This window comes from Carassius gibelio, chromosome B1, assembly GCF_023724105.1.
Source record: "Carassius gibelio isolate Cgi1373 ecotype wild population from Czech Republic chromosome B1, carGib1.2-hapl.c, whole genome shotgun sequence".
Lineage (NCBI taxonomy): Eukaryota > Metazoa > Chordata > Actinopteri > Cypriniformes > Cyprinidae > Carassius > Carassius gibelio.
The window spans coordinates 7873906-8136010 of NC_068396.1; the positions used below are offsets into that span (position 1 = coordinate 7873906).

At 35.9% G+C, this 262105-nt stretch overlaps 14 protein-coding genes across 28 annotated transcripts in view; 7 read left to right on the top strand and 7 right to left on the bottom strand.

Moving 5' to 3' along the window:
- Positions 1-2613, bottom strand: part of LOC127949177 (MICAL-like protein 2) — a 12848-nt gene extending 10235 nt beyond the window's left edge. Inside the window, exons 1-3 of one of the 2 annotated variants that reach the window (XM_052546168.1) lie at positions 2467-2613; positions 2196-2369; positions 1190-1238 (exon numbers count right to left, since the gene is read on the bottom strand). In XM_052546168.1, coding sequence (XP_052402128.1) covers positions 1190-1238; positions 2196-2338 — 192 coding nt within the window. In that variant the 5' untranslated portion in view covers positions 2339-2369; positions 2467-2613. Of the gene's footprint in view, positions 1-1189; positions 1239-2195 lie in introns of both variants that reach the window. The other variant, XM_052546167.1, reaches the window with a different exon arrangement.
- Positions 2614-8474: 5861 nt separating this feature from the next.
- Positions 8475-21694, bottom strand: LOC127949127 (lysosomal alpha-glucosidase-like). Of its 2 annotated transcripts, XM_052546072.1 has the most exons (21): positions 21349-21694; positions 20250-20313; positions 18726-19352; positions 18292-18437; positions 18014-18179; positions 17015-17111; positions 16179-16298; positions 15964-16082; positions 15678-15809; positions 15014-15124; positions 14294-14407; positions 14112-14196; positions 13912-14029; positions 13141-13274; positions 12893-13044; positions 11539-11687; positions 11232-11373; positions 11047-11145; positions 10610-10774; positions 10183-10329; positions 8475-9733 (listed from the first exon to the last, which is right to left on the bottom strand). In XM_052546072.1, exons 3-21 carry the CDS (start codon positions 19344-19346, stop codon positions 9671-9673), a joined length of 2880 nt encoding a protein of 959 aa, XP_052402032.1. In that variant the 5' UTR covers positions 19347-19352; positions 20250-20313; positions 21349-21694; the 3' UTR covers positions 8475-9670. The 2 variants fall into 2 exon arrangements, with proteins under 2 accessions (XP_052402032.1, XP_052402031.1); XM_052546071.1 differs by lacking the exon at positions 20250-20313 and having other exon boundaries at positions 21349-21693.
- Positions 21695-34594: 12900 nt separating this feature from the next.
- On the top strand, positions 34595-109235 carry LOC127948590 (protein ELFN1-like). The gene is made up of 3 exons (XM_052545085.1): positions 34595-34908; positions 88848-88919; positions 104267-109235. The coding sequence occupies exon 3, from the start codon at positions 104621-104623 to the stop codon at positions 107051-107053; it is 2433 nt and encodes an 810-aa protein (XP_052401045.1). The 5' UTR covers positions 34595-34908; positions 88848-88919; positions 104267-104620; the 3' UTR covers positions 107054-109235.
- On the top strand, positions 37401-44452 carry LOC127948589 (uncharacterized). Of its 2 annotated transcripts, XR_008152123.1 has the most exons (3): positions 37401-37574; positions 37849-44037; positions 44312-44452. XR_008152123.1 is itself a non-coding variant. In XM_052545084.1 (2 exons), exon 2 carries the CDS (start codon positions 38075-38077, stop codon positions 43826-43828), a length of 5754 nt encoding a protein of 1917 aa, XP_052401044.1. In that variant the 5' UTR covers positions 37401-37574; positions 37849-38074; the 3' UTR covers positions 43829-44452. The 2 variants fall into 2 exon arrangements, 1 of the variants encoding a protein (XP_052401044.1); XM_052545084.1 differs by having other exon boundaries at positions 37849-44452.
- On the bottom strand, positions 71199-82271 carry LOC127948591 (UDP-glucuronosyltransferase 2C1). 10 transcript variants are annotated; one of them, XM_052545090.1, is made up of 4 exons: positions 82018-82268; positions 76727-76757; positions 75149-76000; positions 71199-72270 (listed from the first exon to the last, which is right to left on the bottom strand). In XM_052545090.1, the coding sequence occupies exons 2-4, from the start codon at positions 76749-76751 to the stop codon at positions 71516-71518; spliced, it is 1632 nt and encodes a 543-aa protein (XP_052401050.1). In that variant the 5' UTR covers positions 76752-76757; positions 82018-82268; the 3' UTR covers positions 71199-71515. The 10 variants fall into 10 exon arrangements, with proteins under 10 accessions (XP_052401050.1, XP_052401052.1, XP_052401053.1 ...); XM_052545092.1 differs by having other exon boundaries at positions 71199-73027; positions 75906-75997; positions 82018-82265; XM_052545093.1 differs by having other exon boundaries at positions 71199-72954; positions 75833-75997; positions 82018-82265.
- On the bottom strand, positions 77338-81026 carry LOC127948593 (UDP-glucuronosyltransferase 2A3-like). The gene has a single exon (XM_052545097.1). It carries the CDS (start codon positions 79699-79701, stop codon positions 78229-78231), a length of 1473 nt encoding a protein of 490 aa, XP_052401057.1. The 5' UTR covers positions 79702-81026; the 3' UTR covers positions 77338-78228.
- Positions 109236-123112: 13877 nt separating the features above from the next.
- LOC127948837 (mitotic spindle assembly checkpoint protein MAD1) lies at positions 123113-180991 on the bottom strand. Its single transcript, XM_052545606.1, has 18 exons — positions 180862-180991; positions 179823-179997; positions 178796-178936; positions 178348-178527; positions 177781-177905; positions 177606-177687; positions 177309-177439; positions 177091-177205; positions 176739-176800; positions 170770-170856; positions 160948-161092; positions 155374-155514; positions 154231-154287; positions 153874-153965; positions 152697-152787; positions 148618-148822; positions 144713-144903; positions 123113-123695 (listed from the first exon to the last, which is right to left on the bottom strand). Exons 2-18 carry the CDS (start codon positions 179967-179969, stop codon positions 123534-123536), a joined length of 2154 nt encoding a protein of 717 aa, XP_052401566.1. The 5' UTR covers positions 179970-179997; positions 180862-180991; the 3' UTR covers positions 123113-123533.
- A 127-nt stretch (positions 180992-181118) lies between these two features.
- On the top strand, positions 181119-185233 carry LOC127948839 (phosphomannomutase 2). The gene is made up of 8 exons (XM_052545609.1): positions 181119-181400; positions 182610-182721; positions 182814-182890; positions 182986-183077; positions 183512-183611; positions 183788-183863; positions 183967-184082; positions 184225-185233. The coding sequence occupies exons 1-8, from the start codon at positions 181326-181328 to the stop codon at positions 184351-184353; spliced, it is 777 nt and encodes a 258-aa protein (XP_052401569.1). The 5' UTR covers positions 181119-181325; the 3' UTR covers positions 184354-185233.
- Positions 185234-185369: 136 nt separating this feature from the next.
- LOC127948838 (integrator complex subunit 15) lies at positions 185370-191971 on the bottom strand. Of its 2 annotated transcripts, none has more exons than XM_052545607.1 (8): positions 191839-191971; positions 191039-191241; positions 190668-190889; positions 188972-189137; positions 188446-188747; positions 188157-188358; positions 187820-187859; positions 185370-185919 (listed from the first exon to the last, which is right to left on the bottom strand). In XM_052545607.1, the coding sequence occupies exons 1-8, from the start codon at positions 191957-191959 to the stop codon at positions 185664-185666; spliced, it is 1512 nt and encodes a 503-aa protein (XP_052401567.1). In that variant the 5' UTR covers positions 191960-191971; the 3' UTR covers positions 185370-185663. The 2 variants fall into 2 exon arrangements, with proteins under 2 accessions (XP_052401567.1, XP_052401568.1); XM_052545608.1 differs by having other exon boundaries at positions 191039-191255; positions 191839-191957.
- Positions 191972-192933: 962 nt separating this feature from the next.
- On the top strand, positions 192934-209588 carry rgs11 (regulator of G protein signaling 11). The gene is made up of 17 exons (XM_052546286.1): positions 192934-193061; positions 193703-193799; positions 200427-200477; positions 201730-201836; positions 201954-202005; positions 202154-202212; positions 202321-202397; positions 203565-203646; positions 205235-205300; positions 205563-205586; positions 206318-206379; positions 206556-206669; positions 206773-206888; positions 207861-207948; positions 208252-208390; positions 208710-208792; positions 208863-209588. The coding sequence occupies exons 1-17, from the start codon at positions 192999-193001 to the stop codon at positions 208987-208989; spliced, it is 1407 nt and encodes a 468-aa protein (XP_052402246.1). The 5' UTR covers positions 192934-192998; the 3' UTR covers positions 208990-209588.
- pgap6 (post-glycosylphosphatidylinositol attachment to proteins 6) lies at positions 209487-222713 on the bottom strand. Its single transcript, XM_052546285.1, has 13 exons — positions 222412-222713; positions 221985-222162; positions 219440-219650; positions 219001-219125; positions 217813-218075; positions 217385-217713; positions 216810-216903; positions 216604-216721; positions 216329-216468; positions 216068-216246; positions 214742-214888; positions 213354-213470; positions 209487-211522 (listed from the first exon to the last, which is right to left on the bottom strand). Exons 1-13 carry the CDS (start codon positions 222581-222583, stop codon positions 211229-211231), a joined length of 2367 nt encoding a protein of 788 aa, XP_052402245.1. The 5' UTR covers positions 222584-222713; the 3' UTR covers positions 209487-211228.
- Positions 222714-224788: 2075 nt separating this feature from the next.
- LOC127949387 (protein PERCC1) lies at positions 224789-226671 on the top strand. The gene is made up of 2 exons (XM_052546514.1): positions 224789-225036; positions 225657-226671. Exons 1-2 carry the CDS (start codon positions 224960-224962, stop codon positions 226420-226422), a joined length of 843 nt encoding a protein of 280 aa, XP_052402474.1. The 5' UTR covers positions 224789-224959; the 3' UTR covers positions 226423-226671.
- Positions 226672-227744: 1073 nt separating this feature from the next.
- On the top strand, positions 227745-232220 carry pdia2 (protein disulfide isomerase family A, member 2). The gene is made up of 11 exons (XM_052547238.1): positions 227745-228045; positions 228845-229051; positions 229155-229288; positions 229453-229590; positions 230157-230273; positions 230454-230579; positions 230695-230892; positions 230987-231107; positions 231187-231368; positions 231644-231793; positions 232119-232220. Exons 1-11 carry the CDS (start codon positions 227805-227807, stop codon positions 232182-232184), a joined length of 1680 nt encoding a protein of 559 aa, XP_052403198.1. The 5' UTR covers positions 227745-227804; the 3' UTR covers positions 232185-232220.
- Positions 232221-232342: 122 nt separating this feature from the next.
- On the top strand, positions 232343-238471 carry si:dkeyp-75b4.8 (lipopolysaccharide-induced tumor necrosis factor-alpha factor homolog). 2 transcript variants are annotated; one of them, XM_052547239.1, is made up of 4 exons: positions 232343-236896; positions 236985-237083; positions 237732-237924; positions 238028-238471. In XM_052547239.1, the coding sequence occupies exons 1-4, from the start codon at positions 236737-236739 to the stop codon at positions 238134-238136; spliced, it is 561 nt and encodes a 186-aa protein (XP_052403199.1). In that variant the 5' UTR covers positions 232343-236736; the 3' UTR covers positions 238137-238471. The 2 variants fall into 2 exon arrangements, with proteins under 2 accessions (XP_052403199.1, XP_052403200.1); XM_052547240.1 differs by having other exon boundaries at positions 237732-237837.
- The last annotated feature ends 23634 nt before the right edge of the window (positions 238472-262105 follow it).

The following is a 262105-nucleotide window of genomic DNA, read 5'->3' on the forward strand; positions in this document are numbered from 1 at the left end:
TAAAAACTTCTCACACAACATGTAATGTGATTCAAAGACCATAAATCTAGATGTAAAAGCTGGAAACCACTACAGATCATTACTAAAATTCTCACGCCAAAGTTACTGTTAGCTAATAACGAAGAATGTTAAGACTTATTTTTTGTATCAGACATGTTTTCTCACATAACAGAGCATTGCAATGAGAGGGAACAAAACATTTCATTGCCTTTGCACCACTGCATAGTTTGACAAACGAAACGTTGAACACTCGGTCTTGTGCAAGCTTTCTCTTTTACCTGATACTGAATCTCCACCCTGTTAACCATGCGTTACCTTATCTTAACGGTTAACACTTTCATTTTCACTGTCTTTGTCACACTAGCTCCATTTACAAAAAAAAAAAAAAAAAAAAAAAAGAGAGAGAGAGTGACATCCTTACATACTCACAAAGCTGTTTATTAGCATTTCCTTTGCAGTACTTTTCATTATGTGCTTTTGTATTGTCTCTTTCACAACAATGACCTTTTTGGATCCCATTCCTTTTCCGTGGAAACAGGAACATAAGAGTCTGCAGATGATGATTTATTATGGCCTACAACAACTCCACATGTGATTCAGCTGTTGCGAAAACAGAAGAAACCACAGAAATAGGCCTTAAATATGCGGCTGTTTCAGATCTTGATCCTGGTCAACCACACATAGGACCAATAGCTCTACGAGAGGTCTAGGAAACTTGCTAACTGTTAACATGATAGGGTTGTGACCTTTATGGAATGAAGGCATTTCCCAGAACACTTCAAGCTGATTCAGTTGTTTTGCTCTACTGCTCTGACAAAAAAACATACATGCTAAGGCCTAGGGGAGCATTTAACTTGAAAAAAAAAAAAATAACTTTTCATCTTTAGAAAAAAAAAAAAAAAAAGTATAAATGCTTTAAACCACTCATAAACCAAAATAGTACTCTATAGAACCTATATATTTTTTTATCCTCCAAGAACGGTCATATGAGGAAAAGTTTATTGTTAACTATTGTTGTGACAGTTATGATAATCGAAAGATACCAAAGGCAGGTATTCAAAATGAATAAAAAAAATATTTTTAACAATGAAATGGATAAACGGAATGTAAAATGTTATGGTAACTGCAACAATAGAAAGAAGTGATGAACGTTAGAAGAGAGACCATTTTATAAAGTGAGCAATCTTACCTGTTTATTGTTTTCATAGACATTTTCCTTGCTCAAAGAGTTAAAGTCTCTGCAAGAGAGCAGACAATTTGAGACAAGAGTACATGAGTAAACAAATGGTATTTTCCCCATGCCAATATTAACAATATACATCTGACATTAATACAAACACAACCACAAGCATGCAGTCTGTCAAGTTTAAACAAGTCGAATGTTAAGATTAATGGTGCTATTAGTTTTTCAAAAACAAAATCAGTTGCATTAAACCTAAAATAAGTATTTATGATTTTGTATATAGTCCTAAAAGCTCCAATATCCTCATTGTAACTTCTAGTCCAAATTTTTAAAAGTTCATATATTCTTATGTTCATATTAAGTTTTAATATAACATAACTGCTAATGTTCTGGGGCCAGTTTCATAAAACAAGTTTACCAAATAAGCCAGGCTTATTTCAGTTAGACTGAATTTTGAACCAAATAAAAATGAACCAACTGAAATAAACCTGGCTTATTTGGTAAACTTGTTTCATGAAACAGGCCCCAGGTCCTGAATTCAAAAAGTTGTTTTGTTCTTATCTTAAAAGTATTTCAGTAGCCTACTAAACATGTCCAAGCTCAGATTCAGTTCTAAGGTATCAGTTTCTACTTCGTTCTAAAGTTTTTATTAAGGTCTAAAAGTTCTAATGTTCTTTTTCCCCTAAGTTATACATTCCCTAAGTTTAAATTAAAACATTTTGAGTGTTCTTATTTTTCCAAGTACTGAAACTTTTACTGATGCCGTCACGTTCTCGACGTTCTGAATTACTAAAATATGTTTATGTCCTCGTCTTAAGTTCAAAGGCGTCTTTTGTTTTGAACCACAGTTCTAAATGTTCTAAAGTCTTAAACGAACTATAAACTGTTAACAAACTCTACGTTTGAATGATAAGCGTTTCAATTTTCGTCCAAAGTTCATATGTTGTCGTTTTCGGAGGACAATGCAGCGCTAAACCGCGCTCTCGTTCGCTGTGGGGAGGCTGTTACTTACATCAAGTCCGGTCTGTGTTTGTGAATTAGAGCGCAGAAAGCCAGACCGTCCCGGAAAGATGTTGTCATGTTGGTAATCGACACGTCCCGATAGCCTTCACACTGGATTTTGCACCACTGTTGAAGCGCCTTCACAGCAGCCATGGTTCGAATGCGACTGAACTCGAGAGCAGCACTTTAAACCGAACACTGAATCTGAAATTGCTCTCTTCCAATGTGCCACACACACAAACGGAACGCTGAACTGTGGGACGCTTTTGATTTTCACTTACCCACTCAAGTGATCTCACCGTCAGCTGTCCCAATGGAGAAACCCCTGAAACTCCTGAAAACTTATGACGTACTCATGGGTGGAGTCATAGGTAAACGTTTAATAAATGACTTCCCTTAAATTGCACCACATGGCACCTATATAGTCTACCATATACTGATGATTCGTGTACAAAGATTAAACACATAAATAGCCTACCAAACAAAACAACAACAACAACAAAAAACTTATTTATGGCAGTATGATGGTAATCTTGGAAAATCATTTTCATTTCAGTGGTTACTAATGTTACACATGTAATTTCAGTAGTTTCAGTACAAAATATCAAAACTCATCTATCTATCTATCTATCTATCTATCTATCTATCTATCTATCTATCTATCTATCTATCTATCTATCTATCTATCTATCTAAAATATTATTGATAAATGGATAACCTTAATGGTCTCCATTGATTTCTACAGTATGGAAAAAATTACTGTGGAAGTCAAAGGGGACCAGCAACTGCTTGTTTACCCAAATTCTTTAAAATACTAAATTTGTCTTCAGCGGAAGAATGAAATTCATACAGGTTTGGTACAACTTCAGTAAATTACATTCAATTTTATTTATTTATTTTGGCAAACTATATGCTACCTTTTAAAGCAGGTTAGGCCATTTCTAAGAGGCAATAGCAAGGTAATTTGGAAAGGATAAGATCCCACCCTCCCTGCAAATCACTCTCCAAAGCCACACCTCCTCCAAAACACATGAATGCACACGGGCGAATGCACCAGTGACACTGACACAAAGATGGCATTGGTGGAGAGATGAATGCAGTGTTGTCAAATTGCCTCATGCACCAGTGAGAAAACATTACAGTACAAAGCTCATAATATTACAATAACAACGCCTTCCATTCTCGCTGTGTCTGCAACAGCATAATGGAACGCGCTGATGACGTATCCAGTGTGTGCAACAAGGTGCACAGAGGTTTGCAAATATAGAAATTGACAGGCAGGTAGGACAGCCTATCATAATCTGCGGACGGAGGAATATGATTGGATTAACATTTTATGGTCCTACACCTTCAACCGTTGATATACATACATTTAGACCAGAAAAAATAAATTCCTTACAAATACAATTTCTTTTTTGTCAGTTTAAGTGTCTGAAAACTTTGTGTTGTGCTTAAAACAATGCACAACGCAAGGCTAAAATCCAATGGTATGCATATTCCATATTTTCATATAATCCTGTTACAGCCCTGTTTTGCAGCCAGCGGTGAAATATCATTTGCATAATGGCAGGTCAGTGTTCCTGCAGGTGGTTTTCTTTAAATGTTCTTATGGGTGTGTCTGTGTTGCTCCAGGTGTAGTTGGACTTGTCTAATCTCGCTGAGTCACTGAAGGAAACACAAATTCAGGCATGTGCTTTAGATATGATTGACCTATTTAAATACATAAACATAGCCTATAAGTTTTAAGGAATAAACTAACTTGAAACCAGTTTTTCCCCCTACTGATTTGTTCATATTTAGTTATCAACATGTGGCTATGAGTAGTAGTCTTTGGTTGCAGTACATACATTATCAATAAACTTGACAAAATAATCAATAAACAATGCAGACTATAGAATATTTATGTGAAAATACAGTACAATGCGTCAAACATTTGGACAGGACTTGGTCATATAAACTGATTAACTATAGTTGTCATTCTTTATATGACACATAGATGTCAGTAATAGACCACATATTAGTTAGGTGACAAATAACGTTGACGTTTAAATGAAGGCAAAACCAAGGTTCTCTGATATAAGTTAGGACTTCACAAATTCACATTGCACCACGTGCCCCATATTCACGTGCACTGGACAATAACTGATAGCGCACGTTTGAGGGGAAATGTCGAACGGTGATTAAAAACACATGAACTGATAAAAGAGCTGCAGTTTAGGAATGTAGCTAGTGTGAAACGTCAGTTTATGAACAGCCAGTATGTGCAGTGTAAAGTGCAGCAAGATAAGTTTAGAATTAACCAGGGTTAACTAATTAAAGCCCTATTGGTATTGGAATGTTCCATATTCACATGGCATGTTATTAAAATCTACTTGGTGAACAGTAGGCTGCTACAGAACACAAAAAGTCCTAGTAAAACCATTGTACAGTGATGGATAAGTAAAGAAATCTATGGCCACATTCTGTACTAAAATGTATGAAAATGTGGTCTGGTGTAAAACAGTCCTGATTAATTGCTTGCTGCAACCCACATATACTTTTATCTTAATTGGGACTTAAAGGGGAAACAAGAAATCAATTTAGTTTGGAAATGCTGACATAGCCTGCCAAAAGATGTTTAAAACTCATCATGGTGCGTCTCAACCATTTCCCGGAAACCCTTGCACTGAATTTGTGTGTGAAAATGTTCCCGATTTCCCAAAACCCTCTTGAGTTACCTAAGCATGGTGACAGAAACTGACATAAAGAGAACAATCATTGGTGTTATGTCACATCTTTGGCAGCTAGAAGTAAAGCAAGGCAACGATGGAGTGAGAATGTGAAACATCTGGAACCCGTTACCTCTGAAAGCCCTCAAAATGCAGAGAGAGGGGGAGTGTGTGATACTGTGCTGTTTTCTTTTAGGCCAATTTTTCTGAAGTAAATTATGCAACATTCCAGAATCCGAGGACACTTTTCTCTATTGCACATGGTAGGCCTACTCAGTGTTTGTTTTTCATTAAGTTTGGTTATTTGCTTGGTTTGGTTCTATAGCTTACTTGATGAATAATTTATGTAGTCAGAACTGATTTGGTTGAAATTAGGTTTTTGGAGTCATTAAAACACAGACTTTAAGAACAAGCATAAAAGGCAGCCTTTTAAACCATTTAAAAAATGTTGTCCATTTCAGCTAAAAATGACTATCTAGCTATTATATTTTCACAGTAAAACAATTATTGCTTTCCTTATCCTATGATTTACTTTTTAAAGAATTAAAAATACTTTATTCTGCAAGCATGCAATATGTTGATGCAAAGTGACAGTAAATGTTATTTTTTGAAACAATTCATCAAAGAATTCTGAAAAGAAAAAAGTATCACAATTACCACGATGATAATAAGTACCACTTCCTGTTTTGCTTTGACCTTCAACCTTGATCAAAAGATAATTTGTTCAAAAACATTTACAAAATCCGACTGACTTCAAACTTGTGAACAGTAGTATATTTTCCCACTGTGCACTAATAAAACTGTAAATTGACAAAATCTTAATATTTTGTCAGATTTTGTATCTGAATGTCAATACTGTGGGACAGAAAGCCTCCAGCTGCAGGCTCTTTATCTGACAGTAATAGTGCAGTGAATCAGATGTTTTCTCACTGTTATAAGATGAATTGATTGGATAATGACAGGAGCTAGCTTTGACATGTTTCATATTTGTTAACTGTAGTAATTACAGTATTGTTCAAAATAATAGCAGTACAATGTGACTAACCAGAATAATCAAGGTTTTTCGTATATTTTTTTATTGCTACGTGGCAAACAAGTTACCAGTAGGTTCAGTAGATTCTCAGAAAACAAATGAGACCCAGCATTCATGATATGCACGCTCTTAAGGCTGTGCAATTGGGCAATTAGTTGAATTAGTTGAAAGGGGTGTGTTCAAAAAAATAGCAGTGTGGCATTCAATCACTGAGGTCATCAATTTTGTGAAGAAACAGGTGTGAATCAGGTGGCCCCTATTTAAGGATGAAGCCAACACTTGTTGAACATGCATTTGAAAGCTGAGGAAAATGGGTCGTTCAAGACATTGTTCAGAAGAACAGCGTACTTTGATTAAAAAGTTGATTAGAGAGGGGAAAACCTATAAAGAGGTGCAAAAAATGATAGGCTGTTCAGCTAAAATGATCTCCAATGCCTTAAAATGGAGAGCAAAACCAGAGAGACGTGGAAGAAAACGGAAGACAACCATCAAAATGGATAGAAGAATAACCAGAATGGCAAAGGCTCAGCCAATGATCACCTCCAGGATGATCAAAGACAGTCTGGAGTTACCTGTAAGTACTGTGACAGTTAGAAGACATCTGTGTGAAGCTAATCTATTTTCAAGAATCCCCCGCAAAGTCCCTCTGTTAAAAAAAAGGCATGTGCAGAAGAGGTTACAATTTGCCAAAGAACACATCAACTGGCCTAAAGAGAAATGGAGGAACATTTTGTGGACTGATGAGAGTAAAATTGTTCTTTTTGGGTCCAAGGGCCACAGGCAGTTTGTGAGACGACCCCCAAACTCTGAATTCAAGCCACAGTACACAGTGAAGACAGTGAAGCATGGAGGTGCAAGCATCATGATATGGGCATGTTTCTCCTACTATGGTGTTGGGCCTATTTATCACATACCAGGGATCATGGATCAGTTTGCATATGTTAAAATACTTGAAGAGGTCATGTTGCCCTATGCTGAAGAGGACATGCCCTTGAAATGGTTGTTTCAACAAGACAATGACCCAAAACACACTAGTAAACGGGCAAAGTCTTGGTTCCAAACCAACAAAATTAATGTTATGGAGTGGCCAGCCCAATCTCCAGACCTTAATCCAATTGAGAACTTGTGGGGTGATATCAAAAATGCTGTTTCTGAAGCAAAACCAAGAAATGTGAATGAATTGTGGAATGTTGTTAAAGAATCATGGAGTGGAATAACAGCTGAGAGGTGCCACAAGTTGGTTGACTCCATGCCACACAGATGTCAAGCAGTTTTAAAAAACTGTGGTCATACAACTAAATATTAGTTTAGTGATTCACAGGATTGCTAAATCCCAGAAAAAAAAAATGTTTGTACAAAATAGTTTTGAGTTTGTACAGTCAAAGGTAGACACTGCTATTTTTTTTAACACACCCCTTTCAACTAATTGCCCAATTGCACAGCCTTAAGAGCGTGCATATCATGAATGCTGGGTCTCATTTGTTTTCTGAGAATCTACTGAACCTACTGGTAACTTGTTTGCCACGTAGCAATAAAAAATATACTAAAAACCTTGATTATTCTGGTTAGTCACATTGTACTGCTATTATTTTGAACAAAACTGTATAACATGTCTAGGTTTGCTGTATTATGTGATCTTTTAAAGGTAATAATTATGATGGCTTAATAAACAAAATCTCTTGGCAGGGGCAGCTTATGTAATTCATAAATGTTTTAAAAAGCATTGCTTTTCTACAAGCAGGATGCTCTGAAAGTTAAATCATTTTTAATTGCTCAGTTAATAACCAATCAAGAAAATCAAAGCCCTGTCCCATACTTCATTCCATCTTTGTCCCTCTCTTTCCTTGATTCTTTTCGTCTTCATTTCTTTCTGCTTGCATCGGCCCGTACAGAAGCAAGGCTTTAATCTCGCTGTCATATCATACTGGATGTGGAAGCACAAGTCTGGCTTTGATCATCAAACAGGTCTCGTGTCAGTGTGAGATGAAAGCTGAAGGTTCAGACGAGCAGATACACTCTCAGAAGAAGCCGGTTTACAATGCTTCTTATAACGACAAGAAAAGGTTTATTACATTTTCTTCAAGACGGAAACACATCTTGCTCAAAATGACAGTGTCAGGCATGCTCAAGGTCGAAACAAAATCTTGTAGGTAATTGTTTTCAAGTTCTGATTTTTTTTTGTGCTCTTTAAAATGCCCAACACTCAACTCTGTCCAGAATGTCTGACTTTTTAAATGTATTTTATAACAGCATATAACTTTAGAATTGTAGAAAATGGGTTTAGTTTAAAACTTTTAAATATGGTTAGGTTCGAGGTATAATATTTTCCTCCGAGCAAATGCTGTGGTTTAAAAGTTCATATTTTACTGGACACTTAAGAGGACAAATGGAGTTACATAATAGAATGAAACACAAATGACATTTTCCTCAAAACATTTGCTAAGGTTTTCAGAGTTGTTCAGTTCAGTTGCTAGGGTATCTGAGTGGTTTCTATGTGATTGCTAGTGTGTGTATTAAGTAAAAACAAAACAAAAACAAACACAAGAACAAAGATAAACATTGAATTTTTATTGCACACTACCCTGTAAGTCTTGTGGAAGGCTGTACAGCAGTTTGTTCAGGGTCATTTAAAGGAAAGATGCCTTAAACAGGCTCGTACTCTCATAGATATATTGTCCAGCTTCAGTTTTAGGAGCACAGGTCTATACATTTACGGTTACATTTGATAAAAGTTGTAAAGCAGCCCAGTGTTTTGAACAGAGTTTTTTATACATTCACAGTAAAGCCACTGAATGTTGAATCACAGCTTTGATGTAATATAAGGCACAATGTTATGTTTTAAATGGTAATATATCAACAGCATGTGGTAGCAATTTACAAAATACTGCACAATTATGCCTCTTGAAGCCTTGATGAATACTGTACAGTGATTTACTTAAGAAATATTTTCATGGTTATGCATTTAAAAAAAGACTTGCTTTGGGAATTTAAACAAAGAAACAGTTTTTGTTCTTATGATTCAATCACATTTGGAATGGCTGAACATACTGGATCATTTTAATTACATGCCTGCTCATGCATGGAAAAAAAGTAAAGCTCAAACATGCATTTCTCCAGCATCAAAATGTCCTGAACTGTGCAAACACGCTTGTAAACAATATATACACATATGCAAATCGAAATCAACTTAATTTGTAAGAATATGAAAGGTCACGAGTTCAGCAGGATCACTTTTGAACTTGTAGTTGTTCTTGTTTTTTTCTGTATCACTATCAAGTTTGCTTTAACTCAAAATCATCTTGAACTTGCCTAGTGTTTGATGGCATGGCAAGGTGTAAACCTACTTTAAGATGAGAAGCTTTATTCACCACTAAACTGCTTGAAACATGCGTGACAGAAGAATATTTCTGCCCTAGAAACAATTTCAGCAATAACAGGCAGTAATATAACAGCAGAGGTAAAAATATCTATTCAACAGATCAAACAAATACATTTAATCAAAATTAAACACAGTTCTTCCCTTCGGTTTTGCTCCCTCTGAGTGCAACTGAACGGCACTGGGTCAATAATACAGACATTCAACAGCATACAATCAATAATCTGTCATATCATTTCTGGTTTAGATTTGATTTCATGTTGAAACCAGAATGTGAGATTTATACGGAGATAAATTCATTTGAGATAATACGGTCATGATTTCTGCAGCAACTTGCAATTTTGAAATATCACCGATGATTTTCATATTTACGTCCAACTGATCGTGAAGTTATGACTGAGGTTCAGACCCAAGTCTGTTACTGTCAGCACCTACACAGACATAAGACAAAAAATACATTTCTTTAAGTTTTATTTTGCAGAAATGTAAGTTTTTTTTTTTTTACTCGCATAACTTGTTTTTTACCTATTAAAAAAATATATGAAATCACTATTGACATCAACTACTAACAGTTTTAGACTTTTCTCAACCTATATATTTTGAGCTAGATATTTTATGCATTTTGATATTTTTAAAATGCATTACAGAAATGGCAACATCCCCCAAAAATATATATTTTTAAAAATATATTTAAAACATAGTAAACCACCAACCATAGGCAAATACTCACAATTATTTATTTCCAATACAGCCTAATGAAAGTAGTTTGACTATCATAGGACTGCTAATAAACTTTTTTTATCCTTACTGGGAACATTTAACATAAATATACGGTTTTATATAAGCAGCAGCTTCCTAAAACAATAGTAAATTCTATTACCTGGTTGTTACGGTAAGTGAACGCTGCCTCTTGAGAATTCACCGTTACTTTGTCTGGTTCTGTCTTCACTCCATAAAACGAAACTGTTTCCACTGTGATGTAAGTAGCCTCCTCATGATTATGCAGCACTTCTGATTTCATTGTGTTCTGAAGATCATTAATAAAGAAGATAGTTCCATTTATCATCCCTGATATTAGGCAGGATAACAACTAAAGCAAATTATGCAAAGCAGAAGACAGCAAGACCATTTACATTTAGAAACAAGCAAGTGATGTGTTGTTAAAAACTAATCCTGGATACAAATGGGAATAATTAATGAAACATTTTTTATAATGTACCCAGTCTATGAGAACTGAATTAATGCTTATTCAAAACTAAAAGCATGCTGGTTTACTTTAATAAAAGTGAATTGTCCTTTTTCTGTACCTGTTCTACTGTGAAATAGATATAAGCGTATTGATCTTTCTCATATGTGTCAAGGGTCTCTCCATCATCCCAAAACAGATCACCCTTGGCCAGGCCGTCCTCACTCAGACTCACAATCAGATTGAGGGGCTGACCGCTGCTCACCCACAGGGTGGTGTTAGGTCTCTGAAACACAACCAATTCAAATGAATATGGACACAGATAGATATGATCCATCTATCTTTTAATTAATCACTAAATTGAAACTTTTTGAAGAAAGTGTTAAAACATATAACTTTGGCTTCGAACACACACACACACACACACACACACTAAATTATAGAAATTACCTATAAAATCATTACTTTGAGAATTTATGCATTTATGTCTTTTTAAGCATAAAAATACATTTATTATAATAAATAAATTGCCCGTTACACAATGTGCTTCTCTGTCACCTGTGTAGGTATGACTGAACCCTCTCTGAGATGCAGGTTGATTTGGTCTTGTGGCGCCTGAAGATTGATCTCTTCTCCACTGCTTACCAACGAGTCTCCCTGCATGTGACACAAACATTCAGGATGAATACTGTATGAAACTCCAAAGTAAGAGAATTATGCATTTCTAGAGAGGTGGGACTTACAGTGTGGAAATCGTACCAGAGACCTTTAGGGAAATATCCCACAACATAATCTCGCCCTGCCTCCAAAACCGGTGTGACCAGCAAACTCTTTCCCCAGAGGAACTGTTTATCTATCCCGTATGTCTTCTCATCGTTCGGGAACCTAAAAGGCGCAGCACAAACAGTAATTAAGTTTAAGTGTATATCTCCCTGAATTTAGAGATAGTATGTGCATGGATATAGGATAATTCTAAAAAAAAAAAACATGTTAATATTGGATTCCTTTAAGAATTAATTAACATACAATCAGGTTTTGTGTGTATCTTACTGAAAGAGCAGTGGTGTGGCGACTGTGTGTCCACTGATGTGCGCGTGATGGAAGAGTGTGTAGAGATGTGGGAACAGGGAATAACGCAGGAGAATGGCTTCTTTCATTGCTGTACGAGCTGCTGGGCTGAATGCTGTTGGTTCCTGATCCTGTTGTGAAATGACAAATCTGTTAATCCAGAGAAGTGGAAGGCCAAAAAAATACTAATAATTGTACTGCCAAAACAAGTGACAGATGGGATACTAATCAAATAAACACAAACAGACTGCAGAAGAACAATAAGATAAAAACTCTTTAAAAATATTTGAGCATTATGAGCTACAGAATTTCACGGAGCAGCTTTAGGCCCAATCCCAATTCTACCCCTTAGCCCTTCCCCTTTCCCTCCGTTTTGTGCGTTCATGTGAAGGGGTAGGGGTGTCTCGATTCTCTTTTGGTTGGAGGGGTAGGGGTAAGGGGAAGGGCCAGATAGCCCTTCAAACGAAGATTTTTCGGGACCACACTTCAAACGAAGGGGTATGAATTATCTCGGCAACATGGCTGCTACAGCGAACAAAAAGACTCATAAATGTACTTTTTGTTGGCATAAATAAAGATTTTAACGAAAAGTAATCATTTGTTTTATGTTACATTCAATTGTGAGTTCATTTTAATGGTAATGTTACTCAAAGAAATGTTTGCAAAAAATCGCTAATATTTGCTAATGTCATATCATTACAGACTGCATGATAGTGGCACAGGATATGTCTGATCAGGGCGATAACTGCCGTAGACACTGATGGGTGCTAATCCCCCCAATAATTAGAAATTGCTAAACCATTGTCTCAAATATTGCCTATTCAAGAGGGAGAGAGAGAGAGAGAGAGAGAAATGGAAGTTGCGTGTATTCGTGTCTGTGCGTTTCTCTTTTTAGAGTGAGTGTAAAACAGCGATTGTATCCTCTCGTCGCTGGAAAATATGTAGCGATTCAGTATTTAAACTGTATTTATTAAAAGTCATGGGGCAGTGTTTACAAGTTTATTTTCTCCTGGATGTGTGAGCGCAATTTCCGATATGTGTGTGTGTGTCAGTAAGCAGCTCATTTATACAGAACGATAATTAAAGGCTCTAATGCACACCAGCACACCAGTATGTGTGTGTATTATAAGAGCTAGACGACGAATGATGTGACGGCATAGTAGTGGTGTCCCAATCCTTAGGAGAATATTTTCTAATATAAGGGGAAGGGGTAGGCGGAGGGGTAGGGAAAGGGGTATAAAATAGAATTGGGATTGGGCCTTAGTTGCAGACTTTGCTGTGGTGTAAAACTAAAGTAATCTGTCATTACTGTTTAGACAGATGGAAGAAAGTTCACCTGTTCATCTATGGAGTTGTGATTTCTTGAAAAGGGGTAGAAAGCTCCAAGCTGGGTCCACCGGACACACAGTTCTTCTGTAGTGCTGCCACCAAAGCCACAGATGTCAGCCCCAATAAGAGGGATGCCCAGGATGTTAAATGTCAGCATACCTGGGAAAGAGGAAGAAAATGGTTAGAGTAGCTGTAGTAAATAGAAAACTCTATGGGACTAACTCTGGCCTCGGCAGAGCAGTGTGTGTTTAATACCTGGTATGGATGTGGCCAGGTCTTTCCATTGACTCCTGTTGTCTCCGAGCCAGTGGCCTGAATACTTGCCCTGACTGGGAAACGTAGAGCGGGAAATGACGAAGGGACGCTTATTTGTGATCTTCCTCAAAGCACTGAAAGAGACAGACAGACATGATCCAATCAGAAAGTGTTCAAACACGTTTATCATTTAAAATCTAATAATCTAGCTTTGGTCAAATGTTTTGCTTGAAAAATTCTTCTTAAAAAAAAAACACTTGGCATAGAGATATATATCTACATTTATGTTTAAAAGTTTCAGGTCAGTAACATTTTTAATACTTTAGAAAGAAGTCTCTTATGCTCAGCAAAGCTGCATTTTGATCAAACACAGTACAAACAGTAATATGTCAAACTGTTATTACTATTTAAAAAAACAGTTTTCTATTTTATTATACTTTAAAACTTAATTTATTCCTGTGATGCAAAGCTGAGTTTTCAGCATCATTACTCCAGTCGTCAGAGTCACATGCTCCTTCAGAAATAATTATAATATGCTGATTTATTGTTCATAAACATTTCTTATTATTTATATTATAACAGTTATTTTTACTTATCTTTTTTTATAAAATGATTCATTTATTTGATGATTCTTTGATCAATTGAATGCATCCATACCAAATAAAAGTATTAATTTTAACGAATTAAAAAAGAAATACCGACAAGACCCAAACTTTTTAACAGTAGTATATTTATATAGATTTATGTATTTTTTTGTATGACTGTGCATACCTTTCAGTAGCCTTAGCTTCCATGAGTCCATACAGACTGTGTATGTTGTAGTGAGTGGAGATCTTCTGTCTTGCTGATGCACACACAGTCTTGGCCTTTAATGTACCGCCCAGAATCCCTACAGCAGACAACACCATGCCTTATTGTTGGAACAAAATGGCAGCATGCGTAATGTAGATCTGCATATAATAGACCAATACCTGGTGTGTAGGGAGGATTTTCCAGTTCATTGTCTGGGCAACCATTCAGTGATCCATCAAAGAAATTAGATGGCTCATTCATGTCCTTGAAGAAAAGATATAAAGAAGAGAACATGATCAGTGTTTGAGTAAATGCAAATAATGATCCACCTAATAGTCAATAATACAAATGCACAACATACAATCCACACGCCATCAAAAGACACGTTTTCATGGAAACGCTTCAGATTCTGGTACCACCATTCATGTGTGTCTGGATTGGAGAAATCTGGAAAAGCTGTGAGTCCTGGCCAGACCTAGGAAACAAAATAAATCCCATAAGGAATATTATTTAATATGAATTATTTCTAAACTAAATTTCAGTTTAAATTTTTGCCCAGACTTGGACTTCATACTGACATCTATCGGTTTCGATGAAGCATTACTGACGTTTATTATTGGTTACAAATGAAGTAGTTTACCTTTTATGATTTATCAGTACAATTTATAGATATTTCATTAATTACGGTAAAACTTTTAATTTCACAAGGTGACATTCAATTGCTCAAAGACATAAAACATTTATAATGTCACATTTTATTTCAAATAAATGTTAAACTATTAATTTAAGTAAAAAAAGATGAAGCACTTTTTTTGTTTTATCAATAATAAAATATCACCATTTATTTTCAATGATAATAAGAAATATTTCTTATTGAGCAGCAAGTCAGCATATTAGAATGATTTCTGAAGAATCATGTGTCATACAATTTAAAATATATTCAAATAAAAATAATTTTTACATTACACTTTTTACTTTATTTATCAAATAAATGCAGCCTTGGTAAGCATGGAGAGACTTCTTAAAAAAAAAAAAAATACGCCACATTTTAAACAACTTAATGAGTATGTATTCAGTGTACCTTCCCGATTAGGACGTCTCCATTCGAATCATTGATGAAGATGCCCCTCTTCATCCCCTCATCAAATGGCCAGTAGGAGCCGGGCAGCTGAGAGTTACTGATACCGGGATCCTGATGAGGAAGTGCAAAAGAGACACACGCACAAGCTGCAGTTTACATCAAGCGCACTTCAGCTAAATCCACACTGACACATCCAAACGCTTTAGTGAGGGATAGAACTGCGGTCATGTGAAACATTCAGCTGCCAAACAAGCCTCATGACTGTCAGTGTGATTCTACTGCTCCACAAAAGAGACGAGAGCCAAATGAGGAAGTGTGTCATATGGAGGTTTTTGCAGGAGCAGCATATTTAAACCCACAGAACACAGACGTTCCTCTCATTTAGATTTGGAGTTGTACTGCTTTCTGCAAAGACAGTCTCCAAAAATTATTTAAGCCACACTGAATCTGAATAAACGTCATTGCATATCAAACCAAGTGACATCTTTAAACAAAAGAAACATTTGTGCAATGGTATTTTACCAATTGGTTTGAAGGTGATTTTTATTGAATGTGTGAAGTCATTTCCCCTTCAAGAACATTTAGGTGTTCTAGCAGAGTAACCAGGTGTAGAGCATTGAATTCACAAACGGCTACGTTTTTGTCAATCCAAGTGTGTGTGTACCAGGATCATGACGTAGTGTTGATCATGTCTATGAAGGTCTTTCACAAGGTCAGGTAGGCCAGAAAAGTTCTCGGTGTCATAAGTGAAGTCTAAGGCATGATTCATGTAGTCAATGTCATTCCACTGAACATCCTGAAATATAGAAAAATGTTGTGATTTGCACAATTTGGAATTAGTGCAAACATGATTTCTCACATTTCTATTCCCTATGCTAAACGCATAATGCAATAGTGTAAATCTTTTGGAGCAGAACTGAAATTAACTAAAACTAAAAAAACTACAGTACCTGAGGTATCCCATAATTCCGCATTTCTTTTACAACATTCCAGGTTTTGTCACTTGACTTGTAGCCCCATCGGCAAAGATGATATCCCAGAGCCCAGAAGATGGGCATTGCAGGCTTCCCTAATGTGAAAAAGAGAAGTTTAAATGATTAGTTCTTGAACTTCTGATTCTTCATGTGAAAATGCTTATCAAATACTGCTTATGATGCTTGCTGACCTATAACATCCAAGTACTGTGCAGTCACAGAGCTGGGATCGGGGCCTAGGAAAATGTAAAAGTCGAGGATCCCACCAATCATACGCCAGGTGAGGGCAGGAGCAGGCTGCAGAGCCACATCTACATCAGAGATTATTTACACATGTTATTACAAAGATCTGACAGCATTTAACACCATTATTAGCATTTTAATACCTTTTTTTGGCCATGCACCACTATAGGTACCATGTAAATGATTTATAAATGTGAAAAAAAATGTAGGTAGAAACAATCTGCATTTATCTATTCTATCAGTTCTACAAGCCGTTTCACTCAGACATACGTCACAATAAATGAGAAAAGTTTTTGGCAATTTGCGCTACATGCTGACTTTAATCTGCACAACCGATGGCTGTATACGCAACAACAAAGATTCACAGGAAAATGCATGCATGTTATAATGGTTTACAAATGAACAAGTGGTAATGCAAAGTATTGTTTAAGAAGCTGATATGTTTGTCTTTTTTAACTTTTTTCTCATGCATGAACTTTACTTATCTTATTTTATGACTTATTATAGTCATAATTATCTCTGACGACACTGTGTTCAAAAATCAAAAACCAGGCTTATCATGAACATGACAATCAAACAAGAGTCAGTGCCAAAACAACATGGTGTTCTGCACTCTGAGGAGGAGCAATCTAGCTCATTGCTCTATAGTATTTGATCCATAGCTTATAAAGTGGTATGTGGTTTGCATTGTGTTTGGAATTTGAAATGTAGATGTTGATTACTGCTTAAACACTGAACTCAATGTCAGTTTCAAATTAAGCATGCATGTGTGTGATGAGCCCACCCATTGCATTGCTGTTGAGCATGAAAAACCCATGCGCCTTTCCATCAGATTCCATAGAAAGATAAAAGGGATGGACGCCATAGAGGTTGGTCAGCTCCTGAAAGAACCGCCAGTCAAGAAAAGCAGAGCAGTTAGTGCAAACTGGAACATTTATTAATCTGGATTGATGTTTTGTAGTGATGTTAAATGGGTCATGTTATAATGTACAATGTAATATGCTGCTCATGGATTCCTTTGCAGTAAATGGGTGCCGTCAGTCCAAACAGAGGCTAAAAACATCAATAGTTAAAATAGTTACACAATAGTTAAAAGGCAATCCATTTGACTCCACTCCAAATGTAATGTCTTTTAAATGGAAAAGCTGTATGTTTGTATTTGAACTAATTTATCATCAAGGCTTTTTTACTTCACATCTTTGCTTATGGCTAAAATACAAGTCCTCTATCTATAATATAGCTTTCTCTAGTGAAAAAGTTGTCACTTGTCACGTCTGAATCAGCAGAGAAATATGCACAGACCAAGCACCTTTTATAAGCAAAAACAGTTTTAAATAAATATGCGTGCAGGTTTTTGATGCGAGAGGACGACAGGGGGTGGACTTTATCCCTGGAGGAGGCCTTATGGCCTTAAGGACTCATATTTTAGCCAAATTACAATGGTCTTTTTGTTTTATTGTTTCTTATAAACATGCAGCTTTTATCTTCACAAGATGCTAATTTAGCGACTGTAGTCATGTGGATTAGTTCTGGATTATTGTGATGTTTTAATCTGCTGTTTGGATTCTCATTCTGACGGCACCCATTCACTGCAGAGGATCCATTGGTGAAGTGATGTAATGCTAAATTCCTCAAATCTGTTCTGATGAAGGAACAAACAACTTGGATGGTCTGGGTGGGGGGGGGGGATGGGGGGGGTAACATCTTCAGGAAATTTGCCTAGTTATTAGTTTTTGCAACAGACCTGACAGATTCTTATGTCAGAAGATGAATGTTAAGTTACCATTGGCGGGACATCCCGAGCCCACATAGTGAGTGTGTTCCACTGGACGTCATGCAGAAAGTTGGAGCGATGTTCTCCCAGTCCATATATGAAACGTGAAGGTAATGATGTAGACATCTGCAGGAACTGATCCGCATAGAAGAGAGGAGCTATAGATGTATTCAACCTGATGGGAGGTGAATGAGACACAATATTACAGACCTCCTTCCTGAAGAGTTTTCTCCTAATCACTTCTAATGGTAATAGGTCTATATTGGTTGAGAGTAAATAGTACTTACAGTACAGTTCCTGATTGTGTTCTCTTGACAATCAGCCCGAAAGGTTCTTTGATGAAATCTACGGTGTAAGAGGGATTTGATGCTTTTTTCTGAACCACAGGAACATCTATAGGCACCTCATACCTCTTTTGAGCCGGGTCTGTTATCTGTATTTGCCACAGGAATATTACGAAACAACAAAAAATATTGTAGGTTACAAACTCTGAAAATGTTTTCCATTTAGGATGTATCTATATTGATAATGAAAAACATCAATAAGCTGAATCAATAATCAAGTTTCAAGTTTGTATTTATGTGTGTAGCACATTTAAAAACAGCAAGCAGGGCTGACCAAAGTGACCTGATTTTTTAAAACAGAAAAAAAAAAGTCTGTTTCATAAAGAGAGCTCACAAACATAACCATGCAGTAACATGGAGACCAGAAGTGTTCTCACCTTCACACGCAGTCTGTTGTCTTCCTCATACAGCACCTCCAGCTGCAGCGCATCTATGTCTTTAGGATAATACGTCTTTTTGTTCCGGAGCAGTTTTCCCACCTTCCCCATCTCTGTGTCAGTAATGGACACCAACTCGTAGGATGGATAGTCAGGTGTGTAGAAACACCACGGCACTCCATTCCGTCGCGATGTCTTAGCCTGTGAGCGCTGTATGAAGCAGCAGTTTCGAGAGTGGCACATCTCCTCCGTGACCACCACACCTCTCTCTGGATAACAGTCAAACCTCCAAGCTTCTGGGATCTGTGAACAGGACTCCGGCTGCAGCCACGTCCCGTTTGAGCTTTTAGCCACAGCAGGTGGAGGGGGTCTATGGGGTTCTGTGGAGGGTGGCGTGTGTAACCAAAATATGGTTCCAAGCAGCCAGATGCCAAAGAGGACCACAATAAGTCCCCCGAGGGTCAGCAGGGCAACGGTGATGGAGCAGCGACGGCTGTGGGGCAGAAGAGGCAGCTCTGGGTTTACTTCCTTTAGATCCGTGTCTGTCGTCTCTTCAGGATCCAATAAAGCAGCCCCCGCGAAATGAACCTCCTCTGGAGTGAGCCTCTTGTACGACACCATTTCAAACTTCAGAGAATAAAGATAAAGATATAAAAACAAGAGAAGTTAATTAACACAATATCCTCTAAATGTGAGATTTAAATTTGTTGCATAACTCATCCCCCACTACTTATGCAATCAGACTAATTCATCCCTCGCAAAGAAGCACTCTATTGGTTGAATTATTCTGCCAATGCATTTTATTATACTGAATAAGACTTTCCTGTAAAAATTAACCAAAAACTTTCTTCTGTGGAGCTAGTAATTTTTTTTATGATGCTCTAAAGACATTTTCTATTAGGGATGTACAGACATTAATATTCTGGCCAATATTAATAAACTTATATTCACCTATATTAAAATCTGCGCTAGTCTAATCTAATTCAAAATAAAACAGTATGAAAAATTTAGATTTTAAACTTTTGGCATTTGCTACATACAAAATTACAGTATAAGTGTTTGCTAAAGATTAACAAATTAAATCCTATTAGATATACAGTATGATAACAGCTGATTACATATTAATTTAAGATCACAGTACAGTTTTTAAATAATTTATACTTTTTAATTTGCAAGAATGCATTAAATTGATCAAAAGTGACTGTTAAGATGTTTATAATTTTTCAAAAGATTTATTTTTCAATGTAATGCTGTTCTTATAAATAAATTATAAATCACCGGAATAAATGATATATTTTTAAAAGATATTCAAATAGAAAACTGTTTTTTTTTTTTTTTTTTATAATATTTCACAATATTACAGTTTTTATTGTATTTTACATGCAACTTTCACTTGGTGAGCATAAAAGATTCTTTCATAAACATGTCGAAAATCTTAGAGACTCCAAACGTTTGAATGATGGGTTACATATTGAGTTTTATATTCCAAATCTTCTGAAGCCATATGCTTTGTTGTGAACTGACCTAAACGTAAGCCTTTGGTTCTTTGAAAGTTGGTTTTAGGTATCTTGAGGTCGTCTTAATTAAACTGGAATAAAAGTCTATAGGATTAAAATTGTTTATAGAGATAAGAACATTCCAGTTATCAGCAAGTGTTTCAGCAGTTTCAGCCTCTGTAAGACACAGATATAATGACGCTATGTATTTGCCAATATCATGTGACAAATGTCACACAGATGAGAAAACTAAAATAAATACATAAAACTGCAGATATGGGGAAGTACTAGGAAGGGAAGTGGCTATAGGAGAAAGGATCATAGTGAAAAAGAAGTGAGACCAATTTTCATACTGTACCTCTTCTGCTGAAAGACTCATGATTTGTTTTTTATCTTTTTCCAAAATGAAAAAGCAAGCATATAAAACAAAGTTATGTTTTGAATTCCTAAAACATGTTTTAATCAAGAACACCTTAGGGAAAATGGCCATGGTATATTCAGATCTCCTTACATTTGCAAATGCACAGCTGTCCATAATAGCTTTCTACGTAGGGAGCTCACACATTTTTAAGTAAAGCCCAAATGTTCTGTAATTGCATGGAGCAGCTGAGCATTAGAATGGAGTCTGTACTCTTACACAATAGAGGTAGAGGTCAGAGTTCAAGAAAACACTTTAGCCCCCTCCACTGTTTTAAAACGAACTAAAACAGACACAAACCTTCATAAAGTACGTTAGACAGATCATGGGTAAATGTGACCTTAATTGAGTGATACAAGCTGCAGAGAAACTTTTGGCTGCAATAAAATTAACAACACAGTACAGTGCAGTGCAGTTTGTGGAATACTGCTTTCATGTGACGTGAAAATGGTATATCAACATATATTTTTTAAATATATAATATGTGCATATCTTTTGACCTTAAAGTGCATAAAAATAGCGTTTATCGACATTCTGAATGAATAATAAATAAAATAGGTTTAAATTTTGCAGCCACATCGCTTCAATAACAGAAAACAACATCGTATATGCGACATTGTAACATATTATACAAAGAAGACGTAGCTCACTTGAAACATCAAACAAACAGCACACAGAAGAAACAAACTGCACATTTAAATTCACTTACTTTTTACGCGGTTGGTAAATGCTGGATTTAAGCGGTTGCAGTGTTTCACACACTACATTTCATCAGTGAAGATCTGTGTGTTTTGGTGAATATCTGTGAGGTCTGATGTGTTGTGAAGTTGGCGTTGTTGTGTGTGTCCTACAGTAGCAATTGGAATCTGATTCGTTTTGCAATTCGGCTCCTTTAGACGGATCGTTACAGCGAACGAGCTCAAAAATGATTCATTTAAAAGTAACGACTTGACTTTAAAAAAAAACTCCCCATGTCCCCTTATTTTCAGTGTGTGTTACACGATTTTCATGTCAAATGGTGTTTCTGCCGTTTTCCAAACTGTTCACTTCCTACTCGGTTGTACTCTCACAGATCTCATCACTTGGCGAATCGGTTCAAATGAAACATCGAAAAGAGCCAGTTCAAAAAAAAGAGAAAAAGATTCGTTCATGAATTTATTCTACTGTGTAACACTCGCACCTATGTAACTACATTACTGCCATCTACTGGCCTGGAAGCTAGTGGGTATTTATTAAAAAATACATTTCAGCAGCAATTAAGACCTGACCAAAAACTGAGAGAGAATGACAGATTTCAGAAATTAGCTATAACTTATATAATCAAGAAAATTATTAGCTTCTTTAAAGTTGAAAACATATGCTTTTTTCCTCAGGCCATCGTGATATCAGTCCAGCAGATGGCAGCTCAGTCTAATATGTAGACTAAAAATGATTCCACATCAAATGTAACCAATAAGATATTTATTTACCATATAGTCTAACACTGGAGTAATATTATAATCTAATAATATAGCCTAATATATTGATGGTGAACAAATTCCAACATCTACTAATAGACTACAGACATTACTGAGGCATTGAAAATGAGAAGCCCAAGAAAAGTGGTGTCTTCTTTTGATTTGAATTGCACTGTCTTTGATCTATGTTTATTTAATTCAGTTTGATTCAACAAAGGAAAGACAGGTCTGTCTTTGTTCTGAGCTATACTATTATTAAATTCGTGAAAAAGTAAAAAAAAAAAAAAAAAAAGCATTTTTACTCTCAAAATCTTGAAGCAGATGATTCTTTAGAATCAAGCTGAAGACACATAGAAATAGATTGTAAAATGTCAATATTATGATAGCCTCTCTTATGATAGAGATTTGCTCTAAGCCACATGTTGGTATTAGACAGTTTGACACAATAATCTTCCTCTCCCAAGTTCTCCCACGCTAGAAATGATTCCACAAGAGAAATGAAAAAATCAAAGTCGGATTTGCTCCGCAAGACTCCTAATTGTCAGAATACCGTCTTGTTTGCCCACGCATTACCTCTAATGCTAGATGATAATCTCTGTGTTATGAGGCCCTATTACTGCTGGTATAATAAAGGTGAAACAAATTATTCACAGTTCTCAACCCTAATTTACATGAATTTTAAAAAGCATCAAATTTCATAATTTGCTTCTTTTCTCCTGCTTGAATAATTATAATCCCATAAATCCTAGAGCAGGCCTCTGACCATGGCAGTCATTAAATGCTTATACAGTAGCTTGAGGTCAAGATGACAAGTGCCACAACAGAGTACAACCGGCACTATGCGATGAGATACACCTATAGTGCTTATAGAAATCTGTTCCTATCATAAATACAGCATGATCGTCTTTAGCTAGAATAGTTTCCCCCAGGCATGCACAAGGTGATCTCAAGGGCCTAGTGTGATGTGACATACACCGAGGCCTCATTATATATATATATGCTGTGCTCCAAACCTCGTAGTGTGACACCAAGAACATTGGTGCCAGTAGCCCTTTGGGTGTCCCAAGTTTGAATCCTGTCTCGTGGAGCTTTCCCGATCCCGTTCCCTCTCTCGCATTGCTTCCTGTCATCCACTACACTGTCCTATCTAAATAAAAGACAAAAATGCAACATTTGTTGATCAGACAACCTTTCAAGATTGTTAGCTAAAGTTCTGAGAAGATTTCTTGTTAGCTGGGATATCTTGATCTATTCTGTTCTTGCATCCCTCCTTCAACGTATATTTTATCATCAGAAATGCAAGATTAAAAGCAAACCTCTACTCGACCAGCAGCATTTGAGCTTAATGGTCCATTCAAGTCATGTTGGAAAGATTGTGTTTATGAGTTGAATGGAAACAAATGTCACCACAAAGTCACAAAATCTGAGTTTCTGAGTTCAGTCAGTGAGAAATCATGTTGAACACAATGGATGCAACATCTGTATTAATGATACATTTGCTCAAATTTATGTTTTTTTTTTTTTCATTTACAACAAAACTACTTAGAAAGTACAAAACTGAATATTTACACCACCCTCATGAATTGAATAAAACATAATGAAAAAAAAAAACACCTGATGTGCATTATTTTTATTATTTTGTAACTTCCCAAGAGGACTTGAATGCACCATTAATTCACATTCTTAGCACAGAGGTAGATTTGAATTCTTAGGCCTATAGGACTGTTCAAATCTCTCTTATAAAGACATGATTTAAGAGCCTCCTTCATATTCTCTCATTGTTCTCTTTGCTCTTAATGTTGTACACACACGCACACGGTTGGTCTCAGATGGGACATCTGCTTCCCAGTGGGAATAATCAGTTTGACCTTGGCCGATAGTGGCTGCAAACGTGCTACAGTGCTGAGACATGAACATTCACAGCATTGGGCACTGAGCTGGAAAAATGCTATCCACCCTAAGACAAAAAAATGTGCTCATACAGCAGGACCCACTCTATAAGAGATAGAAAAACTGCATCTATCAATGTGTGTGTGTGGAGAGAAAGTAGCATGTGTTATTGCCAAAAGGCAAAGCATGCCATAATACTTTGAAATGTACAATGATGTTTAAAGTTAGGGGTTTGTTATTAAGTGTTCTTTTTCTAAATTATCTAGGTGTCACTGACAATCCAACACACCGATGAACTCTGGCACAGGTCAGATATGAAAGAGCGCGTGTGTGTTCTTGCGAAGTAACCTCAAGTCACATTTATTCATTCTCTACCCAGGAATGAAATTAAACATTATTCATTAAAGTCACTGTCAGTCTGCCAGAAAAATAACTTTCTGGAGCACTAAACACGTACTATGTGGCATTGGATGAAAACTGGAAGAGTGAAGGAAATTAATTAACTGCAGTTTGGGAACATTTCATCCATGCTTCCTTTCATTGGCTCATATCACTCCAAATGTCTTTCTCTCTCTCTTTATTAACAGTTTGAGATACATTTGTGCAACTTTAATTTATTACGGTCTCAAATAACCCTAAAGCCTCTGTCGTTAAGAGCCATGGGTGGCCAGCTTAACAGATATTAACGGAGTAAACCTTTCTGATTTTAAAGTTCACATGTCAGGGTGACATCAAGGACGGATTATGTTTCTGAAAGGCCTTAAGCACCAGATTCTTTGGCTCTTGTCAAAACTGTGAAATGTCCAAATGATAGGACATTACATTGCAAATATGAGAAATAAAATCACAACTGTGTGATAAAAAAACGCAATTACACGAATGAGCACACCATGCATGTGTTTAATATATAAAGTGTTGAGAGAGCACTGTCAGTGCTGAGGAAGGGCCAGGAACAGATAACGTTTCTCATTTCTTAGCTCATTTCACATTGTGACAATAGTCAAGGCACACAAATTTCAAACTCTATTTGTCTAACTATATCAAATGTAAATCTGTAGTTGCTTGTTTCAGTGTATCAGGCTTCCACTCCCAGATGGAGACCCTGACACTCAGAGTTCAATTATGTAATATTATATAAGTGTTAATTATTCAAAAATGTGATTTTTAATAGTTTAATAATTTACAATACCATTCAAGTTTTTTTTATGCTAACCAAGGCTGAATATATTTGATCAAAAATACAGTAAAAATAGTAATCTGTGAAATATTATTACACTTTAAAGCAACCGTCTTCTATTTTAAAAGATTTAAAAATGTAATGTATTCCTGTAATGGCAAAGCTGCTCATTCAGAAATCTTTCAGAAATCATTTTAATATGCTGATTCACTGCTCAAGAAACATTTTCTACTATTATCACGTTGAAAACAGCTTAATATTTTTTTTGTGGAAACCACAATACTTTTTCTGACCCCAAACATTTGAATGGTAATGTATTGTTTATTCTTATATAATCATAATTCATGCAGTTTTATAATAATTGGGAGAGACATGGACTATTGATCTATTTATGTGAACTACTATAAAAACAGCTGGAAATTGTGACATCTTTTAGCTTTTACTTTCCTCTATATTTTAATGTACTATAGCTAACTTTGCAGATTTGCAAACAATATAATATCAGCACATGTATATGTGGAGTCACTGTTGGGATATGAAGATGGCAACCCACCAGTGACCATGAAAGAAAGCGTATGAAAGAATTAAAAATAAAAATGTGAATGTGAATATGCATGAATGCGTATGGTTTATGGACTGGCCAGCCGGTGTCCTGCATAAATGTCCTTTGAAATGCAGTGAAAGCTTTGTAACATAGCCATATGGCCCAAGATCAGAGAAGAGACCAGACACAGGGAAATAACCAGCAGCAGCACACACAAACATCTTTGTTCATTCATATTTAGCTGAGACTGTGTGCATGTGTGGATATGAATAGATGACCACTTACCCAGTCTTATTCGAGAAGTAATATAAAAAGAGATATAAACGGCAAAAATTGTGACATTAAAAGTTGAAACCACGGGGAAATCCAGAAGAAAAAAAAATCTGAATTGCGAGATGTAAAATCAGAATCAGTCAATTGGCAATTGTGACTTTTTCGTTCCAGAATTTTTTTGTCTCACAACTAAATTTTTCCCACTAAGAATTCTGAGTTTATTTTACAATCCTGTGACGGAAATCGGCTTCCATAGATTAGTTTTTGTTTTGGGAGAATTTGATGAGAAATGTTTGAGTTCATATTGAAATCTCAGATCTTGGCATCTTGAAAAAGCACCGTTTGGAACATTGTCGAGATTTCTAGAGAATATTTTATTTATCAGAAGTAAAATTAGACAAACACTTACACACCTATGAAAAATCTCCATTTGCTCTCCATTTAATCTTATTGACTTCCATGAGAAACATCTGCAATATTACAAAGAATTCTTTAGTTATTTTTCCTTCCTATGGAATTGTACCCAAATCAATTGAAATTAAAACCAACACATTTATATTTTGCATTTACAATCTACAATGAACCTTCCAGTGTCTAACACACAGTGTGTGTGTATGTGTGTGTGTGCGCTCTTGTTATTGTGACACAGCTCTGTATAATGACATGGGTATGACACAGGTATTACAAGGAGAGGGTGACTTATGAGGACATAAACCATGTCCCCATTTTTCAAAACACTTATAAATCAAACAGAATGAGTTTTTTTTGAGAAAGTAAAAATGCACAAAGTTTCCTGTGAGGGTTAGGGTTAGGTGTGGGGTTGGTGAAGGGTGATAGAATATACAGTTTGTACAGTATAAAAACCATTACGCCTATGGGATGTCCCCACGTTTCACAAAAACAAACGTGTGTGTGTGTGTGTGTGTGTTATCAGAGAGATGGAGTTAGAATCTGTACTGCAGCTTAACTTAAATAGCATATTATTGTAGCCTCGAGCAAAAGAGAGCTTATTGTAAATCAATACATAATACATTTAGCATTTTAACATTACATGAAAAGATCTAGGCACATGGACAAAAAGCAATGTCTAACAACCATCTCATAGCCATTCTCTCTCTCTCTCTCTCACTCTCTCTCTCTTTTAGTTTCTTATGTTCTTTGTATTTAGTTTTACTCTATGACTGTAAAGCACCCCGGACAAAGCACATTATAATTATATAGTGCTATATAAATAAAATGACAGAAAATGCCATCTCAAATTCCATGTCTGTTCAGTGCTTTCTAAATCACTGTGTAGCTTCATAACTTTTAAGGCCAGAAACATTTTATATCCATCAAGGGCATGAAATGAGAGCTGGGGCTGTCAAGCTCCAAAAGAAAATAAATAAATTAATAATTAAAAAAGCACCATAAGGTATCATAAACAAAGCCCATATGACTCATGCTCCATATTCCAAGTGTTGTAAAGCTGTAAAACAGCTCTGTGTGATGAACAGACTGATATTTAAGTTCTTCTTTTGCTGAAAATAGCCCCCTCAGCTCTCAAATATCATCACTGATGTCAAACCTTGACTTCTGCATCACACTGAAGAGAATTTATCCGAAATGGAAGGAAAAATACAGATTTACGTATTTTTTTTTAAACTTTACTTTAAAAAAGATTTTTTTTTCCACAATGTTGAGTTTTTCCTTCGCAACTGTGAGATGTAAACTCAGATTTGTTAGGTGTAAAGTGAGAATATAAACTTGTAATTGCTAAAAATATCCAAATTCTGAGATAAAAAGTCAATTTTTAACAGTATATGGTTTTAACAATTATTGTGAAACAAACAAAAAACAGAATTGTGAAACTCAGAATGCAGAGGGAAAATAAAACCAATTGTGAGGTATATACTCAAAATTGTAAGATTTAAGATTTCTTATTCAGAATTCTGAGAAAATTTTGAGTTTTTGTCTCACAATAGACTTGTTTCTCACAATTGTGAGACATAAACTCAGTGAGAGAAAAAGTGAGAATTGTGAGATAAAAAGTTGCAATGTTATGTTAAATTTTTTTATAACATGGTTACAAAAACTTTGTATGCTATGTGTTTATATATATATATATATATATATATATATATATATATATATATACATATACATATATATATATATATATATATATATATATATATATATATATATATATATATATATACATATACATATATATATATATATATATATATATATATATATATATATATATATATATATATATATATATATATATATATATATATATATATATGAAGATACATATAATGAAGCTTGTTTTCACCAGGTGATAACAAAAAATAATATTAAAACATTGTTGTTGTTTTATTTGTCATGGTGAAAACAAGCTATGTATGAATATACATACATGGACTTTGAAGCTTGTTTTTTTTATTACTTTTATTCAGATTCAAATATATATAAAAATCTAAAGAAATGAAATGAATAAAAATTCTTACTGACCCCTAACTTTAATGTCTCCCCTTGTTGGTTACTCACTTTTTGTCTGTACATCAGTTTTCCCACCAGTCTGTCAATCCATTGCTCCCCATCCTTTATTCTTTCACTCCTTCCCTTTCTTCTTCCTCCCACCCTCACAGCACTTTCTTGATGTGAGTTGGTTGGTTTAACCCTTAATCTACAGTCACACATTCTCCTGGGAAAGGCACTTTGAAGATTCTCATGGCATCAAGCCTTTCATATCCAGCTCTCAGAAGTCCTGATGTCTTTGTAAAATGTCCTGTTTTTCCTCCTCAAATCTAGCTGTATACACACTTAAAACCTGTCATGGCCAAGAAGTTCTTCTGCTGATCAAGGAAGCGTACTGAGCAAGTACATCAAACTCTCTTCCCCCTCTCTTTCCCTCGGTTCCTGCTCCCTCAGAACGGTGCCAAGTGTGCAAACGAGTAAGCAGATCATTTAAACGAGTCTTCAGGTAAGACGTGAGCATGTCTCAGCGTGCCTGGGCTAAACGCCAAGCTCGAAAAAGACCAATGAGTGGTGCTCAAAGATGACACAGAGAGCATGTCCCTCTAGTTCCTCTTCTTTCTCCTCTCACTTCCTGCCTGTCCATCTGCTTGTCCTACAAACCATGTTTTTATGAACCACTTTATAGTCCCAATATCTGTTTTTGTAACCGTATATAATAATTACATCACCCTCTGAGACCGAACCTGGCGCCATAATGGGCTTCTGCCCACTGAGTGATGCTGTTTAGCATTTTCAGCGGTCGTCCTCATAGAAGGTTTTCTGCTTGGCTGCATTAGATGACAGGCGCTGGTGCAGGTGACTGGCCCAAAGATGCGTTTGAAGGTGATGGATTACTTAATCATTGGAGCTTTAAAGTTAGATCATTATGACTCATACATTCATGTCTGGGAATTTGAACAAATCCCTTAATGAACAATTCACCCAAATTTTTTGTAATCATTTAGTTGTTCCAAACCTGTATCCCAGAGATTCTATTATAGTTTCTATTCATATTTTACATTTATTATTATTATTATATATATTTTTTATTAATATTAAAATATTTCATTGTGATTTTATTTTTATTTTTAAATGATTAATTGCACCCAAAAAAGTTTTTGTTTACATAATATATTTTTTACTGTGTATATTTATTATGTATATATAAATACAAACACATGCATGTATATATTTATGAATTTTCTTTTATATATAACAATATGAATATATAAATGTATAAATACACAAATATTTTTAAAATATATAGCTACTGTATGCATGTGCATTTATATATATATTTCAGGATTAATTGTTTGACAGCACACATTTTTTAGATTTTCAATTTTCATGTAATTGTTATTTTGATGTGTTTTGAATATATATGTGTGTGTGTGTGTGTAGTTTTTGTTTTATGTAATATAGACTGTACATCAAAAAAAACTGCATATAATACATGAAAATGACAAATGTTGATATTTCATATTTTAAACGTTTTAAAATATTTCATATTTCAGTTAATTGTTTTAGTTTTTTTTAATTATTTCCACTTCTGCAGAACATAAAATATGATGTCTTGATATATGTATGCATTTTTCTTTTTTAAAAAATCCAATAGAATTGTGTTCAAGGAGGAACCTATGCCACATCTAGGGACCAAAATATTGTAGAGATTTAGAAGTTGGCTTTTTTAGCACCCGATCTTAATACCAAAGCAACTACCTCCCATGGTAACTCATTAAAAGCAAGATACCATATAAGACTTAAAAAAGGTTATTTTGTGGTTTCACGAAGAACCTTTAACATTCAAAGTTTTCCATAGCATAACAGTTCTTTATAGAGGAAAAATGGTTATTAAGACCATTAAAAAAAATGGTTGTTTACTATACATTTTAGTTGTTTTATTTAATTTTAATTAAATGTAATTTTAATAACCATGCTGTATATATATATATATATATATATATATATATATATATATATATATATATATATATATATATATACACACACACACACACACACACACACACACATATATATATATATATATATATATATTTTTTTTTTTTTTTTTCTTCTTCTTCTGCATAACAGAATAATAAAAAACAAACAAAACAAAATCCAATACTATACACATTCTTAAAAATAAAGTTCCGCATTGGCATTGATGGTTCCATGAAGACCCTTTAACATCCCAAGAACCTTCCATTGCACAAAAGCTTCTCTGCAGTGGAAAAAGGTTTCGTTAGGTTATTAATGCTGATTTAAAAATTCCTTTTAAGAACTGTTCACTGAAATTTTCATGGGGTAGACCAAAAATGGCACCCTTTTGTAACCTTTGGCAACTACCCGAAATGACAAGTTGATATAATTCTAGTGTAAATACATTTCACCGTCTAGTTTTTGACTATTATTTTCATCATCTATTGAGCTTTGGCATAGCTCTTTAATAACTTTAATGAAATAGTCTAAAACAAAATATCTGTGTGTTACCCTGATGTCAGTGCATCTCTTCTGGAGCTAGTCAGCAGAGATAAACAAGTTCTAAAAGTCCCAGGGATCTTGAACATGCCTATTGATTTCCTGGGAAATGCACTGATATTTTTAGAGCACCGTAAACTTCACCTCCTGTGATTGGACTGCGTGTTTGGGTGAGGGAATTGGGAAACATGCACACAGCTGCTCTAGGGTTATACATTTCTCCAGTTGTTCTACAGAAGTAGACATTTATGACTCAAATTGATAAACTATCAGATTCGCCGTTTTGAACCGAACACATTTTAAGGACTTTGTGTTCCTGACTGAACGAGTTCCAAGTGGGAGTCATCACTCATTGTGATGTATGAATATGTTAGTTTATAAATAGGTAAGCAATTGTGAGTTTAAGTCTATAATTCAACAGATGTTTGAACATGAGCCAAACACACATTTCGGGAAATTCTCTTACAGCCAAAAGCCGCATTTGAAACTCCTCTCACCTTTTATGACCTTTCAAAGTAATTATTTGATAGTGAGGTCTGGTCTGAATTTGATCTACAATCGCAAAAAAATGTGAAAACTAATGCCCTTGGGGACAATATAAAAATAGAGTTTAAAACATTTTATAGATTACAATGAGAAGGCTCTGTAAAACTCCAACTTTTATTGGTTTGTTAAAACATTTATTAGCCTTGGCTTGAGGTGAAGGGCTATTGTGTCGATAGTAATGCAGCAAGAAATTACATTTCTTAAAATGAAGTTCTCTGCTTCACATTCTGATGCTCGAAACCTCCATAAACTGCACCAGACGGACACTACTGTTTCTTTCGAGGTGTTGAAGAGGGTGTTACAGAGGGCACAACTCATCATTTACAGTTAAGAGATGTACAATGTCACTATCAAAGACACCACGCTGTAAGAAAAAAGGGTACAAAGGTGTTATTTACCCCTAAAAGTACATTTTAGTACCGTAAAATTATAGAGTATATGGTACATTTTAGTATTTTTTAAAAGATACTACTTCGGTGACAACTTTTGTACCTTTTTCTCTGAAACTAGGGCTTTTCACACTGTGCATAATTCTGGGTTTAGCTCGTTTTTTTTTTTTTTTTAACCCTGAGTAAAAGCAACTTGAGTTAGGAAGCGTGTAATTTTGAAAGGGGCTGAGCTGACCCTGAATTGCTGTCAGTACAGTCAAAAACAATGTGACAATGTTCTAGTGAGTTGTTTTGTAAGAGAAAAACCAAACAATACTCTGTAAAATATTCATGAACTTTGTACAGTCACAGAAACTGTTTCAGCATCTGACCAAAAGGTTATGACAAAACATAAGGTGGAACATATTGATGATTGCAGGGAAAGAATTGTAAAGATTACAAACAATGTTTTTTTTCTCTCTCTCTGAATAATGTATACCAGTGAATATGTAATTCAAAATAAGATTATTCAAAATAAGACTAGGATCAATTTTAATTTTCATGTTGACTTTAAAAATGTCATACTCTGACAGCATATGAGTTGAGGAAGATAAGTAATCAACACATATACACACACACATTAGTTTTTATGGTTTATGGGGACTCTCCATAGACATAATATTTTTTTATATTGTACAAACCATATTTTCAATTGCCCTACTACACTAACCCTAAAGCTAACCTACCCCTCACAGGAAACTTTTTGCTGTTTAAGTTCTTTCAGGATCACTATCGTCAAAGATGATTGACAGTTAGCATAAAGTTTGAACTGGTGGTATGATTTTGTTCCGGGCTGCATTTCCCAAAACATTGTAAGCTCTATTTGGTCTCAGTGGGTCTATGATGTACTTAAGCTTACGATGCTTGCGAAGCCCAGGACACGAACTCCCTGCTGATAAGCCATATGGAAAAACAGAACAGAACCAACATAAATGTCCTGCAGCTATTATTAACCTTTAATAATTTAATGTATACATTTTAGAAATTAGTCTGATTCAAATGAGAATCAGAAGGCAGAATCCTGACTGGATGATAGGAGGAGCTGGGGATGGAGGAGGAAAATTAGCTATTGAGCTAAATTTTTTATTTAAAAAAATACAAATAATTACTGGGACAAGGTCCTCATAAACCACCTTCACATTGTAATACCTATGTCATACCTATATACTGTATGTAATATTACTTTTAATTAATATATTAATAGTATGAAGCCTAATATGTACATGTAATATAATGTAATACAAATGTGAACACTTTACAATCATTTCCACATTCCTATACTCTTGCAATGCAGATTATCTTGAAACATGCAAATATGTAAAACCAAAATAACAAAATAAAAAAAAATATCAATACCACAAAGACTGGATTAGTTGCTAACAGTTTGCAAGTTATACAGTGACTTTGGGGGCAATTTCTAATGGTATTTCTTGGAGTTTAAGTCCTTTCATTGCAATTTTTTTCATTATTACTTTTTTTCATATCTGAATCTCTAATAAAGTGATACATAATGGCAATAGCCTATAAGTTTTGTCAACGTACCACTCGATACTGATCCTAAATGAACGTTCGAGCAGCATACTTTTGCCAGATACGAGTGTGAAAAACACAGGTGTTTCTGGATGTTTCATGGATGTTTCTGCAGGAAAGTATGATTGTTTCTATTATTTTTATTTTTTGGTAGAAAACCTATTTAAAAGTACATAATATAATATAATATAATATAATATAATATAATATAATATAATATAATATAATATAATATAATATACATTTTATTAATAATGACAAAAATCAGACTCAATCAATCAGAGTGCAACTGCTCAATAATACAACTCATCATATAGACCTTTTCTTAATTAAAGATTATAAAATAAATTACAAACACATTAATAATGAAAAGTTATATTTCTGATCATATGTTTGTTTTGTTTTTTGCTCTATTATATATCAAATTAAGATCATTGGTGCTCACATGCCTATGTAATGGTGCTTCACTTCTGCAAGATGATGACAGAACAACAATTACCCATAATACACTGCAAAATCCTCAGCCAATGAGATGCAAGTCTGTATTGGTTTTATTAATGTTACTTTTATGCAACAATGTTATGTTGGATGAACAAATAATTTTTTAAGTAAAGCTGAAAATACACGCTTTTTTGTTGAATGAACTAGATTAAATGTTCACATTGTTAATTTTTTTTTAAGTAATCACAACATTAACGTATTAATTAAAATTGGCAAAAAGTTTTTTGAGTGTAATATAATATAATATAATATAATATAATATAATATAATATAGTGTAATATAATATAATATAATATAATATAATATAATATAATATAATATAATATAATATAATATAATATAATATAATATGTGTAAAATTAAACTAATAGCTACGTGAAAAGACGCCCCAACAATTTGTCGGAGCCTCGTTCCTTCAGAAACCCCATCTTTCGCACCCTGAATAAATGATTTGAGTTAACGATTTCTAATCTGAAAACCGCCAAATAATGCCACAATAATCTCATTTCCCAACAGTGAGAAATAATAACAACCTGTCAATCACCCCACCTTTTTTTTTTTTTTTTAACCCCCACTTCCCCCCACACACAACTGGCTGTATAATGTGTGTGTGTCTGACAGCATCTGACTGGTTGCTGCTCAGTCCACCGCTTGGTGGTGAGAAGTATAGGTACTCCGGCTCAGAGCGGGATAAACACGGGACGGAAGGTGGAAAAAATACGAACTCTCCATCAAGCTTTAGACTCGAATTAATCACCGCGTGCTCCTCCGGAGCAGGAGATTTGTAGCTGCCGCAGTGGCTTGTTCCAGCAGCGGGCATTTGCTGCTTGATGCGTCCGCACTGCTGGATTTTGCAGTTCTGAAGTAAATGAGATCTACAGACCATCACTCTCTCATCACAACACCTTGACTGAAGGCTTGTCATCTTAAAAGGTAAGGCTTCAAGTTGCATTAAATAAGAGGCGAATAACATTCTCTCTAGTCTGTAGTCAACTCTATGTGTCAATAGCGCAATGGTGTTTCGTAGGCTATCGATATCCATTCATCGATTACACATCTGCTTGGAATCGGAGCACCGGTCATAGGCAGCTCGTGTGAGGGTCTGTGTTCCCCTGTTCTGTGGGAAACATTTTGGCTTTCTACCTGTACCAAGGCCATCTTATACCGAAGGGCATGAGGAATTAGTATTCGGAGTTGGGCTACTCCTTTGCGACTGCTTCCGATCCATGTGAAACCATACCACCGAGCCTATCGGTACAGCGCTGTCTCATGCGATACGAATGAGATTTAAGCAAGCGACAAATGTAGGACACAGACGGAAACGAGTGGAATGAAAAAAGTAAAAGCTGTTGTTCAGTAAAAGGGTCGTTCAGACTGGACATGTTCATACGTATAAAAACGCCAAGACAGAATGCAACGCACTGGAACGGATCACAGGTGTTTAGAAGTTAAACTGATTTTTTTTTTTACTTGACAACAACAAGGTCTTAAGACGCAGCGCTTATGGCGCGAGGCAATGAGACGCGACGTTACGGCCAAAGATGTTCGTCTGACGCACGTGTTCAAGTCAGGTTGCGAATTATGGGTTAGGGGTTCTTCTAAACGAGGCTTTAACTCTCCTCCCCAGGGCTGTCAATCAAAACAAACTGTTGAAGATTCTTCTAGTAGCTATATTCAATTGGTTTAACTGAATGCATTACATTAGGGATTTTATTAACGCTCTCAAACTTTTCCGACGCCAAAATTCTCGCAGTTTCACCTGCTCAAAAAAAAATAGACAAGCATTCACAGAATTTCGTTTCGTTGTTTGACTGAAGGCTATAAATTGGCGAAATATAATTGAAGCTATAATAATCACTTCAACTCAAGATTAACATATCACACGTAGCCTACAGTAGCCTATATATATATAGCCTAACGTTAAAACGTGAAAAATAGTTTTGAAGGCTACGTCTGTCACCTTGAAACACCGAAGCCCATGAATTAAAAATTCCATAAAAGTAGTTCATTTGTAGTCGCCAAAACTGCATTTATTCGCACACTGTATAATTAGCACACTGCATAAATCAACAATTAAAATCAATATGAAATCAATAATAGCCTACATCAGAGGTTTTCAGAACGCTGGACAGAGCTCAGTGTTGCAGCTCGGTTTATCAAGTACGCTTCATGATTTACTGAATGCGACTCAAAACTTGCAATGGTATTACGGTTTGTAAAAGCATTACATGATAAAAAAATATTATTTTGTAGCTGACCTGGAGAGTTTTTAAATGAAGGTAAGTGATCACAATCTGAAAACTGCCACTGCCGTGGATTCTTTGTCATTTGGGTGTGTGTGTGTAAATATATATATATATATATATATATATATATATATATATATATATATATATATGTATAAATCGAGACCTTGCAAAGGCACTCTGTTTAGTGTTTAATTTTCCAATGGAGTCATTGGAGGCTGAACAACTGAATCCTATTCAGTCTCATTGTAAGAAACAGCCATTTTTTTAAATGAGATATTCAGTACGGGTTTGTTAGGCACAGATGAATTAACAAATTTAATGTATAAATACCTAGGCTATCCAGATTACAGCATCCTCAGATGTTTGGTTGTTCATTTCATAAAGTCATGCAGTCCACTTTAAAAACATACAAAGATTTTGTTGTCTGTACAGAAAAGTCTAGAATTCTGTGGCAGATATCTGAGCTACTGTATTAACCAGTGTACATATATCATGGTTGGCTCATATAGCATGGTTGATTTGTCCAAAAGCAGACAGCTTTATTTAGTATCCAGCATGTTCCAAATTTTCATTCAATCCAATGAATTTTAATAAATCAATATAATGGATGGAATGGAATGGAATGCACAGATGTAATGCATAAATTTGGGAACCTCAGAGAGATCAAAGTTTCTGTTTCTAAGCAAAGACTCTCTCTCCCTCATGCACTTTATAGCACTTTTTTGCCCGTTCTCATCAGATTCGGTAGGCTGCCCTACTTGCATTCATGAGAGATGATTTTTGGGAGAAGGGCTTAAACTAGTAGCCTGAGTGTCTGACAATACAAATTCTCTTTGATGGTCAGAAGAACAGCAAAATGGAAGGCTTAGTCAGTTTAGCTCCCAGACAGTTTGAACTAGCATCATAATGATGACTAGTATCTCCTATCCTCTCTAAATGTGATTAGAGCATTTAAAAAAGGCAAGGTGGCATGCTATCGGAAATGTAGCGTTGCCATGGTTGCCTTGACTTTGATCGACGTTGTGGTGTGTGACACTGGACGCGTGCTCATTACTGGCTCCGCGCATCAAACGGCACCTTGCGTCTCGCTAGGCTCCGAGCTCATAAAAGTGTATTCCCCAGCTCACTGCTGAGCTTGTTAGAGTCACTTTCAAATTGTGATGACAGACGCGCTGTGCTGTTACTTATGTCTAGAAGTGTTTCTTTTCCGCCTCCTACTGGACATTTAAGGTACTGCACTTTGTTTGCCGTTTACTTTCGGTTTCTCTCAGTGAATGCAGTCGGGAAGAACGTTCATACAGTTCCTATGGGCTATTGATTCCATCGTTAAAACCTTGGAAATATATGTCTGTAAGTGCTAAGTTTTATACTAAATAGTGCTTTAAGTGTTGTGTAGATTAAAGTAAAGTGTAGATCAGTATTATTGTTGTATTTGTTATATACAGATATGATTTGCATCATTGGTTCGATACCTTGTTTTAGCATACTGCTAATTTCTCTTCTGTTTGTATAGAATCTCATTTGATTATAATTTCTTGGCATGTACAAAACCGAACTGTATTGTTAACTGGATGTGTATGTAAAGGTGTACATAATGTTCATACATATTTATTCTTGTTTGTAGTTTTACATAAAAGAAGTGAGAAGAACAATCACCAGTAAAGTCACTAAAGTTACGAAGACTGCTTTCTGGAGTTCTTTTCTGAAATTGTACGCTATCTGTTAAGCCTTTGCCCAAGCAACGCAATTGGTCAGAACAGAATAGTAAAAAGACATTGACACAGCGGGTTAAAACAGCGGAATTACACGACCATTGTTACATTGCATTGCACATCTCTTCAGCAGCAAGTATGGAGTCACACTGTGATGAGAAAGAAACCTCTCAGGCCTTTGAGATTAGATCACAAGCTTCTAGCTGGAAATCATCACAAAGATCAAGTCGGTCATCAGCCAGTGCGGCAGCGACTCGGGCGAGAGCTAAAGCAGAAGCAGCTCGAGCTAAAGCTTCGTATGCAGAAAGAGAAGCAGCTATGATGAGGAAAAAAGCAGAAGTAGAAGCAGATCTATACTTGCTACAATCTCATAAAGAAGCGACTGCAGCATCCGCTGAAGCGGCAATTTATGAAGCAGCAGCTGACATTGAGGAAGGAAATATAGCGGAATTGGACCATGAGACACACTCAGTTCGTACTCAGCGTACTAAGGAGTATGTTCAGAAGCATGCAGTGGAACAAAATCAGCAGCAGTATTCTGGTACTCCGATTCTACAGTCATCCTTAAAGAATGCTGAACCTCTTCTGTGTGAAGCAACAGTAACATCTCCACATGTATATCAATCTTATGGAATGGAGGGATTAAAAATAAAACAGGAGACAATGGATAACCAGAGAGATCATGGACATCTCTCTGCTTTTCAAACATCTCCAGCTCCCAGCATTAAAGCTCCCATGTTTAGCCTACCATATACATCTGATTTAGCAAACTACATGGTAAGAAAAGAGATGGTGAGTTCTGGTCTTGTGAAGTTCGATGATCATCCTGAGAACTACTGGGCTTGGAAATCATCTTTCCAAGATGTCACAAAAGACCTTGGACTAACAGCCAGAGAAGAGCTCGACCTTCTTACAAAATGGCTCGGCCCAGAGTCATCAATGCAAGCCAAACGGATCAGATCGGTTCATGCACATTTTCCTATAGCAGGTGTCCGTATGCTTTGGCAGCGATTGGAAGAGTGTTATGGTTGCCCAGAAGTAATTGAGAATGCGCTGTTGAGAAAACTGGAAGAGTTTCCAAAGATTTCTAACAGGGATGGACAAAGACTCAGAGAGTTAGGAGACATGCTTATGGAACTGGAATCTGCAAAGTCAGGCGGACATTTACCTGGATTAGCAATTCTTGACACTGCTAGGGGAGTAAATCCCATCATTGAGAAACTTCCCTTTAATCTACAGGAAAGATGGATCACTCATGGTGCTAAATATAAAGAGGATTATCGTGTCGCATTTCCCCCATTTGGCTTCTTTGTCAAATTCATTTGCGACCAAGCAAGAATAAGAAATGATCCCAGTTTTTTGCTATCTATGCAGTGCTATCTCAAACAGGAGAAATTTCCACGGGTAAGCAACAAAATACCTGTGTCAGTGAGGAAAACTGAAGTGCTAACCACAGTTCCTAATTCTAAAGCCAACCAACCTCCAGATCCTGGTAAACAATGTCCAATTCACAATAAGCCACATCCGTTGTCAAAGTGCCGTGGTTTTAGAGGAAAACCCCTGGATGAAAGAAAAATGTACCTCAAAGAGCAGTCTATCTGCTTCAGGTGTTGCAATTCCACTAAACACATAGCAAAGGAATGTGCAGCAGCTGTTAAATGTAGAGAGTGTAACAGTGATCGCCATGTCTCTGCAATGCACCCAGGATCAGCTCCATGGGCAGTGGAATCTCCAGTAACACAGCAAGAGCAGGGCGGGGAGCCTGAAGGTGATATATTATCTGAGGTTACTTCTAAGTGCACAGAAATCTGTGGCAAAGCTCTTAGACCTAGATCATGCTCAAAAATCTGTTTGGTGGATGTTTACCCATCTAACTCCCCTGGAAAGGCTAAGAGGATGTATGTTGTTCTGGATGACCAGAGTAACCGGTCTCTAGCAAAGTCTGACTTTTTCGAGCTGTTTGGGATCAATGGAGATTCTTTTCCCTATACTCTTCGTACATGTGCAGGCACAACAAAGACAATGGGAAGAAGAGCAGATAATTTCATTGTTAGTTCACTGGATGGGAAAACTCAAGTGTCACTTCCCACACTCTTAGAATGCAACATGTTGCCGGAAGATCGCGACGAAATTCCTACTCCTGCAGTTGCACAATACTTCTCTCATCTCAAGCCAATGGCTGACAAAATACCACCTTATGATGCAAACGCTCCCATTCTTCTTCTTTTTGGAAGGGACATTCTAAGTGTGCATAAGGTTCGAGAACAGTGTAATGGACCTGGTAACCTGCCATATGCTCAGCGTCTTGACTTAGGCTGGGTCATTGTGGGAGAGGTTTGTATGGGAGGAGTACACAAATCCGAGACTGCAAATGTTTTCAGAACAAACATATGGCAAAATGGACGGACATCTTTTTTCACACCCTGCTCAAAAGGAATTCAGATCAAAGAACAGTTTGGTACTCCAAATGATCAATACCAATTCTGCTGTCCTGTCTCAAGCTGTTTCACGGATCACCTGGGTGATAACGTCTTTCAGAGGACTCCTGAGGATGATAAGCTTTCACTGTCTGTTGAGGATAACATCTTCCTTGAGGTTATGAACAGAGAAATGTACATGGATGAGTCAAACCACTGGGTAGCTCCCTTACCATTCCGTTTACCTCGCAGCCCACTGCCGAACAACCGAGACCAGGCAATGAAACGTCTTAATGTCCTCCAGCGCACCTTACAAAGGAAACCCGAGATGGCCAAACACTTTGTGGAGTTTATGCGAAACTTGTTCATCAACCAACATGCAGAAATAGCTCCCCCACTGCAGCCTGATGAAGAATGCTGGTATTTACCAATATTTGGTGTGTACCACCCTCTGAAACCTGGGAAGATTAGGGTCGTCTTTGATTCTAGTGCACAGTATGAAGGCGTCTCGTTGAATAGCATTCTTCTTCGTGGACCAGATCTAAACAACAAGCTCCTGGGGGTCTTGATGCGATTTCGTAGGGAGCAGATTGCAGTTACAGCTGATGTAGAACAGATGTTTTACTGCTTCAAGGTCAGGGAAGATCACCAAAACTTTCTGAGGTTTCTGTGGTTCAAGGATAATGACCTATCCAAAGAAATCACAGAGTACCGAATGACAGTTCATGTTTTCGGTAACAGCCCGTCGCCAGCTGTGGCAATCTTTGGGATGAGACGAGCAGCTGAGTTTGGAGAAGACGAGCATGGAAGAGAAGCCAAGCACTTTGTCCATAAAAATTTTTATGTGGACGACGGCCTGATCTCTGTATCCAGTGCCGCTGAAGCCATCAGTCTACTGAAAAACACCAAAAACATGTTAGCTGAGTCAAACATCAAGCTTCACAAGATTTCATCAAACAGCCATCAAGTAATGGAAGCATTCCCTCCATCTGAAAGAGCAAATGACCTGAAGGATCTGGATTTGAGTGTCGATCCTCTTCCTCTCCAAAGAAGTTTAGGGTTGAGCTGGAACTTAGAGACTGACTGTTTCACTTTTCAGGTGTCTACAGTAGTTAAACCATTCACACGACGGGGCATACTTTCAACAGTTAACAGTCTCTATGATCCTTTGGGATTTGTTGCACCTGTCACCATGCAGGGTAAGGCCTTAGTAAGAGAGCTGTCATCAGAGCAGTTTGACTGGGACACGCCACTCCCATCTGATAAAGAAGCCCAGTGGAAAGCATGGACAGATTCATTAGCAGATCTCAAGGAAGTCCAGATTCACAGACCCTATGTTCCAGTCTCGATTTCCAACACTTCCAAGAGAGAGATAATCATTTTTGCTGATGCCTCTACATTAGCCATAGCAGCGGTTGCCTACCTGAGGGTTGTAACTACAGACGGTCAGTGTCACATTGGGTTTGTTATGGCCAAATCAAAGTTGGCACCATACCCTGCTCACACAGTGCCACGTCTAGAGTTGTGTGCGGCAGTTCTTGCTGTCGAGCTGGCAGGATTGATTAAAGAAGAGCTGGATGTGGATCTAACTGCAGTAAAGTTCTACACAGACAGTAGAATCGTTTTAGGATACATCTACAATACTTCCCGGCGATTCTATGTGTATGTTGCTAATCGAGTGGCCCAAATTAGACATTCCACAAAGCCAGAACAGTGGCATCACATTGATTCAGACCTCAATCCGGCAGATCTCGGCACCAGATTCATTCCAGCAGCTATCCTACCTCAAACTAATTGGTTCTATGGTCCAGGATTCCTCCATCACCCTATTCTCAGGGAAACTCCTGAAAATGAATCATTTGAGCTTGTAGAGCCAGAGAAGGATCAGGACATTCGCCCACATGTAGTAACCTTTGCCACGCAGACAACAGAACAGTCTCTGGGATCACACAGATTCGAACGCTTCTCTGAGTGGAGATCTCTTGTAAGAAGTATAGCCATGCTGGGCCATGTTGCAAAATCATTTTCTCAAGACAGAAATACCGGGGATTGCGAAGGATGGCATTGGTGCAATAAATGTCTCCAGTCTGAGCGCACACAAGCAAAGACTTCTATTATTAAATGTGTGCAGCAAGAGCACTATAAAGATGAATTCAAGAGTTTGGAGAAAGGTGAAGAAATCTCACAGCAAAGTGCTCTGAAGAGACTATCTCCCTTTGTAGACACTGAAGGACTTATTCGAGTGGGAGGTCGCTTACAATCAGCAGAACTGTCTGAACAGGAAAAACACCCACTAATAATTCCAGCAAGTCAACACGTAGCCACGTTGTTGGTCAGATACTACCATGATCGAGTGGCACATCAAGGACGACATCTAACTGCCGGTGCAGTACGTTCAGCAGGTCTCTGGATTGTAAAAGGAACTAAACTAATCAACCGTGTGATTCATCAATGCGTTCTCTGTAGGAAGTTAAGAGGTAGACTCGAAGAACAGAGAATGTCAGATTTACCTATGGACAGAGTGAAAGTGGATCCTCCATTCACTCATGTGGGTCTGGATGTTTTTGGGCCATGGAACATAATATCACGCCGCACTAGGGGTGGCAGTGCTGAAAGTAAAAGATGGGTTGTCATTTTCTCTTGCTTAAGTACAAGGGCTGTTCATTTGGAAGTCATTGAGTCCATGTCAACCTCAAGCTTCATTAATGCCCTCAGACGGTTTTTGGCAGTTCGCGGACCAGTCAAACACTTCAGATCCGACAGAGGAACAAATTTCATCGGAGCCTGTCGAGAACTGAAAATCAATGCAGATGATCCAGAACTAAAAGGTTACTTGCAGGAGCAAGGTTGCGTATGGACATTTAATGCTCCCCACTCTTCCCATATGGGGGGAGCTTGGGAAAGAATGATCCACATAGCACGGAATATTCTGGATGCATTGCTGCTAAAAACCGGCCTTTCCCGTCTTACCCATGAGGTTTTGACTACTCTCATGTCCGAAGTCATGGCAATAATGAATGCTAGACCTTTACTTCCTATTTCTTCTGATCCAGACACATTGGAAGTTCTGTCCCCTGCCATGCTCCTCAATCAAAAGGCTAGCACTGTACCAGCACCTCTTGGGGACTTTGACATTAAGGACCTCTACAAGAAAGAATGGCGACAAGTTCAGTGTCTGGCAGATGCTTTTTGGAAAGCTTGGAGGAGAGACTATCTTGCAACATTGCAAGTACGGAGGAAATGGACTGAGAAAAGACGGAACCTCGAGGAAGGTGATGTTGTCTTGCTTAAAGATTCCAAAGTGAAACGTAGTGAGTGGCCAATTGGACTCATTGTGAAAACCATACCCAGCAGTGATGATAATGTGAGGAAGGTGGAGGTAAAGATAGTTAGAGAAGGATCTGCTAAGGTATACCTAAGGCCTGTCTCTGAAGTAGTACTACTCCTGCCTGGGACGTCACAGAAGGATCCATAATGGTATAATAATTTATTATACCAGGCGGGGAGTGTGCTGTTACTTATGTCTAGAAGTGTTTCTTTTCCGCCTCCTACTGGACATTTAAGGTACTGCACTTTGTTTGCCGTTTACTTTCGGTTTCTCTCAGTGAATGCAGTCGGGAAGAACGTTCATACAGTTCCTATGGGCTATTGATTCCATCGTTAAAACCTTGGAAATATATGTCTGTAAGTGCTAAGTTTTATACTAAATAGTGCTTTAAGTGTTGTGTAGATTAAAGTAAAGTGTAGATCAGTATTATTGTTGTATTTGTTATATACAGATATGATTTGCATCATTGGTTCGATACCTTGTTTTAGCATACTGCTAATTTCTCTTCTGTTTGTATAGAATCTCATTTGATTATAATTTCTTGGCATGTACAAAACCGAACTGTATTGTTAACTGGATGTGTATGTAAAGGTGTACATAATGTTCATACATATTTATTCTTGTTTGTAGTTTTACATAAAAGAAGTGAGAAGAACAATCACCAGTAAAGTCACTAAAGTTACGAAGACTGCTTTCTGGAGTTCTTTTCTGAAATTGTACGCTATCTGTTAAGCCTTTGCCCAAGCAACGCAATTGGTCAGAACAGAATACGCGCTATGTAATCAAGGAGTTATTGCTCAGCGTCAACGTGGCCTTCACTTATCATACATACTGATAACAGAAATCAAACCCCTCTCGGCAATCTCCAGGTAACTGGGCATTGACCTCACCAATTACACTGAAAGGATACCAACAGTTGAAGATGTATTCATTGTACAGCTGTAACATTATGACCTCTTATGTCTCACTACGTATTGGGTCAATATCTCCTGACATTTCCTTGGATTTATGTGCAACAAATCAACACAGAACAGAGGTCTTCCACACTCACGCCACACATGCACAGGCCGAGGACACAAGAATGGGGAAGGCGATTAATACTGTGTCCACCTTTTGACCTACTTACATAGTTATGAATATTTTAGACATTTTTATGCATGCAAATTGGCTGTAAGTGAAAAAAGAATCTGTGTTATATTTTAACAGAGACTTGACTTGTTAAGCACACTTTGCTTGTCAAAGACAAATTATGTGACTTTTAAAAGTATATATATATTTTTAAACATAACAGCTTTGTTAAAGTCTTGGTCATACAGGAGCTTGAAAAAGATACATTATAAGAAATAAAGAAGAGCAACGCAAATTGACAACATAAGTTGATTGATTACCTACAATCATTAAAAAACTAGAGCTTAAAATCTCAAGAATTTTAGGATTTGAGGAATAATTTTAGCCAAACAGCCACTGTTGCATAGTAGGTTCAAAATGTTTCATGTAAAAGCCAAAACACACAAAAAAGTCTAGGCTCATTGTACAGTAGAAACATGCCTGTAGAGACATCCCTGCTAAATGACTTTACGTTGCTTCTTGCACATTTTGCAACACTTTCTGTATGGAAAATGTAGGCACATTCAGTCTGCAATTAAAATGCAATAATAACAGGAATTAAATGTTGTGTTTTCCTGCCCTTAGTGTTCTTTTCAGATTTTTTAATTTACTCACCCTCATGTTTTTCCAATGTTCCAAACATGTATGATTTTCTTCTGTGGAGCATAAAATATATTTTGAAGCAGTTTTAGTTACTTATAACTAGGGGTGTGCAATATGAAATGTTTTGATCGTGGATGATAAAAATGTCTCCACAATCCTCTTTTGAAGAAGTATCATAGTATCGTGCTATAGCGCACATTTTATCAGGTGCAGTTCTGTGCGCCTCTGTCATATGATGTAAAATGCCACATGCATTAACAGCAGTGTTATCTCAGTGGTAAAGTTACTCTCTCATTATTTGCATGTGCTTTTTAATGTTTCATGCATGTATACACCTGAAGCGCAGCTACAGTCTGTCATACAGCGCCTGATTATTATTGCACTAAGTTATCTTTTGCACTAATACTGTCAAAACACACAATGTTTACATGCAAACTCAAATTGGTTATGTCTAAAATGAAAGTAAACAGTTGAGAGAAAAATATGTGTACGTATAGGTGCATGTATATTAGATGCTTGCAGGTCTTAAAGGGACAATAGGCCTATTAAACATGCAGACATAAAAATAAGAAGCTTCTTTTTTTTTCTTACCTTGAAAGTCTTTCTCTTTATAATAGGGAAATTAGTTTGGCTGTAATGCTAAGACAACTTGCAAAATAGTAAACCAACATGACAAAGAATTGTGATAAAATCTTGAATCGTGATATAAAAAAATTGTGATATGGTATTTTTTCCATATCGCCCAACCCTAATTTTAACTTAACTTAAAAAAATATCGCAAAATATCTCCTTTTCTGTTTCACATTAGAGTGAATAAATTATGACTATTTTTCAAAAAAATCTAAATATTAAGGAAAGGGGACAATAAAAGTGCATTAAAATCATATCGATATTTATCAATTATGCATTTCTGAAGAAAAAGCAATTAATGTTTTGCAAATAATCCAAAAATATTCCCCAGTAGCAAAGAAAACAGTTCATATTTCTGTCAAATCTCAAGACAGACATGGAAAAAAAAAAAAAAATAGTCAAGGGTTCTCTAAATAAATAAATGAATATTGTGTGTGCTTTGCAAAACCAGTATTTAGTTGGGTCAGGGAACTGTTGAATGCAATATGCTTTTGCTCGAATGATGTAGTAACAGTGTCCACCAGCAGGGGCTACCTGCCTAAGTTCATCAGGCAAACCTTGATCTCCTGGGTCAGACGGTGTAGTTTTGAAATGTCACAGCATACATTCTGAGTCATCTTATCCCACTCCCTTCTCTCCATGGTCTTTTGACTGCTTATAATGTTGAATAAAGAGCACTCTGCAGGACTATGAGCCATTGATGTGTGCCACCAGGACCGTGTGGTTCATGTCAGCTGTGAAGTCAATGATGAAGTATGATCTCATTAAGGTTGTAACGCTATTGGATGCAGTCCATTCTCCTCCTTCACCTTGAGGTCCTAATCTACACACTAACAATTATGTGTCTCTCCCTCTCTCTACGTGAGGGTCTTTTCAAAGTCATAACGGATAACATACAGAGAAGATAGAGAGTCAGAAAGTCATCCATTAATCAGACAAAACTGTCATTCGGACCCCTAAGGTTTTGCAAAAGCTGGTGGGAATCCACATTCACTCAGCTCTGATGTCAAGAAGACCCTTTTTTCTGAGTTCTCCTTTAATGATGAAAGTGTGTGTACGTGTCAAGGCCAGGGCTTTCAGGTTCCTTTGCCTGTTTCCTCTCTTTGTTCTGACTTCCGCACGTCTAAAGCCTGTTTTTTTGTTCCGCACCAGTTCTTTAACCCAGGAGATCCGCCACTGAGTGTCTAATTGAGGATCTTTCGGCTCCAGTCTTTGCCAATTAAAGCTAGTGCAGTTAGCGCAGAGTGCAGAAATGCAGTGGGGCAAATCTGCGTAAGATGAATGGCTCTTACTCTTAATCCTGTCATTAGTGGAGATCTATTCTTCGCCTTTGGGTTTTTAATAACCTAGGGCATAGAACCTCTTCGCTCGGGCTGCCAGCATCTACCACACTTCCCCTCCAGCACATCCTCAATGCTGCCACTCCACTTGTTTTAACCTCCAGAAATTCTGTCATGAATTTAATTAAAGAAACTGTTATAGACTTAAAGTGTTGCCAATGGCCTGCCCACTTTAGTTTCGCATGATTAGAACTTCCAATTGCTGTGCTTCTCAGGGTTTGAGGCCTAGAATAGAATAGCTTGTTTATTTTAGCTACTTGTCCTGGCAATTGTCATTAAAGGGACAGTTCACCCCCCCCCAAAAAAATAATTCTGGCAGTGCGTTCTCACCTTCATGCTGTCCCAAACATACATGTTGTTTTTATATAGTGGAGTTCAATGTACTTTGAAAGCTAACATTCTTTAAAATATCTTCTTTTGTGTTCCACTTAAACCCTAAAATGTTGAATTATCCCTTTAACATTTTTTTTTTTTATCTAAGTCTAAGTCACTTGGCAAAGTGCATGCTAAATGTAATTAGTGGTGCTTGCTATTACTATTGCTCATACATACTATTGCTTACATTTCTGTGCAGAGCTCATCTACCAATTATGCTACGGACATTTAATAGTATCTCAAATTGTGTGGTAGTAAAAATGTGTGTGGTCAGAAAATATACTTACACGTAGATAATAAAGAGCAGGGATGGCCTCAGAATCATTTGGTAACTGCATAGCAACACCCTGGCAAAGACCAGAAAATAAAAGACGTAGTTGTAAATGCAAATGTGAAAATGGGCCGTAATTGGGCCAAACTGAATAACAACATCTGAATAAATAGAAAAATAAAATTAATAGAATAATACAAAAAAAAGTTGTACAAGAAAAGTTGTTTTTTGTACAGCTTACTGTAACTTAGATTAAAAGAGGGGAAAAAACGTTCCTTCAACCCAGCTGTGTGGACCAGCTTGGAAAATTGGATACACCTGAATGCTTTACGTCTCAAGAGAAGTCCAGTCTGCCCATCTTCCTTGACTTCTCTGACTTTGTACAGCTCCTCTAACTCAAGAATAAAAAAAAAGCAGCAGTTTTTAACTTCAAATAGCTCATTAGCATATGCTTGCGTTTTATTGCAAGTTTAACAAAGTATTAATCACAGGAGCTTCAATAAAGGTCTTTTATGAGGGTTTAGGTTATGACCAAAGATTAGCAGGTTGCATATTGAAAGTTTGCTGATATAAACAGGAAATTTCGCGTTGAGCGTTGCTCTTGGCACAAGCTGGGATGTTCTCAGACCAGCTGTTCCTGCCACCAGTCTAGCTGTAGTCATTATAAAAGAAAATTATGAAACCTGGAGACAGATCAGCAGGAAGTTGCAATATCTGCCACGACCCGCACATTAACACCATGGCCTGTTAAGCACAGATAAGACAGAAGCACTCAGCAAACTTCCTCCAGTAGCGCTCTGCCATCAGTGTTTTGTTTCCCTTGAACACTTCAATTTAATAGAGTAAAGATGGGGCTGTGAGTGCTGAGATTATATCACACGGAAAGCACACAAACTAGGATGGTGCCTAATAGCAATTTTCACAGTGGCATGTATGGGAGACCAGCATCAACGCTGTATTCTAATTGGAGGAAAGTTTACTGCCGCCAAACCTTTTCGGGAAGCATTATCTCATTCTCATGACAGAGATCTGTGAGCCTGGAGGCTCTTTTCAAGGCTGTTTTCAGGGGCGCTGTTTGTGATGTCTAGCATGATGAAAAGGAGAAATCATTAAAAATGTATACTGTAAAACATGTTTCGTATTCATGTTTGATACATTTTGAAAAATATATAAATAAAATAATCTAAATTCTCTCTCTTTCTCTCTCTCTCTGTTTATATATATATATATATATATATATATATATATATATATATGTGTGTGTGTGTGTGTGTGTGTGTGTGTGTGTGTGTGTGTGTGTGTGTATGTTCCTTAAAGGAGAATGCACCTGATCATTTCAAGTATTCAAAATCAACCAGATGCATTGACTTTTTTTTTTCTTTTTTGTCAATAGTACACTCTGATTTCTATTAGTCTTTGATGACCTTGTTAAAAGCCTTATACTGTACCAAAAGCTTACCAAAGACTTCCAGTAATTTGTAGCTTCCAGTAACGACTTAATGAAAATCTGTGTAACTTTTATGATTTCATTTACCTCATGAAAATGAACCTTCGGTGATCTCGTTCATTTGCTTTTTTTCTTTCCTCTTTTTGTATGTTTCACAGCATGAGGTCGGAGAGGTGTGCCTTAGCCTCCGGCTCTGGCTAATTAAAAAATACGTGTGGTAATGACTCATCATGCTCAGAGAGCGTAGTCTCCTGAGTCTCATTTCTCTCCGATGTCTTATTCAGGGCAATGACAGCAGGACTCATTCTGAATATTAATAACCAATAGGAAAATAAGTGATGTAATGCTTTAAGTGGAACATGTTTGGATTGTGCAATCTTCTAAGAGACGTATTATTACCTGTAAAGTAGATTTAGAAAACTTTCTCAATATACTGTAATTAAGCATCTTCATTGAATATAGCACTTAAAATCTCATTTAAATTACAAGACCATTCAGACCCTTCAGAGAAAAAAAAGTATAATTTTACTGAATTAAAAGTTCTGAGACTTAAAATAAAATTACTTCAAACACTTTTATAATTTAAATTGAATGCTAAAAATACGCTAAATTTCCCCACAGCAGAATCTTAAATGACAAATTGTCTTACAAATGGCAACTGTAGTTAATTCAAATAACTACATAATTTTTTCGAAAACAACTTCCCAAAATCTGTGGCAGTTGGCAGATTTGAAGTGATCTGGCTCAGAGGACCTGACAACTTTGTTAAATAAACATTAAAACTGCTTCTTGTTGGAGCTGTGACACAAGATGCAATGCTCATGATATACACAGGATATAAAGAGCAGCTCAGAAAGCTCTTGGTTTGAATCTAACCTGGGTCATGATGTCCTGATCCCATTCTTTCGCTCCCTCCCTCCATCTTCCTGTCAGTTCTCCACTGACCTGTATGATAAAAGCAGAAATGTCAATGTATTGTTTATCTGTTTGGAGCTAAAGAACAGTTGTGCAAGTGAAATCTGCAATAGGGTCAAAGACAAGATGTCCCACTTTGGTGTCCACATCAAATTAAATTCACAAAGAGATTTTATATGCATATGAAATGCAAGTAAAGTGTTTAAAGTTTCACTTACATTAAACCCCAAAGGCAGTGCTATAGTTACTTTAAAAGTGCTAAAGCTCAGTAACTTTACAACAAAGTTGAATCAAACTGTTAACCATTAGCAAGAGCTTTATGCAAAAATTATGCAAATATGCTATTATTCCATAGACAGTAAAGAGGAAAATGAAAGGGAGAAATTCCAACAAGAAGATTGTGCACAAGAACCAATCCACTTAAGAATAGTATTGCTTCATACAAAAATACTCAAATAATAAAGTTTTGTTTCAGCATGATTTTATCTAATGTTGAATCATTTTGCCAGTTTGGGCGTATTTTATTGAGACAAAATGTTTTGAAGATTTCAAGAACATAGGAGTTATACTTGTGCAATTGTGCAAGTGCACAAAGCCATTGTTTGGCAATGGTTGCGTCATGTTTTTCATCTGGAAGAAAGAAAAATGAATGGTGCAAAATACAAATAACTTCTGCAAAAGGACCTGTTTCAGTCTGCTATAAACAGAAGGTCAGTGTGAAAGTTCTTTTATTGTGATACATTAAGTTTGAATGAATGAATGTGTTACAATGGTTTACTCGAAGCTGTGATCTCAGTCCAGCTGATAATCTGTGCCATGTGAAGCTGGTACCTGCGCCAGAACAGTATAAAAATAGCATAAGCAAACTTTTCATGCAAAAAATGCCATGCAGAAAAGCCTTTTAAATGATAAAACATACATACTAAACAACACTAACATGTCAGATGTTAGCAGAACATCAGCACAAAGATCTGTGTGAACTTCAGAAATATCTTTTTGAACACTTGAGTTCAAACACTTTTTGGGAGCACTGTAGTCTTACATATATCTGTATCATATATATCTATATTTAGCTGTAGCTTTACATATTTGTATATGTATGTCTAAGTACACTTTGATACAAAAATATCAGAGTCAAATATCCCAGGCAACAAAATCTTAACATATTTTTTTTCATTTCATCAGCTATTTTTTTCTGCTCTGGAATAAATATAAAGAAGGTATAATTTAACTTTTCATCTTTCTAACAATTCTGAGAAAAAAGTTTAAATTGCAAGATATAAACGAAGAGCTGCAAGACAAAAAATCCCTATTGCGAGTTTATACTATATAAACTATAACTGTAACTATAACTTTACAATTACTTTTCTTCTCGTAATTGTTTAAAAAGTTTATATTTCACAATTCAGACTCTTTTCATACAATTATTGGGTAAAATGTCTAAATGACCTTTTTATCATTTCTTTATTCAGTGGTGGAAATAAGCTTCCGTGGTGTTAAAACTTTGAAACGCTTTAAAACTTTGCAAGTACTTTTCAACAACAAAAAAAAAAAAAAAAAAACGCAATTATTCCACTGTATGCAGTGTTATGATGTCATTGTCTGTTCTGATGATATTTATTGTTTTATTTTCTCCACTTACGTAAGATATTTGAGTAGAAAGTAGTGCTGTCAAATGATTAATCGCGATTAATCACATCCAAAAGAAAAGTATTTGTGTACTGTGTATATTTCTAATGAATGTATACCCTATGTGTGTGTATTTATATATACATAATAAATATTCACAGTACACATACATATATTATGTAAACCAACAGTTTTATTTTGAATGTGATTAATTGCGATTAATCGTTTGAAAGCAATAGTAGAAAGTAAGTGCTTCTTCATGAACACCCACTTTCTAAAGGATGTGGAGCCGTCACTAGACCACGTCTGAGCATAATGAAAAAAAAAAATCAATTACTTTTAAAAACCATTCATGGCAAGTTAGTCAAATTGAGGATAAATATAGAACATCAGATGGGGTGAACACGAGCATCTCTTAGACTGTTAGAGCAGGTAAATGTAATTAAGATAAATGCAGGCTTTGTAGCGGCAGATATTTCCCCTGTGGCCACTGAGAAAGGGAGCGAGTTCGTGACTGAGAGAGAGTTTGCTTTTCAAAGACGCAACTGGGAAAACTCTGAAAAGGATTGGCAAGGACACAAAGTTTTGATGCATTACTGTATACGTGTTTGCACAGTGAAACTCATAAAGCAATAATGAAACCATTACTGAAGGGATCAGTTACGTATAACAATGGAGACACCATTAGTGCTTTGTATCGACTTTGCTTTAATGTTTTCTGACAGCTGTATAACTGGTCATTACTGTAACTGACAGTATTTGCTTTCAATAGCCCCGGTTTGCTGTTTCAGACTGTATTAAGTAGGTGTTTGAGTGTGTGTGAATCTGTGTGCGCCTGTCTGCATTTCAACAAATATAATTACTGTGAATATAATCTTTCTCTCATGCTCCACAGCATTTGTTCTTGAACTGTCACTCCAGGAACAACAGACGTATGAAATATGTACACTAATGCTCAGAGGTTTGGGTTTTCTATCTTTTGTTTCTAAAAAGTTTTGAAAGCCCTGAAATTATTTGTTAAAGTAAAAATAGTAACATTGTGGAAAAATTATTCAAATTGAAAACAACTGTTGGCAACTGATGGCATGCATTAATATTTACGTGGAACCTGTGATTAATCTGTTTCCAGTATTCTTTGATGAACAGCCAGTTCAAAATAACAGCATTTCTTATAATATAAATATTTTGTTGCTTAACTTTTCATGTCACTTTTGGTCATTTAAACTCATCCCTGCCAAATAAAAGTATTTATTTCTTAAAAAAAAGAAAGAAAAAAAAGAAGAAAAATAAATCTGAATAATCTCAAGCTTTAAAACAATAATATATATTAGTGAGATTATTGTGCAAATGCTGCTTATAGGTCTAAATGGAAAAGATCAAATTTAGAGCTAAATAAAAGAGCGGCAAAAGAGATACTGAGTGTACGTAAATTCACTCAGTGGATTTAAATAAAACATTTAAAAGAATATCCATGTCTTCAAAGTCATAATTTCTCTTTCAAAGTTCATAAAAAGAATGCTGAGCTAAATCAAGAAATGTTACATTCAAGCAAATGCAGCACAGAACACTCTATTTTCTCCAAAAGATCCTAAAAATGTGGTAACATCCAAATCAACTGATTATCTAATCAAAAATATAGTTTGGTATAAATCAATCGAAGCTGTCCATTTGAACCAATCACCTGAGCTTTAACGGATGCGATTGTTGATGCTTTTTGGGCCAAATGGAGTATAGTTACAGCCTCTAGCAGAGGCTAACTAGGCCATGCTAACCAGCTAAACCTTATACAAATACAAGCCATATTTAAGGATCAGGTCAGGCAGAAATAGCTACAAAGACAATGGCAGATTTTCTCATTGTACAACGTATACTGTACCTTCTATAGAACTGAAGCAGGAAGTAAGGCGAAGAAACCACAAAGTCCGCTTGGCAAAAATCTACACTTTAGAACACAATTGCAATTAAAGTTCAGCACATATATTTAGATGCATATGAAAAGCCTGCCTTAACACAGTACATAATCCAAATAGGTTTTTTTTGTCCAATAAATTGGGCAAGCTGGTGCAGAAAATGTAGCTTTTCAGTTAGTGTGTTATGTAATGTTTTTAATGAACATAATTCACAGAAAAACATAATTGCGGTTTTGTCAGGCCTTTCCATTGCTCTGTCCCTTCCTGTTTTTTCCTAAATAGGAGTAAACGAGTCAAGAATACAAGATTTAAATCATTCATTCGGCATCTGTCTGTATCTGTCTCTGAATATCAAACCCCTCCATTCATAATTAAAGGCATAAAAACTTCAAGTAGTCGACCGCAGGGAAACAAGGCCTCCTGTTGCCATAGAAACAAACTGCATCTGAAAACTTCAGAGGGCGTGCTAGCGTTCGGGCGAGTGTGTGTGTCTGTGATGGTGAGAAAGAAAAGATAGGGCAAGAAAAGGAGAGAGAGAGAGAGAGAGAGAGATAAACCCCTGGGAGAGAGTGCTGATTAAGTTTTCCCTTCTAGTATATGTGTATATGCTGGCAAGTGCATGTGTGAGCAGAAGTGACACAGTTTTTGAAGTTCTGTGAAATGTGGTTGAAGGTTTTGCCTTTAGGAACACTTTTATGGTACTTTTGCAAAAATTCAGCTTTTTATAAGTTTAACAGACCAAGGACTAGTATACTGAACATACATAAAGATGCTTTACTCACTACTACCTATGTCACGTAGACTGCGCGAAACACATTTTTCTTCTCTTAACACTGCATTTTTAGAACGCCAGTATGCCAGGTTCTAAAATCTTCAAACAAAACTCATTAAAAATCCTTGGACAAGCTGGTGATGGTGTTTGGATGAACACCAAAATTACTTGTTGTCTCTTTTCATTTGTACAGAGATTTTAATAAAATTTTGTTTGAACAACTGAAATATGTTCAGTGTCTCAACCGTTCATTCTAGACCTCAACGCGGTGCAGTGGAGAGCCTTTTGGTTAAATCTTTGAGAAATCTCATGCCGGTCTACAAAGGCTTGCCAAGTCTGCAATCGAAAAGAGATTAGAATATGAACCCAAACATTTCTCATGAAATTCTCCCAAAACCAAATTATCTGAGTTATTCTATACACTCATTTTATACTGTAGCTTTTGTCACTGTATATGCCAACAATGATCTCAGTTTTATAAAAAAAAAAATTCACCTAAGAAATTTTAGGAGAATCAGTGGAGGTGAAAGAGCAACATGCTGAGCCATGTGTCATATAGTAAACCAGTTGTATTTTATTATCTTTATGTACTATTATATTATATTATATTTTCCTCATTCAGGAAGTCAATTCACTTGGATGTACAGTACATCACAATAGAGAAGAAAAGGCACTTGCAAATTCCATTTTATGCCAACTTGAACAACAACAAGACTAGCCTAACCTAGCCAGTAACTACTACAACTAAAGCATTTATCTCCAAATGAGATGTAAAACTGTGAAGAGGAACTGATATAACTTGGCACTTAAACTTTAAAGTGCATTGTCACAGAGAAAAGTTATGACTAAATCTCTGCAACTTTGCTGATGGGAATAGAGTAGCTGCATCAGTTTTCAAGCTGTTGCTGCTCAGCTCTCTTGCTTTAACGCTTAATTCCATTTATAGACAAAGAAAATCTCTCAAATGACGAAAGTCCATCATCTGACATTGCATGAGTCACTCAGACACTTTTATTGCACAGCTGTCCACTATATTTAATTGACATCCCCCACCAGCCAATAGGTGTAGATTGCTGTATAGATTGTGGGTGGTATTCTCCAATCAGATTATGTGTTTGAAGCAGATAGTGTCAGCAGCATCAGGCCATTACAGAAGTACATGGATGTGTGCAATACTAATGATGTCTTACTGTACAACCTCAAAGTCATTGCTTCAAGGAGAGACAGTGCAATCTCAGTGCAAGCCCAAACCTTTTTAATTTTTAATGGCATGGTTGGTTATATTTGCAGTCGTTCATCTAGTGTTGTCTATAGGTACTGAATACTGGCATTCAGTAGCTCTAATGTGCCCAGAATGGGAATGAGTACTGCAGTGCAGGCGTGCAATGATCAGATATTATGGGGTGCTTGGAACATTACTATTAGCAATTCAAACAAACCCGTAACCTTTTGTTCTGCGTGTTGAGGAGCGGTGTGCTGTTACACCGTGCTAAGCAATCAGAATTATGATTTTTATTTTTGTGTATTGTACAAGAACAAAAAAATAAAATAAAAACTCCCATAAATGTAGATTGAAGAAGGAACTCGAGCCAGGATCCATAGAGACTTGGGCTTGAACCAAGCATCCAACCAGACCTTGGCAAATACCTGCAACAACACAGCAATGCATAGTTCTGACTCGAGATTCTCGATCGCACATACTCTGTTTATACTATGAAGCGGTGTACTCGCCACACATTTTACACGATTATGTTTGTCAGTGGTACAAACATATAGTTGTGGCCTAGTGGCTAGAGAGTTTGACTCCTAACCGTAGGGTTGTGGGTTTGAGTCTTGGGCTGGCATTACCATGACTGAGGTGCCCTTGAGCAAGGCACTGAACCCCCAACTGCTGCACGGGGGCCGCAACATAAATGGCTGCCCACTGCTCCGGGTGTGTGTGTGTGTGTGTGTGTGTGTGTGTGCTCTTGTTTTTGTGACATATCAGGACACAACTCTGTATAATGACATGGGTATGACACAGGTATTACAAGGATAGGATGACTTATGAGGACATAACCCATGTCCCCATTTTTCAAAGTAAAAATGTACAAGGTTTCCTGTGAGGGTTAGGGTTAGGTGTAGGGCCATATAATATATAGTTTGTACAGTATAAAAACCATTACGTCTATGGGATGTTAACAAACGTGTGTGTGTGTGTGTGTGTGTGTGTGTGTGTTTGTTCACTGCTGTGTGTGTGCACTTTGGATGGGTTAAATGCAGAGCACGAATTCCGAGGTGTGGGTCACCATACTTTGCTGAATGTCATGTCACTTTCTACTGAGGATCTGCAAATTCTTCACCCTTTTCCTATCAGTCATCTCTCCTTACACCGTGTCTATGCCACGCTGTATCAGCTAAAGACTTCTAAACTGGACGTGACAAAGTGAATGTTGAAAACCATTAGAATTTTCTGTCAGCACATCATAAATAGCATGCAGATAGTAGTTTTCTGTCAGGGATGTGTGGTGTCGCACCACTCCACATCCAGTGTAGTCATCATCACTGATCATAATGAGTTCTATTGACTTCACTATTATAGATCAGTGGTATCTTTAGTATTTTGTTACGCCATGCTGTTCGCATCTGGTGTACACACGGTGTTAAGAATCATTAGTTGCTTTCCTTTAAGGATTCACACTTCAGGCACACCTCCTAACTACAACCCCGATATCAACGTCCATCGCAATGTTTCACTGTAGACATCATCCGATGCCAAATTTGTAGACATCGCCCAACCCTAATCACAACCGTGACATATGCAGTTTACGGATTATTATGATGTTTTTAATCAGTTGTTTGGACTCTTATTCTGACGGCACCCATTCACTGCAGAGAGAGCAAGTGATGTAATAAAATAATACATTTCACCAAATCTGTTCTGATTAAGAAAAACTCATATTTAATATTCCTGTAAGCACAAATGTTAAGCACATGAAGAAGAGTGAAATGTGTTTGTTTTTGAGTGTGCATCCTGTTGTGCATCAATATTTTGCTTGCAGGGCGTTTTTATGAATACCTCCCCCTTATGAAATGCGATTTACATATTTCCACTGGAGAGAATGTTAATGAGGGCCTGGGCTGTCAAAACGTTTTGTTAGCGTTTGCATTTATTTCCGACACTGGATGGATGTGTGTCCAAACATAGTTTTATTCTTTTTAGTGCATGACACATCTTTTTTATGAGGCCATTAATATTGTAATAGAAAATAATTTCTTAATGCAAGAGTAAAGGCTCCTTGCGGAGACTGTTGTACATGGAACTCTTGGTCAGAGCGGCTCTCCTTAACCCACATTATCTGAAAAACTGGCGAGTGTCTCACATTTCATTTTTTTGCCTTCTATTTTTTGTCTTCCTTCCCAGGTAAAGCAAACATATGACTGTTTCTGCGCAGAATATTCTTCTCCTTAACAAATAATCTACTAAAGCTTTCCTCAAAAAACAAAACAAAAAGAAGATACAGATACAGATACAGAAGCCAAAAACATCACACACTCTGCTTACTGCACTAGACAGGAACACTGTCATTCTTAAGGGTGATGTGTAATTTTTTAGATGTTAAAATAGCTTATATCCCAATTTATCCATGTACAGCATGAAAAAAAAAAATCTGATGAAAGGTTGTTGAACCTTTAGACAATATTTAAAAAATGTTTGCATGTGTGCTTTCTGTTTTGTATCATTTGATACATCAGCCTTCTATGGCTCATAAATTATGATATATGAGAATATGAGATATGAGAATATGAAGCTCACATTTGAGGAGGACAAATTTTATTTTATTTACAGGACCTAACTAAAATATGCAATTTAGTGCAGTTGTTGTTATTTTTATGTCAAAACAGTAAGATAAAATTCTACTTACATTAAATGCAAAACATATAATGCAATATTTGAGAGATATTTGATATTTGATATTTGAGAGATAAATGTTCCTCAAAAAGCCTATTGTATCATATTTGATACATTTTAACATGATTTTTCTGTAATAAATAAATAAATAAATAAATAAAAGGATATTTCTTCAGGGTACTACATTTTATCTTGAAATATTATACACAATATAAAAGTTCTTCTTACGTTTACTTTATAAAAATCATAAAAACTTCAACCCAAAGGTCGAAATTTGAATCATATTAACTGGACTTTTACTTAATGTATAAACTTTAACATCAGAGGGCACAGGGCATCTTATTTACAACAGGTTTTTCAGTTACATTTTGATCATATTGATAAACTAGGCTTTGAATGTTCATGTTTCAAATATGATACAGTAGAGCAAGCTTTATGCGGTAAATATGTAAAGACAACTATAAGTAGGCCGAAGTGTAGTGTAAACGTTGATTTGGTGGCATTTTCGAAAACGCAGGTAGACATAATCACAGCCATCACAATATGCTTTAGAGTGACAAGGAAGCACGTGAGGCTGTTATGTTTTACAAAAACAGTTCATGTTCAATAACTTACATATTAAGTACTGTGTGTTTGCTCCTCTGACAAAAACAGTTCCAAAACCCAGAGCGAAACCGTCAACAAACAGCTGTTATACGTTTCTTAATGATTCAGTGTTTTGAACAAATGATTTTGAGTGAACGATTCAATGACTCAAACATAAAGTCAGTTTGGTTCCTCAATTAATCAGCAATTTGATTTACACTGACTCGTTTCTCCCTCGAATGAATCAGCATTATAGAACGAATCGGCTGATTAGTAATTAGTTATTACAAATTCATAAACAGTCACTTTGCTGCCACCTACTGGTTTAACGATGTTACCAGCAGAAATAGTCGTAGAAAACTATTTCTAATGCACAGACTGAATTCAGCCTATATCGATTTGCACTGAAATAACTCACTTTGTAACAATCAGAATTTGTGCTCAATTTGTTCATTAAAGTAATTTTCCCTCCTGAAGCCTTGAAATAGTTTTACAAAAACTCTGTCAATCTAAGTTTTGCCGCATTTTAAGCTTATGGATGAAAATGTTTTGCACTTTTCTCTGTAAGTGGCACTCGCTCCACAGCTCTTTGAAGTAGTGAAGTTTGTGATCACGAAGGGAGATTTTTCTTTGAGGCCATGACTTTTTTCCCTCACTGTCTTAATCTGATTCTTAAGGAAGATAATTGCTTTGATCTCATTTCATGGGGAGAGGGTCCTTTTCAAATAAAAAATACATTAAAAAAACTGAAAAACAACATGAAAAAGTAGGGAAGAGTTTTAATTTATTACGGTGATTGATACTTACATATATATATTTTGGACACTTTTATTTGAACATTTTGATTTCGATTGAAAATACATAGACTACTAAAATATTTCATTTTTTTTTGGTGTGATTTCATGTTTTTTATTTGTCTGCAGAGAAAGTCTTATGAAGCCGTTATATATAGTTAAGATGTGAAAGATCAAAGGAAAAATGTATTTGTCTCACTATCTGTCTTCAAAAATCACTTACTTATTCTGTTTATACTCTTCTTTTTCTCTTATGACCATGAAAGCTCATTGGAGCTCTAACAGCTATTGCATTTGAAATGCAAGCCCGATTGGAAGCTTTAGGACGTGCGTATGGACAGCTATAAAAAGGTCATAAATCTGATGAATGTGAACCATTCGAATAGTTGTTTTTAGGATAACGTCAAGGCACATTTCATTCTGTTTGAAATGAAGTGTTGATCCTGTGGTCTTTAGCCATTAAACCAGAACAATCAAAGCATTGGAGATAACCACAGCTCAAAAGCCTTTATTTAATGGGAGATCTCGCACTCCTCTCGCTGTTTCTCTGTTTCTCTAATCCTCTTTTCTCTCATCCGCTTCTTTTGTATGGTTCTCACTGACACACTCGAAATCCTTTGTTTCATCTTGAGAGAGTGATACAGTAACACAGGGTCTGGTGCACATGGACAAGTTTGTGTATCTGTGCTGTCTCTCATTCACATAAACACACATGTGTACATCTGAATTTAGTAGAGAATATATCAGCTTACTCAAGCATTCAGATTCACACCCTACGCAGCATGTACATGTGCTCGTGAAAGTCCTGTGAGCGTGATAATTCATGCTTGAGGCCTCATTAGCGCTATATTTGCATATTCTTATGGAATTTTATCTTAAATCAAAGCATTATGGTCATGTGAAATGCATATTTCATATCATACGAGGCATATGAATTTTATCTGTATAAGCACACTTTTGTTTTTCGCCCGCTCTGGGCGGGAATCCTCCAGAGACAGAGAACTCTTCATGATGAACCTCATTTCTGCAAGGTGTCCTCATTCAGAAAGGCACAGAAGAGAGAGGATAGGTCCAGGAGAATGGAAGAGATACAGAGGGTGAAAAAATACCTGAAAAAAGGCAGTCATTTCTCTCACAATACAGGTTTGGGGTGCAAATCTTCTTTTTCCTGGGATGGGCAAAAAGGAAGAGAGACACACAGAGAAAGAGAAAAGAGCTGAAACATTTTCCACGTAATGATGGTGTAGCTTCAGACGTTTTGAAAGGTGTCAGACCTGCACTTCAGACCCTATTTTCTGTGGCACGTATCTGTGTCTGCGTGTGTGTGTGTGTGTGAGTTTACTAGAATCTTACTCTTTCCAAATAAAATGTGTTTTTGTGATTTCAGTTCATTGCAGGCAACACATGCACATTTTTTAGAACATCACAGCTGGTCTGTGAGCAGGATCGGACTGCAATATCTTCAAAGGTTTAATGAAATTTAGAGTCAGTAAAATACATATAACTGTTTTGGTGTTCAGGCATACAAACTAATAAAAGTTCATTTCTGTGCTACTAGCTTCACCAGACCGAATCACAAAAATGCGGCTATATACCAACATTTTGTCACACATACTAGTAAAAAGCTGAGCTACTGTCTCACTACTGGAAAAACTAGTTATTGCCATTGCCAACCCTGGTAACATATTTAATTATATTCTCTAATTGTACTTCAAAACCTGAGGCTGCTATCGCACCGGGACCTTTTATTGCTGAACAAAAACACTCACACAGAAATATTCATACTGAGCATTTACACAGTATACTGTTACAGCAATAATGGTATCATCAGGGAAATAAAGTGAAAAAATTAAGAAAAATCGCAGGAATTAGTACTGAATTAATCTCTTGCATCATTTAATGCATCAGAAGCCTATGTTGGATCAGTTCAGTTTTAAATGGTTTTGCTTGCACAGTGTTAACAGAATATAGTGAAGGCATGTGGACCATCTTTAATTAAAATTAAAATACTATATCGACCATAAAACAAGAAAATATAATTTATTTGCGTGGTTGCTTCAAATAATTTAAGACTTGAACACTTTTTCCAACATATAGACCAGATTTTGGAGTCAATGTGGAGTCAAACAGTATTGACATCAAGTTGATTGACCTCTTGGCAGTCATCAGCCGGCACAAGAACCTTTAACAGTCAGAGGTGCTAGACAAAAATGCATATCTGAGGTACCTGCGGTGACAAAGCGTGGTAAGCACTGCTTTGATGAGCTGTGGGAGTGAGCTGTTACAACTGGCAAAATATTCAAGAATTTCTCATCTCAGTTTGAGCACAGATCGAACGGTTTCCCCAGTGTGACACAGCTTACTTTGAACATCAGTTTTTAGTCTTTTATTTACCATTTTTGCGTTTTATTGAACCAGCATGCTATGAGAGACTGCTGACATTACACTCTTTTAAATCGTTTTCTTTTAGGACACACATTTCGACGTCAGAATAAAATAGTATAAACCGACTAATGGTTTGATCTATAACAGATGGTGAGAGAGAATAATGGTAGGCTAAGAGGATGTGTCGTAAAAACAGGAAAAGTGAAACAGCTGGAATGAAAACGAGGAAGGGTACAATCTTCTTGGCACAATAAATAAATACAATTAATGGATGTGTTCATTTTGTTCTTTACGCATGGTAACATTTAAAGTAACCTTCAGAAGTTTTTTTTTTTAATGTTAAATGTAGATTAGATAAATGTAGACTAGATAAGAATGTAGACAAGAAATGGCTGCCCACTGCTCCCGGTGTGTGTTCACGGTGTGTGTGTGTGTTCACTGCTGTGTGTGTGCATACTTTGGATGGGTTAAATGCAGAGCATAAATTCCGAGTATGGGTCACCACACTTGGCTGTATGTCACGTCACTTTATCAAATGTTGAAATGTAAAAAAAATTTGAAATTAAATGAACTAAGATTCTTGTTAACTAATGTAGTTATCTATTATCAACAATTGGACCATTATTGTAAAGTGTTACCAGTTACACACCACAGTGTTTTAAAGAGATTATTCACTTAAAAAAAAATGGAGATATTTTGAAGAATGTCAGATTCACGGAAACCCAACTGACTTTCACTGTATTGACAAAACAAAGAAGTCTAAGTTTAAGTCTCACTGTCGCACAGGTTTGGTACAAAGAGAGCACGATGGGCATTTTGATGAATTCTATTCATGAATGGACTGACTTACGGATTTGACTTAAAAATGACATTCCTGATGCTTTTGGGAACATCACATTCGGAATGTGTTTTCTACACTTATAGAATCTTCACCTCCCACGCACACTTTTAATTAGGTCATAATGGAATGAGATATGTAATTAAGGAGCACCATCCTGTGACCTTTAGTCACTTCTATACCTGCCAATAAGAGCAGTGCCTTCAGCGCAGAGACAACAGATGGAGACCAGGTGTGTGTGTGTGTGTATTTAAGTGAGAGAGTGTGAGAAAGGTGGGCAAGTGTTAAATGGACAGGTGTTCAGACGGACAGAGGGCATGTCAGACGCTGTGCCCAAACCCCAGGATTTGTAGAGGATGCGTGATATTCACTTCTCTTTTAGTCAAAAATAGTCATTCTATGAGTTGCATCTTTTAAAAATTTTGTTTAAATAATCAAGTTTTTAAATAGTTCTTGTTATCAGTTATGTACATTTGAGCTTTATGTTACATCTTCTGTTGCTTAATGAAAGTTTTTTGCATTATTTAAGTATCACGTGTGTTACCATGATGGTGTTTTGTGTTTCCATAAATGTGCACCTTCTATATGTTAATACATACTTCTGCTTGTGGTGAAGCTACTTGTGATGAGCTTTGATACTTCATGTGGCTTTCTCTTATTCAGTACCATCTTTATTATTATGGTGGTTGTCAGTATTTTCAAGGTACAAAGCAGTGCCTTCAGCGCAGAGACAACAGATGGAGACCAGGTGTGTGTGTGTGTGTATTTAAGTGAGAGAGTGTGAGAAAGGTGGGCAAGTGTTAAATGGACAGGTGTTCAGACGGACAGAGGGCATGTCAGACGCTGTGCCCAAACCCCAGGATTTGTAGAGGATGCGTGATATTCACTTCTCTTTTAGTCAAAAATAGTCATTCTATGAGTTGCATCATTTAAAAATGATTCACAATGCACAACACACAAGCCAAACAGTAGAATTAATCGCTATTATACTACCAAATGTTTAAAGTCATTTGCTGAGGCGCATCAGTATTACATGGTTCATTCTTTATGGTGATTCATCATGAACAAATTACTCCTGTGAACCAGTTCCTTGGGTGAATCATAAAACATGTCATATAAAACATTTAAAAGACGTTGTTGTTTTTTTTCCAACAGACTTTTTAATGACTTTTCAGAGGCAACATTAATGCAATCCAGTAATTAGCCTTGTATTGACAAGCTATATTTAACAAAACTAAACACAAAAACAATGCATTCATTCATTTACTTATGCTAATACAGAAAAAACTAATAGTTTATCATAACTAAAGGCTGTCAATCAGAATCTTGAATAAATACCTCCTATGAACAAGTTATTTTTAGTGAATCAAAAACATACAGTACAATACCAGGGTAGAACAGATTCAGAATAAATAACTCCTGTGATTCAGTTCTTTTTAGTGAATCAAACACCTGCAGCTACAACTGAATGCTTATGTTGTGTTGTGAGAGTGAGATCAGTTAATGACTGGTTGTTAATTTGATGATGTGTAGCTATAGATGTAAAAAGAAATGTTTGAAGAAGCAAATTATCAAAATAACTGTTTGCTTAGTATTGTTGATTAATATCTATTTAAGTCCAGTTTTTGGATTTATGCTCTCTAAAGAGCATGTGAAAAGTCATTAAAAAGTATCTATTTACATAAACACACTGTAAAAAATAAGTGTAATTTTAACTGTAAAATTTTGTAAAAACGCTACGGAAAAAAACTGATAATAGGTTAACAGTAAGTTCCCGTACTATATACAGGGAAAAACTGTAAAAGATCTAACAAAGCATTTAATGTAAATTTACAGTAAAATTCTGTTAATTATACAGCTTTTAGAAGTAAAAAAAGAACAAATCAATGTATAATTTACAGTCTAAAACTGTAAACTGATATTCCCAGAATTCCCTGCGTGACACTCCACGTTTGAAAGTATTTTGTTTAAATAATCAAGTTTTTAAATAGTTCTTGTTATCAGTTATGTACATTTGAGCTTTATGTTACATCTTCTGTTGCTTAATGAAAGTTTTTTGCATTATTTAAGTATCACGTGTGTTACCATGATGGTGTTTTGTGTTTCCATAAATGTGCACCTTCTATATGTTAATACATACTTCTGCTTGTGGTGAAGCTACTTGTGATGAGCTTTGATACTTCATGTGGCTTTCTCTTATTCAGTACCATCTTTATTATTATGGTGGTTGTCAGTATTTTCAAGGTACAAAACAGATTTAATTTTGTGTGTTGTTGAATTTACTGGTTTATATTCACATTTTCTTGTTTGTAAATTACAGCTTTATATTGTAAAATTAACAGTTTTTGACGTAAATGTGTTTACAGTTTTCTGTATTTTTACAAAATTATTCTGGCAACCACAGCTGCCAAAAAGTTTTTGTAAAAACAACAAGAAATTTTTTACAGTGCATAATTATTTGGCAATGTGCACATACACACATTAAATTAGACGGTAGCCAGAATGCAGTAAAAATGTCTTTAGCAAAATGTGAAAATCTTCTGTAATCTACTGTACTTTGCTCAAGCGTTCATGACCTTCTTCTGATAAATGAACACAGCTAAAGGTGTTTACAAGACCTTTAAACATTGTCAGGTCATCAAGTGTAATCAGAGTCAGATTATGCATACAAACACACTCACAATTTTCCACTATCACATGTGTATTCACCCAAATATTTATAATAATTGTCCAAATGCTTTCAAATATGCATGACTGCATAATGTTTTTATGCACTATTCAAATCCATAATTAGAATTACAATCTGCCTTCATCTGTTCTTGTCTTAGAATGTACATTTTAAATATTTGAACGTTTATAATATCACTGACACGCATAAAATCAGAGATTATGATTGCTAGGAGAGTATTGAGAGTATGAGTGTGTGTGGAGAGAGAATGTTTCTGCTCAATATACACTGTAAACGGTCTACATTTTTTACAATTTGGATCTGAAGTGATAAATGCAATATCATAAATGTTTAAAAATGACATAAAATGTATCAAACAGCAGTATGCAACATTGTCACACAACCACATTATGTTACGTTGTATGTTTAAAGGACTAGTTCACCCCCCAAAAATGTATCTACTGATATTATACAGTAAGTCTCCCTCAGGCATACATCCACACTATAGTTGAGTTTGTCTTTTCAATCAGAGCAGATTACGAAAGATTTAGCATTACATCACTCACTCACAAGTGGATGCTGTGCAGTAAATGGGTGCCATCAGAATGAGAGTTCAAACAGCTGTTTTTTGATGGCACCCATTCTGATGGCACCCATTCACTGCAGGGTATCTATTGGTAAGTGAGTGATGTAATGCAAAATTTCTCCAAATCTGACCCAGTGAAGAAACAAACTCATCTACATCTTGGATAACCTGAGGGTAAGGGAATTTTGAGAAAATGTTTCATTTTTGGGTGAAGTATTCCTTTAATTCACTGAGTGCCATCCAGTTATCACCTTGAAAATGAAGCGACTGCTTTGCATTTTTAATCCACTTTTGTGTTATGACTCAGGATGGAAATGTTAAAATAGCAGCTAATATCATTTCTGGTTCATTCGCTAGAATCGCTGCATTTCCATTTCATTCCCACACTGCATTGTGGGATTCAGTACTCTGTACATACTGTATATTCAGGCATATCTAGCTAGTCATCTGGGTATTTCATGATAGTATACACTGCATAGCACACATATTGCACACTGTAGAAATAGCATACCACCACACGTCTCGCACTATTACAAACATATCCTGAGGAAAGAGACGTGATAGTAGTGTTAAAACGAGTATAAGAGTAAGAAACACTCCTTAAATATGTGCAATGGTTAGTAAGAGGCCAGATAAGACAGAGATAGAATGAGAGCTGATGGGAATAAAGGAAGACACCTTGACCTTGGTGGTCTTCTCTTCAGCTGGATCAGCAAGTCTGTATGGTTTGTGAATCTAAATTGGATGCAGGAAGCTACCTGTCTGCCTGTGCGTGCGTGCGTACGTGCGTGCGTGGATGGCTCCCTAAATGAACTGTTTAGAAGTTGGTTAATGGCCAGATGGCATAAAGCAAATGAGTTGGAGTAAGAATTGAGTTTGCATATTTATGAAGTTTTTGTGAATAATTAATGGAACTGAAGTTTCTGGTGAGGTCAGTGAGATGTGTAATGCATACAATATGTGTGTGTTTGTAACATGCAGAAAGCCATCAACGTTCTTCAACACTCTTGAGTTCATGAGCAAACGAAAGGTTCAACGTTCAAGCGATTTCACGCTCTCTTGCTCTCTTGCTCTCCTACAGTGCACACATTTATTTAGCTAATAAACGTCACACCATAAGCATGATTCAGACGGGATACGACTTCTAAATGACGTTTGAGTTGCAAAAAAAATGGTTATTGTTTTTTTGTTTTTTTTTTTCATTTAAATTTAAGTTAAAGTTTGAATCTGTTTTTTTGTTGTCTGTTTTTGAATCTTTTTTGTTTGTTTTATAAGTCTGTATAGTTTTTACTCATTTTTATTTCAGTTTTGGTTATACAGTATAGAAATAAATGAAAACGATAAAAGTTGATGAAAACTAGATGAAATAAAAGTGTTTTTTTAATGACTTTAATTTTAGTTAATTATATTAACCCTAGATTTGACATCCTGATTCAAATCTCTGTAATTGTTAAAGTGGGAGCGTCTTTTTGGTTAAATATAAACAAAAAGCAATTTTTAGTTAAATAGAAACTATTAATTAATGATTTGAAACTCAATATATCTATTTAGACCGCAGTCGAAGTACCAAACGACCCTGGCCCAGAATTATTTCAAAGAGAGAAAAACATTATTTTTTCAATAAGCATCAAACCTTTGTAAAAACTGTCGCTAATGTGTCTATCCATTGTAATGTCCATTCATGTTTTGTTTGCCACAATAATGTGCTATCTTTTAATTATTTTATATAAATATTGATATATGTGATTAAATGTAACTAATCCATTGAATTAAGCTATATATCTTATAATGAATTAACTTTTTAATCACAATAAGGCCATAATGTTGAACCATTTTTCTCGAGAAACACCATTTTCTGTCTATTTTTAAAGCTTGACATAACATCCCATTTCATATGTTTACTGTGGTCAATGGTCCCTCACTGAATCGGTTTCAATTTGTCTGAAAAGCATGACGAACGACTGAAGGACATTTCCAGCATCTGAGGGGGATGGGGAACAGCTGTAATTGCTTGCGTCAATGTACTTAAACATTTACCAAAATCCCTGCTACATTATGCTGTGTATCCATATTCTGACAGACTCTGTTGTTGAGAGTAATACTCTAGTCTACTCTAGCATGCACACATATGCAGAAACAGCTCTAGGACTGAACAGAAACAAATGCACGCCGTCCTTTGGGGGGCAGCATTTCACCCTGTGCAGCAGTTTTGCTTCTGAAAATAGATGCACATATGAGCAATGGGGAAAGTTGAATGTGTCCGGATTTTTTAGCCCAGTTTTCACACATCTCACATCCTCATTTTTTAGAATGACTAATGGGGTGAAAGTGCTGCCCCTCAAGGAAGGAGAGTGAGAGTGAGAGAGAAAAGGAAGTTTGTCCTATTTAAGTGGACAGAGCACCCTTTGAAGGACATTGAGATACCCGCACACACACACACACACACACACACACAGAAGGAGCTGCTACCCTCAGGCTGTCATGGTAACCTGGATAAATGATGAAAAGCTTTCTGTTATCTTGCTTTATTGTGCTCTAGATTGCTTTAGTATTTTGGTCATATTACCATCAAATTAGAATGTTAAATATTGCATATAAGATGATGTTCTTTAAAATAACTTCAGATCATAAAAAAAATCTGATCATCAAATGAGCTTATTTGACATCATGCAACACTAAAATATATATGTAAACTACAATAAATATCATGGTAACACAGTTCATGTCTAAACAATTTTGCCCCCAAAAAGGAAAATTATTATAGGAAATATAATAATAATAATAACAATATATATATTGTATGTATATATATATATATATATAATGTCCGAAAGCTTTGATAGCTAATATATATTTATTAAAAGTCTTTTAAGTCGTTGAAACTATAATTGTTTTTTTGTGTGTGTGTGTGTGTGTGTGTGTGTGTGTGTTTTTTAAGCTTTTTTGAAGAGATTTGAGATTATTAAGATAAAAAAAATAATATTCTTTGAAGTAAACTTAGTGTATATGAGTCTATATTGAATTAGGCAAAACCACTATCACTAGGTTTGTCATAGGATCCCTTTATGTTACAGGGAGCATAATAAAAATGTGTGAACATCACCATCATGACATCTAAACATGTATACTGCACCTGCTGAGACTGCTGATGTTCAGACATTGTCGTTTCATTTCTGATGTTTGCCAGAAATATCCTGCATGTTTTCTAGGTGAAAGATAATGGGGATGATGCCAAAGAGTCCTTAAAATAAATAGAAAACAACAACACACAGAAAATATGCTTCACATACAACTACTGTATTAGACTGGTGTCCTATAAAACCCTAGTTAAACTATAAGCATGTCAAAAAAAAAAAAAGAAGAAATGCTTTTTATATCTGCTTGGATAAAAGCTTTCAATTACACTTATATTTTTAGCATCTTGGCAGCATATTAAAGTACCAAAGCAGCAGAAAGTTCCGCTGTTTGTTTTGAGCGTGAAGTCAGGAAAATTTCAAACACGCGTACAGATTATGTGTGTTCCAGATTTTCTATGTAAATGTGTGAGTGTGTAGTATATTTCGCAGCAGAAATGCATGTAGTTGCAGCCCAGTGGTTAGTGTGATGAGTAAGGGAGTCTGTAAAACTACTAATAAACCTGCCTATACAGTAAACTGCATGAATACTGTACTCTTTGGTGTTCCAATACTTTGAGGAGGAGAGAACCAGTGATGTAGTGACTGTTTAAATTTTATTTGAATTCCCTACAACATTTATTTATATAAATAAACAGTTTTTGTCAAAGTTGTCAATGCATTTGATGTATTTTAAAGCAGCATTTATTTGACTAACATTCTGCAATCATCAAGGGTAGAAGGGATACAGTTACGGCCGGAAGTATGTTAAATAAATAGCAATGAATGAAATTTGTTGCTATTACATTGTGTTGTATTAATGTCTACACCCCAACCCTAAACCTACCCTTACAATAATGCAAATACAGTACTTGTTGTTCAGTGTGACAAAAATGACACAATATCGATGTGCGCATGCCCAGTAAACCCTGGTGGCCTTAGCTGTATCCCTTCTCCACCCAACCATTAAAAGTCCTTTTAATTCTTTCTTAAAACATTTGGCATTTTGAACAAATTGCTTGAATGTTGATTCAACAGTTAACTCATAAAAGTGGTCACTGTTACCCACCTACTGGCATATCAATAACCTGCTCGTCCTCAATCCCTTAGCCTCATTTTCAGGGGATTATATTTTGGGTTTATTTAGGTTATATTATCTTCTATTTTTCAATGTTTTGTTCCTAGTTTTCAAAGATGAGGACAAGTCACACATTCCATTCTGGCATCTGCCTTATTCTGTCTACCTATATAAGTTATAGGCAAATTATAATCTCAAAAATGTATCTATAGCATTTTCTTTTAGGCAGTGGTTTTCAGCTCCTGGGGACCCACATATATGTATTTTTATCCTTAATATGCCCTTACTTACAGTATATACTTGATTTAAATCTTCAGCATGAGAGCTGCATGAACTAAACTATCCTTTAAGGCAGACATACAAAATGTGCAATGTTGTGGGTCCCGAGGACTGGAAATAAGAGCCACTGCTTTAGGTGATGAAAGATTACATCCTGATCTAGGCTGCTAACTTTGCGAAGTCAAAGATGTGAATCATAAGCAGGAGACATCTACTTCCATTGTGCTCTTGAGCAATACATAATCCCAGTAAACAGGCTGCCCCAGTGGAACTGTGTCATTCAGAATAAAACGTGTCTGCTGAATGTCAAGTAATACGTTTATTGTTTTCCATTGATGAAAAATTCCTTTTGGTAAGAAAACGTGTGACATTTGTAAAAAGAAATGCACATTATACTGCTAACTGGGAAGGTTATAAAACAATACTATTTCCCCAAGTATTCTTCTTTTTAGGTACAACAAAGTATATTTGGAGATCAGCTGAGATAGATAGAAAGATGTTTACATAACACAGGATAAGATAAAATATTTATTTTAAACGTAATTTTACTGTATTTCCATACAAAGTAGGAAAGTTATGCAAGAAATGCAAATCACACAAGTGCATATTCATCCTCATTATTTTAGTTTGTTTTTTGTTTTTCTCATGCATATTCTGCAGCAGAAATATCTGATTACTGCATATATAGTCAAGATTATGAGTGACACAGCAGAAAGCAGGAACAGTATGACATCAACAGAGTGATAAGAGTACCAGGGCATTTTGTAAGACTCTGTGCGCAAGTGAGCAGCACCTTTGTGCCTCATAACAAACTCAATCCAGAAGATGGCGTTGTCCAGAGGTTTCACTGGAACGTCCTTGTGAAGCCTTGAGAGCCTCTGCATGTTCTCCCGATAAGAGGGATCATAAAGCACCTCTTTCACAGTTTTAAGAAAGGAGTCCTTATCCACTGTGGCAAAGTCTACAGTCTTAGCTACACCTCGTACTCTCATTTTTGCAAGATTATCAGGCTGGTCAAAAATCAGCCCAAATCCAATGATTGGGACCCCGTGGTAAATGGCTTCTTGAATCCCATTGGTTCCTCCATGTGCCACAAAGGCTCTGGTCTTAGGATGCCCCAGAAGATCATTCTGAGGCATCCAGTCCATCATTAAGGTGTTGTTTCCTAGAGCAGATGGTCTCTTTCCTTTGTACCTCCAGATGATCTTCTGTGGAAGTTCTGCAAAAGCTTCAGCAATCGCCTCAGCCACATCATCGGGAAGCTGACCAATGAGAGTGCCCAGAGACATGATGATGACACCATGATCACCAGAGCTCTGCACAAAGTCCTCCAGATCCCGGGGAAGAGGTTTTGATGGCTTGCATTGAAAACCTCCCATGTAGACAATGTTTGGCATGGTGGGACGGGGGAATTCAAAAATAAAATCAACTCTGTGGAGCCACAGATCAGCACTCTGAGTTAAAGAAAAGTAGGATGTTCCTTGGCCGATGAACTGTTCGCAAAGTGCATTACTAATTGGAGTAAACAAGATAGCAACCAGTGTTTCAGTTATGGCGTACATCACTACATTCTTCACTCTTTCAAAGAAACTCATGCGGTCTGATAATTCCAGCATTGGAAAAGGTACATATGAAAGAGGAGAAGGAGCTATAAAAAAATGAGCCTCACTGAACAATGTCCAACGGACATTGTAGACAATGGGCAGTTTGAGATAGTGACCCAGTAAGATCCCTCCAAACATGGCCGGATCAGTCAGAATCAAATCATACTTGGCGTCTTTTAATGACTGCATTAGTTGCTGGTCTTCTATCATGTTGACTATCATCTCACTTTCTATTTCAATCATCTTAATAGAACTTTGCCACATCTCTATCTCCAGCTTCAGACGAGCCCAGGTGGAACCTTCCCTCATAATTCCTAAAAGTCTCGATACAAACATCTCAAGGAATTCTTCACCAAATCCTCCTTCAGACCTCAGAGTGATTGATGTGTAGTGAGGTGAGAATTCTTTAATGTACCAGCTGTCTGCCATCCGAATGACTGTAACATCGTGACCTTTGGCATGAAGTGCCTCCACCAAGATGTTCATGTTGACCCAGTGACTGCCATCCACTGGAAACACAAGAACCTTCCCACTTTGAACAACTGGGACAGTTGTCAGTAGAAGAGTTAGCACAAATGGCCCAAGCACTTGAAAAACCTGTCCGTTCATAGTTCCTGTTGCAAAGCAAGAGAACAAGCACATTTTAAAAAGATATCCATATGTAAATCATCTTGCAGCACCACCCCTTTAAGCAGTAAAGTGCAGCAAAAGTTTAGCAGTATAACAAAAACAAAAATGAGTGAACTCAGTAATTCAGTAAGAGTAAGGAAGGGGATGTTGCATTCAGTAGATTTATTAAAATACAATGAGAACAATTGAAGAAAAGTCAAATCAGTCATTTGTTCTATAAAAAAAAAAAAAAAAAAAAAATTCACATTGCAACAAAAATTAACAGCCACAAAACCCCAACCATTTAGATATAGCAGAATTTCAACATCACTTAGCACAGTTCAAGAAGGTCAAAATAATAAAATCACACAGTTCACCAATTACAGAGACATTTTTGCAGCAGCCGTGTCTGTTTTTAAGACAGCTAAACCCACAATAGATCGAGCCTTGCCAGATAATACTTTCCTTCACTTTGATAGACTGGGTTGTAATATTCCCAGCACGCTCTTTTTTTTATCCCTTAGTTAACTACAGTAACACTTGGTATTTTTAATGTGATACGGATAAAATAAGAACTCCTATGACAAGAGCTCTTTTAGTTCTATCAAGTGCTGGATTATGAGTACTTGGCCTTTCTTTTTATTCTGCTCTCACAAAGTGAAAGAGACAACAGGCACTGTGCTCTTCTGGCCACCCAGTTTAATGAACAATATACTATGAATTAAACCACTGCACTATAATAGGAATCTATACATTACCGTTCAAACATTTGGGGTTAGTAAGATTTTTAAAAAAAAAAAATTATTATATTCATCAGAGAATCACTGTTTTCCACACTGATAATAATGAGAAATGTTTCCTAGCAACAATCAGCATATTAGAATGATTTCTGAAGGATCATGTGACACTGAAGCCTGGAGAAATGAGTGCTGAAAATCACTATTTTGAATACTTTTTACAGCTATATGAGGATTATTGTACATTCAGATGGTTTTTGTTGCAAAAATAATTGATGAGAAGATGATCGAGTGCTGAGAAGAACACTAAGATATTATATGTATGAAAATATGTATACATGACACTGTAGCTATATGATACAATAAATGTTTGTACAATATTTGTTCATATACAGTATATAGAGTAAATAGAGTCTAATATGGTTTGAATAAATCAACATTTATCAATCACTGTATGAAAAGAATTTTAAATAAATATAGTTGAACACAAACAATAAAGCTGTGGAGACAGTACAACACAAATATTGTCGATTTAACAACTGAACTCATTTGCTTTTGTTTTTTGTTTTTCTCATGCATATTCTGCAGCAGAAATATCTGATTACTGCATATATAGTCAAGATTATGAGTGACACAGCAGAAAGCAGGAACAGTATGACATCAACAGAGTGATAAGAGTACCAGGGCATTTTGTAAGACTCTGTGCGCAAGTGAGCAGCACCTTTGTGCCTCATAACAAACTCAATCCAGAAGATGGCATTGTCCAGAGGTTTCACTGGAACGTCCTTGTGAAGCCTTGAGAGCCTCTGCATGTTCTCCCGATAAGAGGGATCATAAAGCACCTCTTTCACAGTTTTAAGGAAGGAGTCCTTATCCACTGTGGCAAAGTCTACAGTCTTGGCTACACCTCGTACTCTCATTTTTGCAAGATTATCAGGCTGGTCAAAAATCAGCCCAAATCCAATGATTGGGACCCCGTGGTAAATGGCTTCTTGAATGCCATTGGTTCCTCCATGTGCCACAAAGGCTCTGGTCTTAGGATGCCCCAGAAGATCATTCTGAGGCATCCAGTCCATCATTAAGGTGTTGTTTCCTAGAGCAGATGGTCTCTTTCCTTTGTACCTCCAGATGATCTTCTGTGGAAGTTCTGCAAAAGCTTCAGCAATCGCCTCAGCCACATCATCGGGAAGCTGACCAATGAGAGTGCCCAGAGACATGATGATGACACCATGATCACCAGAGCTCTGCACAAAGTCCTCCAGATCCCGGGGAAGAGGTTTTGATGGCTTGCACTGAAAACCTCCCATGTAGACAATGTTTGGCATAGTGGGACGCGGGAATTCAAAAATAAAATCCACTCTATGTAGCCACAGATCAGCACTCTGAACTAGCGTAAGGAAGGACACTCCAGGGCCAATAAAACGTTCGCAAAGTGCATTATATGTTGGAGCAATCATAAAGGCAACTTGTGTTTCAGTTATGATGTACATTACAACATTCTTCACTCTCTCCAAGAAACTCATGCGATCTGATAACTCCAGCATTGGCAAAGGAACATAAGAAAGTGGAGAAGGAGCTATTACATAATGAGCCTCATTGCACACTGTCCAACGGACATTGTAGACAATGGGTAGTTTGAAATGGTGAGCCAATAAAATGCCTCCAAAATCAACTGGATCTGTAAGAACCAAATCATATTTGGTGTCTTTTAATGACTGCATTAGCTGTTGGTCTTCAAACATGTTGACTATCATCTCACTTTTTATTTTAAACATCTTTCCAACATTTTCCCACATCTCTATCTCCAGCTTCAGACGAGCCCAGGTGGTACCTTCTCTCAGGATTTTCATAAGTCTGAATGCAAACATCTCAAAAAATTCTTCTTCGAATCCTCCAGGAGAATTCAGAGTGATTGATGTGTAGTGTGGTGAGAATTCTTTAATGTACCAGCTGTCTGGCATCCGAATGACTGTAACATCGTGACCTTTGGCGTGAAGTGCCTCCACCAAGATGTTCATATTGACCCAGTGACTGCCATCCACTGGAAACACAAGAACCTTCCCACTTTGAACAACTGGGACAGTCATCAGCAGCAGAACTGTTAATCTGATTTGGCCACACGACTGAAAAATCTGTCTGTTCATGGCACCTGCTGTAAACCAACACAGTAAGAATAACCTACTGATAGAACCATTTGAGTATGTAAAGTTGTGATATTATTGAAGTATATATCATTTTAACATTGCATCTGTCGGTGACGTCTTTGAAAAGATTGTAAACTGAAATGCTAGTGAGTGTTGGGGCAGGGCAGCAGCCCTAAGAGGAGCCAAAGCAAATAAGCAACATTACACATCTTTTGCCCAGAATTGCAGTCTGGATGCATTAATACTAATTGCTGAAAGTCAGAGCCAGTCTGCAGATATTGGCCTGTCAGAGTTGACAGATTTTGCTGAAAATCACATAGCATATGATGGGCCCCGACTCTGAATTTTTAGTTTCAAACTGTGAGTCCATTCAGTAGTATATCAAACGCGTTTGCTATTTTGATCCAATTTTACAACATGCCATTTTAATTTCTCATGCAATGTCTTAGCAATGAGCAACATGTTCCTGCATGAGGTTGTTGTGAACAAACGTTTTGAAGGTATGGCAGTGTGTGTTTCTTGGTCATTTATAATATGTCACCCATTTTCATAACCATTTACAAAGTTGGCAATTGTATGATTACTAATGATCTGCTGTTCAAATTTTAATGTATTTTGTTTTTGCCTTAACGTGATTTTCTTTTAGAATCATTAGGAAACAGTCAAGTTGATTACAATTAGTTTTTTTAACAAGACACATTACTTAATTGTAGTGACCAAGAGCATATACTCACCTGGTTTGTGTTTCCTAGATGCCATGCAAATCTGCGAAAAAGGAAAAACACACATGTGAAGGCAAGGTAGATATCAAATAAAAATATAGATTTTTCTAATTTGTGAGGCAACAAACACATCTAGTAGTAATATCAAGTGATATCGTTCCTTTTGATCTCTGTGCTATTCATATAAAAAAACGAAATCTCTCTCTCTCTATATATATATATAGCATGCAAAATCACTACCAGGTCAGGCTTGAATGTAGTGTAAATCACAAAATTACAAGCATTTACTCTCCGTTGGTCTTGTTGTGCGTGCTGATATGCTTATTTAACCGTTTTTAATGGGGCAAAGGGCATTTACCTGCAAAGCCCTAGTTAATGAGCTACCAGTTAGAATTTGATTGTGTAATTTTACCTGGATGCTGACAAGATAAGTGCACTGCAGCTACTTATATGGCTGGTACTTCATATCAAAACTATGATATATAAGAATTAGACTACATATAACTAAGCATTTTACAGGAAAGACCAGAATGTCTTTGGCACAAACACATTCCAGGTTGGAAATAAAATGAAAAACAACAGCGCTTACTTTGACAAAATATGTAATTTTATTTTCAGTACATAAAAAAATCATGTGAAATGCCTGATAGATCTTTAAATCAAACTAATTCTCTAAATGTAATTGATTGCCAGATACTGTACATGTTTTATATGCTACATAAAAACATTTGAAATAAAAACGATTATCAAAATAAACAATATGGTGAAATATTTAATTAAATCATTTATACATTCTTACAAAATAGCTACTGATGACTAAATGTGTAATTTAAGGTAATACTGTCATACAAACAACAAACCTTAATCTATTAAAGCTTAACGAGGTTTGAGTACAACATAACGCAGTAAGTTGCAAGCTGTATGTGTGTAAGTCTTTAAAAAGAACCAGTTACAGGAAGTGGTTTGTTTGGGATTTGGTTAGAATACCCCGGTTGCAATGCATTGATTTACAAAAAAGTATCCTGACATAATTCATTGGGGAATCAGTTGAACTATGCTTGTGCCATTGTATTTATTTTGCTGAACTGTATATATATTTTTTTTTAAAGACCTTTGCTGACCAAATAAATGAAAGGCTAAGGCATTAAAACATATGCAGTTATTATTAGTTACAGTATTTCGGTTTCAATTCAGATTGGTCCAACACACGTTTGGGTCATGTATGGAATGGTGAAATAATGGCATAAAAGAAAAAAGGAAAACCTCAAAGAGAACAAAATCTAATCAGTTAATATAAATAAAAACCATGAAAGAGCTGACAAAATTTATTAATAAAATACAGAATACCATTTTAAAACAATGACACAAATTTAAATGTGCACAAACCAATAAATCAACATCTATTTACCATAGTCCATATGAAATGAACATCATAATGATTCAAAGCTTTGGTCATTAATATACAGGAAATGCCTGACATAGATTAGCTCATTATCTAAATAATAATACAAAACTCATTCAAGTTTTGTTTTTGTTTTTCTCATGCATATTCTGCAGCAGAAATATCTGATTACTGCATATATAGTCAAGATTATGAGTGACACAGCAGAAAGCAGGAACAGTATGACATCAACAGAGTGATAAGAGTACCAGGGCATTTTGTAAGACTCTGTGCGCAAGTGAGCAGCACCTTTGTGCCTCATAACAAACTCAATCCAGAAGATGGCGTTGTCCAGAGGTTTCACTGGAACGTCCTTGTGAAGCCTTGAGAGCCTCTGCATGTTCTCCCGATAAGAGGGATCATAAAGCACCTCTTTGACGGTTTTAAGGAAGGAGTCCTTATCCACTGTGGCAAAGTCTACAGTCTTGGCTACACCTCGTACTCTCATTTTTGCAAGATTATCAGGCTGGTCAAAAATCAGCCCAAATCCAATGATTGGGACCCCGTGGTAAATGGCTTCTTGAATCCCATTGGTTCCTCCATGTGCCACAAAGGCTCTGGTCTTAGGATGCCCCAGAAGATCATTCTGAGGCATCCAGTCCATCATTAAGGTGTTGTTTCCTAGAGCAGATGGTCTCTTTCCTTTGTACCTCCAGATGATCTTCTGTGGAAGTTCTGCAAAAGCTTCAGCAATCGCCTCAGCCACATCATCGGGAAGCTGACCAATGAGAGTGCCCAGAGACATGATGATGACACCATGATCACCAGAGCTCTGCACAAAGTCCTCCAGATCCCGGGGAAGAGGTTTTGATGGCTTGCATTGAAAACCTCCCATGTAGACAATGTTCGGCATAGTGGGACGGGGGAATTCAAAAATAAAATCAACTCTGTGGAGCCACAGATCAGCACTCTGAACTAGCGTAAGGAAGGACACTCCAGGGCCAATGAACTGTTCACAAAGTGCATTATAATTTGGAGCAAACAGTAAAGCACCCATAGCTTCAGCTACAATGTACATGACTACATTTAACACTCTTTGAAAAAAGCTCATGCGGTCTGATAACTCCACCATCGGAAAAGGAATATAAGAAAGTGGAGAAGGAGCTATCACAAAATGCGCTTCACTATACATCGTCCAACGGATATTGTAGACAATGGGCAGCTTCAGGAAGTTGCCCAAAAGAACACCTCCAAACAAGAATGGATCTGTAAGAAGCAAATCATACTTGGCATCCCTAAAAGACTGTATTAGCTGCTGGTCTTCCATCATGCTCTTTATCATCTCACATTCTACTTTGGTCATCTCATAAGTACCTAGCCACGTCTCTATCTCCAGCTTCAGATGAGCCCAGGTGGAACCTTCTCTCAGGATTTTCATAAGTCTGAATGCAAATGTCTCAAAGAATTCTTCGTCGAATCCTCCAGGAGAATTCAGAGTGATTGATGTGTAGTGAGGTGAGAATTCTTTAATGTACCAGCTGTCTGCCATCCGAATGACTGTAACATCGTGACCTTTGGCGTGAAGTGCCTCCACCAAGATGTTCATATTGACCCAGTGACTGCCATCCACTGGAAACACATCTTCATTATTAAGCACACATTTGTAAGATTTACCTCATATATTTTATGTATATATTTTACCTTATACTATTGTTTTGTCAGGGCATTCAATTTAAAGACCGTCCAAGAACTTTTCAATGTTGCTTTTGAAATGCACTTTATGGACAAAGTGATCTGAAAATGAAATGCTAATTTGGGTCAGGAAAGCTGCACTAATTGGAAGATCCAGGAGTGTTCATGTCATCTAAATAATCAATGAATAAAAGACTATGTTGATTTAAAGATGAAAATATGTGCACAAAATTAAAATATACTGCATATTTTTTGAGAAAGAGCTTAAATTCAGACTTTTTATATCTGACAGTCAAAAATGTCTGATCAACATTAAGGTCTATTGCTCCTACAGTATCTATATGCTGTTCATATTCATACCAAGAAACATGTTCTTACCCATGAAAATGTAGACTGCAAAATGACTACCAGGTCAGCCTTTGTTGAGTGTAAGTACAGCTTACTCTCCTTCAGACTCAATGTGCATGACAAGACACAAATACTATAGTATGTAATGTAAGTGAAGGGTCAGTCAGCGCTTAATAGGGAAAAGAGCATTTCCAAGTTGAGCTGTAGTTAATGAACTACTATTTAACGTTACAACTGTGGTAAAGAATCAGAACTGCCTAATAATGACATGCTTTTGGCAGATGCTTTTATCCAAAGTGACTTTGGACATTACTTTCAAGGCATAATTTGATCAGTTCATTCATTCGCAGGGAATAGACCCCATGGCTTAGATGTTGCTAGCACCATGCTCTACTGTAGCTCTACTCTACTGCTCTACTGTACTGCATACTAAACAGATATAAACATTAAATAAAAAATAATTAATAATAAAGCAGAATACAAATTTTTTATACTTTCACACAGTGATGTGAAAGTATTACCAAGCGGTAGTCAACTTTATTTCATATTTCATGAGTTTATTAAATTAGCTGCAATAAATTCATTAATGGATTCATTTTTGATGTTGAATGTAATGTAAAGGATTGGTACATTTAAGCCTGGAATATCGTCCATAAAAAACAAGTAGCCTAGTAGAACCACATAGATTTCAGTTATACAACCATTATTCACTGGGAATCAATTAGATTATCATAAGTGCTTTTACATGGGAAAATATATAATGAATTCATTAACTTTTTTGTGTTTTTTTTTTTTTTTCTGGAAACCAGCCCAGTTTCATTATATAAACTCTGTAATGCACTGAATAGCTTGAAAACATGCTAAATCATGGTCAAGTGGTAACGTACTGTAAGTCACAGTTTACCCTTGCCCATAACATCACTATGCATGTGTGTTGTGTGTAAGTGAAAGTTCATGATCTCAGTGGAGCAAAGGGTATTTACCTCCAGAGCTGGAGATATATTTCAACTTTACTCATGCCTAGGTGGTTGGGGGGGGGGGATATATATATATATTCTAAAGTCAAACATATATATATAAATACATAATTATGTTATGAAACAGAGCTTAGACATTTTAGTGACACTAAGGAAAATCTGAGAGACTGAAAATTTTACAAAATATAGTAGGCTAAATGTATTTATTTATTTTATGACCCGGACCTTAATTTTGGACGCAGTTTTGGTTTCTTTATTCTAATTAATAATAATTGCTGTTTGGTCTTGGTGTTCTATTAACAGTGCAACTTTATGTAACTTTGTGTGGTCATCAGTTACTTTTACACATCCCTCCCGTTTCCTCGCTGATGAACCGGATACGTGACGGACATGACGTTCGTTCAATAAAGCTGTAGTTCAGTGGAGAGAGCGCGTACGTTCAGTAGATCAAATCTTACCATGCTCTGTGGTCCAATTCACACACTATCCCCTGATTAGTTTTTCTAGATTAGTAATAATTAGCGTGGATAGTATGCGAATTGGGACGAATGCATTAATTCATGATATGAGACAGGAAAGCATTCATGACGAGACCACGGCGAACGAACGATACGAGCCTGTGCTTAAAGAGACACGAGAATAATTCGTTCAGTTCAAAGATTCATTCAAAAACATCTATGCGTTCGCCGTTCGCGAACTTAACACCAAAGCACCCCAATTTAAAGTAGCGAAGTTAAAACCCTTGCACGATCCCATGCAAAGCAAACACATTGTTTCAGATTTCTAACACTGACCAGTTGCATTAGGCTATAACACAATTTCCCTATGTAAAGACGTTATAGGTAAAACACTTTCTTATTCTTATTTCTAACACTTGTTTATTCAATTATACATGCGGAACTCACCAATGCGCGAATGCAAGGATTTCACAAGAAAACTTCCACAACGTCCAAACAAACTCCGTCCTGGCAGCTTTTTACTTACTATATCAAGTAAAACATTCGTTCAGCTACACTATTTAAACCGTTTCCCTCTGATATCAAATTACAATCGCCTTATGCTTTTTGTTCTTCAGCCATGCAGTAACCTGATATTTTCTCTTTTTACTGAAGTCTGAATGATATGACTGATTTACAGGATATGGTTCTGGTTACATAAAGGGTTATGGGAGGGCCAGATGAAAGGACTAGTGCAGTGAGTCCAGTGACTATTTGTTTGTAGATATTAAATTCATGCAAGTTTCCAATGCATGCACTTACATGCATCATGCAAGTGTTATGAATTAAACTTTACATGAATAATATCTCTGATCTGAAGAACAAACATAGTAAGTTTGAACAGCTGCATTAGTCAGCTCAGTGTTGACTGATGCAGGTTCATAAAGTGAATGAGATTTCATGGGAAAGTTTGACTCATCTATTAATCATAAAAAGACAAAAATCCTGTAATCCACTGGATGCCGGGGCATTCCAGTTTACACCCAGCATCTCTGAACATTTTGTCATGTGTTGTAATGTTTGAGCTTGTACTTCAACATCATTTAGCAAATATCGTTTGCACCGAGTATGATCTTTGACATGACTACCATACTTTTTCGCTGAAGCAGTTTATTTGTTTTTGCCATGCTTGTCATTATTTTTAGACTTTGCCCCTTGACAGTTGAAATGATGTTGTGGTTTAGGTGACAGATGTTCTGGAAATTTGGACACTTACTATTCTGCCCATTTGGAGCTCATTCAATTTGCTGGTTGCTGCTTTGAAAACTCAGACCTCTGTTATCTGATGCAAAATACTTGGTTATTTAAATGTGAATTATTTTGTCATTCATTTTCATTTTTGTTTGATCGGATCCCTCATGGTCTCGGTCAGCCTTATACTTATACAAATTCAGGCTGCATTATTTATAATGACAAAAAAAATGGATATTTTTTAAACAATTTAGTTAACCTCTCTTTATTTTCACTCCCAGCTTCATACTGCTTAATGGAACTGCTATATGCCACACAAAGCAATTCAAATCAGTGCATTTAATTCAGAATACAATAAAGAAAGTCTTTCCTGATGAATTCCTTGTGGAAGTTGTGAGTGCATGTGAAATCTCCAACATATTATTAATTCTCATTACTAATTGACTCCTAGCTATTATTTTCCTGCATTGAAGAGCCATTGAAACACCTTATGCCACAAAATGCGTTATTTGCTGCACAAATTATATAGTTATGATTACTTGAACCCTGAAGCATTGTAATAATTAATTAATTATTAATAATAATAATAACAACAACAAATACATCAGTATTTATATCTTGTATTAGAGTAAAACGACATCTGAACATTCTGAAAGAAAAAAGATACATTTACTTGAGTAGAAAAAACGCAAAAGATATTATGGCTTCATCTCATGCAATATATCTTGAACGTAGGCAAATTACCTTCCTGGCAATTGCTTTTCTAGCTTCAAGCATAAATATGACCAAGTTTATTGAAATTTATGTTTTAAGAAAGCTGTTTGATAGTGGAGTAGGATAAATAAACTTAATTCAAGATATATTTTTCGAAAACAAGTTTTAATATCTTATGCAGTTTTGTTTCTCATTTACATATACCCTGTTTTAAGGATATTTTAATAGGGAAACAAGCCAAAAATACTGATTAGAAAACTTGATTTTTGCAGTGAGTATATTATCTGTGTAATTCTCGTTGGGAGAACCCTCTGCATGCTGTCATTAATTTAGCATTTCATGTTAATCTCTTTTCTGTACTTCTTTCTCCTCCTGATATCTTGATATAATGAGGTATCACTCATTTCCTGTGATGTGATACTATCACCTACTAAGCTTGAAATTCACCTGGCATCCCTAGCTATCAATTAAAACGCCACGATCTGCAGTTACCTCTGCTGATTAAGATTCTGCTGGTGTGTGGAAGGTTCCAAGTGGCATAAAATTGGTTGGGGGCGGGTGGTTGATGCTTCATTTGAGTATTCAACAGATCTGATGCTTCTCCATGTGCTGTTTACCAGAACACCGTGTCATCTTTTTTGTGCCATGAAGTCAAAATGAGTGGGCTGATTTCAATGTTCATGTGAATGCATTTTCATATATATTTTCATATATATATATGCAAATAAAAAATACACATACTGTACAATATCTAAGAATCTGATTTATTTTACGGTTTAAAGCACATGACAACTTGCTCCTCTTTCCTAGTATTTTCTTGCAGTATTTCCTCCCCTGCTTCCCCAGAGGATAGTGATCACTGTACTGAATGCCTGCTTCATCCTACTGTGCCTGGAATACAAATGAATATATATAAGTGTTTGGTTATTCACCCATTGATTTCTGAAATAGGTGATGCAACCAGGAGGTCCTTGAAAGAAACTGCAGAACACTCCGTGAAGTACCGCTCACACAAAACAAACATGCACGCCTGAAAACAAACTATACACACACTGTCGACACAATTATAGCAACTGTTCTACCAAACGTTCGCTTTCCCTGTGTTCTGCTAGGTTACCGAAACAGGATTTGGTCATTTCTGGCTTACTGATGCAATTGTATGCTTTTCTGGGTCACTGCAATGTAATAGCCAAGAGATGAATGCATGGGAGTTTGTGTGTGAGAGAATAAAAAAAGCAAAAATACAGTAAGGAGCTTACACAGCTTACACAGACTGTATACCTCTCACACATGACCCACAAACGTGGAAAAACACACATGCACATTTTTACATTGATTCAGACATGCTGCTCTGCTTATAAATGCATCCAGTCCTGTCCTTGCCAGTATCTCATATCCTCATACTTCCTGCCATTCCCTATTCTTTCCTCTTGCTATATCCAGAAAGAACAACAAGGTTCATTAAAGGGTTAGTATTTATTTACTCAAGGTTCAAAGCCATGTGACTTGCTTCATACACGGAATGTTCAACACAAAAGCCCAGACTTATTGGATTGTGTCAGCGAAATTAAATTAAGTTGCTTGTTGCATGTTTTGCAGCACTTCCAAAATGAAATGTCCAGTGAATGACACTAAAAGTGCATTCAGTTTTATCTGCAACAAATGAAAGTGCATCTCGTGATGTTTTATCATGTTGGTTGTTGTATTTATCACAGCAGTTTGGAAATGAAACATCTGGTGAGTGGAGCAAATCTGAAAATAACATTCCACCTACACTTTACCTAACTGATAATGTCACATGTCAGATAAAATTGCATTTGCTAGCTTCTACAAGTCTCTGAGCACTTGTAGTGTTATATTTTACATGAGACTCATACGCGAGTGCTTTGGATTGCTAGTGCATTGCTGTACCAGGCGAGCTACCAAGCAAGTTTACTATAGCTGAAAAAAGCTCCTACATCAGTGTTTTGAGGTCATAACATAGTATAATTCATGGAATCACACACAAATAAGACTTTATTATTTGATAACTTCCCCATAATCATAAAAGTGTGTTTTTGGAGTTTTGCAAAAATGAGCCAACCTTCTAAACGTCGACCACAGGCTGTCAAGCTCCAAACAGAAGAAAAAAAACCCACAATTAAATCACCATAAAAGTAGCCCTTAAGACTTGTGCACTATTTTCCACATCCCCTGAAGCCATATGATACATTTGTGTGATTCCTGGAAGGGATTTAAGTGACGATTCTTTAAAATGCAATAATGTAAAACTTATTAAGAATGAAAAACGTGAGCATTAAGGTAAAAAAAAATCTTTTTCTTTTTTTGAGCAAACAGAGACTCTCTAAACCATTTGCCAAAATGCACAACCTGCTGTGAACTCATTAACCTGGCAATTAATTTGAAGAAAGTTTATCTACATTATTTAAGGTCACAGCAAAGATGGCAGTAATGTACCACAGTATGTCAAGTTAATTGTACTGAAAGACACCGCTCCGTAAGCACCCTGTTCATTTAATTAACACCAGTTAAAAGGACAAAAGAACAGTCAATGAATGGGGAAACACAGAGAGAGAGTGAGAGAGAGTAATGGGAAAGTGAGACGACTCACAATAATATGACACTACATCTTTGACTGATTTGAATCTGGCACCCAATAATCTCTCATTTCATTTGGATGAATAGATATCAGTATCAATCCTCTGTAACCAGTACACTGGAGTTCTATGATTTCTATGGCTGCCTCATTGTCAAAACCATTCCAGTGCACTAAAACGTTTGCTACCTTGATTTTCCCAGAATGCACCACCAAAAACAAAACAAAAACAAGATTAGTTTTTTCCTTCCACCTAAACTATAATTCCACTATCCATTACATTGCTTTCTCTATTGAAAGTCATCTTGTCTGAATCAGGAGAGAAATATGCACAGATAAAGAACAAGCATGTTTTGAAGCAAAAACTGTCGGAAACATCTCTTATCAAACTTGGGTGGATTTTGATGAGAGAAGACAACAAGGGATGGACTTTTTCAGTGGAAGTGTTATTATGGATTTTGTACTTATTTTGGCTTCCTTTAAACCATGTTTTACTAATTATATACATGCTGACAGTTAAACCAGCTTTGATTAGGTTGCAAGATTCTAAAGACTTAGAAGAAAAAAAAAAACAACACCTACTGTATCAATCACACAGAACATTTTTTGTAAATGCATATATACATTTACAAACACCCTAAACCCCTTAGCTACCACATCCAGAGAGAACGAATGAAAGGAATACAAATGGTCTAGTTTTCCATGAACATATCTGTCGTGATACTGTCACAGATGATAGGGCTATTGAAATATGTCTAATGGTTGCCATCACAGATCTGTGATCTCTCATAGTGATGCCTGTTTTGTGTGCGTGTGACTGTTAAAGTGTCAGGTTGTGGAGACAGAGTGAGAGATTGCCACAGGGCATATTCCTTAGAGGCCTCACAATCCTGGGTCAGTGTGACTTTAATAGAGCAGATTTCAGGAACAGTAGGTAGTGTATGTAGGCCACACAGATGGGTGGATCAGAGCATGAGTTTTTCCTTGTCAAAAAGTGAATAAATTCATAAATTAATGTCAACTACTTCTTTCTTAGGAGATGCTACAGTAGGTTACAGCTATAGTCAGTTGTTGCCTTATTATTCAAGATTTAACAGCAATTAGAAGAACAGGAATATTTAATTGTAACAGTGCTGCTATACAAGATCTAAATTGGAAAAGATGCTTCAGGATGGAATGCTGCCAGAACTTTGATGAATGAGGTGAAAAGTTTCTTGGCACGTTGTCTTTTTGATTTCATTGTAAAGGCAGTGTAATATTTAAACCCAGAGCCCATGGAAAGCATTCTGATGCATGTACTGTAACCCTTCTTGAAATTGTTAAATCTCATCATCTCATGAAATGCGAACATAATGAACACACAGTGTCTGTACCATGGCTTGCAATAGATGTTCTTTTGTACAGGCAGCGGAGGAAATGATTTGGTTTGTATGGCTGCTCATTTCATTATAGATCCATAGTGATGGTAATAGACATTGCGGGTGTACTGTGGGATCTCTGGCCTCTGCTTCAAATGAATCCATATGAAAGATAATTAGAATAAATAAAATGCAGGCATTATGATGGTATCCAATACTTACATACATACTTCATTCAATTCTATTACATTTTTTATGATTTCCGAAGAAAATAATACATAATTCAGTCAAACCTAAAAGAAACGGTTGAGATTTCTGCAATAGTTATAATAAAGTTAATGAGTTTTAAAAACAAAACAAAACATATTTATCAATAAATTTATCAATAAATCCTATTTGTATCCATCTCATACATTTTCACTGTAAAAAAAAAAAAACTGTTATTTTATGGAATTGTACTGTTTTATTTTACAGTTTTTTCACGTAATTTTGAAATACAGTTTAAAATTGTAAAATTACAGAAATAGACTTAAAATTTACATAACGGAATAATGCTTGTTCAAACCAGCTGTATTTCAACCATCTTCAGACTTTTTGAAAATAAATTGTTTTTCACAATTTACATGTCAATTCTAAGCATTTTGAAAATATCATTATATAAATAATTTCTTATGTAATTATTAACTATATCATATACATGCAGTTAGTTAAAAAATAATACATCCCATGCCTTTTTCCTTACTGACAAATGTGCATCACATTAAGTTTGTTTTTGCTAAAACAGCAATGTAAATATATATATATATATATATATATATATATATATATAGAGAGAGAGAGAGAGAGAGAGAGAGAGAGAGAGAGAGAGAGAGAGAGAGAGAGAGAGAGAGAGAGAGAGAGAGAGAGAGAGAGAGAGAGAGAGATTTTTCAATCTGAGCACAAGAAAATACTATTTCATTCTTTCTACTTAAAATGTTAAGTTTAATTCAATGTGTTACTTGTTTCTTTTGCAATTATTTATGAAATTTAATAGGAATTTCTTGATAGAATAAATAGTTTCTTCACCAAATTGATGTAATCCAAATGGACGGAAATTTATATACTGTACAAATCAAAAACAAATCTTAAATGTAGTGGGGCAAAAAGTCAAAATATTCATCTTAGCAGATATTCTGGTCCATAGTTTAAAAAGTTTATAAAAAGTTTATATTATTTTATTCTGCTCTGTTTGTGGCTAAATGAGCAGGGTTATCATTCATGTTCATTTATACATAAAGTTCTGAACATTAAAAATAGTGATGCTTTATGAACGAGACTGCCTGAATCATTTTAATGTATCAAATGAATGACTCAAGTCTTATATGTATCTGTGTTTGCAGATCTTCTCAAAGGACATCTGACTGGATACTTGAGCAACTGGGAGCACCAATCAGATCTCTGCAGCTGTGTGGGTAGGGCATTTACATCCACACAGATACAAAATTTAGACCTCCAGTTATGGCCTAATGATAGTAAGCAAGTTTTATAAATGATGACCAAAGGAAAAATACAATAAATAGGGAGCAGAGGAGATACTTATTATTCCGTTTCCATCTCATTTGCTGTAGATGCTCCAAATGAGGAATGCTGGAGGAAAATGAAATATATTTTCATATTTTATAGGCTGTTCTTGTTTCTTTGCTAACAAATATACATAAAACACTGGATTATGCCGAAATATGCTTCTGTACACAGAAAAGGAAAGGAAAAGGAAACACACAGTCAGTAGTGTTGAGCAACTGTGGGCCAAGTCATTTCTCCTTAGTTTTGCTGTGATGATAGAGCTGACATCAACAGTTTTTTTTTTACTTTTGAATGGTACATCTGCTATGAGATATTTTATGCAATATATTATGCAATATTTTATACACCACTTTCTAATAGTACGACAATATCCACAATACATTTTCACGTTTAATTACGTCATTATCTCTCTTAAAATCCCTCATAAAGTGTATGTTTACACCTAAACCCTAAATCAGAATGCAAGCTATACTTCTCTCATACTAAACTATTGAAAGTTAAGGGCAAAAATCATGACATGTTATAAAAAAACAAAAAAACAAAAAACAAAAAAAAAACACCTTCCTTGACATTGATCAAAGAGCGATATGGCCAATCACAATGGGCCTGGCAGGCTTTTGTAATTGTTGCGTCACTCTGTCTCAGATGACCTTGCTGCTTGCTCTTTTCTGGTCCCAGCTGAACAAAGTTAGATTGAGATTCATGGGCTTTCTCCTGCTCTCCCGTTCTCTGACTAATGCATATCTTCATCCATTCCTCTTTCCTCCTCCCCTCCAACCAGCCTGTTTCTCCTTCACCAATAAAAGTTTATTTTATTTTCCTCTTTTTGTAACAGAACAGCAGATTCATTTTGAGGTTGGGAAAGAAAAATGGACAGAGAAAGAAATAGAGCAAGAAAGCTGATTTCATTTCATTGTTCGCTTTCCCTCGTGTATAACAGAGAAACATGCTTATGCAAGGAACAAGCAGTCGGTCCAAACATCTGAGACCTATAGTGCAAATCAAACATCATTTGCAGAGTTTTAATTTAATAGTAATTGCAACAGATTTTTATGTGGTTTCAGGATGTTTTGGTGTCTATTAGAAAGTCTAATCTTAGGGTATAGGTTATGGGCATTAGGTTTATCAAATTAAATTTGAAACATCAACTATAAACAAGAAAATATGGTACAGGTAAACCAGATGCCTGAGGCTTTAACTTGTATGATGATGTGGGAAAGATTGAATAATGCAGGTAAATCAGCTTAATATTTGGGAAACTGGAGGTGTAATATGCAAGTGTGCAAGTACAGTGTATATCATTACATTTACCTTTATCTTTATTAAATTTTTATTATTAAATGGTAATGCCATGGTACAATATGATTACCATATACATAAACCTTGGTATTTACTTATTGCTCCAAAGTAGTTCAGAGAATACCATAGTATTGTTTGTGTGAGGAAAAAGACAACAAATCAAGTTCTTGAGCAATTATTTCTTTTCTGTCTGCAATTTTTGCAACTCATTGTATAGACAAAAATAATAACTATTTTTCAAAAAATCCAGCCTCATAAAAGGAAACTGTGCACATTTGTAAATTGATTAAAAGTAAAGCATTTATAATGTATAAAAAGATTTATATTTTAAATAAATGACATTCTTTTGAACCTTAAATTAATAATAAATAAAAAATCATGATTTTCACAAAATATTAAACAGTACAACTGTTTTTAAAACATTGATAATCATAAGAAATGTTTCTTAAACAGCAAATCAGCATATTAGCAGCATATTATTTCTGAAGCATCAAGTGACACTGAATACTATTGTAATTATGATGAAAATGCAGCTTTGCCATCATAAAAATAAATTTAAACAGTGATAACATTATAAAATTTTAAACTTTCCGAGACTGATTTCACTCAGACAGACTGAAAGCAGAATATGCAAGGTCTGATAACATATTCAAGTGAACTTCAGAAATAACCAATCAAATATTATAGTGACTGGGACAATGCTGATTGTTTTATGATTCATAAGTAAAAAAAAAAGAACAAAAAGAAACAAACACAAAACCACCAACAGCAAAGGAAATATCTATTCTGCCTTCAAAAAGCGACTGATGAAGGCATCTAGACAGGATGTTATGCAATCACTGAATTCAGACGAGTCTTATACCTTCCTACCACCGTATATACAGTACAGCTGGTGAAAACAGCATGTTTCACATTAGATTGGGATGGAGAAACCAAAAGGAAAATATCATTTAGGGTAACAAAACAGATATGTATCTGGTTTTTAGAGACCCTTACCATTTCTATTAGATTGGTGTGTGTTAATGTTGTGCTGAAAGTGAGAGGACAAACAGATGCAATAAAACACACCTGTGCGTCTGTCAGTCTTAAGGTTAAGCCATGGTTCTGTGTTCCCTCACCTCCGTATGCAGCTAATAGGATTTAGAGGTTTGGGATTCATTCGCTTACAAAGCTTTGACTCCCTCAAGACAACATAATCCCTCCTTAGCACAGCTAATAGAAACCAAGCAAGCATTTACTCACCTCCGTCGAGAGGTGTACAGTTTGTCTGTCAATTGTTTTCATTCTAAAGTAAACACAATCAGAATGCCTTGTTGATCACCATGGGACACAATAGGTTGGTTACGATGGCCGTGTGTTATTCAAGGGAATGACGGCTGCCCATATCAGTCCAGCTCAATAATGAGGGGGATCAGCGGCTGATAGATGTATAAGCTTAAGGCTTAAGGTTTGCTTTGGATCTATCCCAACTTAATTTATGCAGATCCGAGGGGAAAAACACACCAGATACATCTAATGAATTTATTTAGGCATAGGGCTTCATTTGTCTAAGAACCAGATCCAAAACCTCTGGATTCAGATCTGGAATCTATGCTATTGAATCATTTTCATTGCAGTGCAATTATGCTTGAAAGACATTAACTGTATGCTACTATATGATGCTACTATTAGAGTTTAAAGAAAAATCAGGGATAAATATAATAATGTTTGTCTATCATACAAATTTGATGTTTTACATTAATATTTACATTGTGCATCATGTGTTTTATATATAGATAGTGTTGACATGAGAGTTTGAAACCACAATTTTGCCATTTTGGTTTCAAAATGTGAATAGACACGGGCACAATGAATAAGCCAAAAAAAAAATTAATAATGGAGAGCTAAATCATGAGCAATCGTCAACATATTGTCAAGATATTAAGAATAATTGGTCTAAGCTCATGCATGAAATGATACTCATTGCTTTACATTTCATTAGCTGACAGAATTGAATGCATTTTGTTTTTGCAGAAATGCATATAATTTAAAATTAACTGCATACCATAATTTAAATGTGTATATATTTCAAATCTTTTACTTGCCAAGTCTGCATTCATTTGGTCAAAAATGCAGTAAAAAATGTTATTGAATTATAATTACAATATAAATTGTTTAATAATTTAAAGTAACATGGTCACTCCAGTCTGATCCTTCAGAAATCATTCTAATATGCTAATTTAGTGCTAAAGAAATAAATCGTATTATTATCAATGTTAAAAATTGTTGTTCTGTTTAATGTTTGTGGAAAACATTAGACATTTTTTCGGATCCTTTGAAGAGCAGAAAGTTCAAAAGGACAGCATTTATTTGAAGTAGAAAATGTCTTTTCATTTGATTGAATTAATGGCTACATTAATTGCTCCTTTTCTGAATAAAAGTATTCATTTCTTTCTTTAAAATATATAAATAAATAACTACTGACCACCAACCTTTTGAATGATAGTTTATATATCCAGCTGAATGAAATACATTTACTAAGTGTCTAGATGTAACAGTTATGAACTCTTTTGTTGCATTTTTACTTTGTTTAGTCATCTGGGGTCTCATTTATAAAACTCTCAGTAGATTTCACCCTAAAAGTGTACACAGTAACAAAAACCAGATTTTGCGTATGCACATGAAACCATGCGTACGCCAGAACCTGCGCAAAAATCCCTTTATAAATCCCAGTCTGGGAAGATTGTGTGTATGTGCATTTCCACCCCGACTCCTGCCCGAAATCACCATATATGGAGCTTACAACGCCTAGTTTTACTATGCATAACCTCATCTGCATATCATTTCTATGCATATTCCCATCCACGTGACAACACATTTGACACAGTTAAAGGTTCAAGACATTAAGGAAATATGAGATATGGACTATAAAAGCTATTTGTGCCATACACAGTTTTTATTGCTAAAAATAATCCAGTATCCTTATTTTTTTAGCATAAATATATAAAAATAAAAATCCCTAAAAACAAAACTGTTTAATATAGTTCTCAGATAAATATTTTAGAATATAGTTTGTCTCATTCCTTTCCACTGGCCAAAAACTATTTCAATTGTTTTAAACGATGAAAATAAAATTTAATTTATGCAGTTTTGCTGATAAGGAGAACAACTTTTAGTGATTTTTAGTCTATATTTATAACAGTGTAAATAGAATTGTCTGACTCTGAAAAGTACTTTAAAAAGAAAACATGCAAATTACCATTTTCTTCAAGTTGTATGCTTCAAATACAGTGGCATTTTTCATAATGTTGTAGAGATGACTTCACACGACACAGTAAGCTATTATCATTAAACCTATTCAAACCGGACAATGGACCATTGGACCACTGAATCCAGCAGTGTCCCCCATAATATCGAAGTGCACATCATTGATTATTGTTCTCACTAAGATGAATTATTGTGCACCTATAGGACTCCTTGCTGTCATTAAAACAAAGCATACACCAGGAAAATTATGTAGCCTATTGTTAATAAAATCCTGCGAGGGATCTTCTTCCTGGATACTATTCAACTACTTTGTGTGCCTTCTTCAACATGACCATGACACTAGACTGGGCTTATTCAACCAAAACTGGCAATGTTTTTATTTTCTTGCATTTTCCAGCATTCTTCTCCACTCTCAAAGTTTAACCTTAGCACTTGACTTTTAGCCACTTAGAGTATGCACTTTCTTTGAGTGAATTGCAACACCAAAGACACTGATGACTTGCTTTTGAACTTGGCTGTGAGAGAGAGAGAGAGCTGAGGTGTGAAAACTGGAACCAGGGTCAAAAAAAAGAGACCCTCTGTGTAGGAGGAGAAACAAGTATTAAACCGAGCTTATTCCCTGCTTTCCTAACAGGTGGCGGACGGTGTCTTCAGATCACGCTGTGCTGAATGAAAGCCTTGAGCACTGCACAGCAGACTGCATCGCTCCTGATCTATTCAGCACATGTTTTTACTGTTGAATTTGCTGTAATTATGTCCTCACACTGTCTCCAGTGAGGTTGTGGGAATAGTTTGGATATAGCAGCATAAGGATTGGCAATATCACATTGAGATGAACACGAAGATTAACCCATGAGGTCTGTGCCCTGAGCACTATAACAATAAAAGTATACAAAGAAATAATAGCATTGTTATGGACTGTATTGCGGTTTCTCAAGCAGGTCATAATAATAAGAGAAGATTAAAAAACCAAAAAACAGAGAAAAAAAAAAGATCTCTGTGTGGAGCACTGGCTGTTGTCAGACTCTTTGTACAAAAAAATCTCACTGGATTATTACAATTAATGGCAAAATGAATGCTTGGAAATTAAACTAATATTCCCTACTGACACATGACAGCAAAAGAGAGAAATAACTGGCTTAAAACCTTTTTTGTTATGTTGTTGTTGTTGAAAATACTAATTGTATAAGACTTTTCTTATGGTGCTGCAAGTGAATATCCCTTTAAAAATTCCCTTTTTTGCTCCACTAAAAATAATAAAAGGGATTGGATGGACATATGGGTGATTAAATAATGATTTTTAATTTTTGAATGAACTATACCTTTAAATGTCACCATTAGCTGCCTCTGCATCTATCTTTATTAAAACATATCCTCTTAAAACTTCTAAGCTTAAAAAAGTCTAACACAGCAGAGAGCCAAATGAAGGGCATTAAAGAGACAGAGCGTGCATGTGATCCTTTCATCTTGTCAGTTAGCCTCTCATCTTTTATACTGTGCACATTCTCATCTGGCTGATGATGCTGAACAGCTAAATGGAGAATGTCACGATGACCAGGTGTCAAGATCACTGCAGACCCCAGAGAAAGAGGAAGAAGGGAGGGGTGGCCGCCATCTGTGTCTTGAGCTGGTTGTTTTATTCCTCCTCTACGCTTATGTGAGAAATCCTTTAGTTTGCAGATTTTATTCATGTGTATTAAGAGAGACGCTGTCAGCTCTTATTCTTTAGATGTGTGTCTTGAGTAAAAACAGGAAAGAGGAGGAAGTGAATATTTGAAAGGAAGCTGGTCTTGAACCTTTCCTTTTAGACCATGTTCAGTCCTTGCTCCAAACAGCAGTATTTCTCAGTTTCACAGTGTATGGATTCATTAGCCAGCTGAGGATAAAAGACTGCTCTTTTTTATTATTATTAGGGCTCTTAAATGACATACATGTTCCTCCATCTTACTAAAAAGTGTAAATGCTGTGAAGATTTCATGCTGAGTTTAAATGGACTGTCTGAATAAAATGTGAGTCTCGCTTGTGCAAAATTGCTGCCAAGCCAAGCAATTATTATCATGCAATTAGATTGTTATGGGTGCTTTCATGGCTGTTGTGTAAATTAAATTAGATTTAATTTAAGTCAGGTTTTAGAATATTAAGACTTAATTATTTTGGTCTGTTCAGCGCTATCTCATGACCAAGTCATATGTATTTTACGAGGTGGCTAATTCGTACGACCTCACTTGTACGATTTTGTACGATTTGTCTCGACCCCAGTGACAGGCTGGTTTAGGGGTGGGGTTAGGTGTAGGTCATTCTGACAAATTCCTAGGAATTGTGCAACTCATAAAATAAGTACGATTTAACACAAACCATATGGATTTGTATGAAAAAGGTCATACAAATTCATACGAATTAGCCACCTCTTAAAAATGTACGTATTGCCGTGAGATCAGGCTGGTCTGTTTGAATTAGGAATTTACCAATGATTTTATATATTCAAAAGAGTTATTTTGACTAATATTACCTTAAGTTATAATTTAAAATGATAGTTTTTGTTAATATTTTTTGTGCACATTTATATTCTATTATATTTATATAAATGTATATATTCACACACACACACACACACACATATATATATATAAATAAATAAATATATCATTCATTTTTCATATTATATATATATATATATATATATATATATATATATATATATATATATATATATATATATATATCATGGGCCCTATTTTAAGGATCTGAAACGCAAGTGTCAAAGCGCGAAGCGCAAGTAACTTTGTGGGCGGGTCTCGGCGCTGTTGCTATTTTCCCGGCGGGATAAATGGCTCTTGCGCCCGGCGCAAATCTAAAATGGGTTGGTCTGAAGTAGCTTCATTATTCATAGGTGTGGTTTGGGCGTAACGTGAAATAAACCAATCAGAGCGTCATCCAACATTCCCTTTAAAAGCAGGTGCGCAAGTTCCATTATGGATTGCTATTATTATGGCGTATTTACCAGGCGCACGCCAGGAGCGGTTCACAGCCGAGGAGACTGATGTTCTTGTAAGAGCAGTGAAAGACAGAGAAGGTGTGTTGTATGGGGATGGGAGAATAATTAGCCTGAATAATTTGTAAGCTAGATTTATGCCTATTTTTTTCACATCTTCGTGGCACACCACAATGATTTCCGTCATCTCATGTGTTAATATTTTTTTTTGTGTAACAATTTATGATTTGCAAAAATAACTGTTGCATCTGTGTAGATTACACGAGCAAAGTGTATGCGCGTTGTGCACGCTATACATTATGGTCAAGCATGCGCCCTTAAAATAGCATAATGAACAACGCGCCACTGACTTTAGACTAGGTTTTTTCTGGTCAGTGGCGCAATTGTTTAATGGAACAGCAAAATAGCACCAGGGATTGTTTGCGCCGGAACACGCCTCCTTTTTTGCGCTGAACCGCCCAGGGAGCGTTTAAAAGTCTGGGGCAGTTAGATAAAAAAAAAAAGATATTAGTACACCTGTTCAGCAACAATAAAAAATGACGTCAAAGACGTGTCACTCAACAGTGATAACACAAAATGTTTCTTGATCTTAAGCAGCAAATCAGCATATTAGAATGATTTCTGAAGGATCATGTGACACTGAAGACCAGAGCAATGATGTTGAAAATACAGCATTCAGCATGCATCTACAGTCCTTGTGTGTTTGTTTATTAAATACTTTAGGTATTTTGATGTTTTTAGCTACCAGTAAGTCTCGTCAACTGTTTGAGATTAGGTTTTGTGTTTAAAAAAAAGTATTTGGCCGAATTACACAGATTTTCTGCCCGAAACAGCAGAGTAAATATGAAGAAAATCCGTCTGGCTTTGACAATGCAGACAGCAAGAATACAGATAGTATTAACAGACAGCAAACACAGTCAGCTTGTAACAACTGTTGAGATTTACACAAAAGCTGAATTACAGCAAGCATTCATATCCTTCAGTAAATATATTCACACTGCCAAAATACTGAGTGGTAACCCACGCTACTCAGTTTAACTCTTTACCTATGCAACAGTTACCTTGTAAATATATATTCTTCAATCACTAATACATTATGATGATTGTATTCTGGGACCGCATCCTTAAAGTCCATATATGTGGTGTAAAGTCTCAATGACAAAACAAACACACACATACACACACTTTCTTACTCATTATAGGTAATATATTCTGCTTTAATTAGAGAGCTGCCATCACTGTGAGGTCCAGCTGAGAAAGAGTCAGTGGGGAATCTCAACAGCATCAGCATGCAATAACAACATGCAAGAAAACTTTACTTCAGGTATTACGCAGTAACCTAAACACACTCCACTCAACATTATAAAACGCATTGTTCCGGCTCTCAACTCTGATTAAATGCACTGAGAGAAATAGAGGAAGCATTTGTGTGAAAGTATTACTTGCCATGCTTATTATAGTGAAGTACAAAGTGCAACAAAGTTTTCTTTCAATTTCCCCCAAACTTATTTTTAAATAAAAACTGAAATAAAAACAAATTAAAGCCCTATAGAAATAATGATTAAAAAATACAAAAACTAATAAAAATGACAAAAGTGTACATAAAAAAATGTGCACATACAAAAATGTAAATATAATCTCAAAGTATGAAAATAAAAACTAGTTCAAAATATCAATACATATTATAATAGTATATAAATAATAACTGTAACACTGCTAAAAATCTGTTTCAGACTTCACCAAATATTCATCAGACACCCCTGCCTAGCAACTTTAGTTACAGCTTTGTTTCACGGTGTGTTTGAAATGTAATAATGCATATTAGGTTTTGCTTGTTTTCATGATCTGTGCTCTGCAAAGCAATAGAGCAGATTTCTAGAGTGTGAAGGAACGTCATTAAGCATCGAAATTTCCCAAGGCCAATTTCATATGCTTAAACACCCTCGCTCTCACACAGATAGACAAACACATTTACAATGAAGTGACGCTTTAATCCAGTGCGCTTCACATCACTAATCTTCAGGGCAGTACATGCTACATATTAATGAATTAGACAGCATTCACACAATATTTGACTTCTCATGAAGTGAAAGAATCTGCCCTACGTAGTAAATCATCTGTTAATTAATGCAAATTTGTAAATAAAAGACATATTGCACATTGCACAAACTGAAAACAAGAGAACTGCAAAAGACAGCATGCATTTATCACCAAAAAATAACAGCTTAGTGAGTAACTGATGACAGAATCTTCTGTTTCAAGTGAGCTCTCTTTAATGTTATGTGACTAGGCTTAGGCTGTCTGTGCAGAGGGAATCCTTGGTGGTCTCATCAGGGAAGATCTTTGGTCTTGCACAATTTGCACTTTGTATGTCATGGCATTGATGGAATGTTGTTCCAGGATAAACTCTATATCACTGGCTGCCAAGTTCAAAAATAGCTCCACTCTGTGGAAAGACGTGCAAATTTATGCAGCCTTCTCAAAGTTGGCAGTGAATAGATCTGACACTTTTACTCTGAGCCAATGTGCAGTCTAATCTTCTAGTATGAGTGCATAACCACACTCCGAAAAACACACACACACACCTAAATAATGATGGAATTTCTCTCATGTAATTACATATTTAAAATTTATTTCCAACAAAGACATCTTCAGCATGCATCTTAAAGTCAACACTTTAAACTCAATGAATTAAACTCAATGGAACAAAGCATCAAGCTTCCGCCAGTGTTGTCTTGCGTGCATGTCAAGTTTTATAACAATTTCAGCAAATGAGTATCAGACAGCTAGCCACATGGTGTATCATCACATGGGAGGTGATGCAAAAGAAATCAAAAGAGAGACTGAGCTTGTGCTTTGGTAGTGACTGTAGTGAAATATTAACTGAAGCCCATCTTTTTGAAAAATTATTCTAAAAATGTAATTTTCTTTTTTTATCTTCCTTTTTTATTTTTGGATGCTGTTAGATTATATCATGCTCTCTGCCAGATGTTTTTCTGAAATCCCTCCTCTCTTCTGTGTTCTCTCTCTCTACTCTCTGTAGCCTTACCTCTCTCTATCACAATGTCTACACACATGTATATTTCCTCAGGAGGTGAAATGTTCAGAGGATGGGGGCTATAGGCCTGAAGGTTATTGAGTTTAGACTGACCGAACTGTAGTTCAGTTGAGAAAAGGTATCCTTGGCCAAATGTGTTCCTAATATCTCCAGAACTTTCTGGCAAAACTTCCATTTTATATAATGTATATTTCTTGGCTTGTGTACCACACATATGTAATCAGTGTCTCATTGGATGAATCACTGCACCACCCCTTACGATGTGACTTATGTGCTGAAGTAACAATAACATGGAAGAAGTTTTGTAAACAGAAAACTGGCTTAATTTTCATAATTCTTTCCATGGGCTTGTCAAGGACTGAGAATAGTCGGACGTCATTGAAAGATAGAGCTGAAAGTTATTATTTGAATAAATGGGAGTTGGATTTTTACTGTATTTCCTCAGACAGGTGAGAAATAATCTTTAATGAATTATTCTTACTGTCTGTTAAGCTATTGATCATATTTTCACGCCGTGAATTTGGACTCTGACATATTTGAGATGAAAATAAGTGCAGCTTACTGCTTAAAAAGGCGACCCTAAGACAAGCATAGCATTTATTTTTTATGAAATGTATTAAGGTAGTTTTTTTTAGGATTAAAAATGTCATTTTTTACCGTAGAAAATTTATAGTGACTTCGTCTCATACATAACCAACAGTAAATGAAATGTGATCGGCTATAATGTTCACATATTTCAAATATACCCCATTTTCTTTTAATTTGGGCTAGGTGGAGGTTTTCAGTCTTGTTTATTTCCATATTTGTATAGGTGTGCAGAAAAGTATTATCCAAAAGTTTAGGACTGGTAAGACATTTTGGAAAGTTTTTTAATGTTCTAGCATGTATTTGGTAGTAATGAAATATTACTGCAATATAAATAACTACTTAGTACCTTCGATTTTTTATTTATTTTATTTATTCTTGTGATCAAAGCTGAGTTTTCAGCATCATTTCTCCAGTCTTCAGTGTCATGTGATCCTTCAGAAATCATTCTAATATGCGGATTTGATACTCAAATAATGCTTTTAATTATCAATGTTGAAAACAGCTGTGCTGCTTAATATTTCTGTAGAAACTGCGACGCTGGATTTCTTTTGTAACATTAAAAATGATTTTACTGACAGTTTTGATTAATGCAATCCATCCTCACTGAATAAAAAAAAATTACCCCAAACTTTTGAACAGTAGTGTACAACACGTGCCAGGAAATTAACAGAAAAGTAACTTGAATATTATGGTTTAAATTTAACACGTAACATCGATTCCAAAATGATTTTTTCTGTCCTAAGCCACAAATTCTTACCTTTCATATATGCTTTTTAACTATTGTGTATAATTCCCACCTTCTCGCTACCAAGCAACCTTGTAAAATTCGCCTTCTGTGACGCTTTTCATGTGGAGGGCAAAGATCGCTTGTATTGAGGTGTGAATGCACCTAAAATCTGCCACATCAGTCCATAAACCTCTTCTTCCTTCCCACAGTTCACACTACATACAAGACACTCAGTCACATCTACAGTATTCGCACCACTGCTTCAGGTTTGTCTCCTGTCTGTGTGGCATCGACTAGGTATATATATATATATATATATAAACCTGAATAAACAGTGCATATTCTCGATAAGTAAATAAAGATTGAACTTATGATTTATGCATTTATCATCTATTCTATATCTGATGCTGCAATTTATTAGTGAGTAAATGAATGTCATATTACATTAATCACTTCATATCACTTTAATTCGTCTTGACATGTCTACAGTCGGTTTACTTTCAGAAGACTAATGTCTCCAATATCACAAACTGCACCCAGAAATCTGAGATTTTGGGATTTCCACTTAGAAAACGAGAAGCTAGGGAGAGAGAAAGAAAATGTATGGGGATAACAGCTTCTCTTATGTTTGCCCAGAGCGGGTGGCTTAATCTAATGTCACAGAGTCACACAGTTGTTTATTGATCATAAAATGGGAGCGTGTTATTTTAAGCCACAAGCAACTACATTCAAGTCCACACACACAAACACACACACACACACAATCAATCCCTTCCTCTCTGACACTTGAACAGACACAGAGTACTGAATGTTAGTCTGAATGCTTGAAAGCCTCTTGCTGTACAACAGTGTATCGAAGTCAGTTCATGGAAGCGAACACAATAAGCCATTTCCTTTGAAGTTTATGAATGGTTTGACATGCAGGTTAAGTGTTTTGGGGCGAATGACTAAGCCAAAGGCTTGTTCTCATGAAGACTGCACTGTTAAAACTGTCTATTGTGTTACTAACATGGTTTGTCAGTTATAAATCTGTCTGAAAAATTCTGAAAAAGTTCTTCATATAGAAGGCATGCATAATAAAATATCTCTCTGACTAGAGTGTAATAGTCTCCATGATTTCTTAATTATTCATCCTGAACTGCATTACACATTTGCCGAATGTCAAGTTTATCAAGAACAGATACATTTGTAGTACAAATGTCTCCCTGTGAATCGAAGTGTGTGTGTGTTTTGTCCTAGACACACAGCTGCAGTGCCCCCCAAAATATTTGGGCACCACAATACACTTACAAATTAATGAATGAACTAAACCAAGTGGCATGTCTTTTTTATTTATTTATTTTTAATAGCATACAAATTTGTCAAGCCATAAATAAACTAATGAATGAATAAGTACAGTACATATTTAATGGTAGTTCTGGAAAAAGTAAAACAGTGATGTAACTGCTTCAGCTTTGATGTAGTCAATATGTTCATACAATAAGTGTGTTCACGCATGCATATATTATTAATATACCTACCAATGTAGAACACAGCATGTGAGAATTTTAACCATTTACAGATGACAGCATATAAACAATAAATAAACAAATAAATGATAAATGAATATTTAAAATTCTGGTAATGATTTGAAAGGTACTTAGGGGAACAGCGATATGTTTGCAGTTGAGGCAGGGTACTGTGGTGTGTAACTCATAGCACACTGTGAACTAAGGGCACATACAGTTTGAATGCTATGAAAGATTCACGTTACAGAACTCTCTTTTCATTCTGTCTCTGCTCCTGTCCGCCTCTTCTGTCTACAATGCTCTTGTGAAACAAGCCCTTTGTAAACCATCAAAAGTCAATCAGACAGCATTACCAATTTCCCATCCACAAGAAATGGGCCTGCAAACACACATAAACACACACTGGCCATAGAGAATATCAGGACTTTGAAGCCAGTCAATTTGAAGCCCGGTCAGATACATATACAATGTAATTATAGTAGGATTAAAAGGAAGAAATCCATCTTAAGTTCGCCATCATCAGACTGGTCCATTTGAGCAGCATAGAGTACACCGGCAATACAATGTACAATCTGTAGAGCAGCACTAGCCAAAGCACAACTTATCCATCACATAATCACGGCAGTTTTACAAGATTGTTCTGTCCACCCCTTTCTTGAAAAGGAATAGTATTCTAGTGGTAACTTAGCTCTTTCCATAGCTACTGTATTTGCAGGAGTCCTCCCTCCTATTTGAAACCAAAGCCAAAAATGTACAGGTCAAGTCTGTTAAAAATGCAATCAATTACAATGTTTCTTTAATCAATGTAAATGTAAATGTAAATGTAATCAAGTGATTGTTTTAAATACTTACTGTTTATATATTGTTTCATATTAAATAATTGAGTTGTTCAATTTAAAACAGCCAAGACATATCAAAGTAGTGAAAAGCCAATTTATCATCATGAACTAGATAATAGCACCAGTATTATCTAATTGATGATGATATATTGTTTTTTTCACCCTACTTTAATTACACTGTAGGTTATGCTGGGACAGCATATTTTTATTCCCTTGCACACAAATTGCAAACAAGCTCTGTTTGGATATGTAAGAAATCATTCAGTACATTCTGAGCAATTATTGAAATGTTTGAGTACAAACAAAACCCAATTTCCTTTTAAGAGACGCACATGCAATATATTCTCCATATCTAAAACAGCAATTCAGTTACTGTATGTTATTCTTTTTTTTAAGCAGTTGTTTGATTTAGGTCATGCTGTAATTAAAAAAGCAGTCTATTTTAAGGGTTTCCCTTCGTTATCCAAGAGGAGAGGATCTCATAAGTTAATAAGGTGGATAGACATGAAAGTAAACTCTTCTGTATAGAGTGTGTGTTTGCATTGTCAGGATGAGCTAAGCTGTTAGACGTTAATTGGTCTTGGAGAGCATGCGAGTGTGTCTGCATGATTGATCTGTGCTAAGTTTAGCTCTTGGTAGGTGAGCAACCGTAATTATTATATACACATGAAAAACATGACATCAGCTAAACAAAAATGTACTTTTTAAAAATACCTCCAAAATGCCACTAGACAATATTCTGCACTGGGTACCACCATTAATAGTTGGAAATTAAGGTACAGTGGAAGTAGTGGGTGTTCATTTGGATTTAATTGTAAAGCGCCATGGCATTAAGTTTGGGTAAGTGGGTTATTTCATGTGCTGTGCAAAATATTCACATTTATATAATTCTGTTACTCTCTCTGAGGGAACATTGTTACAACTTGACCTAGTTTTTCCAAATATCAATAATCATGTTCTTTCTTCTTATTTCTGCAGGGTGCAATATGAAAATCTGGTCATGAGCGGGTATCTGATGAGAAATGATGTCCTCGGAAAACACAAGCACTTCCTGCCCTGTGGGAGGCTATGCGTGGGAATGCTCAGATACGCTATCTGAAAAGCTATTGCACACAAACAAGACTCTGGTCGTAAATAAAGCTTCCTTTCCAGTGTGACAAGACACCAAGCGTACACTGAACAGAGAAAAACAAAATTCAGTTTTCTCAAGCTGATGATCCTAAAAGAACTGTTACATCCCATTAAAATCAAAGCCTTGTTGAATATACAGTGGAATACTGCTAAAAAGATCATAACCTGTGTAAACAACAACAACAGAAATCTGTTGAAGCTATGGCTGAAGCACAGATGTCTATTTCACCTGGGTCCAAGGGAAATGGAGGAGGTATGATGAACAGTGCCTTACTTTGCTGGGCTATGGCCCTTGTGTTCCTCTCACTGACAAGGGTGCCTGTTGTTCAGGGTGACTGCTGGTTGATTGAAGGGGAAAAGGGATTTGTATGGTTGGCAATCTGCAGCCAGAACCAGCCACCATATGAAAATATCCCATTGCATATTAACAGCACAATTGTTGACCTGCGACTCAATGAGAACAAGATTCGAAGCATCCACTTTTCTTCCTTAAGTCGCTTCGGCAATCTCACATACCTGAACCTGACAAAGAATGACATCTCTTATATTGAAGATGGGGCTTTCTCAGCCCAGTTTAATCTTCAAGTGTTGCAGATTGGCTTTAACAAGTTGAGGAACTTGACTGAGGGAATGCTTAGAGGATTGGGACGCTTACAGTACCTATACCTTCAGGCTAACCAGATCGAAACCGTCTCAGCCAATGCCTTCTGGGAGTGTCCTGCGATAGAAAACATCGACCTTTCCATGAACAGGATTCAGCTTCTGGATGGTGCTACATTTCGTGGTCTGTCAAAGCTTACAACATGTGAGCTCTATGCAAACCCGTTCAGTTGCTCATGTGAGCTGTTGGGATTCCTGCGCTGGCTTGTTGCATTCCCAAACCGGACAAGTGAGCGGATGGCATGTGACATGCCCCCTGGCTTTTCAGGCTACAGTCTCTTGAGTCAGAACCCCAGGATGCCAAGATTTCGGAATGCCTTCCATGCACTCTCCTCTGTCTGCACCGATGACAACGTGACACCGAATCTTCAAGGGTCTTCAGACGAGTGCACTCCAACAATGTTAAGTCCTTGCGGACTGGATGACTGTTCCTCAGGAACATTACCAGAGGAGACCATAAGCATCAGCCCTACCTTTGTGGATCCAGATTCACATCCTCTAATGAAACTAAAAGACGTTACCCACACAAGTGCGACAATCTCGATTCAGATTCCAAATCCGTTTAGAAAAATGTACATCCTTGTCTTGTATAATAACAGCTTCTTCACTGATATCCAAAACCTGAAAAGCCAGAGAGAAGACATTGAGTTACAGAACCTTAAATCTCACACTAACTACACTTACTGTGTGGCATCCATTCGTAATTCATTGAGGTTTAACCACACCTGCCTGACCATCTCAACAGGACCAAGGACATTGCAAGAACATGTGGTAAATGGTTCAGCCACTCATTACATTATGACCATCCTCGGTTGTCTCTTTGGGATGCTAATCGTTCTGGGTGTAGTGTTCCACTGCTTAAGAAAGCGCAAAAAGCAAGACGAGCCAAAGAGCAAGAAGCTGGAAAAGATGAAAAGAAACTTGATTGAGATGAAATATGGAACTGAACTGGAACAAGGGACTATATCACAGCTTTCCCAGAAACAAATTCTGTCCGCTGGTGAGACTGTACAAAGGATGCCATACTTGCCAACTGCCAGTGACTCAGATCAGTATAAGATGCAAGAGATCTCTGGGACACCAAAGACCACAAAAGGGAATTACATGGAAGTGAGATCAGAGCAACCAGAGCGCAGTGTTAGGGAATGCAGTGTTCCTCCATCAGAAACCAGCCAGGGATCTGTTGCAGAGATATCCACTATTGCAAAAGAAGTGGACAAAGTAAACCAGATCATCAACAACTGCATCGATGCACTCAAATCCGATTCAACATCATTCCAGGCTGCAAAATCTGGTGCCGTGTCCACAGCGGAGCCGCAGTTGGTCCTTCTATCAGAACACCCACCGGGCAAGTCTGGGTTTCTGTCTCCAGTATACAAAGGAGGCTACCATCATCCTCTACAGAGACACCACAGTATTGATGCCCCGCAAAAGCGTGCAAGCACATCCTCGAGTGGTTCGTTGCGCAGTCCACGCTCTTTCCGTTCCGAAGGAGCTTACAGATCAGAGTCCAAATATATTGAAAAGGCATCTCCACTCCATGAATCAGGAATCATAACAGTCACTCCAGCTGCTGCGATCCTGAGGGCGGAGGCAGAGCGGATTCGACAATACAGCGAACACAGGCACTCCTACCCTGGTCCCCACCATATAGAGGAGTCGATAGAGGTGTCAGGGAGTCGGAAGTCATCCATTCTGGAGCCGCTGACACGCTCCAGACCACGGGAGCTGTCCTATTCACAGCTCTCACCGCAGTACCACAACCTGAGTGGCTACTCCAGTCCTGAGTACAGCTGTAGGCCTTCTCTTAACCTGTGGGAGCGTTTTAAACTCCACCGCAAACGCAATAGGGATGAGGAAGAGTACATTGCAGCAGGTCATGCATTAAGGAGGAAAGTACAGTTTGCCAAAGATGAGGACCTACACGACATTCTGGACTACTGGAAAGGAGTCTCTGCTCAGCAGAAATCATGATTGCCATTTTTATAGCTCATTCGATTAAAGAAGACGACACTAGTCTCTGGACCAAACCAGCCAGTATCAATGATTAAGTGACAAGTCAGCACTCACTTTTAGAGAAATAGCTTAGAAGTATTGCTAGCTCTTTTCAATCATTCTGTTTGAGAATGAAAACAAAATACGACATACTGTAGATCTTGCAGTGAGTGTACGTGCCAAGTGGTAAGAATAGAAAACTTTTAACAGTATTAACCTCAACTCAACATTTGATTTTTATATATTGGAAATAATAAACTACTATTATATTATCATCATCCTCATCAACATGACCATCATTGATTAGTAGTATTACTGTTAAGATTGATTCTTCTTCTTCTTATAATTAATCTTTGGTTATCGCATGGCCGTGTCCTGTGACAGTATTGACTGTTGTGTACTTGGAAAAACATACAACTCGAAATGTCTGCCGAACACTGTTCTCCCTAACCTTACATTTTTATACAGACTGTGCCACTTTGAAAACGTTCTTTTTTTTCTTCTTAGCAACTGTTCGACGGACGACTGCTGAGTTTGCTACAGAAGCACACCTCTACTGGATTTTAAAACAACAACTTTTCAGAAGAAAAGCTTCTCTTAATGTGTTCTCCATTCTTTTTTGTAAGGTTTACATTTTCAAACATACAATGAATGTTTCGAGTCCTTAAGAGTTACACCTGCAATGTGATCACATACAGACACAGCTGTGCAGGTAGAACTGTTTTTGGCTTTCTATTGTATTTCATTAACAGATCTTCGAGCAGTGCTACTGAGAAAACTGAGCCCACAAACTCAACACAAGTCCTGCATACTGGAGAATGAATGTACTGCGTGTGAACACTATTTTTCTCAAGGAGCAGTTTTACAATATTTGGGGCTAATTTCAGCTTAAACCCAGTTTAATTCTTGTTTGCAAGACCTTCAGAAATATCTCTGTCTCAGTCAAAGATATTACTACTACATGCCTACTTTAAACCACTGTGAACCCCAAGACCTTGCTAAATCAGTCCTGGGGTTTGTTTTTTACTGAGATTCAACAGAGCTATGTCATCTATGGCTTTTAAGCCAGGTCTAAAGTGCTGATCTAGGCCGTCCAAATTTTTCTCACCGCCATTAATGCTCATAGACAATTTAAATTCCACTATTTAGAAGAATGGAATTGGCCTCTAAATTTTGAGGAAACAAGTTTTAAGACCTGTACTGTGAAAACACACATTACAATTACCCTGCTTCATTGAGTGAAATAACATGACATTTAAATTATATCTAAATCAAAGTGCATGTCAACTGTCTGACGGCAAAGTTGTCAACCAAAAATTATGCCCTAGAGTGCACATAGTGTTGTTTTTAAACCGTCATATCCACCGTCTCTAAACACGGGTAGATTGTTTGTAATTTTGTCTGGTTGTGTGCAATTTAGGGAGGAAATTTCATTTCACCAACTGATTTTATGAATGAAAATGGCGTTATCAAACTGATTGTTGAACTGATTTATTGCTTACTGTAGGATATTGTTAGCAGAATAGGAGATCTATTCTATTTCTCTGTGGCAGCCTGGTCCTGAACATTCAGTGTCATTTTATACCTAACGAAGATAGCTTGTTTTGTTACATAATTAATTTTAAAACATTTAGGTGATTCTAGGTCATTTCTGAGCTAAATGAACACCTACCAGAAAGGACTAATGCATGACAATAGGGACAAAATCATTATTTAATCCAAATGTCTGTATAATTAATGAAATGGGGGTCTTCTTTAAAGCACCAGAAGATTTCTCACATCTTTTCCTTAATTTATGAGTAAATAAATCTTAAATATTTGATGATTATACTCTTTTAAAAATAACATGTCCCTAGTGCAAATGTCCCATACTTTTTTAAGGTTCAACTTACATGCACTGTATCTCATTAACGGGTCTGTTGAGTTGATTGTCATCTCTTATATACTGCAAACTGTAGCACTCCAGATTTTCCATGGACACTGAAAGTAAGCTGAAAGAGAATGACTTGGTAAATGTAGAGCATCCCGAAAACAGCCACGTGTATGGGCTGCTTGTAAGAGGGAAAGAATGGATCTTAAGGGCTTTCATGTCTGGTGGAAATGTCAAAGAGCACAATAAAAATGGTTTTATTTCTTAAAGAATAAATACTTTTTTCTCAAAGACATTGTGCCTCAAACCGTGTTCAGCTGTGGAGCTTAAGGTAAGTCCCTGATGTGTTTTTGTGAGAACAGCACAAACACGTTGAGGTGGGCTGAAATATAATTGCATGTCCTATAAGAAACCTACTGGACCTTAGAGAATTAAAGCATGCTAGAAGAAATGAGCGATGTCAATAAAATATGAAACAAGCAGTATAAACAATGGGGCTCAGAAGTGTGTACTGAAAATCTGGGATTCAAAATCCTGGAAATCGAAAACTGTAGAAACATTAAGACATCTCAAATTATGCTTGAGTACCTGATCAACAGTTTTTAAACTTGGTGCATTTTTTTCAAATTGCTTTTCACTCAATTTTTGGTGATAATATAAAACAAGTGAAATAAACAGATACAAATAGAAGCATTTGGTTTCAGACTTCTGGGACACACTGCACATTGTTCTGATGTGCAGAAATCTTAAAAACAATACTGCAGAACCAAAACTACTCTTCAGACTTTATATACTGTAAACTTACCACTCATAATGTCAATAGTGTTGCACTCCTGATGTTTAATGACAATTTAAAAAGTTGCTATTACACACTGTAAGGAAAAATTTGCAAATCTAGCCAGCGGGGTAAGTTCTCAGATGATGGGTTCAAACAAGATTTTGTTAAAGTTATGAAGAGATGTTAATACTTTATATTGATCATTTGTAGTTATTTGGTATTTATTTAAGCTCATAAAACGATAACACAAACACATCATTTATACATAGTTCATCATAGAACACATTTTCTGAAACATTTTAGTTGTACATTAGTCTAACGGTTTTTAAAATGTCACTACTTCAGAGAATGTTGTCAAAATGATGAAATGGAATAAAAACAAGTTTTTTAAAAAGAAAACATCTGAACATTCAGAGAACATTTAGAAATGTATGCAAGAATTCTATAACATGGGATTCATGTTATTTGTGTGATTACATGTGATAAACTGATATTTCACAGCCCAGTGAGACTCTGAATATGGAATTACCTAGACAAGATCAAATCTCAAAAAACATCAACTTTTTTAATGTGGTTGTTAAAACCCTTTTCTATAGATTTTCTTTGAAAGAAGACATAAATGTAAAAGTGCCTCAAAGTAACACTGGATTTAAAAGGATGTAAAACACATCTCTCCAAAAAGCATGAATTCTGTTAACGAGGCACCTGTATGCACTCAATCTAAAATTGTCAGCAGCTCCTGATGGAGATGACGGGAAGGTATGTGGCTTCACTACTCTATCAAGCACTCTGCTGGCTGACCGACTGCCCCTGTCACTCAGAAGAGGTCATGACAACCCTGCACTGGCCTCCTCCATCACAGCTTTGATGGAGTGATGAAGCATTTTCAACAAACCTATGACACTGCCATGTGTGAAAAGCATAGCACCTGTATTCCATGAGTGTTCTTTTACTTTAAAGCATGCATTATTAAAAAAACAACACCTTGTTTTGTGTCTCATTCCATTGCCTGTGTTGTAAGTCAATATATTGTGAACACCAATTCAAAGACTAGCAATAGTCACTAATTTATTAAACACAGGGATGCTGGTTTTAATAACAAGACGGTCGGTAGTGATGTCAGACTCCTTCGGCAGTGACTACTGAACTAGGGAGCAGATTGAGACACACACTATTAATTCATGTTGTTGCTTTTTCACCCAACAGAAAATTGGGTTTACAAAAGATAGCAACATAAAGTGCACTATGCAAATTATGATGTCTTATTTAAACAACATAAATCTTTTTGTACTTAGCTGTATCCTGATTAACAGGGTCCCTATGTTATACTTCTTACATGGTCTGCATGTGTTCAGTTCAGTCATTGCTCTGCAACATCATCAGCCACAGAGGTATTAAGTATGATGAAATACTTGTTTAAAAATATAAATGAATATAATAAATATAAATAAATGGTGCTGTTAAAGATTTTAGATTGGTAGATTTTAGAAAGTATGCTCACCAGGGCTGCATTTATTTGATAAAAATACTGCACAAACAATAATACTATTAAATATTATATTTTAAAATAACTTTTTTTCTGTATTTTAAAATGCCTCTTATTACGCTGAATTGTCAGCAGCTATTACTTCAGTCTAGATGATTCTATGCATATTTGATACTCAAAAAATATTTACCATAATCAGTTTTAAAAACAGCTGTGCTGCTTAATATTATTTGAAGACGGATCTCTTTTTGCAGGATTTTTTGATAAACAGAGTTTAAACATACAGTTTACAGTCCAGTAACAGGACTTTAGAACATATTAAAAGTCTTTGTCACATTTTATAATTTTAAAATATATGTATTCATTTCATTTTTATTTTTTTTATCTTACTGACCCTGTAGTTCTGAAAAATAGATGTGTATTATTCACCAACGGGTATATTGTCTGATCTACTATCTGTAAGGTGATAAAATGATGTGTTGGTTCCATATATAGTACCCTTCAAACTGAGTCTACACACTTCCTATATACAGTATATCACCTTGAAATCTTATTTGACCAAATACCCTGTGAGGTTCATTTAAGTTCAGCTGATCTGAACACATTCATTTCTTTTCAATGGTTCTTATTCACTTTTCTAAACAAAGGATACAGAACAGTGACCTTGGACTCACTATCACTTACACAGTCACATTTCAGTTTAAAACCAGCATCAGTTTTAACTTTGCTCTTCTTTATTCAACAGATGTGAGAGTATGTCTAATGTTTTAATTATCATATCTGGTGAGAGTAATATATATAATTTTTTGGTGTAAACTTGCTAGGTGTAAATTTGATCCTCTATTATCTCAATATAAAACACTGTTCATCAGGCTGTTGAGAGCAAATGTGCATCCCTATATATTCGTACACAAAGCCTCCAGTCAGGACTGATAAAGATGTCTTTTTAAGTATATGCAGTGAGAGACAGTGACCTTTTGCCACTCGTTACTGGCTTCAGTAGGAGTTCACATCATGGGGTTCAGTGAGATTCAATCCGGTAATCACCACCTAATTACACTCTTTGAATGCCTGTGCTCACCATTAGCCTGTTCTTTAACTAAAACCACGAGAGCCCCAAGGAAAGGTTTTGTTTGCTTAATCTGTGTGGGAAACATCAGACTCTCTACTAGAGAGTATTGTTGTAGTTTAGCGATGAATTGTACTATGCCATTTTATTATTTCAGTTTTAAGATTTCAACAACCAGTTTGGTTGCAGCACATATTTTTTGCCATTCCAGTACACATGTCCTATCTTAAAATCTTAAAATATTTATACCATTTTGTGCAGTGTTCCATATATATCCAACATAACCAATGAATGCACATTATTCAAATATTCTAGAACACATCAACAGATAAAACGTATACCTTGAATGATGTTGCTTCTGCTAAATGTATGAATTTGAGGTTTAGGAGGTAAAATGTAATCATAATAGTCAAATAAGTAATAGAAATAAAAAATATGTTAACTACTCTGGGATCTTCTTAATTTTTGTATTTGTAGGAATGAGTAAAGTGGGGCGAACCACAGGGCCAATTACAGGATGTTATAAAATATTAATTCCTTAATTCAGTCTTACATTTAATAATATATTGGCTGATTCTACAGCATTTCTCCATTTGGAAACTTCATTACCACAGCTGTAAGTGTCACTGAGCTAATGAGGGTTTATCTAAAGGGTATCTGAGATGACTTCATGATGAAGTCTAGCAGACGGACTCTTGTCAGCGAGGCGACGTGTCTGCCTGAATTACACTGATGTAAATACGGTCAATCTTTCTTTCTCAGATGCACACACACTCACACACATGTGGCAGCTAGAGTGACATTCTGACTAATTAGCTAGGTTTTAATTTGCTAAAGGTTGATCAGTGTCATGATCTCATGCCAAACTATGGAATGCATGTGTGCAAGCAAAAAGCAAGTGAAGGAAGAAAGCAGGAAAACTGGAATAAAAGAATCCAGAATCAGTTTCAAGGGTAAGAAGGACTGACTCTTTGAGAGTTTGTTAAAACTGGTCAGTTTTGGATATCAGCTTGTTAATCTGGGTTGCGTTTCCCATAAGCAAGTATCGTATGGTCGCAAGTTCCATTGTTACCAATGGAGTTCAATAGAACTTACCATCATAGTTAGCTAATGATGTTTTTTGGAAATGCAAAAACATCCCGATCGGAAGTACTCATAGAGCATTCTAGAACTGATAGAATGCCATAAACCAGCACAAACCAGATTTTGCCTGGTGACCTCAAACAAGTCAAAAATTAAATAAAAATGAATGCCATTTCTATGGAAGCTTGTTTCCGCCACAGAATAAAAACTAAAAATGGCAATTGCACTTTTTAATCTCACAATTCTGACTTTTTCTTGTAATTATGAGAGGGGAAAAAGTCAGACTTGTAAGATGTTAACTCACAACTGTGAGATAAAAATTCACAACTGCGAAATTTTTTTTTTTTTTTTATATATTTTAAAATAGAATTTAGGTATATTTTTTATACCATAGTCAGAATTCCTAGATGTAAACCTAGAATTCAGAGATAAGTCAAAATTGTGAAAAAAAAACATTTAATTTCTAAATGTAAACATACACCCACACACACACACCCACACACACACATACTGTATATATACACATACATATATACACTGTATTACAATTCAAACCTTTTTGTAAAGTTACAATGTCAGGAAATATAGAAATTAGTCAAATTCTATAAACACAGTATGTTGCAGAATGCAAATGCAAATTCATGTTGACTTTAAGAAGCTTTTTACCTTACATTGTGCATGTTGCTGACATTTGCATTCAAGGATCTTCAGTTCTTTCATTTCCTGGAAATCAAACCCATGACCTCAGCATTGCCAGCTGCATACTGTACTGTCTGAGCAACAGAAAAGACACATTTCTATTGAGAAAAGTTGTATTATCATACTGCTCCATTTAATTATAAATGGCACTATACTAAGTGGTATAATAATGTACAAAAATACAAAATAAATGTATATTAATAAAAAAAATTACAATCTGAAAAGATTTTTTAAACATACTGCTACAGTGAATACTAAGGCTGGGAAATACTAGCCAACTTAAAGCAAGTGTGACATTACAGCAAATGGGCCATGCACCCCATATAATTGATGTGTGACCGATTCTGTACATAAATAGATGGTCTGATTACCTCATTATTATCTCTCTTTGGTGAGCTAGGCAGGAATGTAGGAACGGTCATGCCTCAAATGCTCCTCAAGGTCAGTATAACGCGGATGAAATATTTCAGGTCACATCAGAAGGCACACAGAGGGGAATAATCCACTGTAGCAATTTCTATTCAGTCAGAAACCTCAAACGGGTGCATTACTCAACAATTCAATCCTCACCAATGCTATCCACACCAATAGGATCACGGATGTTTACATAAAGTGAACGGTGGAAGGTTTAAATAAACACTTCATAACATCACACAATGGCTTGTAAACAGCACCGATCGTGCTTGTGCCATAGTGTATTGGCTTGCAACTGAAAAGAAACATCCAAGCAAAACCAAGCTTGTAGAGCTCAGAGACAGGATAGCATCAAGCCACAGATCTGGGGAAGAGTTCAGAAAAAAATCTGCTGCATTGAAGGGTTCACTGAAGCATGAAGCTATAATGGAAGAAGTGTGCAACAACCAGGGCTGCGCTTCCCAAAAGCATTGTAAGCTCAAGTTGATCACAGAACCGTTGTTACCAATGGAACTATGATCAACTAAGGCTTACGATGCTTTTGGGAAATGCAGCCATGGACAGGTCATAGCGCTGGGCCTTGGTTATATAGTGGTGATCAAGATGCTTATGGTCAATCGAGTTTTCAGCAGCAGGTTACTGGGGAAGAAAAGCTCAATGCAGCAAAACACAAAAACAGCCATAATGAAAACCTAGTCCAGAGCATTCAGAACCTCAGACTGGGCAGAAGGTTCACCTTCCAAGATTAATTCCTTGTATGTGTAAACACACTTGGCAATAAAGCTCTTTCTGATTCTGAAACAGTTCTGGAAAACCCTGAAAATGTCTATCAGCCCTCATCCAAGCTGACAGAGCTAACTGCAAAACGCAGATATGCAAAGCTTATTGCATCATACCCAACAAGACTTGAGGCTTTAAATTGCTTCAAGCAATTACGCAGTTAAAGGGGTCATGATACTGTATTTATCTGATGTCCACTTGTAATATTATCAAGATTTTACATAATAGACTATTTTCTGTCCTGTTTTGACCCATGCAGATGGACGCTGCAGTGATTTAGGTTAAAACGCATAAATACTCAGTACATATTAAACTATTTGTAATAACAGACCAGCAATAGTGACCACATAATAAAAATTATTGTAAGCATTGTCTTACATTTTTCTGAAAATCCTGCATCGAATTGTGCCTTGTTTGTAAACAAATCCACAGTAAAATGAAGTTAACAAAAGGACCAAGTTCTTATTAACACGTTCTGTAACTTAAAAATAAAGTTGATGCTTTATGTCTGCTACCTTACTACTCGTGTGATTCGGTGAGCGGGTCTAAACAGAAAGCGATGTAGAATCAGTCATAAGGTGCGTCCCTGATCGCTCTTATATGCATTATGACATTTCTTAGTATGAATTGCGAGTAGTGCGTTCACACTGAAAATTCTGTTAAGAAAAAAGTGCACTTTAAATACCTGGATGATGCACTTAACCGAAAAAATGAAGTGTGGAAATGTTAGGCACTTCATGCATTCAGCTGTTGCTGCTTTCATTAGCGAAAGGAGAGCCTTATGGAACAAATGAGGGGACATTAATACTTTTGCAAGCCACTCTACCGATACCAGACAATGGAATCTAGTATTTCAGGTGAGTACAGGCTACATTTTATGTATGAATTTACTGGGTTGAGTAAGATGAGCCTTTAATAATACACTAAAGTGTATTTGTTCTAGAATAGAGAGCTTCTCTAGCACATACAGTACAACACAAGCAAGTCTTAAAGTGTCCCAGCTGTTGCCATGGTAGCTTATATGCAGATTACGTAATTATCCAAAAATGGAATATTCATAAAACTTTTATTTTAAAACCCCCAAGTTCAATTACAAGACATTTTGAAAACTGTGATGCATCAAAGTGGCTGCTGGTCTCTCAATGCATTTCAAAATCGGTAAGTGACCCACAATCACTATGGCAACAGCAGCCCTGATCCATCCCCAAAAGAGGACATACAGTACAGTGCTGCATGCTAAAGGACAGTCACCAATCATTCTTAATGCCCTCTTTTACTAACACACACACACCTCACAAAACACTGATTTCCCTAAACACACTCCCTATAAACAGTATCACTCTGAAACAAACTAGAATAAAATATAAGTTTTTTGAAATGCTGCCATGCATTTTAGTGTTCTCTGTGTGATATTGCAAAATAATTTGTTTTTTTCTTTCTTTGCAAATAGCTTTTTGTGTTCACCTTAAGAGTTGGAGCTGTTAGAACGACATTTTTATTGTATTTTGATGTATATTTTACACATTACATAAGCATTTAAATGCATATTTTATTATAAGAGCCCTGCGTATGCCCAGTGTGATTGACTCTAGGCTGAAGGCATTATTATTGAACGTCAGAAATGAAAGCGCATGTCCCTGATTTGGAATTTATGCAAATGCAGAAATGGCTGATCTCTGGATATATATTATTCATCCTAAATGTACTGTAACTGAAAAAAGTTATAGTCTTGACTCTCAGTGTCTGCAGCCGAAGCGTCATCCATTTACAATGTTTATATCAGCTCTTAATACAGACCCTTCAACACCATCTGAGCTCACTTCTCGGCCAATCAATCTGACGAACTTATTAAGAGCCAACACGCAGTGTGAGACTGACACTGTGACGATCGAGTTCATTTATAGCGGAGATGGTGAGCTGAAGATGGCAATATTAGTTTAAATAAAATGTTAAAGCTTAGGACCTGCATATTGATGCAACTGAAGCTCAGACTAAAGCTATTGTGATGTTTGCAAAATTAGCATAGACACGGTTTAGTCATGAGTATGTGTAAACAAGTTTATTGAGCATTAGCTGTTATATAAAAGTAAGCATTGCAGGGTTTCTGCAGGTTTTATGAAGGTACATTTAAGACTTTTTCAAGACTTTTTAGGATAAGTACAAAATGTGAGGAATAAATTAAAGGGAATAAATATATTCTCTTAACATAAATCTCTATAGGAAACAGTCAATGATTTGCATTTGCAAGACTTTAAAGTTAGAAAATACTTAAAACCGATCTCTATTCATTTTTTATTAACTTTATATGTAAATATAAACAGACAAAAATAGCTTAAGGCTTGAATAGCTCTGTTCCCAAACATTAGCATATGGAAATAGCTTTTAATGTACCTTAAAATCACACTACAAAAAAAAAAAAATATATATATATTAAATGCAAATTTATATATGACGTCTTATTTTTAGTGAAACTGAACAAAGTGAAGCATTTATGATCAAAACTAGAACACATCTGCCAGTGAAATCAGATAAATACAACTGACTGTCAGATATTTTTTTCTTTTAAAGGGGGGGTGAAATGCTCGTTTTCACTCAATATCCTGTTAATCTTGAGTACCTATAGAGTAGTACTGCATCCTTCATAACTCCAAAAAGTCTTTAGTTTTATTATATTCATAAGAGAAAGATAGTCTGTACCGATTTTCCCCGGAAAAACACGAGCGACTGGAGGCGTGACGTGTGGGCGGAGCTAAAGAATCACGAGCGCCAGTAGGCTTTTGCGAGCGCGTCTGGAAGCTGTGACACCGTGAGGATAAAACCAACCAAAACAAACCATGGCTTACAGTCAGATTCAGCGTATATATTTCTGATCCAGAATCAGATCCAGAGGCTGAAATTTAACAAGAGCTGCATCAGCAACGACGTCTCTATGTGGTATGTACTGAAACTGTATATATTTGCTTAGCGGTTTTGGAAAATGACTAAGTTCCACTTTGTCGTCTTTTTTTTTTTTTTTTTAAGCTGTACATGTGGAAAGTGCAGTTTGATGCCAACATCACATGTTGTTTACTTGATGTGCTTACGCGCTGATAGCTAAGTTAACAACACAGAGATATTTGAAGCAGTTTTACTCACCGCCTGTGGTTCCAACACACGATCGTGACCCTTTTACTTTGGGCCTGCATTATCCTTAAGAAATAAACGATGTGCAAACCCGGCGTCAAACGGCCTCAAAGCATCTTCGAAATACAGGGAACAAACACAATCACTTGCACAACTCCGTTGATGCTCTGTAAAAATAAACTCCATCCACTGGTCCCTTAATGCAGTTTCTCTTTTGGTAATCTGTGCAGGGTTGTCTTGCCCTGGCAACCAAAAACACACGTCTTTTGTGACATTTCGCGACGCTCTCTCTCTGATCAGTGAACGTCTGTTGTGCTCTCAGTGCTCTGCTATACGGGAGCGCGCGCTCTTCCGGCAGACGTGCCCTTAAGGAAATTCCGCTCCATCTAACGTCACACAGAGCCATACTCGAAAAAAACTTTCCAAAACTTGTGACAAAGCGGAAGGAGTATTTTTGGAACAGAAATACTCCTTCAAACGTACAACTTAATTTTTGAAACTTTGTCCATGTTTAGCATGGGAATCCAACTCTTTAACAGTGTAAAAAACTCAGTATGCATGAAATAGCATTTCACCCCCCCTTTAAACAAACTCACCTCATCTTTCTCAATGTTACATTTTTATTTCAAATAAATCTTGATTTTTGTATGTTTAGATAATTCTATTGGAAAACAAAAAATAGTGCATGCAACAATTAATTCAACATTAAATTTGATGCTGTCAACTCTGATCTTTTTACAACCTTAATTTGTGGAAAGACGAATTATAATAATAACTTTTAAAACCTTTTCAAGACCCACAGAAACACTGTTTCGTGAACACATGCCTAACAACATTCTCTAGCCATCGCTATATTCAAAATATAGCACACTTCTCATACTTAATTGCTAAAATTAAGCCTTTCATTCCTTTGTAAGAATACCCTCACTAATCGCTGTAAGAGTCTTTCAGTTCATTATTTTAATCTGCATTAACTGCCCACAACTGATTCCTTTAAGCTTCCTAAACTATTCCCGGCATAAAATCCTCAGACAAGACAGTCTGTCTATTAATAAATGACAGTAGACCTGAGGGGAAAAGAGAAATGAACAGTGAACGCTGAACAAAAGATTTCAAGAATGAACAGGAATAATAGAGATTTGCAGTGTAATGGCTCATTTTCACTCACAGTAGTATTCATTCCCTCTCTGGATCCATTCATTTGTGTGGACAAACTCAATCATAATAGATTGTTATCATAAAAATGCCATACTTGCTTTTGAGTTATAGAGTGATAAAAAAAGGGGGTCTTGAAGGTCAGCACACTTTCACTTATGTAATGCATTTGAAATACTGAATATCCACTGGCATTACAAGAGAAATGTACAGATCCATCTATTCGTTCATCCATCTAAAATAATGTTTGAGAGTATATATAATTTTTTTTTCTTTTGAATGGCTCTTAAATTTATATATATATATATATATATATATATATATATATATATATATACTGTTTTTGAAAGAAGGCACTTCACCAAAATACTGTAAAACAGTAATAATAAAAATACAACAAAACCATAATATTGTGAAATATTCTTACAATTTAAAAGAATGGCTTTCTATTTGAATATATTCTAAATTGTAATTTAATCCTGTGATACAAAGCTGATTTTTCAGCTTCATTAATCATTTTCAGTGTCACGTGGTCCATATTTAACATCAATGTTGAAAACAGTTGTTTAATATGTATATATATTTTTAAACAGCCAATGGAAAGATGGTTTTGTTGTTGCACTACAAAATATCCAACAAGCAAGGGCTGACTCAAATACCAAAATAACAATTTCTATCCTTGACATTTCGAAGATCATGAGAAATACATCGATGTAAACTTTCAGCTGTTTTGAAAGATACACGATCACATTACGGATGTGGTACAGATTCCTTTAGAAACCTCTAACGTCATTTCATTGGATATAATCTCTGAATCGGACAGAGAGTGATTCTGTACAGTCAGACAATAAAGCCCCACAGAAGAGAGAGTGAAGGAAATGGTAAACAGATCAAAAAGAACGACAGAAAGGCAGAAAAATGAAGGATGAAGAAAATTCCTTCTGGGGCTCTGTAATCTTTTTAGGGTGCCTCGAACACCGCTTCAAACCTCTTCTGGAACATGGTGAACCGCCACGATTGGCTAGCCGAGCTTATGAAAGCTAATGTGATTGTGGACTAGTGATATCTAACATTACTTTGTGTGTATGTTGGGAGAGCTAGAGATTGAAAAAAGAGGTTGAGTGTGGAGGATTTATGGCTGCTAATATAATCACAAGTACTGTTATCTAGTTGTAGGCCATTTTCTGTAAGCCTAAGAGGAATCAAACACAGCAAAAGCCTCTACCCACTATTATCTAGAAAGATAAGTGAGATCCAAAAGCAAACAGGCAGACTTTCTAGTCACTGCATTAATCTTTATTTTAACAAAATCCTATTCTCACTCTTCGAGCTGCACTAGTTAAAAATACCCGAACGCAGCAAGCCTGTTCAAATCAACCACTTATCACACACACAGTTTGAGTGACAGGGGATGTGTCTATCCAGGGAACCTGTCTCTGTCTGCTTCAATGCTCGTCTCTGGGGCGATGCAAGAGGGAGCGACCCAGTGTGACACTCACTCTAGTTTCAAATGCCATGGCAAACGAAGAACAGATAAGGCACACAATAGAGAGATATCGCCAGTCTCATCGGTGCAAGCAGCAAACCTCTATGAAGAAACACACGGACGCTTGACAGATGGGACAATTTTCCCAGCATGGGAGAGCACATGTTGGGGAACGGTTGGTGACCACCTTTTTGGTCTCAAAAGACAATTAGCATGAAATACAGTAAATGTTGACATACTGTACATGGCAGTGCAATAGTAAGGAGACTGGAAGACTTTATGCCGCTTATGTTTAATTTTCATGTTTTTGTATAAAAAAAAAAAAAATTGTGGTACCCATTGATATCTACAGTACATACAAAAAGAATTGTTGAAAATACAGTGACCCTAAAAATAATATTGATACTTAATCAAACTTTAGCATTAGATGACAAAATACAACACAGAGCAAAAAATTGTCCAAAAATTGTATGTAGAAAAGGAATGATACTTTAATATACATGTTATATAAAGAGCTAAACTTTAATAAGAAATTAATCATTTATATAGCCTGACATTAAAATGTGCACAATTAAATACAAATTGTAACCTATTTCTGGAGCGAACATTTTTCTCAATACTAAAACACTAAGAAAAAAAGAAATGGTAACACTTTACTTAAAGCCTTTATGTAAAATGCATTATAAAAGTAGTTTTAATGCATTAATTATGCCTTAATGCACCTTATAATGCATTGTACCATCTCATGGATGATTGTAACAAAAGTTAATGCATTACAACACTTATCAATTTATTGTTACACTATGCATTTTAATTATTTACGACAGGATATAATGTATTACAATGTACTTTATAATGAATTATTCATAAAGGCTGTAAGAAAAGTGTTTTCAAAGAAACCTATAAAATGTTAAATCTTAAAGAAAGACAATGGCATCAATACTACAAATGAATAATCTCACAGGGTTCTCCACCGAATAGAAACGTTTGGATTTTTAATCAAAGACAATGCAAGCTTATCTCTCCTCAGAGTCCATATGTTTTCGTTTTGTGCAGTGTCGTTGTTTGGTCTAAAGCTTCTCAGATATTAATTTTGTATCTATTTACAGCTCCTCATTAGCATATATAGCCTTTTCCACCCCAAAGCTATGAATTATATAACGACCGATCATAAAAAACAAAAACGTTCATAAATAACCAATGAGGGGCCACCTTATTTGACTCCAGATGATAAATGATAAAAAAATAAAATTTTGTGATGAGAGAGGAAATGGGTATCAAAGAAGTAAAGGGGATTCGGGGACTTAAAGGCCAAAGATGCATGACTCAATGAACTGTTAAACAAATGATACCAAATAAAGAAGCAAAAAGTAAGAGAAAGTGTGAAAACAACAGAGGCTAAAATTGACGGAGCAGTGCCAGCTTGAGAATGTGTGCATAGTAGCTGTTTTTCTGAATTGATTTTGCCAGCCAAAGACTGAGTTTGCATATAACAGGAACAGCTAACAGCAGGGACATTGCATAAGCAATGTATTCTCTGGCATGAGAAGAAAGCAGAGATGCTGGCCAAGGCCTCGGCGCACTACCTGAAACCACGGATGCAGGATGAGGGTAACATTCTTTGCTAATAGCTTTGGCACAGTGGCACTTTCCATCGCTACTGCGACAGATTTGAGACGAAATTCATCTGAAAGCAGTCCGACTCATATCAGATTAAAATTAATGTGTGCAGGATATGAAACTGTGGCATTTTATGTGGCATTCAAATAAAGACAGTAGAAAAAGGGAGAAAAAAGTAATAATTGCTGCCAGCTAAAACGGCCAGGGAATTTAAATACTCACACATCCACTAGGATTTGGTGCCAAATTGTACAAAGCAAACGTTTAAAAGACATAAAACTTGCATCAACTATTGTGGTTTCAGTGGGCATATTAGTTTATCCTCAATTCAATGAGGAATTGATAACAATAATCACTAGGTTATTTGAGTCGTTTGAAGTAAAACACAACAACAAGAAGCTTCTAACTGAATCATTATTCACTTCAACACAGACAATGTTTTGAAATCCATCAGAACTCAATACGAACAATAGACTGGAAAGTTTAATACGTCTTTATTTTTTTCTTCAATACATGCACATAAACTGCCATGAAAGAAGTTTTTTTTAAAAAAAGACTGCACATCTTTATGTTTCTTTTCCATACCTCTTAACCTTTTCTTAAACACAGTGTGGGCTCACAGCATTAAAGGTAAAGAAAAAATACACAGTAATCACTATCCTACTCAAATGCTGCCATATAGATTGTCATGCTTTGATGACCTATAACTATAAAATGCTTAATCTGTAAAAAATGCTAATTAAAAATGATCAGCTTGTCACAGCCAGGAGTTCTGTAGGTGTCAGTGTCTTTAGGTGTGTGTGTGTGTGTGTGTGTGTGTGTGTGTGTGTGTGTGTGTGTGAGAGAGAGAGAGAGTTCCCTGAATACTGTGTGGTGGTTGAGCAATGACAGGTAAATCAGGTGACAGTTTGGCGGCTCAACAGCTCGATGGTGACCGCGCTGAGGAACACTGGGATGCTCTTCTGATGGAAGAGATGCAGATCTACCAGTCCAGTTAGAGTGCGGGAAAAATCTGTCTCCAACAGCTGCATGCTGCCGCTGCCCACTGAACCAGTAGACTGGAGAGAGAGAGAGAGAGAGAGAGCTCTGTTTAAACATTTGTAACATGACACAGACAACAAAAAAAATCAAAGTAGCATTCACCACACAAAACAACTTCAACTGCAAAGAGAGAGTAACAAACAAAGTTGAACTAACAAAAAGTTAACAAGTTTAAGTCAAACAAAACATCACAAACAGTCAAACAAACTACTACAGGCGTCATAACTAGCTAACAGCCAATGACTCATAATTAAAATGCACTTAACTAACTAGTCATTTGGGTTTATATAAAGCTGTGATAATACTCTACGCGTAAGTAGAAGACACAAACCAAAAAACTGCTGCTACATAACTAGTTATGGCCACTAACTACTAACAAAGTAACAAGTCAAACACTGTTTATGTCAAAATGTCAGTAATGAAAAATCAGAGTAAGTGATAGACAAAAACCAGTTAACTAGCTGACACTCCATAGTTAAAACAGGAACTAAGTGACAGAACTAACTAAAACTAATTAACATTCACCAAGTCAGCTTTCAGGTAATGATAAGCTCTGACTAAGAAAAAGACAACTACTACAAGACTACTTAAGACTATAAAAAAAAAAAGTCTCTAACTAATTTGCTAACTGGAACTAAGTAACAAAAGTAACAAAAACTTAATTTGATTCACCAAATCAAACATTGTTTGGGTTTATGTCAAGCTTTAAGTAATGATATGCACTTACTAAGAAATAGAAAAAAAAACAACTAATAGCTACTACTAGTTAAATAAACTCAGTCACTAACAGGAACTAAGTAACAAAAGTCACTAAAAACCTACTAATCAATATTCCCCAATTCAAACATGGTTTGTTTTTTGCCAAACTGCAAATGAAAATCTTTATGTAAGCAGTAGACAAACTAAAATGTTAATTCCCTGTGTATACTAGTTAACTAGTCTCGTGTAGCCAGACCCACAGACTGACAGCTGAAGGTCTGGAATCCATGGCAGATTTCACTGGCTAAGGCCCGCCCCATGAGGCCATTTGACCGACATGTCAAACAACCAATCACAGCTTGTTCTGTTCAGGATTACTATTCTGAGTGTGGAAATGTCGCCACAGTTACAGACCAGTGTGTACACGCACGTCTCCTGGAAATCCTGTAGAATTCAACCAATCCGATGACGACAAACTCTTTTGTGCCGTATGTTTCAGACGTTCAGTCAACGGTCCATGGGTGTGACGTTTGAGGCTGAGACTACTAGTTAACTGACTAGCTAACCAACTAATAGTCTCTTCTAAACGGCTTGCATTGAGTAACAAAGTTTATATCAGACATGGAGTCATATCATCCTTTATAATATGAAGCCAGAAGCACAATAAAATGCTCTGTTTCTCTGTATACATACATCCCTCAAAAACTTCAAAGAAAAAAAAGCAGTGAGTCTGTGATTAATTGCTTGCCCAGAGTAGAACCAAAAGGGAGCCAACACAAAATGAGGGCATCAATGCACAATGGTGCTTTCCATGTCAAATCTTTTTAAGTCTGACCTCCATGAGGAGAAGTTAGCATCAAATATATTTTACATTTAGAGGGCTCGAGAAAAGAGGCCTCTCAGTAAAGATTTATTCTTTTTTGCAGTTTTCTGTGATTTATGAAGCACTGTAATAGCATTCCTGCCTCATAACACCAAAGCACCCCCTCGACACCAGACCTTCTAATACCTGTCCCAGCAAACCGGGCGCATATGAAAATGCCTCTCCATTGTCTCCAACTTGGTTTTGTTTTCTATTTTCCCAGATCACATTTTAATAAAAGGTCAGTCTGTATTTTTACTGGTTTTGAGAGGGAGTTATTCAGATTGTGACCTTATCAATGTGTTTTTGTATTGCCACCGCCACAAAAGGGTGTTATGAACAATATTCAACCTTTCAGCTAACAACAACATGTTAAATCCTTCTCTGAAGTCCACATGAGAGAAAATACTTTTATAAAATGAGGGGAAAAATGATTGACTTGGGGTACAGTTGGGCAAACAGACAATGGTAGAATGGTTTTCAAATTAGTATCGTTTCTATTGCTGCTTCTTCATCTTTCCATTCTCCACGGACACCCAGTTAGTTCGGCGTTCCCAACACTGTCATGCTAGAATCCATAACTTCATGTATTGGCATCTCCTGCTGAGCTCTCTTTCTAGAGAATCAACTCCATCAATCTCAATTCCTCACTTCTAAGAGTTTGTAAAATGGAGCGTTTGAACGGAAGGGGTGTGAAGTGAATAATTACACCATTTTGCATTTGACCCAAACAGCTGTTTTCTCTCTAAGGATGTGAAAAAGGATGCATATTAACGGTTAATGCCATATTGTAGAGAAAGAAGGGGAGAAAAAGACAAACAGTAAGGGAAAAAGAAAAATATGCTTGCCTAGACTTTGTTCAAGTTGCATTTCTGTACTTGGAGTGACACCTGTAATGACTCAGTCTTCAGAAGCTTCCAGGGACCTACACTGTAACAGCCTATATATCTCCTGACAAATCCAGAGAGAATCACGCACACCACCAACACAAATATCAAATAAATACACAGACAAGAAAGTAAAAACGGCTGGTCTCAGGAGGAGATTTTACAATATACATTCTGTCTGAAGCCATCAATCCACACGCACACACACACACATACACACACACACACTGAAGTAGTTTTTGAACCACTCATACTACAGCAGAACAAAAAAATATTACCTTACATTGCGGTTCAAAAGTTTGGCATCAGTAATGGATACGGTCAAAAGACATTTGCAAATGTTACAAAAGAGTAATATTTCAAATGGTGCACTTCTGAACTTTCTACTCAGACAACCCTGAGGGTTTTCCACAAAAATATTAAAGCAGCACTGTTTTCAACATTGGCCATATTGGTGTCATGTTTAAGAATTTAAAATATCATACTGATCAGATGTTTACATGACAATGTGAAGTTACACAGCTATTCAGTTGTTGATACTGCATTGTAATAAAAAAAAAAAAAAACTTTTTAAAGGATTAAAATTTTTTAATTTAAAAATTGCCTCCTAATTTGCTGCTTATTAAGATTAGTAAGGTAGCTGTTAAATTTAGGAATTGGGTAGGATTAGGAATGAAGACTATGGTCATACAGAATGTGCTTTATAAGTAATAATAAACTGCCAATATGTTAATAATAGGCATGCTAATAAGCAACTAGTCAATTGTAAGAACTGGTACGAATACTAAAGTCCTACCAAAAAATAGTACAGGTAAGTTGGAAGAAATTAACCCCACCCACACACACACTCACAGTCCAGAAACAACAGCATTGAAGTAATACAAAGTTTGCAACAAGCCAAGAAAGCATGTACTACACACAGACAAATTTCTGATCCAGTTGAATCTTTGAGTCGTCTGTTGTTGCGAGAGCACCCCGCCGAGCTTAAAGAGAGGAAATGGGAAGCTGTCATTGCATCGAGTGTGAGGCGGAGGTGTGTGAAGAGCAGTAATTGGCTGTTAAATTAGCTTTATCTACTGATTAGGCAGATGTATAATTAGCCAACTGCTCCTTGCTAACGGCAGATCGTGCTTTACCACATCCATGACATGAGATACAACACATGCACTGCAGACAGAGAGCTACTTTAGGTACTGAATTGACACTAAATTTGGCATATTTATACTAAGAAACAAACATTTTAGAAGTACAAAGTAGGCACAAAAAAGTATTACGACATTATATGACATGTCACAATGTATGTCACTGTATTAAATAATAATAGTAAAAAAAAAATAAAAAAAAAGTAAACCTATCAAAGTTAAGCAAGGTGACCCATTTGTAACATTTTGATGTAGTAGTTGTAACAATACAATTGCTACTTTTATGATAGTTTTGATATATTACAGGTAATACGATCTGAATATTTACATAAGTACTTATGAATTGGACTTCACATCATTTTGTCCCCCTAAAATATATTCACAAGAAAAAGGCTGCTGTTTTGATGATAGTAAAGCAGTATGTTAGAAAAACAACAGATGTGTTTAGAGGGGAAAGGCTCCATCTAAGATGTCACTGAAAACAGATGCAATATATCTAGTCACTTTCTAAGAAATGCTGAAAATAAGAAAAGCTAATTTTCACAGATTTGGCTTTGATAGTGAAGTTCTTGATATCCACGAAGATATGCAGACTATTGATTAAAGCAAATTAAATTACAAAACTTTAATATTCTTTTTTGGAAAATGCAAGTCCAAATTCAAACTGAACTTGACTGAAAAAAATATACCTTTAAAATGTATGGAAAATGTAGTTTTAACAATAAACGCAAACACAATTGGTTCCAAATCAGCTCCATTAATTTAAATAAATATATTTTGGCAATTTTATTTATTTATTGAATAATATAGTATACAGTAATAGTACTATTTAATAGTATTTAGACATCTCATATTTAGGTTACAGGAAATTAGAACCACAAATCATATAAACTTAGCATCTAAATAAAATGCAGCCATAGAATATGCTAACAGTATATAAAAATTAGAATGTAACTATTTTCCTAGCACTTATGCCATGAATGTGAAATGTGGATAGAAAAAAAAACAGATAAAAGGTTTATTTGCATTCTTGTTAGTGCCATATCTACAGCGAGTGCTTTATGATCTCCGAACTGAATGAGCGTCAGCCAAGGGACTGCGGGAAGGACCGCCTCTCCAACTGGAGGAGAGGAGATGTAATTGAATAATCAGAAATATGCAAATGAAAAACAAAAAGGCTGCAATTTAAATGCAGATTTTGACATTTTACCTTGGATGAAAAAATAAAAAAAGGACAGCAGGATGAGTGGCAGAGTAAATATCAAGACCATTATCAAGGGTTTACTCAGACTATCCAGATTGTAGGACATTAGTAAGTGCATTAAGTTCTTGTTAACTTCTGCCTGTCTGCCCATACATAAACATTTGATATTTACAAGGCCCTGCACCAAAGTAGAAAAACAAAGCACTGTGATTCTCTTTTAAAAAAAAACGTATCATCCCTATACACATATTGGTCTATTTATGTTTTCTGCTATATGCTTAATAGAGCATATAGAAATGAGAGTTACAGTACAGCAAACACAAGACTTCATACACCATCTGTGAGAAACCACACAAGAACAACATAAAACGCAGAGAAGAACATCTGTGGAAAAGAATTCAAGACAACGAGAGAAGAAAAGATAATGGTTTCCTCACCAGTTAATCTAAACTTTTTTAAACTTTTTTTAAAATTTATCATTTTAATTTACCATGAACAAAGTAGCTGGTAAAAATGTCTAAACATTGTTTGTGGGGGAAGTCGTGGCTTAATGGTTAGAGAGTTTGACTCCTAACCCTAAGGTTGTGGGTTCGAGTCTTGGGCTGACAACACCACGACTGAGGTGCCCTTGAGCAAGGCACCGAACCCCCAACTGCTCCGGTGGTGTGTGTGTGTGTGTGTGGGTAGATGTGTGCACTTTGGATGGGTTAAATGCAGAGCACAAATTCTGAGTATGGAATTCGCCATTATATTCTTAATTTTCTTTTTCATCTTCTATGAAACTGTGAGAACTTCTCGTGTGATTTAAAGATGTTTTTTATTTGCATCTCTCAGTCACGACAGTTGAAACATTCTCTTGCCCGAGTGTTTCTGTATCCTCAGTCTAAGCAAATTAAAATGCATCAGTACAAAGAGCTTGCTGTCCTCTTTTCCCATGATACTCCACCACACACAAACAACTTCTGCTGTCATGACTAACATGACGGCTGACATATGCTTTAAGAATGGAGAGAGAACTAGAAGGAATAAAAGCGAGCGTCGTTCTGGGAAAGAATGTCAAATGGAATAGAAGTCAAACTCTGTCAGGAAACTCTCCACACGACAGATGTGATGGACAGAGATGATGTCTACAAGTTTAGGCATTCGATCTTCAATAGACTCCACAGTCTCTAGGGATCAAATCAAACCCCATCCACTCAGAAGAGAGAGCTCACGCATGAGCACGCATGCACAACCTGTATGTTTAGCTGAATCTATAAACATGTTCCGAATGGATGAGATATTATAGACATATGTCAAATCGTTTGTTTTTTTTTTTGCATCAAAAAAAGAATATGAAAATGAGAAGGTTAGCAGGTCAAATGTACTTTAAAATCCCATGGAATTATCTGACATATGCAAATAGGACAGAAAATTGCACAGTTTTTATTCAGTTTTTCCACATTTTGACCAATTAATTTCCTTAAAGACTTTTGTACCTTGTATAGATATTCTTGAAGAGCAGATAGATGAAATACTTTATAGCTGAGCATAAAAAAGGATAAATACATTAAAAAAAAAAAGCTTACTGATCCCAAACTTTTAAAAGGTAGTGTACACACACACACACACACACACACACACACTTATTAAATAAAAAATACTTTGTACTTTTGTATTTTAAATAAATTGTACAACTCACTATATAAAGTTTCAATAAATAAATATTAACTATAGAAATTTCCATAAATAATTAAAATATTACATATATTGAAACCCTGGATTTTTTTGTCAATCATATTTTTGACCTTCAATGAGTTTAGTAAAATAACAGATTGTCTGATTCTACGGAGACTCTAGAAAACATACATATACATATATATATATATATATACATATACATATACATACATATATATATATATACATATACATATACATATACATATATATATATATATATATATATATATATATATATTCTAATTTTAGTTATATGGTGGCATACAGATGACCTCAAAAGCAAATATAAAGATTTCAAAAGTTCCATAAATTTAACAATGATTTAATGGGGTGTTTAAGTCTACGTATTTCACATGTATGACATCAAAAGCTAAGGAAAGCAATAAATATAATAATCACTGGTGTGTTAGAAATAGTTCAAGGCACCACAGTGGATCCATGAAATTATTTCAGAGTTCATGCTGTGAATGCAAATGTTATTGGCCAATACAGGACAGAAAGTAGTTCAGTCTGAGAAAGAGAAACTCGTCCAAAACACAGCAGTAGCGAACCTGATTAAACAGTCCACAACAGTGTCTCGACTGTGCCCTTCACTTCTTCAAATCAACTGCACAGACACGGCCCAAAATGAACTTTGCCACAGCTACTAAAGGTGGGTGAGTTGATCAAATTTACCAGCCATTATTACTTCCTACTTGTCATAAAAATGTAGTTTGCATTAATAAAAAAAAATATATATTATAATAATAAAAAAACTGTCTGCATGCTGTGTTATCTTTCTCTCCCTTTTTTTCACACTTAAAACAAATTAGTTTTTTTTTTTTTATGTTATATATGACATATGTTACCACATGGAGATGAAGATTGTAAAGATTCCTCTGACAGAGGCAGGGTTGCAAATTTGATTGCCGGGAACGCTTCAACAATGGCATAAACAACAACAACAAAGAGATGAACAAAGTTATATACCATTTGCAATAAAAGTTGCATTAACTGATTTTCGCAGGACACTTGCAAGTTCATCTACATCCATTAAAGCGATTTTATCTTTTGCAGCTCATCTCCAAAATCTATACAATACTTAAGACCCTATAAAATAGATGTTCCAACTCAAAAATGCAGCTGCTCATAAGCAAATGATCCAGAGAATGATTTAAAAATGTATTGACCCTGCTAGTGAACTGTACTTTATGCCTTTGATTTTTTTTCTTTTTTTATGAATGCATATTGTCATAAATTAGATCATGTACTGTTACCAGTTCTCTGAAGTTCCCTCACTACATGTGCTCACTTGCAAACATATTCTTGATTTCACTCTCATTAATAGCTCATCAGTGAGTTTAATCAGTGAGTCCATCAAAAGGTGTAATCATCCCCTGATTGGACGAGAGGAAACGGCAGAACACTGATGAAAACATGCACGGAGACACCTGCCGTTCCGACGTCAACAATCAATGTGGCGCTACTGTTACCATGGAGATTATCAAAGCAGGAATCTTCGTCATCATAACTTTTGAGGTTAAAGCGAGACATTGCACCAGCAAAGGTTAACACAGGGACACATTTAACTGTCAGTGTGTGTCGGCTCAGAGGATGACATTTGTGAAGCCATTATAAAAGCTATGTGGATGCTTAACATAATGAATACAGGTCAGAGCTTGAGACACAGCAATCTGCTATGAACTTTAAGTGAATTCTAATCTTATTTAAAAATAAAACTTTATAATTAAGCATCAAAAGGTACATTTCAAATATAACATTTATGCAAATAACTTTCTCTATGCAAATGACTATTTCTCATAATTACTTGCATTTAGGGATTTGTTCAAATCACAGCAACTTGCCAAATAAGTAAATATTTACACACAAAATATTGATATAAGAAAGCTGCTGCAAAGAAAAACAGTTCAAACTGTTTTGAGTCTAGACAAAGTTCAGACGAGATGGAAATTTAGGGCATAGAGTCATATCACTAATTACACAGCTTTTGACCACAAAAATTAAGACAAGGGAATAAAATGCTGTCTAACTGATTTAATATTTTGAATCCATTACAGTGTACAAAACGATCATTCTAGCGAGAAGACAAACACTTCACCAATAATACTGCAGGGCTGCTACAGAATTAATATGGAAGTCCTCTGGTGTCATTTTACAGTAAATACATTTGATTACTGAGGTGCCAGATGATAGCAGCTGCATTTAGATGAAAGTAGAAAGAATGTGGTGGTGTGATATGAGAGATGTAACAGAAGCACCGGCCTGAAACACCCGGAAGAGTAGTACAGTATGTTACTCAGAATCGCTAATGAATACGATTAATATTGATATCAGGGAATAACTCACTTATTTTGCGACTGACCAATCAGAATCAAGCATTCTAGATAGCTATGTAATAAAACTGGCAACCACCTACAAACAGAGCAGAAAACCTTAGCAATGCCCTGGTAACCAGAACTTTAGCACAGACAAGCACTACTTAATTTTTCATCAAATAATGCACAAATCACGTTATATTTTAGTGGTTACGGAGAGACATACATCATTTTGCCCCACCCCGCCTCCTTCCCCCCACGCCTTGCACATTTAATTCCCTGATGAGACTCAAATAGGCAGACAGGGCTTTGAGGAGTTTAAAAAGTGGACTTGATGCTCTGTTCCAATAACACCCACGCAAAAGCATATTTCCACCATGAATAGGAGTGAGAGCTCTCACGACCAATGCGCTCTTATGCTAAACACTGCAACGAACAAAGAACGTATTGTCAAAGCTGCACAATGACTATGGTGCACACTGTGTGCTGGGAATAGACCGTCCACTAAAATTATAAGCACGCTAGACAGCATTGAGCCTTTTCAGCCCCATTCAGTTTATGTTTTCATCCCACTGAGGAGAGACATACAGCGTGGCTTAAATATCACAGATAAAAGGAAATTGAGACTTTTTTCATATCCATGCTTTGAAAGTAAATATTTTATTGGGGACAAGATGTTAGAGGATGAAATTAATGAAATATTATGTGAAAACAGAAGCTGTATGGTACTAACCAAATGTACCCACCATCAAAGCACAGAGACCCTAATTACAGCAAAGATGAGAGAATACAGAGTATATAGTCTTCCTTTGATGGAACGGTCCATGTTATTGCTATTCTCATGAAAAATGCAAAAGTAATATAGAACTGGATTTTCACAGTTTCAGAGAAAAAGCTTGCTGCAGTGATGATAAGGTGTTCTACATGGTTGCTGATGTGATGCAATGCAGTTGACAAGGCATTCATAATGGTTACTTTAACATTGTTAACAGTTGCTTTAAGTTCCAAGTTATTATTTTATATTATATTTAAGGGATAATGCATGGCTAGCTGTGCATTAAACAATTTTAACGCACAAAGTGGAGACCAAGAACCTGCATGGTTGCCTTGGCAAAGTGGATTAAAATAGTTTAATGCACAGCTAGCCATGCATTATCCAGGTTATATCATGGTTATTTGACAGCATTGAAATTTCACTATTTTGATAATACCGTGATAAAAGAATAAGCAATTAATCGCAACATGAAAATTTATACCAGCTTATCCCTACATATACCACAGTATAAATTGAAAATATAATACACAATATTGTACATCAAAGCTAACATTAAAATATATATTGAACAGTAACCCCCCCCCCCCCCCCCCCCAACAGAGCTTGGTCTGTGCATATATTCCTCTTGATTCAGACGAGACAACTTTTTCACTGTAGAAAGCCTTATTACTGATAGAGCACTCATATTTTACCCAGACGAAATGCTTTGAAGTTTCAAGTATCTTGACGGATAAAACATTTACTGTTGGACTAACAGACTATTCAAATATTTAAGAAACAGAAGAGTTTATGAAAAACTAACAAATGCCAACTGAACAATTCAGAAACTAAAATAAAATTAATGTTTAAAATGGAAAAAAACCAACCTGAAATCTACAAGATTTCAAACAGAGAATTTACCCATTGAAGTTTAATTCATTGTAATAGTGATGCTGTATCATTAATGAAAGTTGAAAGTTGAGTTCAAGAACAGCACACACACACACACACAAACACACACAAACAAACACTGTAAAAACTGTGACAACATAAGTGATGTTAGACTATGATCTGCCCTGTGACAGATGGTTTTGGTTCAGCTACACTCAAATTCAAAGTGTGAAAATCAATCAGAAAAACACTTTTCAGGTCCAGTTATGTTTTTCTTTTGGGGCTTGCAGGTTGGATCAGTCTCATGTCTTCAGACTTTAGAACATAAAATTGGCCACCAAAAAACAAGAAACAAACAAACAATTATGATGTCTACTTAAAAAAAAAAAAAAAAAAAGTTGGCTAACCAATCCCTAAACTAGTTTATACTTTGTGACATCATTCTTTACTGGTTCACGATTCCTACTTTATTCCTCTTTTAATTGTGACCATTGATTGAGTATTTTCTCTGCCTGCTTCCCTGTTGAGATGAGCTCAGCAGGGAAACAGGCTGATTGGTTTTGCGTCTGAGAAACTTCTGATTACTACTGGAGCTGGAAACATAGCTGAGGGCAGCAATCACAGTGACCAACCTGGCCTGACAATAACTGAAACCAAGTTAAGAGACGATAAGAGAGAATGGCAACATAACTGCAAAACACTGCTGGGCAATGAAGCGGATGCTTCCATAGGTGGTGGGTATTTTCAGATAAACACCGGAGAGCTCAAATTAAACTGCCAGATACTGTGATTGAGGGTTATGGTTAAATCTATGTGAGTGTGTGTGTGTGTGTGTGTCTGCAAATCGAAACTTTGCAGTTATTTTCACGTCAAATCCCTGTCAAAAAGTGGCTTCGAGCTTGTCAGATTTTACCAGCAAAACAAAATTGAGTATGCATAATTATGGACATGTATTTGTTCGGTTTCTGAACCGTTTATTCACGCTTAAATTATAATTACATGAATGTGGTTAACGACTGCTACTCTCATGTTGACATGGCATGTAAACTGTTGAAACATGGCATTTAGAAGCTCTTTGAAGGAAAATCGATTTAAGGGATTTATGGGCAAATAAAACTTAAATAGTAGGCCTTTGGGACAGTTTTTTCACTTGTCAAATATTAATGAGTTCATTCTAAGATCATGAATGATTTAACCTCTGAACAAGAGCGATATTTGCATTTTTTACAGTAGCAGAAAAAGCTATCCCACTACAAAAATTGATCTAAAGCCTCAATCTTTTATTCAAAATGTTTTTGAACAAGATCATGTCGTCAAAGATTACTCTTACTCACTTTATTTAATCTCTAAGTAAATACAGTAAAAAAAACAAAAAACAAATAAGCGTTTTAAATGCTACAAGTGAATTTAAGCATTAAAATATCTTGTACCATGGTCTGCCTGAATTCAAAATTCTAATTGGTTGGCAGGTATGCATTTAACGCTATTTAATGTCAGTTTAATCAATGTTCTTTATTAATGTGCTGCTTTAGTTGATGCACACAAACCCAATCACCGATAACTCACACACAAACAGAGAGAGAGCAGACAAAGGTAACGCGCACACACAACTGTCATCTCTCTCGATCAATTGATAATTTCATTTCTAAGTCTGATTTGAAACAGGAAGCAAAAACAACCTTAAGTTTTACTCTTCCGGTCAAATACTGCACTGCAAAACATCATTAACAGCTTTGACTTGTAAATGCTGGCAAATGACCAAGGTATAAGTTGGATGATGCAAGGCTATCTGTGCATCAAATGATTTTAATGCACGATGTGGAGGCCAAGGACCATGGTTGCCTCCATGAAGTATCCCTTACATAATGTACAGTAAAAAAAAATAAAAATACAAAAAAATAATAAATATAAAATGGCTTGATATTTGGTTTAGATTACACCTATTAAATTAGTATTATTATTATTATTTTAATGACTTTAAGTGTGTGTTAGATGACAAAATCTTAATATAAAAATAGGAAAAATGAGAATGCACAATTAAATATTATTAAAAATTATTGATAAATACCAATAAACCCAAAAGCATTCTTATGCAAGTCTTTAAAAACATTAATAATGATATAACAATTTATACTGGACCAGTACGTCCTTTGGCCTCAGGTTTAGAAACCGTAAATTTCTAAAAAAGTTTCTTGCCTACCCAGAACTCCCTTCTAAAAACAAAAAAATGTAATTTCATAAGCATTAAGTCTATGATGAGTCCACACTAACATGGCGTCAAGATGGTACTCCATATGCCCTCAATCAATACAAACTGGTTTATCTGCAGGAGTCGCCCACAACTAGAATTAACAGCTGGACTGAAGTGTGCTTCAGATTCAGTTAATGCAAAGACTAATAATGCAGTAAACCAAAAGGGCTTTGAAGAAAATATATACCCGCAACACTTGGTTGACTCCCTTCACAGCCACACTGAGAGGATAACAAGGTTTCATTATTTAAAGAAAATGGACAATAAGAGGACAAAATCTGTTCTAAACCATTATCCCAAAGTATTAGCTAAACTTCAGAGAGTAACTCAAACTGCACCATTTGTCCAAGAGACCTGAACAGGATCTCATTTAGTGTGGCTCGATGAGAGGTGTGCCTTTACTTTTCTAAGTTACTGAACTAGCAAACAATAAAATAGGTGACTAAAACGTCCTACAGATAGTGAAGAACATAACCTTATAACAATGCAGTACACAGTTTTACACAGCTTATCATAACCACTCTGAACTGTAATAATAATGAACACTAATATCTGTAAAAATAAAAACTGATAAGATAAACTCATGCAAAATGCACTTATTAGGATTAAAAACTTTTTTCATTTTTGTGTCCCCTGTGAGTATTTTCTAACATCATGATTTACAGTAACTGAAGAAAGTAATGAAGAAAAGCTCAGAACAGTATTAACATCAACTCTAATTAAAAACTTTACTCACATCTGCTGAAACTATTAACCACGGTTAAATCTGAAACTAATGAACAGAGAGACAGCAGTTGTCTTCGAAGTTTAACTTCAAAGGCTCACTGATCTGAATTCAACTGACAAAAATAATAATAATAATTTAACGCTTTGAACATAGTTATTTATTTCTATGTTTTATAAAACATTTCATGCATATTTCTTTGTCTGTTAATAGCACTCAATCCCAACATGCTTTGCATAAAATTACAAACAATGCACCACAACTGACAGATTGCAACACATTAGAAAACACCATAAAATCTTATTGGAGTGTTTGTGTGTGAACGGTAACATCTGAATGTCTGCGATTGTGTGTGTGTCTGTGTGTAACTCAAGGTTAACAGATATTGACAGTGAATTATCTTCAGCAGAAGGGTCGCAGGTGGCTTCAACAGGCCTAATTTCACAGGCAAAGACCAAACACACACACACACAAAGACTAGAATGCCTTATTCATATGACAGCAAGCTGCTAAAAATCTGAATTGAATGCTTTATTAAAAGCACTGCTATACTACAGAAATATAGCAATTTCAAAGTCAAGTACAAGAATTTATCTCCAGTTAAAGCAATTGATTAAATGCATACTTAAATGTAAAAGTATGTCAGACTCAGAAATAGCTAAGACAAGCCCTAATTCCTCTAACTGCTCTTAAATTCCTTCGTTCAAGCCAACAGTTCTGGGAACTGGTTCTCTCAAGGTAATATAATTACACACTTGCTCTTGTAGTTATTAATTTCCTGAAGAGGTGATTAGCAATTAGTTTCATTTAGGCAATTGAAAAGTCAGTGTGCTCTTTAAGTATATGTAGCCTTCAATGACGGTTCTCAACTTTATGAGGGAGAAAGTGGCATGAACAAAATATTTATCTACTTGTGAAAACCTACATTAATGTAAGAATTTGGGACACTTTCCAAATGTCATTTAACCATACTGAAGAGTGGGCTGTGCGGGTTTTTGCTAGTGTCATTCAGTTGCCAATACAAATTATTCCAGGATTCTTTCTATTAACTGAATATACAGAAAAAAAAAAAAAAAAAAATTGAGAATCATTGGGGAATCCATGTTATATGTTTCAAATAAAAAATGCACATAAAAAAAAACTATCACAGTCCCATGCCAAAGTGTTATTTTAAAACACAATATACACATTATTAAATTTGATAGGAAAGTGTTAAATATTCAGTGCATTTACATTTGATACAAGCTTTTTTCATGCCTCCAGTTGCATAAAACAATTGAAGTGAAATACTGAAGCCAGAAATCATCGGGAATGCAAGCACGTTGGCATTACATGTGCTTCCTTAATCAGTATTTCAACAGTGGTGAAAATTATTACAGATAAATGTTTCATTAGAACGATAAAAAAAAATAAAAAATTAACTAACAGTAATCTACTGAAGCGCTGAAAATCCAGTTAATCCCACATTCTCTGTCCCCGTTTTGCATGTAATAACATCTGGAACTGCTGCTATATGATCATGCAAAAACGGATTGCATTTCAGTCTCAGTTCTCCAGGTTGTTAGAAGTAATCTTTTTTCTCTTAGAGAGCTGCAAAGTGCAGACTAGTTTACATATTCTTAACGTTTGGAGTAATGTCACACATTTTTCCTGTATGGAATGTACCTCTGCACTTCTACTTCTTAGCCGGACAGCCTGATAGATAGACACTTTATTCATCCCCAAGGGGACATTCAGGACACCCAGGCAAACTGTGACAAAGAGTAGGACACCAGAGTCCCTTATTCATTGCCATCATTTAAATCATGAGTGCAAAAGCTGAGTCATCATAGAGTTTGATGAAAAGTGCTTATGTGAATATCAAATCAATTATTGATGTCATGACACACCCGCTAGCTTTTTTTTTAAACTACTTTTAAACAGAACAGCTGTGGACTCTGTATTTAAGCATAAAATATAGGCTGCACCTTGCAGACACAAACTACATTTGGCAATTTAACAACCTTATTTATTTTAACAAAATTCATCAGACCTGCACAGAAAATCCCATGAATGTTCTTAAAATTTAAATTAAATGTAAAAATTAAACTTTTTTTTTTCAGAAAATACTGATTGTGATTAATTAGCACTTGTTATAAATTTTTCTTCTGATTAATACATTTTATATTTAACAACCTCAGAAATAACCAAAACATAGTAATTTAAACTTTTTAATAGTAAATAAAAAATAACTACGCACCGATTAAAAGTTCAAAAGATATTTAATTCTCATTAAAACGTTATTGATTGCTTGAGACATTAACGCTAATTCTGTAAGTTTGCATCTCCTCATTATCAGGTGAAAGAATTCCAAAAGTTCAATCAGTTCTGGGGAAAACAATACTCACAAAGAGCATTAGACACACACATACAAATATAAATATAATAGACTGATTGCAAAGTGCTTCAGTGTCAAAACAGAAAGCTTGTAATAAATGTGTGGTTGTACCTGTGTCACTATTAAATTGAACTTCAAAACACCGAAAAAGGTGGCATGTCCAGTGCCTGACTTTTGATTTCAAAAAGTTTCTATATAACCAGACAACAAATAAACATGCTGCATCAGAATCTGAGTTGTAGAAGACATTTCAGAAAATTACTTTGCAAATTAATGTGTTTGCATAAAAATTCTGAATCTCTTTTGATGCAACAGTCAGCATTCTGTTTTATACCCAGAATAAAATTGACAGTAATTGGACAAGTTTAGTCACATCTGCCATTTTTTGGTGGCGATAGCTTTGTTAAATACAATGATTGCCATCTAGTTTTGTTGAACCAGCTGTTAATCCACCCCACAATAGTTTTTATAAAGTGAAAACACAATAGTTTTTGACTGGAAACCGGCTTTGGCACCAAATTGTTGAGAAAGCACTGGAGAAGATTAATTAACATTGAATGCACTGAAGTGTTGCAGCCTTGATTTAATGTTAGAAGCTGACAGTTAAGGGATTGACTATTTGCTATGTTAAAAACAGCAAATATCTAAATCTCTCATTTAACACTGAACAAATGTTTTTGCTTTTTATCATTTAGGAAGCCATGTAAATGTGTTGTCAAGTTTTAGAAGAGCTAAAAGCTACACAAATGCAAAACGAGGAAGATATTCAATGACTGACAGATTCCCAAAATAATGTTCAGGACAATGAGACACATTTCGAAAAATAAAAAGGGGAATAAAAAATCTGTGCCTCTCATTATCTTTCCTCCTTCTCAGACAGAAACAGGGAAGAATTTCAAAGCTGTTTTTTAGTTCTTTGGGGATCAAATCATTACATAACTAAAGCATTGCTCTAGTGTACTTGTCTAATATTTGGGGGAAGCGGAGAGACCAGCATTTCACTCATTTATCTTCAAGTGCCTATTCTTTAAAAAAAAAAAAACAGTGGCGATTATATTGAAAAAAAAAAAGAGAATAATGAACCATCTTTCCTAAACACAGAGCAGATAATGCTGATCAAAATTCAGACATTTTTTTGAAGACTGTGACACATTCTCAAGGCTCTTTATAGAGTTTCAGTAATATTGTGCCCAATTAATTGGCCATTACAGTTTGCCAAACAAATAACTACAGCTTCTTAGATTAATATTTTCATCCTTGACTGGTCGCAACTGAAAAGCTATTAGTGCTCTCTAGTACGCAAACAGAACTAGTTTGCTCCTAAATGGAACTTCATAAAACAAAAGTTCAGTGCCTTAACTTTTTAACTGTGTATAATTTGTGCATCAATATTAAAGTACCAGAGATGGGCAGCATTTCAATTAAATGTATTTGAAATACATATTTAATTACTAAATATGTATTTTGTAATTTGTACACTATTTATACATGCATTTATTTAACATGCTTTTTATTTACATATCCTTGCATTTTCACATAACACACCAGCACACACAAATATCACATAATTTTTATTTTGTATACAATGTTCTTTCAAAAAATTATATATTATTTCCTATTTACTTATTCTATTTTTATTTTCTGTTTCTTGTCACTGTCATTGATGGAGTACTTTAACAATGTCTTTCCTACTGTTCTGGGCTGGGAATGTGTAAGCTGCATTGGTGCCTATGGAGGGATTTCATCAGAAAGATGAAGAAAGGTCTTACAGGCGTGAAATGATTTAGGTAAAATCCGAGGGAAACTGTCATTACAGCATAATTTTACTGAACCTCATCTGTCAACATGATGTTGATGAATCTCACTGTTGCTCACTGGCATTACTACAGTGATAAGTTACTGACCACAGCTCACTTAACAGCCACTTGTGTCATTAATAACAAGGGTTTCTGCATTCTACATGGAGCCCTTTAACAGCTAATTATATGCATATGAATTAAAGTCATGGCCTAGTAATTAGAGTTTGACTCCTAACCCAAAGGATGTAGGTTCGAGTCTCGGGCCAGCAATACCACGACTGAGGTGCCCTTGAGCAAAGCACTGAACCCCCAACTGCTCCCCGGGTGCCGCAGCATAAATGGCTGCCCACTGCTCCGGGTGTGTGTTCACGGTGTGTGTGTGTTCACTGCTGTGTGTGTGCACTTTAGATGGTTCACCATACTTGGCTGTATGTCACGTCACATCGTTAAATACATCTGATGTGCTTGCATTTGTAATCAGCCTACAAATGGCTTGCTTAATAGTCTCTTCACATTAAACTGGGATATAATTAGTATTTTACATCAATTTAATAAAAAAAAAAAAAAACTGCCACACTTCAACTTTAATAAAGGTGCTTAAATTACTCATTGGGGTTCATGTGGTGACCCGTCTTTTGCATAAAGAAAAAAAAAGATATTTAATTAAAGATACAGATACATCCATCACTTTTGCTGTCTTTTCACTCACTATTTCTTTTCACTTTTCAGTCAATTTAACACTCAAGCACATTCACACAGAGAGAAGTATTAGAGTGCTTCAGATGAATCAACTTGTGCTGTACTGTAGACACTTCTTTCAGACATTCTTGACTGACTTTTAAATCCACTATTTTAAATTCTTTCAGTTCTTGACAGGGCTGAGCACCTGTCTAAACACTATCATCTTAGAAATAATGAATAAATAAACAATCAGATGAAATCATCTGATAATCATATACAACATATTAAAAAAGAAATAACGCTAAACCAGCAAGACAATCAGAAGTGGCTACATACATAGAATGTAGAAAAGGGCTAAATGATTAAATTATTTCCTTAGCACATAAATAATGTGTATTAAATGACCCCAGCACTCCCAGACGCACACACAAACGTGAGTAAATGCTTGCACTCACACGCAGAATGCAGACGCACTGAAGCTTTACTGCAGCTCTAATTAAACAGCCTGAGGAAAGTACCGATCAAATAACAAAAACTTAAATCCAATTACTGCAGTCCGTGTGCATGTGTGTCTATAAGGGATTACTGAACATTTCTCCAACCCACAAAGGAAGGGCATTAATTAAGAAAGATAAATTACATTTGCAGGTACACCATTGTAAGAGCATTCGGTTTACACTAAATATGTAACTTTCGTCCGACATATTGCATTAATAACACTTGGTTTATCATATACAGGCCTGTCCAAAATAAGAACAAAGGTCTTCTCATTTGCATTAAAAGAATAATGATCATCATCTTAAATCAAGTGAAAAGCGAAAAACAAAACTATTGTGCAATGAACAGTAAAAAAAAAAGAAAAGAAAAAATAACTAAACAACCTGAAATAGTAACTTTTCCACGTGAAATTTGAAGATGTCCTATACAGATTTGATACAGCAGTAAAAGTAATATACTACACACGCTTAATTAATTAACAATACTTTATATTTATATAAAGATTGCCATGTGGATTTTCAAGAAGTCAGAGAGTGTAAGATTTTTTCTTATTATTTATTAAAGAGGCTGTTTGATTTAGTTTACCCATAAATGTTAATGAACGCAATAACTATCAAACATATACTAACATTTAGTTAAAGTTGCCGTTATTCATGTTTGAAACCATACGACTCCAGTTATAGTTAAAAATAGCTCTTCATTAATTCATGATTTAATAATCATTATTATTTGGTGAATAAAGTATTCATTTAATTTGCCTGTGGCTCAGTGGTAGAGCATTGTGTTAGCAGCGCAAAAGGTCGTGGGTTAAATTCACAGGGAACACACATACTGATATATATATATATATATATATATAAAAAATAGCATGAATACACTTAGTTGCTTTAGATAAAAGTGTCTGCTAAATGCATAAATGTAAAATGTAAATGTATTTAGGCATCAGTAAATGGTTATTCATGTACCATTATTGTAAAGCATTACCATTATTCCTTTAAGTAAGTAAAAAAATGGAATGTTGCCTAGAATTTTGAAGCAAACATTGCCTCAAGATTTAAGAAATCACTGAAGCAAACAGTCAGTAATATATATATATATATATATATATATATATATATATATATATATATATATATATATATATATATATATATATATATATATATATATATATATATATATATAAAAGGCCATTTAGAGATGCGACAATAAACAAAAGTGCACTATAGAGAAAAACAAAACTCACGAGGGTGTATTTCAAAGCATTATGAAAACATTATTTGATTTACACTTGTATACTGTGCAAGTTCAAGTGTTACCTGAACGGGACTCATCATCAATAAAAATTCAAAACACTCCAAACTTATGTAATCAACTGAAAGTATTCAGTAAAATCACATCTCAAGGGCTGACACTCAACATATTAGTGTACGTTTTACCAGAAGAAGAGTACTCACAGCAATTTACTTGATTAAGAGTTATTCTAGGTCACTGTTGTTCTCTACATCCTGCTGCTTAAGTAAAAACATCAATTTCCTATACTGTTGGTATGCCTTCATCTGCACCCACCTCAGCGAATGCAGTCACTGACTGAAGAGGATATGACCTCCTGTGGAGACTCAGATGCACCTGAGGCTGGAGGAGCTGCTGAGCTGGTTCAGATGAGGTTAAACACAACAGCAGTTCTTCAGATGCCTGACCTCGGCCTTGGGTTTTAAAGTCCTTCTTTCGATTTTCATGCTTTTAGATTTGTGAGTCGAACAACAAATCACCAACTGTGGGTATGAAGCTTCAGGCTCTAACACATCTTTCTTTTCTGAAAACCCCTATAGTTTTGCCAAGGCATCCCTTCAAAGTCATTCAAAAGCTCATTGATTTTAATGTGATTGTTTTATAATTGAACAAAAACTGAGCATAAAGCCTTTGATTGCTGGTATGCTTTATCTGTAACATCTGCTCAGCTTAGACAGAACCCCTAAAATAATCAAGTGACCATAAAATCAACATTCAAATTAACTGAAAAACTGAAGAAAAACAAAACAAAACAGATTCAATAGAATTTAAGTTTACTTTCCTAGTTTCCTTCAGTGCGTTCTACTTTTCTTCCAGATTGTAAGTACATATACAATGCACTTCATGACAATGTGTCCAATTGTAAACACATTTATGTAATGAAATACAGACTGCATGGGTCATTCAGTGACAAATAGGTTTGTATATGAATTTACCTTGAACAGTAATGAATCCTCCATATGCTCGGCGTACACAGAAGTGAGCCGGTACTGGTTCTCCACGGTGATGTCGATCTGGTACCCGGTGAGAACGTAACACGCAGTACGGAACTCTTGAATCTTCTTTTGGAACACTTCCTTCAAGCGCTGGTTCTTCAGTTCTGCACTTTCCATCTGCTTGCGCAAGTCTGAAGAACACGTAAATTGTGTTTAGTCAAAACCATAATGACATTCAAATAATACATACATATATATACACACAATATGGTCTGAACAAGAGCAGAAATTTAACAAGTAATTGAAAACATGCAATTTCAAAAATAAATGGAAAATACTGACGTCAGACAATATGCACTAATGCCTGAGTTTAAGAATATCTTAGTTGAAAGAACAGCCCAACAGTCCAACTTCAACTAAAAAAAGTGAATTCTATCATAATTTATTCTATGCCTTTTAATATCAACTTTGGGCTAGAAACGGACCAAAATTGTAATCGCTATTAAATGATAATCTTTCTCTCCAATGAGCTGAATTCAAAGTTGATTAGTTTCCTTCAGGAATATATGATTGAGACTGTTTTTTGTTAAATGGCACAATTAAATCTTTGAAAAGATTGAACTCAAGAAGATTTGTTCATTAATCAGATATTGTTACTCTTCTCAACAACCAAAACGCTGGTCTCCATCAACTGCATGAAAAACTTGTGACATGAAATTGAGTAAACAGTGACCACTTTCATTTTTGTGTAATTCAACCAGAAAACAATGTTGGTTTAGAAAAAACATGAAATGGACCAAAAGCAAAAAAAAAAAAAACACCTCTTAAAATCTCTCTAAAATTCATATATGAAAAGGTAAATCTCATGGAAAAGCTATTGGAAAACTTTGCTTTTAGAACACTTTTTAGTTTCATACATTCAGAGATTTTTGCCATTTACTGCAATACTATATACTGTATTTTTTCGGACTATAAGTCATACCTGAGTATAATTGCATCAGTCCAAAAATACGTCATGATGAAGACGGTAATGTTTTCTATTGGTTCAAGTCTCTTAGTTCATTTCTCTCGGTTCATGTCAAATTAATTTTGATAAATAAGTCGCACCTGACTATAAGTCGCAGGACCAGCCAAACTATGAAAAATGTGTGACTTATAGTCCGGAAAATACGGTATACCCTTCAAAATTAATTTCCAATCTACCAGAATAATAACGGATTCTAACGAATCAAATTAGTCAAGTAAAAAAAAAAAAAAGCCAAGCCACCAATCCCATCAGGGTCTTATTTCAGTATTCATTTGAATATTTAAAAGAGAAAAATGCTAAATCAACTATTTAAAATAGCCGAAATGCAAGCTGTGTCTTATAGCTTCAATATAAGGCTTCTGTATGTACAACAGAGGACTCAACAGCAGTTTGAATTCTCTTATGGGGCTTCATGAAAAATTGATTACGAACAATAAAAGTTCTGCAGGAAAAGAGACAAGTGTTCTGCTACAGTCTCCTGTAATTGCACACTAGAACAGTGTAGTTAAACCACAGAAGTTTCAGTCATCATGTAACAGAATGCACTGATGTGCTGCGTACTAGAAGAGTCGGCCTTTTGTTCGGTTGTCCTTTTCCTTTAACCATTCATCAGGATCACTTTTAATTATATATCATGTTAATGTCTCTTCTTTTTTGTCTCTGCTGGAAGCTTTCTGAAATCACTTTGTTCGTCTTCCATACAGAGAGTAGGATAGAAATTACACACTGAACTCTCATCACAATCACCTTTAAAATGAGCTGCAATTAAAAAGTGCTGTATGTGGCCCTCATTTACATCAATACACTTACAATTACCATGTCATGAACTTTACTGAAGCTGCATGAAAGTTGCATGGACTGTGTCGAGATATGATGCCCTGTCAGGAGGGGAGTAGTTTTTCCTCAGGAGGTTAGGTTCAGTTGTGCTTTCCAGACTTACTACTATTTATTTATTTGGTATTTTGGTATTTATTTATTTATTTTATCTTATCCAAGGGAATAATTAAGAAATCAACTTTCATATGGATTGGGATTTTTATAACCGGATGTTTGGCAAGCACACAAAGTTACCAAACAGTCTTTATTCTGGTCTGATTTTTTTGTGTATTGTAAAGACACTCATACATCTTTAAGTGTGGCTTAAGTGTCCAAATTCTTTCTGGGGCCACTGTTTATTCTCCGCTTGCAATATTAGATATGGCATAACCAATCCTGTTACCTAAAGCTAGTACACAAAAGGGAAATATGGATACACAATCTTCTTAGTGTTAGTAATGTGCACACATTTAAACATGCATATAAACACTCTTATGCCCTGAGCATGTATTAAACAGGCCCTACAGTAAGTTGAATTTCAGTAATGGTAAATATTACACACTTTGTAAGTAATTTATGAACTGTTAAATGTCATGCAAAAAATTTCGTTTAGTTCATTTCCAGATTCCATTACTTGAATAGTTTTCTAATCTCTGTAAATACCTGATCAATAAATATAAATTAAAAGATGATTTCATCTATAAAAGAGTTTGAGATTGTTATCATACAAACCCAAAAGGCTGTTTATGTACTAGAGAGAACTTGTTCTTATCATTTGTAAGGACAACAAAGCCACAAAAATCACATTTATTCAACTGATTTTGAACTAGATTTGTGCAAACACGTGAGCTTGTAATCAAACACTTAAGATGGGAGAAAAACTAGGTCATAAAATGAGGGATGAACAGCGAATAGCAAAAAAGATAAAGAAAACAGCAGCAGCGGCCAATTTAAAAAGCAGACCTCAGGGTGTTTGTTTACTTATGGGTCTGAGTCCTAATTAGACTCTTGCCTCCTTCAGAACTCATTTACGGTAAACTGATGGCCAAAGAAAAACATAATGAGAGAGTGAGAGAGACTGTGAGAGTGAGAGAGAGAGAGAGAGAGAGAGAGAGAGAGAGAGAGAGAGAGAGAGAGAGAGAGAGAGAGAGAGAGAGAGAGAGAGAGTGAGTGAGAATGAAGTAAATGAATAAATAGTCCCAAAGAAATATGGATCGTCAGTGCACTCCAATTAAACATTTAGCCCTGGCTATATACTGCATATAAATGCCTAAATCACCATGAACAGAGAAAGGATGTGGAATTAGGAAAAACCTTTTTCCCACAATCCTTCTGCACAATATCCATTCAATATCCAACTGCACAGGTGGAAACCATTTGCTATCAATCCAGTCAAATGGCCAAGCTACATCAACTTCTTCAAAATACATTTACAAATACAAGTTTCACATTTGTATTTAAAAGAATAGTACACCCCAAAATGTTGTCATCAATTACTCACCCTCATGTTGTTCCAAACCTGTATAAGTTTCTTTCTTATGTTGAACACAAAAAAAATTATATTTTGAGGCTGCTGCTGATAATCAAACAGTTGTTGATTCCCATTGACTTCCAAGGTATTTCTTTCCCTACAATGGAAGTTAACGGGGAATAAAAACGGTTTGGTTTTTAAAAATTCTTCAAAATGTCTTCTTTTTGAAAAACATCAAGATGAGTAATTTATTTATATTTGTGGATGAACTATGCCTTTAAGGTGCTACATTTACCCTGGTATTTATGAGTTTCCTTACTAAAATTAGCTTTTTGATCTGCTACTTAAACATAATCGAGACAATAAAATGCTTGCTTTCACCCAGCTGAAAATATGAAATAATTTTTCATTCTTTTGGTCATCTCTGAGAATTCACCAGAAACCTGATATAAAAAGTGAGGACTGTTTATAACTTCTGTTGATGAACTGGACATTAAAAGTCAACAATGCCATTAAAACAGATAAAGGGACGGTTTCTCTCCCCGACCATTAAAACATCTTCATAAAGACTTGTGTAAGAAAGGTATTTACTCAGTATTTCCTGTGAAGGTGGGATGATTAGAGTAGTGTCGTCTGTAGTCATGCCACCACCCGCCTCAATTTTGCGGAGTCGGTCCCTCAAGCGTTGACACTCCACCCTCAGCTGTTCCACCTCTTCAGTGCGCTGCTGCTTTGCGATGCTAGTGGGGTTCATTTGGAGGTGGATCACCTTGGTCTTAACAGGATCATAGCCTCCCTAATACATGGAAAAGTTAAGAGATTCCAAAATAAGTATACATTTCATTAAAATAAGGAACAAGTTTGTGAATATAAAAACATTTTTAAAGTCTGTGATGTGATTCTTCAAAAGTAAAAATGAGTGAAGACGATATGCCTAAACGCAAATATATTAATTTCTTTTAATTATTTTGGCATGTGAACCATTGTTATTGTTGACTGATGTAGACTTTGATCAATGAAATCAACACTGAAAAATAAATAAATAAAAAAGGAAAAATGGAACTGAAAAGACAAAAGTCTTTCTAAAATCCGATAAAAAAAAAAATCAGTGCTTTTGAATTGTACTTTGCTTACACAAATAAAATAAAAAAATCTCAAAATTGTCAATGAAAATGTCAACTCCAAAAGGATGAAAAAACACTCGTTAGAACTGAAGAATAAAAAGATGCTGAGAGAAAATTAAGTCCAACTTTTATTAAAACAAGGATGCATTAGTTAGGATTTTTGAAAACGCTTGTCATTTTTTTATTTAATTCTTCCAAAGAAGAAAAGAGTGCAGACAAAACACATCAGCATGAAACTAATTACCACTCCTTTCAATAATTTTGTCATGTTAAACTATTGTAGTTGTTGATGAATTACTTAAATCAACATTAAAATGAAAGTGAATAAGACAAAATGAAAGAAGCCTGGAAGCATAGCTGTTTTCTACAATTCTTAAAACACATATGATCTCAAAATTATGAAAAAAAAAGTGGAAATATATAAGTTCAAGTGAGAGACATTAATACGGTGGGTTCAATAGCTCATTTGTTAAAAATGAGCTTCATGTAAGCTAACCAGTTAACCTGAGAGGTTAAAATCAAGTCCAATTTCGCCTGAAGGCACTTACAGTACACCGTAAAAATACATTTATCCGAATTACCCTCCAAACAAAAGGACCAAAGAAGTGATAGTTCATCCCTGTCTGAAACGAAAGGCTTTATCTTCTGGAACGATTCTTCATTTGGGTGTAAAACTTCAGGGGTTTAAAAGCCATTACTGAGCCTTCTGGTGAATTAAGGGCTCCATCAAAGAATAATGCCTCGATCTGAACATCTCATTACTGAGCAAATTACATCACCCTGAGCTGAAGACAGAGAGGCAGAGAAGAGGAATAGAGACTGAGGGGTAAGGAGCAGATGTCATAACTGCAGAACAGAAGGTGATGAAAGAACAGATACAACTAAAATTACTAAAAATGAAAGATTAAGCTTTGGTTAAAGTGTTGCACAATGGTTGGGGAAGAAGGATAACTCAGACATGCCACACTGATCTATACTCTTATACACTCTTAGTCAAATATTGTTTTGAAAGCATTTTAAAGAAACCTAATAAAAACTAAACTCAGTAAAAATATATATTTTTATATTTATCTAATACATTTTAAAATTGCTCTTGCAATCAAAGACAGCAAAATGACATTACTGGTATTGACGACTGAAATGCTGGCATGTTGACAACACCAATAGTACAGCTATGAAGTCCACATGTACATCTATGTAACCTTCAAGATGAATACACCTTGAATCATAAATGAATCCTCTTCAACAATAAGAAAGAGACACGAAAACCATTAAGATTAGTCCTTGGGCCAAAAACAACCCTCTTCAAACTGACAAGTGTTGAGTGGTTGGCCATTATTAACTATCTGAAGTCCCTTATATTTACTGTGACACTTGAAGCGTCATAGATAATAGATAGAAGAAGAGGGCTATAAATATTAGAGACAAAGTCTAAGCACATTAAGACAACCGAGTGATTGAGAGAGCAGGACGAAATGAGTGACACAGCTCTTGAATTCTAGACTTCAGTTTGTTTTGGGCTGGCACCAGTGTTGAGGTCTAATGGAGCATGTCTGACTGCATTTCAGCCCACTGATCGCATCATTGAGTCAGCAAGTGAAAACGAAGGATAAATGGATGGGAGGCCCCTGATAAATATAGCAACGCCACAAAAAAATGACAGAAAAGTGACAAGGCCTTACATTTTCACATTACGTCACTGACTATAATGGTTAAATGTTGTCTATAACAGGCCAAACCAATACCTTTAAAGTGCGGCAGTAGTGCAGGAATTTGCCGACTATGTTGTATAGGACTACAAGTTTAGATATTTTGTTCACATATTACATATCTGAAGTCATTTTGGCACTGATTTCATGTTTATTCAGTTGTATGAACAACACAAATGATAAATCTTGTCTTATGATAGGTTTTCATCAAGTTTCTAATAAATATTAAATCAGATGTGATGAATTTAAGTTACTGGATTATAGCAAAAAAATGCATTAAATTTTAATTCAAAAAATAGTTTGTGTTTTATTGCAACACAGGACAGAAAGTTATTTTATATTGCAGATTTTTTACAGAGTTTATCCCCACCCTAGAATATAAATATAGTATACCAATACACAACAACATACCTAAACAACATAAAAATTTTAACACTAGGACTTATAGTCTGAGTTTCCTCTAAGTGACTCTACATTATTTATTGACTAACAGAAATAAATAAAAACACCACCGTGCTATTATTAAACTATTATCTTTAAAAGCATATTAAAAGCTGGCAATCCCCAGCATGCCCAGAGTAATTTTTTACAGTACATATGCCACCACTGGCTAAATCCATATTATATGTAAAGAGCCATCAGAGCTCCTTGTTGAACTAAAAGGAGCGGGATTTACTTCAAGTCTAAAGTTAGCAGGACAATTTTTTTTTTTTCCCTTCCACCTAAAAGTGGAAACAACAAGTTTATGGAAGGAAAGGGAATAACAAGTCTTGGTGGCAACTGACTAAAGGAAAATTATAGAAAGTGATTTGAAGAGGACTTGTAAGTGTGGAGAGGTTTGCAGGCAACACACAATATGGTCTCAAGTGCCGATTAAGAAGAAACACATATTCCTGAGTTACTTTGGAAACCAGATGCAACACAAGTGTGGCTGTGCATTCATAAAAACAAACACACATCTCGTCTCAAACTGAACCTATTGCACATTCATTTTCAGTACTGTGTCCTAAATTACCTTATACCATGGATAATTTGCCAATTAGAACAGCAATGAACCAATGTTGGTTTAAGGAACAGAGGGAGTTTAAAGAAAACAAAACCGTTTTGTTTCATTTAAACTCCATATTGTTTTTATTACAAGAATTACAAAAAGAATACCAAAATTACCTCACCTACATGTAAAAATGGATCAGCTTTGATGATAATATAAACCAAAGACATTTATTTATTACTCAAGTCCCTGGAATACTTGAATCTGATTGGTCAATCACTGTATTCAAATGTTTAATATTTGTGAATGATGACCACTAAGCTGGAGAAATTGATCTCATGCTGACGTTCAAGTCTTGTAACACTCCACATAGCAAACGTTAAAATAAAAAAAGTTACAAATTTACAACAGCTGACTTGCTAGTATGCACTTTTTGCTAGCTAAAGGCATGCCTAATTATTAAGTAAATCATAGCGTGTCTTTCAGCCTGTATCATGCAGGTCTGATTATTAACCATCAGGCTATTATCAACCACCACTGAAGCCATTAGCCAAGCTTAAAGGTGAAATGTGCAGATAAAATTGATAACTATAATGTATGGCGGAAGAGCACTTCACAGCACTTCGACCTCAGTGCAGCAAAAACGGTGATGCTTTCCTTCAACAGGCTCTCTGAACTTCCTATCATTAGAGATGGTCACAGAGCACTCATCCAGTTAATTCATAATATAATTGGTTGTGGATTCATTTTACTATTAGTCTTCATTTTGTTTTAATTAATATTGTTGCACTCCTACTGTAAACATGTTTTAGTTAATAGAAATCTTGCACAAAATGAAAGTATCACCTGGAGGTTATTCCTCTCTAGTCTCATTTCCAGAATGTTGTTTTGCTCTTCAAGCTGCTGACGTTCTGCCTCCAATTCCTCGATCTTCTGCCTAAAAGAACAAATACATACAACTATACATATAGAATGTCATTTCTAGTCCAAGCATAATGAAAAAACCACTGTCAAAAATCTTAATCTCAAAAATATTCAACATGGTCATAACAACAATAATGTTCCACCATGAAGAGGTAAATAAAGGTAAACAGGCTCCAGGTTCTGGAGTTTGATCGCAGAGTAAAACATTCTAGAAATAAATGACTTAATACATTAATAGTCATTAATTAAGATCTTGTTAATTTAGAATTTTCTGGTGATAAATTAAATGATTAAAATTTAAGAGCAATCCATTGTTGTAATCAAATAAATGTGTGCCAAATCATGAGCAAAAGGACATATCAAATACTATGAAATTCAGAAATTAAAGTTAATATTCCATATCAATTAAAAAAAAAAAATAGAAGGATTTTCAGTAGTGGTCTGGATATTTAGTAAGACCTTTTTGAACTCTTACTCTCGAGTATTCTGTATAATTTCCCTGAAAGCAATTTGGTAAGCATTCAGGTTGGTTTAGTTTTGGTTTTGAAGATTACCATGTGGGGTCTTAGACTTGTATTCAGTACAACAAATATTCAATTAAGGTGTAAACAGCTTAGTGAAATGGTTCCAGGAGTGATTAAATTAAATTCTATAGAGAATAATTACAGGATCAAAAAGAAAGAGGAAAAAGGAGAAAGTAGGCAGTGAATGAACCTCACTTTTCAAGCAAGGCCACAAAAGCTAATGTAGTATAATCACATTTCCATAGTAATTAGGCAATGCAACAGGCCATGAAAAAAAACATAGATTTTAGTTTCTCTCAGTCTAAATCCCCGTTCACAACACCAGCGACTTAAAGTGACAAAGTAGCGCAAACACTTCGATAAGAGCTGGCTATTTTCAGCGACTGTTGGTTGTTTATTGGTCATCTATGGAAGCCTGAAGCACAAAAATAACACCATGAATAAATCACCAATGTGACTTCATTACTTTTATTTTATTTATTAATTTTACTCAGAAACAGGCTTCCATAATGATCAGATCAGACATGTATGACGCAGGAGAGAAGGACATTTCATTTCTCACATATCTCTGTTACCTGAGAGAGCTGACTTCGTCTGCTGTTGCTAAGGTGTTTTTCTCTGCATTAGGCACCTGCTGCTCTTTCAGTGCATCAAGTTCAGCAGCCACCTGAGCATGTGATTAAAAAATGTAAAATAAAAGTCCAAATGATTGGCACTGTATGCCAAAAACAGTAAGCAAACGAAACATGCAGCATAGCGGCAATGTTATTTCTATATTTCGGTCTAATATCTTGACTTCTGCCTTATGTGGTTTACCATTTCTTGCATGCATTATAGCACAAATTTTAATCAATTCCTTATGATCAGAACGGTAGCTGACATAATCGTATAAATGCCAAAAGGAAGCTCCCATGGTGATGAATGTGACTTACCATCTGAGCCTGTAATTTGAAGGTGCCTGCCTCCTCTTGGGCTTTAGACAGTTGAGTCTATCAGAGTGAAACAGATTATTCCCATAAAAACAAGAGCCTAGATACTAAACCATAAAAGTTCTTCATTACAAAGTCATGAGTACGATCAATGTCAAGGAAGTTATCTGGATGCAACTTCCAGACAGGCCATGAGCAGAGGTCTAGAATTTTTATGACATAGTATAACTTGAAATTAATTGAACCACACATTTTATAACATGAAATCAACCATATACAGTAGCTAATATCAACACCTAATAAATGTTTTTTTTTTTTTTTTGTCTTATAGTTATACCTGCTTGTTATAAGACTAAAAAGATACATTTCTGCTGATGTGTCCAAGGGAAAAAAACTGATAAATTAGCAAATAGAGCTGAGCGATATAGCTAAAATATATTTAACATAATTTTGTCCATCGTGGCAAAGCATCTTACATTTACAAGGTTTACTGTAATAAGCAAACAAAGGCATGTTTTCCTCATTGCTTTGCACTAATTGGACAGAGGATTTATATCTATCCCTCCCAATATCAATGCATTCCAAATTCAGTGCATTAACATATGCGATTAATTCAATTATTTAAAAGACAAACCCAGACAGGAAATAATAATAATAAAAAAATTAAAAAACAAATTCACAAGCCCCTATTATGCTATTCCAATATTGCCTTTCATGTAGTGTGTAATATAGCTGTATTGGAATGTAAATGATCTGCAAAGTTGTAAAGCTGAAAGTGCATGATTAATTAAGTTATTGTCTCCCAAAATAAAGAATCAACTCTGTACAGCTTAAGCGAGTCGTTAGTAATTCAAATACCACTTCTATGACGGCTACACATAATACATTTGCATAATGTGCACCTATATTTACCTAAATGAGATGAGTAAAGAGTGCTGTTGCATAAATTTATACCATGAGAACCATCCACACAAATTACTGAACTGATTAAATCACACCTTTAGTCCTATTAATCTTTAAAATAAATAAATTGGCTATTAAACAAAACCACTCAATTCAAACATATCACTGAATCAGTGTTCTGTTTTTTGAAAGGTACATTTGAAAGAATGATTTGGCATGTATTATGGGTAATGTAGTTCTCACCTCCATCTCTGTATTGTGTGTCTGGACTTTCTGCAGCATATCCTCTGCCTCCTTGACCCGGATCATGAGCTGAGGGGAGTATTCACTTGTGGCCAGCTCGCTGTCGTACGACTCTAATATGGCCCTCATTCCATCGCGCTCCTGACCCACATACAAAAGCACAAGTTTCAATTGCAGAACTCAATTCAGGCCAAGCTGGGTCAGTACAATATAAAGATATCATGCATATAAAACTAGCTGAAACACTTGCAGAACCATAAAATGGAGGACACTGATTTTCATTATCGGGTGAGCAAGTATAAAAAAAAAAAAAACACAAAAATTCCAAATGAAAGAATCTGCTTACTGTCTTAATGTAAATTTGATTACAACAGATTGATTGTGTTTCACTGGTTACTGAACTTCATTCACATGCTTTACTGGTCAACCTAATCGATGAATACATTTAACTGGCACGCTTCAGTTGTACTGTCACTGTAATGTTTTAAATACAGGAGGACAGACAAAATAAATATTAGAGGAGAATTAATAGGGTGAACGAGCTCCCTTCTGAGTCGGAGTCATCTGTGTAAATATCTCATTTTAGAGTCGATTTAACCAAAATTAAATCTAGTCTAGTCTCTAAAGCCGAAACCAGCAGGATCAATAAAACATTGTGATTCATTATCCCGAGTGTGAACTGAGAATACAAAAACAACCAGCAGATTAAAAACAAGCTATGACAGGCACATTCTCATATATGCACCCAAACAACACAGGTTGCTAAGGTTAATGCTGAATAACCTTCACTAAAAGACCTTTAACAACATTTGAAAGAAAAAGCTAATGATGCATTTGTGGAGCTTTAGTTAAACTAATCGGATGTAAAAATCTATGTGACTGATGTCAAAGCATCCATGGAGACATAGCAGTAAATTTGTGAATGTCAAACTTTTTTTTGTGCACAGTTAAATTTTCATGGTAAATATAAAAAAAAACATGGATTTTCAATCGTGAATCACTGATTTCGGGTTTAATCAATTTAAAACGCTAAGAATCCAATGAATCCAATGCTTTATAAATACATTAAATTATTCCAAGCAAAATTAATGGAGATCTTGAACAGTGTTGTTTGTGCATCACATCTCTCCTTGTACCGTTCCACTCTTTACTGCCTATCACAGGATTGCACTCGTGCTCCGTACGTAGCTCTCACGGATACATTTTTTAACCAGCCAATGTGTGATCTCTCCTTTGAACTCATGGCCAGTACTGCTAGAGTAAAGCAGCTTTACTCAGTAGTTTTACTCTTCTGTAGTTTTTCAGGAGGCTCTCAGTCATTCCATTGATATCATACCTGTGCGCATTTGGATGGAACAAAAACAATGCAAGTGTCTAAAAGCATACCCACAGTTTCACTGAATGATAAATTACTTTTAATTTAATGTCGTAAAACTGAATGTACGAAGGAAATGGTTAAAACAACCACAGTATTAACAACTTTGAAATAAGAGCGCAAGGTTTATCGGTCAATCATATGCATAAAAGATGCGTTCGTCATTAAAGCAAACAGACATCGGGCGCGTTTCTTTCAGACTTCAGCATTCACTGAATTTTATTTTATGAAAACAAGATAAAGAAGCTCACGTCAAGCAAAGGTGTGACATGTTACCCTACACTGACAGTATGCCACACAATAGTTAACACAAAATAATACTTTTATACTTGGCTTACATACTGTACCCTAGTGAAAAATACATTTATTAAAATGTATTTGAAATGTATGGATATTTATTTAAAGTAAACTATAAAAAAATACCTTGCAATTTAACTTTTAGGCCCAGTTTAACCGATGGGGCTTAGACTAAGCCTGGACTAGGCCTTAGTTAAATTAAGATATTTAAGCAGCTTTTATAAAAATGCCTTAGAAAAAAAGTTTCAGGTGTGCTCTTGAGACAGAAAAGTGGCAATGACATATTAAGATATTTATGAACAAGATATTTTTAGTGTGGGACTATAGCCTTAAGCCTTGTCTGTGAAACCATAGGTATACTAAACTGTTATACTTTAAGTCTGCTAAATTGGTACAACTAATTTTGTACTTAAATGCACTTTAATTGTGTGGAAGAAGTACTGAAGTCCAACTAAAGACATAATGAAGTATATTTGATTATGTTAAAGTTAAACTATTGCAAGTATACTTCAGGAGCACTTTAAATATCTTGCATTTAAAAACCTTTATTATTCATAGATCGCACAATCCTCGTTAACAGTGACATTAAACCACCTTTTAGGCTTAATTTTAAGAAATGTGCATTGCGCACAAGTAGTACTCCAAATAAAGTTAAAGTAGAATTTTAGAAGTCTTGAGCAAGATGTCAGTTAATATATTAATAGATTTGAACTATAATTTAATATTTTTAAATGGTAAATTTACATAATTCATGCCATAGCATCATTAAACTAACATCTAACAACTCTATAAAGTCTACTGTGTAATTTGTCCCGAGACTAAACATATAAAGATTTTAAGGGAAGCATTTAAATAATCCTGTGAATGCAATTAAAGAATGCAGAACTGAATCGTTAATCGAATCGCATTGAATTTAATTGTGAATCGTCTCAAATAGAATTGTTTTAAATGTGCAAAAATCGTTCTTGAAAGGAATCAAATCCTTATGAATCAAATCGATTCGCTGTTTACCCAAAAATTCACAGCCCTAAATGAAATACATAATAGACATACTTATTACAAGTTGTAAGCAACAAAAGGAGGAAGGGAGGAAGATTTTATTCTTATCTCTGCTCTACTTTTCAAAGGCCAAAGAGGTATCCGTTTTATTACCTGAAGTCATGAAAACAGTTCAGGTTTAATATGAGTTATACCACCTAAGGGGTTCAACACACTAGCACATATCAGTATATTCACACACATGCGTACGCCAACACAAACGCACACATTTTCCAAAGCTATTTTTCTGCTTCCATTGTAATGAAATTCACCTTTGCTGTCATCTTAAACAAACTTAATTCGTCCCACAGATAGCAAACTCTCATTTAGGACTCTATTATTTTGGCACCGGCCTCTGAGTTTCTGTGGCAGAGAGGGAATCTATGTGGGTGAGTGAGTAAGGAAACGAATCTGTGCCGCACTGCAGCGTTTTTTTTTTTTTTTCACCTCTATGGATCTTCATTTAATGGAGAACTTGGGTCAATGCTACAATAAAAGCTTTTTATCGTGGCTTTTAATCATAGCTAGAAAACTGTTAATCTAGTATGCTCCAAAGACCGCTGATGCATTTTTCTGGTCTTGCAGCAATGTGAATTGCTGAAGTTGTCAATAATGGCTAGTGACAAACAGCCCCTAGATTCTAGCTTGTCAATTCTATTAATTCTATGAAACTCTGCGCGTGTAAACAGGTTTATCATCATATACAGAACAAGTAAAAAGCTTAGACGCTACTGAACTGACTATTGCTGCATGATAATTGTTAATGAGAAAATGTGCTCAAAAACTTTAAATTATGATTTTTAATCAGTTATTCTCATGAGAGAAACATGTTTTAATTTCCTCAGAATTACTGCACATTCATGTAAACACAAATCAAGAGAACGTCAACTCATATGCAGGGTTTACCTCATCTAGTTTCTGGACTTCTTATTTTCTCTCATATATTAACCGTCTCTTCTGGTAGAACCTTAACTCCAAATATGAATTCCAATAATTCCAAATTATCCACTTATTTTTTCCCCATTAAAATATTTATTAAAAAGACTTTGAATATTTGTCATTTTTGGATTTATTAGTTTGTCATTAGTTTGTAGTTTGTTAACTGCAACAAATATCACAAGTGATCTAGTGAAGGAACATTGACTGCACTACACTTTTTTTTGAGCAAAACATTACAGTGAGATTGCTAAACTACAACACACATTTTTCTGTTTTCATATCATCAGTACTTTTTTTAAACAGTGTGTGTATGTGTGTGCACATGGTTACCACGTTGAGTAAAGATGAAGTAAAACACTGGGAAGAAAACATATCAATTTAAGAAAAAAAGTCAGGGGAGTTTCAGGATAAATAACCAGTAGACTGAATAAAGACTATTACTCTTCATTAACTAAGAGAAGCACAAAGTGTGATAATGATTAAAATACAATTAATTGCATTGGGATAAAATTGACTAAAAAATCATTTCTAAACTTTGTTTTGTATGAAATTACATTTGTAGAAAAATTGTACAATGTTATTACTGCTTATATAAAAATTTGAATTAAATGGACAAGCATTTAACTGAGCATGCCACTAACGTAATTAACTACTGGATAATAGAGAAACATACGAGCGTGCTAGCTTATCTTTACTCTTAATTACTTGTTCTGGCAGCTCTAATTGTCCATGTGTGGTTAGAGCAGCTTCCAGGCTTTAGGCTGAAGGTGAGGATGTTCTAAATGTCTCCAGTGTGGACATCATTACACTCAAACATTGACCTCATTAAATCAAATACCACCTATTTAGCAGCTTATTGAAGCCTTTGTTAATCACCAGTTTGCCAAGCTGTTGACAAACAAAGAACAAGATTATTATTCGCATACACAATAAGACGCTGCTCCAGTAATTTATCTAAATCTCATCCTAGCTTTTGGAGAGAGCATCATGCGTGGAAGGAGGACACGTTCTAGATAGGAGTTACAGCCGTCCATACTGCTGAGACCGAGATTAAGAGAAGGATAATGGGTCATATCAGACTTTTGATTAATGTCCCTTGCTTAAAGGTTACTTTCAAACAAAAAAATTAAATAATTCAATTCATAATTCAAATGTCATCATTTTCTCACCCTTTTGTAATTCCAGAAGCTCATCTTCGAAATTAAAATGAATTTATGTCCCTCCACTAAAAGTCCACAAACTCTAATGCTTTAAAGATTCCTAAAGATATCACAAATCCATCTAAATTGAGTGGTTAATTGATGCATGAGAACAATTCTCATTGGTTAACTGCTCTATTTATATTGATGTCTTTTTATGATTTCCTTATGTATGATGTCCTCATGAACATTTTGAAGTGTTTTAAACCTTTGTCTGCATGCAGCGGATGGACAGATGAAAAAAAAGAGCAAGATATTTTTAATGTGGGACTATAGCCTTAAGCCTTGTCTGTGAAACCATAGGTATACTAAACTGTTATACTTTAAGTCTGCTAAATTAGAAGGTGAGTAAATGATAACAATTTTCAGTTTTTGGGAGAATTATCCCTTTAAGAAAGTATATTTAAACAGTTCAAGTTTCTGCACATCCAAAATAAATCATTCTATCATGTTACTTTGGCACATAATTTTACCATATCAGGACTGAAAATGATTGTTCTACTTAATTAAATGTTTTAAAGATACAATACTTTCTAAGTTGTTGATATCATGAGTACACTTGCGTTATAATATTTCTGGTTTCACCTATCTATTGTTCTAGCGAGAAAAAGCCACTTTGCCCTGGAGAGAAAGTGTTCTGTTCCTAAATGTATAATTTACAAAGTATGAATCCTTTTGTTTTGAAGAGAGTAACTGAATGCGTTTATTTTATACGTTTCTTTTTACCTTGGTGAGCAGTAGGACTCTCTTCTGCAGGCGACGGACAAGTGAATCCTGGTTCTCTCGTTTCTTCTGTTCTTCTTGAGCTTTGGCTCGCAGTTGAGCGATCTCGGGCATGAGCTCAGTGCGGGTCTTCTCCACAGAGCGAATGCTGAAAGAGACAGATAGAAAACGGCAGAATAACATTAGGATAGAACAGCTCTTGAGAGAACACAAAGAACTGCATCCTCTATATCCTGGAAGGTCATTTCCTTATAACATAAAAGCTGCCTTCTGAGTGCTCACAGCTGAATATATGCTCTTTGTTGCTGGGCAGTTCTGGGAAATAGCACATTGTTATGTGTAAGACAGTGAGGCATTAACAATTCCTCTGAAACAGCCCTGAAAACACCCCCTGGTGAAGTTAAATGAATGAGCATGTCTGATTGTGATTAATCCATATTCATTACAATAGTTAGCTTAACTAGACACTTACAAACTAAACCGTGACAAGCGCCAGTCTCCCTTTTTTACAGAACACAATATATATATATATATATATATATATATATACGCTCAACCAATAGTACTGACAGATTATATATATATAAGAGGTGTAGCAAATCAGCTCAAAGGGGAAATATGAATAATCAATCATAACTAGTTATGATTAATTATAAATATTTAGATTTACTTGACCTCTCATTGTCAAGTGTCAAGAAAATAACTTTCTTACAGTACAACACTCCGATAATGTAGCAAAAAAATCTGCATGATTAGGGAACTTCGGTTATGAGCAAACAATGATCAACCTCAAGTGTGATACAAGTAAGACTTTATTAGCTACATAAACATTTAAACTAGTCAAGAGGAGGAAAAAAAGAAAAAAAAAGAAAAAAAAAAGAAACATCAGTTTCTTACTTCAAACACACATTTGTAAAAGGTGCACATGATACTTAAATGTATCAATTAATAAGACTAAGTTTGATACTTGCACGTCTTGCCTTTTTGAAAAAGAGTCCTGACGCACTTTGAAGGCTCAAGTTGATCTTTGCTGAAGTTGGTTGATGTAAAATAACTAGTTTGAGTCCGAGGATTTTGATGAATGAAAAGTCAAGGCTGAAGGCCTGACGCAAGCTTAGGGTGGTTTTTAAGGCTCTTAGCTCAGCATCTTCTCCTGGACTTACTGAATCTAAAGGAATCGCCTGATCTGGTGCTCAGTGATCTATATAGGGTGACGATGTCACACCCTCAGGATTTGAGTGAGCCAATGAGGAATGGTACCTTTTGGAGGGAAGTTTTACAACTCTGTCTTTAGTATGTTGTCTTGTATATGAAATTAGATTGGGGGGTTCAAGAGAAGAATCTTTAAGATTCTTATAAAACTAATGTGTTGCATAAGCATCAACATATTCATTCATTACCGTGATATATCGCATTACCAAATATACCCCCCCCCCCCATAACAATTCAAAGCAAAACAAATGTGCAATTTTTATTAACTTTTTTTTATTATGTAACATTTCTATTCAGTAAAGAACCATTGGATTGAAACCAAATCCTCGCTAGACATGTGCCTATATTTGGTAATGCGATATTATCATGGTAATGATTATGCACGATACTGTTATAGTGGGCACTTCTAAATACTGAGAATAATTATAGATTACAAATTATTCAGAATTTGGAATGCAATTTAAGAACACCTTTCCCATCAACTGGTCAAAATGCACAACAGCGCTCTATGCTGCTTGTAAGAGCGTGTGTGCTCTGATGTAAACAAGCATGCATGAGAAGCATATGGGGGAACAGGTGAGAGACGCTGAATGAAAGCACTATTGTAAATTTCAATACCATGATAATACTGTATACCGTGATAAATGTATTAGCGTTTAATTAAAACATGAAAATTTTATATGGCAATGCCCTAATCCTCACAATTTACTTTCAGTATAATACTCTGACACTTAACCAGACAATATAACAAGGAGACAGACATTAAGAAAAATAAATGTCAATTTTTCAGGTTCACTATTTTTCTATTATGTCTGTACGCAAAGCAATTCCATATTTCTCTTCTACAGCTCTGCTTTTTAGCGAATTGAGGACATCTAGCAAGATTGATCTCATTATCCAGCATTTCTAACACTTACCGAACTGCCGCCAGGTACCAAAATTTGGGCAATTTTACACTTTTCGCATTTTGGATATGTGATATGCTGTTGTGCAGTTCTTGTGTGGTGTCACGGTTAAGACACAATAACGGACATCAAAACAGTTAGCAAAATGGCAGTGCATATTTATATGAGAAGAAGCTGTTTGTTTGTGTGCGCATGTGTCTTCTAGAGATAAAGGAAGGATGTTTGATACAGATAGACTTTGACTGGGAGAGCACTTTTCCACTTGACCTTGCAGAGTGAGAGAAATTACCCACAGCAAGAGTTCAATTCCATCAAATGTGCTGGAAAAGTGTGTGCGAGTCTTTGAATCTGCTGGATTAAAGGGAGAGAAAGTGCTAAGACTGTATGGGTGGATGTAATTGTACTTTCTGGAGGTAGTTGACAAGGGAAATTTGTTTGTAGGAGGAGGGAGGGTGAGTTTGTGTGGGCCGGCGTTTGCAAGAGCGAGTCAGCATGTGTATGCGTTTGTGTCCTCATTGCTAAATTGATTAACTCCTCTCATCTCTTCCAGATGCTAACTATCCAGCTCAATTTGAGCTGTAATGAAAACCATCATGGCCTACTGTGGAGGGTCAATAAGACAATAATGCACAATCTAATCACAAAACCATACTCGTCTCCTAACAATATGACCTTAGTGCATACTAAGGCTTATTATGCAAATTGCCTCTATTCGTTAGTGAATAGGGTAATTGATTTAGTTGGCCCAGTTTCTCAACACAGAAGGAACAGCTTAATGGAGTGATTCAACCAAGTGGACCCCATGAATGCACACCAATACACGTACAAACACATGTATGTAAAGTACCTATAAGCACTTGCGATATAACACAAAGAGGGTGATTTTATGGTCCATTGCATTATTCCATTACGGTTATCATTCACAGCCACCGCATTTCTATTTAAATGTTTGAAAATTATTACCAAAACAGCTGAGGGTACATCCTCCATATTGATTATCATCTGGTGCCTGTTTAGGAAAAGATTCACCTGCCAACACGCATCCAACATTTAAACCGGACAACCTCGTTTTTTTCACATGATGTTTATGGGCAACAAAATAGGAAATGCATATCACATCACAATAACGGACCTTCATGCAGTCATGTGGCTCATTCATTAATGGTGCAGCAGTCTCTGAAAACAGTTATATAGGAAACTAGCAGCATGGGGTTTTTTATACCATGATATAGATTGAGCAGGGAGGTCAATGTAATTCAGTATGATTGCAAATAAGATAATTTAAGGCTATTGAAAGCAGAAACATGCATTTGGAACTGTCATGCAGTAAGGCATACTGCGATTTGACCCAAAGGCTGTATAGATACCAAGACACTCATATTGATATGAACTGAGGAAACTGCAGCACACTATATTGCTGTTGAGAGAAAGGCTGTGCAATACATTTTTAGGAGTGAATGCAAAAATATAATGATAGACCTATATGATTAATATGAAAGCATATAATCAAAACATGGAAAAATACATAGATAAATTTTTTTTTAGCTTTATTGCCCTGCCCTAATCCAGATGGCTCTTTATATAGGGCTGTGCGATTTATCGAAATCGAATCGCAATCTAAATTTGAGACATGTGTTTTGCTAATCCCAAAGCCTGCAATCTGGACTAGAGGTACGGGTTCGGGTCTATATTTTAAATCATCAGCAGGGTCCGGGTCGGGTCCGAATCTATTACCTCGGGTCCCGGGTCTGTTTAACATTGTGTGTAATACCCGTGCGATCGCCGATCGGAGTCATCAGACTCGAAGAACACCCGGCCGTGATCAAAGACTGCTTGTGTTTTTTATAACTTGCAACTTGTAAAATTAGGAAAAGAAAAGAGTGAGCCAAAAAAAAGTGATCTCTCTCACTCGCTCGCAGACTCAGAGTTACAAGTGCACGCACGGTATTAATGCTTGCAGACTTGACACACTCATATTTAATATATTTCAAATCAGCAACACAATCTGAGGTGAACTGTCACATGAATGTTTTCTATTACGCTCATATTGCGCTAAAGCATTTTAGGTTGATACAGCTAGCACTTATGTGCAGTCTCGAGCACATTTCATGTTTCTATGGCAACCAGTGAGGGACACTTCAACTGCCAAACCGCGTTTTACATTTTCTCCCATTTTTATAATATTATAAATGAACCGTTTAATCTTAAAGTTTTAGTGGTTCAGATTCAGACTCGATAGAGAGCAGAGAGCACAGACCAAGATCAGATGATAGTAAATAAATAACGTCAGCGGCCATGGCATTGCACGAGCGATCGTTATTATAGTTCAAAAGGGCAAACAGTCTAAGTTATTATGCGAATTAACTCGAGTCAGAATGTAACGTTACATGTGCACAGTAGCATTTGTCATCCGTCACAGTGACATCAAGTGGACTTTTGAAGCTGAAATAATGAGTGGTTTCAGCTCGGACTTGGAATAACGAGAGGAATAACATGAATAAGTTTCTTGTCGGAGGATTGTAATGCATCACAGGCAGTCAGGTACAAGGAAGAGAGACTACGGCTCTTTAAATTAGGTAAGACAAGCTGTATTCTTCGCAACAGGTTTATTGACATGTAATAGCAATTTAAGGTGGAATATGTGAACGTCAGGTCCAGTCGGGTCTGTGTCTTCCCGGCAGGTTCGGGTCCAGATTCAAATTATATACGGGTCCGGGTTGGGTCCGAGTAGACATTTCTCGGATCTACATAGGTCCGGGTCCAGCTTTTGAAATATTAGACGGGTCCGGGTTGGTTCGGTGTAGTACATTACGGGTCTCTGTCGGGTTCGGGCACGAATTTTTGGACCCGTGAAAACCTCTAATCTGGACATGATATTACTGTTCCAGAGCATATGAATAACAGCCAGCCTTGAGCCTTGAGTGGCAGCCTTACTAACCAATAGAGTGAGCCAACTTCCGTTCTCCCCAATCAGTACTGCTCTAGTCAACTGCATAACAAACGCCCACCATTTAAAAAAACAAACAAACAACGAAAGCAGGAGAAAGAGTAGTTAATTAACACACGCAGCTGGTCTCATAATGCTCATTTATACTTGCGCGAGGTTCCGCACTGCACATCTTCAGGAGCACATCTGGCAATGTGGATGAGGCTTGATGCACGTGCGCAACCTGTGTCAACTCTCACCTGTCTCCACGTTTAAAACAAGTGTAAAATCAGTCTAACTGCTTTACTAATTTCACTTGGATGAAATGAAACATTCAGCACATTTTCCACTTGTTCTTAAAATCCCAAATGCTTAGAGTGAATAAATCAGCCTATGTAACCCATGCAATACTTTAGTAATTGACTGAAGTAATACAGTTTTTTATTTTCACAAAATAAACTCTTTCCTGTGAAATTCAGTAATTAAGTAAATTCTGTAAAAGGAGTAATACCATTATAATATTCACTGTTGAAAAAAATACAATATAACCCTTCCCAAAACACAATAGAAAATAATGGGTTAATGAGATTTAAGTTTTTCTGCTTGGCCGATGTGTTCGAAGCAGGACTTTTATGTTGATGGTGCTGAGAGCTTCAGCGCTTGAGCACACAGTGCTCACATTCTCACTCGTTTACTGTCGTTGTTAACAGTTCCGTCTAATCCGATAGAATGGTTAAACAAAGGAATTAATTATAACAATAAACAACAAAAAGTATTATAAACAATAGCTTTTATCTTATTAGTAATAGAAATGCAAACATTATAATACTTTCTCGTTTGCAATCAGCATTCAGCAAATACACATTTACCTCATTTAAACAAATCTTTGAATGACTAATAAACATAATTTCACAAACCTTGCAAACTTAGTTGAATCAAGCTGTGAGATCTTGTGAAGTGTGCATTTTTATCCTGCATGACTCATGATTTCAAATTACGCTGCACTTAATGCATTTGCCCACTGTCATATTGATGTCATTTTCACTGTGTGCTGAATGTAAAATGAGTGTTACCCTGGCTTTATTTGAAAAATATGATTCCCAATGCACACAGACTTCCCAGAATATTGAGTGCCCTGTTGGTTACAGTGTTTACTTTTTATATATATATATATATATATATATTTATTTGTATTCAATATTTATCTATAGAAAATACTTTGTCATCTAAAGTAGAAGTTTGTTTATTTACACAATTATTTTTAATCCATTGTCAAATTATTTCAAATTTGTTAAATTGATATCTCTATATATGGCTTCATATCAGCTATATTGTTTTTCTCCATGCATGACTAGGGGTAAACCACATTTTCTACTGATTGAGAGAGGAAATAAGCTACTGCAGTAGACTGACTTAGTATTTTACTGTCATGATGAGTGTATACTGTAGAAGAACTCCACTCTAAATAGTGACAAAACACGACTCCTTAATACATGTTAACCAGGATTCACTCTCGTTTATAATCATGACATCATCTGATAAAATCAACATGCATGTAGAGTAGATGCATGTTGAGCGGGCTATGCAGTGATTTTGGCTATATTACTTTCTTGTGTCATGCAGCACACTGTCTGCTTCTGAGTAGCATAAATAAATAAATAATAATAAAGTGCATAATATTATCAGACAAACTATGCTCATATTTATAACTCCAAACAGTCAGTAAGCAACAGATGCTTGGAAACAATGTTTTGTACTCATTTATTGACCAGTCGGCTGTGGTTCGGCAAGCTGAAAGAGATGCTTCTCTGCCACTCACTGCACAGAACAGACACCGAGAGAGATGACACGGTGCTAGAAAAGACAGAACTCACACTCATGGGGCAGCACTGGGAACATCTTCCAACGGAATCAAAGCTAAAAAAAAAAAGTCGCTAGGTTTGCCAGTATATATTATATATATATATATATATATATATATTATATATATATATATATATATATATATATATATATATATATATATATATATATATATATATATATATATATTCTATGGAAAAAAGCCACTAAAAGCACCTGAAAGTTGCTAAATCTAGCGCTGAAGTTGTGCCCGTGTGTACTGACATGTGGAGGTCAGTGGATATTGTAGATTAATTCTGTGTCATCACGTTCTACTAGTTCAAAATCTTCCATTTCGGAACTTTCACACTTAATAACACATACAGTTGCGTTCTCGCCACAGTGCAGCAGTGAAGAGAGACACCTCCCAATTGCGTTCTGAACATTTTTTAAACGACACCGGTATTGCAGCATTATATGCAAAATACAATACCATAATATCAGATTTCATACCTAATATGAAAAAACTTGTAGTGCTGTCAAATGTTTAATTGTGATTAAATTACATACTAAATGTTTTTGTTTACATGTGTGTGTACTGTGTACATTTATTATGTATAAATACATACATGCATGTATAAATTTAAGAAAAATTTTGTTTTTGTATGTGTGTGTGTGTGTGTGTGTGTGTATATATATATATATATATATATATACACACACACACACACACACATATATATATACAAAGTACACAAATATTTTATGTAAACAAAAACTTAATAAATAAGCTATTTAATTTGTCACAATTCCACATATCTCAAATTTTGACAGTTACTTGTCTTCTGTTAGTGTTATGGCATATTAATAAAGTTAACTACAAATTCACATCATCTGCTACATGCTTTTTCAAATGCATCAGCAAAAAAAAAAAAAAAAAGAAAAAAAAAAGTGTGATATATTGACACTTAGGGTGTTTTCAAACTTGCTCCTTTTCAGGTGTCTGAGTGCAGTTCACGTGATTTTTGGCCCATATGTACGGTTTGCTAAAAACAAGCACTGTGAACAATCCACCCCAGGCTCACTTGATTTTTCCATTTGCTAATTCCAATGTAGTTTGGTCTTCAGATGTCTCCGTACAGATCAGCTGCACATAATGGCTGCGTCTTCTGGCAGATCTCCACAAATTTTGCTCACAACATCTTGTTTATTTAAATTTCAACTGCTTCCAAACTGTGTAAGAGATGCAGCAATTCACCTGCCCACTTTAAACTTTTTGATATGACAGGCGTGCACATCTAAAAGGGGGTTAAACTATACTCGCTTTAAAGTCTATTATGTTTACTTTATTATGTCATTTTTTACATTTGATTATTCCATTTCTTACTTGAATGCTGCTTTTAAGGATACCTACTGTACATGAAAAGTTCAATGCTGTTCATTATATTTTCTTGTATTTGTCCTAACTTGATGTCATCAGAGCTATACAATAACCATGATCACATAAAGAAAACAATTCAAAATAAATATTATAAAGGTGTACAAAACATCTATTCTTGTACAAAATAAATCTTAGTGAAAGTTAGTGAGGCACATTGTAAGTAAAATAAAAACAAATTTTGGAGGCCATAAGGTCAGCCATCGAATACTAAACTTGACTAGATCCAAAAAGCAACAGTCTGAACACAAAGAGGTCTGAGACACCATTACTGCTTTAGTGGACCTTTAGTGTCCTAAACCTAGAAACATTTTTTTTTTCGTGCAAATCATTTGTGATCCAGCCTCACCTACAGAAGAAGCGAGTATAACTGCATAAATCAATAAAAAGGAGTGTTTTTTTTTTCTTTTAAAGAACCAGACAGCCCCAACTCCTTCCATAAAGAACTTGAAGAAATGACAGCAGACTCATTACTTTGCAAAGCTGTTTTAGATGACATCATAGTTCATAATTAGCCCAATCTCAACACTCAGCTCATTAGTGAGATCTGATATTGTCAGAGTTTCGTTTGACTTGACTGCTCAAGTGACGAGCCGTGCAGCGCCGACACGCACCAACTACCATCGACCAATTACCATCTGACAATTAGAGAGAGGGAGAGACCAGAGATAGACTGAAAGAGCATCAAAGAGAACGGCTAATGCTGGCCGGCGAAACTCAAGAAAAGACCCCATTACTGCCTTCGAAAGAACTGCACAGGATGAAGACACCCACATTAGAGGCCTTGTCAAATAATGACATTTTTAAGCACAAAAACAGACATGAACCCACATAGGGAAAGAGAGACTGTCCCAATCGATCACTTGAGGGACAGATCACACGGTCTGGAGTAGAGCTTTCACTCAAGAGTGAAGGTTCAATAGAGACTGTCAATCTAACAAATCATGCAGTGACAGCGGGGCACAACTAAATCAAATATTTAATCTGAAACTGCTTTAGTTTTTACCAACAATCAGCTCTGTGACATTAAAGAAATAACTTTGGAACAGTAGTGTAAAATTCTCAAATTTGGTTACAGTTTATTTTGATAATCCACTTTAGACATTCTACTAACTATAAGCAACTTTACATGTAATCTAATTCTAATTTATTTGCAACTACATGACTTACTCTCAGAGTAGACTGTTGGTTTAAATTTGGGGTTAGTAGAATAAGTTGACATATACTTGCAAAGTATCTTATAGTCATTATGTTGTAGACCCATCAAAATAAGTGTTTGAAGATATTAAGCCGACAGTCTATTAACAATCTAATAACTACTAGTTGACATGTAGTTGCAAAGTTACTTACTGTCAGAAGAATGTCTAAAGTGGACTATTATAATAAAATGTTACCTCAAATTTACCTCCACACAACTTTGTTAAATCAGTGAGTGATGAGTCAAAATCAATGACCCAATGTCAGTGATCTAGATCTTAATGCATGTGAATTTGTGTATTTACCTGCTATTGAGTGTGTAGTTCTGCTGTTTCAGGTTCAGTTCTCGCTGCTGAATCTGTATGACCTCCCTGGACAAATCCTCAGGTTTCCTACAACAAAATCAATTTGAAAGTAGGAAGAGACAGACAGGTATTACACACACACACACATTATATATATATATATATATATATATATATATATATATATATATATATATATATATATATATATATATGTGTGTGTGTGTGTGTGTGTATATATATATATATATATATCTCAGATGTAAGACAAGTTAAAATGAACGAGGGTTTTAAAGTTGAGGGAGATGAAACTGAAGTAGCGACATACTTTCCCTTGTGTATTGTGATGTACTGTCAAGTATAACAAATTATCGCGCTAAAAAATTAGGGCAGGGGCTCGGTTCTATCCATCGTTTAATGTTTCAATTTTATGTTACAAGTTATGCTTTCAAAAACAGAGGCAGATCTGAATGTGAGCTTGTGGAAGCAGAGTTTAAGTGGACTGCATAATAAATGTTTCATTTAAGTAAATAAAAAATAAATAAATAAAAAAAAGTATGGATGAATCATTCACATGGATTTACAAAAAAGATAGCAACTTTAAAACGGTCTACTTTCCATGCAATGCTTATTATGATCCACAATAGTTTACCTAAAGCATCTTATAGATCTGAGAAAGAAAAAAAATATTTTTCTTGTCGTAATTGTACACTAGTGTACCTTATTCATGAAAAGCATTCTATAAGCCCACAAACTCTGAATACTTAAAACTTCCCAAACTTAAACTCATTCTATAAAATACTCATTAGCGCCTGCTAATGAAACACAAATTCACTTTTTCTAATTAAAAGTACAACTGTTTCCTGACGTTTTGCCCCTGACTAGGTTTTCAAAATGTGTTTCTCTTTTAAAACAGCTCTTTTAAAACAAAAAAAATGTTTCTAGGTTTAGGACACTAAAGGTCCACTAAAGCAGTAATGGTGTCTCAGACCTCTTCTCATAAAAGCAGGTTTTGACATAATTCTGCAATCTCATTTTATAAATTCTATGTTTTGCTTCTTGGAAGCACACAGCACAAGAAATAAGTAGCAATATATATTTAAACTGCTTAAGATATTCACATTTACACTTAAAAATAAAGGTGCTTCAAGATGCCATAGAAGAACCTTTTTGTCCAAATGGTTCCATAAAGAACCTTTAACATCTGAAGAACCTTTCTGTTTCACTAAAGGTTCTTTGGGGTGAAAGACGGTTCTTCAGCTTTTTCAAAGGGTAAGAAAGAAATGGTTCTTTGTGGAACCAAAAATGGTTCTTCTATGGCTTCGCTTGCAGAACCCTTTGAAGCGTGTTTATTTTGTGTATTTGTAAATCATACATAGCTAAACACTGGATCATGTTTCAAATGATCATAGGGCATGTTAAATTACATCTGCCATCTTTGATTTGCATAATTAACAGAGCTGTCAACATCAAACAAAAGGCACAGGAACTTAATCACACCCACAGACCGAAAGGCTTTGCTCAATTTTGACAAATTTTCTTAATTTCTGTGATGAAAGTGCCATCTTACAGCTGACACCTTTGTTCTATATTTGAGATGAAAGCGAATTCTAAAGACAATGGATTCAACATTCAAACAGTAGGAATATCGCCGCAGAGGGAACATAAAGGAAAGACAGAGTACGATACATTTTTTGAGTATGTATTTCTCTTTCCCTCTTCATTTTTCAGAAAGTTATCTTTCTTTTCCTTCACGCCGAGATGAAATGAGTCCACGGTACAAAAAAGGAAAGTCCCGACCGCTGCACTTTTCTTTGCTGAGACAAAACATTGAGAAGATATGACACCAGTTTCTTTTATTTGGAGAATCCCCACGAGAGTTACATTGCTCGCCCAGATAAAACATGAGAGAGCAGAATGAAACTACCGCCTGACATATTTATACTGCTGGTGAATGTGGTGGTTCATAGGCCTGGAGAGCAGAGAGAGCAGAATGAGTCATGTTCAATGATCAATCAGAATCCAAAATCTGATTTCTGCTCCACCAAAGCGAGAGGGGCACTTTGGCTCATTTGCCATGCCATTATCCCTTCAGAGCAACTGAAATACGTTGGGAAGAGTTTGATTACATAAAGTGTTTTACCTATGCGAATGTAAGCATAACCAGTTGAATCCTGCATTCAAACGCATCACCCAAGGCCATATCATACTTCAAAGACAGGAAATGCATACAAACAGGAACAAAGACCTTCGCTGAGAAAAACGGACGTCACAGAGAACAGGGAGGAGAGAAATGATCTGAGGAGGAAGAACCTATATGGGAATTAAGATTCTGCCCAGATACATGAAGGATATTGACTCTGTGAGCAATTGCGTGCCGTTTGAAGTTAATAATCATTATTGGGCAATTACAGAATAGTCAAAGAGGGAGGTTTATGCTCTACTACATTCAAAAACACACATACATCTAAAATAATCGTTACAAGATAATTCACAACAAATTTGCAATGGTTTTGTTGGAAATAATGCACCGTCCTGGATATCGTAATGGTTTTTATATGCCTATAAGTGCCCTAAAGACTGAGGGTGAGTTTTTCTATTTTCTGGTGAAACATCCCTTTGAAAGGTTTCAGCAAAACTATATGTAGGTAAATATTATGGTTTATAATGATAGGAGTGAATATAAATGAAAGCAATTAAGTCAAGTCCCATTTGTTAATTTGAAAGAAAAACATTTCAGGCATATTTTATTTTTTTCTTGTATTAAACCGTCTAATCTAATTGGATTCAATTTCTGTTTGGAATAATACTTCCTCTGATATCCATAGTTAGAAAGAGCGAAGAAGTTTTGCTTAAAGTTCTTCCACTACAAATAATATGACGCAAACTTAAACACATTCCTGCTGTTGAAAAGTACAGCACTTACATGAAACTACAGGAGTCTGTTTTTCCGAGTTTACATGTGATAAACGAGAAACAGAGCCATCACCTCACCAGTATATTTAAAAGAACAGCTCACCCAAATGAAAAATTCCTTTTAGGACACTAAGACAAATCAATGTATGACGAACTTATAGTTGTCCTTGCATATCAAAGGGTTAGCACACCCAAAATTTTATTGTGTCATTAATTACTAACCTTCATGTCGTTTCAAACCAGTAAGACCTTTGTTCATCTTCAGAACACAAATTAAGATATTTTTGATGGAATCTGAGAACAGTATGATGTCCTTGCTATGTTTCTCATGGTAATATCATTATTGTTTGTAAAAATAAGAATTTATTAAAATAGAGATAGATATTTTTTACCCAGCCCTAGTAATTAACATATTGAGCATTGTTTACGTTCAGCATGCTTTCGCTAAACGTAAGCAGGTTTGTTTATGTTCAGTAGACAGTGCGCGCAAACTGAACGTAAACAACACTTACGTTGACTGAATTCTGGGGTACTCTCCAAAATGGGAAAAGACTGTTATTCGGGAACAAGGACTGCTGAATAAATTGTTATTATTGTTTTCTTTGTGCACAAAAAGTAATCTCATAGCTTCATAAAATTATGGTATTACCCCTGATGTCACATGGACCAATTTCCTGATGTTCTTGCTACATTTCTGTGCGTTGATCGTGGTAATATTGCTGTCTATGGAGGGTCAGAGTGCCCTCAGATTCCATCAAAAATATCTTAATTTGTGTTCTGAAGATGAACGAAAGTCTTTGCAGTATGGGTTTGTAATGAAGGGTTTGGAACGACATGAGGGTAAGTAAATAATGACAGAATTTGCATTTTTGTTAGAACTATCTCTTTAAGTGGAGATAGAAAGAAGGGTTTAAAACAGGGATGCACCGATACTGGTATCGGCCAGATACTGAGCTCCTGTACTCTTACTCATTAAAATGCCCCAATACCAAACCTCGATGCCAAAAACACCGCATGTGATAAGTTCCATTCTCAGACGAAGAAACAACGAAAACAGAACAACAGACAGCAGAATGGAGTTATTAGATATAAGGATGTCTACGAAGTACATGTAAGCAATGAATATGTTAAACATTCAGTATTAACACCTGTATAGCTGACAAAGCACGAAGAGTGAACTGAGCACACGCTGGAGGAGTGAATATACCTTTCATCACTGGAAAGTATGTAGTTCGGTCAGATATGTCAAAAACAAGTAAAACAATGCACAAAAGAGCGAGCGAGAGAGAGAGCACACTTCTGTTGTATGATCTTGACTTATTTAGCACACGCATCAATTGGATTAAAACTAAATCGTAAAAATACAACCATTTATAGAGGCATTCACTATAAACAGTTTATTTTCAACCTTAGGCTTACACGACTTTCTGGCGAAAGTGAATCTAGCAGCCTGTGTGAAAAGCGCTAGGCTGTAACTACTTGTCCTTCTCATTCTGCACCAGTACAAATACATGCACCCATTGCATATGTTTTGCTTGCATAAGTATTTCTGTATTATATGAGTGGCTTTGGAATATAAATCGAAGCACAATTTAAATAAAAAAAATATATATGTATATATATAATATATATATATATATATTCTGTGCATTATTACAGCAAAGTGTGTGATTACAGCACTAAGTCGCTGCAATGGAGTGATTCTAATGCTATTAAATTAATGACAATAGAGCAAAAAAAATGAACAAAGAAAGTAACAAAAACTTGTAAAATACATTTTAATGGGCATAATTAAGTGTGAAAATAACCGAAGGATATAAAGTCAAACCAAAAATTATTCAGAGACCAGATATAATTTGAGATATATATTTTTTTTACTAGTGAGTCCAGAACACTACAGTTCATTTATGTAAATAAGGATAGTTAAACTGTGACAAATTATACCCAAAAATTATTCATACAGTAGACTACCAGTAAAACTCATACAAATTTGGGACCAAAAATTATTCAGTCCAAGTCCAAGCTCAGGTTTGAACCTGGATGACAGCATGCTCCGGAGACTACAGGCTGTCATTACAGCTAAGGGTTGCCTGACTAAGTATTGGTAGTTATGTAAATACTGTCATTCAGCTGTCTGAATAATTTTTGGTTGATTGTAATCCATTACATACCATTCTATCAAAGTTATCTAACATTAAAAGTGGTATCGGTGCATCCCTAGTTTGAAATAAATAAATAATTCACCTTAACACAACGCTTTAAATATATTACATTTACACTATATATTATATATATCTATAACCATATTTACATTACAGTTCAAAAGTCTGTATTAAAAATACAGTAAAAGAAAACCGTAATTGTGAAATATAACTACCAATTAAAATAAAATAAAAATATTTTAACATTTTAATTATTGTCAGTTTTCTATCAGCAGATGTTTAGATACTCATAATATCATTAAATATCTGTAAGAGATAAGATCCGTCTCTCGCTCTGGTGTCTGACGTTTAGGACAGTGATTGACTAATAAGAGACTGCGTGTTTGTCATTTTGAGGGGTACTTCAAGAGCACTGTGTGTGTTCCACCAAATCCACATAAGCCATTAAACAGACACTGTTTATATGTTTCCACATGAGTGACAAAGCACATTTACATCTCACATGATCAATAGAACGCATGCATATGCAAACAGCAAGCGCTTCACCATCTATAACAAGCTGACCTTGAAATCACTGCAGAACCAGAGACCATGTAGAATTTACAAGCAATAACACTGACTGACCTAACACAAGTTAATAGACCTACACAGGGGCAGATGCAGAGGAGAGAAACAACATGTTTCTTGAGATCAGAGCGCCCTCTAGTGGCATTTTTATTCACCATATGAACCAAAACTTTAGAGTTTCTTGGAATATATATTAACAATTCCCTCAAAATTCATACATCGATTGTCAGTTATCAGTCAGGCTTTTAAGACAATATTTCCAGCCAAACAATTACTTTAGCTATGCGTTTATTAAATAATAATTATACATAAGAAAATACCCACCTAATATTAAGTCCTGTAGACTGGCCAATGTTTTCCCAAGCCTGCAGCTCATGCTCCAGTTTCTAGAAGATACACAATGTTGGATTAAAACCATACCATAAAATGCAAGTTACAAAACACTACCATTACACCCATTTTTGGGGGTAAAATATCAAGCATAATATTATTTATAATCAGAGCGTTAATTTTGCATAACAAGACCAGACATATTTTGCAAATATTGCACATTAAAAACGCACCATATAAAAACCACAAATTATTGTTAATTCAAGGATTCACACAATATTTTCAGAGAATAATTATACTAAATGTTCAATCTCAAATTAGTCTCTGCAAATGTGTAACTGTTTACCTCTTTCTCCAGCTCTACTTTCAGTTTCTCCTCCATCACTCTCTCCATTCTCTCTAACTTCCTCCTCAAACCCTCAGTCTCTTCTCTCAGCAGACTGTTGTTCTCTTTTGTCTCTCTGAGAAGGAAATTGAGAGATAATTGACAGTACTAGTTATTCTAAATAAAGATTTATGTATGTATCCATCACGCAAAAAGTATGCTGATGACAATGTTGAAACCTTAAGAAAGTATTTTCCTCCCGCAGACGTTTATTTTCCCGCTCCAGTTCAGGCAGTCTGGCCACTTCTGATTTCATGTTCTTCACAATCACAGAGTCTTGCTCCTGAAGAGCCAAACGCCTCTCCAACTCCTGCAGACATAAGAGGTAGCAGGGCACAAATAAAATAATTTCTTGATGTAAAATACAAGTTTCACATTCTTTTTTCACAGACCTGGTACTTAATACCACTGTTTCTGACATCCCTCAGTGCTCCACAAATCATAGAAATAGAAGAATAAGAATTAAACACAAATACCTTCATCTTTCGTTCACTCTCTGTGCTGGTGGAATGAGATGACTGCAGATTTTGGTACCTCTGACTGACATCCTGGAACTTTCTATTAGCAACAGATGAAAAACAACACCATGCATATGCATTTATAGAGGTTATGAGGAAAATAGTGTACATTTGTGTATGTGGGAATTCATACTTGCGCTGCACGTCCAGTTGTTCCTGCAGGGACTGGATCTCCAGGTTCTGGGTGGAGAATTTGGACTCCTGAATCTGGATCTGTTGATTGAGCCTTCGTGTCTCATCTTTCAACTCACTGATCATCTGCAACATGAAAAGAATTTACTTGAATTAAACGATTGCAATCCTAACTGTATTAACAGAAAAAAAAAGTAAAAAAAAAGGATTTAAACTAAATCATATTTGTAAACAATGACTGACATACAATTGTTTTATTTTTTGTTAATGTACAACACTTTAAAAGTTGTTTTACAAAATCTTACAAAGAAGATGTCTTAAAAAAAAATTTAATTCAGCAAAGACGTATTGGTTTAATCATAAGTGGCAGTAAAGACACTTATAACGTTACATAATATTTCTGCTTTTCAAATAAATGCTGTACGTTTTAACTTTTTATTTAAAAAATTCCCAAACAAACCATTTTACCTATTCAAACTATTATCATTTTAATAGTTCATCAAACCGTTTCATGGGAGCATCTTTTTATCTTTCCACAAACACTAATACAAAAGAAACATAAACACACCTGGTCTGCCTCAGCGAGTTTGCCGTCTTTTTCATTGGCTTTCTTGTGGAGTTCCTCAAAGTTACGCTTTAAAGCTTTGTTGTTTTCCATTTGTTCATTAAGATCTTGATTTGCTTTCTCTTCTCTTTCTTCCAGATGCCTGATCTGCAAAAGTAGCTCCCTGTTACGGTCAATTTCCCTCTGCAAATGTAATCAGACACATACACACACAAACACAGGTTAAATGAGGTTTTTCACAGCAAAGACAAAAGCAAAGACTAGACAATCTTGCCTTGAATACACCAAATCACATCCTAATGGATTTTGTCTAAGGTGTTTCTAACACCCTGTTTTAGGTTGCAATTTTTTTAGATATTGCCGAATATGTTTAGAAAATGGGAGTAAGGGGAGAGTAAAAGAAAATCCAACAGAACCCATGTTTTGCAGCACTATGCCACCTATCACTCACCTGTAAGTCTCTGGAGCTGCTGTTTGCCTCTTTCTCTAGCTCTATACGGGCCCGTTTGTGACTAAGTTCCATCTGTTGTTTCTCTTGAGTGAGCTGCAGCAGGCTAGTGTGAGAACGGACACGCTCTGCAGCCTCCTCCAACTACCACACAACAACAAAATTCAATCATTTGCTCTACACGTACTATATTAAAGGAATAGTTCACCCCCAAAAAATTCTCATCCTCAGGACATTCAAGATGTAAATGAGTTAGTTCTTTTATTAGAACAGATTTGTAGAAATTTAACATTAAAGCATTTGCTCACCAGTGGATGCTCTGCAGTGAATGGGTGCCGTCAGAATTAGAGTCCAAACAGCTGATTAAAAACACCACAATACTCCACAAGTAATCCACAACACTCCAGTCTATCAATTAATGTCTTGCGAAGCGAAAAAAAAGCATGTTTGTAAGAAACAAATCCATCATTAAAAGTATTTTAACATTAAACCATTGCTTCTGGACAAAATATAACTCTACAATCCATAATAAAGCTTTATCTGATTTAAAAGTTAGAACTGTTTTGGACTGTTTTTTGCTTGCAAAGCATGCTTGCTCTGTGCATATTTCTCTCCAGATTCAGACAAGACGACTTTTGCACTGGAGAAATGCATTATTATAGACAGAACATATATGGATAGAAGACTAGTATTTTAGTAAGAAGCAGTGGTTTACGGTTTCAAAATTTTAATGACTTAATTTTTTAAATCGCAAAATGTTCATTGATGAACTGGAGTTGTGAGGATTACTTGTGGATAACGGTGACATTTTCGGTAGTAGTTGGGATTCTCATTCTGACGGCACCCATTGAATGCTTTGGTGACCAAGTGTGGAAAATGCTCAATTTCTCCAAATCTGAGTGAGTAAATGTTTCACCAGTGAACTTTTCCTTTAAGAGACAAACTGCATATTTATAAGACCATGGAAGTGAAATGTAGAGATACTTCCATAAAAAATAGGCCTAAAATATGAAAAGAGTCTGTGACTTGCCTCCACTCTTTTGGTATAGAGATTTTGAAGGCCACTTCTTCCAAAGGCTGGCTCAGTGTCGAGTAAAGAGCGATCTGGACACGATATGAAACTCTTGAAAGATTTTAGCGTTGAGAAGATTGTGGTGTCATCCTCCATATCATCCATATTGACAATGTCTTGACAACAGTCTCCTCTGCAGAGTTAGGAAAAATGTAAATAAATAAATGTGTAAAAAGCTATTAATAAACCTCCTCAATTTACCTCAAGAAACCTACTGCACAAACCAAATAATTAAACAGTACATGTAAAATATAGTCAATTCAGTTTAAAGTAGTAAGCATGTATCTGTACCCCATTTGGATGGTATTAAAATTTTAGCAGTTTATTATAGAAATGTTAAAAAATAAGTACATCTTACATCATATGATGAAGAATAAGATGTGTTTCAATAATTCTCAAAGTCTTACATAATGTCTCCTCATTTTAAAAATACACGAAAATATAGCCTTCTCTAGCATGTTCCCACTGTTGAACAGCACTTTAAAAGTTAAATAAGGGGTCTGATGTAGTAAAAAAAAAATGACACTTCACACACACACACTTACTGAGTGTGGAAATATTTTCCATCATGGTATAAAATGACAATACCAGAGTAACGTAATTTGCTACATACCATATACTAAAGGTATGCCCTATTTATACATCATGACATTTTAACTGTACACAACACAAAACCTCAAAATATGGTATCGTCATAGTTCATGGTCCAAAACGTAGTATTTAAGTTACTAATACAGACTCGAGATCTCATTAAAACAGATTAAATGACGAATTAAATGAAATATTTTACAATTCTTGTTTATGAAGGTAAGCATTAATACAGACGGTAACCTCATATGAAGTAAATCCACACACGCTTCAACAGTTCAGTGTATTTAATTAGCAAGAGTTCAGCTAACTTGACCTTATTAATGCTCGTCAATAAAACGATTGTACAGTCTAAAACGCAGACCAAATTCACTAACATACGTGTATTTATGATAAATCAGTAACTCACGCTTCTCGGGATCCTCTCTCTTGGCGCTCGTGCTTCTAGTTTGAACTTGCGGTCGTTTTGTTGCCGTTGGTTGAGGGGCCGCTACTTCGTATATGTGAGGAAATGAGCGCTGGTTCGCTCAACAACACAACAGCGCCACCTTTGTGGATGGGCGGAATGGATTAACTTTTTCTGCTTTCTTCGAAATTTACACTAGCGAAAAATACTATGTACATCTATGCTGGATAATCCAACTCATTCTTGTTGTTTATTGAACTGGTGCGTAAAATTAATAACACACAAGCACTAGTGTTGTTGATGAGCTCGCGGAGGTCGTTTACTCTGACGTGTAACTCACGCGCTCCGACAACACGGAAGATGTGACGTTGCACTGCTGAATGGATGAAACGAAAGTCTTATGCTGGAGGACTGTCACAAACTTCACACGGATCGTACAGTGATTTATTCAGTTTGCTAATTTTACAATGGCCAGTTCTAGCGCGGATCCGACAACACTGTGTTTGTTTGATGTGGACGGGACTTTAACAGCTGCTCGCCAGGTGAGAGAATTGTTAATATACAGTAGTTATGAATGTGGGCGCGAATGACTACTGATGCATAATCATTTGTTGTGAGTTGACAAGTGCTTTTAAAAACAAAACTTAAGTATGGCGTAAATGTATGAAACTGAATGATGATCTGTATAAGCATCTTGTGATCTGATTGCAGTAATCTGACTGTGTTTTTAGGAAGTCAAATATGTATTGTAAATACAGTTTTGGGGTGATAATATAAAGTAATCTAATCTTCTTTCTTATCACATCCTAAATGACAGTCGTGGTTGTTTATTAAAGATAACTTTCATTCTCCATACTATTTTAGACTGCTTGTGAGGTGAAGATTGATTTATGTGTAAAATTAAACACATCCTGGTGAATAACATTTTATACAGTGCAAGAAAATTTTAATCAGTAGTTTGCAACCTTTTTGACTCCAGGGCCCCCCTTGTCCACAGCAAAATTCAGAGGCCCAATGACTTTTCTGTTGTTGTTTTCTTCTTGATATCCTGCAATTATATATTTATATATTATATATTTATATATTATTTATATTATATTATTTTATCACATAATTTCTACCTGACATTGTTGGTATAACTAAAACATGTATATTCATTATAAAATGAATAAGATTTATGACATTTTTAGAAAGTAAAAAAAAAAAAAAAAACACTTTAAAAAGTAGAATACCTCTTATATGCAGTTTTTTCCAAGATGGTGAAAATATGAATAATTTTAATAAGTCAATTAAAATCAGAAATTAATAGCTTATATTAATGCTTGTTAAAGTAATTTTTAGGCAGAAGAATTAGTATTTCTGTTTCAGAAGTTGATGTATGGAAGATTGTGATTAGTAACTTGTGACACTTTTCACTTCCAGTGAATATGTTCTCAGTGGTACATTAACTTTTTGAAAGTCAATTTCTCTACAGACAAACTTGCTACAGAACAGCTATTTCATGTTTCAATACATAAGGATGAAAAACTGTAACACACACACTTTAGCTACAAAACACACTACAGCAGGGGATGTAGTTACCTGAAATTTAAGCTTTAAAATAATTACGAAGAACAAAGCAATTCATTAAACTTCACATAACGGAAAAGGTAAAAAGAAAAACAAATCTATATATAAAGAAGGACTGGCATTTTATTATTTTGTGTTTGGAGTAAAGTAGTTCCCCTGTGTTTGTATGTTTTTGTCTTTAGAAAGCGACTCCTGACATGCATCAGTTCTTGAATGAACTCAGACAGCGAGTGAGAGTCGGGGTGGTCGGAGGATCAGACCTGGACAAAATTAAAGAACAGTTGGGTGATGATGGTGTGTGTATAACAATAAATAATATTATGCACAAAACATTCAGTGTATTTATAGTGGTCATGAGTACCTAAAATCTTTCATATCCTTTACAGTTATTAATAGAGTGGATTACGTGTTTGCTGAGAACGGTTTGGTAGCATACAGGTTTGGGCAGCTGCATTCTGTGCAGGTAATTTGAATTCTCAGTTTACTTTTAAATGAGATCACAAACTTGTCTAGCAAATTATATTTGTTGCTTTTCTATTTAAATTTTTTTTTCATCAGAATATTCAGGCACACTTGGGAGAGGAGGTTTTACAGGATTTTATCAATTTCTGCCTCAACTACCTTTCAAAGATAAAACTGCCCAAGAAAAGGTGAGTATATATATGTGACGTTGCTTGCGGAAAACATCTTTTTATTGCTTTACTTTAAAGTTGGTAAATATTGATTGTGAATATTAGAGATTATTTAACATTTCTTTTAGAAAATATTTTTATTGATACTAAAAAGAAATGTTTCTTGAGCAGCAAATCAACATATTAGAATGATTTCTGAAGATCATGTGACACTGAAGACTGGAGTATTGATGCTGAAAACTCAGCTTTGACATCACAAGAATAAATTACATTTTAATATATATTTAAATAGAATAATACTTTTTTAATTGTAATAACATTTTACAGCATTTCAGTTTTTGCTATATTTTTGATCAAATAAAATCTTACTGACCCCAAACTTTATGTATATATAAACACCATCTTTTTTCTTGCTAACCATAATACTTACATCTTCACTCTTTACATCTCAGAGGAACATTTATTGAATTCCGTAACGGAATGCTGAATGTCTCTCCAATTGGTCGAAGCTGCAGCCAAGAAGAGAGAATTGAATTCTTTGAACTTGATAAGGTAATTTTATTACTAACACAAACTAAAAATCATGTACATCTATGCTTGAAAATCCATGCAATTATTTATATATTATATAATATTTTTATAATAAACTTTTTAACAAAAAAATCACTCATTGTCTTTTGAAAGAATGTCATTAAAAGGTTGCGTGACTTTTAAATGTTCTTATGCAGAAGGAGAAAATCAGAGAAAAGTTTGTCTCCATTTTAAAGGAAGAGTTTGCTGGGAAAGGACTAGCTTTCTCCATTGGTTTGTAACAATTTAAGTACTGTAGATATAGTTGTATAGCCAATAATATGTTTGTGTAGTGTATATATAAATTCTATACATCATAATATGTATATTTCTGCAGGTGGGCAGATCAGCTTTGATGTGTTTCCAGAGGGTTGGGATAAGCGATACTGTCTGGGAATTGTAGAGAAAGACTCATATCAGCGCATCCATTTCTTTGGAGACAAGACTATGCCTGTGAGCCCAAATTTTGACTACTACAATCGTGACTAGTAGTAGCATTTGTGTAATCGTGCGTATGCAACTGTATAAATGTCTCAGACATGCTTGAATTAAACAGTTTTGTCATATTTCTTTTCTTCTTTTTTTTTACAAACAGGGCGGAAACGATTATGAAATCTTTGCTGACCCCAGAACAATTGGTCATGAGGTCAAGTCTCCTGAGGACACACAGAGGATCTGCAAGGAGCTCTTCTTGAGCTCTGCCATCCAGAATGAAGTACAGTAGAAAGATACAATGTCCATGAACTGTGAAATTATGCATGGAAATCTCACTTGACATATCCAAGCCATTATTGTCTTTGTGTACTTCAGTGATTGTAGGTCATGACAGTTAATAGATGAACCTGTTCATACAGTGTTCATTTTATATGTAATCTGGTATTATTTACAGGTTTAAGGAACTGACTGGTGCTAGCGTCACTATATCTGAACTTCTGTGCCTTTAATCATGTCAATACTGGAAATATACACTATACATTTTTATTTTGTTATTAAACACTTTGGATTAAATGTAAAGACAGATATCATTCAGTTATAACAGGTTTGGTTTTCATCAAATGTTACTGTACATGTTGTTTTATTATGGGTTGTTGTTGTTTTTAAATCTGGAGCAAACGTGATTAATAAGAACAGGTGTAGGCTGGACTTAATTCAAACTAATGGTGAAGGTACTACAATTTAGGTCTAATTTTCATAAGTAGAATTTAAAAAGACATCAAGACAAAGAGCTTTATTAACTTCAGGTTTAACTAGTTTTGTTCAAATTAAACTAACTTAATATTTCGTTTCCTGACAACAAAACCAATATTTTTTTTCCTTGGCAGAGTTAATCTACATGCTGAAGTCAAATAAGTGAATGCAAGTGCTGTATGATAAATAGGAAATATATTCTGATTGGATATTGCTGCTCTGTGCCAGTTTATGTATATTAAACAAGTTCAAAACCATAAGAGAGGACTGTAGATATTTTGAGCTAAAAAAAGGGGGGGGGGGGGGTTCTTAGTTTTTATTAGGAACACATTTGAAAAAATAAAATTCTCAGTGTTTGTAATAACCTACTCACATGCACATTTTAGATTGATGAATAAAAATATTTACTGAACTGATATTTTATCTTTTTTGTTGTTACTAATTGCTTTTTGAAACCAAAAATGAACACTTTCACTTGGAAAATGTTAAATATTTTAAGAATTTTAAATATAAAATGTGCTACTTAAGCAGGCCATTAAATAACCACAAATGTTGATTTTTCCAAAAATATATTTCATGGTTTGTACAGTATTGTTGAAAAGGTATGAATGCATTTTTACCTGAAACAACACTTAATCTGTACAAGCGCTTTTTCAAGTCTATATCAAACTTAAAATTATACAATGGATATCCCAGTTTATGATACACAAGACCATATAACCTGACCAAGCCAAACATGACTACAAGTTCAAACCGAAAGTTTTGAAGATCATCTAATATAAAATATAACAAGTTTGTTCTCATCCCAAGAGGAAGCAGAGTAGTCCAAAAGTCCTGCATAGCTGGTTAACGAATGGGCCGGTATGGAAAGGCCATGGCAGCAGGATGGAAGGCGTGTGGAGAGAGAGAAGGGTGTGCGGTGTGGGCCGTTAGCGGGCGATGTGGGGACAGCGCTGGGTGCGGTGACAGTACAGGGTGCGGGCTGTGGGGAGAGAGAGCAGAGGGCCGACCCGGGTGGATGTGTGGATACATGTTGGGCTGGAAGGGTCCACTGTGAGGTGGAGGCTGCACTACTGGACCGGACATCACAAGCTGTAACAGACTGCAACACAAAACAGACTGTTACTACACAAAGCTCACAAATGACCAAAAACAGTAGATAGTGATTGACTAGTCTTGCATAGCCAGACCCTTATATTGAAGGTGTGGGGTTCATGGCAGCTTTCACTGGCCAAGGCCGGCCCATAAGTCCATTTGACTGACTTCTCAAACAGTTTCATTCATCATGACGTTTTGAGGTGTGGAAATGTCGCCACAATAACAGACCGGTATGCAAAACTCTCTTGACATATTTTAAAGTTTCTATGCCTTAAACTTTAAATATTTCGTATACTTTTGAAAATCCAGCATTTATTTGATCTTAAGTGCCTAATAAGGGGGTTTGGTGCCATGGTATCTTTGTTTCCAGAAAGAACGTTAAAGAACGCGACACACGTCTAGCGGAAATCCTGTATAATTCAACCAATCCGATGATGACTTCGACAGTCCTGAAGTGTTTCCACTTTTGTGTCCCATATGCATCAGACATTTAGGCAATGGTCTGTGGGCGTGACGTCTGAGGCTGAGACTAGTGATTTACTGATGTGGGTTTCTGAAGGGTTGGTGGGATGTCGATACGTACAGATATATAATCTACAGCATCATACGTCATAAATTATATATATTAAGAATGGTAAGATTCACCGTTTCACATCGGTTGTCATAATACAGTATAACAGGTTGAGTAACTTTTTTCGAGAACGAGTCAATCGTTCGTTCATTATCTGGCTCGGTGTAAATTTTCAGTTCTCTCTTCACAGCAGTTCAGTCAGTGTGCTGTTTGAGTAAATGAATTACTCTGGGATATTGGTTTGTTTGAACTCAGAGGGAGTGTCAGCCACATTAAAAAAGTGAACAGCTTAAGTCATTCGCAGATTAATGCGCATTGGAGATGTGAACCGTTTAAAATGATTCAGTTCGATTTGGTGAACTGGTTAAAAGAAAAATCTGGTTACATCGAATGATTCGTTCGCGAACCGGATATCACACACTGCTTTGTTTTGCACTGTCTCACAACAGACACGGAAGAGAAGACAATGCTGAATAAAGTCACAGTTTTTGCTATTTTGACCAAAATGTATTTTCGATGCTTCAAAAAATTCTAACTGACCCTCTGATGTCACATGGACTACTTTGATGTTTTTCTTACCTTTCTGGACATGGACAGTATATCATACACACAGCCTCAATGGAGGGACTGAGAGCTCTCGGACTAAATCTAAAATATCTTAAACTGTGTTCCGAAGATAAACGGAGGTCTCACGGGTTTGGAACAACATCAGGGTGAGTTATTAATTACATAATTTTGATTATTGGGTGAACTATACCTTTAATGCACTAACAACGTATGCTGTTCTGTGTCAGTGTGCGGATACCATGTTTACGTTCAGATCATAGCGTAAAAAACGTAAACTCAGTATCCGCATACGGTGCTGCGGTCACAGAATAGCATATGTTGTTAGTGCATTAAGGTTAACTAATGAGTTGTTTACTAATACTAATGTGTATCGATACTCTCCAAAATGGCATCATCGGAAGAGACAAACTGTTGAATAAAGTCGTTTTTTTTTATCTTTGCGCACAATGTATTCTTGTAGCTTTGTAAAATTAAGGTTGAACCACTGCAACATTTTAATGATGTCCTTAGTTTCTGTGCTTTGATCGTGTTAGGATCCTTGCGGTCTATGGGAGGGTCATAGAGCTCTTGAGATTCATCAAAAATATCTTAATTTGTGTTCAGAAGACAAACGAAGGTCTTGCGGGTTTGGAACGACATGAGGGTGAGTTAATAAGTGACGATTTCATTTTTGGGTGAACTATTCCTTTAAAATGATCACAGATCATTCAATATTATTTTAATATTAAAATCTGCATGATCAGGTTTCATGTGATCTTTGACTTACTTGTTGTGGGGAAGTCTGGAGCACAAAGCCCGTAGGTCCTCTGAGAGATAAAAGACATGACAGGAAATGACATCACTGAAATGCTGCACTTTTCAGTTCAAAACCCAAACAGGACTAGGGCTAGAAGGGATACAGCAAAAACTAGTGGACATATGCACATCAATACACTGTACAACAATAATTACTGTGTTTGCATTATTGTAAAGGATAGTTGTAGAAATTAACAAAACACAGTCAAATAGATAGAAAATGTAATTTATTGTTAGCTTCCAGTTTTTGCTGTATCCCTCCTAGCCACAACCCCCAGACAGGACATCATGAAGTAAGCATCACTTACCTCTAGCACACAGAAGAGCTCCTGTTGCCATGGCGACCTGAAGAGCTTGCGCCAGCCTATCCAGTGCCAGCTGGATATGATTGGCAGCAGGGAAGGGCGTGAGCTTCTCGCACAGACGGCTGACTTCCTCTACCAGCGTGGCAACAGACTCCACAGGAAGCACAGCTAGCCGACCTATCAAATTCTGTTCTGTCAGGTGGACCTGCAGGAGTTCAAATAGAAACATATTACATATTCTAATACTGAATGGAATCCTTAAATCCTCACAAAGTCGGAAGAAACACAACACCTGCAGCATGAGAAAGACTTGCAGAACACTCAGGTGCAGTTTAGAGTACAGCTCTTCAGATGCTGTCCCTTTTTCACTTTCCCCATGGCCATTGGTCAAAGCTGGCTTGCGGCATCTCTGATAGGCTAACGGGGCTTTCACACACCACCGGAGCAGACCCAAAAGAGGCGTGATCTCAAGGCAGCCTAATGGCAGGCTGGAATTGAGGGGTGTGTTGATGAAGGTGAGGAGCAGTAGTCTGGGATCTTCTGTGATCCAACCAACCAGCATCTCCAAGAGTGCAGGGGGCGGAGTCAACTCATCTGCAAGCAGCAATATTAATTATTTTTTGTTTATATTAAGATATTTATATAAAAGTGTAAACTTTTATATTAAGAAATGTATATTAAAACATCACACTTTTAATATTATAATAAAAAAACTGTATGCATTCAATATTTTAGAATATGCACTATATAATAATTAATCAAGTAGACAGATCTAAAAAAAAAAAAAAAAAAAAAAAAGACAAAAAAAAAACTAGTACCTGAGGAGAAGTCATAGAGAGCCGTTACTGCAGTGATGAGCTGACAGCAGAAGCGAGGACTGGCTGAACAGATGTTCTGCAGGGTAGAGATGGCACATGGCACCAGTGTGCAGTAATCATCCATCAGCACCTGAGCCAAACGCACGCACCATGCAGAGTGTGTGCGCTACACACACACACACACACACACACACACACACACACACACACACACACACAAAAGTTTCAAAAGTGGTCATATTTCAGCCATTTTAGCTTATTAAAGGGGGGGTGAAATGCTATTTCATGCATACTGAGTTTTTTACACTGTTAAAGAGTTGGATTCCCATGCTAAACATGGACAATGTACGGGAGCGCGCGCTGCCGGAAGAGCGCGCGCTCCCGTAGAGCAGAGCACTGAGAGCAGAGGCATTCGGTGATCAGAGCGAGAGCGTCGCGAAATGTTACAAAAGAAGTGTGTTTTTGGTTGCCAGGCCAAGACAACCCTGCACAGATTACCAAAAAAAAAAAAACAGCATTAAGGGACCAGTGGATGGAGTTTATTTTTACAGAGCATCAACGGAGTTGTGCAAGTGTTTTTGTTTGTTCCCTGCATTTTGAAGATGCTTGTTTTACAAACAAGGCTCAGTTTGACGCCGGATTTGCATATCGTTTATTTCTTAAGGATAATGCAATCCCAATGAAAAAGGGCCACGATCGTGTGTTGGAACCACAGGCGGTGAGTAAAACTGCTTCAAATATCTCTGCCTCCTTGTTAGTACGTCCGCCTCCCATGCTGAGACTCGGGTTCAAGCCCCGCTCGGAGCGAGTCGTTGCTGCTGCTGCTTTCGTTCAGTTTCAGCCTCTAGATCTGATTCTGGATCATAAATATACGCTGAATCTGACTGTTAGCCATGGTTTGTTTTGGTTGGTTTTTTCCTCACGGTGTCACAGCTTCCAAACGCTCTCAACGCAAAAGCCTACTGGCGCTGGTGATTCTTTAGCTCCGCCCACACGTCACGCCTCCAGTCGGTCATGTTTTCCGGGAAAAATCGTTACAGACTATCTTTCTCTTATGAATATAACAAAACTAAAGACTTTTTGGAGGTATGAAGGATGCAGTACTACTCTATAGGTACTCAAGATTAACAGGATATTGAGTGAAAACGAGCATTTCACCCCCCCTTTAAAGCTAATATAGCATAAAAAGCACATATTAATGACAGTATAACAAATATTACCATGATTTAAGAACAGAATATGCAATTTAAAGTATTGAGAAATGTTTGCATTACTGTAATGAAAGTTTACGGGGTTATTAACATGTTCTTGAACATTGCTGTTATTGTTAATTAAAACTACTGCTATAAAAAACTATTAAGCTGAAAAAGTATTATTTGAAAACTTTCTGAAAAAAGTTTAAATGTTTCCTGTAATTTAAGTACTAAAACCAAAATGATAAAACTAAACTGAAACATTTAAAAAGCACAAAAATACTAAAACTAAACAGAATACTGAAAATATAAAAACAAGAGCTAATTATTATTCAAATCTAAATTATTAAAATAATACAATTGAAAAAATAAATACTAATAATACTAGTAATAGTACTAAACAATACTAACACTGATCGTTTTAGTGAAGCTCACAATAAGAAAATGTTAATTAACAGTCAATTATGACATAAAATGAAAGTAAACGCATTAATATCACACACCTGTAGCCAGACGGCTGCACACTCTAGTATTGGCACCCGACACACAGCTATAGCCATTGAAACTAGCTTCCCAAGCATGGCCATGCGGCTCTCATCAGCCTTGTTGCCTTGAAGACTGAAGAGTGCGGAGAAAATGATCTGTCTGATTGCATCTTTGCTCTGTTCCTGGAAGTAACTGCACATGATCTCCAGCAGTTGCAGTTCCTGAACGCAGCTCATCCTCTAAGACAACACATAGGTCAAATCAGCATATTAGAACGACTTCTGAAGCATCATGTGACACTGAAGACAGCTTCAAACAATGGAATGGCATTCATCACCACACAGATTTTTATTTTAGTCAAACTAGACTTGACACTCCTGTTCCTCACCTTAGGCTGGATGTTCCTGTCTTTCGGGACATGAAAGATGAACTCCTCCACCAGCTCCACCATACTCTTCTCTAGTCCAGGCGTGGGGCCGGTGGAGCTCTGCAGAGCGCTGCCCAGTGAGATGTCCAGATGATACAGAACCTCTTTAGCCGCGCTCAGCGGATCACGCCGCAGCAGTGCATGCCGGATATCACTCATCTCTTCTGTGGAGGGGAAACTACAACATCAAACACAAGCAAATGAGACATATGAAATACATTAATCAGTCATTAACATAATAAGAACCTAATATATCATTATATGTAGTATTTCTGGACATGCATCATTGTAATACCATGTTATTTTGGACATGCATTAGGTTTTTTGAACGTGCATTACTATAATACAATGCTGGACATGTACCATGTTTTTGAGATATTACTACAGTAAAGCAAAGTATATTTGTCTTTCCTAGCGTGTATCCCTTAGTTTCACATTACCATCTTATGGTATCATTATACTGACAACGCAATATTTTTTTGTAATGCGTGTCATATCCAAAATAATGAAAAAGAGAAGCTCTGAATATAATGTATCGGTAGAAAGACTAACTAGTTGGATTACTAGCCACTTAAAGAATTGTGTGGGCTAATCGAACGCTTTCAATTAGTAGCGTTAAACACAAATAAGCATCAGAAAGCGACACAGGACATTGTCTGAAGCGATCCCGTTTACACAGCGCGATTGCTGCATCGCCGATGTCTTTAAATGTTTCCACGGTTCATACAATGTATACACTTTTATACTTACAACACCCTTACCTGAGTTGATAATTAGACTCGTTACATTAGCTTCTATCAATCTGCAAACGTTTATCGCCCATAACTGACAATGTGAACGTTGTTCGTCACAAAAATAACTACGGAATCCCGTAAAGGACATAATAAACTCGCTTGTGTGTAGAAGAGCGCGGCTGATCAGCGCCTCCTGCGAACTGGAGATTCTGTTGTGTACACTGCATTCAGACTGTATTTGGACTAATAAGCGTTTTCAGGACAATCGATTCTTGCTTTGATTAAAAAAAAATCTAATTCAATAACATTCAAACACTTTAATTGTGATTTTTAAGTCCAAACAACCTCCTTTCTAAAGCCATGATAAATTTGAAAATGAACAAAAAATCGAACAGCTCAAATAATATTGAGTTACCTCATGATACAGTTAATTTAGCATTAAAATTATAGTTTTTACTAATAATTAGAATTTATTTTTATATTTATATTTTCTGTGTTCAGTTTCATGTTAGCTAAACTTTTGTAATTTTGTTGTGTGTGTGTGTGTGTGTGTGTGTTTAACAGCCTCTGTAATATTTATGTAGCCTACTATGTAATATTTTAAGTGGATTTAAATAAATTGTTAAAAATATGTTTTAATTAATTATTATTATTATTTTATTATTATTATTATTATTATTATTATTATTATAAGGCTAGTTTTTATGGTTATTTTAGTAGGCTATATCAAGTTAAAATAAATGAAAAAGATAACTATATATTGTATTTGTATTTCAATAGTTGAAATAAAAATACAAAAGATAACATTTATTTTATTATTATTTTAACGACTAGCCTAATAACCTTATAAGCACTTTCTAATATGTTTAATAAGCACCTTTACATTGAATTTAAATATAGTAGTCAACATTTGAAGAAGACAAGAACGCATTTTGGTTTTAGGTTTTAGGACAACTTCGATGAATGGTTTTGAGCCATTTCAAATGTTGACAGTTGTATATTATGTCAAGGTATACAATTATCAATTTGAATCAATCAACACTGGGAGGCGCTATTTGATGCCTAATTATGAGTATTCTGTAGTCGGATGTAGCGCCACCCCATAGCCTCTCTGACGGGACAGCAGACTGAGAGCATCATCCAGCTCTCTTCAACTTCACATCCAGGACACACGAGCAGCTGTCAACATGACCATCAACACACTCAGTCAGGATGGAGTGCAGCGCCAGCAAATGCCCTGTCTGACCAAGGTAAGTCACCAAAGTCGATTTGCATTTAGCTCTCACAATCATAAATCTGCTGCAGAACATACTGTCGTCTTTGCAAACCAGCCAGAGTTTAATCATCCTGCAGTTGTTGCCTATAAAGACACTGTATAGGAACTTTTCCTCGCAACGTGTTAAATACGAAACTAACATTTCTTTACTGTAAATGTTCTGGATTTGCATAGTTGTGCTTTCATTTTCTTAGGCTACTTATATAACTGATTTATATAACTGGAGTTGGTAAAAAAAAAAAAATAATCCAACAAAACAATCCACTCTTCCTGTTATGCTTATTGTATTGATGCTTTTGCTGTTTTGTAATTTTAAATCACCCTAATTAATACAATGAGAATGTTTGAATTGGTAATTTATAACTTAAATAATATAAGTTCTCTTTATTGTTAATAGCCTGAATAGTTGGCAAATAACAGACTTATTATTATTATTCAAGATGAAGGTTTTTATGTATTTGTTTATAGAGGAACTTGTAACTTTTTTTATTATTTATATTTACGCTATTCACGATTTTAATCACATTTTAGCTTCTGTGCAGTTCGCAAAATAGTTGTGTGGTATGATACATGAATATGTAAAAGTACTAATATTTCACATATGCCCACATACAGATGGAGCGAATGATCATATCCATGCAGGACCCTGATATGGGCATCAAGTTGCGCAATCAGCGTCTCCTTATTACGGTCATACCACATGCAATGACTGGTGAGTCTCTCTCTCTCTCTCTCTCTCTCTCTCTCTCTGTCTCACTTTCCGGTGTGACTGTTGCGCGAGGGTGTGGGTGCAGGTGCAGGTGCAGGTGCGTGGAGGAGAGCGGTTTGCGTGAGTAAATGTGTGGGTGTTTTTGAGCGCTTGTGTGGGGTATTGAGAGTGTGGTGAGTGAAGTGGTTTTTTTGTGTCTAAAAATCTTTGCTTTTTCCGCCTTTTTTTCTTTGTTTGTTTGTTTTGTTTGTGGTTATTTTTTTGGTGTGGTTTGGGCCGCGTGCTACCGGTCTTTACCGGGAGAAGCATGACGAGCCCAACTACACAGGTTTTGTCTACACTCACGCGACGCAATGCGGTCAAAGTGGCGTTGGCGGCGAGTGTAGAGGACATTTGTTTAGCGATAGGCGAAGTTGTAGGACATGATTGTATTCTATCCGCATCGAGAATGAATAACGCTACGGTGATTTTTCTTAGTAATGTTGAAAAGGTGAATGAAGTAGTTGAGCGTGGGATTGTAATTAGTGGCGAGTTTGTTCCTGTTCTTCCCCTTTCACTACCTTCTAAGAGGGTCACCTTATCTAATGTTCCCCCCTTTCTCAGTGACGAAATAATAACAGAAGCTTTATCACGATATGGAAAATTGGTATCCCCAATTAAAAAAATCCCGATTAGCACGGATTCTCCCCTTTTGAAACATATTGTGTCGTTCAGGAGATTTGCGTACATGATAATTCAGGATGATGAGGAATTGGATCTTAAACTTAGTTTTAAGGCTGATGAATTTGATTACATCATTTTTGTAACAACTGCTAAAACCAGGTGCTTTTCTTGTGGAAAAACGGGTCACCTAATTCGTAACTGCTCAGAAAAGAAAGTCACTGAGAAAGGAGACATGGTCTCCAATCCAAGCACGAGTAGAGAAGCTGGTATAGTTTCACTGAGCTCAGAAGTGCAAGGTGACCACAATAAGGAGACTGTGGTGATTTCCAAGAAGTTAGCTGGAATAAAAACTGTTGATGTGACTGGTATAGATTCAGAAAAGAAAGACAAAATTGATATGATATCTGATGTAAAACAATCAAAACTTCCTGAAAAAGAAAGAGAAGGTGGTACTACTGGGACTGATGTTAATCAGGCTAAGAGTGGAATTGATTGTGTGGAAGTGGAGATGGAGACAGGAACAGAATGTTTCAAAACACCTCAAAAAAGAAAAATGAGTGATAAGTCTCAAAATAAGAAAGTTGTGAAGAAAGCTGACTTATTTGGTAGCGATGATAATGAAACAGAAAGTGAAGGTGAATCATCAGATTCTAGTGTGGCGTTGTCTATGAGTGATTTCTCTGTTCGTAGCTATGATGCTGAAGAGATCAAATTATTCCTTAAGTCAACGAAGAACAAGAGAGGGGTGTGTGTACAAGAGTATTTCCCTAATGTAACACAGTTTGTGGAGAAAACGAGGAATTTAATGGCTGAAGGTTGCTTCACAAATAAAGAAGTTTATCGTTTAAAAAAATTGGTGAGGAATGTAGAGAAACTCAAGAATGATGTTGAATAAGTTAAGCTCATGTTCCACATTAATGAGTGTGGTTTTTTGGGGGCTTTTTTTTCTCCTCTCTGTCATGAGTGAAGTTCGTCTAGCAACCCTGAATGTAAATGGTGCTAGAGACATTAAAAAAAGAGGAATGATAAATGAATTAATGAAACAGAAGAATCTTGATATTTTATTGTTACAAGAAACACATAGTGACGGGGGGAATGCAGCAGATTGGGAAAAAGAATTTGAAGGGCTGACTGTTTTAAGCCATAACACTTCGATAAGTGCAGGAGTTGCAGTAATTTTTTCTAAGAGTTTTAATCCAATTTCTTACGTTATTGATGAAGTTGTGAAAGGAAGACTAATAAAAATCAGAGCTGTCTATGAAAGTTATATTTTAATTATAATCTGTATTTATGCTCCAACAGTCCCTATGGAAAGATTGTTGTTCCTAGACTTATTGGGTACTACTTTACAAAATTGCTCGGAAGAGGAATATTTGTTTTTGGGGGGAGATTTTAATTGCACAGAAAATATGATGGATAGGAACCACGTAGAACCCCATTTGTTGTCTCAGAAACGTCTTATTCATTTCATTAAGAAGTTTGATCTTTGTGATATTTGGAGACAATTAAACGGAAATATAAGACAATATACATGGGTTCATGTGAGGGAAAACATGGTTTCCCTTGCCAGATTAGATAGGTTGTATGGTTTTACTCATCAGTTTAATATTTTCAAGAATTGCTCTATAACCCCAATAGGTTTTTCTGATCATAGTATGGTACAATGTAATTTTATTTTAGATTCATTCAAACCTAGCAGCGCCTATTGGCATTTCAATATTTCTTTATTGAATGATAGTTTTTTTAGAGATTCTTTTAAATATTTTTGGCAGAATTATAGAAAATCAAAGACTAATTTTAGATCAATACAACAGTGGTGGGACATTGGTAAAGTTAAAATTAGACAGTTTTGTCAACAATACACTCGCAACGTCACTATAGAGTTTAAAAGATCTCTGGAAACTTTGGAGAATGAATTAAGTGAGTGTCAAAAAATAGCTGAATCAACTGGGACAAGTAATCATTGGGAACTATTTTTTAAAAAGAAAGCTCAGTTAGCGGATCTGCTGGAATACAGAACACAGGGCGCATTGGTCAGATCAAGATTCCAAAATATAAATCATATGGATGCACCGTCAAAATTTTTTTTCTGTTTAGAGAAAAAAAATGGGCAGAAGAGATTGGTTAAAGCCTTGCGATCGGAAGAGGGTCAATTTTTGTTGAACCCTAGTGATATACGAAAGAGAGCAGTTGATTTTTACAAAGATTTGTATAGAAGTGAGTGTGTAATAGAAGGTGATGAGGACAGTAATTTTTTTAATTCCCTACCAAAGATGTCAGAAGAAGGTAATGTGGCTCTTTCAGGTGGGCTTAGTCTGGGAGAGTTATATAAGGCCCTTCATGACATGGAGTCGGGAAAAGCTCCTGGGATTGACGGCCTTCCAATTGACTTTTACAAGTCCTTCTGGGCAGAGATGGGAGCGGATTTGTTACAGGTGCTGAGTGATAGTCTGGCAAAAGGTATGTTGCCGTTGAGCTGCAGGAGAGCAGTGATAACGCTAATACCAAAGAAAGGAGACTTGACAGACATAAAGAACTGGCGCCCTGTATCACTTCTTTGTTGTGATTATAAACTGCTCTCTAAGGCTTTGGCAAACAGATTGGCCGAAGTAATAAGGCAAGTAATACATCCAGACCAGTCTTACTGTATTCCGCGCAGATCCATTGTTGATAACATCTCTTTAGTTCGAGATGCTTTCGAGGTGTCAAAATTGCTGGATTTGGATTTTGGAATGATTACACTGGACCAAGAGAAAGCTTTTGATAGGGTTGAGCACCCCTATTTGTGGAAAACTTTAGCAGCGTTTGGTTTAAAAAAAGATTTTATTATGATGGTCCAGGTACTCTATAGTGAAATTGAAAGTGTATTGAAGATTAATGGCGGTTTATGTGCTCCATTTCAGGTTAAAAGAGGTGTAAGACAAGGGTGCTCTCTATCTGGAATGTTGTATGCCTTGGCCATCGAACCTTTATTACAAAAAATAAGGGAAAAAATCGATGGATTACATTTGCCTAACTGTAGAAAAAATATATGTTTATCTGCTTATGCTGACGATGTAATGGTGTTTGTAAGTGGACAAAAAGATGTGCAAAGTTTATTTAATCTGATTAATGATTTCACTGTTGTATCTTCGGCAAAAGTGAATTGGAAGAAATGTGAAACACTTTTGGTTGGTAAATGGAAAAATGGTAAACCAAAAATACCAGAAGGTTTGGTCTGGGGTGAAGGTGGTTTAAAATATTTGGGAGTTTTTTTAGGTGATGACACGACTCAACAAAAGAATTGGGAAGGAGTTGTTGAAAAAATCAAAGGACGTTTGGAAAAATGGAAGTGGCTGCTCCCTAAAATGTCATATAGAGGACGCATTCTTGTGATCAACAACCTGGTCGCGTCTTCACTGTGGCATAAGTTGGCGTGTGTTGATCCTCCTCCTCAACTTCTAATGAAAATACAAGCGATTATTGTAGACTTTTTCTGGGATAAATTACACTGGAATCGGCAGAGTGTTCTTTACCTACCGAAAGAAGAAGGAGGACAAGGGCTGATTCATTTACAGAGCAGAACTGCTGCTTTTCGTTTGCAGTTTCTGCAGAGACTTATAGACGGTGCATCAGATGTCAGCTGGAGGGTAATGGCCCACATAGTCTTGCAAAGCTTTGGAGGTCTCGGACTAAACAAACATCTGTTTCTACTAAACCCTTTAAAAATGGACTTGTCTGTTTTTCCACCTTTTTATAGGAGTCTTTTTAAAGTTTGGAGTCTCTTTTATATTCAGAAATCTGAAAACCCGTACTCACTTCACTGGCTTCTGGAGGAACCTTTAATTCTTGGGGCTCGGCTCGATGTGAATGACAATAATTGTGGTTTTAAGCTTAAAGAATCAAAAGTGATTATTTTAAGACATTTGCTGGACATAGCTGGAGAGAAATTGGACAATGCTGTTAAAGTAGCTGATTTTTTAGGCATTAAATCTGTTCGATTAGTTGCAATGTTTTTAGCTAAGTTAAAGTCTATCCTCACAACAGAAGAGGTTTTAATGTTGAAAGATTATTTTTCTGGAGTGTCCATTCCTGATGAAAGTGATTTTTTCCCTTGTTTGATGATCTCACCAAAGTTGGATGGTTTTAATGGTTTTCCTTTTAAAACTTGGGACTCCCAGTGGTTGGACGTAATATCTACTAGAGGAAAAATACTGTATGGAGCCTGTGTAATGGGTTTTAATAAGAATCATTTGGCAAGAAAAACAGATACACCATGGAGATCTTTTTTTTGCTTAAAGGAAAATGAAAAACCAGAATGGAGAGTACTATATAAACCGCCATTATCAAAAAAGGTTGGGGATTTGCAATGGAGAATTCTTCATGGAATTTTAGCGGTTAATTCTTTTGTTTCGATTTTAAATGTGGAAGTTAATGATGATTGTCCCTTCTGTTTACAAAGAGAAACAATTTTTCATGCATTCGTACAATGTGCTAGATTAATACCTTTATTTGTTTTTTTAGAAAAATGTTTTTGTGGTTTTAATGAATTGTTTACGGAAACTGTGTTTATTTTGGGGTTTAAATATAGTAAAAAAAATAAGTACATTTGTCAGTTACTGAATTTTATAATTGGGTATGCAAAAATGGCAATATATATTACTAGAAGGGATAAAATTGAACAGAAACATGGGCAAAACATCATTGACACTTTTTTAACATTGGTAAAATCAAGAGTGCTGATTGATTACAAGTTTTATAAAAATATGAATGATCTGTTTACTTTTGAGAAGATTTGGTGTTGCAAGGGAGTTTTGTGTACCATTTTTGAAGATGATTTAATTTTTTTTCCGTAATTTGTTTTTTTCCTGTTGGCAGTTTGTTATTGTTTGTGTGTATTAAGATGATTGTGAATTAAAGTTATTTTTCAAATTCAAATTCAATTCTCTCTCTCTCTCTCTCTCTCTCTCTCTCTCTCTCTCTCTCTCTCTCTGACTGCAGCAAACTTCAAGCTTCACTCACTCTGTTGATAATCCCAAATGGACATGACTGTTCCTCGTATTTTCCAGCCTCTGACATGTTATGGCACGATTAGAGAGACAGCTGAGGCACAACTAGGATAGTTTCCCACTATTACTGTGGAAAGCATCTGCATTTAACAGCAAAGTATCCATGCGTATCTCATAAATTCTCGAGTGTGTATGAGGACAGTGAATCAATAGAAGCTTGCGCAGTGAAATTAGACTCCTGTGTGTGTGCTTTCAGTCTCTGCGCTCATTTTTCTTGCTATTAATTAGTCTAACAGTGCATGTTTTGCCCCTGCACTTGTCTCTCAGAGGACACCGGGCTACGTGTGAATGAACAAATGACTTTCTTCAGCAAATTTAAGATTTAGAAATTTAAGTCAAAGTCACTTAAAGTAATAATACCACGGATTCTGTGCAGTGAATGGGTGCCGTCAGAATGACAGTCTCTACAGCTGATAAAAACACCACAATAATCAATAACTAATCCACTCAACTCCAGTCCATCAATTAATGTCTTGTGCAGCAAAAACCTGTGCGTTTGTTAAGACATTTGTAACTTCAGATCATTGCGTCCAGGTAGAATAAGCTGTCTCTTTTGAATCAGGAGAGAAATAAGCACAGATCACGCACTGCTTACAAGCAAAAACAGTTTAAACACCAGTATGTTGGTAGATTTTGATGTGAGAGGACAACAGGAGATAGACTTTTTCACTGTAGGAAGCATAATTATAGATTATGGACTCATATTTTGGCCAGAAGTAATGCTTTAAAGTTAGCATGCAGCTTTTCACTTTGCAAGACATTAACTGATGGACTACATGTGGATTAATTGTGAATTATTGTGATGTTTTTTTAGCTGTTTCAACTCTAATTCTACGGCACCCATTCACTGCAGAGGATACATTCTTTTGTCTGACACACCGCGTTTATGTTGACAGTCATATTCTTTGATTTCATACAGGTGTAGACATTGTTGAATGGCTGATAAAGAAGTTTTCTATCTCCGATGAAGGTAGGAGATTAATATAACCTATAAGTATATATTGATACTTTGTCTTTTGATACATAACATTGGAATTGTACTTGATTGCAACAATGATGATAATTGTCGTTTAGAGTAAAATTTATTATTTATTAAACTAAAGTGTCAGCAACTTTTGCATGGACAAGCACAATTCATATTTTCTTCAGAGAATGTGATATAACAGGCCATTATTTTAAAGTGTGCATAAAAGTAATACATTTAAAATGAATAAAACAGTGCTCATAAACTCATGATTTCAGACTAACTGTGTGCATGTCAGAGCCTGTGTGTGTAATAGTTTCCATGCTATCTGCTGTGGTGTATTTGTTGGAGATTTGCAGTTACCTGTGTGTGGTTTATAGAGAGTGTTCTCCAGAGATGACATTATTCTCCATGCGTTATCCTGGGGGACTTCAAAACATACACACACACACACACAACCACAGGGAGCTGAATTGCATATGAAAGTTGCTTAAAATTAAAGTCAGATTTTATGTAATGTAAGCTGAGTGGTGTGCAAGGTTTTTAATAATAAATGCAAAAATGTCACACTCTCAGAGAACAGGCTGCATGGTTCAGAAAAGCTCTAATAAACAAGTAATGCTGCACACAGCTGTGTGTGGAATAAACAAGACTCCAGAGAGTTTGGCAGATCTGTGCACTGCAGTGAGGGAACACCTTGTGTAGGAAACCACTAGATGAAATGTATGTATTACCAAATCATTTACTACTATTTTAGTTAAAGGGAAATAAAAAAATGTGAAAATTCGGACATTATTTTCTCACTCTCATGTCCTTCCGAACCTGTATGGGTTTCTTTCTTTTGCTGAACACAACAGAAAATATTTTTGAAGAATACTGGTAACCAAACTGTTGACGGTACCCATTGCCTGCCATGGTATGGAAAAACATACTATGGAAGTCAATGGCTACCTTTAACTCTTTGGTTACCAACGTTCTCCGAAATATCCCGTTTTGTGCTCAACATAACATAAATAAAACAATGATTATTTGATGTATGTTGTATGAACTATGAAAATACTATTTCAGTCTTTCTAAATCAAAATGTCATACTTGCCAATTGTTTTGTAATTATTTCTAAATAAATTCATTAGCACAATGAACAATTCTAAACCAATGTAAATCCTTGGTTTTATTTCTATAATTATTTATATTTTTAATTTAAAAAATTATTCTTTTTTTTGTACTTGTGTGGGTGTATTTTTTCATCTTTATTTAGAGGCATTGCACGTTGGACAACTCTTTATAAAGTATGGATACATTTATCCTTTAAAAGAGCCAAGAAACCTTATTCTGAAAGCTGACGATTCATCATATCGCTTTCAGGTATTTATATATGCACACACTTACACAATATTTACATAAAATCCCATGCCATGTCAGCAGTTTATACATTTCCATTTTCAAATTCAGCACAACTGAATGAACCTCTGTCTTTATCAGACGCCGTATTACTGGATGTCGACCCGCTGGCCTGCTTCAGAACTGGACTATGGTGAGATCTTCCCATTGTTCAAAACATAAAATGATTTACCAAAATGTTGTGCCAAACCAAAATACATTTGCTTCAGTACAAAAGGCGATATTTTGCAGCAGATTCAGAGGGTAAATCTATTATACGTGGACTTATTTATGTGTTTAAGCAATCTTCTTGGCCAAGAAGAATATCCGAAAACAAGGAGAACTAATTGAGTATGAAAAGGTATGTAGGTCAAATGCCAGCCACACCATAGAGAAACAAGACTGTACAATGTAATCACGAAGCAATGAAGCCATCTGTTGTTCATTTCTCAATCTCTGTCTTTGTTAGGAGTGCTATAATGCCTTACATAAACGTATCAACCACACCTGGGACTTTGTTGTGATGCAGGCAAGAGAGCAGCTCAGGTAACTATCCTTTTCCATTACTAAACATGCACACACACACACACACACACACGCTTAACACTCTCATCGGCCTATTACATTTAGCCCTCGATTGTCTACATTATAAAAGTAGCATATAAAAATAATTTAAATTATATTAAAAAAATAAAAAATCACATTTTTGAATAATTATAAACCATATAAAACATTTGTTAATTGTTTAAAAACAAGTAAATGCTGAAAATACCACCTATAGGTACAACCATGAAAATAAATATATTTTTTCTAAATATTTAAATATTTAGTTAAAAGTGTTTATACATTTCCATTGAAGTTAGAATACTAGAACTGATTTAAACAACACAAAATAAATAAACCAGGTTTCAACATTAGCAATATATATATATATATATATATATATATATATATATATATATATATATATATATATATATATATATATATATAAAATCTATATATATATAAAATCTATATATATATATAATATATATATATATATAAAAGGTTTTACTTTCATTAAATTGTATTATAGTTGACTGAAAGTAAACCACTAAATGCTAAAATAAATGTTAACTGAAATAAAATATAAAAAACTGAAATGTATTTCATTTCAGTTAGTTGCCACTGCATAAATTCTCATTTTCACTTTATTTTATGTACTGACAATTAAAAAAAAAAAAAAAAACAAATATATATATATATATATATATATATATATATATATATATATATATATATATATATATATATATATATATATATATATATATATATATATATATATATATATATATATAAAATAAGCTAATAAAATGACAACCCCCCCCCCCCCCAAAAAAAAATTACTTTGCCTTTCATTTAAATTAAGAATAAAATGGAAAATATAATTTACACAATAAACAACAACAAAAATGGCATGAAAATCACAAAATTCTCTGTAGTGGATACACTACACTCCTTTGCAATTTAAACAATTCTTCCTTGCATACAAATAATTTATATAGCTCTAAATGTTTTAAACTCAAGTTTTATGCACTATTAAATATTAAACATATTTTTGAATGTTGAAAAAAAAAATCAATATAAAATATTTTTCTGATGGTTGCTGTCTAGAGTTTCTTTATGTCTGTGCATTGGCCTTATCTTGTTCATTTCCTTATATTTAAGGGCATCAAAACAGCGTCGAAAAGCAGATCGTATCGTGCTGGAGTGTCAGGAACAAGCTTACTGGCTAGTGAACAGACCTCCTGTAAGTCCCGAACACTGTAAACTCACAACGCTAACAAAACATGCCATGGCAATGCTTACACCATAGTATTCTTTGAAGTACATTGGAGTAACATGGTAGTGCCTATCAAGGTTGCCGTCTTTGTCTGTTCATGAATTAAATAATCAGAAAAGTAACATACTGCGTATCACCTTTCAGAAATGTGATATAGAAATTGAAAGCATGTTAAATGCATTAGTCAGTGTATGATGCTTAAGCAGCCACAGCATCTGTGCCCTTCTGGCACGTGCCTTCATATCTCTATCCAGCTTCTGCTTATGAAATATTCAGCCAGTCAGTTAAAAGCATTGCAAAGCAGAGGAAAAAGGGGGAAGGGGGAAGGGGACAGAGCGAGAGGAGATCAGGAGAAAGGGAGGGCAGATTCTGGCAGAAGAAAAGGAGAATGAGTGGAACACATTTGTGGCTTTGAAACACACTCACACATGAGTGCAAAGGGTATATATGGATTGCTTTAACATGAGCTTAAGTGTCTTGATGGATGAAATAGTAGCATACTGAACCAGAAGGATTGTGTGTATGTGTGTGTGTGTGTGTGTGTGTGTGTGTGTACGTGCTGGTATATCTCTAATGGTTCCATCTTTTGGCAGAGCGCTTAAGAGGATATTCTATTACTAAGTGAATATGTGTGTTTTAGTGTATGTATGGCTGTGTGTGTGTATGTGACACTGGCCACTAGTATACAGCGTGTGTGTGTGTGTGTGTTTCTTATGTTACTCCTGCACCCCTGCAAAAGGTCATTTTAATGAGGAATACAGCTGATGATTTAATCTGGGGTGGATTTAGAGACCATTTCATTCATATATTGTGACTGTGTGTGTGTGTGTGTGTGTGTGTGGTGTACTAATTCTGTGAAAATGCTGTAAATCCACCTGCCAGACATTACTGTTATTTGGGTTAGTCTGAAAGCCTGTAAAAACAAGGCTCACGATATTTTTCAAATACTGTATATTTATAATGGATTCTCTGGACAGTGACGTATATATCTTGTATGATGAACATGTTTTGAATTTTATGAATTTACAGTAAAAATATAATTTAATCATTTCTGATGTGGAGAAAATAAAAATGTTAAGGTGGTGTATTTGTTCTTAGATTGTAAAAAATAAAATAAAAATCAGATTTGTTTTTCACAACACTGAGAATTTTTTTTTAGAACTTTGAAACAATTTACATTTTAAATTGTTTAAATTGTTTAAAAAAAAAAAAAAGTAAAAACAGGACATGATGTCACTGAAAGGAGGACTTCTTTAAAGCCCAGCAAGCGGCAGGGCTAGTTTAGGTTTGTATGAAAACATAACCTTAAGAAAAAAAGAAAAAAAAAAACTTGAAACTTTATTTAAAAAAAATTCTGATGTGAAAACTATATTTGATAATAAAGATTAAGATATGTTTATGCTTACATAATCCATGTTTAATGCTATACATTTCAGAAGATACCAACATGAATACAGAGATCATATTTCTAAGGGCTTGGCACATGCTTTGATCGTAAACATCGTTATTTTGTCATTGATTCATATACAGTATCTCTTTGTGAACACATTTTCAGCCCGGTACGCAGGACAGTATAGATCATGGACCGGAAAGAAGAACCATGAACACACGAGTGCAGCTGGTCAGTAAACTGACCACCACAACACAACAATATATAAACAAACATTCACAGCAGAATCTCTCATGTTCAAGCATCATCTATAGCTTTTTTCTCTTTATTTCTGTTTTTTTTTAAATCATGCATCCTTGTTCAAGTAAGTAATCTCTAAAACACTGCCTCATTTCTTGCTGTCATTTCATTCCATTGCAAGATCAGAAAGTGATTAATTTTAAGAAAGCTAATATATTTTGATGATATTTTGTCATTGTGCATTTCAGAAAAGAATGCAGAATTCTACAAAAAAGAGGTGAGTAATTTGAATGGCAGGTGGTCAACTGATTTAAAACCATACAGTGTATGCCAAAAGTATTATAACAAAAGTATAAATAGATTGATGCTTTTATGTCAGATATTTTCTATCTTTTTCTGTAGTGTGTCATTAGGCAATATCAGTTTACATTTATTATGGCATTAATTGTAATAATCCAGTAAGATTTTTGTTTGCACAAGGACTCTGACTACAGAGAAATGTGTGTGTGTGTGCGCATAAATATATATATATATATATATATATATATATGATTATATATAAAAAAAAATATATATATATATATATATATATATATATATATATATATATATATATATATATATATATATATATATATATATATATATATATATATATATACTGTATGTATGCATATGACTGCTGAAAATTCAAATGAATAAAATATATTCAAATAGAAATCTTTTTTTCTATTGTGACCACATTTCACTGTTTTTAGTGGCTTTTCGATTAAATAAATGTAGCCCGGAGTCTAAAAGAGACATTAAAAAACCATAATTATACTACAACTATGATTTTTACAAAAAAAAAAAAAAATAAATAGAGAAAGCATTCAAACTAAATTATTCTAATATCTGTAATAATAATATTTATTTGTAAAAAAAAAAAATGTTTCTACATAAATCTTTACTTATGCAGCACAATCTGTTCTTCTATTCTTTTTGTGTTTTTATGGTAAACGACCTTAGATTGAGCATAACAGGATAAGCCTGGCGAGGAATCGTGTAAAGTCCTCCATTTGCCTTGAGAGGTACTGTGTGTGTGTGTGTGTGTGTGTGTGTATGTGTGTGAACTCTGCTGAAGTCTAAGACTCCAGGCTAGAGCTAATGGACTGTCCTAAAAGTATCTTTTAAAAAGAACTCTTACCATAACCCTTTGTGTTGGCCTTACATGTGTGTGTGTGTGTGTGTGTGTGTGTGTGTGCAGTTACGTTAAGTACTGTGAGCAGTACCAGCCCCATGACCCCATAATGCAAGGATGTCTTCCCAGCAACCCCTGGATCACAGATGATATCATGTTTTGGAACATGACCTCTGAAACGTGAGTCACATGATCAAACATGAATAACCATTTAACACTGAAGTACACTAAGTTCTGTCTGAAGGTCAGTATTTGTCTGTATATCTCTGTTTTCCTGAAATAGAGTGGCTTTGCCGACTAAACTGCGTGTGGAGCGCTGGAGCTTTTGCTTCATGGAGCTGCTCAACGACCCGATGGGAAGAAAAGAGTTTCTCACGTATTTGGAGAAAGAATTCAGCGGTACACACACACAAATTAACAAAAGTATTCATGACACTTACAAACAGGACTGTGACATACCATAGTATAGTTATAGCGTCAGGTAGTAGTAGTACATAGACATATTGTGTACTGAAGTACTGGATAAATATAGACACATAATTGGTTTGACCAATACTTAATAAGTTCAATATGTGTTTTACTAGAAAATGGCGCCATCTGGTTGGGCTATATAGAATAACAACTGCGTTTACAGATAACGTTTGCAATTATAATATTTGACTTAATAATTTATTTCTGTGATGCTAAGCTGAATTTTTAACATCATTCCTCCAGTCTCTAGGTATACTATATCTTTTGTAACATTTTAAACATCTTAAAATTCAAAACAAAACTAGCATAAGCTAGTGCTAGTGAGCAAAATACCGGAAGTGCAGAATCTTAGATTACAAAAGACTTATTTAAAATTTTAGTTACATTACTTTATGCAGCTTTGGCCAGGTGTTAATTATAATAAATATACAGGTTTCTTGAAATCTTTGTAGCAATCTGTTCATCTTTGGCTGGTGATGAATATTTTAGTTATTAGAATTGTTTCAAAATCAGTTCTGCATATCAGAAACTTAAACCAAAAATGATTTGGTACTGTTGTATTAAATCAATACCAGCTGGTCTTTAGTATAAATTGTATTCACATCAAACAATACCATGGAATTTTCCAAATCACTGTGGTTTGTTTGTCTGAATCCCTCTTTATATAAACATCTTTTATTTTAACCCAGTTCTGAAGAGCGTCCCAAATTTGTCGTTCCCTTCTGTAATTCTGGAGCTTTAATAGATTCCGTTTTTATCCTGCTGCATACTCTGTATATATGAATAATGTAACAATTTTTCATGTTTCTCTCTCCCCGTTCTCTTTCTCATCATCTTCTTTTGTCCCCATTCCTGGGTGCTTCTCTCTTGTTCCTCTCTTGGTTTCTCTCGTGTTATCAGCGGAGAACCTGTGTTTCTGGCAGGCCTGTGAAGACGTTCGTCACGGAGAGACTGCAAAAATTCCAGAGAAAGTGGATGAGGTTTACAAGTATGACCTTAAGATTTTATCCATGCAACAGTCTTAAAGACATTTATAAGGTTACAAAATATTTATATTCTAAATATGCTGTTCTTTTGAACTTTCTATTCATCAACAAAATATACTATGGTTTTCCAAAAAATTTAGTTTCACCATCACAAAAATAAATCTATGTATATATACACTAAAACAGTAAGTATGTACTGTACTGTATATACTTAATCAGTGTGCCATATATGAATGAAAGTTTCTCGTCACCTCATGTGGTTTTTTTGCTGAACTTTGTAACTGATCTCCATTATAATCTATCAGGCAGTTCCTGGCTCCTGGTGCAAGTCGCTGGGTGAATATTGACAGCAAGACCATGGAAAAGACCTTGGAAGGACTCAAGCGCCCTCATCGTTTTGTCTTGGATGATGCTCAAATGCACATTTACTTTCTCATGAAAAAGGTATAATGTTCAGCTCTGTGATCTAATGCAGAATGTGGGGGTTGATCTTATTTTTGAAAGATTTGGAAAGACGTTTATTTGATCAAAAATACAGTAAATACAATAATATTGTGACAATTGTGGAATAAAACATAATGACCCCAAACTTTTAAACTAAAGAAGTGAAGACTCCCATGTGACTGAATGAATGTAAATGTAAATGAATATGGGTCATATGATGTTAATACTGTAAACAAGGCCTTTGTGATATGAAAAGATGCTAAAGAGATTTGAATATTCTTTCTAAAGTTCAATAAATGTCTTTTGTGTTTCTTTGTAGGATTCATACCCTCGTTATCTCAAATCTGAACTCTACAAGAACTTATTAGCCAGAGCAATAGTACCACAGGAAACCAAAAAAAGGTAAGAGCCTCTTTTGCTCAGTCTGCAGAGGAAGAGATGTCTTATAATGTTTGTCTGTGTGTATGTCCAGTGTTTTCCCGTTCATGCGTCGTCAGCGTCACTCCAGCCCCTCGCCTGCCCTCGCCACCCAAACCGCAGAGGATGATGGGAAGGCAAAGAACTCCAACTCTAATTCCGGAACAGCATCCCGGCTTTAAACATGCACACAATATTTACTGCTTTTTTTTTATTTTGTGCTGTTATGTTACCTAACACAGCTGTAAGTGGCACCTGCATTGCTTCTTGTTGTGCTCATAACTAACATAACATTTGTCATAACTAAAGGTCATTATATAATAAGATTGCTAGATTCCGGTTCACATTTCTCTATATGATATTTAGAAATACAGCTTATCATGCATTTCACAAATACTATTTATGGTGTAGCAATAATGCCGTAAGACAACAGATATATTACCAACTTTCAGCTGTTCAACAAATGTGTTTTCTTCAGCGTTTTAAGTGTAACTTGCTCTTTTCACACATTTGTTATGTTTTTAATGTATTTATTTGATATAACGTTTTTCCTTTCTGCTATAAATGTACTATTGTTACAGTTTATTGACATATTTTAACATCACATGCTTCAGTGAATACTTGAATGGACAGAGTACATCCGTCTAAGAACATCCAAGAAACCAGTTTTAAATAATCATTAAATTATTTATTTCTCCATTTATTGGCATATAGATCATTTTCAGAAACAGAGGAGACAGAAATCAAGAGCACAAATAAAAACAAGAATAAAGAAACATAATCTCTGTGACTGCACTGCTTCATTCTCAACCCCAAACACAAGTGCATATATGTGCAACTTACAAGGCCTACCAATGGACACAAAGAAGAACAAGGATCATCATAAGCAATATTAAATCAAAACTAAATCCCATAAGAAAGAAGAAAAGATTTTGGGATTCGCAGATCTACAAATAAACTATTATATTAATTTTCAATATCAATCCCGATACTAAATGAATATAAAACATTGTAAAACATCTGTATAATATTCCAACCCTAACCTCCTCTGGAAAACAAGAGATGAATCACTTTAAATGGAAACCCGAGATGCTGATTTACATACACTTGATCTTTAAAGGACAGCTGCTATGTAAAATCTTAACTTAAAAGAACGTCCACAGATGCCTCTTCAAGTTTATACTGGCCTGAGGGTTCAGAAGTGCAGAATTATGCATATCTATGTAAAGCCTTGAACAATACAGAAGCTCATCTTAAATACATCATGTCATCATACGTCAGATACTTATTACACACACACACACACCTTTAACCTAGTAAGGAGACACAGCCATTCATACTGGCATACAACCATAATTTCACATACTGGTAACATCAAACAAACACAATTTAAAGCGAGTTTAAAAAGTTCTTCCCCTAGGAAACGGAAGAACAAAATCTCAAGAAAATTTCCAAGGCTTTCAGGGAGGAAGAAGGGAGGTCATTTCTTATACATTCCTGACAGTGGTATAAATAATAGTGTAAAACAATTCTGGCTATTAATCGAGGAACTATTGCACCTGTTCTCCAGTGTATGCAAACAATAGCTCAGAGACACAGACAACAGTACTCTCTGGTAATCACAATGCCCAACACGATCCTCAACGTCATAAGTAGGTCCAGAGAGAATCTGCAATTTCTTTATTTTCTGTGCTGGTTTTGAAAAAAAAAATCATTTCTGCAGAAAAAAATCCCAGTTCTGCGGGTGCAGATTCAATGAAGTGCTATAAAAATCAACAGACAAAAGTGCTGAATAGACCTTGAAATCAGTAGTGTTTTCCTCAAAAGAGTTAAAAAAAAATACAATAAAGACAAAGAACATCACAAATGCTGATAAATTGAACTCTCAAAAGTGCTTCATGGGGTAAACTGGGTCAAATGACATTCAGCAAGTTGGCTTTTGTTTGTTTTCGTTTTTAAATAATTGACATTGCTGTTGTTCTCTGTGAAATCGTTCATTTAAAAAAGTTAAAAAGTGTAAAATTATCCTGTTTAAAGGAATAGTTCATTCAAAAATGCAAATTATTGCATTATTTACTCACCCTCACTTCATTCAAACCTGTAAGCAGTTTTTTTTTCTCTTCCATGAAACACAAAAGGAGAAGTTTTCATTCATCAAAAAGCACCATAAATGTAGTCTACATGACTGAAGCCTTCTGAAGTCACAATAGCTTTGTGAGGTGGAAAAAAAAGTTTGTTGTGTCACTATTAATTGTCAAGAATCTCCTGTTGTGTTCCATTGATTTGGTTTATGGGCTTATGACAGTAAAAATGACATTTTTGGGTAAACTATTCCTTTAAGTAGTGTTTCTTTAAGCTAACCACTAATGTTTGTAAAACTGTTCAAATGCACAGTTTGTGCAAATATCAATAGCAGTGTATTTAGGTGACAGTGTAAAGCTCTACTTTCTCATTTTTGCATCTCCTGTAGCTACAGATTTTGTTGGTCCAGCCCCAGGGGGGGATGTGTTTTTCACGGGGTGGTAAGAGGAAGACCACGCTCGTGGCCACCATGACATGCCATATGGAATGAGTGTAGTAGTAGTTGCTGTCGGTCTGAGCGAAGACGTACACGCACACACCAATCAATGCAGATACGATGCCTGGAAGCAGGAACAACACCCAGCGGCGCCACAACGGAGGATAGCATTGATGCCTTTTCACTCCTCGGTAAACCTGTCAGGTAACACAAGTCAACAGGACAGGAAATAACACCTTCTTTTATGTGCAACAAAAGAAAGGTTTGAAAATACATGAGGGTGAATATATGATGACAGAAAGTTATATTTTTGGGGTGAACTATCCCTTTAAAGGGGGGGTGAAATGCTATTTCATGCATACTGAGTTTTTTACACTGTTAAAGAGTTGGATTCCCATGCTTAACATGGACAAAGTTTCAAAAATTAATTTGTACGTTTGAAGGAGTATTTCTGTTCCAGAAATACTCCTTCCGGTTTGTCACAAGTTTCGGAAAGTTTTTTTTCGAGTATGGCTCTGTGTGACGTTAGATGGAGCGGAATTTCCTTATAAGGGTCCTGAGGGCACTTCTGCTGGAAGAGCGCGCGCTCCCGTGTAGCAGAGCACTGAGAGCACAACAGACTTCACTGATCAGAGCGAGAGCGTCGCGAAATTTCAGAGAAGTGTGTTTTTGGTTGCCAGGGCAAGACAACCCTGCACAGATTACCAAAAAAAAAAAACGGCATTAAGGGACCAGTGGATGGAGTTTATTTTTACAGAGCATCAGCGGAGTTGTGCAAGTGTTTTTGTTTGTTCCCTGCATTTCGAAGATGCTTGTTTTACAAACAAGGCCCAGTTTGACGCTGGATTTGCACATCGTTTATTTCTTAAGGATAATGCAGTCCCAACGAAAAAGGGTCACGATCGTGTGTTGGAACCGCATGCGGTGAGTAAAACACAATATCTCTGTGTTGTTAACTTAGCTATCAGCGTGTAAGCACATCAAGTAAACAACATGCGATGTTGTCATCAAACTGCACTTTCCACATGTACAGCTTAAAAAAAAAAAAAGATGACATAAAGTGGAACTTAGTCATTTTCCAAAACCGCTAAGCAAATATATACAGTTTCAGTACATACCACATAGAGACGTCGTTTGCTGATGCTGCTCTTGTTAAATTTCAGCTTCTGGATCTGTGTCACAGCTTCCAAACGCTCTCAACGCAAAAGCCTACTGGCGCTCGTCATTATTTAGCTCCGCCCACACGTCACGCCTCCAGCCTGTCGTATTTTTCCGGGAAAAATCGGTACAAACTATCTTTCTCTTATGAATATAATAAAACTAAAGACTTTTTGGAGTTATTAAGGATGCAGTACTACTCTATAGGTACTCAAGATTAACAGGATATTGAGTGAAAACGAGCATTTCACCCCCCCTTTAAGGTTTTTATTATTGTTATTCTCTAAATAATAAACTAAATCTGCCAGCAGGTGGCGGCAGTAAATGTCTTTATGTATCATTTATTCATTCATTGGATAAGTTCATGGTTCAAAAGGCTGATTCATTCAGGGATGTAAAAGTAAATGACTCTCTTTTTGAATGGGCCTTTGAATCATTGATTTACATGATTCGTTCAAAATGCAGATTCATTCAGAAACTAAACTGCTGTTTTGCACAGAGACGGCGTTTACAGTGTTCAAATATTTTAATCGCATTATTTTTCATAACTAATTAATTAAGTTAACGCATTAAACTGACAACCCTAATATATATATATATATATATATATATATATATATATATATATATATATATATATATATATATATATATATTTTTTTTTTTATTTATTTATCAACGTAATGCATATATGTTGAATAAACAAATTAATTTCATTACAAAAATCTCTTAACCTCTTAATGAAAAGTAGTGTATTTACACATTTAAAACCTATCCCTGTCATTTTTCTATCACAATATCAAAAAACAAGAAATACAATGAATACATGAAGAATTCAATGTTTTGGAGTAATGGAAAAGTCTAACTCACCCAGGAAGTGACCATAATGACCAAAGCAAACAGGACAGGACCTAAAAGGTTCCAAAGTCCCCTGCGGTCCAACTGCATCGCCATAGAAATGACAAGAGTGCCCGCCATAAACAATAGCTGCAATGTAAGAACAAAATAAGCTATTAAAATTGACATCCAACACAAACTTTAAGTAGATAATTAATAATTATTAATTATTGATTAAAGTGTTTAGCATATACATGTAAAGGGGTCGTATTGTAAATCATCATTTAATTATATAAATAAAATAAAAATTCATTGTAATAAGTAAACTGTTTCAGAACTAAAAACTTTCTTCCCAGTCTAAAAATCTGACATCAGAAGCATGAGAACATTTACAACAGAGGACCCACATTCTATTCATTATATGAAACATTATATGTAATAGTTTGGGGGTGTTTACTGAAGTCTAATATTTCATTCTGAATAGAAAATGACAATTGACAAGGCAAACTTACAATTTCCTTGACTAAAAGGGGGGAAACCATTATATAATATTTAATATATAATGTTATGTTATGTTTATTGATCAGTTAAATTAAATTAAAATTACAATTAAATGTATGCATTTAGCAGACGCTTTTATCCAAAGCAACTTACAGTGCATTCAGGCTAACAGTTTTTACCTAACGTGTTCCCTGGGAATCGAACCCACAAACTTGCACTGCTAACGCAATGCTCTACCACCTGAGCCACAGGAACACTTAGTTAACAAATCATTCTTCTAATTTATAGACATAATAACATGACTATAAATAAAAATGTTTTACTGGCTTTTGGTTTGTATTGTTTCAAAGTAACAATAGCTGGTATGAACTATCACAACATTTCCTTTAAAGAACAGGTAGGTCTAGTTAAACATGTCGTGCTATTTAAGGCCCATTCCACAATAGTTCCATTGCAGTTTAAAAGGTGATAAAGACATTTGATACTTTCATGAATGTACATGACAGCACAATGGTACAATTTAATGGCACAATACAGCAGTTTCAGTTCCACCCTGCAGCTGTCTGCTGGTATGTTGTAATTAAAATTTTGATCCTACTTAATATTAAGTGTCCCTAATATCTGTGTGCTTACATAGTAACTAGATGTGTACGTAGTATGTAACCACAGTGAAAGTACACATTGGTACATAGTATCTACAAATGTGTAACAAGACATTGGTAACATTCACACTTGAATAAAAATAGTCATAATACCAATAGCAATCAATCTTTAGTTATTAAAGATGCTGTATGACCCCTTCCACCAATTACAAGGCGCCAACACATCTACCATTACTCTGTGGGAGGTGTGCACATTATTAACAACAATAATGGCCATTTATGATTAAAATAAAAAAATATACATAATATAGCACTTACATATTTTACTGGATCCTGGAGCCGTGCCATGCACACAATGGTCACCCACACTGACACAACAGAACCCAAGAAATCACAGAACTGCAGAGTGTCATAGTCCATGATGCACATCACAGTCACTCCGGGCTGGTCACATGCATGATAAAACTGCAACAGACATCATCATTATGAAAACAAAATATGCAACATGTATTATAAACAGACAGACAGATAGATAGACAGACACTGACAGATAGATAGATAGATAGATAGATAGATAGATAGATAGATAGATAGATAGATAGATAGATAGATAGACGGACAGACAGACAGACAGAATGACAGACAGACAGACAGACAGACAGACAGAATGACAGACAGACAGACAGACACACAGAGAGACAGACAGACAGACAGACAGATAGATAGATATAGACAGACAGACAAATAGACAGAAAGAGACAGACAGACAGACAGACAGATAGATATAGACAGACAGACAAATAGACAGAAAGAGACAGACAGACTGACAGACAGAAAGACAGTAAGACAGACAGACAGACAGACAGACAGACAAAGAGACAGACAGACAGACAGACAGACAGAATGACAGACAGACAGACAGACAGACAGACAGATAGATAGATAGATATAGACAGACAGACAAATAGACAGAAAGAGACAGACAGACAGACAGACAGATATAGACAGACAGACAAATAGACAGAAAGAGACAGACAGACTGACAGACAGAAAGACAGTAAGACAGACAGATAGACAGACAGACAGACAGACAGACAGACAGACAGACAGACAGACAGACAGACAGACAGATAGATAGATAGATAGATAGATAGATAGATAGATAGATAGATAGATAGATAGATAGATAGATAGATAGATAAATAGACAGATGGAAAGACAGACAGACAGATAAATATAGACAGACAGACAAATAGACAGAAAGAGACAGACAGACAGACAGACGGAAAGACAGTAAGACACACAGACAGATAAATATAGACAGACAGACAAATAGACAGAAAGAGACAGACAGACAGACGGAACGACAGTAAGACAGACAGACAGATAAATATAGACAGACAGACAAATAGACAGAAAGAGACAGATAGACAGACAGACAGACAGATAGATAGACAGATGGAAAGACAGACAGACAGACAGACAGACAGACAAACAGATTAGATAGATAGATAAATAGATAGATAGATAGATAGATAGATAGATAGATAGATAGATAGATAGATAGATAGATAGATAGATAGATAGATAGATAGATAGATAGATAGATAGATAGATAGATAAAATTATAACATAAGAACATACCGTGGAGAAAAACATGGTAAAGAAGTAGATGGTGGCCTCAACGTGGTATCCTCTGTAAAGTGCTACAACGATGGGTGGGATGAAGAAAAAGTTACTGAGGGTGAGGAGCAGAGCCGCAGCCATCTGCCGGGAGTATGACTGCGCAGTCGCTCCATCCGTACAGCCCCATCCCTGCCAACCTGTCAACAGAAAACAGTAACAAACTCAGTCGCTTTCATTTTGATGATTTATGGCCAGTTGTTTGCATGTGTGTTTGTTTACCTGCTTTGCATACACATGCGCCATAGAGGTAGCTGTACGTGCGTAGCAGTCTGCACTCTCCATACGGTCCACAGTCATCAATGCACGCACTCACACTTACAGACGCACTCACTATCGCGGATGCGTTCCTGCAGTCGACACTGGAAGGACAACACAGGACCATAAATAATGCTCAGAAGGTGCTTTAGGAATATCTGAAGTAATACAATATAGAGATATAGGACAGGTTGATCTTACTGTGTGTGCTAGTTTAGCACTGAATTTTCACAACCGACCTGTCATTGCACACGGTCTGGAGGCTGAGGTACCACACTGCTGTGTCTGGAAACGGAATCCTCAACAGAGCCTGTGATTCATTGCTGCTCACGCTCAGAGAATAGCCCTGCATAAGCCCTACAAGCACACACATATGCAAAGAGCTTCAACTGTGACATGCAGGAGAATAGTAAACAGGCATTGCACAAATTTGAATGTGACTGACCTGTAGCACAAGTCTGGCTGAGGTTGACATGAAGTACAGGAGCAGAAGGTGTGAGACATGCTTTGACACGAGCAAATCCGCCAACCAAAGAACTCTATGCCACAAGCACAAGAATACATTTTTGTAATTTTCTGTATTTTTAATTATATAAAGTTACTAGGATAACTGAGTAACAATTCATTATTGATATCACAATGGTTGTAGTAAATATGCTGTGCTCAAATAATAGAAGTGGCTGTGAGATGTATATATACACACACACACACATACATTCGATACACTGATTAAAAAAACAATAATAAATGTTTCTTGAGCAACAAATCAGCATATTTGAATGATTTCTAAAATTGAAGACTGGAGTAATGGCTGCTGAAAAATAAGCTTTTGCCATCACAGAAATAGATAAGATTTTAAAATAAATAAAGAAAGAAAAGTTATTTTAAATTGTAATAATGTTACATAATTTTAATGTTTTTATTTCAATTCTATGAAATAAACACTGCCTTGGTGAGCACAAAAGACTTCTTTTAAAATGATTCAAAAATCTCACAGACAATATTATATTATATTCTTACAGTGTTCAAGTGGAGCTGTACAACAAACGTGCCGCCACTGTCACCAGGAGAGTGCTCAAGTGTGAGCACAGTGGGAAGGTCTGAGGTCACGGTTAGGTTGCTGCTGGAAACGATGAAGCGTAGTGATAGCACATCCTGTTCATCTCGGAGCACTGAAGGGCTTCTCATGCACACTGGCTCAGAGCTGTTAGCGCGGAGGCTCGGCTGGTCTCTCATGGAAACGGATGTGTTACTGAGGCCACCTGAGCTGTTGCTTTGGGGAGCAATGATGGTACGAATAAAGGCTGAGGTGTTGAAATCTGAAGAGACGCTCAGAGGTTTACATCCCACTGTATGGATGAAGTGAAAGAGGAGAGAAAGACATAAAAGAACTAAGCAATAACTGACAAAAAAAAATGTATTACAGTGAAAGATTCATCAAAACAAACCTGTGACATTGGCAGAAATGCTAAAAGGTATGGTCGTGTTTGGTTGACTAGTCTCAACAGTAACCAGCAACCAGCTGTTCCACGGGGGAATGAGGACGGATGCGGAGCAGCTCTCTAACCCTGAACAGTTCTGTTTCACCTCTGAGCCCTGCCTCAAAGTACTGGAGCCTACAGTGATTGACAGCCCGCAATCATTTCCCAGCTTTACAGAACAGTTCAAGATGAAAACATCCAACCTGGAGGTGAACTCTGGAACAAAGACCCTAAACAGAAAAGGCACAAAATATTTCAAAACAGAAACTTACTTTACATACATACATACATATATAGACTACCCAGATTTTGAAAAGTAAGATTTTTTAAATATTTTGTAAAGAAGACTCTTCTGCTCAACAAGCCTGCATTTATGTATTTGATCCAAAGTATTGAAATATTTTTGCTATTTAAAATAACTGTTTTCTATTTTAATATATTAAAAAAAATTAATTTATTCCTGTCAGTTTCAAAGCTGAATCTTTAGCATCATTGCTCCAGTTACATATATAATATTCTAATTTGCTGCTCAAAAAACATTTATTAATATTATTATTATTATTGAAAACAACTGAGAAGAGAAGTTACTTGATGAACAGAAAGTTCAAAAGTACAGCATTTATCTGAAATAGAAATCATTTGTAATATTATAAATGTCTTTATCATCCTTGCTAAAGTATTAATTAATTTTATTAATCCCCCCCCCCAAAAAAGAAAAAAATTATACTGAATCCCAGTTATTCAATGGTATAGTGAATAATAGTTCCAAAAGCTTTTTATTTCAGATAAATGCTGACCTTTAGCTCTTTCTGTTCATCAAAGAATCCTGAATTTATTTTTACATAACTGTTTTAAATAATAATAATAAAAATAATAATAATAAATAAATAAATAAAATACATTTTAAAATATATTCAATTTCTATTCATATTAAATAGAAAGCAATTATTTTAAATAGTAAAATTATTTCCTAATATTACTGCTTTTGCTATATTATTAATCAAATAAATGCAGGCTTGGTGAGCAGAAGAGAATTCTTTAAAAAACATAAAAAAATCTTTTGACTGGTAGTGTTTATATGTGTGTGTGTGTGTGTGTATAAATAGACATAACAACATATTCTACTTGATACAAACACATGAACATAGATCATACTTAAACAAAGCTGGGGTTGTAGTTAGTGTTTGATAGAGTGGAATGTTGTGCTGCAGGATTGGCAGGTCAGCAGCTCTCCTTAAAAACATCTGTGCCTGAAATAGGTATGAGCAAGACGGCAGTCCCTAAAACAGACGGCAACAAACAATCACACATTTACTTCTACTGTTAATAATAATAATAATAATAAATAAATAAAATAAAACATCAACTTTTGCATCCCAGGAATAAGTTTTAAAATATATTAAAATAGAAAATCTGTTATTTTAAATTGTAATAATATATCACAATATTACTGTTTTTGGCATTTTTAACTAAATACAAGCTAATGTATTGATTTAGAAAGGTTTCACATTTATATAGGTAATCCTATATATATATATATAGATACATACACACACACACACACACACACGCACACACACGCACGCACACATACCTGCTGCTCTATCTTCCCTTCATCCTTGGGCATGTGAGCAGCAAGGAACCAGTCTCCAGGTTTGGGATGGGTCACATTGAACAGGGTCACATTGCCGCTCTGTCCACTGGGAATGGTCAACGTCAAATTGTGAGCAAGAGACACAGATGTGGAGTTTGGAAAGGCTGTTTCTATGGGGTTGATTACCGGGGGCGCTCCTGCCCTAAAGTGCCTGTTGATGTGCATTAGATGGACAGAAGTCAATGTTAAGAGACATAATTAGGATTAATTATCTATTACAGTGTACAGTGCTTCCTTCAGGAAGAGTATCTGGGGCAACCTAGGTTTAAAGACCCCATGAAATGGTTTGATAAACAGTTTTCCTTAATTGGTTGGTGCATTTTAGCTGCTAAAAATGTGTGTTGTTATCTTCTAGAAGTATATTAGTATATCTGTGTGTTCTCTTTAATAGTTAGCATATTTCCAATGTTAAAGCAGGTATTCTGGTATTGATGCAGTATACAATAATCTTGAGCTTCTCAGTTTAAGAGTTCTCATGAGAATTTGTATTCTGTATACGCAGTCTCCAAGAAGTGATCTCTAAGAAAGACCTCCAAGGATATAATTCTTAGATTTATCAACACATGCGACACGCCATCATTTTAATTACAATATTTCAACCTGTAAAACTGAAAACAAACAGATGTTTTCTTCCATATTTTGCCATAAATCACTTGGTTCTATGTATCTGTGGACGTTGAACACAAAAGTGGACACAGATGTAAGCAAGTCCTGCAAGACCAGGGGCCCGTTTCACTAAGGAGGTTCAACCAACTCTGAGTTTAAACTTGAACTCTGAGTTGACTTGCTTGAACTTCTGAGTTAAGTGCTTGCACCACAACTATAAAAAGCCATTATCAATGGAGCTCCGATATTACGATTCACCATGACAACAGCTCCCGCCAAAAAGCCGTCTGCATACTTCAGACTAAATAAAAATATAAATCTTCTCAGTGTTATAATATCACAGGTGAAAACTGGCAGAACGTTAGATTAATGAACTAATATCTAATCATATTATGGTATCTCATGGGCAAAATATATATATATATATATATATATATATATATATATATACATATATATAAAATAATAATATTAATAATAGTATTTTAAGTGCATTTTTCTTATTTTACAAATGATCTGCCAATAGAATAAGAAAAATACGTCAGTGGCTATTTACACTAAGTGGAATTAACATATTTTCTTAGTGATAGATCCTATTTACAGTAGGCTAAGTGCAAGTAGCTGTAGATGCTATTTACAGAAAAAATGTACAGTGAAAATCGTGATATATTCTATTTACCATGTAAAAGTAGCATTTCTTTGCAACAGGCTAAGTGTATAGTGTAAATAGTAATTGGATGCTAGTTATACTTTATACTGGCAGATACATACTGTACTAGGCCCATTTGCCCCTCAAAATTGTTATACAGTAACAGGATGCATTATAAATAAATAATTATAGTGTTCCTGTAGCTCAATTGGAAGAGCGTTGCACTATCAAGCGCAAGGTTGGGGGTTTGATTCCCCAAGAACACATGATAGGTAAAAATTGATAGCCTGTAAGTTGCATTAAAAAAATAATTTAAAAAGCGTCTGCTAAATGCATAAATTGTAATTTAAACAAGACTAAGTATCTTATATCATTTTCTTATATAGAGAATCAATCTTTATTTTATTCTATTTTTTTATATATTTGTACTTGGGGGGGGGGGGGGGGGGGGTACTTAGTAAGAAGAGCATTTTTCCAGCGTGCATCAATGAAGTGTTTAAAAAGGGATAGGAGACCGAAAGAAACTCTGGGTTTAGGTTTAGGTTAGGTTCAGAGAGTAAGTTACCATGGTTACTTAGCTCTCTTTCAGAAACGGCTTGACTTACCCTGCTTTCTCAGGTTTGACAAACCTCCCATTCTGAAACAGAAAACCTAGAGTTTCCCTCATTTCAGGGTTAACATACTCAGAGTTTTCACTTAACCTTTCACTTCACTTAATCCTTTGTGAAACAGGCCCCAGTTGTAATATTTTGTTTGAATATAACAAGGTTCAAAACATTAAAAAAGAGAGAAAGAAACATGCATTCTTCACAGTAAGATCTATAACATGCATTCAGAAAACAGAACGGGTAAATTTTCATTTCATGTTAACTTGAAATATTTATAAACCATTAGTAACCTTAAAACCCACACTTGATTTTGGACATGTTTTCAAATGGGTTACCACAGTAACATAATTTCTGCCAAAATGCCATAGCAACTACAGTTATTATTACAACTATAAAACCATGTAAATCTCCTTTAAATAGGTTTTCAGGATTTTATCACATTTCATTTCATCACAGTGTGTATAATAGCAAGTTCTCCGTTAAATTTACTCAAACTTTTACCTAAAAGCATGCTTTTTGGAGGGAAACATGTATTGTTCTCGCGGGAAAGCTTTCAAAAGTTAATTTGAATACTGAACGCACTTTAAATATATGCATTATGTCATAATTTCACCATACATACACAGTGATGTTTTGGTTGCCACAGTTGAGTCCGGATCCCCGTGAGACGGTGAGCAGCCACCGCACGAGCACCGCATCCTCCGGTACTCTGAAGTGATGGAGCCGAACGTTACCGAACCAGCTGTATTTGGACAACCTTTGAGGCGCTTTAGAGTAGATCCCGTTCAAGTAAGTGAGATCTGGGGGGCAGAGCGTGACGTCATGGTGGCGTCAGACGTACACAATCACAAGAAGCGAGATCCTTTTATTCGTTTCAAACATGTGTATGTAGAGACTTATTCATCCATAAACATACTAGAGTACCTAAACGACTAAAAATATTTACGAAAATCCATGCCTATATAAGGGACATTTGGGTAAGAGCAAAAAACTTATTGTTAAATACCACAAATATACCTATGATTTCTAAATCGTTCGCAAAAACTTACCGCCAAAACAGCCAGCGATAACAAACAGTAGAAGGCACGGTGCAAGTGTTTTTCCCATATTGCAGTTTACGATTTCTTCAGTCAGCCCATTGTAGTGTTCTTCAAATGTCTGAGGACTGTTGTGACACGTTACTTCCTGGTTCAAAACAGAAATACTGGACGTCGGCCTCATACGTATGCATAGCTTCCTCTTCGCCTCTCATAAAAATTACTTAAGGTTCGTGTCGTTCTTTTAAAATGCCAATCGAGCCAAGCGTGTGGTTGTCTATAAATAAATGTTCATTAATTCCCAAGGTCCATCGCAATATACATTAGAAAAGACTACGTTGCAGAAGAATTTCCTGCGGGACGCTTCTGAATGGTTGCCATGCAACGTCATCAGGGGGACCTGATTAATATTCATGAGCCAAAAACAACAACATCAAAAAACACCTTTCCATTGTATTTACTTACTATTTTATTTATTTACTTTTTAATCATTAAAAAGTATTTGGAATAAAACAAAACAATAAAACAAATGATGATTGATAAATTAGTCAAACTGCAGCAAGTACTAGTTTGTTTGTATGTTTGTTTGTTTGTTTGTTTGTTATTATTATTATTATTATTATTATTATTATTATTATTATTATTATTATTATTATTATTATTATTATTATTATTATTATTACTATATATGACCCTGGGCCACAAATCTTTCGAAATTGAGATTTATATATCTTCTGAAAGCTGAATAAATTAGCTTTCCATTGATGTATAGTAGGACCGGACAATATTTGGCCGAGATATTTGAAAATCTGGAATCTGGGGAAACAAAAAAAATCACATATTGAAAAAAAAAATCGTCTTTAAAATTGTCCAAATTAAGTCCATAGAAATGCATATTACTAAGCAAAAATGAAGTTTTGATATGTTTATGGTAAGAAATTTACTAAATATATTCATGGAACATGATCTTTACTTAATATTGTAATCATTTTTGGCATAAAAGAAAAATCCATCATTTTGACCCATACAATGTATTTTTGGCTATTGCTACAAACATACCCCGGCGACTTGAGACTGGTTTTGTGCTCCAGGGTCAAATATGTACTGCGACTATCATCCTCCAGATTTATAGTAAGAATTTATGAAAACAGCAACAGTGCCATCTGCTTGTCAAGCACTCATACTGTTGTGTTAAAAGCCACGAACATGTCTCAGTAGTTTTCATATATATATGTAGCACTTTATTTATTTTTATTTAATTTTTTTGTAAAAAGACAAAACAGAAGGGCCGTTCTAAATCTTGTAATCATGTGTAATGTCCACCCGTGGCTGACGGATGGTTAAGCCATTACATGCTGTCTTACCAACCCGAAGCTGCAGTTAAGTGTTCTTTTGCTCTGGCATATGTTAGTCCAGATGCTGTGCTCTCCACTGCTGGTCATTAGCTCTTCTATTGCCCTGCATCCAGCTCATATTCACTCATGCTGAGCACACACACACACACACACACACACACACACACACACACACACACACACACACACACACACACACACACACACACACACACTCTTTCTTGTTCTTTTTCAAGTCTTTAATCAATGTTATACACGCATTCATGTTAAGCTGCTTCTACTACAATATATTCCTTCTGCCACCTCTTAGACTGTTTACCTGGAACTGTACAAAAACCTTAATGATTTGTTTCTTATGTCTTTAAAATTGTAAATATTTAAATAAATATTTTATACTTTATAATTTGCGACTAGTAACTACATTTATATTTTATTTGAATTGTAGTTTAGAAAGTTTTGTTTGCTATAATCCCCATTTAAGACCAGGGTTAGTTTCCAGTGAAAAGTTTATTTTGAGGGGAAATATATGATCTTGTAATTTTGTCAGATAATGAATAATAATTAAACATGTTTTGAAATACATTTTAAAAAAACTGCCAGTGAAAGCACACATTTGTCTAATTTAGCCTATAACGTTGACATCGACTAGCCTTTGTGACAATGAGACACACTGTGTGACAACTAGCCCCAGATTTTAAATTTAATTTACACCTAGCTTTTCTTTTTTTATGATTCAGTCTCTCTTTTCTTTCTTTGTAGTTTGCAGAAACAACACTTAATTAATAAACTGTTTATTTGTAGCCTAATTAAACGTTACACATTATTGATAAGGTCAAACGCACCTCTCGCACAGATCAAAGAAGCCTAATGGGCGTCATTTACCTTGCTTGTCTTTTTAATGGGGTTTTATAAAGGGGCTCATTCAAAAGTCAAAACGGCGTAAGATGCGATTTCACGCCTTTTTAGGTTCATCCTTAAGTAGCCACCAGTACACTATAACAGCTGTGAGTCAGACGCGCTGCGCTGAACGGACACTTGAGCGTCCCCCGGCAGACGAGGCGGCCGCCGCGCGCGCCAGTTTCCGTTCGTCTCTCCGGTTGCTGGGAGCCCAGACAAACTCACGCTCTGTTTGAGCAGAACACTATTACAGACGTGCGCCTAAATATTTGCTCAGAAAACAGACTCGCCACGAGCGATGGGTATAAATGAGCAAACCGCTAATCATCCAGAACGCGAAACGGACAGCACGACTTCACGAGCGACATCCATCGAGCATTACACGGCAAGAGAAACTCAACATTTTTCTAAATTCGTTTTCTTTCTTTCTTTCTTTCTTTCTTTCTTTCTTTCTTTCAGCTATATAAAAAAAGTTATCACATTTAATCTTACCCATGTTCTAAAATTTTTATTGTCCAAAACATTGTTACAGACAAGAAGAAAAATGATTAAAATTAAAATAATTTTAAAATCTTTTTCTTTCTTTCTTTCTTTCTTTCTTTCTTTCTTTCTTTCTTTCTTTCTTTCTTTCTTTCTTTCTTTCTTTCTATGCGAATCATAATCTTTTAAACGTTTTTTATTGTAGAATTTTTTTTTTACAGAAAACAACAATTCAAATTAAAATAGTTATAAAAATATTTTATTGTTTCTTCACTCTTTCTTTGTCATATTTATATCAGTGATCCTACACAATCTATTAATTGTAAATCTGTATTTTTCTGTGTGTGTATGTGTGTGTACTATATGTTTAATATACATTTATTAAACCAAAAAATACTCTTGTTATGAGAAAAAATATATATATTTCAGTATCGACCATAGTATTACAGAGATGTAGCCTTTTCCTCCGTGACAACTGTCCCCAATCTGGTGTATATTTATATATACATGTCATTTTTTTCATAGGATGGCAGCAAGTGTTATCAGGACGCTGAGTAATCTGGGTTTGGCAAAACCCTTCCCTCCCTGTTTCTTTCCGGCTGAGGATGAGGAGGAGACTGAAGAAGAATATGAAGAGGAGCTGAGAGAGGACAGTTTGGAGGAGGACGAGGATGCAGTAGCCAGTGAGTCTCAAGAGGAACAGCCATGGAGTGTTGATTCGTCCCCCAATAGTGCTGAGATGACCAATCAGCTCCTACGGTTTGCTGAACTCATCAGCAGCGATGTCCAGCGCTACTTCGGCCGAAGCCAAGACCCTGATGCCTGTGACATCTATGCAGAGAGACCGTGTCCAAAAGTTGGGGGCCGTCAGCGGTACTACGCTGACTTCATCAAAGTAGCATCATCAGGGCATGCGGAGGAGCCTGAGTTGCTCGGGCCCCTTGCAGAGCTCTTTCAAGACACTCAAAGGAAAGGACGGAGTTTACCCATGAACCAACGGCGCCTGCCAATCAGCTTCTGGACAGAGCCTTTTGCACATCAGCTTGACGTGTTGGGTGATGCAAACACACAAGAGAACTCGCTCAGTATAATTAACACATCAGAGGGCTCCAGTAACATCAATACGTCTTCGAGTATGTTCAGTAACACAAGCGTTTGCACCATGACCAGCTCCAGTATCTCAGGGACTCTCAGTAGCTCAAGCACACCAGACTTCAGTGATTTACTTGCTCACTGGGCCATGGACAGAGAAAACCCCAATGAATTCAACTGTGACTATCCACTTTCGTAATCAATCAGCCCGTCTTCTACACTGCAAAATATCATGTTGTTAATTTGTTCTGCTTTTCTTCTTGTTCTTAATGTCTGTGTTGTTTTTCAGTAAAATATCTGCACAAGACAAAACTGCATCTTCTCATGTTCTGTTCTCAGTTGCTTTAATTTGTTTTAATTTTAATGTTTTGTATGTTATCTAATTAATTAACTTTATTTTTATTTTTGGCAGTGCATTCAATATTCAGTTTCTCAATTTAATATACTACTCCTACAGCATTTTCTTGATCATTCTTTCTCTCAAGTTGTTTTTTAATGTACGAAAAGACAAAAAAAATGTATGCAACAAAGTGCTATTAAAACACTCTGTTTGCAATCAGTAATGCATCTAACTCCTCACACAGGGATGACCAATTTATTAAACACATAACACATTTATTAAAAAACAAAATAGCGTAATAAAAATGCAAAGAAAATTCTGTAACTGTAATCTTGTGATATCAGAAATGATTAAAAAAAATCTAAATATTAGCAAAAACTATAATAGTATATCAATGATTATTAAAAAAGCACTGCTTTATATGGAATCAAGTATTCCAATAAGAAGTGGAATAACCTTTACATTTATGTTCATTATAGACTTAAACAATGACAGAAAACGGAATGAGAAACACTTGGTTAACTGGTTTCAACACATTTCCTTGTAATAATGATATGAATCTGCCCTGTCATACTACATGCACAAACCACATAACCACAGGCCATTAAGATGAATAATTCACAGGTACAGGGAATACAAGTTAGCAAAGAATCCCACTTCTGTCTATGCAGTGATTGTGTGGGATAATGTGTGTATGTCCCTCTCTGTAATTTCATAACTTGTTTAAATAGTGTATGTTTGCAGATCTTCATTTCGGTCCTCTGAGTGCTTACGTGTCTGAGCAGGGTGAAACCACTAGTGGCACATGGGCCGAAAGACCAGATATGGATATGTGGCTAATTCACACACACACACACACACACACACACACACACACACACACACACACACACACACGCACGTCCACAATACTGTTTGTTTTTCAATTATATGTACTGGACACTATTCTATAGATAACTGGAAGCATGCAATAAAGACAGCCACAGTATATTCTCAAGTTATGTGAATTTCCTACGTTATTATATTTGCTTGTAATCTGATGTTAATTTCCACTCTCCAACGGCTCACTTTCAGAGCTCATGTGAAGTGGCAAGTAAGACCAGTAGATTTGCACCACGCAGGCATTTCAATGATTGGTCAGCGTCAGTGTTCTCTTATCAGCACCACAAGACCACAGAGCAGCATGGTGCAGCTCATTTCAGCTCATTCACTTCCTCTGTAGGCCCCTGAACCGATCGATCATGAGGCTTCTACACATCCTGGGTTTCACCGTCTTGCTCTGCGGCCTGTGTGTGAGGGCAGAGGAGGAAACAGCTGAGGACAAAGTAGAGGAAAAAGTAGAGAACAGCTCTGAAGAAGACACAGAACCAGAGAAACCAGAGAAGACAGAAGAAATTACAGAAGAGAAAGATGTTTTGGTCCTTCATAGCGTCAACTTTGAAAGAGCTCTTAGTGAGAACAAATACCTGCTTGTGGAATTTTGTAAGTCCTCTATGACTTTCCTTTGAAATATATTATAATTTTGCTTGCAAATGGGAATTCTGATGTTTGTCTAAATAATGAAAGAAGACACCACACTACAATATATATTTACTGCAATGTGTGTTTAAAAATCATTTAAATTATCATTTAAAAAGTTTTATATTCAGTTGCATGCATTTAAACTATCCTATCAAAAGCAGCACACGTTCAAAGATTATTAGCAATTGTTGGACACATCATCCATGAGGAGTGCACCTGTTATTTTCCCCACGCTTGTAAGGAGGGCCAGTTATGCTTATGCTTTTTTAATACTGTATTAAGCTATTGTCATTGCAATACAATATTAGAACAAAGGTGATAAAATACTGATATTATTAATGTCAACATTTAGCATTTAATTCTGAGCTGAAAAATAGTGAATAGTTGTAACACTTTTTACTCTTGTAATATTTCTTAAACAGTTTCAGAGTAAAGTTGGGGACTAGGAAGATATTTGTATGAAATATTATTATAATTAACTGTTTTATGTTTTAATATATATATAAAAAAATAATAATAATTCATTCATGTGATAGCTCCTGCTCTCTAGTGTCACATTATCAGTAAAATAATAAGCTGAATTCTCTCAGCATTTCTTATTACTATCAGTGTTTTTCAGGATCTGTTGAATAGAAAGTTCTAAAACATGTGAACAATTCCTAAAACTATATGTCACTCAAAACATTCTAGTTACTGAAATATAGCCTTTGTGACAACATGCTGGTATGAAACTTGTTTTTGTCTTTTAAAACATAAAAAGATGCTCCGTGGTGTGGTCACTGTCGCAATTTGGAGCCAATTTATGCAGAAGTGGCTGGATTACTGAAAAATGGGTCATCTGAAGTACGACTGGCCAAAGTGAATGCTGACGAAGAAAAAGACCTTGCCACAGAGTTCCACGTGGGCAGTTTTCCCACTCTTAAATTCTTCAAAGATGGCAATAGGCAAAATGCCACCGATTTTTCTGGTAATATATTTATTTGTTTGGTGCATTTGCATGCATGGTGCTATTTTCATATAGTGTGTTCTATAAACAAAAGCTCATAGGCATTATTTTGTGATTTGAACAGGAAAGCGAACAGTAGAAGGAATCACAAGGTGGCTGGAGAGGCACACAGGGCCCAGCGCTACTGTTCTCAATGATGTGAAGAGTGCAGAGGCTCTGCTGGATGCACATGATGTGGTTGTGGTTGGATTCTTCCAGGTAATTTACCTATTGTTTGCATAAAGTAACTGACTTTGTAAGATATGACAGTGCCTTATAGCCAAAGAGTTCTATCATTGCACCATCTATTTATAACAAATGATTTATCATTGAAACGTTATTATTTTATTTTAATTTAATTAAATTTGCTCTCTATGTCCCAGGATTTGGAAGGAGATAAGGCAAAGACATTTTATGATGTAACTTTGATAGCAGTGGACTTTGAATTCGGCATCACAAACAACCCAGAGCTCTTCAAGAAGTATGATGTGAAAAGTGACTCATTGGTGCTTTTCAAGAAGGTAATTCCAGTAACCCTAGCACTGATTTAAATCTAATATATTTACATCGCAAATAGTGAGTCACTGAATCATTCATTCAACTGATTCACGACTGAAACACGTCAAAGTTGTTATTAAAGAGAGTTTCAGGAAGATTTTGTTTTAAAAATCAATAACATTCTTGCCTCAATTTAAATGTGTACAATCATTTTCCACAATTCCCTTTATCTTCTTAATGTAAACAAGACAGAACTACATGATGAATTGAGGACAACACCTACAGTGTAGTTTTCGCTCAGCAAACGGACTGTGTTCAGTCAGTTCAGTCAAACAATCAAATGCGTGATCTCTTCCCACACGCAACAGCTGTTGATATATGCTATCGTCAGTCTTTCAGGACAGTGAAAACCATAAGCGTAAAAAACTTAGGTAAACAAAAAATTCAATGCCTGAAATGGTATATTCATTCACTTTGAAGATTAATTTAAAATCATTTGTTCACTTTCTTGTTTAAAAAAATAATGTGTTGTATGCTCTTTATGATCTTATCACAAACCCACACATTCTTCTCTTTCCATACATTCCAGTTTGATGAAAAGCGGGCAGACATGCCACTCTCTGAGGACAGCAAGCTAGACAAAGGAGAGATGATTTCATTCATCCATGCCAACAGCATGAAACTTGTTATTCCATTTAATGAAGAGGTAACCCTTTTAAATTCACTTCACTAATCAATGAAACCAAGCGTTACAATAATTCGAAATGGTCTTAAAAATAAAAATTTTAATAAAATTAAATGTATGCTAATGAAATTACTCACGATATTGGTGATTAACATCTTTTTAATTTCATAATTTCTTTATTTTTATATTATCTTTCCGCAGAATGCTGAACAAATATTTAGGTCTAAGGTCCGTAATCACATGATTCTATTCATTAACACAACTGTGGAATCCCAAAACGCATTGCTAGAAGATTTCAGAGATGTTGCCAGTGAGTTTAAGGAAAAAGTAAGTGTTTTAACTTAATAGCTAAATTATAATAAAATAAGTTTATTCAACTCATATTGGGATATAGAGCTTTTTCCAATCTTGTCCTGCTCACAGTCAGTGTGTATGTGCACAGGTGCTTTTCATCACATTAGATGTCACGTCTGACAAATCAGATCATGTGCTGAAGTATTTCAGCATCTCTGCAAATGATGCTCCTATTATTCGCCTGATCAACATTGACAAAGTGGTGACATATGCAATGGAAGGACCAACCATCAACAAAGACGCGCTGAGAACATTTTGCCAGGGTGTTCTGGATGGTACCATGAAGGTCAGTGTGTTTCTGTAACCAGACATCTTCATTTGCAGCATATGTGTAGCTGTAAATGTAGTTAAATTAATTTAAATATCGCACTTCAATCTAGCCCTTTCTGAAGACTCAAGAAATTCCAGAGGATTGGGACAAGAATCCAGTTAAAGTCCTTGTTGGGAAGAACTTCAACGAAGTGGCTTTTGATGAGACTAAGAACGTCTTTGTGGAGTTTTGTAAGTCAGCAATTTATATTTTCAAGTTCAAATAAAAGTATTTAATAGTGGCTTTAACATATTTTGTCCTTCCTTACAGATGCTCCATGGTGTGGTCACTGTCAACAACTGGCTCCTATATGGGATGAGTTGGCCGAGAAGTACAAAGACCATGAGAATATAATCATTGCGAAAATGGACGCTACAGAAAATGATGCAGAAGATGTCACTATACAGGGATTTCCCACCATCAAATACTTTCCAGCTGGGGCTGAAAAAAAGGTTCGCAACAACAAACACTCTTAAATACTCTTATATTGTAAAAGGATATCAAATAGTATGTTGTTGTTTATTTCTTTGGTTATTAGAAATGATTTTACATTTTCCAAAGTTGCTGTAAATTAAAGAAATAGCAAATATTAAGGGCCTAATTTTAAAAATATAAAAGCTCTTTATAAAAAGTTTGATATTTAAGAATGTTCAATTTTATCCACTTGTAAACTTGCATAGGGCAATGTATACTGTACATAGTATATAACAATACTTTATGCAAACAGATTGTTGATTATAATGGAAACAGAGATTTGGAGACCTTCTCAAAGTTTCTGGATAATGGAGGAGTGATACCAGAAGAAGAGAGTAAAGATGATGAGGAGGACAAAGATGATGACGATGATGATGATGAAGATGATGATGATGAAGACAAGGTCAGTAAAAGCCAACAGATGGCTTGATTATTTAGCCGGTAGCGCTTTATTTTACAGTCCTGTTCCTCATGTACATACTATGTACTTATTATAGTAATTACAATAACTATGTAATAACTAGGTACTAACCCTGAACCTACCCCTAAACCTAACCCTACCCCATGTAGTTACCTTGTATTACCAGAACTTTATGTAGAATGGGCTAACGAGAATGTTAGTACACGTACTGTAAAATAAAGTGCAACCATTAAGCCTGTTATAAGTTCAAAAACATGAACTTTTTCATTTAAATAATATAGTTTGTGAGTTTCTATTTGCTTTTCAGGTGTCAGATGAGCCAACAGAAGATTCACCAAAATCTACCAATGGAACTAGCAAGGATGAGCTTTAAAAACAAAGCATAAATAAACTAATTTGTGCTAAATAATATCAGTGTGAGACTTACTGTATGCCAATGAGCCAATCTGTGTTTTGTCAGGTTAATGCCATTTTTCATTAATGCCCCCACTGGATCATTTCAACAAACTATACATACCTGACTTAATTGAATAAAAACAACTTAACATATTAAAGGGATACTCCACCCCAAAATTAAAAAGTTTTCATTAATCACTTAATGACAAAATGGAAGATATTTTGGATAAAAACCCAGGAGGCTTGACACTGTCCCATAGACTGCAAAAGTTAGTTATAGTGTCAGAGTCCAGAAAAGTATGAAAGACGTCATCAGAATAGTCCGTCTGTCATCAGTGGTTCAACAATGGTTAACATTATGAAGCAACGAGAATACTTTTTGTACACAAAGAAAACTAAAATAATGACTTTATTAAGTAATTTGTCTCCTCTGTTTCTCTCCACATCACTCTAGCAACATTTTGGTGAATCTGAACTGTACACAGTGGCGCCACAAGGATACCTTTTTTTTCATATATTTACCTTTTGATTTGAAAGAAAACAGTGCAGCCTTTTGGCTCGGCTGACTCAGAAGAGCGTACGCTGCCTGCGTTCAGCTCAGACTCGCCATAATGGCACTACAGTGATGTGGAGAGAAACAGAGACAAATTATTGAATAAAGTCATTATTCTTGTTTTCTTTTTGCATTTAAATGATGCCCAATTGGCATTAAGGGACCTATAGTGTGCCAAGAAAACAATCACTACACCATTACACCACCAGCAGCAGCCTGCACAGTGGTAACAAGGCATGATGGATCCATGTTCTCATTCTGTTTACACCAAATTCTGACTCTACCATCTGAATGTCTCAACAGAAATCGAGACTCATCAGACCAGGTGGAGATGAGTGGTACCCGGTGGGGTTTTCTGCTGTTGTAGCCCATCCGCCTCAAGGTTGTGTGTGTTGTGGCTTCACAAATGCTTTGCTGCATACCTTGGTTGTAACAAGTGGTTATTTCAGTCAAAGTTGCTCTTCTATCAGCTTGAATCAGTCGGCCTATTCTCCTCTGACCTCTAGCATCAACAAGGCATTTTCGCCCACAGGACTGCCACATACTGGATGTTTTTCCCTTTTCACACCATTCTTTGTAAACCTTAGAAATGGTTGTGCATGAAAATCCCAGTAACTGAGTAGATTGTGAAATACTCAGACCGGCCCGTCTGGCACCAACAACCATGCCACGCTCAAAATTGCTTAAATCACCTTTCTTTCCCATTCTGACGTTCAGTTTGGAGTTCAGGAGATTGTCTTGACCAGGACCACACACCTAAATGCATTGAAGCAACTGCCATGTGATTGGTCGATTAGATAATTGCATTAATGAGAAATTGAACAGGTGCTCCTAATTATCCTTTAGGTGAGTGTATATATGTGGTGTGAGATCATTTTGACACTGTCAGTATCAGTATTTGGCTATAAAAGAGTTAGCTATATGGATGAATTTAAAAAAAACTGTCAAGAATATGGCTACCATGAACATGAAGCCTATTTTTATGATCATTAAAGGTGCTGTAGGGAACTTTTGTAAAATAATATTTTTTTACATATTTATTAAACCTGTCATTATGTCCTGACAGTAGAATATGAGACAGATGATCTGTGAAAAAATCAAGCTCCTCTGGCTCCTCCCAGTGGTCCTATTGCCATTTGCAGAAACTCGCTCCCGGTAAAAAAAAATCAATCAGAGCTGCGGTCCGTAACTTTGTTTGTGTTCAAAATGTAGAAAAATGTATATAATAAGCGAGTACACCATGAATCCATTTACCAAACCGTGTTTTTAGCTTGTCCTGAATCACTAGGGTGCACCTATAATAAGTGTTATATTCTGACTATTTTAGATTGCTTCGGGGGTACCGCGGCGGAGTAACCCAGTACCTTTGTGATTCTTCATAGACGTAAACAGAGAGAAGTAGTTCCGGCTACGATGTTCTTCCGCAAGACACAAGCAGTTCTGTTTATTAACCGCTAGAGCGTCAAAAGTTCCCTACCGCAGCTTTAAGTTACAGTTAATCACATTTTTGTCCGTATTTCCATTACACTTATGCCAAAAAAGATTTTAAAAATTACAATATAAGGTATTTCTTTTACTGTGTTTACAGCATACACAATATAACTGTATTACAGTGTATATTTATTTCGGTTTTTACTGTAATATAATATAACAAAAAACTGTATTACTGTCAAAGAATCTGATATGAACCAGTATCACTGCCGCAATACATTTCTATTTTATCTTTTGATTTTGGAGTAATATACCATGTACATTTTTGCAAGTTTTAGGTTTATGATTCTTTTAATGCATTTGTTAATGCCATGGCCTTTATTTACCCAAGAAAAAAATGATGATGAATTCATTCATTAATGTCCTATGGCCACATTTATGATACATCATCCATGTTTGTACTCTAAATATTTCATAAGCAACAAAGCTACAGCAAGATATATTCTTCTCATGCCACGAGATAGCTGAAGGAAAGGAGTACTGATGTTAATAACAACTGGATGGAATCATTAAACCAAATCACAAATATGTTTAACATGTCTGTGTTAAGCATTTCTTTTTACTTACCCTAAGGCATGTTCACTGTGTAGCTGCACATTCCTGTTCATTGCAGTGGAATGCACGGACAACAAAGACTAACAGGTAAACAGGTCGAGTGAGTCAGGCATGTGATGTCATAAGAAAACTTTTCTGTGAAGAATCGACACGCAGGTAAGAATAATTCAGCTATATAAGCTTGTTTAAATGTAAACTTTCAAATGTATATTATTTATGATAAAAAGGCATTTTGAAGTGAGTATAAGAAAGTATATGGCATGCAATGGCCTGTGTTATTACAACTTGTATTTGTTGAAATGTATACTGTATGTATGATGGGCATGATTTTGACAAAAAGACAGACAAACATTCGCTATTTTCAACATTTCAAGTTGTATACTGTATGTATGATGGGCATGATTTTGACAAAAAGACAGACAAACATTCGCTATTTTCAACATTTCAAGTTGACAAACTCTGCATAGTAAAAAGCAATGTTTAGTAGAACATGCTTCAAAACCAACATGGGAAGTAAGGTCTGTATGTCACTCGACATGCAACTACTTTGTTTTATGAGCCAAGTTCACATCAGAGATTGCAATATCAGACATAGAATTGAATATGTGGAGTGATATATCATATAGATGAATAAAAAACACATTCTGGATTTGTAAAAGAAGAATTAGGCTCATGTAAAGACATACCACCTATTTTTCCCCATGGCTGGCATCCCAAACCTTCTAGGTTTGATCCAGAATGAAATAGATGAAATGAGGCTAATTGGTCATGTAGCCATGAACACAAGTATAAAGTACTTTTTGGAAATCCATAGGATTGTTTTATAATATGGAACAAATTGTTTTATTTAGTGTCTTACATAATTGGTCATGGGTCTGAAATAGACCAATAGGTCTATTACCACACTCTCAGAAAAAAAAACATACAAAAGCTGTCAACTTTGTACCTAAACAGTACATATTGCACCTCAAAGGTACATATTAGTACCTACAGTAAACATCAGGGTTCCTCAATTGCAGCCCGAGAGAATAATGTTTGGCCCGGTTTAATGTGGCATGAAAATTCGAACACACCTTCAGAAAGTGACATTAAACTGTGTCAATATCGGACACGAGTGCGCGGCACAACAAAGGTTTGCAGTGAGTTCCCATTTTAAGTTTGCTTTATCCTAAATTATTTTCAAGATCTGAGGTAAAATATCTGTTGTTGCTTTCACTATGGCTGTAAAGATCACGCAAAATAGTATTCAAACTCACATTAGACACTTTTAACTTTGAATAAAGCAGATAATCATTACCTGAGATTATCAATGTCATATTTTATTTTTCGCAGAAAATAAAAACCATTTCTAAAATAGAATTCCGTTTCGCTTATTGTCACGTGTCGCTGTCGCGGGTGATTGAGGAACCCTGGTGTACATATTAGTACCAAAAAGGTGCAAAAGTGTACCTTTTGAAAAGGTTCTGCCCCAGTGACAGCTTTAGTAACTTTTTTTTCTAAGAGTGCAGGTTAAATTACTCATATGATTTTATGGTTTTTCTTTTAATACATTTTTTTTAACAAGGCTTTTAAAAAATATTGTTTAATTATAACATTTTTCTTTGCTGATACAAAACAACTCACATGGTTTAGTAAAAGGATAACTACCGACATAATCATTTTGTTCTCTTCATGACTTGCATCTTAGATATAGGGTACCACTTTTCTCTCATATGATGCTCTAATTCACTGATGGTTAGAAAGTATGTTTTATTTCCCTACTTTAATTAGACTTAGTCAGACTATTTTTGCAATGACTGAATCAGCACCCAACTGACTACTAGCCTATTAGTACTTCTTTCAGAAGGTAATGTACGCAGATTTAGTACATCGTATTTTCATGTTATTCAAAAACTCAATTAATTTATTATACTAACTCATTATATTATAGATGGATATTCCCACATGTGCTGCAGCAACAGCAGGCTCCCTATCACCACCTCCCGCTTACAATGACTTTAATAAGTTTCCCCTTTATGAGGAAATCATTCCAGATTCACCACCACCCGATTATACCATCGCCATAGCCCCAGCTTCTGACAGGGAGAGAGGTAAGAGCTGCACCTGCTGAGGGCAGCATATAAATTGCATATATGAATGAAAAGTATATATTAATATATATACATTTTTTGTTAACAGCCAATCTTCAAGAGATTCCTCAAAACCCTAACAGGAGGGCAAACCCGTATCCTGTCCTCAATGTGCCTCGAATCGAAATAATCGAACACAGAGAACAAAGTAAGTGCCATTAAAGGAATAGTTCATTCAGAAAAAAAAAAGACAAAAAATCTGCCAATCTGAGATTAAGTTGAGTTAGGAGAAATTCAGCATTCAATCACTTGCTCAACAATGGATCCACTGCAGTGAATGGGTGCCATCAGAACGAGAGTCCAAACCGCTGATAAAAAACATCACAATAATCCACAACAAATCCACATGACTCGAGGAGTTAATGTAAACAAATGAAGGCATTTTAACTTCACATCGTTGCTTCTAGCTAAAATAGCTACTAGATCCATAATATAGCTTTCTCCAGTGAAAAAGTCATCTTCTCTAAATCAGAAGAAAAATATGTACAGATCAAGCACTGTTTAAACATAAGTTCTAAATAAATATGTAGGGTGATTTTGATGTGAGAGGACAAAAGGGGATGTATTTGTTTCTTATCACTTCATAAGGTGTTAATTGATAGGTTGGAGTTGATTACTTGAGGATTAATGTGATGCTTTAATCATCTGCTTGAACTATAATTCTGACGGCACCCATTCAAAGCATAGGATCCATTGGTGAACAAGTAAAGGAATGCTAAAATGTCTCCAAATAAAGAAACAAAGTCATCTGCACTCGGATGGCCTAGCCATAACCAATTTTTTTTCACTGTTTAAGCATTCATACAGCAGATAGTGCAGCCTGTAGCTCCTCAGGTGGTCGTGGTGCAGCCACAGCAGATGCTTGTTCTTTTGGATGACACACCGACAGCGACTGTGTGCAAGTACTGCAATAAAAGCATCATCACTAATGTAAAATATAAATCTGGTTCTGCTGCATGGGCTATGTGCTGTTTATTGACTATACTTGGGTAAGAACAATAGACAAAATTGCATTGTAACTGTTGAAGATACCTCTAAACATGCCAATTATTTTTCTAATTGTGTCTCTGTCTTCATTTCTTTGTTTTTCAGGCTCATTTGTGGATGTTGCCTCATCCCATTCTTTGTCAGCGGTTTTAAAGATGTCCATCACTCCTGTCCTTACTGCCATAAGCATTTGGGAATATACACCCGGAAATGACTTCATTTCCAAACTCTCACACACATTCAATATTATGATCAATACTTGCATTTTAAAAGTCTATAAACTGCCATAATGTATTAAAACAATTATAATGCAAAGCATATTTGCTTATGATTTACTTTAAAAAAAAAAAGCTAAATATCTTTACATAAAAAATATCTTCAATATAAATGAGGCTGTTATTTTACAAATACCACTTGTGATTGAACATTTTATCTTTGTTGAGGAAAATATGCAACTGTCCTATTGCAAGTTTGCAAGTCCTTTTAATGTGCCTTTGTGTTGTAACCGCATGTTATCGTGATTGTTTTTATTAAAAAAGTGATTTATTAAGAAAGACACCACACATTATCGTAATTGTTTTTATTAAGAAAGTGGTTTATTAATAGACAGAACAGTAAGGGACAGCGAGGTTGTAAAACTATTAAACAAGAGCTAAAATATTGTTCTTAATACAAATGTATTAGAGCTTAGATCGGGCCCAACAAATCAAGCCCGACCCTACCCGAGCCCGAGCACGTTGTGTCCGAGCCCGGCCCGGCCCGACACGTTCACTGTAATTATGAGGCCGAGCCCGATTTAAACCCGACCATTTTTAATATATGGGCCGTTATAACCAGGGGCGGCGCCAGAATTTTTTTTTTTTTTTTTTTACCGCAGGTGCTGCTGTGCTACAGTGGAGGCTGGAGCTGTATACAGCTCCCCCGTAGCACAGCAACACCTGCGGTAAAAAAAAAAAAAAGAAAAAAAAAGAAATTCTGGGGCAGCCCCTGGTCGGGTTTAAATAAATATATTTATTAAATGCGTGTCGCATTTAATGCACGAGACAAAACCAACACATATGTTGTCACTCCCCTCGACTAGTTTAAAATCAGGGCAGGTGTCCTGACATTTTATCCTACCTTGTCAGATTTTCCTACCTGGGTCTATTGCGCACGCGCACATCAATATCCGTTGTCTCCATAGGGTTGTCTCATGCTAATCAAATATATTTAATAGGCTAAGGGCCCCACTCATCCATAGGGGCGCCAGAATGAGTGAACGAGTGAATTTTTTTTTTTTTACATATTTTTTTAAATAGGCTACTATTTAAAAACCATTAATTCGAAATACTACCAAATAAAGCAAAAAAAAAAAAAAAAATTCTGGCTCTTCAATCTTCCCCCGCCCATCGAGTGCTTGAAGTGCGTCAGAAACAGAGCGCGCGCACGATCAGTTGTTTCGTTTACTGTCTATGGTTGTTGGTACTTTGCATGGTAATTTGTTGTGTAGAGTGCCCGACGCCGCATCCAATGTAGACAGCACTGCTTTTGTTAACACACTGTCTATGGTAGAAACGGGCCTGGCAGCTCGCGCCAGTTCTAGACACGGTGAAAGTTTCCTGATTGTGACGGAAGGCCGAATTTACATGACACGTTATAAATTAGCATAAGCCCTATTCGGACGGGACTAGTTTTACAGGGGGTCGTTAGAGAAATCTGCGTTTCACAGACGTACTTGGTGATTTTAATCCCGTCCGAATCTGCCACCTCTGTGTTTTTCTCACACAACCTCTGTGATAATTCCTGAGCAAATTACCTACCATTTTTCAGCAAACTCAGTGATCCTCTGAGAAAACTAATCCCGTCCGAATGCGAATGTCTGTGATTGCCGGTGATATTTTATTTCACAACGCGTTTCCATGTGTGTTTTGGCCAACGTGAATTACCGTAGATGCTCTTACCACGCAGATGTTTGATATATTTGCTTAGCGGCAAATAAATAGTAATAATAAAAAATACAAATAATAAAATCAAGAGCAAGATCGAGTAAACTGTTAATACCGGCTATTGTAATATCAGCATCAGGTAAGATTACTCACGTTCTTTTAGCTACTCAGTTACATAATGTTTTAATTAGCCTACATTTAATAAAAAAAAAAAAAAAAAAAAAAAGGAAAGGAAAACAAGTTAAACTAAAGGAACCACACATTAACATGGTTTTGCTATGCTAGCCATTTAGTATTTATTGTGTAATAATACTAAGGCAATCATTCTGAATGAATGCAATGCAAGCATACAGAGCGCGTGATCTCTGTGACGCCCAGATGCACAAATCAGACCCTCCCACCTCTGTAATAAACGAAAAAGGGCCAAGATGGCGGCGTTGTAGGTGGTTGTGTGTTTGTTCTACAGGGAAATAGAGGTGAAGTGGTGATATAACCAACTGTTTAGACTGTTGATAACGTGGTCATAAGAGGGAAAAGTCATATAATTCCATTTTGACATATTTCTGTATGGGAAAAAAAGGAAAGAAGAAAGTTAAACAAGCGTGTCTTGACAATATGGCTTCCATGGTTGATCAGTTTGAGGATTCAGCATCGGTCTGTAGTAGCACAGGACTGAAGTCACAGCGAGACACGGAGTTACAGTGGTTTGATTCGTGTCCAAACTTTGATAATGAAGTTATTGTCGCTGCTCTTTCGAATACTCCTCAGAAGCCAGCTGCCAAAAAATCGAAACGCGCGGAATCTAACGTTAGTGGAATCAGTAATGAGGATGTCTTGGCCGCAATACGCGAGCTGGCTTTAAAGCACGACAAGACTTTTCAAAAGATTTCAGCGATCGAAACTACCACCGAAACAACCTCGAAACAAATCGAAAGTCTGACAGCGACGGTGCAACAGCTTGTTGTTGATGTCGGCATTCACAAAGAGGCGCTTAATCATCTGGAATCAGAGATCCACTCTATAAGAAAGGAAAACAAATCCGTGAAAGCAAGTCTACAGGATTGCAGCCGTTACAGTTGGAAATGGTGTCTGAAGTTGCACGGTGTTGCGGATAAAGATGGCGAGGATGTCCGAAGCGTGGTTCTTAATATACTAAAGAAGATCGCTCCTGGAATCGGAGACGAGCTAAATGACAGTGTCGATGTTGCTCATCGTCTGGGACCGAAACGAGCGGATGGTAAGGCCAGATCGATCATAATCCTCTTCGCACTGCGTCGCATCCGTGACTTGATTTGGGGTGCTGCCAGAGGCTGCAAATTTCTATCTGATAACAAACTGCGTCTTTCGGAGCCTCTGTCTCCCGACGATAGAGCAGCGCGGGACAAGTTGTGGCCTCTCGTGAAGAAGGCACGGGAGGAAGGCAAGAGAGCAAGCTTCCGCAGCTCTTTTGCTTTGATTGACGGGAAGCAAGTCTTCTATTCTGATGTTACCTAAGCTGACTGCACTGGCTTCTTTTCTCATGCAGCACTTTAAAACGCACAACACGATTAACAACAGTATCTGCATAAAATCATACATAAAGTTGTGTGTAACATGGAAGTTACTATTTTTGATCCCCCTTAATTGTTATCCTTAATATTAGTCTTGAATTTTTTTTTTTTTTTAATTCTTTAATTGTTTTTCACCCTAAGTCGATATATTTCATAGGTTATTAACCACCTCTCCCTTTACATTTAGGGTTAAGCTAAAGAAAGTTACTTTTTGTGGTTTTGTTTAAATTGTTTGGTAGTTCTTATGGAGTACAAGTTCAAATCGTTGTCTGTTGCAACGTTGAATGTTCGAGGTTTGCGGGATGGTTTAAAAAGAAAAGCCATTTTTTTATTTTGTAAAAGAAGTGCAGCTGATCTTATATTTCTTCAAGAAATTCACTCAGGGGAAACAGATGTTAGATTTTGGAGGAATCAATGGGGAAACTCAATTTTCTTTAGTCATGGCAGCAATCACTCGGCAGGAACTGCTATTATGTTACACCGTTTTAGAGGGACCGTTTTAGAAACTTTGTGTTCTGAAGAAGGCAGATGGGTTATTGCCGTAATCAAACAAGATAATGCTACCTTCATAGCTTGCTGTGTATATGGTCACAATTCTTCTGCATCCAACAGAGTAATGTTCTCTCATTTAGTGGATAAACTTAGGCAAGTAAATAGGAAGTATATTGATGCTTATTTCATTTTGGGAGGAGATTTCAACGAATGCATAGATGATTGTCTGGACAGATACCCCCCTAGACTTGATGGTGGAAAAAATAATGACTTAATTTTTTCTCTTTGCACAGATCTCTCCCTGACTGATGCATGGCGGTTCTTTAACCCTTATACAAAAGATTTTACCTGGTCAAATAAAACTTTATCTCTTAGATCCAGGATTGACTTTTTTTTAATTTCTTCTTCTATTCTTAGCTATTTAAAAGATATTTCTCACACCATTGCCCCCTTATCTGATCATAAGTTAGTTTTTTTAAAGATAAGTGACGTCCAGGATAATCCGAGACTCAGGGGTTACTGGAAACTTAATAATACCTTGCTAAAAGATCAACAGTTTAATCATAGTATCATCAAGCTTATCAAAGAATTATTTACTGATTTAAATGGGGATTATAAAAAAACATGGGAGTTCTTTAAATATAAAGCCAGACATACAGCAGTTAAAAGAAGTAAAGAAATTAAAAAGAGTAAACGTCAAACTGATTCAGAGTTGGTTAATAAACTTAATGAGTTATTGACTAAAAGTAAAATTACAGAAGAAGAACATTTAGAAATAAAAAAGTTAAATTTGGAGCTTGATAAAGCCTACTTAGATTTGGCTAAAGGGGCATATACAAGGTCTCGTGCTAAATGGTTGGAGGAGGGGGAAAGCAATTCTAGTTATTTTTTTGCCCTGGAAAAAAGGAACGGTCAGAGGAAAGCTCTCTCTGCACTAAACATTGATGGAGTCATTTCTAAAGATCAAAAAGTAATATCTGATTTTGTTGCAAACTTTTATAGCACTCTTTATACCTCTAATTTCAACAATAATATTTCTGAGAAATTTATTGATTTAATTAAACACCATATTAAAGTTATTGATCGAGAGTATAGTCAAATTTGTGATTCTCCTTTATCAATTGATGAAATCAAGCAAGCTCTACATAAAATGAAAAAAGGTAGATCCCCTGGGATTGATGGGCTCTCGGTAGAATTTTATCTTCATTTTTGGGAGTTTATTAAATTACCATTATTTCATATGTATAATGAATGCATCAGTCAGGGAGATATGACGGCTAGTATGAAACAGGGAGTCATCTCTCTTATACCCAAGCAAGACAAGGATCCTTTAATAATCGACAATTGGCGACCTATTACTCTGTTAACATTAGACTATTAAATATTAGCCTCTGTCTATGCTAAAAGATTAAGTTATGGTTTAGACAATATAATTTCAGAATCTCAATCTGGTTTCATGAAAGGCCGTCACATTTCTAACAACATAAGATTAGTACTGGACTTGCTGGATTATTCCGATTTAATACATTCTGATGGTCTCATACTTTTTCTCGACTTTCATAAAGCCTTTGACTCCATAGAACACAAATTTATTTTTCGTACTCTAGAATTATTTGGATTTGGCAAAGCATTTATGGAGACTGTATCCATGTTTTATAGAGGCATTAACAGCTCAGTAATTGTGAACTTTGACACTTCTAAGAGGTTTAATATATATCGTGGAGTCAGACAGGGCTGTCCAATCTCCCCATTTTTATTTCTTTTAGCCACAGAGTTACTCTGTCTAAGAATTAAACAAGATGAAAGTTTGAAAGGAATCTCAATTTTTGACAGAGAGTTCAAAATATCACAGCTAGCAGATGACACTACGCTGTTTTTGCAGGACAAATGTCAGTTACCAAAAGCTCTGGATTTGGTTGAACAATTCTCATGTGCTTCAGGTCTAAAACTTAATACTTCGAAATGTGAAATTATGACAATTCATGATATGGATGATATAGTCTTAGGAGGCATCCTAGTTAAAAAAAGTGTAAAATATTTAGGAATTCATATCAGTAGAAATGTAATCAGTAGACATCATTTAAATTTTTCTGATAAAATTATAAAAACGAAACAGATCTTTAATATCTGGCTTCAGAGAGATCTTACATTATATGGTAGAGTTCTTTTATCTAAAGTTGAAGGGCTCTCTCACTTTGTATATTCTGCTCTTTCTTTGTTTGTCAACGATAAAACTATAAAGGAAATTAATAAAATATTTTTGGATTTTATCTGGAAAAATAGACCGTACAAGTTAAAAAGAGATGTCCTTACTAATTCCAGAAGCGAAGGTGGCCTTGATTTTTTGGACTTTGCAGACACTGTAAACACCTTTAAAGTAAACTGGCTGAAAAGATGCCTTGCAAATCCAATGTCAATGTGGTTTTTTATCCCAAATAAGATATTTGACCAACTTGGTGGCCTATCTTTCTTACTGAAATGTAATTTTCTGCCTGGTAAGTTACCTATTTCCTTATCTAACTTCCACCATCAATGTCTTCTTTCCTGGAAATTGTGTTTTGTCCATGGATTCTCCCCCCATAAAGTTCTCCTTTGGAATAATGCTGATATAACGGTTAGAAATAAATCACTTTTTTTTCCCTAGATGGTTTAATAATAACTTGAACTCTATTCTATCTGTGTTTGACAAGTCTGGTAATATTTTAACTTACAAACAATTTATGAATCTTCATAATTTTCCAGTCCCACCAAAGGAATATAATAATTTGATGAGAGCCATCCCAGTAGGTTTAACTCAGTTAATTTCAAGTCACCTTAAATTCAGTAAAGGCAACAGTGTTTATCCGGCTTTAAGTTTGGGGGGTATTGGTATATTAGATCGGAAATGCAATAACAGACATATCCGCAATATTTTTCAGACAAAAAGAAAGATTGTTCCAAGAGGGAAATTCTATTGGGGTTCCTTTTTAACAAATATAAATTGGAGAAAGGCCTGGCTCCTGCCAAGTAAATTTTGCATTTCTAATAAGGTAAAGGAGATCCATTATAAAATCCTTCATAAAATTTACCCCGTTAATCTGTCTATCTCAAAATATTCTAATGTCGATGAATCATGCTCGTTTTGTGGTTTTGTGGAGGAAACAGCTGCCCATTTGTTTTTTGATTGCGGTGTTACCAACAAATTATGGGGTGACATAAGCACCTACATTTCTAACCTTACAAATGTGTCCCACACTTTTATCCTCAAAGATGTTATCTTTTATTATGAAAATCCAAAGCTATTATCTGTTGAATATGTTGTTAATTTTCTTATATTGAATGCAAAATTTTTCATTCATAAACAGAAATGGCTTAAGTCTCCTTTGTCTTTCCCCCTTTTTCTTATGGAATTGGACTCTCTTGTTTCATCTCTTAGACTTACAGAGAACAAAAAGAGTAGCAAGTTTTTGATGTATTTTGACAACTTTTCCAAAAGAATGTAAGTTTATTTTTGCACTTTTATGTATCAATAATACTATAATTTTATATGCAAATCCAGAATGTCTATTTTATTTTATGTTTGCTTCTAATTGGAGTGTATTTATATCTCGCTTCCCTGTGTTTTTGTATATTTGTACAACTTTTTTTCTTGCAATAAAAAAAAAAAAAAAAAAAAAAAAAAACCTCTGTAATAAACACGGAGATTTTAGTCCCGTCCGAATTGTTACATGAAAATCACAGACGTCAGGTGGTAAGAATCGAAACTCAAACTAACTAGTCCCGTCCGAATAGTGCTATAGTCTGCGATAGATACAGTGCCAAAAAGAAGAGAAGAGGATAAAGACAGAGGTAAAGAGATGTAGTGAAAGAACAATAGGAGTAAGATACTATAATTTCATGGCAGTTATTTTTACCTTAAACTTAATGTTAGCAGTTGTTCTGAGTTCTGAGTCCCCAGACTGTGATTTTGTACAATCACGTCAGTTTTAAGACGCATTTTTTATTATCACTTTTTTATTAATGTTTTACTCTACAGTTGTACAGTTTTGGGGGAATACTGTACAGGCCAAAAGTTTGGAAACATTACTATTTTTAATGTTTTTGAAAGAAGTTTCTTCTGCTCATCAAGCCTGTATTTATTTGATCAAAAATACAGAAAAATGTAATATTGTGATATATTATTACAATTTAAAATAATTTGTTTTCAATTTATTATACTTTAAATTATCATTTATTTCTGTGATGCAAAGCTGAATTTTCAGCATCATTACTCCATTCTTCAGTGTCACATGTGACATCCAGTCTATCACATGATCCTTTAGAAATCATTCTAATATGATGATTTATTATGAGTGTTGGAAACAGTTCTGCTGTAATGTGTGTGTGTGTGTGTGTGTGTGTTTGTATTGCTATATTAGTGAGGACCAAAATGTGACAAAACACCTTTTAAGTGAGGACCTTTTGGTAAAGTGAGGACAAAATCGTGGTCCTCACTTTATTTTGCTCAGAATAGCCCCCGGGGGGGTGGGGCATTGTGCTGTGCAAATCTCTCAAATGTCCTTACTTCAATAGCAGATCATGACAGAACTGTGTTTCCTTCATTCTCCTGCGCCCCCTCTAAAGGATAGAGACGTGAACTGCAGCCAATTTATCATTCGCTGGAAGAGAACGGCTCCGATTTTTTGATTGGTTGGCTTGGTGATTTTTGTGATTGGTCGGCCAGAGAACGTACATATCTGTACATAAACTGTATTTCTTTCTTTATTTCTTAAATATCACAATTACTTTCCCAAATAATGAGTACATAAAATAGGATGTATGCATTTCAGCAACAACTGCCTCACAAATGCAATTGTTTTTCATCGAGCTGCATTTAATGGCGATCATTATGCACGGCTTTTTGGCGCCAGCATTACGTCACGTGGAGTACGTGAATCGAGCTCGCGTTCCGCGAAACGTGACAGTGACGCGTATGAACGGAGAGAAATGACGGAGCGGTTTAACCGGAGACTGAGTCGGCTGCGGGAGCACCACGCGATCTGTGAGCAGAGACACCGGAGAAACAGCGCGAAGGACGGAGTAAGTACTGTTCTAACACAGTAAATATCAACTGTCGATTTATTTTAACGTTTGTATCCGTGTTATTTAATTATTAAATTAAGTGTTCATGGTTTTATGTAGATAGAGTGGGGGAGGGAGAGAGGTACAACCACCAGTTGATATGTTTTGCATAGATTAGTTTTAATGAATGATTTTAATGAGGAAAATGGCAAGAGCTGACTGCCAAAATCGCCCCCTTCTTAAATAAATATTTTTAATTGGTATACTGTACATATTTATATCTGTATACGTGATGTAGAACAATTCTACAAGAGAATCAGTGTCAAAAACGAAGCAAGTAATGTTTAAAGAACTAAATATGAACTGTGGATTTATTAATCAGTAGCATCGGTGTTGTGTGGAAATTAAAGATGAAAGATTAATAATGCTTCACGCGATGTGTGATCTGCGCCCCTCCCCCACACGAGCCGAGCGGAGCGGAGGCCCAGAGCAGAGAGCGAAGCTGAGAGTGAGCGCTGAGCAGAGAGCGAGGGGGTGGGGGAGGGGCGGCTGGTTTCTGTTAGAGTTGATTTTACTAATGAGATGGAATCTGCCACACTTTTAACATTAAACAAGGCGCATGGACACAAACTGTACAAGAATATGAAGAAAGAATCATACACCACTTATGATGAAGAGGACTTTAATACTTTAAAATGTTGTTTTTGAAATGACTGTAAGTTAACTTAAAAAAATGATTGATTATAGATGAAAACTTCACATCAAGATGGACAGAAGAGGGATGAGGAGGATCTGGATGGACAGAAGAGGGATGAGGAGGATCTGGATGGACAGAAGAGGGATGAGGAGGACCAAGACGGACAAAATGACTTAATCCAGGAAATTTGTATAGAGGTAAGTAATAGTTAAGGGCAGTTTTGTTTATATTATTAAATTTAAACAGATCGTTGGATATATTTTTATTATACATACATTCACAAACAGCTAAATATATTTTCATCTGAAAATTAGCTTTTTGTCTTGTACTCCCTCATGTAGATTTAAACCTGTATCATATTCTGTGGAACACAAAATAATATTTTCAGATTTTCTTTTTCTTCTGTTTATTGCAAGTCGATTCTTCAGTAGGGTTAGGAATCATTAGAAATTTTCCGGTTCTGCCTTATGGTTCCGTTTTCAATTCCAGTTCCATTAAAATCATTAAACAACTATAAAAATAAAAATAGTGTTAAGGAAAACTTAACAATATTCAACTACTCCGTGCTTAATACTGTTTATTACTTACTGTAAACTTAATTTAAAGGTTGGCAATGTCAAAATGCAACATATATTACGCGATACAAATTTTCCGGTTCCATTTAAATAAACTATTATGTTTTTTTACCATTTTACCTTCATTGAATGTAGTGTTGCTTGAAGGTATAAGTAATGTTGAGTAATGCTAGTACCAGTCCCTCCAGAAAAACGTGATTATGCGATCGCCTGATTTAATGCATAATCAGCCAAAGGCCGCACATTTATGCTGGGTTGCATTTTTTCAAATATGTCGCTCTTTTGTCGCATAAATTGACGATTTCAGAAAGCAAAATATGCGGGGCTAGCATGATTTCATAATCCCTGTATTTTCGTTGCAAAAAACTCACATATATATATATATATTAGCAGAAAGTTGAAAAATGTTGCGTTTACTTCACACAAGTAAAGCGCCAATTTCCCCTATTGCCCTGGGAACCTTATGAAGTGACGTAATTACATGACGTGAACATCATCTGCAAACCCAGCGGTGAAACTTGAAGCGTGCAAATCCTTCTTATTTGCCAACAAAAATAAGCGCAAAAGAACGCGTGAAGCAGTTTCCCGATTTGTTACATGACAGTGGAGACAAATTATATTGCGTGAACTTGCGAAAACTGCGGTTTGATGAAATAGAGAAAAAAGGGTGATTCCCCCAGCACCCCCTTCTCACTAGGCTACTAACACTGTTGTAGTTTCATTCGGAAGTTGATGCAACTTTACAGTTGTAAGATTGCACTTTTTTGTTACAGAACAGTACCAAAAACTTACAGTTGTAATTATATTAGTAGTATGTAAAATAACTTACGTTGCAGTAAGACATTGCAACTTAAATATTCTGTGATTTAGTATGCTCGCTTATCATAGGAAGTAATAAGAAATTACTCTTTACATTAAGGTAGTAGCCTAGTGAGAAAAAGGTGTTGGGGGAATCATCTTTTTTTCTCTTTTTCATCAAACCGCAGTTATTGCAAGTTCACGCAAATTCATCGGATAAAATTGCAAAAATATCCCACATATTCCATCGCATTTTTAAGAAAACGTGCCGCAAAATCAAGGATTTTTGCCCGCAACAATCACAAAAAAAATCAGCGTTTTTCTGGAGGGACTGTAGTACATCAATAACATTTAGCTTTTCAAGCAGGAAAAAGCTGATTGGCCAAATAGTCCCTTGAGAGCTGAGACACTTGTTATTCTCCTCAAATTAATGAACTGTTATACTTATAACCATGTATACACACTCTCCATAAAGCTCCTATTTTATAGTGGTCGACCGATATATGTTTCTTGACTGCAGATATCTTAGAAAGCAGGGGGCCGATAGCTGATATAAAGCCAATATGATTTTTTAATTATTATTATTAATATTTAAGAAGTTTAAAATCACTTGACAATGGATTAAAAAGTAAATGTGGAAAAGAAACATGCTTATGCTGCATTCACAGCAGACGCAAATAGAGCGTCTGACGTGAGTGATTTCAATGTTAAGTCAATACAAAGACGGGAATAGACAACCTGTGAAGTCCAGCCGATGTCATTTTTGTTCAGGCTAGTTACATCTATTTTGAGCTACCAAAAGCTGTAGTATGCCTGCCCAAAGGGCTAACAGGGATTTTGGAATTTAGCGAGCCCTAAAGTCAAGAATAAAGAACAGTCACTGATAGTTAGGGTTAGGGTTAGGGTTAGGGTTGGACCAAACCAGACTAACCCTAAAAACCCTAACCCTAACAACATTTATAAAACTATTACACTGTGTCAACATTTTAACATAATGTTAGTATCCATCAAATTGACAACATTATAGTTTACAGAAAAACCAATACAATTCCCATTATAACCCTGAAAAACCATTCTTTGTGTTTTTGGGAGGAGTTTTTATTTATGTTTATTTTATTGTTTAACAGGCAAGATTATAACTGTATAACTACTTTTACATAATTAATTTAATTGCTGAATTTCACTGGAAAGATTTTATTTTTATTTTATATAAATAACTATTTCTTTAGTCAATTTGTAAAGTATTACATATCTTACATTGTATTTGGGATTGGTGGAAAAAGTGCTGAATGTTTTATTTCATCCAAGTGAAATTAGAAAGCAGTTAGACTGAACTTACATTGGTATTAAACGCGGAGCCAGGTGCGAGTCGATGCAGGTTGTGAGCGTGTGTTGAGCCTCATCATACTGCCAGATGCGCTCGTGAAGAGGTGCAGGGCGAGCCAATATAACCCAGTGTTACGAAACAGGCTGCGTGAATACAGCAAGTGTGAACGTCTCGTCCGTGACGCGAGATTCGTGCCATGTGGGGAAGATAGGAGCGAGTATGAGTAGGGGTGTGACGGTTAGTATATAACCGTGAGACCGGCGGTTATAGTTGAACACCGTCATTAGAACTCTATAACCGCCAAAACCGTGTCATTAAAATATTTTTTACAAACATTTTTTATCAAAAATTATTTTCATTTTTTAGATAGGATCATAAGATGCGCAATATATTGGGAGACATGGTTTTTACCACTTAATGAAGTTTTGTAAATCGTCAGACATGATATTTACCACTTCATTAAATTTTGCTTTGTAGAAAACCTTTCTTAAAAACGAATTTCGTTTTGTACAAATTTTATCTTAAATTTCATCAACCAATTGCATGTATTTTAATAAATAAAAAGCAAATATAGCAGACAATGATAACCGTGACATGGAAGCACCAGCGCGCGTTCACTTGCACTGCACTGTGAACTAGAGCGCATCTCATCGCAAATGAAACTCAGCGTAGGCCTATGCTTCATACATTAGCATTAAATATCTTTGCTGCATCCTTTCTAGAACAGACAATGGCTTTTTTTGCGGCTCGCATCAGCAAAGCATTGCATCGCAAAACAATCAGCGGATGGCGGACGGGTGCGGCTTTGAAATTTGCTCAAAAAACGATGGTGCGGATGATGAGTTTTGTGACAGATCTCCTTATAAAAACGGAGGTCTGAAATCTCTGCCCCTTTACCGATCAGAGTGGCGCTGATACGGAGTTAACCCGCTACCTCCAAGAACAACCAATTGACTCTACGGCAGATCCACTACACCCACATCCCCCCCCCCCCCCCCCGGGCGGTTATGTTATGAACCGTCACTTTTGACTCACGTCATAACCGTCATCACCAATTCTGAAACCGGCACACCCCTAAGTATGAGAAGCATTCAGAGACACACTCAGTGTGTGCGGTCTTTTGAATTTAGAATACCGAACATGCATTATAAACTTATTTCAAATTAATCTTTTGGGAAGATAAAATGTGTAAGACAACATTCATGTACTAACAAAACCTCTAATAATGTGTTCACACCAAATGCGTTTGACGCGAATTCGCGCCTGTCACCGGAGCTGAAAAATTTGAACTTTGCCGTCAATTCGTGCCGCGTTAACCAATCAGGAGCCTGCTAAGAGTCACTCATTCAACATGGAGGAATGACTGATGTTGTCAGTGAGCAGTCAACTGGAGCTATATGACAAAAGTTCATATTTCTATAGAAACAGGAATAAAGAGGAATTATATATATATATATATATTAATAGATTAATTTGAATAAAGGCCAAAGATAAGAAACGTTTAGTTTTACACCAAACTAATTATATTTTATCTTGACCACTAAAGAGACATCAGAGCCAGCGGCAAATGTCAGAAGGTCTAGCCGAGCTGAGGCTGCTCGCGGCGGATACATGATGATGGAGCTCCCGCTGATCATGTGGAGCTCACGTCTCCGAGATCGGCGAAACACATTTTTTAAATAGACGCTGTCATTATAAATAAACCTCATATCTGAGTTTAAAACAACTACATTCTCGCCTGAAATACTTTTAAAACTACATTTCATGACACGATAACCGTAATATTTTGAAAATTATCAGAATAAAAATGGCGGTTGAAAATGCTGCGTGAACTCATCTGGCACAAGCCCCCCCCTTGACGTAAATTCGTGTCTATTGTGAAGTTAATTTCACGCGCGAATGATCTCAAAATGTTCAAGCGGCAAACTAGACACGGTAGGCGCAAATTTGACGCTCTATTTGCGTTTGGTGTGAACACAGCATAAGAATGTATCTTTTATCCTCCAGTACTGAAAACAGAACCGATAAGGGAGCTCTTGATCGTTAATTCTTGTATTGTGACGCAGCTTTTGCAAATTACCTTTTTAGATCATTGTCTGTATTTTTGAAGTTTAAGTTACATAATGTTTTTCTTTAGTTTTAATTTGCCTAATTATTGATCTGACCCTGTAGACGCCATAATCCCACTCTGTCTCTCTCCCGCTTTCCTTTCCTTTCCTATTTTTTTTTTTTTGTAATGGTGGGCGTTTAATAAGTTGGTTAGAGCAGAGCTGATTGGGGAGAATGGAGGTGTGCTCACTATATTGGTTAGTAAGACTGCACTTACTACACAGAGCTGTAGTTCGCTGACAAGCTACGCAATATTGTGTTCATAACCAAATGTAATTCATCTGCGATTATGATGCGATATTGTGTAACTTGTCAGCGAACTGCAGCTCTGTGTAGTAAGTGCAGCTCCATTTGAAAGCAGCTGATGGACATTTACCACTAATCACAGAACCATCTTTACTGATGAGACACGCATTACAATCACATGCGATTAATCCTGCAGCACTAGTCCTATTTGAACTTATTTGCCACGTCATTGTTTGATACAAATTATTCAGTCTTCGTTGATATCAGCTGTGTATAACAGCAAAACAGAATATCAACGCTGCACTTCAATATTATAAAGTCATCCTAAAAATGAGGCTGCTTGGTTTTTTTGCTTGCTGGCAGAACAGCTTTGGATGATTGTGTCATTGTTCCCATAGTTCGTTCATGGTATTTTGGCACATATGTGCACATATGTGATCACACCTTAAAGAGAAAGAATGTTTTGAGTTTTGAAAATTACTTTGTTTCATAGACAGAGACAATTTGACCTCTCAGTACATGACCCCATTTTATTCTTCTTTGGGTTGATAGTGTTTTGTATTTGGGGAAACATAAGTGATTTTATTATTTTTTAACCAATATATATTTTTAACCATTGTTATCTTTCCTAAATAACTGTATTGTGAATGTTTAAATTGTGTTTGTTAACAGGAGCAATCGAACCAGGGCAACAAGGACTGGAGTGATCTGGATGAGAGCGAAGGCTCAGTCTTTGTTCCTTCAGTGGAGGAGTCTACTGATGATAAAGACCTCGATTCAGAAGAGTCCCCGATTGAAAAGACCATTCGAAAGACTGTAAAAGACACAATATTTAATACATTTAAAGAAGTCAAGAAGGCAAAGCAAAAAACTCCAAGAAAGAAGGCTAAGCAAAAAAGTCCAAGAAAAATGACAATCAAAACAAGTCAGCGAGATCCTAAAGGCAAACGAACGTGGAACAAAAAACAGTACTGTGTTTTCTGTGAAAAGGCACAAAGCAAGCTTGCTAGACATCTTGAAAGAAGTCATTCCAATGAAACAGAAGTTGCTAAAGCCTTTAGTTTTCCCAAACGTTCAAAGGAACGCAGGATTCTTCTGGAACAGCTCCGGAACCAGGGTAATTATTATCATAACATCAAAGTCTTGGAGACCGGACGTGGAGAGATCATTACCTGGAGACAACCGACTGAAGATGCAGACATTTCTGAGTTCCTTCCCTGCCCGGATTGTCTGGCGTTCTTCATGAAGAAAGACCTGTGGAAACACTCTAAGACGTGTCGAGGACAGCGGGATGTGAAGAGAAGCAGAGGAGAGCGAGTGAGATCAGCTGCAGTCTGTCTGATACCAACACCTGCACAGTGCTCTGCTGGGATCAGCTCTCTCCTACAAGCTATGAGACAAGATGAAATCTCAGAGACAATCATGAAGGACAGTTTGATCTGTCTCTACGGTGAATCACTTTATACAAAGTGCGGTCGTGATAAGTCACAGCATCAGTATATCATTCAAAAGATGAGAGAGCTGGCCAGGTTTATGATCGAAGTGAAGTCCAGATCCAGAGAAGTGAGTAACCTTACACAGCTCTGTAACCCTGAGAACTTTCTCCTAGCCATCGCCGCTTGTAAAGAAGTCAGCAGCTATCAACCAGATTTAAATACGTTTAAAACCCCGTCCCTCACTCTGAAGATTGGATACTCGCTGAAGAAAGCCTGTCAGCTCAGTTTGGGACAGAGTTTAATGGCAGGGGACAGAGACACTGAGAAGAAGCTGAAAAACTTCATCAAGCTCATTGACAGTCATTGGCGTACCAACATTTCGAGTCAAGCCCTCAACACCTTGCAGCAGAGCAAGTGGAACAAGGGAGACACCATCCCTCTCACAGAAGATGTTGTGGCTCTACAAAAGCATCTCAAGAGTGTGGAGCAGGTCTCAAAAGACAAACTCAAAGAGAACGTGAATGGCGCAGAGTGGAAAATCTTGGCTGAGACGTTACTCTGTCAAATCATTCTTTTTAATCGGAGACGTGAAGGTGAGGCATCCAAACTGCTCCTTGCATCATTCGTGAATCGAAACGTGAAGCCTCCTAATGAAGATGTGGTCAAATCTCTGACTAAATTAGAGCGGGAGCTGTGCAATGAGCTGACTCGATTAGAGATCCGAGGGAAGAGAGGTAAGAAAGTGCCTGTCCTGCTGACCAAGGACATGCTGGAGTCCATGGACCTGCTGAATGAAAGCAGGAGCACAGTGGGCATCAGCGAAGCCAATCCTTACGTCTTTGCAAGACTGGGGGCTTTAACACACATCCGCGGATCAGACTGTTTGAGAAAGTTTTCCAAAACGTGTGGCGCAAAAGACCCCAGGAGCCTTACGTCGACCAAGTTAAGGAAACAAATAGCTACTCTGAGTCAGATCATGAATTTAAAAAACAATGAACTCGACCAATTGGCCAAATTCCTGGGACACGACATTAGAGTGCACCGCGAGTATTACAGACTGTCCGAGAATACAATCCAACTCGCTAAAGTTAGCAAGCTGCTTTTGTCTCTAGAAAAGGGATCTGACTGTTACAAAGGAAAATCTTTGGAAGAGATTACATTTAGTACAGAGGGTGAGTAAAACTTATCTGGATTTTTACACTTCAGTGATTATACTAAATGTATTATATCTGTTTTTATGTTGTTTTGTATTTGACATCTTTAATCATGTGCTTCACAGAGACTGAAAATGACAGAAGCGCTGCTTCCGGAGGCCTGCGAGAGCATGAATGCAGAACCACAGAAGCAGGTCAGCACTGAAGGATCTGTTGGTTAGCTTAGAGGCCATATTCAACCGGTCGCGGATTTAAAATCTGCAAGAAACAATCCACAACCATAGAGTCCTGGAGTAAAACATATTCGACTCTGTCTTAACTTCAAAGTGATCATTCAACCAAAAATTTAAATTCTGCTGTCATGTCCTTGCCCTCGAGTCCCAAACCTGCATGAATTTCTTTGTTCAGTGGAACACTAAATATTTTAAAGAATGTTTGTAACCAAACCATTTTGGGGAACCACTAAATAAATAGGAGAATAAATACAACGGAAGTTGTGGAAAATGCTTTAAAAAAAACCCTCTAAAGTCCAGGTAATTCATATTCACCAATAGACTATTATTACCTGTAACTCCCTACAGAAGTCAATGGTTTGGTTACAAACATTTCATCAATATATCAATATATCTGCCCTTTCCCCTGAACAGAAGAACGTGCAGCAGTCTCAAACAACTTTAGCCACATATATATTATATCAAATCCACAAATATGTGTGAAGAACCAAAGCAAAGATCAGTTATCACGATGAGAAGATCTGTCATCTGTTAAATAATCTCAAGGATTGAGCCCCTGCTTTAGATATAAAACTGTTTTGATACGCATTGACTGATTTACAGCATCACCTTTGCTTAGAAAGAAATTGTGTGTTTGTTATGATCGTAAGAAACCATTTTTGCTTCTAAACAGACAGTTTTGGCACGTGATTTAACTTGTACTGTTGTGATCTCCAGATGCTTCAGAGAAAGATGAAGAACCCTCTACCTCAGTAAAGACAGTCGAGCGCAAGCGTCGTGTCACAGAAACTGGTAAGCAGTCAGTATATCAGTTAGACATGTGATTTTAGGGTTGGGTACCGTTTACATGTTAACCGGTATGTTACCGGTATCTTGAGATTTGGTGCCGGTACTCAACAGTTACTTTTTACACTAATTTACTCTCTGTGTAAAAACAAAAACATTTATATCAGGGGAAAAAAGCCCAAAACAGCTTATTTAGTTTGAATTTTCCCTCTTTTCCTCGCTTCTCTATTAAATGACTTGTAAAAATTTCTTTTTTTACTTTCAAATTAGAAGCAATTTGCTGTAGATTCAGTTTTACTACAAAATACAGCGCCAAATTCATAGAACTTTTATTAACAAAACTAATAAAAATAAACCATGCTATATGCCTAATATAAATGAACAAATTATTTAGGCTTATGCAACGTTTACTGGGTAGGTGTTGGGCTGTGATGGTGGTTGTCAGGTTTGGGGGGGGCTTAGTTTCTGTAATCTGGCCAAATACAATTTACTGTCGGGGATTTGTGTCGCGTCGTGCTGCATCCAGTGTAGCAGCACACATTGATTATAATGATCATCTGGGTCTGCGCTGGGTTCTGTTACGAGTAGCAGGGCTGACATCACACCACAGAGTCTCTCTCTCTCTCTCTCTCTCTCTCTCTCTCTCTCTCTCTCTCTCTCTCTCTGTAACTTATGAACAGATGTGATCTTAGTTACCAAGATTTGGCACAGATTGATTTAATGTGAATCTGTAATCAGTAGTACCGACGCAAATTGGTTCGTACCCTTAAAATTACAGAATTTGGTACCCAACCTTAGTTATTATAGACTCAGCATTTTCATTTATCACTCAGTTCTGACATGTTTTTTTTTATTTATTTAACTGTTGTGATCTCCAGTCGCCTCAGAGAAAGATGAACAACCCTCTTCCTCAGTAAAGACAGTCAAGCGCAAGCGTCGCGTCACAGAAACTGGTAAGTACAGGTGCATCTCAATAATCAGAAGTTAATTTATTTCAGTAATTCAACTCAAATTGTGAAACTCATGTATTAAATAAAGTCAATGCACACAGACTGAAGTAGTTTAAGTCTTTTGTTCTTTTAATTGTGATGATTTTGGCTCATATTTAACAAAAACCCACCAATTCACTATCTTAAATTAGAATACTTCATAAGACCAATACAAAAACATTTTTAGTGAATTGTTGGCCTTCTGCAAAGTATGTTCATTTACTGTAAATGTACTCAGTACTCGGTAGGGGCTCCTTTTGCTTTAACTACTGTCTCAGTTCAGCGTGTCATGGAGGTGATCAGTTTGTGGCACTGCTGAGGTGGTCTGAAGCACAGTTTTCTTTGACAGTCGCCTTCAGCTCATCTGCATTGTTTGGTCTCTTGTTTCTCATCTTCCTCTTGACAATATCCCATATATTCCCCTGGGGTTCAGGTCTGGTGAGTTTGCTGGTGAGTAAAGCACACCAACACCATGGTCATTTAACCAACTTTTGGTGTTTTTGGCAGTGTGGGCTGGTGCCAAATCCTGCTGGAAAATGAAATCAGCATCTTCAAAAGCTGGTCAGCAGAAGGAAGCCTGAAGTGCTCCAAAATGTCTTGGTAAACGGGGGGAGGGACTTTGGTTTTCAAAAAACACAATGGACCAACACCAGCATATGACATTGCACCCCAAATCATCACAGACTGTGGAAGCTTAATACTGGACTTTAAAGAAACTTGGGCTATGAGTTTCTTCACACTTCCTCCAGACTCTAGGACCTTGGTTTCCAAATGAAATACAAAACTTGCTCTCATCTGAAAAGAAGACTTTGGACCACTGGGCAACAGTCCAGTTCTTCTCTTAGCCCAGGTTAGACGCCTCTGATGTTGTCTGTTGTTCAGCAAATTCCTCAACACGTCTGTGTGTAGTGGTTCTTGGTGCCTTGACCCCAGCCTCAGTCCATTCCTTGTGAAGTTCACTCAAATTCTTGAATCGATTTTGCTTGACAAGCCTCATAAGTCTGCGGTTCTCTTGGTTGGTTGTGCATCTTTTTCTTCCACACTTTTTCCTTCCAGTCAACTCTCATTTAACATGCTTGGATACAGCACTCTGTGAACAGCTTTTTGGCAATGAAGGTTTGTGTCTTACCCTCCTTGTGAAGGATGTCAATGATCGTCTTCTGGACAAATGTCAGATCAGCAGTCTTCCCCATGATTGTGTATCCTTTGCAGTTGTTTTGAGTTGATTAACTGATGTAGGGCTGCTCCGATCACGAATGGCTGATCATTAATGTGCATCTCGTCAGTAAAGCCGGTTCTCTAATTAGTGGTTAATTCCATCAGGTGCTGATTTCACATAGAGTACCTGTTACTACACAGAGCCGTTGTTAATAGAGAAGCTGCGCAAATAAACGCTGAAAAAGAACGTGAATTTGCGCAGCTTCTCAGTTAATAACAGCTCTGTGTAGTAACAGCTGCTCTATGTGAAATCAGCACCTGATGGAATTAACCGCTGATTAGAGAACCGGCTTTACTGACGAGATGCGCATAATGATCGGTTGATTGTGATCGGAGCAGCCCTATTGGCATGTTACCATATTCTAATTTGTTGAGAGAATTGGTGGGTTTTTAAGTTTGAGCCAAAATCATAATTAAAATAACCAAAGACTTAAACTACTTCACTTTGTGTGCAATGAATTTATTTAATACACGAGTTTCACAATTTGAGTTAATTTGGTTGAGTACATGAACTTTTCCAAGACAGTCTAATTGATTGAGTAGTCAGTAGATCAGTTAGACATGTTATTGTAGAATATGTCTGTTTATTAACATCTGTTTGACTGTTGTGATCAGAGAATGATGATCAACCCTCTACCTCAGGAAAGACAGTCAAGCGCTCTCCTCCAGACAATCAACACATTATAGAGATGTTCTCAGGTGATCAGATCGCTCTGCTGCTCTTCTGCACAACTTATTCAGCCTGCTTAATATCTGTCTGTAGCCAAGTTTCCATCCAGTTTTGTTATCAACAGAATCAAAACTAGCTGTCTCCATCCAGTTGGCCTTTTACTGCAGCTCATTTTGTATTGTCACGCATGCAACATTTAAGGGTTCATAAACATGATTGGTCAAGTCCCCTTTATTTATATAGTGCTTTTAACAGTAGAGATTGTGTCAAAGCACTTTACAGTATTAAATGTGAAAATAATGTGTCAATAATGGAGAAAGACCATAGTAAACACACAATTTGAGAATTGAGGCAGTTCATCATTGAATTCAGTGATTCTGCAGTAGAGCACTCATCAAGTCTTTCCAAACTTCTAAATGCTTGCTATGATGGGGCAAAATGTGGACCTTTTTTTTTTTTGCAAAACAACCATTGGATGTAAACCTGGCTAGTGATGAAACCTGTGATAATAGAGTGAGGCTTCTTTACACATTTAGCAGCAGGTTTTGGAGGTTGTTGTTTAGTTTGACCTTTGTTCTGTGTTTCAGGAAAGAAAGCTCCTAAGAGACCATGGAGCAGTGAAGAGCAGAGCGCTGTGAAGAGGACTCTCACAACATGCTTTTCCTTAAGGAAGCTTCCTGGAAAAGCTGAATGTCAATCATGTCTAGATGCTAATCCAGTGCTGAGCTCAAGATCATGGCTTGATGTTAAAAACTTTGTCCATAACAATCTTCAGGCTATGAAAAGGAAACTTGCTTCTTGCAGGAATGCTGTCTAATTTCCTTCCAGAGTATCAGTCTATCAGTTTTTTCTCTCGGTTGAGTACTTCATGCACGTTTCTCTTTTCAGAGTAAGCACTTTACCGTTTTCTTTTGTTGGAGAAATATAAATCTTTTGGATTTTGTATAAACTCAAGGCACTTTACTTATATTTCCTTTCTGAGAGGAAGCATGCACTTTATATTACTTTGATTTTATTCAAAATATAAAATATTTCCATTTCTCCAATAGTGCATTTCATTCCTTCAGTGGAAGTAAGCACTTTATTAAGTCTCTATATATTGACTGCTAATCATTTCTTTTTCTTTTCTTTTTTTCATAAGTATACGCACTTTATTTACAGTTTTTTAGAAGTCATTTTTTCATTTTGAAGATCTGAACAGTGGTCAGTGCACTCTTTCATTGTGTCATTCATTTGTGTTAAGTCTGCCTGAGTTCTGTTGAGTTTCTGTGGTTCTGTTGAGTTATTCTGTCTGTATCTGGTGTAGTTCACCGTCTGGTCTCTGTGACTGAGGCTTGTGTTCAATCCCATCATGCTCTTACTCAACCTCCGAGTGTGTGATGGTCACCAAATAAAGGGCTGCTTTTCTCTTGCAGAATCAAAACTGTTGTTCTTGTGTACACAGATCTACACAAATTTCAATAGCATTTTTAAAATCTCACAGGAAGTGAGGTAATTCTGTAGGAATGAACCCTTTATTATAGGGTATTCGAAGAAATTAAACCCAAACTTTCTTATTTTTTCTACAGTACATAGCAGTTCATGTGATGAAAAGATGCTGAAAATGCATCTTTAATCAAAGCAATAAATAACATTTTACTGTACATTATTCAATTTAAGATTAGTAATATTCACAATATTTCAAATTTTTGTGTTAATTTGGATCAAATAAATGCAGCTTTGGTGAGCAGAAAAGACATTTGAAACATTAAAAAAAATTACACCTTAAAATGTAATAAAGACCAATAATATTATTATTAATAATAAATCCCACTGAACATCAGCTACAGAACTGCATCTTATTCCTGTCAAGTTGGAACAGCATCTGCACTAAACGAGAGTATTTTACCATTACTGGTTGCCATTATCATATAAACTCTTATAAGGATTTACCAATAATAGATAGAAATTTATAAATAAAATAATAATAATATATATATATATATATATATATATATATATATATATATATATATATATATATATATATATAATTACATATGCGATTTAAATAAATCTATACTGTTTGAAATTTTTGGTAAAAGAAACGTTTTTATTATTTTTATTCACTGTTAGTAATTTACTAATAGAAACGGATCAATGTCTTGTGCAGTTTTTGTATCCATGGCAACGTAATTTAAAAACTACACTTCTGTGACGTCATTCAGTGCGGAGCCGTTTAAATCTGCGCTCGGTAAGATTCAAACAATCGTTCTCCTTTACCATTAAAACCATTTATTATCAGCATCAAATACCGTTATTCATATGTGATTACATATTTTATACTTATAAAACGTTTGGATATATAATATTTAGAGTCTTGTATGATATTCGCATTTAAAATGTGCGTTGCTATCCACATAGCAACAGCGTGACCTCACAAGTGTAGCGGATTTTCAAACGTGTGTTAAGTTTTTCATCGTTGGTGTGTTTTCTGTATCTGAAGTGATTTAACAGCGTCTAGAGCCACCTAATGGTGATCTGTGGTATTCGTTTGTCTCTAGTGCCTTTAGAAGACCTGGTCCTCAGTACTGATCAGGTCTGTCAAGGTCCTCACTAATATAGCAAAACCAGTATGTGTGTGTGTGTGTGTGTGTGTATGTATATATATATATATATATATATATATATATATATATATATATATATATATATATATCTATCTATCTATCTATATATATCTATATATATATATATATGCTAAATCATGAACACAATGACAGGGTGAAATGGGCTGTGATGCATGAGGCGCCAGGTAAAATCTTGCCTAGGGCAGCAAATTGGTCAGGGCCGGCCCTGTTTAAAATGTTTCCATACCTCCGATTTTCCTCCAAACTTGCTCAAAGTTAATTCTCATGTTTTTTTTTTTTTTTTTTTTTTTTTGCTTCTTCAAGCTCCA

Coding starts and splice junctions, on each gene's coding strand:
- LOC127948591 (XM_052545090.1), bottom strand. CDS start 76,751: ATGGCATCTAGGAAACACAAACCAG. Junction 76,001..76,726: donor ATCTAGGAAACACAAACCAG/GTGAGTATATGC, acceptor GTTGGTTTACAG/CAGGTGCCATGAACAGACAG. Junction 72,271..75,148: donor AAACATTGTCTACATGGGAG/GTTTTCAGTGCA, acceptor TCTACATGGGAG/GTTTTCAATGCAAGCCATCA.
- LOC127949127 (XM_052546072.1), bottom strand. CDS start 19,346: ATGGTGTCGTACAAGAGGCTCACTCCAGAGGAGGTTCATTTCGCGGGG. Junction 15,810..15,963: donor GGAATTATGGGATACCTCAG/GTACTGTAGTTT, acceptor TCTATATTTCAG/GATGTTCAGTGGAATGACAT. Junction 11,688..12,892: donor ACAACTCCATAGATGAACAG/GTGAACTTTCTT, acceptor ATTTCACAACAG/GATCAGGAACCAACAGCATT.
- LOC127948839 (XM_052545609.1), top strand. CDS start 181,326: ATGGCCAGTTCTAGCGCGGATCCGACAACACTGTGTTTGTTTGATGTG. Junction 183,078..183,511: donor ATAAAACTGCCCAAGAAAAG/GTGAGTATATAT, acceptor TTTACATCTCAG/AGGAACATTTATTGAATTCC. Junction 184,083..184,224: donor TTGGAGACAAGACTATGCCT/GTGAGCCCAAAT, acceptor TTTTACAAACAG/GGCGGAAACGATTATGAAAT.
- LOC127948589 (XM_052545084.1), top strand. CDS start 38,075: ATGGAGTCACACTGTGATGAGAAAGAAACCTCTCAGGCCTTTGAGATT.
- LOC127948838 (XM_052545607.1), bottom strand. CDS start 191,959: ATGTCCTTTACGGGATTCCGTAGTTATTTTTGTGACGAACAACGTTCA. Junction 188,748..188,971: donor TCTCTATGACTTCTCCTCAG/GTACTAGTTTTT, acceptor TGCTGCTTGCAG/ATGAGTTGACTCCGCCCCCT. Junction 188,359..188,445: donor AAGTCTTTCTCATGCTGCAG/GTGTTGTGTTTC, acceptor GAACTCCTGCAG/GTCCACCTGACAGAACAGAA.
- rgs11 (XM_052546286.1), top strand. CDS start 192,999: ATGACCATCAACACACTCAGTCAGGATGGAGTGCAGCGCCAGCAAATG. Junction 193,062..193,702: donor AAATGCCCTGTCTGACCAAG/GTAAGTCACCAA, acceptor GCCCACATACAG/ATGGAGCGAATGATCATATC. Junction 201,837..201,953: donor ATTCATCATATCGCTTTCAG/GTATTTATATAT, acceptor TGTCTTTATCAG/ACGCCGTATTACTGGATGTC.
- LOC127949387 (XM_052546514.1), top strand. CDS start 224,960: ATGAGCAAACCGCTAATCATCCAGAACGCGAAACGGACAGCACGACTT. Junction 225,037..225,656: donor CATCCATCGAGCATTACACG/GCAAGAGAAACT, acceptor TTTTTTTCATAG/GATGGCAGCAAGTGTTATCA.
- si:dkeyp-75b4.8 (XM_052547239.1), top strand. CDS start 236,737: ATGGATATTCCCACATGTGCTGCAGCAACAGCAGGCTCCCTATCACCA. Junction 237,084..237,731: donor AATCGAACACAGAGAACAAA/GTAAGTGCCATT, acceptor TCACTGTTTAAG/CATTCATACAGCAGATAGTG. Junction 237,925..238,027: donor TGTTTATTGACTATACTTGG/GTAAGAACAATA, acceptor TTTGTTTTTCAG/GCTCATTTGTGGATGTTGCC.
- pgap6 (XM_052546285.1), bottom strand. CDS start 222,583: ATGAGGCCGACGTCCAGTATTTCTGTTTTGAACCAGGAAGTAACGTGT. Junction 216,247..216,328: donor CGCATGTGTATGCAAAGCAG/GTAAACAAACAC, acceptor TTCTGTTGACAG/GTTGGCAGGGATGGGGCTGT. Junction 214,889..216,067: donor TTACCATGTTTTTCTCCACG/GTATGTTCTTAT, acceptor TGTCTGTTGCAG/TTTTATCATGCATGTGACCA.
- LOC127948593 (XM_052545097.1), bottom strand. CDS start 79,701: ATGAACATCTTGGTGGAGGCACTTCACGCCAAAGGTCACGATGTTACA.
- LOC127948590 (XM_052545085.1), top strand. CDS start 104,621: ATGGCTGAAGCACAGATGTCTATTTCACCTGGGTCCAAGGGAAATGGA.
- LOC127948837 (XM_052545606.1), bottom strand. CDS start 179,969: ATGGATGATATGGAGGATGACACCACAATCTTCTCAACGCTAAAATCT. Junction 177,206..177,308: donor GAGGAAAATACTTTCTTAAG/GTTTCAACATTG, acceptor TTTCCTTCTCAG/AGAGACAAAAGAGAACAACA. Junction 153,966..154,230: donor TCAAATTACAGGCTCAGATG/GTAAGTCACATT, acceptor TCACATGCTCAG/GTGGCTGCTGAACTTGATGC.
- pdia2 (XM_052547238.1), top strand. CDS start 227,805: ATGAGGCTTCTACACATCCTGGGTTTCACCGTCTTGCTCTGCGGCCTG. Junction 228,046..228,844: donor ATACCTGCTTGTGGAATTTT/GTAAGTCCTCTA, acceptor AAACATAAAAAG/ATGCTCCGTGGTGTGGTCAC. Junction 230,580..230,694: donor CCAGTGAGTTTAAGGAAAAA/GTAAGTGTTTTA, acceptor GTATGTGCACAG/GTGCTTTTCATCACATTAGA.